This window comes from Erythranthe guttata, chromosome 9, assembly GCF_056151865.1.
Source record: "Erythranthe guttata isolate IM_541 chromosome 9, IM_541, whole genome shotgun sequence".
In the NCBI taxonomy this organism is placed as follows: domain Eukaryota; kingdom Viridiplantae; phylum Streptophyta; class Magnoliopsida; order Lamiales; family Phrymaceae; genus Erythranthe; species Erythranthe guttata.
The window spans coordinates 1-271,678 of record NC_142541.1 but is presented as its reverse complement, the minus strand read 5'-3'; the positions used below and the strand labels follow the sequence as shown (position 1 = coordinate 271,678).

At 35.7% G+C, this 271,678-nt stretch overlaps 51 protein-coding genes, 1 long non-coding RNA gene, 1 other non-coding gene and 1 pseudogene across 83 annotated transcripts in view; 31 read left to right on the top strand and 23 right to left on the bottom strand.

Moving 5' to 3' along the window:
* The window catches only part of LOC105975063 (DHHA1 domain protein), a 3,737-nt gene extending 2,447 nt beyond the window's left edge, over nt 1-1,290 (bottom strand). Inside the window, exons 1-3 of the mRNA XM_013000233.2 lie at nt 1,062-1,290; nt 786-884; nt 92-422 (exon numbers count right to left, since the gene is read on the bottom strand). Of these exons, the coding sequence (XP_012855687.2) occupies nt 92-422; nt 786-884; nt 1,062-1,222 (591 nt within the window). The 5' untranslated portion in view covers nt 1,223-1,290. The remainder of the gene's footprint in view (nt 1-91; nt 423-785; nt 885-1,061) is intronic.
* Nucleotides 1,291-7,931: 6,641 nt separating this feature from the next.
* AGO1 (Stabilizer of iron transporter SufD / Polynucleotidyl transferase) lies at nt 7,932-15,326 on the top strand. Its single transcript, XM_013000149.2, has 22 exons — nt 7,932-8,221; nt 9,274-10,010; nt 10,130-10,338; nt 10,447-10,596; nt 10,679-10,812; nt 11,023-11,132; nt 11,307-11,413; nt 11,690-11,828; nt 11,909-12,025; nt 12,165-12,272; nt 12,354-12,425; nt 12,593-12,715; nt 12,789-12,954; nt 13,054-13,313; nt 13,423-13,565; nt 13,676-13,738; nt 13,847-13,910; nt 14,025-14,160; nt 14,346-14,419; nt 14,537-14,631; nt 14,714-14,745; nt 14,867-15,326. The coding sequence occupies exons 2-22, from the start codon at nt 9,282-9,284 to the stop codon at nt 15,079-15,081; spliced, it is 3,246 nt and encodes a 1,081-aa protein (XP_012855603.2). The 5' UTR covers nt 7,932-8,221; nt 9,274-9,281; the 3' UTR covers nt 15,082-15,326.
* A 4,098-nt stretch (nt 15,327-19,424) lies between these two features.
* Nucleotides 19,425-21,020, bottom strand: LOC105974937 (xyloglucan endotransglucosylase protein 6). Its single transcript, XM_088822885.1, has 4 exons — nt 20,820-21,020; nt 20,634-20,734; nt 20,293-20,486; nt 19,425-20,034 (listed from the first exon to the last, which is right to left on the bottom strand). The coding sequence occupies exons 1-4, from the start codon at nt 20,998-21,000 to the stop codon at nt 19,626-19,628; spliced, it is 885 nt and encodes a 294-aa protein (XP_088679011.1). The 5' UTR covers nt 21,001-21,020; the 3' UTR covers nt 19,425-19,625.
* A 4,812-nt stretch (nt 21,021-25,832) lies between these two features.
* On the top strand, nt 25,833-28,055 carry LOC105975122 (BTB/POZ and MATH domain-containing protein 6). Of its 4 annotated transcripts, none has more exons than XM_088823325.1 (3): nt 25,833-26,252; nt 26,856-27,135; nt 27,707-28,055. In XM_088823325.1, exons 1-2 carry the CDS (start codon nt 25,937-25,939, stop codon nt 26,903-26,905), a joined length of 366 nt encoding a protein of 121 aa, XP_088679451.1. In that variant the 5' UTR covers nt 25,833-25,936; the 3' UTR covers nt 26,906-27,135; nt 27,707-28,055. The 4 variants fall into 4 exon arrangements, with proteins under 4 accessions (XP_088679451.1, XP_088679449.1, XP_088679450.1 ...); XM_088823323.1 differs by having other exon boundaries at nt 25,833-26,628; XM_088823324.1 differs by having other exon boundaries at nt 25,833-26,628; nt 27,332-28,006.
* Nucleotides 28,056-44,041: 15,986 nt separating this feature from the next.
* On the top strand, nt 44,042-46,285 carry LOC105974939 (BTB/POZ and MATH domain-containing protein 4). The gene is made up of 3 exons (XM_088823314.1): nt 44,042-45,226; nt 45,299-45,581; nt 45,808-46,285. The coding sequence occupies exons 1-3, from the start codon at nt 44,747-44,749 to the stop codon at nt 45,906-45,908; spliced, it is 864 nt and encodes a 287-aa protein (XP_088679440.1). The 5' UTR covers nt 44,042-44,746; the 3' UTR covers nt 45,909-46,285.
* On the bottom strand, nt 46,068-50,103 carry LOC105975070 (uncharacterized). Its single transcript, XM_013000242.2, has 2 exons — nt 47,764-50,103; nt 46,068-47,130 (listed from the first exon to the last, which is right to left on the bottom strand). The coding sequence occupies exon 1, from the start codon at nt 50,013-50,015 to the stop codon at nt 47,985-47,987; it is 2,031 nt and encodes a 676-aa protein (XP_012855696.2). The 5' UTR covers nt 50,016-50,103; the 3' UTR covers nt 46,068-47,130; nt 47,764-47,984.
* On the top strand, nt 46,287-47,604 carry LOC148767800 (putative carboxylesterase 18 pseudogene; annotated as a pseudogene). The gene has a single exon (XR_016033569.1). The product of XR_016033569.1 is annotated as a putative carboxylesterase 18 pseudogene (transcript).
* A 2,239-nt stretch (nt 50,104-52,342) lies between the features above and the next one.
* LOC105974953 (uncharacterized) lies at nt 52,343-53,052 on the top strand. The gene has a single exon (XM_013000115.2). It carries the CDS (start codon nt 52,421-52,423, stop codon nt 52,766-52,768), a length of 348 nt encoding a protein of 115 aa, XP_012855569.1. The 5' UTR covers nt 52,343-52,420; the 3' UTR covers nt 52,769-53,052.
* A 792-nt stretch (nt 53,053-53,844) lies between these two features.
* Nucleotides 53,845-55,997, bottom strand: OCT1 (organic cation/carnitine transporter1). Its single transcript, XM_013000293.2, has 2 exons — nt 55,568-55,997; nt 53,845-55,217 (listed from the first exon to the last, which is right to left on the bottom strand). The coding sequence occupies exons 1-2, from the start codon at nt 55,941-55,943 to the stop codon at nt 54,013-54,015; spliced, it is 1,581 nt and encodes a 526-aa protein (XP_012855747.1). The 5' UTR covers nt 55,944-55,997; the 3' UTR covers nt 53,845-54,012.
* Nucleotides 55,998-58,781: 2,784 nt separating this feature from the next.
* Nucleotides 58,782-62,521, bottom strand: LOC105975079 (nucleoporin protein Ndc1-Nup protein). The gene is made up of 4 exons (XM_013000252.2): nt 61,686-62,521; nt 61,182-61,406; nt 60,706-61,092; nt 58,782-59,502 (listed from the first exon to the last, which is right to left on the bottom strand). Exons 1-4 carry the CDS (start codon nt 62,283-62,285, stop codon nt 59,029-59,031), a joined length of 1,686 nt encoding a protein of 561 aa, XP_012855706.2. The 5' UTR covers nt 62,286-62,521; the 3' UTR covers nt 58,782-59,028.
* A 618-nt stretch (nt 62,522-63,139) lies between these two features.
* On the top strand, nt 63,140-66,055 carry LOC105975013 (coiled coil protein). Of its 2 annotated transcripts, none has more exons than XM_013000178.2 (7): nt 63,140-63,512; nt 63,635-63,761; nt 63,908-64,208; nt 64,337-64,395; nt 64,990-65,035; nt 65,328-65,743; nt 65,852-66,055. In XM_013000178.2, the coding sequence occupies exons 1-7, from the start codon at nt 63,214-63,216 to the stop codon at nt 65,870-65,872; spliced, it is 1,269 nt and encodes a 422-aa protein (XP_012855632.2). In that variant the 5' UTR covers nt 63,140-63,213; the 3' UTR covers nt 65,873-66,055. The 2 variants fall into 2 exon arrangements, with proteins under 2 accessions (XP_012855632.2, XP_012855631.2); XM_013000177.2 differs by having other exon boundaries at nt 64,987-65,035.
* A 117-nt stretch (nt 66,056-66,172) lies between these two features.
* LOC105975014 (protein REVEILLE 7) lies at nt 66,173-69,701 on the top strand. Its single transcript, XM_013000179.2, has 4 exons — nt 66,173-67,653; nt 68,295-68,406; nt 68,509-68,981; nt 69,064-69,701. Exons 1-4 carry the CDS (start codon nt 67,636-67,638, stop codon nt 69,550-69,552), a joined length of 1,092 nt encoding a protein of 363 aa, XP_012855633.1. The 5' UTR covers nt 66,173-67,635; the 3' UTR covers nt 69,553-69,701.
* Nucleotides 69,702-70,441: 740 nt separating this feature from the next.
* Nucleotides 70,442-74,838, bottom strand: LOC105974967 (high-affinity nitrate transporter 3.1). Its single transcript, XM_088823308.1, has 2 exons — nt 74,758-74,838; nt 70,442-71,146 (listed from the first exon to the last, which is right to left on the bottom strand). The coding sequence occupies exons 1-2, from the start codon at nt 74,836-74,838 to the stop codon at nt 70,643-70,645; spliced, it is 585 nt and encodes a 194-aa protein (XP_088679434.1). The 3' UTR covers nt 70,442-70,642.
* Nucleotides 74,839-81,444: 6,606 nt separating this feature from the next.
* LOC148767799 (BTB/POZ and MATH domain-containing protein 4-like) lies at nt 81,445-83,947 on the top strand. Of its 2 annotated transcripts, XR_016033568.1 has the most exons (6): nt 81,445-82,258; nt 82,412-82,694; nt 82,978-83,078; nt 83,236-83,360; nt 83,648-83,751; nt 83,821-83,947. XR_016033568.1 is itself a non-coding variant. In XM_088823306.1 (5 exons), the coding sequence occupies exons 1-4, from the start codon at nt 81,557-81,559 to the stop codon at nt 83,341-83,343; spliced, it is 1,194 nt and encodes a 397-aa protein (XP_088679432.1). In that variant the 5' UTR covers nt 81,445-81,556; the 3' UTR covers nt 83,344-83,360; nt 83,648-83,947. The 2 variants fall into 2 exon arrangements, 1 of the variants encoding a protein (XP_088679432.1); XM_088823306.1 differs by having other exon boundaries at nt 83,648-83,947.
* Nucleotides 83,948-85,785: 1,838 nt separating this feature from the next.
* On the top strand, nt 85,786-88,342 carry LOC148767798 (BTB/POZ and MATH domain-containing protein 4-like). Of its 4 annotated transcripts, none has more exons than XM_088823312.1 (5): nt 85,786-85,913; nt 86,376-86,430; nt 86,796-87,517; nt 87,618-87,900; nt 88,004-88,342. In XM_088823312.1, the coding sequence occupies exons 3-5, from the start codon at nt 86,816-86,818 to the stop codon at nt 88,093-88,095; spliced, it is 1,077 nt and encodes a 358-aa protein (XP_088679438.1). In that variant the 5' UTR covers nt 85,786-85,913; nt 86,376-86,430; nt 86,796-86,815; the 3' UTR covers nt 88,096-88,342. The 4 variants fall into 4 exon arrangements, with proteins under 4 accessions (XP_088679438.1, XP_088679436.1, XP_088679437.1 ...); XM_088823310.1 differs by having other exon boundaries at nt 85,809-85,938; XM_088823311.1 differs by having other exon boundaries at nt 85,810-85,938; nt 86,376-86,413.
* A 6,684-nt stretch (nt 88,343-95,026) lies between these two features.
* On the top strand, nt 95,027-96,889 carry LOC105950294 (BTB/POZ and MATH domain-containing protein 4-like). The gene is made up of 4 exons (XM_012973651.2): nt 95,027-95,749; nt 96,196-96,469; nt 96,561-96,661; nt 96,779-96,889. Exons 1-4 carry the CDS (start codon nt 95,027-95,029, stop codon nt 96,887-96,889), a joined length of 1,209 nt encoding a protein of 402 aa, XP_012829105.2.
* A 5,120-nt stretch (nt 96,890-102,009) lies between these two features.
* LOC105950622 (BTB/POZ and MATH domain-containing protein 4) lies at nt 102,010-106,268 on the top strand. The gene is made up of 3 exons (XM_088823305.1): nt 102,010-102,435; nt 102,652-102,934; nt 106,168-106,268. The coding sequence occupies exons 1-3, from the start codon at nt 102,010-102,012 to the stop codon at nt 106,266-106,268; spliced, it is 810 nt and encodes a 269-aa protein (XP_088679431.1).
* Nucleotides 106,269-115,235: 8,967 nt separating this feature from the next.
* On the top strand, nt 115,236-115,928 carry LOC148767797 (uncharacterized). The gene has a single exon (XM_088823304.1). The coding sequence runs from the start codon at nt 115,236-115,238 to the stop codon at nt 115,926-115,928; it is 693 nt and encodes a 230-aa protein (XP_088679430.1).
* A 230-nt stretch (nt 115,929-116,158) lies between these two features.
* LOC148767796 (uncharacterized) lies at nt 116,159-117,396 on the bottom strand. The gene has a single exon (XM_088823443.1). It carries the CDS (start codon nt 117,263-117,265, stop codon nt 116,318-116,320), a length of 948 nt encoding a protein of 315 aa, XP_088679569.1. The 5' UTR covers nt 117,266-117,396; the 3' UTR covers nt 116,159-116,317.
* Nucleotides 117,397-122,204: 4,808 nt separating this feature from the next.
* On the bottom strand, nt 122,205-123,909 carry AGD15 (ARF-GAP domain 15). The gene is made up of 8 exons (XM_088823265.1): nt 123,850-123,909; nt 123,651-123,709; nt 123,438-123,528; nt 123,256-123,310; nt 123,061-123,151; nt 122,791-122,974; nt 122,426-122,606; nt 122,205-122,300 (listed from the first exon to the last, which is right to left on the bottom strand). Coding segments are annotated over exons 1-8 (714 nt in total). The 5' UTR covers nt 123,901-123,909; the 3' UTR covers nt 122,205-122,298.
* Nucleotides 123,910-124,949: 1,040 nt separating this feature from the next.
* Nucleotides 124,950-127,791, top strand: TTN9 (titan9). The gene is made up of 8 exons (XM_088823300.1): nt 124,950-125,175; nt 125,450-125,497; nt 125,600-125,669; nt 126,522-126,612; nt 126,695-126,756; nt 126,889-127,125; nt 127,204-127,335; nt 127,418-127,791. Exons 1-8 carry the CDS (start codon nt 125,131-125,133, stop codon nt 127,597-127,599), a joined length of 867 nt encoding a protein of 288 aa, XP_088679426.1. The 5' UTR covers nt 124,950-125,130; the 3' UTR covers nt 127,600-127,791.
* An 83-nt stretch (nt 127,792-127,874) lies between these two features.
* On the top strand, nt 127,875-134,152 carry DUO3 (Homeodomain-like superfamily protein). 2 transcript variants are annotated; one of them, XM_013000171.2, is made up of 10 exons: nt 127,875-128,101; nt 128,333-129,928; nt 130,032-130,380; nt 130,879-130,963; nt 131,199-131,255; nt 131,345-131,404; nt 131,491-131,709; nt 132,266-132,477; nt 132,574-133,555; nt 133,678-134,152. In XM_013000171.2, the coding sequence occupies exons 2-10, from the start codon at nt 128,407-128,409 to the stop codon at nt 134,017-134,019; spliced, it is 3,828 nt and encodes a 1,275-aa protein (XP_012855625.2). In that variant the 5' UTR covers nt 127,875-128,101; nt 128,333-128,406; the 3' UTR covers nt 134,020-134,152. The 2 variants fall into 2 exon arrangements, with proteins under 2 accessions (XP_012855625.2, XP_088679425.1); XM_088823299.1 differs by having other exon boundaries at nt 127,990-128,101; nt 128,337-129,928.
* A 522-nt stretch (nt 134,153-134,674) lies between these two features.
* Nucleotides 134,675-136,579, top strand: LOC105974955 (F-box protein At5g07610). 3 transcript variants are annotated; one of them, XM_088823295.1, is made up of 3 exons: nt 134,675-134,808; nt 134,895-134,938; nt 135,270-136,579. In XM_088823295.1, the coding sequence occupies exon 3, from the start codon at nt 135,282-135,284 to the stop codon at nt 136,437-136,439; it is 1,158 nt and encodes a 385-aa protein (XP_088679421.1). In that variant the 5' UTR covers nt 134,675-134,808; nt 134,895-134,938; nt 135,270-135,281; the 3' UTR covers nt 136,440-136,579. The 3 variants fall into 3 exon arrangements, with proteins under 3 accessions (XP_088679421.1, XP_088679423.1, XP_088679422.1); XM_088823297.1 differs by having other exon boundaries at nt 134,697-134,780; XM_088823296.1 differs by having other exon boundaries at nt 134,711-134,812.
* A 46-nt stretch (nt 136,580-136,625) lies between these two features.
* Nucleotides 136,626-138,685, top strand: LOC105975027 (pentatricopeptide repeat-containing protein At2g13600). The gene has a single exon (XM_013000193.2). The coding sequence runs from the start codon at nt 136,816-136,818 to the stop codon at nt 138,526-138,528; it is 1,713 nt and encodes a 570-aa protein (XP_012855647.2). The 5' UTR covers nt 136,626-136,815; the 3' UTR covers nt 138,529-138,685.
* Nucleotides 138,679-140,857, bottom strand: LOC105975028 (uncharacterized). Of its 2 annotated transcripts, none has more exons than XM_013000194.2 (5): nt 140,596-140,857; nt 140,405-140,522; nt 140,173-140,295; nt 139,214-139,316; nt 138,679-139,133 (listed from the first exon to the last, which is right to left on the bottom strand). In XM_013000194.2, exons 1-5 carry the CDS (start codon nt 140,747-140,749, stop codon nt 138,888-138,890), a joined length of 744 nt encoding a protein of 247 aa, XP_012855648.2. In that variant the 5' UTR covers nt 140,750-140,857; the 3' UTR covers nt 138,679-138,887. The 2 variants fall into 2 exon arrangements, with proteins under 2 accessions (XP_012855648.2, XP_088679424.1); XM_088823298.1 differs by having other exon boundaries at nt 140,599-140,703.
* Nucleotides 140,858-141,028: 171 nt separating this feature from the next.
* Nucleotides 141,029-143,406, top strand: LOC105975029 (uncharacterized). The gene is given in 2 exon segments (XM_013000195.2): nt 141,029-143,242; nt 143,244-143,406. Coding segments are annotated over 2 exon segments (2,244 nt in total). The 3' UTR covers nt 143,274-143,406.
* A 1,479-nt stretch (nt 143,407-144,885) lies between these two features.
* On the top strand, nt 144,886-146,452 carry LOC105975086 (E3 ubiquitin-protein ligase RING1). Its single transcript, XM_013000259.2, has one exon. It carries the CDS (start codon nt 144,997-144,999, stop codon nt 146,146-146,148), a length of 1,152 nt encoding a protein of 383 aa, XP_012855713.1. The 5' UTR covers nt 144,886-144,996; the 3' UTR covers nt 146,149-146,452.
* Nucleotides 146,453-147,248: 796 nt separating this feature from the next.
* Nucleotides 147,249-154,284, bottom strand: PARC6 (plastid division protein). Its single transcript, XM_013000176.2, has 12 exons — nt 153,602-154,284; nt 152,109-152,222; nt 151,832-151,969; nt 151,484-151,588; nt 151,273-151,395; nt 150,523-150,891; nt 150,203-150,298; nt 149,989-150,108; nt 149,561-149,626; nt 148,714-149,484; nt 148,080-148,270; nt 147,249-147,634 (listed from the first exon to the last, which is right to left on the bottom strand). Exons 1-12 carry the CDS (start codon nt 153,902-153,904, stop codon nt 147,550-147,552), a joined length of 2,481 nt encoding a protein of 826 aa, XP_012855630.1. The 5' UTR covers nt 153,905-154,284; the 3' UTR covers nt 147,249-147,549.
* Nucleotides 154,285-154,943: 659 nt separating this feature from the next.
* On the top strand, nt 154,944-162,032 carry RHL1 (root hair initiation protein root hairless 1 (RHL1)). 6 transcript variants are annotated; one of them, XR_016033562.1, is made up of 13 exons: nt 155,030-155,500; nt 156,107-156,217; nt 156,919-157,005; nt 157,105-157,316; nt 158,205-158,300; nt 158,446-158,629; nt 159,085-159,123; nt 159,243-159,291; nt 159,741-159,775; nt 160,550-160,687; nt 160,945-161,088; nt 161,710-161,751; nt 161,854-162,032. XR_016033562.1 is itself a non-coding variant. In XM_013000217.2 (12 exons), the coding sequence occupies exons 1-12, from the start codon at nt 155,177-155,179 to the stop codon at nt 161,887-161,889; spliced, it is 1,353 nt and encodes a 450-aa protein (XP_012855671.2). In that variant the 5' UTR covers nt 154,944-155,176; the 3' UTR covers nt 161,890-162,032. The 6 variants fall into 6 exon arrangements, 4 of the variants coding, with proteins under 4 accessions (XP_012855671.2, XP_088679412.1, XP_088679410.1 ...); XR_016033561.1 differs by having other exon boundaries at nt 160,550-160,881; nt 160,959-161,088; XM_013000217.2 differs by lacking the exon at nt 160,945-161,088 and having other exon boundaries at nt 154,944-155,500.
* Nucleotides 162,033-176,287: 14,255 nt separating this feature from the next.
* LOC105975050 (protein sym-1) lies at nt 176,288-179,876 on the top strand. Of its 4 annotated transcripts, none has more exons than XR_016033565.1 (9): nt 176,288-176,623; nt 177,032-177,119; nt 177,461-177,555; nt 177,773-177,845; nt 177,931-178,023; nt 178,132-178,218; nt 178,325-178,405; nt 179,560-179,668; nt 179,787-179,876. XR_016033565.1 is itself a non-coding variant. In XM_013000220.2 (9 exons), exons 1-7 carry the CDS (start codon nt 176,343-176,345, stop codon nt 178,403-178,405), a joined length of 798 nt encoding a protein of 265 aa, XP_012855674.2. In that variant the 5' UTR covers nt 176,288-176,342; the 3' UTR covers nt 178,484-178,517; nt 179,560-179,668. The 4 variants fall into 4 exon arrangements, 3 of the variants coding, with proteins under 3 accessions (XP_012855674.2, XP_088679418.1, XP_088679419.1); XM_013000220.2 differs by lacking the exon at nt 179,787-179,876 and adding an exon at nt 178,484-178,517; XM_088823292.1 differs by lacking the exons at nt 179,560-179,668; nt 179,787-179,876 and adding exons at nt 178,484-178,517; nt 178,641-178,703.
* Nucleotides 179,281-180,755, top strand: LOC105975051 (GEM-like protein 6). The gene is made up of 4 exons (XM_013000221.2): nt 179,281-179,668; nt 179,787-179,876; nt 179,963-180,237; nt 180,320-180,755. The coding sequence occupies exons 1-4, from the start codon at nt 179,545-179,547 to the stop codon at nt 180,503-180,505; spliced, it is 675 nt and encodes a 224-aa protein (XP_012855675.2). The 5' UTR covers nt 179,281-179,544; the 3' UTR covers nt 180,506-180,755.
* An 85-nt stretch (nt 180,756-180,840) lies between these two features.
* Nucleotides 180,841-181,761, bottom strand: LOC105975053 (hypothetical protein). 2 transcript variants are annotated; one of them, XM_088823294.1, is made up of 3 exons: nt 181,494-181,761; nt 181,308-181,387; nt 180,841-181,216 (listed from the first exon to the last, which is right to left on the bottom strand). In XM_088823294.1, exons 1-3 carry the CDS (start codon nt 181,633-181,635, stop codon nt 181,115-181,117), a joined length of 324 nt encoding a protein of 107 aa, XP_088679420.1. In that variant the 5' UTR covers nt 181,636-181,761; the 3' UTR covers nt 180,841-181,114. The 2 variants fall into 2 exon arrangements, 1 of the variants encoding a protein (XP_088679420.1); XR_016033566.1 differs by having other exon boundaries at nt 180,890-181,213.
* Nucleotides 181,762-182,435: 674 nt separating this feature from the next.
* LOC105974984 (kunitz trypsin inhibitor 5) lies at nt 182,436-184,275 on the bottom strand. The gene has a single exon (XM_013000147.2). The coding sequence runs from the start codon at nt 183,214-183,216 to the stop codon at nt 182,584-182,586; it is 633 nt and encodes a 210-aa protein (XP_012855601.2). The 5' UTR covers nt 183,217-184,275; the 3' UTR covers nt 182,436-182,583.
* On the bottom strand, nt 182,666-186,151 carry LOC105974942 (putative pentatricopeptide repeat-containing protein At3g15930). Its single transcript, XM_088823291.1, has 2 exons — nt 185,884-186,151; nt 182,666-185,802 (listed from the first exon to the last, which is right to left on the bottom strand). The coding sequence occupies exons 1-2, from the start codon at nt 186,149-186,151 to the stop codon at nt 184,541-184,543; spliced, it is 1,530 nt and encodes a 509-aa protein (XP_088679417.1). The 3' UTR covers nt 182,666-184,540.
* Nucleotides 186,152-186,277: 126 nt separating this feature from the next.
* RAP (RAP domain-containing protein) lies at nt 186,278-191,806 on the top strand. The gene is made up of 11 exons (XM_013000144.2): nt 186,278-186,514; nt 186,624-186,758; nt 187,115-187,231; nt 187,323-187,451; nt 187,850-188,032; nt 188,107-188,247; nt 188,334-188,603; nt 188,721-188,816; nt 190,336-191,320; nt 191,395-191,477; nt 191,629-191,806. Exons 1-11 carry the CDS (start codon nt 186,392-186,394, stop codon nt 191,725-191,727), a joined length of 2,361 nt encoding a protein of 786 aa, XP_012855598.2. The 5' UTR covers nt 186,278-186,391; the 3' UTR covers nt 191,728-191,806.
* A 216-nt stretch (nt 191,807-192,022) lies between these two features.
* LOC105974983 (CDT1-like protein a, chloroplastic) lies at nt 192,023-195,101 on the bottom strand. The gene is made up of 7 exons (XM_013000146.2): nt 194,823-195,101; nt 194,597-194,716; nt 194,200-194,425; nt 193,081-193,735; nt 192,901-192,991; nt 192,398-192,458; nt 192,023-192,307 (listed from the first exon to the last, which is right to left on the bottom strand). Exons 1-6 carry the CDS (start codon nt 194,978-194,980, stop codon nt 192,404-192,406), a joined length of 1,305 nt encoding a protein of 434 aa, XP_012855600.2. The 5' UTR covers nt 194,981-195,101; the 3' UTR covers nt 192,023-192,307; nt 192,398-192,403.
* Nucleotides 195,102-198,067: 2,966 nt separating this feature from the next.
* Nucleotides 198,068-202,056, top strand: LOC105975057 (Endosomal targeting BRO1-like domain-containing protein). 2 transcript variants are annotated; one of them, XM_013000228.2, is made up of 13 exons: nt 198,068-198,474; nt 198,957-199,010; nt 199,283-199,554; nt 199,642-199,716; nt 199,795-199,853; nt 199,931-200,066; nt 200,368-200,464; nt 200,566-200,632; nt 200,758-200,856; nt 200,951-201,040; nt 201,162-201,316; nt 201,411-201,512; nt 201,625-202,056. In XM_013000228.2, exons 3-13 carry the CDS (start codon nt 199,308-199,310, stop codon nt 201,746-201,748), a joined length of 1,251 nt encoding a protein of 416 aa, XP_012855682.2. In that variant the 5' UTR covers nt 198,068-198,474; nt 198,957-199,010; nt 199,283-199,307; the 3' UTR covers nt 201,749-202,056. The 2 variants fall into 2 exon arrangements, with proteins under 2 accessions (XP_012855682.2, XP_088679409.1); XM_088823283.1 differs by lacking the exon at nt 198,957-199,010.
* Nucleotides 202,057-202,947: 891 nt separating this feature from the next.
* LOC105975018 (uncharacterized) lies at nt 202,948-206,487 on the top strand. Of its 2 annotated transcripts, XR_016033564.1 has the most exons (5): nt 202,948-203,188; nt 203,271-204,099; nt 204,450-204,616; nt 204,895-205,860; nt 205,969-206,487. XR_016033564.1 is itself a non-coding variant. In XM_088823290.1 (4 exons), exons 1-4 carry the CDS (start codon nt 202,983-202,985, stop codon nt 205,100-205,102), a joined length of 1,410 nt encoding a protein of 469 aa, XP_088679416.1. In that variant the 5' UTR covers nt 202,948-202,982; the 3' UTR covers nt 205,103-206,487. The 2 variants fall into 2 exon arrangements, 1 of the variants encoding a protein (XP_088679416.1); XM_088823290.1 differs by having other exon boundaries at nt 204,895-206,487.
* Nucleotides 205,473-206,343, bottom strand: LOC105975020 (Late embryogenesis abundant (LEA) hydroxyproline-rich glycoprotein family). The gene has a single exon (XM_013000186.2). It carries the CDS (start codon nt 206,341-206,343, stop codon nt 205,558-205,560), a length of 786 nt encoding a protein of 261 aa, XP_012855640.2. The 3' UTR covers nt 205,473-205,557.
* Nucleotides 206,488-206,741: 254 nt separating the features above from the next.
* On the bottom strand, nt 206,742-209,020 carry LOC105975019 (GroES-like zinc-binding dehydrogenase family protein). The gene is made up of 9 exons (XM_013000185.2): nt 208,680-209,020; nt 208,503-208,549; nt 208,087-208,409; nt 207,917-207,999; nt 207,750-207,825; nt 207,609-207,670; nt 207,425-207,520; nt 207,171-207,332; nt 206,742-207,082 (listed from the first exon to the last, which is right to left on the bottom strand). The coding sequence occupies exons 1-9, from the start codon at nt 208,848-208,850 to the stop codon at nt 206,963-206,965; spliced, it is 1,140 nt and encodes a 379-aa protein (XP_012855639.2). The 5' UTR covers nt 208,851-209,020; the 3' UTR covers nt 206,742-206,962.
* A 390-nt stretch (nt 209,021-209,410) lies between these two features.
* LOC148767795 (uncharacterized) lies at nt 209,411-210,941 on the top strand. The gene is made up of 2 exons (XR_016033563.1): nt 209,411-209,830; nt 210,038-210,941. It is a non-coding gene; the product is annotated as an uncharacterized LOC148767795 (long non-coding RNA).
* A 569-nt stretch (nt 210,942-211,510) lies between these two features.
* On the bottom strand, nt 211,511-214,442 carry LOC105975067 (protein FAR1-RELATED SEQUENCE 6). 2 transcript variants are annotated; one of them, XM_088823288.1, is made up of 2 exons: nt 214,220-214,442; nt 211,511-213,547 (listed from the first exon to the last, which is right to left on the bottom strand). In XM_088823288.1, exon 2 carries the CDS (start codon nt 213,545-213,547, stop codon nt 211,538-211,540), a length of 2,010 nt encoding a protein of 669 aa, XP_088679414.1. In that variant the 5' UTR covers nt 214,220-214,442; the 3' UTR covers nt 211,511-211,537. The 2 variants fall into 2 exon arrangements, with proteins under 2 accessions (XP_088679414.1, XP_088679415.1); XM_088823289.1 differs by lacking the exon at nt 214,220-214,442 and adding an exon at nt 213,880-214,006.
* Nucleotides 214,443-214,681: 239 nt separating this feature from the next.
* Nucleotides 214,682-218,549, bottom strand: LOC105975069 (phytochrome-associated serine/threonine-protein phosphatase 3). Its single transcript, XM_013000241.2, has 10 exons — nt 218,048-218,549; nt 216,780-216,926; nt 216,627-216,694; nt 216,414-216,471; nt 216,034-216,144; nt 215,781-215,831; nt 215,458-215,601; nt 215,238-215,333; nt 215,077-215,148; nt 214,682-214,986 (listed from the first exon to the last, which is right to left on the bottom strand). The coding sequence occupies exons 1-10, from the start codon at nt 218,126-218,128 to the stop codon at nt 214,903-214,905; spliced, it is 912 nt and encodes a 303-aa protein (XP_012855695.1). The 5' UTR covers nt 218,129-218,549; the 3' UTR covers nt 214,682-214,902.
* Nucleotides 218,550-219,156: 607 nt separating this feature from the next.
* On the bottom strand, nt 219,157-225,154 carry BGAL10 (beta-galactosidase 10). Its single transcript, XM_013000157.2, has 19 exons — nt 224,503-225,154; nt 224,264-224,359; nt 224,052-224,164; nt 223,843-223,909; nt 223,668-223,760; nt 223,346-223,489; nt 223,167-223,255; nt 222,987-223,092; nt 222,829-222,916; nt 222,617-222,735; nt 222,149-222,313; nt 221,859-222,067; nt 221,095-221,204; nt 220,894-221,003; nt 220,407-220,514; nt 220,230-220,343; nt 219,944-220,155; nt 219,513-219,864; nt 219,157-219,421 (listed from the first exon to the last, which is right to left on the bottom strand). Exons 1-19 carry the CDS (start codon nt 224,659-224,661, stop codon nt 219,311-219,313), a joined length of 2,565 nt encoding a protein of 854 aa, XP_012855611.2. The 5' UTR covers nt 224,662-225,154; the 3' UTR covers nt 219,157-219,310.
* A 242-nt stretch (nt 225,155-225,396) lies between these two features.
* Nucleotides 225,397-227,206, bottom strand: LOC105974995 (UPF0426 protein At1g28150, chloroplastic). The gene is made up of 3 exons (XM_013000158.2): nt 226,998-227,206; nt 226,759-226,914; nt 225,397-225,729 (listed from the first exon to the last, which is right to left on the bottom strand). The coding sequence occupies exons 1-3, from the start codon at nt 227,040-227,042 to the stop codon at nt 225,547-225,549; spliced, it is 384 nt and encodes a 127-aa protein (XP_012855612.2). The 5' UTR covers nt 227,043-227,206; the 3' UTR covers nt 225,397-225,546.
* Nucleotides 227,207-228,898: 1,692 nt separating this feature from the next.
* Nucleotides 228,899-232,189, top strand: LOC105975126 (Cytochrome P450 superfamily protein). The gene is made up of 10 exons (XM_088823287.1): nt 228,899-229,179; nt 229,677-229,926; nt 230,084-230,408; nt 230,493-230,642; nt 230,726-230,968; nt 231,071-231,151; nt 231,226-231,304; nt 231,377-231,498; nt 231,615-231,742; nt 231,852-232,189. The coding sequence occupies exons 2-10, from the start codon at nt 229,697-229,699 to the stop codon at nt 231,943-231,945; spliced, it is 1,452 nt and encodes a 483-aa protein (XP_088679413.1). The 5' UTR covers nt 228,899-229,179; nt 229,677-229,696; the 3' UTR covers nt 231,946-232,189.
* Nucleotides 232,190-232,743: 554 nt separating this feature from the next.
* LOC105975097 (transcription factor TCP7) lies at nt 232,744-234,424 on the bottom strand. Its single transcript, XM_013000271.2, has one exon. It carries the CDS (start codon nt 234,060-234,062, stop codon nt 233,172-233,174), a length of 891 nt encoding a protein of 296 aa, XP_012855725.2. The 5' UTR covers nt 234,063-234,424; the 3' UTR covers nt 232,744-233,171.
* Nucleotides 234,425-235,384: 960 nt separating this feature from the next.
* LOC105975042 (ankyrin repeat protein) lies at nt 235,385-237,299 on the top strand. Of its 3 annotated transcripts, none has more exons than XM_013000209.2 (6): nt 235,385-235,547; nt 235,631-235,701; nt 236,057-236,105; nt 236,209-236,315; nt 236,572-236,648; nt 236,750-237,299. In XM_013000209.2, exons 1-6 carry the CDS (start codon nt 235,499-235,501, stop codon nt 236,988-236,990), a joined length of 594 nt encoding a protein of 197 aa, XP_012855663.1. In that variant the 5' UTR covers nt 235,385-235,498; the 3' UTR covers nt 236,991-237,299. The 3 variants fall into 3 exon arrangements, with proteins under 3 accessions (XP_012855663.1, XP_088679408.1, XP_088679407.1); XM_088823282.1 differs by having other exon boundaries at nt 235,404-235,547; nt 236,196-236,316; nt 236,573-236,648; XM_088823281.1 differs by having other exon boundaries at nt 235,404-235,547; nt 236,018-236,105; nt 236,196-236,316; nt 236,573-236,648.
* Nucleotides 237,300-237,449: 150 nt separating this feature from the next.
* On the top strand, nt 237,450-240,016 carry LOC105975041 (probably inactive receptor-like protein kinase At5g41680). 4 transcript variants are annotated; one of them, XM_088823279.1, is made up of 5 exons: nt 237,890-238,047; nt 238,142-238,331; nt 238,482-238,691; nt 238,786-239,178; nt 239,265-240,016. In XM_088823279.1, the coding sequence occupies exons 1-5, from the start codon at nt 238,024-238,026 to the stop codon at nt 239,891-239,893; spliced, it is 1,446 nt and encodes a 481-aa protein (XP_088679405.1). In that variant the 5' UTR covers nt 237,890-238,023; the 3' UTR covers nt 239,894-240,016. The 4 variants fall into 4 exon arrangements, with proteins under 4 accessions (XP_088679404.1, XP_012855662.1, XP_088679403.1 ...); XM_088823278.1 differs by having other exon boundaries at nt 237,450-238,047; nt 238,142-238,691; XM_088823277.1 differs by having other exon boundaries at nt 237,703-238,331.
* Nucleotides 240,017-240,475: 459 nt separating this feature from the next.
* Nucleotides 240,476-241,941, top strand: LOC105974965 (aquaporin TIP3-1). Its single transcript, XM_013000128.2, has 3 exons — nt 240,476-240,885; nt 240,962-241,212; nt 241,318-241,941. The coding sequence occupies exons 1-3, from the start codon at nt 240,756-240,758 to the stop codon at nt 241,714-241,716; spliced, it is 780 nt and encodes a 259-aa protein (XP_012855582.2). The 5' UTR covers nt 240,476-240,755; the 3' UTR covers nt 241,717-241,941.
* Nucleotides 241,942-247,981: 6,040 nt separating this feature from the next.
* Nucleotides 247,982-251,032, top strand: LOC105974988 (alpha-galactosidase). The gene is made up of 15 exons (XM_013000151.2): nt 247,982-248,302; nt 248,401-248,459; nt 248,596-248,652; nt 248,756-248,790; nt 248,916-249,019; nt 249,123-249,198; nt 249,292-249,350; nt 249,427-249,492; nt 249,628-249,711; nt 249,827-249,891; nt 250,074-250,156; nt 250,265-250,355; nt 250,448-250,497; nt 250,578-250,718; nt 250,823-251,032. Exons 1-15 carry the CDS (start codon nt 248,121-248,123, stop codon nt 250,907-250,909), a joined length of 1,239 nt encoding a protein of 412 aa, XP_012855605.2. The 5' UTR covers nt 247,982-248,120; the 3' UTR covers nt 250,910-251,032.
* Nucleotides 251,033-251,249: 217 nt separating this feature from the next.
* LOC105974987 (uncharacterized) lies at nt 251,250-258,336 on the bottom strand. The gene is made up of 7 exons (XM_013000150.2): nt 257,171-258,336; nt 256,478-256,713; nt 255,764-256,403; nt 254,797-255,157; nt 253,967-254,061; nt 253,089-253,283; nt 251,250-252,117 (listed from the first exon to the last, which is right to left on the bottom strand). The coding sequence occupies exons 1-7, from the start codon at nt 257,354-257,356 to the stop codon at nt 251,467-251,469; spliced, it is 2,364 nt and encodes a 787-aa protein (XP_012855604.1). The 5' UTR covers nt 257,357-258,336; the 3' UTR covers nt 251,250-251,466.
* An 8-nt stretch (nt 258,337-258,344) lies between these two features.
* ABCG11 (white-brown complex-like protein) lies at nt 258,345-262,482 on the top strand. The gene is made up of 9 exons (XM_013000188.2): nt 258,345-259,206; nt 259,291-259,580; nt 259,715-259,886; nt 260,005-260,127; nt 260,697-260,825; nt 260,917-261,111; nt 261,207-261,566; nt 261,674-261,781; nt 261,906-262,482. Exons 1-9 carry the CDS (start codon nt 258,781-258,783, stop codon nt 262,272-262,274), a joined length of 2,172 nt encoding a protein of 723 aa, XP_012855642.1. The 5' UTR covers nt 258,345-258,780; the 3' UTR covers nt 262,275-262,482.
* A 3,005-nt stretch (nt 262,483-265,487) lies between these two features.
* LOC105974972 (TOM1-like protein 6) lies at nt 265,488-267,926 on the bottom strand (the record flags this gene model as incomplete). The annotated part of the gene is made up of 8 exons (XR_016033567.1): nt 265,488-266,329; nt 266,411-266,720; nt 266,818-266,903; nt 266,986-267,069; nt 267,145-267,312; nt 267,400-267,513; nt 267,609-267,706; nt 267,840-267,926. It is a non-coding gene; the product is annotated as a TOM1-like protein 6 (transcript).
* Between the last annotated feature and the right edge of the window lie 3,752 nt (nt 267,927-271,678).

Here is a 271,678-nt window from a genome sequence, read left to right as displayed (position 1 = left end):
TCACTAAATATTAAAAGACACATCCAATTCATTTTTGGAATATTTTAAATATGTACCACATTATACAGTTATATCCCGCAAAGGAAGGTACCTGTTGGAACAAGGAAGGGTTGGATGTGACATCAAATTCAAGATTTAAATCCTTCAATCCACTGCTAAATGCTTTACTATCGGGAAGTCGCCACCTCCACAAATCCGCGTCCTCGATATACTCAAATATTCGTCTCACTCTCCGATATTCACTAGAGGCAACATCTTTACTACTGTGGGTGCCCCCACGGGAGAGTTTTTCCTTGAAATAATCAAAAGCTATAGTAGCTCCACTCCTCTCCATGTCAATCACTTTAGTCACATTTCCACTAGTTGAAATCCCCGAACCCAACATCTCGAGTGCAGTCTTGTGATGGTCCAATACCACAACCCTATATCGCAAAATATCGAACATAGAAATTACTGAAAATGGACAAACATTCCGTCACTCAAAATACAATATGCATAGTGGGAAGCACTTTCTTTTCTTTCTTTTTTTCAACTTTAAGATATGGTGGGAATCTAATCACCAAACGCCTCTAAATATCTAGCATTTTGCTCAAGACAATAAAGAATTAATCATACTCAAACTAAAGATTATCTACATAATTTTATTTTATTTTAAATTAAGATATATATGAGGTACAGCAATTAAAAATTTGATCTTGAGTTTCAATTTCATCTAAAAAACACAACCTAATTTTATAAATAGGAATATCAATTAATCAATTGAAGAAAAGGGATATCAAACTTGCTTTCTAACTTTAGGAGAGAGCTGCTGGACGAAACCCGGCGGGCCCACAAAATCCAGCAGGTAAACTGTGTCAATTTCGTTGAATGGTAAATCCTCTGCTCTGCATTACAACAAACACCATATGTGCACCACATAAGCATCAAATTACAAACAGTTAGATTGATTTGTGTGTGTGTGTGTGTGTGTGTGTGTGTGTGTGTGTGTGTGTGTGTGTGTGTGTGTGTGTGTGTGTGTGTGTGTGTGAGAGAGAGAGAGAGAGAGAGAGAGAGAGAGAGACCTGAGAGGAGAATAGACGGTGTTCGGGAAGAAGAGAGGGGCGGTCGGAGATTGAGACAAATAGAGGTAAGCTGCCAAGGCGGCGAAAGCGCCGTCGGGACAGGGGTAGTGATACAACACCGCTGATTTCTTCACCGCCGCCGCCGTAGTCGCCGCCGCCATTGTTTTGTTTACTGCCAGATGAAATTAATCTGTGAAAATTAATAATTGGATTATTGTTTTGAATTAAATTTGTCTCACAATTATTGAATCAACGAGGTAAGTATATTTCATGTGGGTAAAATAGTAATTTACTATGATGGGAAAATTTCAAAAATTACTCGATAATGGGCCGGGCCATATCTCAGATCCATCTCAATGAATTAAAAACGAATTCAAATTACCAAATTATAACATATTAAATTTAGGGTTAATATGCTATGAGCCCCTCAAACGAAACCGAATTTGAACTAAATGACATGTTCAAATTTATTTTTTTGATTAAATCCTTAATTTCAAATAATATATGGGCCACATCCCTAATTTTTTTTTTATCCCTATATTACCCTTATACCCTAAATTATATAACCTACATATATTACGTTTCTCCAATTCAGATTTATTTTGTTTTTTGGTTTCTCTCACGTTCTCTCTCTTCCTCCCTCTCTCACACGATCTGTGTATCTGCAATTCCGTTCTCTCTCTCTCTCTCTCTCTCTCTCTCTCTCTCTCTCTCTCTCTCTCTCTCTCTCTCTCTCTCTCTCTCTCTCTCTCTCTCTCTCTCTCTCTCTCTCTCTCTCTCTCTCTCTCTCTCTCTCTCTCTCTCTCTCTCACCTCTCCATCCCCACACACCTCTCTTGTTAATTAATTCAGTAGTAGCCGAGCCAAGCCAGGGGTTGTGGTGGAAAGGGCGGCGGCGGCGGGCTGTTGTCGAGGCGGCGGGCTGTGATGGTTGAGATGGCGAAGAGGGGTTGTGGTAGTCGAGACGGCAGCGGGGGCTATGGTGGTTGATTCGGGATCGGCAATTGTGGTGGTCTAGACGGCGGGCTGTGGAGGAGGACACGGCGGCCGCGGGCTGTGGTGGTCAAGCCGGCTGGCTCTGATGGTCGAGATGGCGGCGAGGGGTTGTTGTGGTTGTGGCGGGGGATGTGGTTAATTATGGTGGAGATTTGATCTTGATCTTCAAGAGATTTTGTTTGATGTAGGTTCCAAATCGTAAATCTGGTTTTCCCAAAGTTCGTAGGCGACTATGGTTGCGATGGATGCAGACGTTGGCCGCTAGGGTTTGACGGCTAGGGTTGACGAGGATTGTGTGTTTATTGGCTGCTAGGGTTTGGTAGTACACCATAGTAGACCATAGTGGACCGTAGTATACCACAGTCTACTATAATATTACAACAAATAAAATATTAAAAAAAAAAAAATATATATATATATATATATATATATATATATATATATATATATATATATATATATATATATATATATATATATATATATAGATTGATTGAATTAACAAAAACGAAAAACGAGTTTTGTTTTGTAATTTTCAATAATATTGTAGATATTTTTTTTTAATAATAGTGTAAAAACGATAGTACAACATAGTACACCATAATAAAACGTAAAAAATGTAGAGTGAAAATTGAAAAAATAAAGATGAGTGAAAGGGCATTTTTGGAATGAATTTAATAAAGGATGTGAAGCAAATGTTTAGTTGAACTTGGCATTTAGTTCTAATTAGTTTTGTCACCAGGGACCTATATCTTAAGAGCCCTTAAATTTATTTAAATGAATTTATTATTAATTCATTAAAATTTGTAGCTCATTTTTTCGACGAACAAATTTTATTGCTCATTATGATTTTCGGAGTTTCCAAAGCATATGATAAAACTCATGATAAATATAAACTTATTTAAATTAGGATTTGTGAATGAAATTGAAATATATTAAATACTCCATCCGTTTCTAAATAGGTGTCGTTTTTCACATTGACACAAATCTTAAGAATCTCAATAACTATGTCTTGATTTTAGGAAAATAAATATTAGCTGATCAAAATACCCTTGTTTATTAATTAATGCAAGCAGAGTGCTATAGAGTTAATAAGGGTAAAATTGAAAAATAAACAATTAATGCAGCATTGAAATTGTAAAATGACAGATAATATGGAACAAAAAAAATTCTCAAAAGAGACAGATATTATGGAACATATGAAGTATTAGACAGTATTTAAGTGTGATGAACTCGATCTAAAGATCATTGGCAAATGAGTTCGAACTTCAGTCAATTGATAAAAATTCATTTACTCCAATCAATTGATAAAAGTTCTAGCATATAAATTTCTTTTCAATTTAAGAAAACTGAAAGAAAAATTAGCCCATTCTTTTCCATTTAAGTGCAAGCATTATACACATTGATTTTCTTGTGATAACTAAAGCCCACCTACCAAACTATGTATGAGTCATGATGGATAGCATTTTAACTATTTTTATTGTATGGTGTGAATAATTGATGTAAAACATCATTTGGCCAATAAAAGGAAATAATAATTTTATCTACAAATATGATTCATTTCCATTTGATTGCTATAATGGAACTTCATGATTAAGGTATATTCTTCGAATAATTCAAATCGAAGCAATTGGATGAAATGAAATACGTAGATACTGACATTCACAATTTATATAAAAACAAATACTTGCATCAAGTCAAGTCTATCTACATTATAAGTAAAGACTTCTACGAACGTTGAAATGTCCCAAATTGATATTATTTTTCATAACGAAAGAACCAACAACCAATCGTATAAGTGCACTGGATAAACTCAAACTCTCGAATAATAGTTTGGAATTCAATCGATTTGTACTATTTAATGGTCATATCCAATGGCAAGATCGAAGCATAAATGTTTAACCCTAATTCCTAACATAGGGTGGGTCCCATTGATTCCCATATTTATTATCTATTTCTTGAATAAGATTGGCCTATTAAAAGTAACACACCCCTCCATATAAAATGACATCTAAAGGGCATTATGGGTCCAAAAAGTTAATTTGGGGTCTAGCCAAAATAAAGAAAGTTCTAGATAAAAATTATTTATATATTTAAAAAAAAAAGGGTCCAATAATGAAATGGACGAGCCCCTCGTAATCCCAAGTTGATAATTTTATAATATTATATTGATTAATTATCTTCATTGGAATATAATAATAAAAAGAAAATGGAGAAAAAAATTAAAAACATATTAAATATTGACCGTGTACTGTATTTTAGAATACATTAAAATATTGTGGTGGAAATGATAATTTAGAGAAGTTTTTGGCTTTATAGTGCTAAAGCCAAGAAATGCACTGTAAAGCACTGTCCGTACCTTCCCCACCCAGAATTAATTGGCTACTCGCGCTGGTTTTCGTACACCGTTTGGGTGTGTTTGGCTGCAGTGACGGGAAATAATATTGACCAAGAAAAATCAATTTTTCTTTTTAATTAATATGTTTTATAATTCAATAATTTATTTTATTATACAAAAATATAAATACATTTGAAAGAAATAAGTTTTTAGTTAATTGGAATTCATAGAATCCCTTGTATACATATGAATGTCTTTGGCACCTTGTACAATCAATAATTCATAAGAATGATTTAATTAGAGGAAAAAGTAAAAATATATTCGAATTTAAGTTTCTTGATTAATATGTTTTTAGACTGATTTTGTCACATATATCACCTTATGTCTAATGTAGTTTACAATTCTCTGAGCGACATGCACACTAGTCTACAAGACTGCTTACAAAAAAAAAAAAAAAACAAAAAAAAATAAGGATTGTACGAGACCAGAGATTATGGAGTTCACCTCTTAATCTATTACTATCAGCGTATTTTATTCACGTGTTATGCTTAAATCAAATACTTGGATCGTGAAATAGTCGAGAGGATCGTAATAGTTGGATTGTTTGAGTATATAAAACGCACCTTGATTAAGTGAATTAAATTCTATTTATACTTCCTTGATTGAGGCGAAACCAATTTACCGGACACAACCATATTTGAAGGTGATTGGGCCTTCGTAGTAATAACTAGGGGTGTAAACGAGCCGAGCCGACTCGTGAGCTCGAAGAGCCGGCTCGTAAAAAGCTCGAACTCGGACTCGAGATTTTCGAGCTCGAGCTCGAGCTCGCGAGCTCGAGCTTTCTGATGAGCCGAGCTCGAGCCGGTTTTCAGTTGTTCATGAGCTCGCGAGCCGGCTCGCGAGCCGGATTTATTATTATTTTTTTATTATTTTTTTTATTTTTTATATGTTATTTTTATTTAAATAATGTATAATAATGTAAAATATTATAGAAATAAATACAAATATTAAAAATATATATAATTACAATTTATTTTTTATTTTTTATTTTTTTTAAATAATTTTTAATAATAAAATAATAATTAAAAAAATATTAAAAAAAAAAAAAAAACAATGGGCTCGAGCTCGAGCTCGACAAAATTGACACGAGCTCGAGCTCGAGCCAAAAAAAGAGGAGCCTGCGAGCTTGAGCTCGAGCTCGAGCCAGCCAAAAGAGGCGAGCTCGGCTCGTTTACACCCCTAGTAATAACTTCTAAATTGGACCCGTGGCCCAATAAATAAATAAATCATAAATCCATTGGGCCGACCCACTAGGCCTATCAAATATAGTAGTTGTTAATTATCGGTAATAATGAAAACTAATAAACCAACCAAATTTAAATAGTGAATAGTAATTTTTGGTCACTATATAGTTTGAAATAAAACAACTAGTTAGATAATTTTCATCATAGTGGAACTTGGACGAGCTAAACCCCAATACCTGCATTAACACGCTTATAATGAATCAATAAATTTAAGTTGACTCGTGCTCAAATCAACTTCATCATAAGCATATAGATCCAAGTTGGATCGCACCACGTCAGACTATAATCTCGAATTACAATGATATATTAAAATTAAAAAAATAGAAGTAGCTAGTTACATTTTTGTTACCAGTAAAACGATAGAAAATAATTAACAAACCATGTAACATTTATACATCCACGAAAATTTTAGATAATTTATTAAGTGCCTAGGAAGAGCATATACAAAGGTTAAAAACTTGTCTAATTTTGTAAAATATATAGTCGTTACAAAAAAATGAATATGTTGTAGAATTATTTACAATCATAATTTTGCAAGAATATCGTCGTACAATTTTATGTAGGAGGCAAACTCGTACACGTGTTGCGATATAAGAGCGAGTAGAGTTTAATAGAAACACGCGCAAGTGGTTGTGGAAATCAAGGGCCATTCTTTGCTTTTTTCATCTGCAGTAATCGAGACGGGTCGTGGCCAATCATGTGACACGGCCTTTATTTACTCCCCCATTCACTTATTTTTTCATTTGTTTCTTTTGTGCCCTATACTTTTGCCAAAATTCTATTAAGGTCCTTATTGTTCGGTAAAAGTTTGTTTTCACTCCTCACATTTGGGGGAAATCTGCAAAATTTGATGGATTTTTTTTAAAGGAAGGATTAAATAAAATTATTCATAATATTTAAGTTAAAATATAATAAATTAATACAATGTGCTAAATTTATTTATGCAAAAATAATGATATAAGAAAAGTGCAATACATTTTTTTTTATATATATTTTGGTTATAATTGTAAATAAAATCAATATTTTCATTCTCTAATGTTTAATTTGTCATATAATGATATTAATTTGATACTTTAACAACTATCTCGAATTAAAAATATCGATCGATGAGTTTCAGACTTACGCGTTTGAACGTATAATCTACACTCTATTTTAATATGATTAATTAGAGCAAAAATATTTTCGAACTCTCATCATTTCTTTTTTTGTTGGATGTGTTGTTTATATGTTTGTCTAATAATGTATTGTTTGGTAATTTTTCTCTTGAAATATATTAAATTTAAAAAGAAAAACAATTTGTTGAAGATCTTATAATTAAGCTGTTTTTAGAAAAATATTCAATCCCCACCTTTACTATTTATTATTTTATTTGCTTTGTTAATTTAAAATATAAAAGTATCCTCAAATATTTAATTATATTACACGAATACTCTCCGCATTCATATTTATTCCAAAACATACTCTCATAAATCAAGAATAATAATTATTTAAACATAAAAGGAAAATAATCATAATTGTTATCATAATATTTATAAACTAAATTATTCTTTATTTACAATGTGAGTTAAAATAAGCGAATATCCTTATTATCCTAGTAATAAATTATTTTATTGAAAACATAATTTTTTTTAATGTTAATTTATTAGAAATTTTTAAAATCATTTATTTAGATTGTTATACTACAATTTAATTAAATTAAAAAAATATAGATATCATAAAAAGATAAATAATGATTTTAATAGTTACCAGATAATTATTTTATTACTTATATCATTGGCTATGGTTGGCTGCGGATTTTTTCGTAATTAATTGTTAATCCTCGTCATATAGTACAAATTGAAAAAAATAAATGATAATAGTAAAATCACTAAAAAGCCAATGATTATCACTATAATTTGCACAATTCATCTATCATGATTTTATGCATAAAATTGTAATAATAATCAACTAAAAGTTGTGATACAAAACTTTATGGCTCAAATCCGGGTCTTGAGTTATATTTCCAGAAAGTGAAGGGCGAGAACCTAATTACGGCAAACTTTTGCTGGGTCAGTTGCCACATCACCACCATGCTGTCATTCCCGCCAGTCAACTTCTCAGATATTTCCACGTCACACGCCACGATGGCATGAAATGCCGGTCAACGGCTACAAATGTCCATGTCAGCACAATAGAGACTCCGGTCCAAAAAAGCGAATATCTAGGGGCTGAGTTGTCATTTCATTGGAGACCTAATGCGTGGCATTTTCGTAGTTTCCTATAAACCACGGTGTCGTTTTACCAACCCGCACAGACACACACACCCCTCCTCGGCCCCTTTTTTATCCCCCCCCCTCTCTCTCCACTCCTTCTCTCTCATCACGCCCCACTCTCTCTCTCTCTATTTATTTGCAGTTTTCTCATTTTTTCCGTCTGTAGCAGAGAGAGAAAAACACACACACACACACACACACACACACACACACACCGTATAAGTGTTTGTCTTTGTGTTGGAGCTTTCCCAAGAGTTTTTGCAATTTCAAGGTAAAGAGTACAACAAGTGATCTAGGGTTTGCTGGTGGAGAACTCTTTTTGAATTTTGTTAGGGTTTGGTTTTTGGTTTGTTGTGTGGTTCGATTTGTTGGATCTGGGGCTTTTTGTGCATTTCGTGTTGCTGCTATCACTCCGGTGTATTGTTAATTTTTTTCTTTTCCTGTTTTTTTTTTTTTTGGGTGAAAATGTTTGGTGAAACGATGATCTGATCTTATGTTTTGTGTTTGTGCGTTTGTGCCTTTTTCGAAGATTTGCTTGTTTTTTTTGGGTGTTTTTCTTCCACAAACGCTAGTGATTTTGGATCATCCAAAACTGTGCTGCAACTTGGTGATTTTATTTTTTTGATAAAAGTTTTTTTAGATTTTTCCGTTATTTTTTTAACTCGTTGAAATGTATGTGTATATCTCTTTTTCCGTTTTTGAAGTTCTACGTTTGTCCTCTTCATCAACTTAGGTCTTAGAAATCTTATGTTCTTCATTTGATTGCTTCAAACTTTTATTCTGTCATTTTTCATGATAAGTTTTTGATTCTGAGCGAGCTGCAGTTGCTTTATCTTGCCTTTGGTAAAAATGGTTTCTAAAGTGTCTGTGACAAATTTTACGGGTGTTTACTCTAATTTCCGAATTTTGAAATATGAGCACATCTTATTTGTTTTGAAATGATTTTTTCATTTGGTTACATATGCCATTTAGTGGTCTAGTACCATATTAATTGTTTCTAAAATATTTTTTCGAAGGTGTTATGTCTGGCATTCTTGTATTTGGTGTTAATAGGTGATTTTGTTTGCATTTATTCGTATGGATGACTCATTTTGTCATTTAATGCTTTCTCGCACATGTGCTACTTGTTGGTCTTTTGTGTGGTGAGATGAGGGGGGCAGATTAAGGGTCATGATTGTTGTTATTCTTGTTCTTGGTTGTACTTTGTTCTTGTGATGACAGATACAATTGTTTCTAATTTACGTTATGGCCTTTCGTTGTTACTCATCTGTGGTTGAACATGTTGGATACGACTTGTGATTTATGGCATTCTCGTTTTTGTAGCTGTTACGATGGTGAGGAAGAAGAGAAGTGACACTCCTGGCTCTGGTGAGGGCTCCGAACCTCAGGAAACTGGTGTAGGACGCGGTGCCATTCAACGCCCACCTGCACAGCTACAACAGCCCCACCAGCCTCAACCGCCCTACCAGCCGCAACAGCCACAGCAGCCACAACAGCCACAACAGCAAGGAGGAGGAGGAAGAGGCTGGGCACCTCAACGTGGAGGGTATGGTGGCCGTGGTGGTGGAGGCGGCAGAATGGCTCCCCCGCAACACTATGGTGGGCCTCCCGAGTATCAACAGCAAGGTCGGGGCGGTCAGCAATATCAGCGAGGAGGGGGTGCACCACGACGTGGTGCTTATTCAGGTGGCCGAGGCGAGGCACCATTTGCTGGTGGGCCCTCTAGGCCACCCGCTCCCGAGCTGCACCAAGCTGCTACCCAGTCCCCGTATCAAGCCACAATGACTCAGCCAATTCAGTATGGGAGTCCTGCGGAGACACTCAGAGGGGCTAGCTCTTCTTTCCAGCCTCCTGAACCGACAGATGTAGAAGTGTCTGAGCAGATCCAGCAACTCTCTATCCAGCCAGATGTTGCTCCCAGCCAAGAAATGCAACCTGCTTCAAGCAAGTCAGTGAGATTTCCTCTGAGGCCTGGCAAGGGTAGCAATGGTACCAGGTGTATTGTCAAAGCGAATCATTTCTTTGCTGAGCTGCCTGACAAAGACTTGCATCAGTATGATGTGAGTTGTTTATATCTAGCCACTTCTCCAATTTTGTTCACTTTTTCATTGATACAATTTGAATATTTTGACATGTCTGCACACAATTGACTTATACCTTTTTTCTTTATGGGTCAAAGGTCTCAATTACTCCTGAAGTCACATCCCGAGGAGTAAACCGCGCTGTGATGGCGCAGTTAGTGAAGCATTATAGGGATTCTCATCTTGGAAAGAGGCTCCCTGCCTATGACGGAAGAAAGAGTCTGTACACTGCTGGCCCTCTACCTTTTGTTGCAAAAGAGTTCAAAATAACTCTTACCGATGAAGAAGATGGTCCTGGAACTGCCAGGTTTGTTTCAATATGCCTCTTGAAATTTGCTTTCTTCCAATTTGGCATGAGATGTTTTATTTTGGACTTGCTGTCCCTATCTGAATGTATTTGTAATACTGTGTTCAGGCGAGAAAGGGAATTCAAAGTTGTCATCAAGTTCGCTGCACGGGCAGACTTGCACCATTTAGGCATGTTCTTACAGGGTAGACAAGCTGATGCACCCCAAGAAGCTCTTCAGGTTCTTGACATTGTACTGCGTGAACTTCCAACCTCTCGGTACGTATGTTGGTGTTGGCTCACTATATCATCATTATTGTTGTTTGTCACTCCTTTGTTCTGATTGTCCTGTCCATTTCAGGTATTCTCCAGTTGGTCGATCTTTCTATTCTCCTGATTTAGGTAAAAGGCAGCCTCTTGGTGAAGGACTGGAAAGTTGGCGTGGATTCTACCAAAGTATTCGTCCTACCCAGATGGGGTTGTCACTGAATATTGGTGAGAAGCCTTTGGCTTTCTTGATCTGTATTTTATTTTTCATCTTTGCTCTTGTTAATCTGTTCGAGATTTTGTTTGTCTTCAGGAATATATAATCTCTTATCATTTTATTGCATGTTTGGGAATTTATAATTATTTTGGTCCTATGATCCTTCCATTTCAATGTTAATCACCATGATTTTTACTGAGTCACTGTTCTTGGTTGCACAGATATGTCATCTACTGCGTTCATTGAGCCTCTCCCGGTGATTGATTTTGTCACTCAGCTTCTGAACAGAGATGTATCAGCTAGACCATTATCTGATGCTGACAGAGTGAAGGTTAGATTTTTAGTTTCTTTTGTGTCAATTTGTTGATTTACTACATTGATACCTTTCTTCATATTTTTGTGTATTTTGCACGTATCAGAAAATGAGAATGAGTGCAAGTTTCTACGTTCAACTATCAATTCGTGTAATTGACAGTGCTTTTTGTATCGTCATTTGAATTGACAGATTAAGAAAGCACTTAGGGGAGTAAAGGTGGAAGTTACTCACAGAGGAAACATGCGAAGGAAATACCGCATCTCTGGCTTGACATCACAAGCAACTCGTGAACTAACGTAAGGATCAAATGAATTTTGTAATTCAGTTCTCATTATGGCTTTAATGAAGACACTTTTATTAAAACTATTCCTTAAAACAATCTTAACTTTGTTGTCTTTAGTTATACTCATGATAGTTTTGCTCACTGAATTGCATTTTGTATTACTGAGAGTCAAGTTATGTATTCGTGGGATGTGAATATGAAACATGAATGTTGTAGTTTAGTTTGTAATCTTTCAGATTCTCTTTTGAACACCTTGATGCTAATTGTCTGAGCTGTCTGGCTGTGCTAGATTTCCCGTTGACGAGAGAGGCACAATGAAATCTGTTGTCGAGTATTTTCAAGAAACCTATGGTTTTGTTATCCAACACACACAGTGGCCTTGTCTCCAAGTTGGGAATACACAGAGGCCAAACTATCTTCCCATGGAGGTCTGTTTTCTTCCCCTTGTGACTATTTGTTCTGAAGGAACTTGTGATTAAACATCTTTTTTTTTTATTTATTTAAATAGGTGTGCAAGATAGTAGAGGGCCAGAGGTATTCTAAGAGGTTAAATGAGAGACAGATTACTGCACTACTCAAGGTCACTTGTCAGCGTCCTCAGGAAAGGGAGCTTGACATTCTCCAGGTTCGTCTAATGGTGACGCAGCTTGTATATTAGTGGCCCGTTGCCAAGGACATATCTCCTTATGTAACGGACATATTTTTTTTTTCTTTTTTTAATTTTTTTCTTTCATGTAACGGACATATTTTCTTATCCTTATCAGACTGTACACCATAATGCTTATGCTGAAGACCCTTATGCTAAGGAATTTGGAATTAAGATTAGTGAGAAGCTAGCGCAGGTCGAAGCTCGTGTTCTACCTCCACCTTGGGTAATAAAGGGCTTTAGACTCTTATTTTTCTGAATTATTTTTTACTTCTCAGTTGTAATATAACTTTTTTGTTTCCTTCAGCTCAAATATCATGACTCGGGTCGGGAGAAGGACTGTCTCCCACAAGTTGGACAGTGGAATATGATGAACAAGGTAACTTTGCAAAGACATTTTATTTGCTTGTGTCAGAAACTGATGTGATCATATTTGAGACCAGACCATCATTTTACTGGATTTAGTATCTTCCTTTTACTCAACATTTGATTTTGCAATGCGTATTCTTTGTGGTTTAAACTTTTGTGACTGATTGTATCTTGCAGAGGATGGTCAATGGTGGGACAGTGAACAGTTGGATATGCATCAACTTTTCACGCAATGTTCAAGACAGCGTGGCACGTAGTTTCTGCCACGAGCTTGCTCAGATGTGCAGCACTTCTGGCATGGTAAAAACAGATCCTAAATGTCTTTTGTGGTTTCTATGTTTCTATGTATCCTAAATATTTTTGTCTCTTGCAGGCTTTTAATCCTGAACCTGTCCTACCAGTCTTGACCGGTCGCCCAGATCAGGTAGAACGAGTTTTGAAAGCTCGGTATCATGATGTGACAACTAAATTGCAGCCCCATAAGAAGGAGCTTGACTTGTTAATTGTTATATTGCCAGACAACAATGGCTCTCTTTACGGTAAAAGATGATCTTGTAAATATGTGCATGTTCTTTTCAAGATATTTGATTGGATTAGATTTGTGGAGTTCTGTAATATTCTTATTGTATTTCCTTTAGGTGATCTGAAACGGATATGCGAAACGGATCTTGGAATCGTCTCACAGTGCTGTCTTCAGAAGCATGTGTACAGGATGAGCAAACAGTATCTTGCCAATGTGTCTCTGAAAATTAACGTCAAAGTTGGTGGGAGGAATACAGTGCTGGTGGATGCGCTCTCTAGGCGTATTCCTCTTGTCAGTGATCGACCAACTATCATATTTGGTGCAGATGTTACACATCCCCATCCCGGAGAGGACTCCAGCCCATCCATTGCTGCCGTAAGTTTCCTATGTCTACTTAAACATTAAAATGCATGGATTCTATGTTAGGAGGATATGTGTTTGATATTAAGGTTTACTTATTTAAATTTTGGTTGGAATTTTGTAGGTTGTTGCTTCCCAGGATTGGCCTGAAGTCACGAAGTATGCAGGCTTGGTTTGTGCTCAGGCACATAGGCAGGAGCTCATCCAGGATCTCTATAAGACCTGGCAGGATCCGGTTAAGGGAACCATGCATGGTGGCATGATCAAGTATGAATTCATAATTCAGTGTGTTATTAATTTTTTTTCGCCTGTTTCATCTTAAATGGAAGATTGTAACTAATAATTTGTGGCCAATTCGTTGTGTTTGTATATTGCAGGGAACTACTTATTTCATTCCGCAGAGCAACTGGGCAGAAACCACAGCGAATTATCTTCTATAGGTAATTGTTGGTCTCGAATTATGTTATTATAGTCATAGCCCTTGTATCCTCTGTTGTTTCTTCCTTTGTTATTGCATCTCTCTCTAAGATGTGCCCATGTGTATACAGGGATGGTGTCAGTGAAGGCCAGTTTTATCAAGTTTTGCTCTATGAACTCGATGCTATACGAAAGGTGATTATTTCCTTGTGGATTCTTGTTATTCTAGGAAAAGTGTTATTTGTTTGGGGTTTGTGTATCTTTGATTCCTGTAAAATTGTTTGTTGACATTGTCTTCTATTCATCCAGGCATGTGCCTCGTTGGAGCCGAACTATCAGCCTACTGTTACCTTTGTTGTGGTCCAGAAACGTCATCATACTCGATTGTTTGCTAATAACCACCATGACCGACATGCAGTTGATAGAAGTGGAAACATTCTTCCTGGTACATTATTCGAATTTTATTCCTTATACCTATTAAATTTTTCGTTAGTTTTGCAACTGAAGTGTTATAAACGACTCTAATTCGAATACTGCCCCTCCCTTATTTTCCCTTTTGATATACAATTTGAATTTTAATTGGAAGAAATGCTCGTTCTGTATCATCATACTTTACACGAATGTGTACAGGTACTGTTGTTGACTCCAAAATCTGTCACCCAACTGAGTTTGACTTCTACCTCTGCAGCCATGCTGGTATACAGGTAATATTCATCTTCACGCTTTTCTTTAACCTTGGAAATTATTAATCCATTATTTGGCTAATCTGAAATATAGGCACATTCGTAACAACCTTTTTATGTACTCTGATTCAATAATAGGGTACTAGTCGTCCAGCACATTACCATGTGCTCTGGGATGAAAACAAGTTTACTGCTGATGCTCTTCAGAGTCTTACTAATAACCTTTGCTACACGTAAGCTCCTCTCTCTCTACACACCTCTTTCTAGAATATTCTTCTGGTATGGTAACTAATCAATTCTTATTTTCATTCACAGATACGCCAGGTGTACTCGCTCTGTTTCCATTGGTATGTATTTGAACTTACCCCTTTTGCCAATGCATTCGCATTTAGTCGGAAACTAAATATTTGAAGGGTTCCTTAACGTAATTTCAATTAATTTTTTGATGATTTATTGTTCTTGTGGCAGTTCCTCCTGCATATTATGCACATCTGGCAGCTTTTAGAGCTCGATTCTACATGGAGCCAGAAACATCAGACAGTGGTTCAATGACGAGCAGTGCAGTCGGTGGTAGAGGTGCGGGTCCCGGTGGAAGGACTACTAGGCCTCCGGGGGCTAATGCTGCAGTTAGACCCCTCCCTCAGCTTAGGGATAACGTCAAAAGGGTCATGTTTTACTGTTGAGGTGGTTTATTATTATTAGCCAAATAAAATTGCTTTAAAAAACTTGGATTTGAGATTGTGTTTTGTCGTCTGCTGAGGTGCTTGAGCTTAACCCACCTCTCATTCGCTCATATTTTATGGTCTGTCTCTCGATTGCGGATTCTTTTATGGTGTGGGATTTGTTTGTGTGTTTTGTGTGGGATTTGTTTACCTACCTGTGATATTTTTCTGGATGATTATCGATTCATGAATTACTGTTTGGGTTATTTTCCGAGTTTTCTATTAATGTTTTCGTGTATTCTGCAATTTGTTTTGGGTATTTTTTCCGTGTATTTTTGTACCCAAAATGACTAAATTGTGTCTAAATTAATCTCGGTACAAAATAAAATAAATGTCTAATATAATTTTAATACATACATCAGCTGCCGAATTGAACTCTACTAGCTAGAGACTTAAATTAATTATTACAAGGATAGATGATAATCTAATCACCAATTAATTAGTGGGTAATTAATTAATCAGGATTAACTTTTCCTTTGTTGCAGTGGTGCTTGACGGCACTAACAGCAGACTTAACGGCTTTCAGAATAGTTTTGCCCATCATTGTAGAAACATGCACCTTTCGTTTCGGAACAAGGCTGCCCTTTTTAGCATATTTGCAGTACATATTGGAACCCATCTAGTGTGTGCTTTGTGTGTGTAATATATTTATATGTAGCTGTATATATATATATATTTGATATATATATCTCTTGTTTCTTCTTTCTTTTTTGTCTTCGCTTTTTCTATTTGAATTTGTGTGATATATGAATATCTTGAGATTATAGGTATTTATAGACAGAGTTGGGGCGACTTATTCATGCATGGAGACCTGTTTAAGCGTTGACCAGAAAAGAGAAGAGAATTGTTCAATGTCAACGGAAACGCGTGCCGAATTGGGTCTGGGGAGAAGAGAATAGTCTGTTCATTTATATGGAAATCGGAATAGAATTTTTGATTTTCATCAATTCGTATTAAAAAAAAATTGATTTTTCATGTGTGTTAGAATTAATCCGAAAAAAATTACGAACGAAATAGTATAATAAAAAAATGACATAACGTAATAAATGAATGAGAATGACCTTGGAATGTACAACAGGAGAATCTCGATATATTAATAAATTCGTTTAACTAATATTTTTTCTCGGACCTGATTTGGTGACAACGTGCTAAATTATTAATTTGATAGTTTAGTAATTCTCTAAACTAATAGAATCTTTTTTTTTTTTTTTTTTTTTTTTTTTTACAGAAATAACATATAATCGACAGTATTAGACAACGCCCGCTAGTACAAACAGTAATTGAATAGCTATCTTCTTTGGAGGCAATGACAATCTTTCTTTGGAAATGTAGTCGTTCATTTCGTTGAGCAGCAACGGGAACTTTGTATTGAAAGAATATGAGCTTAATCAATTCAAATCTTACTATTTGGTTAAATCAAATATAAAAAGAAAAACCACAATATCGTATTTCGGGTATATAGTTTTAGTTTAAAGTTAGAACACTAATTGGAATGAGTTATATTCTATTTTTTTTCCCTAAATGGACATCTTATTTTTTTTTTATTCAGATTTGTCACACTATCAATTTAATAACCTAAGTGAAGTTGTATTAAGTCATGCATTTATTTATATTTAATTGATTATTTTTTATATTTTCCAATAGTGGAGTTCATGAATATTATATAATTAATAATAGATTTTAGGATATTAAACCGCAGTTCTTTATATTTTTTAAACAATATTATTTTAAATTTGTTAATAATTTATTTAACATTATTATAACAATGAATGTCGATTTGATATTCTATTTAATATTATTTAAATACTTATATTTATTACCACTCCTACATTATAAAGTGTGTCTTACCAATATATAAAATGATTGTTAAAAGTGTTTTTATAAGTTAATGCGGCCCAATGGTCAACAATGTTGAATGTATTAAAATGTCCCAAGTTCAACTCCCAATTAATTGTAACACCATCCATGTTATTTCTTGCAAAACTAAGGTGACGAAGCATATTTCATATGAGTTTAGAACACAGGGTATCTCTGACGGTCACCGTGGAGCACAATATTTATCAAAGCAACGTGACCGCTCAGATTTTGGTGTCCATTTCCGTTTTACGCTTCATGGAGATTTCTCGGCCGACTTTTGATTTCTCATAACGAAGTCACAGTTATCACTTGCAAGTTTTAACGAATAGGATAATTTAATAACTTTATCCAATTAAATTTGCGTGCAAATCATGTGCATATTACGTGGTAATGTGATTATACGTGCAAATTTGTTCCTTTCCTTCAACGAAAGTATTTTTCAGAATTAATAATGACTCTTTAATAATAAAATGCGTTATTAGCATGGTTATCAAATCGTGAATCGAATCGAAAATCATTTTGTCAAAATTGTGAATCGTAAATCGTAAGATTTTGCAAAGCTAATGGTGACGAAGCATATATCATATGAGTTTAGAACCCCATATACGAAACCAGTAAAAACCCCCATCATCCACCCAATAAAACATCGGCCCTTTTCATTATAAAGACACGCTGCTGCGCTTTGTATTGGGAGCCGGAGGAACAACTGCAAGATGCCGTAGTCAAACATCGGCCGGATATCTCCATCAGACAGAACACCGAAACAGAGAGCAGCATCTGCGTCGCCACGTCAGTACTCTCCGAGATTTTGTGCTCTATTGTCACCGTAATGGTGACGAGGGTCGCGAAGAAGTTGCAGTAAAGTGCGCGGCTCCAGTCGCACCGCACGCGCAACAGTGGAGTGTTCTTCAAGCACGCGCCGAGTGTGTAAAAGAGTACAACGGTGGTAATTAACTCCGTAGAAGGAGGCACAGTAGTGGTGAATGTTCTTCTTGTTTACAGCAAAACCACCACCGCCGCCATCGTGCTTGTTCGTCATCATGAACCACGGGAAAATCGCTGCGCAGATCACACCGACAAGAAACCATACCACCATCATGATTGGGTGTAGACACGGTCATGGGCCGGTTTTGGGTCCGAAACCGGCTCGTTGACGACCCGGCCCAACCCGTTGATCGGTGAACCGGCCTGGAACCCGTGAACCGGCTCGTCGTCCCCGGGACGGGCTCGGTTCTATGAAATGGTGAACCGTGAACTGCCGGGCCGGCCCGACCCGACGGTTCACCCGGATTTAAAAAAAAAAAAAATAAAAAAAAAAAAAGCGAATAACGGCTAGTGAACCGGCCCGAACCGGCCCGGGTGAACCGGCCGTTATTTGCTTTTTTTTGAATCCCCCCCCCCCCCCAATTTTTCCTATAAATACCCTCACACCCCAATTTTTCCTATAATTTACTTATTCATCAAATATTTAAAAAAAAAAAAAAAAAATAAAAAAAAAAATAAAAAATTTTCTGGCCCGACCCGGAACCGGCCCGAACCGGCGGGCTACGGGCCGGTTCCGAAAGTGAACCGTGAACCGGCCCGAATCGGCCCGTGGCCGTGTCTAATTGGGTGGTTCCCAACTGGATAATATTCCGCATAATCTAGAAGATTTTACTAAATTTAACATTGTAAGAATGTACATATAAGGAGATTCATAATTGATGGGATAAGTATAACTACCCAAATATGAGGGATGTTTTCATAATTTAATTTATCTTAAAGGTGCCATAATTTATCTTTTTTTGAAATGGAAGTATACGATCAAATTTATCGTTTTGATTGGATAGTGCTTGCTAGTCGAATGCGTCTTTCTTTCATATTAAATAATTCTTTTATGTGTTGTATGTATTACTGAATGTTCCTTTTGTAGCAATTTGGAAAATAGAGAATGGACTACAGTAGAACCTCGAATAAATTAGTACCTAATATTATCGTTTAAATATTATGTTTACTCAGTCCCTACTCAAGGACAACATGTTAAAAAATATTTCGTTAACTGTATTAAAATAGATATAGGGTAAATTGCAATTAACCCCTCTAAGGTATGGTCAAATTACGAATACTCCCTCCTGTTTGGGTAATTACAACCACCCAGTCAACTACAAATCTTCTTACGCGTCCACCCTTGCGGTTTCAACTTTTGTTGAATCTTCGAGATCATATGGCATATTCTTGACTGTGTACTCGTTTTATCCCATTCGAGCTCCACATTTTGAAGAAAAATGATGTATATATATATATATATATATATATATATATATATATATATATATATATATATATATATATATATATATATATATATCAGATTGTGGTGCATCAAAAACTGTATTTTTGCACAAAATGAGTACAAAACTAGAAAACATTCCACAAAATTAAAACTCCAATTAGCTCATAGAGTATACATATGTAAATGCATTTCAATTTAAAGTGAACTAATTATCAATCTAATAATTAACGAAACAATCTAATACAACATTCGAAATTTTAATACCAAACCCAAGCAATTAACGCTAATCCAATAATTTTAAACATACTAATTATTATTAATTAATACAGAAGGATACTCAAAAAACACACACACAAAACACAAAATTAACCAAACCCTAGTGGCATTCTTTAGGCAAACCCTCAGAATTAAACCTAGCAACATCACCACAATAATCATAAATCAAGAAATTATCACGAACCCATTTGAGTTGTTTTCTTCTCTGCTTGTTCACCTCTCTCACCACCGGCTTATCCCACCAAAACTGCCCCGATTTTCCGCATTTCACAGTTGGATCGATATCAATTTCATCTGCAGAAAGTCCACATGCATCGATTTCGAACGACTGAAACGTGGCTACAAACGGGGCGTTGCTCCAATTGGTCTTCACACGACCTCCTTGTGTAGCCCAATCGTCGGCGTTCCATAAAGATCCGTGGATCCCCATTGCTTGGGTTTTCGGGTAAGGTACCCGTTTTCTCTCCTTGTTTGTAAATTCTCGTATCGGAATATCGTCCACAAGGAATCTGCATGCATGCATTCAAATACGTACTTTAATTAATTACCATATATACAACAATTTACAATATGAAATTTATTTTATTTTTAAAGTTGGCATTATATTTAAATTAATCCTTAACGTATAAAATGATCTAATAAAACTAAATAATAAGACAGGACTGTAATTTTAACAAATAATTGATGCTTTCTAGTGTTAATGGGATGCATGTGAGACATTTATTTAAAGAGTTGTTAATTGCTAAAAAAGAATAATTAATAATTACAAGATGGATCGGCGATTCCAGAAGAACGAGTATGTATGGAAATCAACGGTCGGATCAAACCAAAGATAATGCCTCTGCTCCCGATTTCCGGTGCCGTTAATGTACAAGTTTGACTGCACAATGTACGGCTCTCCCGAAACATTGCCAAGAAACTCAAAGTCTAACTCGTCGTGATTAGGCCCTTCCGATGCCATCTGCATTTTAAATTATCAATCATTTGTTTTAATCACATTTTATGATAAATGCAATTATTAAAAATGGTCATAATTTGAAATATATTTTTAATTAAATAACTAACACAAAGCTATTCGAATCGGAAAAAGAAAAATTGCATTACTTACGTAAAAAGCAAGGACGGTTCCAGCTGAATCTCCTTGAACTAATTTTATTTGAGCACTGGCTTTGCCGAATAAGTACTTTTTCTTGGATTCGAATCCGCATCCTAATATAAATTAAATACGGAAAAAAATATTATGTATATAGTTATGAAAAATCAAAGTATAATTAAATACGATTAATTTGCGTACCCGTGGAAGAATCGAGAGATAACGCGATTTGGTCGGTCGTCTGAGAGGCAACTATGTGATCGGGTGCCCAATCAGCCTCGAAGAGCTCATTGAAATCGGAAGAATTCGCAATGTGCAAAACTGTAGCAAAGATTATGAATCTCAATGCCTTCAATATTCTAAAATGGGAAAGTAACTTCATTATATTATTGATGAATCCCTTGAAATAAATAGTATGAGTTCCATAGAAGGGGACTATATATAAGGATGCATTTTTAATTAAAAAATTCAGGGGGGTCAAAGCTTAAATATTTAATAAATTAAAATTAAAAGTTAAGGGATTCTTTTACAATCATATGGAGTTAGGTGGGGAGGAAATTATAATGTATGGAAAAATTACTATTTTATACAAAAAATTGTTAGCGAGTATTTTATATTGTTGCCCCCTAGAGAAATTTGTTATATATATTTTTGGCCCCTAGAAATATAAAATTGTGCCTCTGTATCGATATATTTCAGCTTATGATTTTGTATTATTTTGTTCGTGGTTACTTTTGGAATAAGTATTAGACAATTAAACTCTATAAATTAACTACATTTGAAAAGTTTATATTGCTGCATTTTGATGATTTATTTAAAGCATAATCCCCCTTTGCACCCTCAAAAAAACAATAATAGTTTTTTGCATCCTCAAATCACAATAAATAATTCACAATGCACTCTGAATTGACAAATAAACGATTTTTTTTTTCATAGACTGATGAGATTTATCTTTATTTATGCACTCTATAATTTCATAATTTCAAAATGACTGATGAATAAAAAAAATTGATTTGACATTTGACATCCTAAAAAAATATCACTAATTTTTTTTAATAATTCATTCGGGGTACATTATACATGACTTATTGTGTTTCTAGGGTGTAAAGTGCTATTAATTGATTTTGAGGGTGCAAAATATTAAAATAGTATATTTCAAGGGTATAAAGTGGAATTATGAGAAAATATTCATTTTTTCTTAATTATTTTTCATTTGGGGGGAATTTTAAATTATTTTTTTTTGGAGAATGGGAGGCATGAGGTGATTAACTTTCTGAAGACAAAAAATAGATAGTGGAATCCATCGCAAAGCCACTAAATTAAATTGTTGCTCCCATGAAAATTATATAAGTTAAACAATTCATTAAAATTAATTTATTGCTTAATTCGTATCTTATTAGTATTTAAGTAGTGAAAGTTGGGCTAACTGCATAGTGTGGAACAGCCAGAATGCCCTAAAGTGACAAATAAAGAATCCCAACTTTTTTTATCGGAATTGAAATATATATATGAGATTCCAATTTCCGATCCGATTTATGCTTCAAAAATTCTGATTTGTTTTTCGAATATTATACTTATAATACCAATATTGTTATGCATTATATATATTAGGTGACCAAAACTTAGAAAATGTTGAATTCCGCCAATTACGATTCAAAATTTTTCCGATTTTGCAACCTGTTTTTTTCGTTCAAATTTCCGAAATTAAATGCCTATCGTCTATGAAAAGTCGAATACACGACCTACTTAAACTAGGCCCGGTTGATAAAAATGAGATTATTGAATTTAGTAATATGAGACACCTAATATTATTCTCTAAGATTACGTGTATAATAATAATAATAGTAATATGGGTAAATTACACCCACATCCCTGAGATATACTGAAATAACTTTAAGGTTCATGTGATATCGATAATTACATCACCCCCTTGAAACATAGTTAGAAACTCTAATGGGATAATGCATTGGATACGCTATTCCGATAGAGTTTTAACGGACTATTAGTTTCCGGAAGTGGTGGGGACAACAAAGAGCCCTCTTTATGCGAAAGCGTTTTCATTGGCTGATATACTTAGAACTTCGATTTACTCGATCGTCTATGCTTTTCACGATGAGATGATGAACAGTGAGAAAGCGGGACTTCTTGAGAAAGATTGGATCGTTTGCGGTAAACCTCTTTATGGAACTAACGAGCTTCTTCTGCACAAATTGAGACTTTTCTTGGATTTCCAGTCGAGTTAGCTTCTTCTCTATTGGTTGTGCCTCGACGATTTTTTTTTAACTCGACTGGTTTCGAGCTACATAACTTGGAATTATTTTTAGATGAAACAATCGAAAAACTTCAAATGTTCGAATGCGTGCGCAAAAAAATGATCAACCGCAATTGAGAGGACTAAGAAACTAGTTATGTTTATTTCATATATTGTAATCATGTTAATTTTCCTAGTTTTCTTTCTATTTTTTTTAGTATCATCTATATGAACTATTGGGATTTTAAATTCTACTCTTTTTATTTTTTTCCTAGTCTTTTTAAATATCTGCAAGTATTTCCTATATTTAGTATTTTGTGTATTTGTTTTTTGCAACGCAAAAAATCACAGTAGAGATGGAAGTTGGTTCAAATTTTCAAATTATTTATATTTTTTTTTACATATAATAATTAGTCCAAATAAATTATATAAATTTTTACTTTAGAAAATCATTTGTTTTAATACGTCAATAAATCAAATCTATTAAAATTTGGGAATTAAAAAAAAATCATCTAAGCAGCTCAATAAATGTATTCGACTTAATTTATAAAATAATTTGAGTTCTACACGAATAAATTAATTTTGCATAAAACATGTTGTATAATTTACTTAATTTTATAATTAACAAAAGTCAAAACCTACAAATTCAATAAGGATAATTCCTTTCCTCAAAAAATAAAATAAAATAAAAAAGGGTAATTAAGAAAATAAAAACACTAATTTAAGTCGAACTACAATCCTTCTATCTCCCAAAAAAACCGGAGCCCTATATATATTACAAGTAAACCCTAGAAAGAGAAATTAAAAAAAAAAAAAAAAAGACATAGGAATTCGATTTATTAAGGTTGTTTTCAATCAATACATACGATTATGGACACAGTCGACGAGGATCCAGTCACAAACAACAATGGATCCGGGTCAACCCGAATACCCACATCCAATACGGAAACTTTGACCGGATTATTAGAAGCAATGAGGGAATTCATGAGTTTGTCACTTGAAGAGAGGCAGAGATTAATGATGCAAATATTATCCGTTGCGATATCGGGTCGTGGATCGTTCGAGCAAACAGTATCCGGTTCGAAACCGGGTAGCGGATTATCGGAGCAAGTAATATCCGAGAAACTACGAACAAGGGCGGTTGTCGGGGATCATGAAAGTGTGTGCGCTGTTTGTTTAGGTCAACTTTGCGGTTCGGACAAAAACGAGACGGTTATTGCGAAGCTCGAGATTTGCGGGCACGAGTACCATGTTGATTGCATTAAAGAATGGCTGCAAAGAAAGAATCTATGCCCACTTTGCAGAGGTATAGCACTTGAAGTTGATCATTGAAGCCAAGAAACTAATACATACATTACATGCATGTATTATTCATTCATACATTGTTTTCTAGTACTGAAAATCCAACATTTTTAATCTTTAATTTCAAGGGCAAATTACGGTGATCCCTGATTTATGGTCAAATTATTAGAACCCCTTCTGTTTGAATAATTACAGCCACCTTCTCAATTATGTATTATCTTACGAAAAGATTCTTCTAGAGTTAAATTTATGGATATTAATTCGGTAAAACCGAACTGAAATTTCGGTACACCAAAATTTCGTACCGTTTACCGAACTAAATATACGATTTGGTCGAATTACATAAATTTTATGTAAACATACCGTAATTTGCCCTAATTTCAATTGCTTTAACCTCAAAATAAAAGTTGTAGTTATTAACGAATTCCCGGGTTTCGGCTTTCAATTTTCAAGCTAAAACAAGTTGCGCTTTGTTGTAATCTCTGGATAAAATCAATACACACGCTCATGCACATAGATCACACACACAGTAATCAAAGAAGAACATTAATGAACAAGAGCAATTTTACGAGGTTCGAACTCGGTGTGAGTTCTACATCCCGGGAGAAGCACACTCCGATCCAATCCACTATATCCAGAGATTACATCAATTACACGTACACAACAATAAGATCAGATCATGAGCACAAACCAGCTCAGATCTAACGGAAACCCTACCCAAACCCGAAAGAAGTTTCACTCTCTCTCTTACTCTCGTATTTCCCAGTGTAATGCACTCTCTCTCTAGTGTTGCTCACGTTGCTTTTAGCACAGCAGATATGATGCTATATATAGCCCAACCGAGGCACATGATCCCATGTGCCTTCCGCTTATATCAGCCAATTAGAGCTCTTTCTTTTCCTCCAAGAATCAGCTCCACCTACCATCTACATGTGCAGCTCACGTGACCAAATGCATGTGCAACTCACATGCATAATCCCAAGCGGATTAAGTGCCATTAACCGTAGATTAGAACCATAGTTTAACACGCTTCATAATCTTTCGGTTTCGGTTTTGGTATATGTTTATTCCTCGGCCCGATTGAAATTTTATTCGGGTCGTCGTTGTAATATTGAATATCCTATGTATATATCCATTGTTGTGCTTCTTGAAATCTGAAATCATAAATGTAAATTGATTAATCAGCGCGTAATTACTCCCTTCGTTCCAAATTAACTGTCGCTTTGAGGGATTTTTCTTGTTTAAATTATTTGTCACTTTAAAACTTCAATGATGCATTAATTACTATTTTCTAAATTTTACCCTTATTACTATTCAATAATTGACTGAGAATTAATGAAAACAACATTAATAACATGGATATTTTAGTTATTATATATAATTTTCTCTAAAATCGACACACATTTATTAGTTTTCTTAATATGTGCGCAACAACCCAAAGCGACACATATTTTGGCATGGAGGGAGTAGTATATATAATATCTTGAAAACCATGTGACTAATGAGAATTTCTGTCATTCAGATCACTAACAAAAGCAGTTAGTTAAGTTCACTGTTTTTAAGAACTAATTAATCAGGAAGAAAAATAAAATAAAAATTGGGGTTCCAAGACTAAAACGACGTCGTCTAAGGCAATAATTTAAAATTTATACTAGAGAAAATCCCCAATCCAAGACAAACGGTTAGGGCAAAATCAACCGTGACTATTGGCCGCGCCACCTTACTCCGGCCGCCGCGTCATCTTCAATTGCCACTAAATTAGAAAATGGAAGACGAGGATTTTGCTTCGGAGTCAGCTTCGGCAACTGTGAGAGGTATGGAGAAGGGGTCTCACCTGTTCGTGGTGAAGAACTACTCCCTCCACGAAGGAATCGGCGTGGGCGAGGCAATTGAGAGCGAAGAATTCATCGTCGGCGGATACGGATGGACCATTCGATTTTATCCTGGTGGAAAGACCATTGATGCCAACAGAGATGGGGTATCATCTTTGTTCATACATCTGAAGAACCAGACCACCATTGCAGTAGGGTGTCTGTATTCGGCTCACTTCATGGATCAATCTGGTAAAGGAAATGATAAAGGTCTGTCCTTTTTCGATAATTCTAAAATTATGTATTTTGAAAGCGATCGTGTGATTGGACGCAATTTCTTCATAAGGCGATCTTCTCTTAATTGTCCTGACTATCTCAAAGATGATTGCTTAAAAATTCGTGTTACTATTGAAGTCTTCACTTGTCGAATCCATAATCTCCCTCTTATCAAGGTTCCGGAGTCCAATATAGGAGCAGATTTCGGCAAATTATTGCGCAGCAAGCAAAGGGCAGATGTGTTCTTTAGAGTGAAGAACAAGAGTTTCTGCTCCCATAAGCGGATATTGGCTGCTCGTTGTCCTCAATTCTTGTCGCAGGTTTCAGATAGCAACTACGAGATCGAAGTTACATATATGGAGCCTAACTTGTGCCATGCTCCTTAATTTAACTTTTGCATTGCTGATGATATAAGCAATCTGAAATGTTATTTTTCTGATTTGCACCTTTTTTTTCATTGCCTGATTTATTTGATTTTATAAACCTCGTAAACAATCTTGGATTTCTTCAGTTTTTTTCTTCCGTCTCGTTTGAGGTTTTGTCACCATAGTCCTCTCATGACACGAGTTTAATGGCTCTTTTACTTTCATGTTGTAGGCCCTGCTCTGGTTTCTGTACACAGGAACTCTTTCGGACGAAGAGCATGACGACAGTGATATTGGTCATTCGATGCTTGAATCGTTTATAGGGAAGATGCTAGCTGCAGCCGATCGGTTTGAGTTGAAAAGACTTAAAAATATTTGTGAATTGAGCATTTCTAAAAGAATTTCCGGAGATTCAATTGCATATATTTTACATTTAGCTGAACGTTGTCATGCTAAAGAATTGAAAGACGCGTGTCTCGGATTTGGAGCTGATAATGGAGCTGGTATATTAGGTACGTTGTTGACTTTTTATCCTATCTGTTTCTACTGAATTTTGTATCCGGTTGTTGTTAAAAATGGTTTAGAAAAGTCTTGCATTATGCTGTGTTCAGTTTTAATTTTGCGTAATTATTACTAAGAGATTTGTAAGAACTTTACTTAAAATTAGTTTTTCCAGTGTTGACAATTATTTGGTGTGAAATATTTCAGATGTCATGAGTTGTGAAGGACGTAGATACTTGAAAGAACGCTGCCCGTTATTGTTTTTAGAGTTGGCTTATAATATAAGAGTTAAGTTGGATCTACAAATACAATTTGTTTTTGTAAATAAAACAAAATTAGGACAAATGTACAAAATAGAGAGTGAGAAATACTTGCATTTAAAAGGAAGTTTTTATAACATGAATGTTAAGAAACCGTTTGTTTCTTTACAAGTTAAAATTCTAGCATCTCCTTTCCGGTTTAAAGTAAGTGATTTTTCCCGTTACTTTCTATCTATCTCTGTTGGATTGAAACTTGCATGTGCAAATTTGGGTGATTATATGAACTTGTAAATAATTTCCGACTTTTTCGTAAACCGTGTAGATCGTGTTATCAAGAAACACTTTAATCCCAGGCTTGAGAGGGGATATGATGGATCAACAAGGAACTTGTTCTTAAAGTTGGACTGTGGGTGATAAATTATTATGTAGGATGAGTTTTTTGTGTTACTTGTAGAAACACACAAAGGCTACCTGTCGAATGTACGTACCTACCTGTGAAAATAACTCCGTCGAATTTGAAACTACAATGGCTATGTTTCGAAAAACTTTTCATTACCATTTTGTTGTAAAAATACATTTTATGGTGGCGGCGAAAAATAAAATATTAAAATCTCGCATCTAATAGCCCGATTATCATCGTGCAATGGAAAATTAGGTGTAATTGACAAAAATACCCTTCCAAACACTTTATTCTACCAAAATTTCTGCAATGTGCAATACCTTCTGTATTTTCAAGGAGCAAGTTGTTAATTTTATGTTTGTAGAGGCTTTAGTGCAAAAACTTGATTTCTTGAGGGTGTGAAGTGTGTTTTGCCAAAGTTGTTTGTAATTTGAATTGTAGAGTGGGAGACAAATTTTATATAAGATTAGTTAAGATAAAATTATATAATTCATAAAATTCAATTTAAAACATTGGCTATAGTAGATCCAATAAATAATCTCTTGCAAGGTTGATAGTTAATATAATTTTTTTTTTATAGACTCAAAAGATTATTAAATTTACCAAACATCAAAATAAAGTCAAATCATTTAATTAATAGTGGCTAATCCATCTCCCAATGAAAGGAGGCCTTATTAGAGAAGATGATGTTAGAAACAAAATAATGCATTGTGCATACATATTGTATCGTTTAAATCATGTATTCATATATTTTAAGAATTTCTAAAGCTTAAGTTTGAAAATAAATTGAAAATTTGGAAATAAAAAGGTGTAAAAATTATTTATGAAGCTTAATAAACAAAGCCCAAGTCATTTCAAATCAAAAGATTGTCACCTATTTTGAAGTAATTTTTCAAAAAAGATCTGACAAGGAATATTTGCTGCAGTCTTTTCATTTATTAAATGGAGATATTCTATTAATAAATACATTTCAAATAAATTTAATGCAAGTCTTTATTTATTTAGCATTTTTGTCCTCCAAAAGAACTTCATTTAATTTTCTTGTGCAGTGTTGGGTGTAAAAGTGTAACAAATTTAGATAATTTTTTTTTTTTATTTTATCACCTGCATGCTAGAGTTAAATATTTATTTATATTTGTACATAAACCATAAATTATATAAGTCACAAGTATTCAGGAATTAGTAAAACTGAGCATTAAATTAAAAATATTTAGCTGCCTTCGGTTCTGTAAAAATTAATTATTCACTTTGGCAAATTCTTATCCTGAAACAATTGTGTTGGTAGTTATAGCTTAAAATAATGTTTAAAGACAACCTATTTATTTACATGGGACTATTAGTGAGAACCCCCTCTAACATTATTTTAATAGGGATGAGTCCAGTTCATTTTCCTTTATTAGTGAGAAACCCATTCTTTTTATATTCTCAAATTTACCCTCCCACTATTCACTACCTATTATCCACTAGTTTGATATTTTTATTTTATTTTTTTATAGTTTAATTGTAATTTTCGTTTTTTTTTATTTATTTCTTCTTTAAAAAATAATAATTTTTTAAAAAAAACTTTTTTTTTGTTATTTTATTTAATATTCCTTTCAGTTAAAACAACTATATGCCAATAAACGACTATTATTAAAACGACTATTATTAAAACAATGATACATCAATTTCACAATTCATTAAGTTAATTATATATAATATTATTTCCATTGTAAGATTAATAAATTATTTAATCAAAACATCTCTAAAACAACTATTTGTTAAATCAACTATTTATTCAAACAATAAAATTATTGTGTAAAAACAACTATATTGCCATACGAAAACAACTATATTAAATCAACTACAAATTATTGAAAAATCCACAAAAGCAAAAGCAAAAAACACATACCAAAATTCCAACAAAAACGACTATTATTGAAACCAACTACAGCCGTAACGAAAACAACTATCTTTTTGAGTAACACGAACACAATTTCAACAAACCAGCCTCCCAAACAATACCTCCTCCTCGTGGTCAATCTATTCCATTACAACGGTGGTGGAGGCGGTCTTCCGACGAGGATTCCAGGAATGCTTCAAAAAATCGAAAGAACAAAAAAAAAAAAAAAACTATATTGCTGCAAAAGATACCCATCAACAACTATACAAAATAGTAGAATAACGAAAACAACTATACTAAATAGTAGAATAACGAAAACAACTATATTGCTGCAAAAGATACCCATCAATAAAAACATCTCCGATTTTTTTTTTTTAAATTATGATTGCGGTGGAGCAGAGCGATGTTACCAGATCTGACGATGGAGACGAGGGTGGAGGTAGAGAGGGGTTAACCATTACCAAAAAAAAAACGAAGGGTCTCCCATAGTCGATTCCAACGCCTTTGGTGGCCACCGAATATAACGAACAAAGCGAACTAAGCGAGAATCGACTCCATAGCGGCTGAGAACGAAGCGAACTAAGCGAGAATCGACTCCATAGCGGCTATTGTTCTTTAATTTTCTTCACGGTGCCAGAGATTTGAGAACGACTCCTTCGTCGTTGTTGAGATGTGGCGCCACCTTCGTCCTCCGTTTAGCCGCCGCCTCCACCGCCATTACCAGGATTCCCAGATCGAGAAAGAAGAGAAGTGGTGGAGATGAGTGTCGATGAGAGAACGGTTGTTGGTATAAAATATGCGGCTAGGGTTTATTTTAACAAAATTTGGCAACTAAGGGTAATATAGGTTTAGCACCTAATAATTATATAAAGAGTAAAAAGCAGTTTGCATCCTAAACTAAGGGCCGTTTTGCACTTTACCCCCCAAACAAAAATTTTTTGCACGTTTTTACCTAAACTACGTTTTTCGTTGCACGGTGCCCCCTAAACTCAATTTTCCGGCAATTTTAACCGGAATGTCAAAACATGTGCTTTGCACGTGAGATTTTGAGGGGTAAATTCGTCTCTTCACTTGCATCTTCAATATTAAATACAATTAAATATAAAAAAAAAAGAAAAAAAAATAAATAAATAAATGAAAAAGAAGCTGTCATCCGCATCCACATCATCTCTTCTTCTCTTCTCTATCGTCTCTCCTCTCTTCTTCATCTTCTTCCCTTCTTTTATTTTTCTGAACAAATTTTCTCCAAATGTTCATTAATGGAGAAAACGTTTATACATACTCACCCAAAAGGAAGCCGATTGTAACCTGAAAAACGCGGCCCCTTCATTTCCCAATGGGCTCCTCACGCCGGCATCAATAACCTGACCGCCGGTGAATTCATCCACTAATACTCCTCAGTCCTCACACAATTCATCACCAATAATAATAAATAATAAATACATTTATGTAACTTTCTTAAACAGATAGAATATTTTTATGACAAAATTAATTAATAATTAGTAACGGATAAAAGAGAAGGAAATCTCTTTGCAGAAAATAGAAGAGCAGATTTATTTCATTTTCGTCACACAATTATCACCATTTTCCGCTAAGCTACTGCCGCCAATTCCTCATTCTTCAATCCCACGCTACACGCTCAGAGATTTCAGTAATTTCTTCGAAACAGTTAGAATTCGAATTTTGTTTTCGTCGTTTTTCGTTTCTATTTTACATATATAAATCCACAATTTTGGGTTTTTTGGAGGACCGATTTTTGGTAGCAGGAACCGCCTATTTTGGTAATTGGAGTTTGTATGATTCGGTCGGAATTCGGATCCTTTCGGTGTCGGGGCGGATTTGGATTCTCCTCCGCCTCCCGATCGGACCAATCGCCGCACTCGCCATTTCAACAGTCCCGGCGGCAGTCACGCTCGCCGCGATCGGCTCGAGCCCGACGGATGCGATCCTTTCCGACGGTCGATTCACCAGCTCAGGCAACCCCCACACCGCCGTCCTTCACATCCACCTCAAGTGAGAATCCTATATTCGGATGTTGAAGGTGAAATCCCTGCTGCAAATTCACCCCAATTTCATCAAATTGATAAATCCTGAAAACTTATATTCGGATGTTGAAGGTGGAAAGTGGGTTTCAATAAAGGAAGCATTTCTTGTCCAGTTGAGAATACCTATTGTTTCTTTGCCAGGTTACTGACTTTAGGAAGACGATGATAATTTCTCTTTTCTCTTTTCTCTTTTTTTTTTTTTTATTTTTTTTAATGATTTACTTATATTTAATATATAGCAGTTAAGTGGATTGACAAATTTACCCCCATAAATATCACGTGAAACGCACATTATTTAACATTCCGTTCAAAATTGCCGGAAAATTGAGTTTAGGGGGCACCGTGCAACGAAAAACGTAGTTTAGGTAAAAACGTGCAAAAAAATTTTGTCTGGGGGGTAAAGTGCAAAACGGCCCTTAGTTTAGGGGGTAAACTGCTTTTTACTCTTATATAAATAATAATTAAAATTAAATAATGGAGGGGGTTTCACTAATATTGTAAAAGGGGTTGGATCCATTCTAATTTACCCTAATATAGTGGGGGGTTCTCACTAATAATCCCTACATTAACTTTAGATTTTTGAGCTTAAATTACTTATATATAATCAGCTAATTAAAATCTTTTCATTTACAAAAATAGAACCCAAAATAAAACAAAGCACTGCATTAGAAACAATAAATAAATAATTGAAAGTTCTGGAATTACTGATCTAGGCCGCGTAGGCAAGAATTCTGTTTGGTGTGATCCAACGGCTGAGGGGATGTGAATTAGTCCCCAAGAAATAATGTGTGGATGCGATTAAAAGGTACTTTGTCGAGCCAGTGGCCAATGAAATTCAGCCACGTGGTCAAATGAGCATGTCCTATTTCATCGGTCGGGTACAAACTCAACAACTTTATTTCCAGTGGAAAATTACACATCGTATCCTTCTTTCTTAGCGACACTAAACATGTGTTATCCAAAGTGTGTACTATCTATATTATATATAATTAATTAATTAGTTATTCACTATATATATTTGTTTAAAATAAATATATTAAGAATTTAAAAAAGTAAAATAATTTTGATAGTTTAGGACTCAACTGTTTTTTTTGTTGTGTACTGGATATGCTTGCATTTTATGTCTTGTGTTTGCAATAAGTTGAATAGACCAAAATCTTCATGCAATTAAGACTTTGTAAATTGTCAAATATATAAAATATAACATGCTAAATAATATAAACAATATATAGCATGTACAATCTCATATAAATTCCACGAACTAATTCTGAAATTATTCCGGTAGGTAATCATGAATTAACTAAATATAGATCCATAATGCTATCAAGTATCAGCAGAACATTAGATCATCTCAAAATGAAATGACCAAGTTATTGTAGCAAAATTTTCTAACAATTCATGCAATACAAATTCAACCGAGAAAAAAAAATTCTATTAATATGGCTACAATCACGTTCAGTAAGAAGCATAAACAATTTCACATTCATCATCAAATATTCTACAGTGCATATTTATTCATAAGCTTCTTAGTGCACTGTATTCTAAATATTATGATAAAACATTCATAATACAATTTCATATCAAATCCTCGAAACATGAAATAAACCAGCAAGGTATTATAATCATTTGACAATATACAATCACACATTTATCGTCGCTATTCATTGAATCCGGAATGAATGCAAATGATAAAATAATTTGCTACACCACATACCAAAAACAATCATTGTGATATTTATACCATACTATAACATAATTAAGCATGCTTCCAATAATTACGAATCACATCATATTTTGAAATTATCCACAGTATAAATGAAGTAATGACTTGAAGATAAATATGTACTTCATGCATTTCATGCCATTAAATAGATCTAGTGCATCTCTTATGAAATCGAAATTGCAAGGGATTACGGCTTACTTGAAACGCTTAAACCCAAATGTTGAAGAATATATTGTATTCTTCGAACAAGATTACCATTTCACGAACGAACTCGAATCACAAGTTCTTTAAGCATCCACGTGCCAAAAATGGTTCATTTTTCACGAGCACCAGAATCACAAATTCTTCAAGTATTCTAGTCCTACGAACGATTGTCTTTCCACGATCACGACGAGCATTTCGTGCTGATAACGTGTTGTAAAATGGCCTATTTATGTAGCTATTTTGTTTGTGATTGTGGAAATACATAAGAACATAATAACGATAATAGAGAGAGAATGAAAGTTAATATAGGTGTAAGCCACCGGAAGTTACAAGGAGGAGTTACAAATGGAAGTTCCATGGAAGTTATTTCCTACACACATCATGGGACTAAGGTGTGGGAAGTTTACACTAGTGGGAGGTTGAAAAGACCATCAAAGTGGTTAAGTTAGGAAACCACACATTCCATATTATTTACAACAATATTAAAATAATAATAAATATACCATTAGGATTTCTTAGATTACCTAGCGTTTGTTACTTTTATATATAAATTTACACGATAAATAATATATATAATCGTTGCTATTTGAGCTAAAGATGAAATTAGATCTGTTCATTTGGTAATGAGCCCAAACGAGTACTTAATTATTTGATTGCTTTTAATGTAAAATAAAATAATAAAATAAAATAAAATAAAGCTAGAAGCATGAGTTCATTTGGTCATACTTGTTATGTTAATGATTAAAATGATAATGGTGATAATTAAGAACATAATAATTCTTCAAAAAAAAAAAAAAAAAAAAGAACATAATAATTAATTAACCAATAAAAAAATACATTGCTACGTACAAATTATACCAATTTACGTTACATGACTCAACTAAGAGCCCGTTTGGCTAAGCTTATAAGCTCCTAAAAACATCTTATAAGATGTTTAGGAGCTTATAAGTTGTTAAATAAAAGGTGTTTGGTAAAAAAATTGCAAAAGATCTTATTTTTCAAAAAATAAGCTGTTAGGGAGCTTATAAGATGTTTTTAAAAAAGTACCCCTACCCCACCTTTTTTCTTTAAGATCTTATTTGCTTATTTACTAAAACACTTAAAATACAAAATTACCCTCAAATATTTTATTATATTACATGAATACTAATAATATTTATATTTTATCAAAACAACGTATTCTTGTAATCAAGATTAATAATTAGTTAAATATAATTATCGTAATTATCATAATAATTGTAAAAAAAATATTCTCTATTTATATTTTATATGTATATAAAAATACACGAATATTCTTATTATCTCCATAATAAATTATATTTCTTTCATCTAAAAAAAAAATTATATTTCTTTTACAACTTTTATTTTATATTATTATATAATTTAATATTATTATTATTATTATTTGAAAAAATAATTTATAAATATTATAATAATATTTTAGAACAAAAGTATTTGAGTCAAATAAGTTTAACAATCATACTGACATCATGTACTTTTTTGTCATTATAGCAATAAACAGACCTTTTATTTCCAAACACCTGAACAACTTATAAAAACAAAAAGTAACTTATAAGCTAATATCCAAACACCTTAAAAAATAATTTTTAAAATAAGATCTAACAGCTTATCAGCTCCTAAAACATCTTATCAGATGTAGGAGCTTATAAGATGTTTTAAATAAGCTTAGCCAAACGGGCTCTAAATGTATGTATAAATTATAAATTATATCCACATGAGGTTTGTCACGATGTTATTTACAATGTTGAAACTAAAGTTACTTAGATATTTTCTTGTAATTAAATTAAATTTCAAGGATATATATTACTAGTCCTTTAAGTCCAACAATACATACAAGAATAAAAAAATAAAAAAAGGGAAGTAGAAAACCCTAAATGAAGAGAGTATAATATAATAATACTTTTGGAAGGTTATAATGCATCGAAAACCCTAAATCCAAAAGTCTGCCTTATTTAAAACACATCATTTCAACCCTGTCAGATCAGCTTTCAATTCTCTCTCTCCCCTCTCTTCTCTCTACGCTAACTCTCCGACGACCACAACAACTCACACACAACCCACCGACCGAATGGAGGGCGCAAAGACAACACTCACCGCCGCCAGCGCCGGCACATCAGAAGCGGCCGTCTCTACAATCACTCAAACACCACCAAAGATCGCCGCTAGCTCATCAGAGGCTGCCAACACCAACACGAACTCGACCGTCACCGCCGGCACACAACTGGTCTCGCCGCTGCAGCGCTTCCAAGCAGCAGTGAGGCCGGTGGGCGACCACACTCTGATGCTTCTTCTCTGGGCTGTCGTCGGTCTGGCTGCCGGCACCATCTTCCCGATTTATATAATAGGGGAAGATTCCACAGTGCAACGAAAGATAAGATTGTGCATGGCAACCTTCATGGTCATGGCGTTCTTCTTCATCGGCGGTGCAATATTAAAACACAGTAAATTCCTACGTAATAATAAGGAAAATAATACGGAATCAAAATCAAAGGCATATCCTTGATTATCGGGAAATCCTCAATCAAATCCCTCACTTATGAGATTGATATAGTTTCCATTATTATGTAAATTATAGTCGTTTGAATAATTTCTCAATTGTATATATAGCTACTCATTATCAAAGAAATATATACAAAAAAAGAATATTTCACAACATATGATATCCTCTATTTATCCTTTACATGGTATCAAGAGCCAATAGCTCTAAAGCACGACCAAATTTTTTTCTCCATGGAAGATCCCAGTAACATCTCTGCTACAACATCTAAATCATCAGATAATGCTCAAATCACCTCACCCACAATTCTAAGCTCTCCTGCATTACACTCCATTGTCTCTATCAACAGTGGTACTCAAATATCACTAAAACTCACTTCCACAAGTTACACTTCCTGGAAGTTTCAATTTCATACTCTTCTCATTGGCTTCGATCTAGTAGGTTTCATTGATGGAACCAAACCATGTCCTTCTCCTACATACACAACTCCTGAAGGAGAAATTCCCAATCCCAATTACTCTATTTGGATTCGTCAATGCAATTGCTGGTTCTCTATCCCCTACCTTGATTCCATTCATTGCTTATGCAAAAACATCCCACGAGGCTTGGATGATACTCTCCAACACATATGCCAGACCATCACATGGTCGTATAGGCCAATTGAAAGAACATTTACGGATCCTCACTAAGGGGACCCAGTCCATGACTGAATGTTTACAAAGTGTGAAATCCATCGCCGATGATCTTGCCATGCTTAATGCCCCAGTCAATCATGAAGATCTTATCCTCAAGATCCGTGGAGGCCTCGATGATGAATACAAAACTCTATGTGATGCAAGCCGTGTTCGCGAAACGACCGTTACCTTCGATGAATTGCACGAAAAGTTAATCAATCATGAAGCCTATCTCCAACTTGAAGCCGCAAGAAGTTTAAGAATTCCCGCTAGCGCCAATCCAACACATAAATCACTACCGCGCTACCCAAATTCCCCAAGTTCACACCCTCCTCGACCATATTCACCCTATAAAATACACCCTCACCAGCCATTTCACCAACGTTCTTACACACAACCTCGATCAACCACGTATTCTACAACAAACTTCAACCCACGTCCATACCTAGGAAAATGACAACTCTGCAAACAACAAGGTCATTCAGCCCGTCGCTGCACTACTTATCAATATTCACTATGGAATACCAATCAACCTCGCCCACCAGTACCAACACATTCACCACAAGTCCACTATACTGCCCCAACTAATTCATCAAACTCTGAGTGGCTGTTGGACAGCGGTGCATCTCATCACGTTACTACTCACCTTCAAAACCTATCACTCCACTCACCATACATTGGATCTGATGATATTTTAATTGGCGATGGAACCGGTCTTCCAATTACACATACGGGTTCTTCATCTCTTTCCTCTTCTTCTCACTCTTTTAATTTATCTAATGTTTTATGTGTGCTTAATATGCAGAAGAATCTAATCTCTATTTCTCAATTTTGCCGAAATAACAACGTATCTGTTGAGTTCTTAGAGTATTGTTTTTTTGTGAAGGATCTACGCACAAGACAAATTCTAGCGCAAGGGAAATCTAAAGATGGTGTTTATGCATGGCCAAAACATCTTTCGGGCAATCCTCCTTTGATTGCTTTTTCCTCCATTAAAACTTCACCATCTCAATGGCACTCTCGTCTTGGCCATCCATCGGCTAAAATTCTTAATTATCTAGCCTCTTCTAAAATTTTGGAACTATCTTCAAAATTTTCCTCTAGTTTTTCATGTAATTCCTGCCACTGCAATAAAAGCCACAAATTATCATTTACTGAATCATCTTTAACAAGCACCGCTCATTTGGACCTAGTATTTTCTGATGTTTGGAGTTCTCCGATTTACTCTACATATAATTTTAAATATTATGTCATCTTTGTGGACCACTTCACTCGTTATATTTGGTTTTACCCATTGAAAAATAAATCTGAAGTTCATAGTATATTTGTTCGGTTTAAATCGATTGTCGAAAAGTTTTTTAAACGATCAATATAATCATCACCTTATTTACAGATAATGGTGGTGAATATATAGCGCTTACACCTTTTTTGTCTACAAATGGTATTTCTCACCTCACATCCCCACCTCATACTCCATAACATAATGGTTTTTCATAACGACGTCATCGACATATTGTTGAAACTGGACTTACTCTTCTTCACCAATCATCTATGCCAAAATCATTTTGGCCGCATGCATTTGAAACCGTTGTTTATTTAATTAATCGTATGCCTAAGGTTCAATTTAACATGATTTCTGCTTTTCAAAAATTATTCAGCCATCCACCTAATTTATCCAAATTAAAAATTTTTGGTTGTTTGTGTTATCCCTGGCTTCGACCGTATGTTTCTAATAAACTTGACTCTAAGTCAAAACCTTGCACCTTTTTAGGATATTCCCTTACACAAAGTGCATATAAGTGTTATGATCCTACCACCAATTTTTTTTTATATCACGGCATGTCACTTTTGTTGAAAGTATTTTTCCTTTTTCTAATACCTCGTCCTCGATCTCTACCAATAATACCACTGATTTTTCTAATTTTCCCAAGGATATAAATACCTCTAACACCCCACCTCCTTCAATTTCTATACTTTCAGTACCAAAACAACCTCAACCCTTTTGAGTCTATCCCAAATAATAATTTTTCACCATCCTCCAAATCATTTGATAGCCCATCTTTACCTACTGAATTAAATCGAGAAATTGATCAACCCAAGTCACCAGCTGACTATGTACAAAGCAACACCACAGTCACCACCCCCACTCTCCAAAATGACCCCCATATCAAATTCTCTTCATTATGAACCTCCTATTTTATCCCTATATTCCTCACCCCACGATAAAATTTCAGAATCAAACTATAACCCTAGCTCCAACCCCATTAACGATCATCACATGCAAACTCGTTCCAAAAATAATATCATCAAACCGAATCCAAAATACTCCTTGCACACTACTACTAATCAAATGACAATTGATCCCACGTGTTTCTCGCAGGCCTTAAAACATCCTCAATGGCATCAAGCAATGTCAGAAGAATTCAATGCTCTCATTCGTAATGATACATGGGATCTCGTTCCTCCTGAACAAAGTCAAAACTTAGTTGGTAGCAAATGGGTTTTCCATGTAAAAAGAAATCCAGAAGGCTCTATCGAGAGATATAAAGCACGACTCGTCGCTAAAGGCTTTCATCAACGTCCGGGCATCAATTACCATGAATATTTTGGCCCTGTGGTTAAACAACCTACAATTCGTCTTATTATCACGCTTGCTATAACTAATGATTGGCCTCTTCGGCAACTAAACGTTAATAATGCTTTTCTCCATGGTACGCTTCACGAAAATGTTTTCATGACACAACCATCTGGATTTGTTGATCCGCAGCATCCTCATCATGTCTGTCGTCTCAAGAAAGCATTGTATGGTCTTAAGCAAGCCCCTCGAGCTTGGTATAACGAGTTGAAACAATTTCTCATTTCTCGTGGATTTATAAACTCAGAGGCAAATACTTCACTATTTATTTATAAACGCACTCATCTAACCATTTTTGTTTTAGTTTATGTGGATGATTTGATTGTTATATGTACAAATGCAGACCATATTCAAGATTTTATCAACAAACTTGCCACAAGATTTTCCGTCAAAGATCTTGGTCCTTTATCATATTTTCTTGGAGTAGAAGTCATTACAACTACAGATGGTGTGTTTCTCTCTCAACAAAAATACATCCATGATATTTTAGCAAAAGCAAAGATGGAAAATGCCAAAGACGTTAATTCTCCTATGTCTCCTAATCACATTCCAGCACTTAATGATGGAACCTCCCTTACAGATGCCACATAATATAGATCTATTGTTGGTGGCTTGCAATACTTATCTTTCACACAGTCGGACATAACTTTTGTGGTTAGTAAATTATCTCAATTCATGCACCGGCCAACCACTGGACATTGGTCCGCCGTCAAACGCTTACTAAGATACCTACAAGGTACTCTCCATCACGGACTTCTTCTTCAGCGAAACTCTCCACTATCTCTATAGGCATTCTCGGATGCCGATTGGGCTGGCAACGTTGATGATCGCACTTCCACTAGTGCCTATGTAGTCTTTCTCGGATCGAATGCAATATCGTGGAGCTCTAAGAAACAACGGTCAGTTGCCCGGTCATCAACAAAAGCGGAATATCGTGCGGTCGCATCCACCACTTCAGACATTTGTTGGATAGAATCGTTACTTCATGAACTTGGCATCGTCAACCCCACAATAACTACTATCTACTGCGACAACGTCGGTACCACTTACCTTTGTGCTAATCCGATATTTCATTCGCGCATGAAGCACATTGTCATTGATTTTCACTTCGTTCGGAAAAAGGTTCAAAGCGGCAACCTTCGTGTTTCACATGTCTCGTCCAAAGATCAACTCGCTGATGCCTTAACAAAACCACTCACATGCCTCCGACTTAGCTTGAAGATTTGCGGAACAAGATTGGTGTTCACTCTTTGAACTCCATCTTGAGGGGGCATAATAAGAAAAATAATACGGAATCAAACTCAAAGGCATATCCTTGATTAGCAGGAAATCCTCAATCAAATCCTTCACTTATGAGATTGATATAGTTTCCATTATTATGTAGATTATAGCCGTTAGAATAATTTCTCAATTGTATATATAGCTCCTCATTATCAAAGAAATATATAAAAAAAAAAAATATATTACAACATATGATATCTTGTATTTATCCTTCTGGTATGTTAAGCTCGCAGGAAATCATTTTTTTACTTTTGTTATACTCGTTGTGTCTGTTGAGCATTTGTCCAACCCCCGAGGTATAATTTCTCAACTGTCGGCCATCACATGATTTTGGAATACTTGTTTACTTTCTAAGGCTGCCATTGATCACTTCGTTTTTGGAACTGGTAAAACATCTTACTGTCCAGTATCTGCATTTCTTTTGTATCTCCCTTGCTGTGTATTTGTTTTGTACGACGTGGAGCTGCTACTTTGTAGCTATTTTTGAGGAAGATCAGAGGATCAAGAAAAAATATGATGAAGAGAAGGGCATCAGGGTGCATGGGAAGAAACAAACTCAGTCGGCTGTTGATGTCTCGGACACGCCGCCGACCAATGAGGAGAACGAAGAAGAATCTCCCCTCATTTTTTGATGATGATGTCATTATTTTAAATATTTGTTTAATTTTGGTGACTATTCTTTTATGTTTTCTTCAGACTTTAATGCTTTTCTCGGTTTTTAATTTGAATTCCTCGAATTTTATGTTATGTTAATGCTGGTTTAGTGTTGGTTTTGCAAGAACATACTTTGTTGTAGTTGTTGTTATAAGGCTCGTGAGCTAAGGAATAACTAAAAAAGCTCGAGTTCAAGTTTTTTTCGAACCGGTTCATCAAGCTCACGGGTCGGTTCATATATATATATATATATATATATATATATATATATATATATATATATATATATATATATATATATATATATATATATATATATATATATATATATATATATATATATAAGGCTCGTGAGCTAAGGAATAACTAAAAAAGCTCGAGTTCAAAATTTTTTCGAGCCGGTTCATCGAGCTCACGGGTCGGTTCATATATATATATATATATATATATATATATATATATATATATATATATATATATATATATATATATATATATATATATATATATATATATATATATATATATATATATATAATAATAATAATAATAATAATAATAATAATAATAATAATAATAATAATAATAATACTAATACTAATACTGAAATGATTTACGCGGTACTAAAATAACGAATACTGTTCATTCTATACTTGACTTTATCTCTCTAAAACCACCAAATCACCCAAAAACCATCAACAATTCTCACAAACCTCCCAAATCAAAAAACCTCTCTAAATTAAAGGTAATTTGTCATCTAGATTAGTTATATGTGTTTAATTTGTGGTTAATTTGGTGTTAATCATGTGAAAACCCCAAAAAAACCGCGTTTTTTGAGATTTATTTTGTTGATGTTGCACGATTTCCACCCCCAATGGGCATGTGAAAATCGTTTTCATTCCCATAATGGGCTTGACAACGATTTTCACACGCATATTTTCAGCGTGGAAATGGAGGGAGGACACTTAGTTTAGGCGTGGACCAGAGGTTTGGGCGCCCAATCCAGGCGTGCAAACCCCTCACCCGCTCCTGGACAGGTCATTCGGTTCAATTTTTTTTTTTTTTTGTTAATTACAATCTTTTGTTTTTATTTCATTCATTAGTTAATTAATTTGTATTATAGGAAGACTACTATGTAATTTTAGGGTTTTTTTTATTATTATCGGCAAACTATTATTTATTTATATATATATATTTTATTATGGCCGGATTACTACTTATTTTTTATTTTTATTTTTTACATCAACATCAAACAACACAAAACTACATCAAAATATAATAAATCAAATACTGTTAGAATGGGATTTAACATTAAAAAACGCAAGAACTACATACAAAGACAATACATTAACTACTGTCAAGAAAAAAATAATATAGAAAAAATAATATGCATCGAACGAACTAAAATAATAATTACACAAAAATAAACGTAAATCTCTATAATTGAATACAAATATGAAAAAAATATTGTGTTGACTCTATAGTGTTTTCGTGTGATTCCAAAAAATGGGGTGTAGAGTATGAATGTGATTGAATGTGTTAGGATGGAGGGTTTTTATACTAATTTTTCGGAGAATAAAAAAGTAAAAGAAAAATGTTATGAAGGAAAGATAGATGTAATGCCATATATTTAGAAGATAATTGAGGAAATTAATTTAAATTACACTTAGTGAATGATGACTAATTGACAAAATAATCAATTCCTGTTATATTCATTGTGAAAATAAATATCCGGAAATTTGATTGTAATAAAAAAGATTTGATTTTGATATTTATAATATATATGATGTAAATAACATTATGAACAAAATGAGGATAATTAATTTTAAAATAAGCATCCATTTCATTATTACAATTTACAACATTGATTTTGATTTTATAAGGAAATATTTTAAATGTTTAGTAATTATAGAATGTGCATTGAAGAGCTCACTAAATATTTAAAACCAATGTAAATTGATTTGATTCAAATTATCTATAAAAATAATTGACACCACTTAATACACAAATCCGGATAATTTATTTTATTTTGGGTTGAGTTTTCAATTTTATTTGAATTGAAATTGTAGGATTTTTAATCCGAAAATATAGTTAAAAAAAATCAAATTCTATAATGGGCGACAATCTATCAATCGGAATTAGTGACAATTATTAGTTAAACACGTTCTATGAAAATCAAAATTGAATATTTAACATATTAAATTAATATGATAAATATTTTAATTGATATTAATTGATTAATATCAATTAAATTAATATGATAAATATTTTAATTGATATTAATTGATTACGATTAAAGTTGATACTATGGAATATGGAAAAGATTTTAAATATATTTGGTAAATTGTTACAACATAAGATATTATTTTCATGTTAAAATACCAATTAATGATCCGGATAACATTTTTGGCAAGTTTAGCCTAATCATCAATTAATGATGATAAAAAAAAAATAGAAGATATCAAAGTAATAAATAATGACATGTGTAAAATGAGTAGGATGCCATGTAGATTCACACATGTCGATGACATGGATGCCAAATATCGGATTTCTAAGCTTTGAGGGTTTCAATTTATATATTATACAGATACGGCGTGTTTGGTTTGTATACTAATCTCTGAATCTTGATTTTTGTTTGTTTGTTTATTTATCTCCGATGTCATATGCGGAGGGATTTCCTAATTATTTATCGAGAAATAAAAAAAATGTTCAAAATAACAGTTTTCTGATTAGAGCTCAGATTGTTGTAATGAAATGTTTTGGGGGAAGGTGCTGTTCGTTACGAAGTAATTAATATAAAGTTAATCTAATGTGTTATGGATCCCTTTTTATGTTAATTAATTAGCTAATTCATTTGGTTGAGGAGATTGATTAGCCATGATTAACTGAATAATCGGACTTTATTTGATGCTTAGAATCCCTAATAACTTGTCTGGTCGACCCCGAAATATTATGTTATTGTGGTTTACCTTGCATTGTGAACCTGTTAAATCCCTGGTTTAAACTGCAATGTTCATGCATAATTGATATTTTGAAAGATTAGAATATAAATTTTTATTTTTTTTTATAAAAAGTTTCCTATCTGTAGGATATTCGTTTATTCGTGTGAATTGTGTAAATTTTGCACGAAGAACACTATAATGGAGAAAAAGATGGTAAAAGGGCTCCATAGATTTACATTGGAGAAATATTCACTGTGTCAAAATTCATTCATAGCGATATTTTTACTGTCGGAGGATACAAATGGGCTATTGCTGTGTACCCTGACGGAATATCGCACGACAAAACTCTTGGTGGAGACAAATACGAACAAGGGCATGTCTACTTTGATCTTTTTCTAAGTCCTATGAGTACCGACTGCGATGGAGTCTCTTTCTGTGTCAAAATGACACTCCTTGACCAGAGTGGAAACGGGATTCATCGGACCGAATTCGACGACGTCCCACGTGTTATTAGCAAAGAATCCCGTAGGGGCTTCGTTTGCTTTATCGATAGAGAGGTTCTTGAAAAATCGTCCTATCTGAAAGATGACTGTTTGAAGATTGAGTGCACAGTTTACGTCGTGCTGACATCGTCGTCGTCGTCTGACATTATTGATGATGTTTCGAAACGGGATTTTGATGATGATGGTGGTGTAGGAGGTGATTTTCTTGCCGTGTTTAGTTCTGCGGAAGAAGATTCTGATGTCGTTTTTAGTATCGGGGGTGAGAAATTTCACGCGCACAAGGATATACTCTCGGCAAGATCATCGGTTTTCGAGTCAATGTTTGCTGTTTCTGATCAACGGGAAATGGTCATTACAGACGTGGAACCTCGGGTGTTTAAGGTAATAGTAACCTTTTTCTTTTTCTTTTTTTTTTTTATTAATAATATTTGATCTTGAATATAATTTTGGCAGGCTTTATTGCACTTTATATATTCCGATACTCTACCAGAAAACGAGAGGAGGTCTTTGGTGGGTGGATATGCTTTTGGACCAGTTGTGTCGAACACAATCGGAGCCAAATTGCTAGCAGCAGCAGATAAATATGATGTGAAGCGTCTCAAAGTTATATGCGAATCTCACCTGTGGAGGAGTATTTCTCTTAACCGATTTGCCGAGATTCTCTCACTTGCGGTGAATTACAATGCAACTGAGTTGAAGCATCTCTGCTTTAAGTATGCTGCTGATAACTATGATGGTAAAAAAATTTTTTTTTTTTTTTTTATTTGTATCTTTTTTCTCTTTACCAATTGCAAGAAATAAATCACTGTAACTGTGACTGAATGGATTAAAACGCATTACCTCACTCGACACAAAGCAACTTGTTAATAAAATCATTTTCATTGCAAATTTCTGGTTAATTTTCGTAAACTGGTATATCGAAAAAAGTATGCTGCTGATAAGTATGGTGGTAATTATTGCAGTTCTTGTGAAGTTGGATAGTTTCAGTTTACTTGAAAAGAAGTGGCCGTCGCTTATGAATGAAGTGAACGAATATCTTTCCAAACAAGAGTTGCGTGGGTGACTATTTATTCGGACAAAAACTTCATTTTCGATTACGAGGTTTTCCATGTATTTCTTTTTATTGGCCTGGTATTTGGATCAGGGTCTTTACACTTTCTTTGCAGTTTGGTGCAACTCCGATTAGATTTCTTTAAATTCGTAAAATATACAAAGCCTACGCTTGGCGAACTTCATCTGGTAATTTCCTATCTTTGAGTTATTAAGACATGACTATCACGTGTCCTATTTAGAATTGAAAAGACAGACAAAACCAGCCTGTCATGAAGCTTACATACACCCTCCACCTATATCAGATCCACACACATACATTTCTTACAAGTACAAGATTCAGGTCTGAATTATCTCCCCACCAAAGAAAGAAGAATAAGAGAAAAAGAACATGGCATCAAATTCTGATCTGCCATTGATAACAAAATTCAAACTTCATGTGTTAAGATTGTCCAGACGCGTTTACACACGCAGTGACGGCACCATCAACCGCCGTTTATTCAGCCTCATAGACATCAAAGCATCGGCTCCCGCCACTAAACTCATCGACAAAACTGCTATTTCCACTACCGATATCCCCATCGACCCTTCACGCAATCTCTGGTTCCGTTTATTCACCCCAAGTGGCCATTCAGACAAGCCGTTGCCTTTGATTGTCTACTACCACGGCGGAGGATTTAGCAACTTATGGGCCCGACACAAAGAGCTTCGATGACCTATGCAGCCATCTCGCTACAAAAGTGCCAGCTGTCATCGCTTCCGTGAACTACCGTCTAACCCCCGAGCACAAGTATCCTACTCAATACGACGACAGTTTCGACGCGTTGAAATTCATCGATGCACAAAACTACGCCGTTTTACCTGCCAATACCGACCTCAGTAGATGCTTCATTGGCGGAGATAGTGCAGGTGGCAATATTGCTCATCATGTGACAATTAGAGCTTTCCAGAAAACTAATCACTTTGAGAAGATAAAAATCATTGGGATTTTATCGGTGCAACCCTTTTTTGGAGGAGAAGAGCGGACAGAATCGGAGGTGAGATTAGCAAGTGCACCGGTTATTGATGTGAAGATGACAGATTTGTTGTGGAGGAACTTTCTACCTGAAGGCTCCGACAGAAACCACCCTGCCGCTAATGTGTTTGGCGGCACTGAATTGAGCGCTGAGGATGCGGCGGCACTGGAGAATCTTGAATTTCCGAATGTTTTGGTGATTGTGGGAGGGAATGATCCGCTGCAAGATTGGCAGAGAAGATATGTTAACGGGTTGAAGAACTGTGGGAAACAAGTGGAGTTGATTGAGTATTCGAATGCATTTCATGGTTTCTATTCATTTCAAGAATTGCCTGAGTTTGCTCTGTTGATTGAAGATGTAACAAATTTCATCCGAAAACTAGCACATTCCGAATAAATTTCCGTGTCAGGAAATTGATCAAGCAGGTTCTTTGTTTGGGTTATTCAAATAAAATCCTGGGGAAATACACCTACGGTTGAGGCTCAATATTGTATTGCAAGTAATAAACTTCGCTTGGTAGAAATAAATCTATGTGCTTCGCAAGCAAAATCAGCTAGTGCAGAGGCAAATAGTTCAAACAATTCTATATACGTATATACGTATCCCTTGTTGTGAAATACGTATACAAAATTTCTATCATTCTTATTTGGGTTGTCAGATAAATAGTCTGATGCATGCACTATTGATTTTCAACCTATGTTTTCATCTTTGAATAATTATTACTTGACCTACAATTTCTTCAGTTTCAAAGGATTAACAAAGTAGCCCACATGACAAGCTAAAAAAAAAAAAAAAAAAAAAAAAAAAAAACAATTGGTGAAATGGAGATACTGAAGAGTGCTTGTCACTTACCGAGTCGTTTGCGGCTATAACGGATTTGCTCATACTGCTGCTGGACCCTCTCGTTTTGTATGTACTGTATGCCTCACGTTGCTTTCCATTATTAAATGAATATTCAAATTCTTTCATGATTCCATCACAACACATCCACAGACTAATTTACTAGAACTTGTCTGCCTCGGTTTTTAGAAACGCGGTCCATTAGTCGAGTAACAGAGTTCTTCATTCCGAAACTACAATATCACAGCTGTGTCAAAACCAAAATCCTGCATTTGAGGGAGAAGTTTTTCATGCAGCAACTTGTACATTTCCTCCATTTCAGGATGAGATCTATCACGTGCCAAAAATACATGACTCTTGCCATTAACGTCAATTTGACTTAAACCAGGCAACTTTTTTACATCTCTGTCCTTCATCTTTTTCCTTAATTCCGAAAACTTGTCCCATTTTCCAGATGCAGCATAGGCATTAGCCAATAGAACGTATCCACCAGAACTAGCTGGCTCAATCTCTATAAGTTCATCACCTATCTGATCGACCAGTTCATCAACTCCATGCAATCTGCAAGCACCAAGCAATGCCCCAAGAACTACACCATCATATTTATCTGGCGGCATCTCATCGACCACTTTCATAGCCTCATTCACAAGCCCTGCTCTTCCGAGTATGTCAACAAGGCAAGAGTAGTGCTCCGGCATCAGTTCTAAACCATAAGCACTCCTTATCGAGTCAAAAAGCATTCGACCTTTCTTAACAAAGCCAGCATGACTACAGGCCGACAAAACTCCTACAAACGTAATTCCGTCCGGATTATGTCCCGATCGTAGCATCCGAGCAAATACCTGCAATGCATGTATGCCGAATCCATGATTCGAATATGCTAATATCATTGCAGTCCAAGTCACAATGTCCTTCGCCTCGAGATTGTCGAAAGCAACCCGAGCTGAGGAGATATCACCACTTCTATAATACATGGTAATCAAAGTATTAGCAAGTGATGTTTCTGTGTCAAATCCAAGTTGCACGATGAGACCATGCGCTTGCAGCACACCCAAAATACCAGTGCATGAAGTTAGTAAGCTTGTAAGACTGGTCTCGTTTGGGCTAATGCAGCTGCGAAGCATCGAAACAAAGTGAAGAAAGGCTTCATCCTCTTGCCGGTCCTTGGAGTAACCGTCAATTATTGCATTCCAAGTGACGATATTTCTTTTAGGCATCGACTTAAAAAGTTCGCCAGCCTCAACCATACGACCTTCACCGGTATAAGCTGTGATCATTGCATTCCATGCTGAAATATCCTTATTTGGAGTTTGGTCAAAGTATTTCCTAGCTAACACAGTCATCCCATTTCGTGCAAGTCCAGTCACCATAGTAGTCCAAGAAACAGCGTTCCTCCATGGCATAGATTCAAACAGCTCCTTCGCTTCATTTACTCTGTTTTTATCCATAAACCCACAAATCATAATATTCCAAGAGTACAAATTACGCATTGGCATCACTTTAAAGAGTTCAAATGCCTCGTCAACCAAAGAATTCTCCACATATGCCTTGATCATTGAGGTCCATGCTACCACATTTTTCACGGGCATCCGATCAAAAGCGCCCCGTGCTTCAAAAACCAACCCATTTCGTGCCAAACCCAAAATGACATTTGTCCATGTAATCTCGTTTTTGTCTCCTTCAGGCATTTTCCGAAAAAGATCGAGAGCGTTGTCAACTTTCCCTAGTTTAAAATATCCTGAAATCAAACTAGTCCAAGAGAATGCATTTCTCTCAGGCATTTTATCAAATATCTCTTGCGCTCTATCAATTCGACCAGCCTTTGCATAAGCATGAACCATAGCAGAATTCGCCACAATGCTTCTCATACACGCGGGAGTTTCACAGAAAAGCCTCTCAGCTTTATGAAACTCGTCGTGCTTGAGATAAATACTGATCATTGAAGCATAAGACACCTTATCTCGTTCGGGCATATCGTCAAACAGCTTGCGCGCTGCAGCAACGTTTCCTCCTCGACCCACTTCCCCCATTCGAACGTTATAATCGTAGATTGAACTAGAAACGGTACGAGTAGTTGAAACATAAGAAATTTCGCCACGTGACACAATGCTGCTTCTGCTGTTCGAACTTGCAGTGGCAGCGCACGTGCAAAAGTCGTGGCTGTTCCTTTGTTTTCCATTAAGTGATAGAGAAATGCACGTCCGAGCTACGAAGATTTTCTGCGCCGTTTTGAGAACTGTCCGTGTTGTTCCGCCTCCGATCATTCCTGCCAAGGCGGCGCTTGATTTGAATTACCTGGTAGAATGAATGTATGGAGAGAGAGAGAGTTGATACTTCAGCTTTTAAAAATGGTACCTTTATAATAGCAATTTTTAATATTATTTTTCTTTATTATGTTATAATTTTTTTAATAATATGTGAAATTAAAAAAAAAAACATCTATGAAATTCCTAAATATCTATTTATTGTAAATTGTAATTATTTTATTCATAAATATAAACTCCCTCCGTTCTATATTAAGTGTCATTTTTTGCTTTGCACAAGGATTAAGAAGCTCAATAAATGTGTCTTGATTTTAGGTAAAATATATTAGAAAGACTAAAATAATCTTGATTATTTAATAATGTGATAAGAAAGAGTTAACACTTATAGTTGAATTAATAAGGTTAAAACACATGAAAAAATGAATTTAATGCAGTATTAGAAATTTAAAGTGACAGATAATATGGAACAAAAATATTTTAAAAAAGAGACAGTTATTGTGGAACAGAGGGAGTATAATATATATACATTGATATAGGTTTTTTGTAAAAACCACCCCTGTGTAATCTCAAATAGCTGAAAAGCCCTCATGTTAAAAATATTAGCACAATACCCCTCGTGAAAAATAGTGAAAGCCAAAAATGACAATACGAGCTCGATGTGTTATACACTCGTGCTTTGTGCGACTGGGCCTCGTATTTTGGAACTAGAAAGACCTAAATACCCTTTAAATCAATTTTCGAAATTTATAAATTTATCCAAAATATTTTTCATAAGCTCAAAATGAAGTTTTCAAAATTTTCAATTCAATCCCTACTAATTTCAGAAAAGTCCTCTCTCTAAATTACATAGAACCAAAATGCAATTTTCATAATTTATCAAAACTTCGTCATCTTCTTCCCCTCTCCTTCAAATCTGCTCCTCGCCAAATGAAAAAAAAAACCAAAAAAAAAAGAAACAATAACCAACGATTCATCTTCAATAGGGGTGGGCATTCGGGTCGGGTCGGGTTATTCGGGTTATTCCGGTCGGGTTATTCGGGTTTTTTGCAAAAAAAAAAATTACCCGAACCCGACCCGAGATAACCGGGTACCCGGCAACCCGGGTACCCGGTTATTTCGGGTCGGGTTCGGATTTTGCTATTTTCCTCTTTTTTTTTTTCTTTTTTTTTTTTTTTTTTTTAAGGTATACATATATATACAGACATATATATATATAGCAATATACATATGCATATACTGATATACATATATATTATATATATATATATATATATATATATATATATATATATATATAGATACATATACTGATATACATATATATATTTATATATATATATATATATACATATACATATACATATACTGATATACATATATATATATATATACACACACAGACATATACATATATATATATATATATATATATATATATACATATATATATATATATATATATATATATACATATATATATATATATATATATATATATAAAAAAAAAATTTTTTTTTTTTAAACCGGGTACCCGATCGGGTACCCGGGTAGAATTTCTATTACCCGGACCCGACCCGGTTTGGGATCATCGGGTACCCGAACCCGGGAAAAACCCGGCTATGTAAAAAATTACCCGATCCGGTCGGGTAATACCCGACCGGGTCGGGTTATACCCGACCGGGTCGGGTTATACCCGACCGGGTCGGGTTATACCCGACCGGGTCGGGTTATACCCGAATAACCCGACCCAAATGCCCACCCAGATTCTTCATAACCAGCCCGTTTGCAAAAGAAGAAAAAACAACAAAAAATGCTTTCTCCATCTAAACCCGCCGGAAGACAAAGGCACTTCACGCACAAAAAACAGAGGGCCCGGCACAACACACACGCACAAAGCATAACTCGATCCAAAATCTTGATTTACAAGAGATATAAAAAGAACCCATCAAACATAAAGCATAATCCTTTTGTGGGGTGGGAAGGCAGGTGGTGATGCGGCGGTGGTGCGGCCGTGGTGGTGGTGATACGGCGGCAGAGTGTTCGATTGAAGAATTGGGTTACGGGAGGAAGACGATGGCCTGGGTGATAATTTTCTTTTTCTTTCTTTTTTTCCTTTTTGCATTTTATTCATTCACTTGAAACATAAATTATTAAAAAATATAAAGGTAATTTAGTTATTTCATATAAGTCAACTGCTAATTTCAAAATAAGGGCCGGTGTGCTTTGTCAAAAATAATATAGGGGTGTATATGCTAATATTTTTGACATTAGGGGGCTTTTAGCCATTCAAAATTTCATAGGGGAGTCTATGCAATTAGCTCCATATATATATACATATATAGAGAGAGAGGGAGAGAGGGCTGTTTCAGAACTTCACAAAAATCTCGTTCGAAAAAAGGGTAGGGATGTCGGAGGCGTACGAGAGGGTGAGGGGCGGAAGACTGGCCTTCAAGGGCGGCGAGCTCGCCACCCGCGAAAAAGCCATAGACAAGAATAAGAAAAAGAAGAAGAAGAAGAATAATAAGAACAAGCTCGCCGACGACGCCGTTTTGGCGGAGGATCCGAGTGTCAGCGTGGTGGAGGAGTCCGGTTCCGACGTGTACACCATCGACGCGGCGAAGAAGATGAAGTACGACGAATTGTTCCCCGTCGAATGCAAGAAGTTCGCGTACGATCCGAATGCGAAGAAGAAGTCCGTCGAGGAAGCCCTAGATGATCGGGTTAAGAAGAAAGCCGATCGCTACTGTAAATGAACGAATTCAGCCCTCGATTTCTGCTGGTACTGGAAAAGAAATTGCTTGCGCAACTGTTTTTCTGCAAAAAAGTTGATTAATTTGCACATCTAGGGCTTTTCCAATTTCAATTAAAATTAGGGCTTTTCCATTTTCAATTAAAATTAGGGCTTTTACTTGTTTCGATATAATTAGAGTTGGCTCAGTCGAGTTGATTGATGTTGTATGTGAAGAACATGATTCCGACTTACTTCATGTCGGAATTTGGAGAAATTAATTGGACAAGTGTTTGATTCTGAAGAAAATTTCTGCTGTTACAATTTTTCATCTCTCTCTCAGTTATTGGTAATTATTTTGTGCAGTATTTTCAGTTATTGGTATTTTTTTGTGCTATTTTTCAGAATAAATTAGCTTTAGCAAGCTCTGCTATGCTATATAAGCTCATAGCTCTACTGGTAAAGAATTTAGAATATGATGATGTTTAGGTAGTATTGTTGGTTAATTCTTCATTCAAGCTCGCGACTTTTGCGAAAAGTTCGAGCAAAACATTGGTTACAGGATGATTTAGATTACGGATTTACGGTATAATTCCGTTTTATTGTGTTCTTGAAATCCAGATGGATTTTCCGTTCTGCGCTGTAATTTTTTCTTGAGCCAGCCGATTACGGCACTGTTTGTCAATGAACGATTGATTATTTGCTGATTATGGAAATTTCGGATTTAGAGTTCACTTGTTGATGTAACAGATTTGGTAATTACACCTCAGATTGCAATATATATTTTGTCGAAATTTTGAGGATTGATTACATATATCTGGTCTTGAAATTGCTTTGTTAATACTTGCCATTGCATCTTTTTCTTCAGGGCAAATTACGGCCACCTCTGAGGTAAGATCAAATTACGAAAAAATCCCTCCGTCCCAAACTATGTATTGTCTTACACGTCCATCTTTACGGTGTCAAATTTACCTATTGAAGCAGGGGGGTTTCGTAAGATAATACATAGTTGAGGGGGGTTTTCGTAATTTGATCTTACCTCAGGAGTTACCGTAAGTTGCCGTTTTCTTTATATGACAATGGATCACATTCTGGATTTGATTCAATAACTCAGAACAGAGAATCTAAAAGCAAATATTTCAACAAACTTTTGTACAATTTCAACAAGTAAAAGCATAAAACAAAATCTATGTATCTTTTGCATTTCTATATTGAACAACTTATTACTTTAATCTTCCGTTCGAAGGAGAACCGAAGAAACACGATCCACTAAGAAGACGACACCTGTACATTCTTCCCCAATTCGACACATGCAAGATCCAACCCTTCTTCTTCCTCTTGTTGCTCCAAAGTCTCGTACAGAGGAGCATTCCTAGTTTCAGGCAACCACAGACTAAGCAAACCACTCACAACAGACGAAACTCCGAACACGAAGAACGACAGAGAAGGGCTCAATCTCCCATACACAACGAGCAAAGGCGAAATCGAAGCACCCAACATCAACGCTTGTCTCATCATAGACACAGCAAAGTTCCTCACATTCGTCGGGAAAAGCTCCACGCAGTATGTGTACAAAACATTGAAAGCAGTCGCAGCGGCCATAAACCCTAAGGCCTCCATCGTCAGCTGAGGCAAGCTCCCGCCGCCGCGATTTTTCTCCGTCGAGAAAACAATGCAGAAGAGGCAGAAAGCTCCGGCGAGGAAAGCTGAGGTGGAGAAGAGGCGGCGGCGGTTGGTGGTGCCGAGCAGAAAGCTGCCGACGAAAACCGCCGGAATCTCCATCGTCGCATTTATTGCCACCGTAAAGTATAAGTTGAAGCTGAGATTCTCGACGTTGAGTTGAATCCCGTAATACATGAAACCAATCCCAAAGCCTGTGAACATGATCAGGGCCATTCTTCTCACAGCCCATCTAGTGGTCCAGAGCTTCTCGATAGGTGAGAGGGTATTTTCGTCTTTTTTCCCGTTATTACTATTAGATGGTTCTAGAAGGGTGATATTTGGTGGGATTTCTTTTCCATTGATTCTTGCGTAATTTCTCAAAACATCGAGGGCTTCTTCGCTTCGACCCCTCACAAGAAGCCACCTTGGAGATTCCGAGACAAAGGGTATTAGGACAAAGATTGAATAGACAAGTGGGAGAAACGAGATAATCTTGTACAAATTTCTCCAACAATTTCTTGTCGGATAAGCAATTAATGGGATCGAGAGAAACCCCGTCGCAAAGAAGAAAAACCCATATTGGCTGACCTGGCCACGCCATTTCCGACCGACGGCCTCCGTAGAGAGGACTAAACAGCATATTCCGATTCCGGCACGGGATACTCCGTTTGCGAAACGGAGGAGAGAGTAAATCCATATGTTTGGGGAGAGAGAAGTGAGGAAGATTGTGATTGATGTCAGTAGGCATGAAATCAGCACTGATTTTTTCCTGCCAAAAGATCCATCGGCCAATCGTCCGAAAACTGCGGAACCTATCGAATGCATCGATTAAAGCAAAAAAGGCAATCATCATTAAGGTACATATATAAATATTCAATCTTGATACTATAGAAAGAAAATAAAAAAAATTCTTGAAGTTCGAGCCGTTAGTTGCTAGTGGCGGCAGTACATCGCTATGGGGGCCGTCGCCCCCCACTACTTATTTTGCATGCCGGGATTTGTTATTTTTCGAGCATTGTAGCATTGACTACAAATTTCTACCATGGATGAAGCATGTGATCTTGATGCAATACCTACTTTCTTGATCCTATTTTTTTATTTTTTCAAATGCATTTTACTTTTAATTTAAATAAATTTATTTATTTTTTTAAATATGCAATACCTATAAGAGATCCAAGAAAGTAGACTGAAGTAGGAAGAGCAGCAAGAAATCTCCTGTCACAAACCAATCCCCACTCCGCAATCGTGGAGCTCGAATTCTCGCCGCTCCACTCCCAAGTCCCCGCCTTCAACCCGCAAACCGAACCTCCAACGGTGGCTGCACCACCGCACTCCGGCGAGACGCACCGCCACGACTTCGGCTGAGCATCGGTGAAAATGGTGACAAGGGTACTTTGGGAATCAAATATCCTAGCCAGTGAAACCAAAAGCACCTGAATAAGCTGTGAGAATCCAAATGACCCCACATACCCTTCCAACACTTCATCCACTGTCAGCTGCAGCTTTTTTCCCACAAGTTCTTGTTTTTCTTCATCCATTTTTTATTTATTAATTTCTTGCAGCTTTTCTTGCATTAAATTAAAACAAACAGCCCCTTAATATATATATGTGTGTGTGTATGTGTTGGTTGGAATATTTGGAGATTAACAGGAACACTTGGCTAATAGTAATATCCACGTGGCACTGGCTTTTGGTGGAAGGTGCTGTTTGTTTGACGTGTTAAAGCACTTGTGGAAAAGCTGGATTTTTGATTCCTCGGAGGTGGCAATCTTACTAGGACAGAACTAACAATGTTTGTGCTTTTAATTAGGACACACACTAATTAGCACTAATGTTTTTTACTACCTAAGACTTCTTGTTATTTCTATTTATTTTTTATTTTTTTTATTTTTTAATTAGAGCATAAAATGATTCCATTTAAATGATGCTTTCAAGATGCTGATTTGATACCATAAGGAGAGAATTATAAATTACATGTTAGAAATTTTGTTTAGTTGTAAACTATTTTTTTTTGTTTTGTTAAATAGCACCCCCGTTGTTTGAGCTTTGTGCACATGACCCTCGTACTTTCAATATAACACATGACTCCTTATATTTGAATATAACCTCTTCGTATTTAGAATAATTATTTAACAAGTGGAATACCATAAGGGGGTTATGTGAACAAAATTTAAATTACAGGGAAGTCATGTACTTATATTGAAAATACAAGGGGGTTATATGCACAAAACTCAAACTACAGGGGGTTAAGTGCTATTTACCCTTGTGAAGTTGGAGCACTTTGGTTGATTTTTGTCCAAGATTAACTGTACAAACTTTAAAGTTGTTGATAAATTCTCATCATTAAAATAAAATAAAATAAAATAATGTTTGTGGAAATATAATTTTGTGACAAGGGACTATTACTCAATTTGTTGTGTCCTTTTTTGTAATATAACCAGATTTGTGTGCATTGTAATTGTCTACGGAACGGAATAATAAAGTGAATATAGTTTTAGGGCAAGATAAAGATTGCGTGAACTTAATTGACTGTCGCAACAAATTTTGGGGTGTACTCCATTTTTAATGGGTAAATTGAGCTTTATTTAGTGATCATCCAAATTACGTGTGTAACAAATTAAAAATGGTCCCTATATTTCTTTTCAGCTGTATATAGTATAGAAATTTCAAATTCTTAACATTTCCGCGTTTCTGATATGTTTCGTGCTGGACAACAGCCGGATATTTTATGGGCCATTTTACAATTTGTAAAAAGTTGGAAACATGTTTGCGAATAGCGAATTTTTGAATATTTTTATTACTTCTGTAATTATTTATATAATTTAATGATTAATTGCAAGTTGATAGTTGATGACGCAAGACGGAAGCACGGTAAAGAATTAATTTATACGAATTAATCCTATAGAACAAAATAACATTCGGAATCCTCCGAAAACTCTGGAATCCACCAGAAAAATAGAGAAAACTCTAAATATTTTATTAAAAATTCGAAATTCTTTTTAAAATAAAGTCCTAAGGCAACTATTTATACTAAAAAACTGAAACCCCTAATTAAACTAAGAAAATACTAAAAAATACAAAAAAAAAGAGGCAAAAACGAGTTAAATCCTAATTCTAGTAGATCTCGTAATTTTGGGAACAACCCAATTTACGGAATCCTAATACAATTTTTTTATGATTTGATATTAATTTTCTAAAACTTACCTAAAATAGCAAAAACGAACTTTTAGGAGTCCAAACGATTCCTTGCGCCGTTTTACTTGAGATAGAGTTCGTTTCGTACTCAAATACAATTTGAGTTCGTTGAAAACCCTTATTTTTCCATAATTTCTTTCGGTATCTCCTCCGATGCCCATCAATAACTCTTCTACGAATTAAATAATTATTTTCCAATTCGAACCCAATTTAACGTTCCTTATCAGTTGATAGTTCAATTTAATTTGAATGTGTATGTATGAAAATATATAAAAAGGAATTTATATATAAATAAAAACTCATATAAAGTGTATAATTGGTATATTATGACCATTTATCAAGACACGCCAAAATGGGTCTGCATTTTTATGTATGTATAAATGAATGATGAAGATGTATCTAATATATGTAGGGTGAAATATATGGATGCGTGCTAGAAACGCATACCTAATATTATGTATAAATCCATGCATGATGATTGATGATTGATGGAGATTACCACTCTTTAATCAAGGATCTAAATTAGGTTTAATGAAGGTTACTGATTAATTAGCTACTAATTCATTTTAATCGGCCCAAGAAGAAAGAACAAGGCATATGGGCATTTGTTTTGGGCCTCTCAAAACACATAAACATCAATTCTTTTGTAAACTACGTCCCCGTTAAAGTTAAGGTCAAATTACGAAAAAATCCCTCATGTTTGAGTAATTACGACTACCCTCTCAACTATGAATCTTCTTACACGTCCATTCTTGCGGTGTTAAATTTAGTGAAATTTTCTAGATTATGTGGGATATTCTCCCATTCATACATTTTTTATCTCATTCAAACTCCACATTTTGAAACAAGATAACCATAAAATGTGTCTTTTGGCTTATAAATATCAGATTATGGTGTATCAGAAACTACATTTTTGCATAAAATGAGTATAAACTAGAAAAAAATCAGCAAAATCTAGAAGATTCTCTTGAATTTCGTGTAGGAAGATTCATGGTTGATGGGTGGTTGTAATTACCCAAACATGAGAAATTTCGTGTAGGAAGATTCATTTACCCTTTTTCAAATTCAAAAAAGAAAAAGAAAAAGACATGCACAATAACAATACTCTGAAAATATCATGCAATACATAGAGCACACCTCTTATCACAGGCAGTAATCTGTCAAAGAACTAACTCCAAGTCTGCATAAGAAAATAATTACTTCAACTCGAAGACATAAATCTTCCAATCTCAAAGTGACGAACCATTTTTTTCCCGATTCTTCTAGAAATCTTACACAACGGTACAATATATTGGCACAAAAAATAAAAACTGCGAAGGTTTGTCTTTTCGATACAAATTCTCCTAGCGTTTAGTACTTCCAAGGCAAAAATATGTCTCAAGTTCAAAAAAAAAAAAAATCGTCGAGGCACAACCAATAGAGAAGAAGCTAACTCGCCTGGAAATCCAAGAAAAGTCTCAATTTGTGCAGAAGAAGCTCGTTACTTCCATAAAGAGGTTTACCGCTAACGATCCAATCTTTCTCAAGAAGTCCCGCTTTCTCGCTGTTCATCATCTCACCGTGAAAAGCAGAGACAATCGAGTAAATCGAAGTTCTTAGTATATCAGCCAATGAAAACGCTTTGGCATAAAGAGGGCTCCCTCTTATTTTGCCCATGGCACTAGCTGTGGACTCTCTTCTCCCAGTGTTCACCGTGGCCCACTTGATTCCAGCGGGGCCCATGAAATTCGAGGATTGAATGTTTGTCTTTTTCCCCATGAGAGTTTCGACAGCTAACAAAGTAGACAGCAATGTTGAGATTACAGTTGCATTGCTTCCCGAGAGTTGGGCGACGCCAAATTTGTCTTCCTTGTGTGACCGTGCGGTCAGTGAAGCAATGATTCGGGCAGACCATGCACAGAGCTGCATGCAATTCGCAACTTAGGTTAATGACAATCATAGATGATATATATTATATATATAGGCAGAGTAAATGTAATAGTTAACTCTCTCGTTTTCTTGCATAATTCTCTATTTGTCAGATTATGATGTACAAAAATATAAGGCTTTTATAGTTTATTTCTGATGACAACTGCTAATTGAATTTCACCGGGTCAATTTTCAACTCAACATGATCTACTGGACGAACAGTGTGCACGTGACCTACATACACATACATATATATATACATTTCTATATCCACAATAAACATATATATATAGTCCTTATTGTGTTATTTATTTAATACCACTCTGATGAATACGCATCAAAGTTTTTATACTCACAGATCTTTCTCGTTGATAGAATGCAATATTGTCTAATGATATTCACTTTCTCTCTCTTGAACAATTTTATGTTTTTATATGAAACACAATTATTTTATTTCTAAAAACAGTTAATCTATGAGTTTTTAACTATTAAAAAATCGAAGCATGAGGGAATGTGATTCAAATTCACTGACGAACTCAATCAAAATGAACCTAACCAACTTGAACAACTTGATTGGAAATAATATTATTTTTTTGGCATCACACAGTTATCGAGTTTGGTTAAATTACACAACCGTCCAAACCACTGCTACACCCTTAATCGATACACATAATGGAAATAACACTAAAGCTTAGTTACATGAACCCCCCTTGGATTGAAAAAACAAAGTGAAGCGGTGGAATAAATAAAATTAATGTTTTCAAGAATTTGGAAGGGACGATAGAGCCAATACACAAAATACTGAAAAGACACAATGATTCATGTGCTAAATTACTAAGAACAAGTTTTCAAATCCGAAAAAATGGGCATAATCAAGAAACGATACAGATACTTTAAAACCATACAAAACGACCACTACACCCTTAATTGATACACATCATTGACATAACAGTAAATCTTAGTTGCATGAATCGGAATCCCCTTTGGATGTAAAGAATGTGAAATGGCGGACGAAATAAAATTAAGTTTTCCAGAGTTTAAAAGGCACAATAAAGCCAATACATGAAAAAACTGAAAACATAAGGCAGAACACACATAGCTGATAAACGACATTTACCACGACATTCCATGTAATACACATTACCAATGACAAGTTTTCAAATCCAAAACAAACGGGCATGATCAAGAAACACTGACCTGTGAGTCGAAAAACGACTCAGAGAGTTTCGAAACCGCAAGCCGCTCAGCGGGCGAACTCAATTGGTCAGATAATTGCACCATTGACTTTTCAGCTGAAGAGCTCTCCAGACCATCAGCCAGTTGTTGAATGAACTCTTTCAGAGGCTGCATGCATGCGTCTACAACTCTTTTATACGTATCGCCCGTCTCTTCAAAGAACGCAGCTCTTCGCCATGTATCGACATTGTTCTCACATACCATACAGAGATCGAGGTAAGCAAGGTACTGCAAAAGTGACTTTGGTGTGCTTTCCTCTAGTGTAGCTAAAAGAGACTCGCTCGGGTTTGTTTCTGCAGCTGCTGATCCTTTTAGAGGCGCAAATACAACCCTCTTGGTATGCAGTACCTAGAAATCCATTGCAGATGTCTTAAATCTTTATACGGTGGTTATAAACTTATAACCATAAACAGAAAACAGCTAGTTGAGGGAGAAACCTGGTGTAAATGATGACTGAGTTCCCAACAAAGAATTACAAAAAAACTGCCGATGTAGAAAATGATCTGCTCAGCTATGAGCAATCCAACTGAACCCCGATTTCTGTACTCAGTAGGCAGGAAAAAAGCAAGTACCCCTGATAATACATAGCCGACAGCAGAGAACCTTAAAGCCTGTCCGATAGATGAAGGAAGCCCCATCTTCAAGCTGAAGAAAGGAGGACGCTGTTGATAAACGTAGATTGTGTCAGCACAAGAACGAATATCATTTCTAATGAATAAATAATCTTTGTTGAGCACATGCTCGATCGCAATTTTACTGAACAAAATGTGAAATCTCTGTTCGGGAGTGTAACAATATTTATTTTCTATATTCAAAATATCTCTTCATCTTAGTCAACCATCATTACAAACCCACTAATCGATCCAATACAGCATTAACAATCGAATCATCAAATGCTACTAACTGAAAGTAAAAAAAGCAATATTAAAATATGAACAAACCTGAACAATAGGAAAACGCAAGACCCAGCGGTGGTGATACACATAATGCAACCCATAGAACAAGCCGATCAGAAAACCCCTAAATCCCAAATTCCCCAAAACAGCAGCCGAATTCGAAGTCGAATCGACACTAGAATAAACATCACATGCCCAGCACACACAAACCACCGCCACCGCCCCGGAGGCAGCGCAGAGGGCTACGAACACCACGAAGCAAAACGAAACCCCAACCCTCTTCCTCAACAAACTCTGCTCGCCACCAGACACAAAAATCAAGCGGACGAAGGAGAGTGATATCTCGAGAGGGGAAGCGTACGGCAGCGCGTGAGGGGAAGAGACGAAGAAGAGGAGAGCTGCGAAGGTGGTTAGAGAGAGGTGGAATAGAAGGAGAGAGATGAAGGAGAAGAAAATGGGAGTGAAAGGGTTTGTGGTGAAGGGGGAAAAGAAGAGGGTTTTGAAAATGAAGAGTAGGAAGGTTGATTGCAGAACCTGCCAGATTAAGAAGCTTTTGAATCGGTCTGTGACGATGGTGGTGCGGCCGCCGCCGCCGCCGTCTTTGTCCTTGAAGAGAGCCCGGTCTAGGGCGGCGGAGATTGACATTTGGGGGAAGTGTGTGCAGTGTGCACGGCGGTCGGAAAGGGGGCGGGAAAAGGGGGGCGGATTGTAAATTGAAGAAGTCTGCAGATTAGTATGACTCTGTTTCAAACTTATTAGTAGCTAAATTGAATCTTCAAATAGTAGCTACGGTAATTTGATCTATTTAAAAAAAATATATTATTATTTCTTTATTGAACAATTTTTAGGTTGAATTAGATAAAAGTAAGTAAAGATAATATGTCGAAACTTAACTTGTGTTTGAGTTTGGTTGATTTACAATCGAGGTGGGTTCCAACGAGCTTTAATGAAATACCAATTGCACTCGATTACATGTTTTAGTAATTTTTTTAATAAAATCAAACTTGAGTTCAAGTCTAATTTCATGGTTTTATCGAACGAAAACATGTGTCGAAATTGGTTCTTTATATTAGCGAATGAGCTGAATTTTAAAGAATGATTTCAGATCGAGTATTAAGTAATTTGGTTTAATTTTTAACTCTATATGTAGTTACTAGTTACTTAGTATAATAGTGTAATGTATATGAAACATTAGTTTACTCGAATTTGGACAAATAAAAAAAAAAAAATGCTATAAATTATATTCTTCGAATTCAATTTAATTAACAATTTAAAAAATATTGGGTATGACCTCAAAAAAGAAAAGGAAAAAGAAAAGTTGGATGAAACTCCATAATATTTTCACTTACCGAGCCCAAAGCAAAAACAAATGGGCCCACATATATAAACCATCAAGCCCAGAGGTCGAAATTGGACGAATTTGGAAAGAGAAAAAGAAAAGAAAATTTGGAAGTGAATAAGCTCGAAAAAATCGAAATTAAAAAATTGGAATGAAAAATTCTATTTGTTGTTCAGCACAAAATTGATTGCAGAGCTACAAATCGGAGCCCTAAATCCACCCCTAAACTGCAGCATGAATCACGAGATCATGAAGAAGAAGAAGAAGAATGACAACGGTGAAGAACAGCAATTCGAATTCTGTGAGGTTTGTAAATTGAACCACAACCAAGGCCGCCGCCACATCTACTTCCCGGCACACAAATCCTCACTCTCCGCCCTCCTCACGCGCCTCCAGTCCAAGCTCTCAACCGCCAAATCCTTCCTCAAAACCCCCATGCTGCTCCCCGCCGAACACGCGCCGCCGCAGAACCGCCTCTGGTGCGTGTTCTGCAATTGCGACGTTATTGAGCTTGATAATACCCCCTTCGCTTGGTCAGTAATTTGAGATTTCTGTCTACTGCAATTATTTTTGCTTGAGTTTTCAATTTAAAAAAAAATATAAAAAAATTTGCCGTTTCTGTAACATGGTTATTGTTGTTTACTGAGGTTTTCAGTGGCAAGGCGATTGAGCATTTGGCGAGTGGTGAGCATTATAAGAGAGTGAAGGGGTTCCTGTGGAAACACGGAGGCGGGACGCACCGTGCTGATTCGTTTCGGGTTGTTGAAGGTGATTTCAAAAAGGTAAGAAATTTGCGTGTCGATTGGCTTTTTTGCTTAGATATATTGGGTATGTTTCAGCTGATTGTTTGTCTACTTGTCTTGAATTCGTACTTCGGATCGCATGTAATGTTGTTACTTAATTTCCCTTTGGCTTTACGTGCTTGCAGTGGGAGAAAAAATGCAAGGCAATGAAGACGGAAGCTGCAAAATCAGAAGCAGTTGGAGTGTCGAATAATATCCACAATGAACTGAATGCTGACTATCTTAATAGTTTTCATGAAAATAATACGAATTCTATTGATTTTAATATTACCAATGGTGTTGTTATGCCTTTACAAAGCTATACGAATGAGAAAGTTCAGGTATCCTGTTCAGTCCCGTATTCCGCCTCAGAGTCTGGTTCTACCTTATACGATATGCGTGGGAGGATGCAGTTGGTAGATGCGCAATGCTTGAAGAATTCCACAGGTATTAATTAATATATTTAATTTATATTATGGTTTAATAGGTTTATTCACGTACATTACGTTCATCGCTCATTTATAGTAGGATTGCAGATTGTATTACTAATCCGTTTGCTTTTATATCTGTATTAGGTTTCGTGGATAATCACCATTCGTCCAGCTCTCATGTTGACTATCTAAGTAATGGATCTGTGAGTTCATGTTTTATTACACTTCTACTCTTCTTTTTTTGCTTATTCGTGTTGGTTAGGTATCTGTTTGTCCCTTTCCTTCTGTGTATATATTGATACTCCTACTTTGCCACATCCAATATGTTGATATTCTAAATGTTCAAAAGGAGCTTTTATAAGCTGAAAAACTTCGAGCAAGAGTTAATGTGAATATCAACATTTATGTTATGAATGAGCTGTTGCCTGTTGCCATGCAGTACAAAATTCTTAGTTAGATACCAACTGTATGCTATCCTTGAGAATCCTTCCATTGGCTCTTTTCCTTTGATGGAAAGCGTCCGATAGAAAAACATGTCTAAAATGCGTAGGCGCTAAAATATCGTCATGCTGCATCTGCTCTTTAAGATTTAAGATCATTTGCGTTGTTTTTTAAACCCTCTCGTATTCATTCAAGTTTTTTTCGGTATTGTACTTGTTGTGCTTATTTCCTGGAATAGTATTTGGATTGGTAGAAGTATGCTTCTTACTCAACATCAGCTCCTTAGATATTTGTAACAGGCATTATTGTTTTATTTCAGAATTTTATCGACTGATATCATTGTGGTTCGTTAGCAGGTACAGCCTGGAGTAAAAGTATTTCATGGAGACAGCAGATCTTTGAGTAATTTGCTTCCTTTTGTCTTTGATATTTTTTGTCTTCATCACCTGCAGATCTCGCATATGTTTGTTGTGTTTTTATTTGAATAATACTAGTATAGACACTAACAAAAACAAGAAGTATAGATACGAAACCTATTCAGCTGAAAAAGTATAATCATATTAGGAAAAGATAAATGCAAATTTGAAACGATAGCTTGTTTGTCAATTCTTCAAGTTACAAATTCGATAAATGCTATTGAATTTTGCATGGTCTTTTGAGGGATCATTTTTCATCTCCGTTCTTTTCCCAACAGATTCGATGAACCTGCAAAAGATTTCCTATTCGTCTAAAGAAGCCATCGGTGGGAATGTGCACACTGGGGCAACTCCACCTTGGTTTAATTCCGCGGAAGAAAATGAGATAATGCAGAAACCAGAGCTGAGTAACTTCGTTAATTCTAAAGCTGGGAAATCCTCAAAATTGAACCCTAAACGTGTTGGAGCTGCTTGGGCAGAGAGAAGAAAGCTCGAGTTGGAGTTGGAAAGGAGAGGGGAGGTTATTACCAAGGATTATGATGCTAATTGGCTTCCTAATTTTGGCGGTGTTTGGCAATCTGGTACGAGGAGAAAATCGAGAAAAGAATTCCAGGTGGAGAATAAAAAATCTCTCGAGTTTGATAGTCAATCAGAAAGTTCTGTGCTGTTACAGCCTTACATCAGCAAACGAATGGTGAGAACTTGCACTCCGTAAGCTGCTTCTCTTTCTGCTTATGTTATTACACAGCTTATTTAAGTTCCAAAATATTACGTTAATAACCTTCCGATTTTTCCACTGCAGCGGAGAGATAATAGTGAATGATAGAAATCACATCAGAAGAAGCTCGACTGAAGTCGTCACTCAATCAGCGTTAGTTAGTCCAAACTCATCGGTATCTTCATGTTAATACCTTTAAATCTGTAAACCATGGTTATCAAGAAATGTAAGTGAAAATTTTGATAATCTCGAAACACCTTTTGCAGTAACATCAGTATTCGTTGGTAATTGTTCCTTGTTTAAAAAAGAAAACCCCAAGATCCGTTATTTACATGTATATACGCGTTCATTGACTATGATTCATGCAAACTTGAAAATTGACAGTTGTTAGGTAATTCGGGTAACAATGAACTACGATAATGAAGGATCGGTGATGTTATATAACATCATTGTATAGGTAGCGTATATCAATTCTGTATAGTTGGTCAAAAATTATTCGTTGAATTTGATATTTTATGTAAGTTTCGATCTCTCAAGCATTACTACATACTAATTTTGTGGTGTACAATTCATGTGCATGCCATTTTGTATGTCCACACATTTGCTTGTAATAATACATGTGGTTATGTGTTATGTACATGTGGATATGTTCGATGCAGGTATAGATCATCATACAGTATCTATTGGAACTCCATTTTTTTTTCTATTAATAAACTTTATCTGAGTTATTGGATCTATGATTGATTATTCGATTAGACCTCGTTTGGGAATGTTAATGAACTAATAAGATTGATTGAGTTGGTTATGCAACTACACGAACGTTGTTCATAATAACGTAATATGCGATATTTACATTAATTTGGCCCCTTAAAATCAAGAACCGTAGTTCGATGGTGGTTAAAATGTAGTTTGTGGCCTGCATCTATCGAACAGCAGAAGAAATGTAATATTTTATTGCACTGTATGAATAATCGTTATGTGGTAGGGTATATATGGATAATATGTCACACACTATGGATAAACAGATATAACGAAATGAAATAAATTATTATACAAAAATAAAAATAATTTATATTTCAGCTTTTATTACAATGATGAACAAGTTGGGTGGGGTCAGAAATCATAGATCTATTTTTAGCCACAAAAAAAGAAAGAAATGAATTAATTGATCAAGAAAATCTATTACCAAGCAAACAGAATCACACTAATATCTCCCTGTAGGGCTCTGTCTTCCACGAAATAAAGTTTAAGAGAGAGAAAGTAACATTAAAGAACAGAACTTCTACAGTCTTCTTTATTCCTTTAGAGAGAGAAAGAGAGAGCACTTGTTGTACAGCTCAGAAAAAGATTGGGAGACATAGCACACAAGGGACACGTGTTGTGGACCCACTTCATCTCTCAGCCACACAAAAGAGAACTCTCTCTCTCTCTCTCTCTCTCTCTCTCACACAGTGTGCCCACCACCAAAGAATCCATTTTTTTTATTTCTTGATAATATATATCTTTGTTGGGAAATTAAATAATACCGGTAATCCTACGTGGCTTCCCTTCTTCCTGTTTTTCCCTCTTTTATTTCATTTTATTTCTCCCCATTTTATACATCTTTTACACTACTCTTCTCTCTCACTCTCTCTCTCTACATTTCTCTCTCTCTCTCTTGATTCTTGAATGATTTCTTTTTTTCTGAGTGATAGCTTTATTGATTCTTATTTTTGGCTTTTCACATGTCTCAAACTGTTTGATGCCAAATGTTAGTGTGAGAGCTGAATAATTGTGAGGATTAAAGATCAAGATCAAATCTTTTTATCTTTCTTGAATTTTATTTTGCATTTCATTTATTTTTCTTGTATCAGTGATTCATTGGAGCTATGGTTGCTGAAGCTAAGGTGTGTATTGTTCATTTTCTTTTGAATAATTTGTACTTTATATCTGCATTTAATTGCTTTTTTTTTTTTTTTTTTTTTTATGGATAAATTATGATCTGCTTAGTTAGTGATCTATGGTGAAATTTATGCTTACAACCTATAGAGACAGATACATGTATCATAGATATATTAACAAAAGAAAGTTTGTTTTTTTCTTGATGGGTTCTGGTTCTTATAGAGCTGATGCTGAATTATATATGCTAAATCAGATTTATCTTGAATTTTGAGTTATACCAAGTTACTACTAGCTCATATGTTGATCTTAGTCCTTTTAGGTCTTGTTTGGTTGGTAATTAAGATAAGTGTTGTTTGGTTGGTACAATATTTTTCGGGCTGGCCCGCAATTATGGAAAATCGAGCTCCTATCTTCGCTTATTTAATAATCATGTATCGAATCTCCCGTTAGCCTAATTATATGATTGGATTCTTGAAAAAATGACTGATCTTATCTTCGGAACCAAACAAGGCCTAAAAGATTTAGCTACTTACTGCAATTGCTGAAATATATGAGTTAATTAATCCAATTCATGAAATTCTCAGTTACGAACTTCATCGTAGACATCCGTGTTAATGTAGAATGTTCTTTTTATTACGTATACTAGGTGAGGAAACCATACACCATCACAAAGCAGAGAGAAAAATGGACAGAGGAAGAACATCAAAAGTTTCTAGAAGCTTTGAAGCTATACGGTCGCGCTTGGCGTCAAATAGAAGGTATAAGGTCGTTCGATTCGACGACAGATAAAAAAAAAAAATTACTACAACGAAAATTTGTTTTTGTCAACAATAATAATGAAAGATTTAATTGACATGCAGAGCATGTTGGCACAAAGACAGCAATCCAAATCCGAAGCCACGCGCAAAAATTCTTCGCTAAGGTCGCTAGGGAATCTTGTTTCGATGCCGAAGGATCTTTAGATCCAATTGAGATTCCTCCTCCCCGGCCTAAGAAGAAACCTTTGCATCCTTATCCTCGTAAACGGGTCCCACATCGAGCGGAAGTTGATGAATGTGAGAATTACTCTCCGACTTCGGTTTTGTCGCCGGATAAATTCGAATCGTCCAATGTTTCTGAGATTCACAAGTCTCGAATTTCACCACCTTCTTCGTGTGCTGATAACGATGCTCTTTCTTCCGCCGACTTATTTTTGGCGGAAAATAAAAATGAAAATGAAAATGAAAATGAAAATGAAAATGTGGCATCAAATATGTCGTGTGAAGACGAAGAGGGTTCTCATTTACCGAAGAAAATATCTTCCGCTTCGGTCCAAGATATCGATTCCGATGTGGTGAGTGAGCAATTAAATCCGATTTGAAAATTCTTGAAAAAAAAAAAATTAATATACTATTATTAATTTTTTTTTTTTGCAGAAGTTCGAATTGTGTACTCAAGAAACGGAATCTTGCACCAGAGAATCCTACACGACGAGTATTAAGCTATTCGGAAAAACAGTTGTGATAAGAGATACTCAAAAGCAGTCTTTAGAAGCTTCCAATAAATTAGATTCGCGAGATGTGTCGGGATTTGTTTACGACAATGCAAATTATTCTCCGATGGAGTACAAACATGATATGCCTTGGTATAGTTGGTACACTAGTCCATTTTATTCCTCGTCAGCCTGCAAGAAAACGGACAAAGAGGATTTTTCCGATTATCCGTTCGAAAAAGCAATAAAAGACGAAGAGCTTAAGACGGAAGGCTCTTTGGTTTCTGATGGAGCCGATTCTAATGGTCTGTTTGGTTATGGGAATAACAAAATCGGAATAGGGTTTGTGCCGTACAAGAGATGTTTGTCCGAGAGGGATGATAAATCGTTCCTACAGGGACGGGATTGTCAACGAGCCCGTGTTTGTTCGTAGCATGCTCGGGTATTATATAATGCTACTGCTTTTTTTTTTTTTTTTTTTTAATTAACTCTGGTATGAGTATATTATGTCGGAAACTTTTCTCGAGTTGCGAATTAATGTAGAGAAATATGTTTCTTAATATATTGACACCTTTTTTTTTTTTAACTTGACAATTTTCGATTCTTGCCATTGTTCTAGTCTGTAGATATTATTGCATATTTGCAGCTTCACAGTGTATTTTCGAACTTTTGTATTATATTTTCTGCTGCAAATGAAATTCGTTTATACTTAGAATTCATAGAGAAAAATGTGTTTCAAACCGGGAACGGTGATTCCAACCGTAAACAAGGATTTTGCGAACTCTAAGTATCACAATTAACACCTTTAACAATGCAATACTTAATAAAATTGTAGATAAGTGATGCTTTATCACACTGATTGCAGAGGAAATCAAATGAATACATCCAATCATATATTTGGATTGTATAGAAAAAATTAGAATATCTAGTATCCGATCTGATTTAATTTTCGAAATTAATTCCGAAAAATTCCATTTTTTTTTTTCTGAAAATACACGTAGAAAATATGTGATAACATATGTAAAAGGGAAAAAAAAAATGAAGTTACTCCAGCTCAATTCATATACGCCTTAATTTTATAGATATTGAGCTCATTAAAATATGATATGCAAATTAATACACATGGGTGCAAGTTGGAATGGTCCGCCAATTCGGATTCGAAAAGTTCGAATTTTGGAACAACTTTTTTCATTTCAACTTCAGAAATTCTGATTTTTTTTTATTGAAATTAGAATTATATTAAAAAAAAAAACAATTTTCGATCCGATTTAATTTCCGAAATTAATTCCTACGCATTCACAAACGTGGCCAAATGAACGAATAAATAAATCAAATACAGTTGCCAAAATTTCCTATCACCACGGAGTACAAAATTTAAACAAAATTAACATAATTAAAGATGTAAACAAACACACATGAACAATAACACTTTTGCTTATAAGTACACACAAAATTAAAAATAAAAATAAAATAAAATAAAATAAAATAAAATGAGAGAAAATTAAACCCTGGATCATCGATCATCACTTAGCTTCAGCAATCTTGGTCTTCCTCCTCTCCAAGAAGAAGAATCCGAACAGAGAAACAACCGAGAAAGCAGAGAAGCAAATCGAAGCTATGTCGAGCGACACGTGTCGTCCCGTGACAGCCTCGACGTCGAACAGGTTCGTCTTCTTGTCGGCGCTCGTTGTCTGTCCGTACGCCACTTCCATGTCAGCAGCGTCGTGCGCGTATGCCCTCACGAAGTACTTTGCGGTTGGGACGTCCCTCTGAACCGTCCAGGTGGCGGTGGCGACGGCGCCGCCGGCGACGTAGGGTTTTGCGACGATCTTGTGGGAGCAGGTTTTGTCCTTTGATAGATCGTCCTTTGTCTTCCTCCAGCCGCGGTCCACTTGGCTGATCGGCGCGTAGCAGAGCTTCACCTTTATCGTCTTGTATGAAGAGTCGGTGCCAGCTGGCACGCTCGGGTCCAGCATCCACGTCACCGTGACGTTGTCCACCCCAGCTTTCAGTACTGCAATTTCAATCTATTAAGTTACCGAAATATTAGATTGCAGTGCATCAGAAACTGCATTTTTGCACAAAACGAGTACAAACTAGAGATTCCACGGAATCTAGAAGATTATGTTGAATTTGAAACCATAAGGGTGGACGTGTAAGAAGATTCATAATTGAGGGTAGTTGTAATTATCCAACATAAGGGTTTTTTTTTTCATAATTTAACCATACCTCAGGAGTGTGGTTGGAATTTACCCTATAATTTAAATATTGGGGAAACTACAGATAAATCCCTAATCCAAAACTCAACACACAGATCAGTCCCTAGGTAGTTTCCCCAAGCAATTCAGTCCCTACTCACGCGCCTAACATGCAGTTCAGTCCCTAATAAAATGTGCAAATACTAAAATACCCTTTACTTTATACTAATTTTACATAACTTATTTCCAACCTCCAACGCGCCGTTTGTGTTACACGCTCTTTGCCCGTTACATTTCAAAGAAGGAAGAAACAACGAAGCACGAAGAATCAACAAAACGCAGAAAAATTATACAACGAAAGGAAAAATAAAAATAAACAAACCCATTTCTCGACAATGGTGAAGCAGGGTAAACAACAAGGTTTGATTTTTTATTTTCTTTCATTTTCTTGGAAACAGACCCATTTGGGTGTTGCTTAAGCTTGCAAAAAGGTTTATTTGTTGTAGAATTGCATGATTTTGAACATATCCTCTCATGGGTATTATGCCTCGACTTTATTCGGTGTTTTCCCTAATCATTAAATCGGTTCCAATATCTGTTTTTCTGTTGTTTGGGTTTGCAAATATCATTTATTTGTTGTCGAATTTCATGATTTTGTAACAGTTTCCTCATGGGTATTATTCTTCGGTGACATTAGCATGTCCCCAAAGGGTTTAACAAGGGTTTCATATAGGATATGGGAAAGAGGCTTATTGTATTTTTCGTACTGGTTCTATAGTATGTGTCATGGACAGTAATGGTATTAATAATGCATTTAGATGGTATTGACACAGGGTACTCGAAGTACTGTCCCGAAAGCATTTAGATGGTATTGACATATGGTACTAGAAGTATAATGTTTGATGCTTCTGTAGTATAAGTCATATGCCATAATAGTATTACTAGTGCCTTTGAATGGTATTACTAGTGACTTTGGATGGTATTGACATATGGTACTAGAAGTATAATGTTTGATGGTCCTGTAGTATAAGTCATATGCCATAATAGTATTACTAGTGCCTTTGAATGGTATTACTAGTAACTTTGGATGGTATTGACATGTGGAACTTTATAGTACGTTGTATTTGTTATAATTGTAGTTTTATGTGTATGTAATTGCAGGAATTGATGTAAAAGAAGATTGCAGTCAATGATCAAAGCGTACCATATTTTTTGATGAATTGAATTGTACCAATTTCATTGACGCTTTAATGATCAATAAGTACGGGAGATGCATAAATTATGTTTTCGATGGTTATTTTAAGGTAGGTGAGAATTATTGTTGCGTTTGGAATACAAGATCCCATAAATATGTTGAATTTCATACATGATACTCATATACTATACAATATATTCATACAAGTCTACAATGCTCAAGTGTAAAACTAATATTTTCTTCAATTGTTACCATAATCGATATTGATCAACTCCCACATTGTCTCCATTCATTCTTAATAGTCTTAAAATGAAGAGTTGTGTCTTAAAATGCGATCATATGGATGCATTGGACCGACAATAATATATAGACTGTAACAATACTATATGAATGGCAAACATATACTTTATCAGTGAACAAATCGTACTATAGTCACGAATCACTTGTACTTCACAAGTGTATTCATTGTACTTACTTGATGAACAAAGCGTACCATATTTTTTGATGAATTGAATTGTACCAATTTCATTGACGCTTTAATGATCAATAAGTACGGGAGATGCATAAATTATGTTTTAGATGGTTATTTTAAGGTAGGTGAGAATTATTGTTGCGTTTGGAATACAAGATCCCATAAATATGTTGAATTTCATACATGATACTCATATACTATACAATATATTCATACAAGTCTACAATGCTCAAGTGTAAAACTAATATTTTCTTCAATTGTTACCATAATCGATATTGATCAACTCCCACATTGTCTCCATTCATTCTTAATAGTCTTAACATGAAGAGTTGTGTCTTAAAATGCGATCATATGGATGCATTGGCCCGACAATAATAAATAGAGTGTAACAATACTATATGAATGACAAACATATACTTTATCAGTGAACAAATCGTACTATAGTCACGAATCACTTGTACTTCACAAGTGTATTCATTGTACTTACTTGATGAACAAAGCGTACCATATTTTTTGATGAATTGAATTGTACCAATTTCATTGACGCTTTAATGATCAATAAGTACTGGAGATGCATAAATTATGTTTTAGATGGTTATTTTAAGGTAGGTGAGAATTATTGTTGCGTTTGGAATACAAGATCCCATAAATATGTTGAATTTCATACATGATACTCATATACTATACAATATATTCATACAAGTCTACAATGCTCAAGTGTAAAACTAATATTTTCTTCAATTGTTACCATAATCGATATTGATCAACTCCCACATTGTCTCCATTCATTCTTAATAGTCTTAAACTGAAGAGTTGTGTCTTAAAATGCGATCATATGGATGCATTGGCCCGACAATAATAAATAGAGTGTAACAATACTATATGAATGACAAACATATACTTTATCAGTGAACAAAGCGTACTATAGTCACGAATCACTTGTACTTCACAAGTGTATTCATTGTACTTACTTGATGAACAAAGCGTACCATATTTTTTGATGAATTGCATTGTACCAATTTCATTGACGCTTTAATGATCAATAAGTACTGGAGATGCATAAATTATGTTTTAGATGGTTATTTTAAGGTAGGTGAGAATTATTGTTGCGTTTGGAATACAAGATCCCATAAATATGTTGAATTTCATACATGTCTACAATGCTCAAGTGTAAAACTAATATTTTCTTCAATTGTTACCATAATCGATATTGATCAACTCCCACATTGTCTCCATTCATTCTTAATAGTCTTAAAATGAAGAGTTGTGTCTTAAAATGCGATCATATGGATGCATTGGACCGACAATAATATATAGACTGTAACAATACTATATAAATGGCAAACATATACTTTATCAGTGAACAAATCGTACTATAGTCACGAATCACTTGTACTTCACATGTGTATTCATTGTACTTAGTTGATGAACAAAGCGTACTATATTCACGAATAACCCAAACTTTACCAGCTTATACATTGTACTTATTTGGTGAACAAAGCGTACTATATTCACGAATAACCCGAACTTTACCAGCTTATACATTGTACTTATTTGGTGGACAAAGCGTACTATATTCACGAATAACCCGAACTTTACCAGCTTATACATTGTACTCTTATGTTCACTAATTAAACAACAGTACATAGGTTTTACATAGCATGTAGACTGCAAATATTACTAGATTCAACACTATCAAACTATGAACTACTCCACCTTCAGAATTGCAATTCTTCACTTCACTTTCTTGATGGACTTGGTTCATCGACGCACTTGTAGCTTCATTTTCTTCACGATTTGAGTTGGAAAAAGTTTGCCCAACTTCAAATGGTTCACACCAATGGGAGTAGCCATGGTGTGGGCAACAGTAAAATAACCTTCCGGGATTCGAAACCATTGTGGGGTGGGTGGGTTTTACAGTGATTTTTTCGTCGGAAAAAGAGGAAATCAGAGGAGAGAAAGAGAGAAAAAATAGAGAAGAAAGAGAGCAGTAGAAACAGAGAAGAAAGAGAAGAAAGAAAGAGAAGATGAAGAGAGAGAAAAAGAAGAGAGAGAAAAGGGTGAGAGTGAAAAAGAAGAGAGAGAATATAATAAAATATATAAAATTCACATTAGGGACTGAACTGCATGTCAGACGCGTGAATAGGGACTGAATTGCTTGGGGAAACTACCTAGGGACTGATCTGTGTGTTGAGTTTTGGATTAGGGATTTATCTGTAGTTTCCCCATTTATTGATTAAATTAGAATTAGATATATTGAGGAATCAGAAGTTCACAACAATATATAGTATCTTTTTATTATATATGTTTCAAATTGACTTTTATTAAATACTAGTATCTTTCAATTTATTATATATATATATATATATATATATATATATATATATATATATATATATATATATATATATATATATATATATATATATATATATATATATATATATATATATATATATATATATATATATATATTTTTTTTTTATTATAGGGTTGGCAATGGCATTTTGAAACTAAAATGGTTAGATATTGAGAATATACTATTTTTATTAGTTAATCGACGTCCATGCGTGTCTCGATAAAATGTATTTTAGAATAAGAATTTGAAAAATAAAATGATGCTTGTATACATTGTACTGAAAGTATTTTATATATGTCGGTCAAATCATTTACGAAAGAGAAATTGAAAAGTGTGGATACTTTCATAATCGGGCAAAACAACGTGACACTGTCTTTGGAAAGGCTTTGGATTCATTTTCAGAATCGAGAATCGAGAATTCTTAATCGATCTCCATTAAAATAAATTTAGAAACTACTTTAATTTATTTATTTATTTTCCCTAATAAACATTTTTTAATACTCAAAATATAAACAAACATCATCTTGTCCGAATTGAATACCTAGCAAACTCATATATGTATGTAACTTGATTTACTAAATATTTTCTAATTAACGTAACCTTTAGAACTTGTTACATCGGTTGAAGTTGGCTATGGTGTTCCATAAAGAGACATATGAGAAGACAACTCGATTTAGATTTGAAAAATTCCTAATTATTTATTTATTTATTTTGACAAGATGGCTATTTTTGCCTACTTCATTTGGGATCTATTTTAATAATTATGTGTAGGTACTTGATGGGGCTTAAATTAGCCACATTCAATAATATAGGTTTTATAGCTTTTTGTTATGTTCAATAGATTATTAGATCTTATCATTAATTTGAATATTCAAACCTTGAGTGCTTATGAGATCACAGAGTAATGTTGATGAGAAAGATTATTAAATAACATATGAAGATAATGTGCCTAAGATAATATATGTGGGTGGTCCAATTTATTGAATTTTCTCTTCTCTATACATGACCTAGTATATATACTACTACAATATGGGCCTTTTTGGGCTTGTTTACATTTCCAAGATAGAAAAGCCGTCATCATGTCTATTCGGCCACGTGGCGAGTTCTTATTGGTTCTTTTCACTGTTCCTCAATCAGTTCAAGCCTGCCACCCATCCTTTACGTCCCAAATCAGTTCGAGCTCGAGCCAATTTCTTTTTTTTTTTTTTTTTTTTTTTTTTAAATATTTTTTAAACATTTTTTTATTATTAAAATTTATTTGAAAAAAATAAAAAATAAAAACTAAATTGTGATTATATATTTTTTTAATATTTGTATTTATTTCTATAATATTTTATATTATTATACATTATTTAAATAAAAATAACATATAAAAAAAATAAAAAAAATAAAAAAAAAAATAAAAAAAAATAAAAAAAATAATAATAAATCCGGCTCGCGAGCCGGCTCGCGAGCTGATGAACAACTAAAATCCGGCTCGAGCTCGGCTCGTCAGAAAGCTCGAGCTCGCGAGCTCGAGCTCGAGCTAGAAAACCTCGAGTCCGAGTTCGAGCTTTTTACGAGCCGACTCGTCGAGCTCACGAGTCGGCTCGGCTCGTTTACCACCCCTAATTTCCGGATTATCCCTTAGCTTCACCGGAGGCCATTATTGCAGGTGAATTTCTCATTCTTTTTTGTTTTCAACAAATTTAACCCTTGTATGATGTCTAGCGATTCGTCCCCCCTAGGTAGTTCTCTAGAATTACTATTAGGTGATTCAAATTCCTCGCATCTCCTTTTAGATGACGCCGTGTTTGATGGTGTAGACGAGATAGGAGACGCCGCTTTGGTAGATCCTAATAGATTAGTACAAAATCCCATACCCCTTTCGAGTTCCAAACATCCTTACACAGTAGTGGACAGTAGTTGGGTCTTGGAGTCAGTGGAGTTCGGGCCTGGAAAATCGGTATGTACACCCCGAGCCGACCCAACTTCCGGGCTATTTTGATGACGAGCTTTTGACTTGGTATGAGGACCAAGCCAAAGCCGGCCTTTCCTTTCCTCTTAACCCTTTTTAGTAGACGTCGACAACCATTTCGGGGTACCTTTTTAGTAGTCCTAAGGCAGCTATTTATACTAAAAAACTGAAAACCCTAAGTATAACTAAGAAAATACTAAAAATTACCAAAAACGGCAAAACGAGTTAGATCCTGATTCTAGTAGATCTCGTAATTTTGAGAACAACCCAATTTACTGAATCCTAATACGATTTTTCTATGATTTGATATTAATTTTCTAAAACTTACCTAAAATAGCAAACACGAACTTTTAGGAGTCTAAACGACGCTGGATTTCTCAAATTTGACGTGATTCATGAGCTTTGGTGATGAGTTTTGTTCCTTGCGCCGTTTTACTTGAGATAGAGTTCGTTCGGTACTCAAATGCAATTTGAGTTCGTAGAAACCCTTATTTTTTCATAATTTCTTTCGATATTTCCAGCAATGCCCATTAATAACTCTTCTTCGAATTAAATAGTTATTTTGCAATTCGAATCCAATTTGACGTTCCTTATCAAATTTATTTACATTTGTTTTCATATTGTTTTTTTTTTAAACATGGCTTTGAAACCAAAATAGTCATTTGAATTGGCTGGTTTTAAGGTTGGATCCTTTTTCAAAATTCTACAGTTATAAATAGTTAATCACTCTCTCTTTCTCATTAATTTTTAAATGTTTTTTTTTCTTTTTATTTTTTTAATATATATATTTCAAACTATAGTTTGAAAGTTATAGCAAATAATGCATGGTCTAAACTATTTGAGTTAAAAAATTAGTTTACAACACAATATTGGTGGTTCACAGTTCAAAAATGTTGGTCGAAAGCTCGAAAGCGATTACTCACAAATCAGAACGATCAGCTCCGAAATCAAGAATAGAAGAACCGTTATATATATATATATATATATATATATATATATATATATATATATATATATATATATATATATATATATATTATATTCGTTCATATTTTGCTTGTATTTGTAGTCAGACAAAAAAAAGATCTTGTAGAAATAAAAATAATAATGATTTTATATAAAGACAATATTAGTAAGTATGCAAGATGGTGCTGATAAGATAGTTAAATATATAACAAGACATGAGTATGCAACAAGATTAATCACTGATCATGTGGGAAACGAAATTCAAGTTTTCAAGAATCAAAATTAAACTAAACTAAAGAAGTTTAAACAGAAATTTAAACTAACTTCATAAACTAACAGATCTGCTTTAATTATCAATATTCGACCGGTTCTCGTCCATTGATAAGGAAATTATTATTCTCTCACAACAGGGCGTCGTCCCCTGAAACACAAACTGACGGAGATAAAAAAATGCTCCACACTGTGCATAAAACTAAAATGCAAGTACTAAAAATAGTAAATCCCCAACCCAACTCACGATGACTGATGATAGAACACACGATCGGAAGATGGAGAAAAAACTGAAGAAACCCAAAATCATTCGCCAGACGCGCAATCTCGAACAGGCAGAATAGGAAAACGGCGAATGATAACTGAATGGACACGGCTTGAACGGAGACCCCCTAAAGACGCCGACCGCGATGACGACGGCGGAGACAAGTAAGTTGGAGAACGTTTGACTACATTTGGTGGTCACTCGGCCTAACATTTGACTACAAATTCTGTAATTCTTCTTGCGACTTCCAATTCTTATTTACATTATTCTCCAACTTGTGGTTCAGAGTGGGCCTGAAACCATTTTCAATGCAGACCAGTTTTAGTTTATTACATCTATGTTTTCTGTACAAGTGGTTACGTAATATGAACCAACAATTTATAATTTTGAGTAGTGATTCAAACCGCGAACAGGTGATTCCAACCGTAAATGAGGAAGTTGCCAACTATAAGTATCACAATTAACAAGCGGTTACGTAATATGAACCAACAATTTATAATTTTTAGTAGTGTTTTAAACCGTGAACAAGAGATCCCAACCGTAAACGAGGATGTTGCCAACTATAAGTATCACAATTAACACCTTTAACAATGCAATACTTAATAAAATTGCAGTTAAGTGATGCTTTATCACACTGATTGCTGAGAAAATCAAATGAATACATCCAATCATATATAGATTTTCAGTATGAACAAATTTATTTATATTTATCTTCATCTTGTTTTTTTTTGTAAACATGGCCTCGAAGCCGAAATAATCATTTGAATTGACTGGTGTGAGAAGTTGGATCCCTTTTTAAAATTTTGATTTTTTTATAGTTGATTACTCTTTTTTTCTCATTAATTTTCACGTGTTTTTTTTAATATATGTTTCAAACTATGACTTGAAAGTTATAGCAAGTAATGCATGGTCTAAACTATTTAAGTTAGAAATTTAGTGTTCGATTCGAAATTGGTGGTTCACAGTTCGAAAATGTTAGTTTAAAGTTCGAAACCGATTGTTCACTAATCAGAACGGCCGGCTTTAAAATCAAGAAAATTTGTTTCAAAGTCGAAAACATTCAAATCCCAATCGATGGAATTCAAAAATTTCGTTCCGAATTGAACCCTTAATACACAACAACAATTTCGTCCCGACTTGTACCTTGAAATTTTGAATGATAAAAACAATTAATGTGTAAATTCCTCTTGCATTAAAAAAAAGAGAGAACTACACTGCACAAATTAAAATTAGGGTTATTTTAATATTTTACGTAAGTTCTCTCCCCCCTTACACGTGTTCTCTTTGCCCTTACACTTGCACGCATTTTCTCTTTCTCTCTCTTGCTCTCTCTCATATTTGTGTGTATTTTTTATTGTGTGTGTGGATGCTTTGGAGAGAGAATGAAGCCTCTCCTTATTGGCCTCCCCCGACAATCCAACATTTCCTCTCATTATATGCTTCTTCTTCTTAGGGCGTGTGCTTTTGTGTTGAATTGTGTGCCCAATAGAGAGAAAAAGGGCTGGTTGGTGGGCTAATGGACTTTTGGGCCCAAAAAAAGAGAGATGGTCTTTTGCACCTCATCTCTGGCTCGTTTGAGGCATGATTTGGGCTTGAGCAAATCAGCCCAAATCACCTACTCCCCCTAAGTCATCGCAAGTGGTGCGAAGTAACTAATCGTGGCGAACTAATTGTTCTAACTGTTTGGGCGCGGTGAAAAAATCAAACCAGCCTATCCCCCGAGTTCGTCGTGAGAAGTGCGAAGAAACTAGTTGAAGCGAACTAATGCTCTAAATGCTTAGATGTGGTGAAAAAATCGAACCAACCTACTCCCCTAAGTTTCTCGCGAGAAGTGCAAGTAACTAATCGTGGCGAACTCATAGTTCTTGTTTGGATAACTACATCTACCCCTTCAACTATGATTTTTTCTTACATCTCCACCCTTATGATGCCAAATTAAACATAATCATCTAGATGTCGTGGAATGAGCTCTGGTTTGTACTGGTTTTGTGTAAAAATACAGTTTATGATGCACCACAATGTGATATATACAAGCTTAAAAACACATATTACGATCATCTTGCTTCAAAATGTAGAATTTGAATGGTTTAAAACGGGTACAAAAGTGATAATATTCCATATAATCTCGAATATTCCACTAAATTTGAAACCACAAGGGTGAACGTGTAAAAAGATTTATAGTTGACGGGTGGTTGTAATTACCCAAACATGAGGGGTTTTTTTTGTAATTTGACCATACCTCAGGGGGTGATTGTAATTTACCCAAAATACCCGAATAATAATAAGGGTAAATTACGCTCACACCCCTGAGGTATGCTTAAATAACTTTAAGGTCCATGTGATATCGATAATTACACTCACTCCTGAAACACACTTAAAAACTCTAATTGGATAATTCATTGGATACGTTATTCCGATAGAGTTCTAACGGACTATTACTTAGTGATATGACTCTCCAATATTTCTTAAATCACGCATAACTCTTTGTTATCTCTGACACTTCCGGAAACTAATAGTCAATTAAAAGTTAAAACTCTTATCGGTATATAATTATCCAAACATGAGGGGTTTATTCGTAATTTGACCATACCTAAGGGGTGGGTTGTAATTTAGTATTTATTTATTTATTTAGGAGAAAAGAAATCATTCAATCAGTGAATCTCGATCGATTTAGGTCTTAGGTTTTGTTCCGTTGTCTGGGCAGCGCCAATTTTGTGTTCTTCCTCCCTCAGGTGTATCTTCAATTTGTTCATCGATGGAAGACGAGGTTTTGGAATCTGCTTCGGTAAGCGTGAGAGGAAAGGAAAAGGGGTGTCACCTGTTTGTGGTGAAGAATTTCTCCCTGCACAAAGGAATCGGTGTAAACGAAGCAATTGAGAGTGAAGAATTCGTCGTCTGTGGCCGCCGGTTTTCGATTCGTTTATATCCCGGTGGAAAGGACGTTGATGTACGCGACGCCGGATTTGCATCTCTGTATGTATATCTCAATAAAGAGAACACTCACCAATCTGTGTCCTGTTGTTTTGATATGTACCTAATTGATCAGTCTGGTAAAGGCAATGATTGGGGTTGCTCCTTTCTTCGAAAGTCATGGCTGATTGAAAGAGGTAAAATGGTAGGGCGTGATAACTTCATTATGCTATCATCCTTAACTGAATATCTCAAAGACGATTGCTTAAAAATCCGTGTCAACATTGAAGTATTCACTTGTCGAAACCAAGACCTCCCTCTTATCAAGGTTCCGACGGAGTCGTTGAATAATAGTATCCGATCGGACTTTGGGAAGTTATTGCAGAGCAAGAAAGGAGCTGATGTTCTCTTTAAAGTTAAAAACCAGAGCTTTTGGGCACATAAGCCGATATTAGCAGCCCGCTGTCCCTTTTTCCTCTCTTATCTTTCAGATGGTCATCAATCCAACGAGATTGATGTTCCTGATATCGACCCTGAAATTTTTGAGGTATTTTTTTTTTATTTTTGCTAATACTTGTAAATTTTGCCAAATTGTGTTTCTTGTTTCATTGCCTGATTTCTTTTGTTTGTCTATATTTAATTTATGAACCTTCTGTGATCTGGTTTGAGTTTCATTCACCACATTGATCTGGTCATGTAGGCTATGCTCTGGTTTCTGTACACTGGAATTCTCCGGGAAGAAGAGCACGATGACAGTGATTTTGGTGGTCCGTTGATGATTGAGTCGTTCATGGGGAAGATACTTGCTGCAGCTGATCGATTTGAGTTGAAAAAACTTAAAAAGATTTGTGAATTGCGCATTTCAGATAAAATTTCCAGAGAGTCAGTTGTTTATGTGATGCACCTAGCTGAACTATGTCGTGCCGAAGAATTGAAAGCGGCATGTCTCAGATTTGGTGCTGAAAATGGAGCTGGTATATTAGGTAACATTGTTGACTTTTTTATCTTGTCTATCTTATCTTATTGAGTCTTTGGGCGATAATTTTATGGAAAATGAAACATAATAGTTTATATCAAGAAATATAAGTATGGTATGTGGTTTGTTCTTTAGATAATTTATAAAGTCCCTAAATTCGAATTTGAATTCACCAGGTTGCTTGCTTATCAAACTGATATCGCACTACAAACTATAAAAAGTTTACTTCAATTCACATGCTTCCGTGGTTTAACAGTGTTAAGAATTACTTGCTTTAAATTTCTTTTCAGATGTCGTGGATTCCGATGGATGTAAATACCTCAAAGAGACCTGTCCACTATTGTTTCTAGAGTTGGCTTATAAAGAAAATTACCCTATCAATGAATTTCAGGTAAGTGTTTAAACTAATTTGATCTTTTATGCAATATAAGTATATGGTTGATAGTTTTGCAAACACTCGGTTTTTACATTTCCTTAGTTGTGTATTTTTTGGTTGTCAAACTATTGTTCCTTGTTTGATTGATGTGTTTAACGTGTGTTGTCTGCAGAAGCATCACTTGTGCAAGAAATTATTTTCGAGTGTGAAGGAGACTTTTGCTGGTATACTAAGGAAAGAGTGTGCAATTGAAGACAAGTATAAGATAAAGGATGTTTGAGTCGTCGTCTTTTTAAGGTTTGTTGGTTCTCTATATGATGATTTGGTCCGAAAACCCTTTTTCTTTAGGCCTGGATTTGTATTCCGTTGAATATAAAAAGGAAAAACGGGATATGGGACGGCGGTTTTTTATGTGTACTCACTCGAGCTTTTATATACATACCATGCTCTCATGTTTGCGGGTTGTCGGATACCGATGAGAATGGGAAGATTATAATGATATTGAAATTTGGTGGCTATATTTATTTGTAGACATTATTATATAAACTTGTAAATTATTTGTGACTTTTTAATGAACCTTGTAGGTCACGTTACGTTGGTTCTCACTCAAGAAACAGTTTACAGACATGAACGTTGGCTTATTTCGAATCTTCTGAAAGCTGCTGGATCGTGTATAACTGCGTAGATTGTATAACTTGTAATAACATAATTTAACTAATTTTATTCAAGCTCCTTGTTAAATTGTATAACTGCGTAGATTGTATAACTTGTAATAACATAATTTAACTAATTTTATTCAAGCTCCTTGTTAAATTATGTACGTGCGAAGATTCTGTAACTTGTAAAAACATATTTAACTAATTTTATTCAAGTTCCTCGTTAAATTATGTATGTAATCGGGTTTTAAGAAAATTGCAATTAATTATTCATTGGAATATTAAAATGACAAATAATTTGAAAAATAAAAAAATAATCGTTAAATTATGTATGTAATCGGCAGGCCCGGTTCTGAGGGGAGACGAGGAAGGCGGTCGCCTTGGGCCCCCAATTTTTTATGAAATTTAGGGGCCCTCGATTTTAGAAAAACAGTCCTTATCAATTAGAATTTAGTGTATATATATATATATATATATATATATATATATATATATATATATATATATATATATATATATATATATATATATATATATTCAGAAAAGAAGAAATAAAAGAAGAACTCCGATGAAGATCCATCTTCAATTCTCCGTTATCTTGTTCTTCTTGTTCTAAGATTATGTTACGGGTGAGCAAAAAAACCGAAAAATCGAAAAACCGAACCGAAAACCGAAAAAACCGAGCCGATATATACCGTCCCGACTTAAAATCGCATATACGGTTAATTTTTTTTGAAAAACCGAAAATATCGGTTTGTGTATGGAGAATAAAAAAATTACCGAACCGATTTCCCGAACCGATTTATACAAAATAATGTCTTTTTTAATATATAGTATAAATACTTACACTAACGTGCCTCTATCTTTCGAGTGTTCATATGACATGTTTTTCTATTAATTAATTTTGGATTGTTACATGTTTTTTATTAGTTAATTTTCGGTTGTTATTTGTTAATTTTCTCTAATAAATATAATGAAAGTCCAAAAATATCGGTTTTATGTCGAACCGATTCGAACAATTAGACGAAATCGAAACCTAAAATAAACCGAATTATACCGATACCGTTAACCGAAAACCGAAAAACCGATTAACACCGAACCGAAAAAAACCGACATATTCGGTTTTTAAAATATGAAAAACCGATATTATCGGTACGTGTTTGGTTTATTGGAAAAACCGAGCCGTACCGACCCGTGCACACCCCTAGATTACGTAAAAAAAAAAAAAAGTCCAGATTTTCATCTTTGAGGTTATCTTATATAGGTGTAATTAAGAGTTGGTTATATATATGAGTTTCCTTATGTAGTTAAAATTCTTACATTTTTGAGGTTATCTTATATAGGTGTAATTAAGAGTTGGTTATATATTGGAGTTCCCTTATGCAATTAAAATTCTTATAATGCGCAGTTGAGGAACTTCGGACGGTCGTTCAAAATTTAGTTCATTTGGACGACCTTTTCAACCTTCTATTAGATTTTTTCTTTTTCCTTTCGGGATGGCCATCGGAGAATTAGCTGAAATCTCCATACGGCCATCTCAGTTCTATTTTTGGTCTGCGGTTGGTTGTCTACTCATTTTGCTCATTTTTTACCGTACCATTCTCTAAACTCCCGATTCTTCAAGTTGTACATAAAATACTATAATCAAGTCATTAAGCATAATTCAATCAATAAAATTCCTCAAAAATCCTCATAAGAAAATATAAATTGGGTGTAACACTTGCACTCAACACCTTTAGAAAAAACTGCCCCAAGTTTTTTAACCTATTATGTTATATTACTTCGAACAAAAAAAAGACAATGTTGCCCCTGCTAGGGCTCCCGTTTCAAAGATCTACATAGTTCGCCGTGGGCTCCCGAATTTGTAGGAACGGGCCTGGTAATCGGGTTTTAAGAAAAAAATAATAAAAAAATATCGGGTTGGCGCCACTTTGACAATTGTTAATGTTGGTATAGTTTTGTAGTTTGTACATGAATAATTAGGGTAATTAAGCAATTTTCCCGAGTCCTAATTGTAATATGAATATCACACAAGCTGCGATTTTTTCTTCCCCTTTACTTGTGAAATGACAAATATACCCCGGGTATTTACAGTAAGTATCTGTATTTGCATCAACCCGGCGTTTATCTCTCTATCAATTTAATTTCTTCCTCCTTAAAACAAACCCGCAGCGCCGACGAGACGCCGTCCGAGGTTATTTTTATCAGCCGTGTATTTGGTTTGCTTACTCATCTCTGTATTCGTTTTAATTTTGTTTGCTTGTTTAGTTTTTGTTGATAATTTCATATTTTGGGGCAAATTATTCGTTGTACAATCACTTTTCAGATTTTGAAGGTGGAGTAATTAGTATAATGTTGATTATACTGTTTCTTCAGATATAATTGGTATTTTTTTTTGAAAGAGTTTTAGTATGAAATTTATTGAATTAAGATAAAATTGAACTGTTGATCGAAGAGACTAACTAGGTTTTGATGTGCAATTTCCGATTTTTAAGCTGTTTTATAATCTTCTTATTGTTCTTGCTCAAAGATCACTACTATCAAGTTCATCTTAAGTAGATTTTTCTGCATTCACTATGGTAAAAGTGTATTCATTTATCTCTACAGAGATTCATATTTTTAAGTGTGTAATCAATTACTCCCTCGAATATGACAGGCTAAGAAGCTCAAGTGGAGGCTTAGCTGCTTTACAAGGTCAGGTAGGTGTTTGTGTAAGTTCTCTGCACTTGAAGCTAATTTTATAAAAGTTGTCTTTATTTTGATCCAACGGAGAACTGTCCAAGTATTCAAACTTATGTTTATTACGTATCTTGCTTATCAGCTTGGGAAAACTTTTTTGATATTAATCGAGCATTGTGAAAACCATAGTAATACTAGAGTCGAATTTTATTAGCATTTCCTTTTTAGTTCTTAAAAAGCAAACACGGAAAATTTGGTTAGCAATTACTACTCATTAGCAACCAAGATTTGAGATAGCATTGGGAAAAGAAAGGAAAAAGGTGAATTTGGATTTTTTGGGTGCATTGAATTCCTATTAGAATTTCTGATAATCTCAAACTTGTAATGCCCATGACAGAAAGATCGTCAACGCCAAAGATGGTGAAGGGGTTATATCGATTTACATTGGAGAAATATTCCAAGTGTAAGGGGATCGGGGAAGGAAACTTCTTTCTTAGCAATTGTTTTACTGTTGGAGGCTACAAATGGGCTATTGCTATCTATCCCGACGGAACATCACAAGACAAAACTCTTGGTGGAGAAAAATATGAACATGGGCATGTCTACTTTGATCCTTATGTCACTCTTGTCAGTGAAAGCGATAATGGAGTTTCTGTATGTATGAAGATGTCACTCCTCAATCAGAGTGGAAAGGGTAGTCATTGGACTGTATGTAACATTGATCCATGTGTTATTTCCACCCGTTTTAGTAAGGGCTTCCCTTGCTTTATAGATAGAGATGTTCTTGAGGAATCTTCCTTGTATCTCAAGGATGATTGTTTGAAGATTGAATGCACACTTACTGTTGTGACGCCTTCTGAATCTGATGACAAGATCCGAACAACGAGTGCCGCTTCGAACTGCGATTTCGATGGTGATGTGGGAGATGATTTTCTTGCCATGTTGACGTCTGGTGAATGTTCTGATGTTGTTTTGAATGTGAATGGTGAGAAATTTCATGCACACAAGTTTATATTATCGGCACGCTCCTCTGTCTTCGATTCTATGTTTGCAAGTCACGTTACGGTTTCTGATCAACATGAAATTGTCATCAGAGACGTCGAGCCTTTGGTGTTTAAGGTAATAATAGCACCCACCCACCCACCCTTCATTTTCTTCTTTTTTTTGGAAAAGCAACTCTTCGTAAATGTATATTTGATGTTGACTATATTTTTGGCAGGTTTTACTGCACTTTATATACTCTGATACTTTACCAGAAAATGAGAGGAGGTCTTTGATGGCTGGATATGCTTTCGGGGCGTCTTTGTCGAGCACAATCGGAGCGAAATTGCTTGCAGCAGCAGATAAATACGACATTAAGCGTCTCAAAAGCATATGTGAATCTCACCTGTGGAGGAGCATTTCTCTAGGCCGATTTCCCGAGATTCTCTCACTAGCGGAGACTTTTAACGCAACTGAGTTGAAGCGTCTCTGCTTTAAGTATGCTGCGGATAACTATGATGGTAATGTAATTATTAGTTGTTTAGTTTATCTAAACTTTTCTTTACGGAGATTATTATAGTAGGAGGGATTAAATTAACGAGTGACGATTATATTATATTGCAGTTCTTGCCGAGTTGGGCAGTTTCAGTTACTTTCAAAAGGATTGCCCGTCGTTGCTCAATGAAATTGATGACTACATTCGGATCGGGAGATAATCAAGTGCCCCTTGCTGCTCAGTTGTGTGGATGACCACGAGACGTTTTCGAGTACTGTTTGTATTTTGTTTCCAAGGATGTTCTATCAATTAAATTATGGTAAAATACACTTTACCCCCTTGTAGTTTGAAAATATATAGTTACCACCTTAATTTAACGGTCAACTTATTTGACTATTAACGGTGTTAGTAGTAAATTAATTTATATTTTTATCCTCACATTCAATTTGTTTTAATTTTCTTTATCATATGACATCTTATTTTTATATTATTAATAAATATTAAATTTTAATGAATATTTTAGATTATTTAGTATTTCAAATATTGGATGAAATATAATCTTCATTAATATTTAAATTTAAAAAATATATTTCTTCGTAATGTCAAATTTGGTACATTTAATTGTAAATAAAAGTGTTGAAAATTAAAAAAATTAATTGAATATAAATAAATACTGAAATGGGCTCCAAACCATTCAATGGAGCCCGCCCCAGTAATGAAGCCCAGATTGTGTATGTTCCTTTGGAACGGCATACATACCACGTGGCTGAATTAAAGTTGGCCACGTAGGCTAAGATTCTCTTTTTTAATCACATCCGCACATCACTCCTTGGGGACCAATTCACACGTCTCAGCCGTTCGATCAGCCTCAAAAGAACTATTACCTACGTGGCATTAAATAATTCCTGAACCTTGCATGGCCAGCCCTCATGGCTACCTAGCTGCTCCAAGTTTCCACAAAATACGATTTTTTAATTATATATATATATATATATATATATATATATATATATATATATATATATATATATATATATATATATATATATATATATATATATATAGATAGTTGAGACTAGCAAAATTCTATTAATTTAGCAAAATATTAAATTATTGAACTAAAAATTTAGTGTATTTTTACCAAGTGGAAATCGAAAAGGTTATTATTTAAGCGATGTGATTAATTTATTGAGGTTCTACTGCATATATATTATTTGGAGTTTCGATTTCCATTTCAACATTATATTTCCCGTTAATGGACATTAAGGACCGTTAAAAAATAATTCTCAAATGTATTATAATTTATATACGGAGTAAGAGTCTCTAGAAAATAATTTATTAATAATCTTATAATATTATTATATCTTAGGTCTCGTTTGCTTGGTGTTATTAACCTCTATTAACTAAATAGTAATGGTTAGTAAGATGTTTGGTTGATGAGATTCGTATTTAGTCAAGCCCGCTACTATACTCAAAGCCCGCAATTAAGTGTTATTATTTGGTTAAATTAGTAGCACCCCTCCCCCTGCGATTAATTTGTGGGGTTGATTAAAAGAGGAAAATAAAATTTTATCCTTAAAACAATATCTCAAATTTTTTAATTAAAATACGTTTTAGACAATTCACATTAAATACCAGAATTTAACAAATTTAATACAAGATTTAATCTAACGAATCAAACATCTTACTGACTAAATAATTAATTAGTCAGTGAGATATTAATCCAATCTCACCTAATCCAATGTAATCCGATATAGGTAAGCAAACGAGGCCTAAATCTATTATATTTTTTCAGATATTTATTTACTAAAAATTCTCCAGAAATTCTAAAACTCTTTAAGATTTGTTTTTTTCTGAAAACTTTGGGAATTAATTTCCATATCTTTTGGGAGTTATATATATGCTCGAAAGATTATTTAAGAAAAAGAAAATATTTTTTTCATATTACAAATTGGTATGTATATATATAGTGAGAATGTAATTTATATAGGGTAGCAATCAAATTATTATTAATTAACTATACACGTGCACGAAAATTGCTTATTCCCCAACATAACCTTAGAGAGAGTAGTAGGTTGCAGCTTTGCAAATTGTCACCCATTATGTGATTGGACAAGAGAAGCCAAATCATTACTTTTTTGAGATGTGTTTCGAAAAGTTCCTTCAATTTAATTTTTGGTTAATTATGCCTGTTTTGTTTTTACTTACACAATTTTAATTTTACATTCCAATTAATTAGTATTTCATTTTTTTAACCGATCGGTATTAAATTTACATATATGGCATGCCGATTTTTTTGTAGATGCAATAACAAGAGAAATAATTAATCTTGTGAACTTATATTATGAAAAAAAAAATCATTAATCAGAAGGTTTTTCCATCCACGTATTGGCTCGTTGCTCTCATATTGTAATATTTTTTTCATAAATATTGAAAAATATTGTCCAAGAAGTTTAATTTGAGAACATGTAAGATTAATAAATTAATTAAAAAGCCCTTTTGTACCCATATGCAAGTTAATTTTTTTTCTTTCTTTATTTATTTATATGTAACTTTTTGACTGAAACCCTAAAACTAACTGACTATTAAAGGAAAAATGGATGGAGGGGTGTGTATATGACAAAGATTAAACGTTTGGGGTATAATTGCCAAAAGACAAAAATCAGAGGACAGATTACCATTTCTGGTAACTGCCTCTGTCACTCCTAGCACACACTGCAGCACACACTGCTGCTTTGTTTCCTCTCCCTTTCTCCCCGTTTCTCTCTCTCTTCTTCGCCGGTCTTTCTTCCCGTCGCTCTCTCTCTCTCTTCTCTCGCCGGTACGGTCTTTCTTCCCGTCGCTCTCTCTCTCTCTCTTCTCTCGCCGGTACGGTCTTTCTCCCCGTCGCTCTCTCTCTCTCTCTCTTCTCTCGCCGGTACGGTCTTTCTCCCCGTCGCTCTCTCTCTCTCTCTCTCTCTTCTCTCGCCGGTACGGTCTTTCTCCCCGTCTCTCTTCTCTCGCCGGTACGGTCTTTCTCCCCGTTTCTCTCTCTCTCTCTTCTCTCGCCGGTACGGTCTTTCTCCCCATCTCTCTCTCTCTTCTCTCACGCCAGTTTTTCTCCCCCCGTATTTCTCTCTCTTCTCTCTCTCTCTCTCTCTCGATTTCTCTCACAGTTTGATCGGAGATGGTGAATCTCAACACGATGGGGAATTCCCGAGCTGCATTGTTTTTTTGGTCAGTTATAGGTTTACTATGTTCGCTCGTGTTTCCGGTCACCACTGTTAGCCCGTCGGCCGGGAACGGCGTTCTAGCGGCGGCGATGGCTGGGGCAGCCATCGTTACCCTCGTCCTTTACCCCGTCGGTTTTGTATACCTTCGGCGCTCGAGTTTCATGCGCGTTCGAAGGGGTGGGTGTACGGTCGCTATCACGGCGAATATATTCGTCTCCATTGTTGCCGTGAGTGTGGCGGTGCTCCATCATGTGTCTGCACGTGCGATCGGAGCACAGATTTTATTAGTGATTTGGATATTTTGTCTGTTTGAGTTATGCAGGCCGACTTCTGATTACGGGTTTCTCCAGTTCTTCTTACGATTGCCGGTTCAGTGTGCTATCACTGCGACCCTCACCGATGGCATTCACATGGGCGGGGTGATTATCTTCTTCACGGTTTTCGTCTACATTTTTTGCACATGCTGGAGTATCTTTTACTTGGGCAGATATGAGAGAGCCCTGGTGGAGGCGGCTGCTGCCCTTGCGAGGAGAGGTGGTGATTTGGAGGCTGGTGTTCAGGTTGCAGCAGCCGCAGCTGGTGATGCGCCAGCGAATGTTAGGGAGTAGCTAGGGTTTGGTATTCATTGTCTTTGCTGTTATTTGTTGTTTTGTTGTTTTTCTAGAAGAGATCGAGTTAACTAGTAGTTAAGTGATAATTAGTGTTTTTTGCTTTCTTTTTGCGACAAGAATTATTTTGCATGAATTAAGTATTTTTATTTTTTGGGATAAGTATTATTGCATGGACTTCAAGTAGTAAATATTTGTTTTTGCAACAATTACTTCTTTTGGTAAATTACAATCACTACCCTTGAGGTATGGTCAAATTACGAAAAAAATCTTCATGTTTGGATAATTACATTTACCCCCTCAACTATGAATCTTTTTACACATATATATATCAACACTTATGGTATCAAATTCAACATAATCTTCTAGATTTCGTGAAAATTCTCTAGTTTGTACTCGTTTTGTGCAAAAATGCAGTTTATGATGCACCGCAATCTGATATATACAAGCCAAAAAAACAAATCTTGTGATCATCTTGATTCAAATTGTTGAGCTTGAATAGGATAAAACGGGTACAAAATCGAGAATATTCCTTATAATTAATCTAGAAGATTCCTTTAATTTTCACACCGCAAAGGCGGACGTATAATAAAGATTTATAGTTGAAGGGGGTTTGTAATTATCCAAAGACGAGGGGTGGTTGTAATTTATCCTTAATTATATTCTCTTTTGGGAATTGATCACCATTAATGTAATCGATCATATTTTTTTTTTGTCTTTTCTTAATAGCAAATACTAAATAGTACTCTGCTCAAACTGAAATATTTTAAATTTAAAAAGTATAGTTTCTCCCTTTATTTTAAATTGTCTAGAATATTTTAAACATTTTAGATCTTAATTAGGTTTTAGTCGTAAATATGAAAAGTATGTCTGCTTCATTATATTAATATAAGGTATAACATTATGTTAATTAAATGGATTATTACGTACCCTAACACAATCGCATGTATCAGGGAAAAACTCTGCTACAGCAAATATTGTTGCAGCCTTTTCAGTGACAAAAAGTCCAAAACAATATTATCTGTCACGTACGTTCATATATAATATACATAGGCATTATTAATTTTACATGGTACTTACGTACAAAATATACATACGTAAATATTTCATGACTCATTAATTGGTCCCATTCCATTCATAAGATTACTAAATTTATCTTATGAATTTCATCCATAATGCCCTAATTTATCCAATATTTGGGCAAATAGATTTTCAAATACAGTGTTGAAGCATATGATTTGCTTGATAGTTGAATTAAATTAACATTAATTCATGCCATTAATAGTATATTCCATTTAATGTTTGAGGGGCGTCTCAATTCAAATGACCCCTTAAAAATGTTTGATGAATCATTAATTGTTCCATAATATTTTTAATTTTTTTTTTGTAAAGTCTTGATTCTCCCTCCGTTCCAAAATTAACTGTCGCTTTGAAGAGGTTTTGATGCAGAGGTGGCGGAGGCGGAAGTGGGTGGGTGGAACAACGAGGGGAGTCAAACTCACAGCGCTATGATGTGCGATGGATTTTGGCGTTTCGAGGTCGTTTAGGCCTTCAAAATGACGTTTTTGCTATTTTAGGAAAATTTTGAATAACTCATAATTAATTCTAGAAAAATCGGATTTGAATTTCCCAAGTTGGGTTGTTTCCAACTCTCGGTATTCTATTAGGTTTAGGAGTTATTTCGTTTTTGTCTATTTTGGTAAATTTCTCGTTTTCCTAATTTGATTAGGTTTTTCGTTTTCTTTAGTATAAATATTTACTCTAGGGTTTATTTTTTAGCATCCATCATTATTAATAAAATTTCTGAGTTTTCTCTCAATTATCTGGTGGATTCCAGAGTTATCGTGTTTTATAGGATTAATTCGTAGAAATTAATTCTTTACCGTGCTTACATTCTGCGTCAGTTTTTCTTGTTCCATATTATCTGTCACTTTAAAATTCCAATGATGCATTAATTACTGTTTTCTCAATTATGCCCTTATTAGCTGTTACTCTTAATTAGTTGAGATATAATTAATCACATAGGTATTTTAGTCATATTACATGTATTTTCCTAAAATCCACGCATATTTATTAATTTTCTTAATATATGCGAAACACCCTAAAGCGACAATTATTTTGGAACGGAGGAAATATAGAAGATTAATTTCTGGAGAATATCGGTAAATAAGAATATCTCCAATTGAAATACGTATATATTTGTGGAAACCTCGAGTTGCCATGTTGGGTGGCCATGCAAGTTTTTAGTTACGTGTGAAGGTGGTCCCACCTCTTTCTTTGGAGTCATATATAACAGCATGGAGGAATGTTGTGGAATTATTTTAGGCCACGTAGGCAAGAGTTCTGTTGAGGTTGATCCAACGGCTGAGGCTTGTGAATTGGCCCTCAAGAAATGATGTGCGGATGTTATTTAAAAGTTCCTGCCGAGTAACACAGCAGAATACCGACGAATGAGATTTAGCCACGTGGTATATTGGCCGCGCAATATTTGGAGCATCCAACCACAATTTGGGCTTCATTTCGCTCCATTGAATGATTTATAGCCCATTTCGGTAGTCGGGTTGAAACTTGAAGCCCAACATTCATTCATGTTTATCCAAATACTGTCCAAAAATTTATATATATATATATATATATATATATATATATATATATATATATATATATCAATTTTGTGTTTTACTGTATTCGGAAACTTTAATTTGATCGGATTATGAAAATTTTCAATTTTTCCGAATACATATTAATATTAATATTTAAAGTGTATTTTTTTTGGAAAATAATCACAGTTTTGAAATTATTTTCAGAAATTAAAATTAGATCGAAGATCAATCGGTTTCATATATATTTCAAATCCGATAAAATGAAATCGGAAATACCCGAATTTTCAAATTTCCGAATGAAAAAAATTGCGTTCTAATTTTCACCCGGAACCATAACTATCAATTGTTGTTTTTATTTTTTATTTATTTAAAAAAAATGTGGTCACATTTCAACTCAAGAAGTGTGCAAACGGGTATTTGAGAATTCCTCTCATTGGGCAAAGAGATACTCAAATTTAGTGTTGAAGGGTATGATATGTTTGAATTTTGATAGTTGAATTAAATTAACATTCATGCCAATAATATATTCCATTTAATTGAAAGATTACTTAATCATAATTGAGAAAGAGAAGAAGATATTCTACATTTAATTGAGGAGTGTTGAGTCACAATATATATAATACACCCATCATCTATTGTATTTACTCATTCCAAATAATTAAGAAGAAAAAAATTCCAATCCACGACAAGTTTAGGGATTAGGGTTTGTTGTGTTGTCCTAAAGGGCAATGGAAGGCTCGACTTTGGCTTCGGAATCTGCTTCAGTAGCCGTGAGAGTAATCGAAAAGGGATCCCACCTTTTTGTAGCGAAGAATTACTCCCTTCACAAAGGAAAGAATGGAGTAGACAAAGAAATTGAGAGTGAAGAATTTATAGTTGGTGGCCATACATGGACAATTCGATTCTATCCCGTAGGAAAAACAATCGGAGATCACAATTCCGGTTTTGCATCACTGTTTATATTTCTCAAGAAACCGACTAGTTATCCCGTTCGATTTTTATACGACATGACCGTACTGGATCAATCAAATAAAGGCAAAGATTATTGCGGTTACTCGAATTTCAAAAGCTACCCTTATTTTGGAATCGTATTGTTTAGGCCCGGAAGTAGTGCCATGTTTGGATGTCCTCAATTCATTAAGCGAAAAACACTTGAATCTTCTCACTATTTGAAAGACGATTGTTTGAAGTTTCGTGTCACTATTGGAGTTTTGAGTTCTCGAAACCATAATCTCCATCTTATAAAGGTTCCGGAATGTTCTAATATCGGAGCGGATTTCGGGGAGTTGTTGCACAATAAGGAAGGGGTTGATGTGTTTTTTAAAGTGGGAAATGAGAGATTTTGTGCTCATAAGTGGATATTAACGGCCCGTTGCCCTTTATTTCTCCGGCATCTTCAGGATCATTGCAAGGAAATTGAGATTACGGATATGGAACCTAGGATATTCAAGGTATCATGCTTCTTTTGTTTGTGTTATCAATGCCAAAAATTATGGTTTGTTGTTTGTTGCAAGGAAATCGAGATTACGAATTAAATTTTTTGTTTTTTACTTTGTTAATTACTTTCTTCGTTTCAAAATAAGTATCTTTTGAGGTTAGTGCACTTCAGTTAAGAAAGGGAAAAATAAGAGTGATTGAATACTCTCAATTTTAGGTTAAAAAATCTTATTTGACAAATTAACCCCCTTTGTGTCTTTTCATATGTCTTTATTACTTCATTAATCTGTCAGTAATAGTAGGGCCGGTAAATTAGAGTTGATAAAAAAATATCCCATCTTTAAATTTTAAAGTGACACTTACTATTGAAAATAAAAGAATTGGTAATTGATTTGTTTATTGAAGTTGCTAAAACAACTTTGTTATTGTTTAAGTTTGCTCACTATTTCATTTTTTGTAGGCTATGCTATGGTTTGTGTATACAGGAAATATTCAGGAGGAAGACGATGAAGAATATTCTAATCCGTTGATGCTCGAATCTTTTATGGGGAAGATGCTTGCAGTAGCCGATAGATATGAGTTCAAAGGACTTAAAAATATATGCGAATTTCGTATTTCGACAAGAATTTCCGGAAAATCAGTTCCATACTTGTTGCATTTAGCACAACTTTATAATGCTAATGAATTGAAAATGGCATGTGTCAGATTTGTAGCTGAAAATGAATCTGGATTAGGTATTATTTTTATTTTTTATTTATTATTTTTTATTATTATTATTTATTTTTTTATGTTGTAAAAGTAATTTGGTTGGTGTGGATTTTTCAGAAATCATGGATTCTAATGGATATAAATATCTCAAAGAAACTTGCCCATTATTATTTCTAGAGTTGGCTTATAGAGAAAAGGGTTCAATCAATAAACATCAGGTAATTAGGCTTGGACGACTTAATTATTTAATTATTAAATTGTATTAATTAATAATGTTGTTTTGTTTAATATTATTTAATTATTCACATGATGTTAATTTGTTCATATATATATAGGAACGTGATTTATGCAGCAAATTGTTATCTTCGGTGAAGGGTAGTTTTGTAACTTTGTTAGCGCCTGAAAATAAAATTGATGAGAAGAACAAGATAAAGAAGAAGGCGTAAGTTTGGCTTTATTATTAATTAAATGCTGATTTTGATTTGACTCTTTTGTTGTAGCATTCATTATTACATAAATAAATACATTATGGGGTTTCTTTTTATTTATTATTTATTGTTTTTAGTTTAATTTTTTTTTGTTATCTATTGTTTTTTATTTATTTATTGTTTTTAGTTTAATTTATTACATAAACAAATACATTATTGTTTTTGTTATCTTTGGTTTATATATATACAAATTATGTGATGGTCAATGGTCAATCATAATCGATAGCTAATATTTACTCTCACAAATCACAAGAGCTCCAAAATGTTAATTAGGTCCAATTAGAAAGACTACCCTTAAAATATTTTATCAACCAAAAAAAAGGAACGGATTTAAATAAATTATAAAACCGAACTACTCAATGTTCGATTTGAGATTAAACTTGAACACGAGTTTTTATTAATAAAAAATAGGTTAAATTACAACCATCCATACCAGGTACAGTCAAATTATGAAACTCCCCTTCTGTTTGAGTAATTACAACCTCCCCCAACTATAAATCTTCTTACACGTCTATCCTTGCGGTATCAAATTTAGTGAAATCTTCTAGATTGTATGGAACATTATCACTTTTGTACCCATTTTATCTCATTTGAGCTCCACATTTTGAAGCAAGATGATCATAATATATGTTTTTTGGCTTGTATATATCAGATTGTGGTGCATCAGAAATTGCATTTTGCACAAAATAAATACAAACTAGAGCGAATTCCACGAAATCTAGAAGATTATGTTAAATTTAACACCATAAGGATGGGGGTGTAAGAAGATTCATAGTTGATGGTGGCAGATGTAATTATCCAAACAAAAAAGAATTTTCGTAATTTGACCATACATCACGGGTGGTTGTAATTTTTACCTAAAAAATATGAATCTCGATTCATCACACTCAAGTTCAATTAATTAGAGAAAAAAATGATAACGTATGTAAAACAAAGCTTGATAAAAAGAAAGAAGAAAAAAGAAAAAAGTAAAAGTAGTAGCTCTTTGTTATAAATTACTATTTTAACTATTAATTGGGGGTTGGATAAAGACAAAATTCGATTATTATGACATTTATCCCAAATGAGTACAACTATAATAACTTCCACTTCAAGGAAGAAATTAAAATTAGTAATGGATGCATCAGTTGTCAAACTTATGCACCGATTTAGTTAGCGCATTTGGTAACGTAAGTAATACCAAATATGTCAAAATAAATACATAAATAGATAATAATAATAATAATAATAATAATAATAATAATAATAATAATAACCAAAACGATTTAATTGGTGTTTGTCGATGTTATAACTATCAAATAATGTTTCTCTAAGTTCTGCACGTTTTTTCTCAATCTATGTAAATTAGGGTTGTAAAAATGACCACTTTCTGTTTGTCCTTGATGAAAAAGGAAAAGTGCATAACGATTTATGTACTCGACCAAGTTTGTTAAAAAAATAAAAGGGTAAATTACAACTACCCCTAATGTATGGTTAAATCACAAAAAACCCCCCACTTGTTTGGGTAATTACAAACACCCCCTTAACTATAAATCTTCTTATATATCGTGGTGCATCAGAATCTGCATTTTTGCACAAAAACGAGTACAAACTAGAGAACATTTCGCGGAATCTAAGAGATTATGTTGAATTTGACACCATAAGCATGAACGTGTAAGAAGATTCACAGCTGAGGGGTAGTTATAATTATCAAAACATGAGGGCTTTTTTTCGTAATATGCCGTAACTCAGGGGTAGTTGTAATTTACCCTAAAATAAAAGTAGGGTGTTTGACTTATTGTGTAATTTGAAACTTTATATTTTGACTTTTTATAGAACCTCGTGTATATATTGTCTTCTCCAAAGCTCCGTGACACTACATTGATCTAAATATGACCTTTTTTAAATGTAAATATAAACTTTATTTTTTAGTTCTTCCTTTGAAATAAATTCATCTTAAAATGGATATACATTCAAAATCAAGAAAAAATAGGGGCAAGATTTTCTTTTTAATTTCCTAATATAACTCAAAGTCATATTTTTTTTAGTTAGTCTTATAAGTCAAAGTCATATATGTACATATGTTTTATCCATATTCCATATTATATTTGTTTTTTTGCACATAAATTTTGCTTCTTAAAAGGATTGTAAATTGAACTATATATTTTCTGTATGGTTTTTTCTTCATAACTATCTAGATGCACTTTACTTGCACATAAGTATTTCTTAAAATGAAAAAAGATGGTCCTCAAATTTTTAATTTGTCAATGCACAACGTCACCATGAAAAGAAAAAGAAAAAAAGAAAACATTCGTTAATTAAACATTTTCTCCATATTGATATATAGTACGTACTAACATAATTTAGGGCTTCATCTACAACATAAAAAAACATTTGCTAAATATTTTCTCCATATCTCTCTCTCTAAATTTCGCTCTCTCTCTAGAAATGGATAACACCAACATGAAGGAGAAACTGTACCGTGTCGGAAACCACAAACTTTGCACCCTTGCATGGGGCATTGTTGGACTGTGTTGCTCTGGTGCAGCACCGTCGTACTTAATGATCAACCAAGGATCAAAATCGGTGGTCAAGACGACGATTTGTGTTCTAGTGTTCGTGAACCTGTTTTATTTGGGAGGATATGCAGCAAGAGACACCTATTTCATGCGAAAAGGGATGATGGCGTATAAGTACGGATGGGTTGGCAACTCGATCGGGGATGAATTACGTAGTTTCTGGAATTGTCGTATTTGCAGCTGTGAAGCACGAAATTACTATCAACATGGTGTATATATGGACAGTTGCTGATGTGTATGGGGGTTTTTGGATTGGTAGAGCTTTCGAAACCGGTCACGGATTTTGGATTGCTCCAAGTTTCCCTACGGCTGCCTGTCCAAACAGCTGCCGTCTTGGTTCATAAAGGTGTTGCGAATTGGCATGTGCTTCTTCTCTCTAGTCTCGTCTTGTTTTTCTGCACGCTTTGGCAAAGTGTTTATTTACACTCATATGATCGGCCGGTGGTTATTCAAGGTGCGGGGCCCGCACAGAACCAGGCGCCGGTCTTACCACTAGTTGACAATCCAAGTGAGGGCGGCGATCAAGTCTCACCTCCGGCGGCATAGGCTGGGCCGTGATCAGTATGCATGCAAAATAATATATAAAATAAAATATGGGCATGCTACGTATATATATATATGTGTGTGGTTTGTTTTTTTGCATTTTTTCTCATTAATTTAGGTTATGTGTGTGTGTGTTTTTTTTTTTTGGTCAATTAGGTTATGTGTGTTGGTGTGTTAAAAATTGGTATGTTTGGGAATTTTAATTTATGCAGCATATAGTGGATTGATGTTTTATGTAAATAGAACTTAAATAAATATTAATTATTATATTGTTTGTCTTTTGTCCACTCTCTCTCATTTTTTCTTTTATTTAATTGTCACTTGAATTATGAATTTTGAATATTTAAGTGAACTCGATCGGGATTAAGAAAGAAAAAGATTAAATATTTTGAGGTTAGTTCTGATTAAATTCTAGAATTTTAAATGATGATTTTAATTTAGCCCTGAAATCATTTCTATTTATGAATTAGCCAGGCCTCTAAAAAATGAATTTAAAAAAAGGAAAGCTTGATATATGTATATGGCACTTGATCAAGTATGTAAAAAATAGGCATAATTAACATTAATCTTTGAAGTTAAAAGTAATATCATATTCAATATTCAGTAAAAAAAATATTAATTCCCATTCCGGAGCAACTTAACTAAATTTGGGTATTTATTTTATTTACGTGTTGGAACTAAATATCGTTACATACGCGGGAATATATATATATATATATATATATATATATATATATATTCTGATTACTATGGCATATAGCTTCGAAATGTCAAACAGTTACTTATGTCGTTAGGGTGATAGTGCAATTTCTGACATTAAATAACGAATCATACAAATTAAATGTTGTGAGCAATGTTGTTAGAACCGGACCGAACCGGCCGGTCTGACCGGTTCGACCGTGACCCGACAATAAAGTGGTCCGGTCTAACATTTAAAACCGGAAAAATCAAAAACCGGGGTCAAATGACCAAAATCCGGTTCGACCGGGTAAAACCCGAGAACCGCCGAGTCAGTCAAGGAACCCGGTTTTTTGCCAAAACGTCTCGAATCACCGTTTAGTTGGTTATTTGTGGCTAGATTTGAGCGAACCTTCACATATTTAGTAGTGGGTGGTCGGATCTAATCATGAGCGGTCGAAGGATTGTCAGATATGAACATGGGTGATCGAATAGGGGTGACCGATTGTCGGATTTGAAGAATAAAAAATGGAAAAAGATAGAATATAAGCAATAAAATATAGTAAAAAAGTGAGGTGAAGTAGATAAAAGCGAAAATAATAATTCGGAGATTAAAAATATAAAGAAAATAATATTTTTAAAACATTAAAATTAATAAAATAATAGCATATTAAAAAAAATCAAAAACCCGGTTGAACCGGTTCGACCCTATAAACCCATGACCCAAATGGTGGTCCGGTTCTATAGCCGGTCCGGTTCTGATAACATTTGTTGTGAGCAAATTAATATCCTAGTAATTAATAATATAAAATTAAGTCTAATTAAGAACCAAAAATCCAAATCCCCTAACTTGAAGTAGGCGTGCCGCGTGCGTCATTGACATATTTTCTATATATGGAGTAAGTAATACATTCCAAATAATCCGAATCTAATTAATTACATTTAAAATCGAATTAAAGCTTATGATTTTGTATCAATGAATTTAAATAGAAATGAAAATAATTCCACAATCACAAATTAAATTTGATACACAATGACATTTAAAAATATTGTAGAGGGAGTCCATGGATTCACATTGGAGAAATACTCGTTGTGTAAGGGCTTCGGCGTAGGAGAATGCTTTCAGGGTAGCAACAATTTCACCGTCGGAGCCACACGTGGGCTATTTACGTCTTTCCCGAGGGGACAATATCGGACAAAACCCACGGTGGAGACAGATACGAACAAGGACACGTGTACTTTGGTCTTCATATTCGTCTTGTCAGTAGTAAAAGCGACAAAGTCCTTTTACGTTTTAAGATGACGATACTCGACCAGAGTGGTAACGGCGATCATTGGACACAGTCTTCGCTTCACCTCTCCCCTGTCTCTATCGCCCCACTTCAGGATTCAAACTTCCCATGCTTTATCGATCGAGAAATTCTCGAAAGTAATAATTCTTCCTATCTTAGAGATGACTGCATCAAAATCGAATGCACAATCGGGGTTGTGGGCCCGCCCGACACGCGATTAATCTCGATCCCGAAATACTGCAACGATGTTGGAGTCGATTTTCTTGCCATGTTCAAGTCAGGGGAAGGTTGTGATGTTGTTTTGAATGTGAGGGGACATAAATTCCGTGCACATAGGGTGATTCTATCGGCACGCTCCTCGGTTTTTAAGTCCATGTTTGCTCCTAGTAAAAAAGAAATAATCATCGGAAACGTCGAGCCTCGGGTGTTTAAGGTAATTTGTTGAAACAAGTACTCCATCTTTCCCATTTTAGTACACATAATTTAGGGCAGAAATTTAATAACTATTGATATATTTTTAGGAGAAGAATTACTAAAATACCCTTGTCATTAATTATTTCTTAACAACTCGCTATGGTTGATATCTTTAAATTAATTAAGAGTTGAATTTTCGATCGTAGAATAATTTTGGTTTCTCTTTATATGTAAGGCATTACTGCACTTTATATACTCGGACACTTTCCCGGAAGATGAAAAGTGTTTGGTGGATGGATATGCATTTGGGGCGGCATCGGTATCGAGCACAATGGCAGCAAAATTGTTTGCAGCAGCAAATCAATATGATATGAAGCGTCTGAAAAGCATTTGTGAATCTCATTTGTGGAGGAGCATTTCTCTTAAACGCTTCGGCGAGATTTTGTCGCTAGCGGAGCTGTGTAATGCGCCCGATTTAAAGCTTCTTTGCTTCAAATATGCTGCTGAATACTATGATGGTACATATAGTTGTTTAGTTTTTAATTAGTTTTATTATTATTATTGAATTATGAGTAATAATTATATACATTGCAGTTTTAGCCGAGTCGGATAATTTGAGCTACCTTGAAAAAAACTACCGGATGCTGCTCGATGCAATGAATGACTACATATCAAAAGAAAGATCGTTATTGTTGCATCACAACAAGGATCGAAGATGAAGAAATAAGTTTCAGTTAACGGTGGCTTACAATTTATTCGATAATCCAAACGTGTATAAAAATAGACAATACAATCATCAAATTAAAGAAGTAATAAATCCCAAGGAACTATCTACTTGTCGAATCCGATTATGTAACGTTTTCATATATTCGAAATCGACTGTAACATGAATCCAGCTTCCCAGTACATTAAATGAACCCAAACATTCTTGCTTCATATAGATGTACAAAAAACTTCTATCAATTATGTATTTCCAATCCATTAAACTGCAAATTGCATACATAATCAATCGGTTGAAAAGTTCATCAAACTCAAAAACAATATTGGCATATTGGCATAAATAATCTATATATAAAACATAAACTTTTTATCAAAAACTAAACTATCTTGGATGACAACCAAATATATAAAATGTAATGTTTTTAACTTGGGGTTAGTTAGTATATAAACCAGTGTTCTAAAAATCGGCCGAGGCGGTCGATTAATCGGCCGCCTCGGCCGAGGCGGTCCAAAACCTTTACGATTTTAGTGTAAAGGTTTGAAAAATCGGTTTTTTGCCTGTGAGGCGGTTTTAGGCGGTCTGAGTCGGTCCGAGGCGGTCTGAGGCGGCTGAGGCGGTCAAACCTTTAAGGCGGGTCAAACTCGGTGGCAAAAAATCGGTTAAAAATCGGTTTTTATATTTTTTTTATTTTTTTTTTATTTTTTTTTATTTTATAATTCAATATAAAAGTTGGATTTTAATAAAAGAAAATATGAGTTTATGCCTTATTTTGTTTATGTTGATTGTTATTGTTAAAGAACTAATGATGTATGCCACGAATGTTCAAGAATAAATGTAAATTCAAAAAAATTGTTTTTTTATTTATATTTTATAAGGATATTTATGTATGATCTTATGATTATTAAACTTTTATTATGTTATTAGGATATATACATGATGGAGATATAACTATGTTTAAATATATTTTTACATATGTTTGGAGTATTAATAAATAATATTTAGAAATATATTATATTAAATTTTAAAAACCGATTTATTTCCGATTTATCACCGATTAATCACCGCCGCACCGATTTATCGTGAGTCGGTGCCTGACCGACTCGGACCCGATTACCGATTTTTACAACCATGATATAAACATGCCCTCAACTTTTTACACAGTGTTTTGATGGGCCCACATGGCTCTTAATGGGCCCAGTACAACTTTTTAACGGCCCAAGATAACTTTTTCATGCACAAGGCCCAGCTTAGTGTTTTTACGGTCCATTCCACGTGGAAAAATATTTATATTAAAACAAAAAAGTGTATTTTGACTAATATATAACCATGTTTTATAAAAATTTCACCTTACGTCAGGGGTGTGGCCGTAATTTACCCTTAAAAATATGTTCTTTGTAATTGGCAATGGTAGGGGATTTTAAACCAAAATAACAAATTCATAGCAGCTTGCAAAATTTACTGAGTTTATTGAGTAACATGCAAAATAACATATAGTTTATTAGGAAGTATACAAGTCCTTTTCTATTCTAAATTATTATATATAGCACTCGAATTTCATATATTCTTAGTCAAATTGAATTGAAATTTTTAATAGTTATGAATAGGGCATTTTCTATTCTAAACTATATATGCGTTTTGATAATTTTTTTGAAATATCATTTTAATAATATCATATTAATTGTATTGTATATTTTGAAAACTTTTTGGAATTAATTTCCATATATTTTGGGAGTTATGCATGGTCAAAAGATTATTTAAGATAAAATTATTTGTTCGTATTTCAAATTGTCATAGTGAGAAGGTAATGCATACTATAACGTAACAATCAAATTATAATTATACACGTGCGCATGCGTGCACCAAAATTACTAATTCCCGAATATAACATTAGAGTACTAGGTTAAAGCTTTGCAAATTATATTGTAACCCTTTATGGGCTCCTTCGACCCTAAACCTAGTGTGTCGTTTCTCGAGCTTTTACGTCAAATATATCTCAGACTTTTTCAAGCATGCATGGACTTTAAACAAATAAATAAATTGTCTTTTCAAGCATATGTATGGACTTGAAACAAATGAATTTGCCAAAAGATTTTAAAATTTTTACACAACCTTGGCTAAAAAAATATTATTTTGGATACTGCTTTACTTCTTTATTTTGAACAAACGGTTGCTTAATATGAACCAACAATTTATAATTTTGAGTAGTGTTTCAAACCGTGAACATGTAATTCCAACCGTGAACAAGGATGTTGTTAACTATAAGTATCACAATTAACAAGCGGTAAAGTAATATGAACCAACAATTTATAATTTTGAGTAGTGTTTCAAACCTTGAACAAGAGATTTTAACCATAAACGAGGATGTTGTCAACTATAAGTATCACAATTAACATATTTAACAAAACAATACTTAATAAAATTGTAGATGAGCGATCCTTTATCACACTGATTGTAGAGTAAATCAAATGAATACCTCATATATAGATTTTCAGTATGAACCAATTTATTTATATTTATCTTTATCTTGTTTTTTTTAAACATGGCATTGAAGCCAAAATAATCATTTGAATTGACTCGTGTGAGATTGGATCCCTTTTTAAAATTTGTATTTTAATACAGTTGATTACTTTCTCTCTCTCTCATTAATTTTTTACATTTTTTAATTATATATTTCAAACTAAGATTTGAAAATTATAGCAAGTGATGTGTGGTCTAAACTATTTGAATTTCAAATTTAGTTTCAGATTCGAAATCGGTGATTCACGGTTCGAAAATGTTTGTTTAAAGTTTGAAACGGATTGTTCACTAATCAGAATGGCCAGCTCCAAAATGTAAATTTTTTGCTTCAAAGTCGAAAACATTCGGATCATAATCGGTTCGAAGGCGTGAGTCTATGATCGCGATTACGGCGAATATATCTGTCTCCATTGTTGTTGTGAGTGTGGCAGTGTTCCATCATGTCTCCGCTCCTGCGATCAGAGGACAAATTCTATTAGTGCTTTGGATATTCTGCCTTTTTGGGGTTTGCAGACCGACATTTGATTACGGGGTCCTTCAATTCTTTCTGCGATTGCCCGTTCAGTGTACCAGTACTATTGCCTACACGGGTGTCAATCACATGGGCGGGGTGATTATATTATGCATTACCTTCTCTCTCGCCCGTCTTTCTCCCCGTCTCTCTCTTCTCTCTATTGATTTCTCTCTCCATTTGATCGGAGATGGTGAATCTCAACACAATGGGGAATTCCCGAGGTGCCTTGTTTTTCTGGTCGGTTATTGGTGTACAGTGTTCGCTTGTGTTTCCGGTCACCACCGTTAGCCCGTCAGCCGGGAACGGCGTTCTAGCGACGACGATGGTTGGGGCAACCGTTGTTACTCTCGTCATTTTCTCTGTTGGTTTTGTATACCTTCGGCACTCGACTTTCATGCGCGGTCGAAGGGGTGAGTGTACGATCGCGATCACGGCGAATATATTTGTCTCCATTGTAGCTGTGAGTGTGGCAGTGCTCCATCATGTCTCTGCACGTGCGATCGAAGCACATATTCTATTTGTTGTTTGGATATTTTGTCTCTTTGAGGTATGCAGGCCGACTTTTGATTACGGGTTTCTCCAATTCTTCTTGCGATTGTCGGTTCAGTGTGCTATTACTGCGACCTACACTGGTAGCATTCACATGGGCGGGGTGATTGTTTTCTTCACGGTTTTCGTCTACCTTTTTTGCACATGCTGGGTATGTTTTACTTGAGCAGATCGGGCTGCTTCCATTGCGAGGAGGGGTCGGGATTTGGAGGATGGTGTTCAGGTTGCACCACCCGCAGATACAAGTTTGGTGCAGAGAGATGCTGACGCGCCACATGATATTAGGGATTAGCTAGGGTTTGGTACTCATTGTCTTTGCTTTCTGTTGTTTTTCGAGAAGAGAGTTAATTAGTAGTTGATAATTTTGAGTAGTGTTTCAAACCGTGAACATAAGGTTCCAACCGTAAACGAGAATGTTGTCAACTATAAGTATCACAATTAACATCTTTAACAATGCAATACTTCATAAAATTGTAGATAAGTAATGCTTTATCACAATGATTGTAAATGAAATCAATGAATACCTACAATCATATATAGATTTTCACTATGAACCAATTTATTTATATTTATCTTCATCTTGTTTTTTTGTAAACATGGCATTGAAGCAAAAATAATCATTTTAATTGATTGGTGTGAGGTTGGATCCCTTTTTAAAATTTGTATTTTTATATAGTTGATTACTCTCTTTCTCATTAATTTTTTACATGTTTTTTTTAATATATATATTTCAAACTATGATTTGAAAATTATAGCAAGTAATGCATGGTCTAAACTATTTGAGTTAAAAAAATTAATTTCCGATTCAAAATCGGTGGTTCACAGTTCGACTATGTTAGTATAAAGTTCGAAACTGAGTGTTCACTAATCAGAACGGCCATCTCTAAAATTAGTTTTTATTTTTTTGGAGAAGTATACTTTTGCACTTGGAGTAGTAAATATTTGTTTTTGCAGCAATTAATTCTATGAGTATATTACATCCACAGACATGGTTAAATTATGAAAAAACTCCTGATGTTAGGATAATTACATCTATCCCTCAACTATGAATCTCCTTAATAGTCTTATTTAGCAACAACTTGGTTCAAACTCGTCACCTCAGCCTCGTTGATCTCTTCAACTCCTTTCAGCACGAGGATCTCAATATCAGGCCTAGGCCTACTCATTTCTTCCCTCTGCAAACGCTCAGTCTCAGCTGCCCTCTTCAGCGCCTCTTCAATCTCGAAGAGTTTGCTGAAATGCAGACTCCAAACAGTCAATACAAAGTAGATGACAACTGAAGCTACAATCAGTCTCCAGTTAACGTCTTTATGTGTAGTCATGTTAATCCTCTTGAAAATCCACAGACCACAACTTTGTACTGGCTGACGAAGGAATTGCTGAACAAGCCCATAATCTGTTCGTGCCCTCGCCACCTCACCAAAGGCGAACACAGAAAAACCAACCATAATCTGAGCTCCAATACCTCTCTGGTTAATTTGCCTTTCGATTGTTATGAAAATAGAAACCGTTGTCATCGTTGACGTCATTGAAAGATCGACGACGAAGTCATTCCTCTCTCGGAAGAATGGCGTTCCCTTGAGCACAAATGCTCCGACGAGATATGCTATCAGTGCCACCATGCATGTGTATGCGCCGAATTTGTACGCATATTCCTTGTCCCCCGGATGGAGTATTAGTGCCGGCGCTGCCGCCGCACAAGCTACCCGACCACCGCCACGGTGAACTCTGTGAACGGGGATGTGCCAAAAGTACGGATCTGCCTCAGCAGATTTTGAGCCATTGGAGAATGATTGACGAAGGGTGAGAGAGAGACTTGGGTGTTTGGAGACTGGGACGATGGTTCGTGCTTGAGTATGTTTTAGAGATAAGAAGAATACTTGTGTGTTTAGGGTAATAAGAACTGATCGGACAACCCGATATATTTGAAGGAAGGAAAGCGGATCCACTCATATCGGTGTCACGTGTTAAATTAAAAACCTAATGACATGTACATGATTTAATCTTTTTTATTATTACTGGGCAAGGATTTAACTAAAATTACTATATTAATATTTACTTGAAGTGTTAAAATGACGATACTTAATTTAGAATTTTTTATATTTTAGCAAATTAAATAATTTTCTGATTTAATTTGTTTTTTTTTTTATCTAAACCTTATTAATTGCTTTTTATTTTAAATAAAATGGAAAATAAAGGAAAATAATAAATATTTATTTTCAATAAAAATATATGGAAGAGAAAGGAAAATAAAATAAATATAAAATGGAAAAGAAAATAAAACATGACCGTAGACATGTTGTCTGAATATTAATTACTATTCTTGTGCAAGTATTTTTCTGATACTCATTTGGGCTTTTGCCAAACAAAAGACCTACTGCTGATCTTTTTTATGTCTCCTCTATGCTCCAACGGCCGAATACTGTCCTTTTTATTTTTATTTTTTCTTCTCGTTTTTCTTTTTCATGCTCTACTTTAATTTATTGTGTGTATGATAAATTGTGGTTTAAAATTTTGTTTACTTGATTACAAGACAATGAAATTAAAGTAAACAATTTATAATTTTGAGTAGTGTTTCAAACCGTGAACAGAAGGTTCCAACCGTAAACGAGAATGTTGTCAACTATAAGTATCACAATTAACATCTTTAACAATGCAATACTTAATAAAATTGTAGATAAGTAATGCTTTATCACAATGATTGTAAATGAAATCAATGAATACCTACAATCATATATAGATTTTCACTATGAACCAATTTATTTATATTTATCTTCATCTTGTTTTTTTGTAAACATGGCATTGAAGCAAAAATAATCATTTTAATTGATTGGTGTGAGGTTGGATCCCTTTTTAAAATTTGTATTTTTATATAGTTGATTACTCTCTTTCTCATTAATTTTTTACATGTTTTTTTTAATATATATATTTCAAACTATGATTTGAAAATTATAGCAAGTAATGCATGGTCTAAATTATTTGAGTTAAAAATTTAATTTCCGATTCAAAATCGGTGGTTCACAGTTCGACTATGTTAGTATAGAGTTCGAAACTGAGTGTTCACTAATCAAAATGGCCAGCTCAAAAATTAGTTTTTATTTTTTTGGAGAAGTATTGTTTTGCACTTGGAGTAGTAAATATTTGTTTTGCAGCAATTAATTCTATGAGTATATTACATCCACAGACATGGTTAAATTATGAAAAAACTCCTGATGTTAGGATAATTACATCTACCCCTCAACTATGAATCTCCTTAATAGTCTTATTTAGCAACAACTTGGTTCAAACTCGTCACCTCAGCCTCGTTGATCTCTTCAACTCCTTTCAGCACGAGGATCTCAATATCAGGCCTAGGCCTACTCATTTCTTCCCTCTGCAAACGCTCAGTCTCAGCTGCCCTCTTCAGCGCCTCTTCAATCTCGAAGAGTTTGCTGAAATGCAGACTCCAAACAGTCAATACAAAGTAGATGACAACTGAAGCTACAATCAGTCTCCAGTTAACGTCTTTATGTGTAGTCATGTTAATCCTCTTGAAAATCCACAGACCACAACTTTGTACTGGCTGACGAAGGAATTGCTGAACAAGCCCATAATCTGTCCGTGCCCTCGCCACCTCACCAAAGGCGAACACAGAAAAACCAACCATAATCTGAGCTCCAATACCTCTCTGGCTAATTTGCCTTTCGATTGTTATGAAAATAGAAACCGCTGTCATCGTTGACGTCATTGAAAGATCGACGACGAAGTCATTCCTCTCTCGGAAGAATGGCGTTCCCTTGAGCACAAATGCTCCGACGAGATATGCTATCAGTGCCACCATGCATGTGTATGCGCCGAATTTGTACGCATATTCCTTGTCCCCCGGCTGGAGTATTAGTGCCGGCGCTGCCGCCGCACAAGCTACCCGACCACCGCCACGGTGAACTCTGTGAACGGGGATGTGCCAAAAGTACGGATCTGCCTCAGCAGATTTTGAGCCATTGGAGAATGATTGACGAAGGGTGAGAGAGAGACTTGGGTGTTTGGAGACTGGGACGATGGTTCGTGCTTGAGTATGTTTTAGAGATAAGAAGAATACTTGTGTGTTTAGGGTAATAAGAACTGATCGGACAACCCGATATATTTGAAGGAAGGAAAGCGGATCCACTCATATCGGTGTCACGTGTTAAATTAAAAACCTAATGACATGTACATGATTTAATCTTTTTTATTATTACTGGACAAGGATTTAACTAAAATTACATTTATTAATATTTACTTGATTACAAGACAATGAAAGTGATTTTCAAATTTAAATATTACTCTTTCAAAATTAATGTTTTTTGTTTATTTTAGAAAAATATATAATTAAATGATTACTTTCTCAGGGGTACGGTGGGGTGTTAATGGTATAATATTGAGACGAATATTAGGGGATATTTATAATAATATACAAATATAAGGGTAGTTTTTGTTTTTCCCTAAACCCTAATCACATTTAGTAAGCTAAAATTGTAATATTCTCTATATAAAAATATTTGTGTTAAATAAAGCGGAGCCTATATATATTATATAGGGGTTGTTTGTGGAAACCCTCACATTACTTTTTTTAATGGAGAGAGATCCAAAATATTTCAGTCCATTAGAGAAAAGTCCACACCCATTTTGAGTTAATATAATTTTCAGCTTTGCCCCCGCCCGCCACATCATCACTGGTCACGCGCTCAGCAAATTTTTTTTCTTTCTTTTTTCCGTTTTTTTTCTCCTTTTATGTACCAGTTTTCTTAATCGACTATGGAGCATAGTCGATTAGCCTTAATCGACTATGTTTCGTAGTCGATTAAAGAAATTCTTTAATTTTTTTTTTGTTTTTTAATTTTTTTTCTATATCAGTATATTATTCAACTATGAAAAAGCATAGTCGATCAAAAATCTGATACTAAAAATAACAAATCAAAACTGCAAAAAAATGAAAAATCAACTATATTTTACAAAAAAAAAATATAACAACATTATAATTGATTTATACAATTGGAATCAATAAACAAAAAAAAAATTGGAATCGACTACCAGAGCATAGTCGATTAAGAATCTGCTACTAAAAATAACAACTCACAACTGCGAGAAAAAGCAAAATCAACTATATATTACAAAAACAAACAATATACAAACATTATAAATGATTTATACTATTAGAATCAATAAACAAAAATCCAAAAATAAATTGGAGTTGATGAACCTTAATCGACTACCAAAGCATAGTCGATTAGCTTAATCGACTATGAACATGTACATAGTCGATTAAGGTTTTAGCTTGCGCGAAATTCTCTACACGCGCCGTCATCCGCCCAATCCACCAAAAAACCCTAAATCTGCCTTCCCATCGTCACCACACCCACTGGCGGAACTTGATAGGGGCATGGGGGGCCGTTGACCCCCCAAGAAAAAAAAATTAGATATTTGGAACTAACTTTGTTGAATATTACTTTTGGCCCCCCAAAATTTTTGTAAATATTTATTTTGACCCATTAATTTTTTTGTTTTTTCTCCAAAATCTTATATAAATTATAGATAAATATATCATATTTAATATAAAATATAAAATTAAATGGTTAAAACTTGTATTATTTTAAATAAAATTTATTAATATTACTTATTTTTGAATTTTTTTTATCTAACCTCTTAAAAAAAAGATGAGATCGTGCCATTAATCTCCGAAATATTAAGTGCAATATATTATTAGAATAATTTGAATTAATTTAGAATTTTTTGTGATGATTAAAATATGATATATATATATATATATGATATTTTAATTAAAAATTAGTTATATAAACTTATTTTTTTGCAATGTTTTGTGCACCTAAATTTTTTTTCTGGGGCGCTGCCCCGAACCCCAAAATTTTAGTTAACCCCCTACATTTTGATCTTGGTTCCGCCCCTGACCACACCGCCATCACAACACACCATCACCACCTTACTTTGATATTATGACAGTTTTTTTATTACAAATAAATAAATAAAATCACAACTCGCACCATCAACCAAAGCAGAACCACCACCCATCAAAATCCGATTCTGATCGACAATTTTACCTCTTTTCGCCGCTGATGTAGCAATCGTGGCATTCGAATTCAGAATCGCTATCAAAATCATCATCATCTTTATGGCTTTTGTTAAGATCTGCAACGACGGCGACGGAGACGGCAACGACAACAACGACGACGGCTTCAACGGAATTGGCATCGTTATTCTGGCGGTGATGTCGGTAGTTGGTTCTTCATCTTCCGATAAGAGAGAATGAGAGAAAAGTATAAAAGAGAGAAAAAAAAAATAAGTTTCGATCTCCGATATTTCCGGATTTTGTTTTGGAACAAATTACACTGATTTGCGTGATTACTGATTTTCATATTAATTGGCGACCAAGCTTCTTTAATTTGAAATGTACGTTCTGCGCATATAGTATGATAAATTCATAATATAAACGTGTACACTATGCCATGCATGCCTTACAGTCATTCATTGAATTTAATTTTACTAATATATATATATATATATATATATATATATATATATAAATTACGTCCACCCATGAGTTATGATCAAATTAAAAAAAAATCCCTTGTGTTTGGGTAATTACAATCACCCTATCAATTATTTATTATCTTATATAAATATTCATCCAGATGTAAATTTAGGGATGCTAAATCGGTAACACCGAACCGAAATTTTGGTAAGCCAACATTTCATATCGTTACCGAACTGAAAATACGATTTGATTCAGTAAATAACCGAATTACATAAATTTTATGTAAAAATATTTAAAAGGTGAGGGTGGCTGTAATTATCCAAACAAGATGGGATTTTTTTCTTCATAATTTGGCCATACAGCAGGGGTAGCCGTAATTTGGCCTTAATATTTTTATTTATTTGAAAATTTGAATATCCACATCGATACCATTTCTTCATCTTGATTGTGCTTAGCTATCTAAAAGGCCTGGGCCCATTTATGCACAGCCTAGAGCCGAACGGGCTGCTAAAATAATTGTCAAATTAAATAAATGTTTTCCAAAATTAACCAAATTTATTTATTGTTTAGTTAATTGAATAATTAAATATTATTCGGCCAATGGATCGACCATGCCACTCCACTTAACGCCCAAACCTGCCTCGCAAACGAACATAAGTACAAACAATGCAAAACATCCTCCTCTGCAGCCCCACAAATTCCACATAAACTGTTCTCTAAAACCTTCCAATTAGTAAGATTTTGGCGTGTCGGAAGAATATTATTACAACAACGCCATAAAAAGATCTTGATCTTATTCGGCAAATTCAAGTCCCAAAGCCATTTCCAAGGGCTCGATGAAACGAGAGATGAACCACTTGCAATATTAACACCCGCTTTCTCTTGCTCTAAATGAACCGCGGTATGGTAGGCGCTTCGAACGGAGAATAACCCATTCTTATTGCAATGCCATATAAGTCGATCTTCATTAATCGCGCTTTCAATGGGTATAGAGAGAATACTTTTCCGATCCTCCTCATAGAACATAGATGCAATCGTATTAACTTTCCATAGACCTGTATTACCTTCAATAAGGCTTTGCACCTTCATATCAATCGGCCAGTTGTCTCGAGGAGTGAAAATTTTAAAAGTTCGTTCTCTTGGAAGCCATTTATCTCGCCAAATTTTCACTTTCGCCCCATTTCCGATTCTCCAGCGTGAGCCTTTCTCCACTAGTTCTATCGCTCCCCAAATACTTCTCCACGTATATGACGGATTAGACCCTAAAACTGAGCCCAAAATGTCTGAGTGTGGGTAATATCTAGCCTTAAAGATTCTTCCCAGTAAGCTATGTGGAGATACCAACAACCGCCAGACTTGTTTGGCTAATAGCGCCGTATTGAAAGCGTGTAAGTCTCGAAAGCCAAGACCCCCAAAATCCTTGCTTTTACACAATTCCTTCCACCTGGCCCAATGAACTCCTTTGCCTTGACTATCTTCCCACCAAATAAAACTTAGCCATCAACCTTTCGATTTCTTCGGTAAAATATCGTGGAAGACGAAAGCAACTCATCGCATATGTCGGGATAGCTTGAATCACTGCTTTAATTAAAATTTCTTTTCCCCCTTTTGAAAGCCATTTTTCTTTCCACCCTTGAAGACGTTGGCAAACTCGGTCTCGAATATTCACGAAAGCTTCTCGTTTAGACTTTCCTAACCCAGAAGGTAGGCCTAAATACTTATCATGTTTGTCCACCACTTCCATATTAAGATTCGAGCAAATCAAATTTATAGTGTCTACGCTCGTCTTCTTACTAAAGGCAATGCACGATTTCGCATAATTAACTGTCTGACCCGAGGCCTGCTCATATTTTTGCAAGATATTCTTAATGCATTCAGCAGAAGAAATATTGGCATTACAAAAAAGCATAGTATCATCGGCGAACAGTAAATGTGAAACCTCAGGAGCTGCATTGCAAACAGCCAATCCCGCTATATTGCCGCGTCGCTCTTGTGGATTGGTTATTGCAAATGAAGAAGAAGCTTGATAAAATTGATTTTGAATATTGTGTTGTGGTCTGCTGGGCTATTTGGTATGCAAGAAACAAGAAATACTTTGAGGAGGCCAACTATTCGGCTCTTGACATTATCTTGCTCGCAAAGAATTTTCTTATGGAGATGCGGGGGTCTGTTTCCGAAGTTCTTCGTTCAAAACCTCCATTAAAGATGCAAAGATCGAGTATCAAGTGGGAGGTTCCATTTAGAGACGAGGTGAAAATAAATGTCGACGCTTCACTTGCTTCGGTGGAACATGGTTGCGGGCTAGGGGGTTTGGCAAGGACATCGGATGGAAATTGCTTAGCATGGTTTTCTACACATTGTCCTCTTTTCATTGATCCTACTTCAGCCGAGGCTATGGCGGCTCTCAAAGCTATGGAGTTCGCCCAAAACCACCGGTGGAGTAGAGTAGTTCTCGAATGCGATTCTAGCACTATAGTTGCTGCTATTGCTGGAGAGTTCGGTAGTCGCACGGTCTATGGTAATGTTATTGATGATATTAAACGCTTAGCCAACACGTTTGAAGGTTTCAAGATTCGTCACGTTAAGAAAGAAGCAAACCGTGCAGCCCATGAGATTGCTAGACTTTCGTCGATAGACTCTTTTATGTTGAACGTTCTTCCTAGTTTTATTATTGATATTGTAAAATCTGAGTTTCCTCATTAATGAAATTCACGTTTCCTCTCAAAAAAAAAATTGAATAATTAAATATCATATATGAAACTATTCATATATAAATTTACGTAATTAAAATATAAAATTCTTCATTTTGTATATATTCTCCTCTCGAACTCTTTGGCTGGCCTTGCATATCTTAGAACGTGATCACAATTGAGTAATATTCTCATAATAGAAAATTAATTTACAATGATAGATCAATAAAAAAAATGAAGAAATTAACTATAATCAATAACTTTTCATTGAATAATTACTTAAATTTACTTAGCAAGCATTAATGTACAATATGTTCAACCATGATATTAAACCCCACTTTAATATATAATTATGTACTAATTTGCATGCAATATAATGAAACTGAAAAACATTATAAATAATTAGACCCCTCTTTGAATATTATCCAAGAACCTCATTTCAGATTCTTGCCTCTGCAATCTCATATTATCATTGAATTTCTTGATGAAGGCTTCAACTTGCTCGTTGAATTCTTCGATACTCATCGAAGGGTCTCTTCTGATCCTCCCTCCTCTAAGCCTCATACCCACCGCACCGTCAAAAGTCTCCGATTTCCTCAGCTCCGTCCACTTTGGGCTCGCGGGCCCCACCAATTCCTCCGAGTCGACTCGCTGCACCACCCTATTATTGTACTTATCGTTACTTCTCCTCCTCGGTGGAATCACTTCCCACGTTTCGCTCTTTTTTATCAACCCTTTCTTTTTAATAGTATTAGTCCTTTGCTTTTTTCCTCCTCCAGTTATAGCCTTCCACGTAGCATCCATGCTGTCCTCTTCACTCGTCGTAGTCGCAATATTTTTCTCTTTGATGGACTCCGGTAGTAATACAATTTCTCTTGTCTTGATCTCGTGATGGCTTTCTGATATTAGGGTTTCGTTCGAAATTAATGCTACTACCGAGGGTGGTGGTGGTGGTGGTGGTTGTGGCGATGGTGGTGGTGCTGATGGTGGTGGTGAGTCAACGAGGATTATTTCACGGCCGGTTGATGTATTAAGGTTGTTGATTTGGTGGTCTTGATTGTCGGTTTCGCGGTGGTGGAAAGTGGAGGAGATGGCAATAAGCATGACGGTGAAGTTGAGGAAGAGGCAAATGTAAAGAGAAGAAGACAAGAAACACTTGAATGAATTCCAAAACCCTAATAGGCTGGAAAACACGATTTCGCACGAATACGGAACTACCGCCGTACCTTTTATTATCGCGAGAGTCGAAACGAGACCTAATAGTAAAAGAAACACTTCCAAGATCTTGATTGAAGTATGGAGAAATTTGCTCTTTGGCTTAGGGAAACTGTCCACAAACAAAAGTGCCATTGATGAATTAAATTCAAGCTTAACAACAAGAAATGAAAATTTTATAGATGGTGGAGAAGAAAATATATATTTTGGAAATTTGAAACGGAAAGTTTATAGTACTACAAGTCACGTTCAAAAGGAAAAAAAGGGAGGCAAATTGAGCAAGAGATTTGCTATGTACTTATAATAAGATTCTTGAATTAATTATTGATTATTATTTCGTTTTTTTTATTAAATTATTGGCTAGCTAGCTTCTTGTATATATTATATATTTTTTTTCCCCTTGCAACGTAACTTTGTATGATGGATAAAGATGTACGTATTTTTTTTGGCTTACTTCCCTTTTCACCCTTGAAATATAATATTTTGACATTTTGCACCCTTGGAAAAAAATAATAGTACTTTGTACCCTCAAAACACAATAAATCATGCATAATGCACCCCCGAATTAATTTTTAAAGCTAATATAATATTTTTAGTGGTATTTTTTAGGATGCCGAATTTCAAATGAAAAGTTACAAAATTTGTATAGTCATCAATCCTTTCGAACCTACAGGGTGAAAAAACTTAAATATATATCTTTCATGAAATTGTATATTTTATCACAAAAAAGTATTTATTAAAAAAAAAAACGTAACAAATCCCTTTAGCTATTTTGTTATCAAATTATTTAAATTATTTTTCTTACAAATATTTTCATCAATTATAAGTATTCATCAAATGAATAATTTATTTTATTTTTTGTTTGTAAGAAAATATAATTTTTTTCAGTAATTCAATGTGATTTTTGTTTTTCCGTACTTTGTACACTTGAAAGTAGGCTGTAAGTAGAAGAAAATGACAATTTAATTTGTTATTTTGGACCCATGAAATAAAAAAAACCAATAAATTATGAAATTATCCTACTTAAGTTTCAAATATTCAATTTCAGGTGGATTGTAAGTGAATTATTGCACTTTGAGGGTAAAAAATACTATTTATTTTTTGTAAGGGTACAAAGTATTAAAATACTACATTTTTTTATGTCCAAATATTTTGTAGACTTACCTGCTCTGATATGGTCAAAACGTGTGGGGATTTTTTCTTGGGTCCAGGTGTTGTGGTAAAGACATATTAATTCAAATTTAAAGATATATTTTTTTTTTTCAAAAAAGTGGGGCTTTTGTCTTTTTTTTTTTTTTTTATAAAAGATATTTTGATCACCACTGCATGTTATTGTTTACATAAAATTTTAATTTGGAATTGACTATTTAGCTTAGTGCATTACTGAGAAAAGAACCTAAACTATAGTCAAATACTCAAATTAATCACTGATAATGTCAGATGAACTACCCACTAAATAAACTATTTGAAATAATTACCACGAAACTGGTCACTAATTAAAAATATTTCTAGCTTATGGGATAAGTTCGAATTATGAAAAATGAATTAGATTATATTATTAATTAATTAAGTTCATTAATTGAATCTTCTGTAATCTTGATAATGAAAGAATCTACAGTCAATCATATATGTGCGCTGGGTAAATCTATATTCCTGTATAATAATTTATAAAGCATACGAGAGATGTAAATCACATTCGGTTAATCAGATGTATCAATCTCCATATAACAACTCGAACTTGGATCAATTAACACATATTCACTCGTTTCCACCGCTACGGCACATCATTTAATTACATCTACAGTACGTGACTAGGTGCTTAGTTGACATCCACATGCAATGTCAATCGATATACATATACTTCATCAACCTCATCTTTATGCCTACGTACACAATTCTTAATTTATTTTTTCCTAAGAAAAAATAAATATATTTCAATAATATTGATTAGGTATGTAGTTAGGTTTAATATTGTTATCGAAACCTAGTATATATATATAATATAGTCAAATCTAACTAATTAATAAGATGTCAAATGTAATTACACTAGCTAGTAATATTGATCACCACAAATCGTCACTAATTAGCTTGTAGTCCAATATATAACAAGTAATTAATCACTAGCTTATTAATTGATTAATACAAATACATTTTTTTTAATCTCATCAAAGTGTACGTACACTATTAGCGGATGTGTGCAAATTTAGACCCGATGGCCTATTTTAATAGGAAAATCGGATGTCATAGGATGATTAACATGTGGATAATTTAAATAAAAATATAATTAAGATTCTAATAATTGAAAAAAAAAACTCAGCATAACCCGTAACCCCTCTAACCCTAATTATAATCAGCGTGATTTATTAAGAGTTGTGACTTAAAAGTGCTATATATTAAAAAAAATAGTGGAATCCGATTTATATTAAATATCGGCTGATCCGCTCAGAATTTACTCTAAGCGTATTGATGCGAATATGTGTGCTTTCATCAACTTCTCAAAAGCAATTTATTAAAATTTACTTAAAATTAATTTTCATAGTACTAACAATTTAATTAGATATAGAGGATTTAGTTGTTCATCCAATCGTGCAATGGCATGGGCGGTGCATGGTGGTGGCCACCACTCACGGCCGCGGACAACTAATCTTGCACAAAATGTGGTGTGTGTTTTTTCACAAGGGATAAAATTGTAATATAATATTGTAATACCAAGGGATAAAATTGTCTTTTTTTTTATTCGGTACAAAATAGGAGGACCAATACAAATTTTATTGAATAGTAATATTTAATTGGGGATTTCAAAAACAATATTTAAAGTTGAAAGAATGAAAACTAAATAATACAGAAAATGGAGGGTTGATTAAACTAAATAATTATTGAAAATTATTTTATTGCATTTTGTCCTAACATTAAATATAAACTTGGAACGTGATTGCAAATGGAGGGTTGATTAAACAGGGAAAAAAAATAGAAAAAAATAAAAGACTTAGACTTATGAAATTACTTGGATTTTGAATTGACAATAACATTTGGGACCGGACAAAAGAAAAGAAAGATTTGTGACTATGTCTTGTCTTAATATATAAACTAATTAATAATACTAATTTGATTTGGGTGTGTGTCTGCAAGAGAAAATAACAATTTTAAAATTCCACATAATTCACAAATAAATAATTGATTAAATCAAGAACATTGGGTAGACTTTAAATATTTAAATTTTCAAGTGGCAAAAATATCTCAATCTTAATAAATTAAACCCTAGTAAGATAGCTATCAAAGTTTAGAAAAATATACATTTTTACTTGGAGAAGAAATCCCCATGCACATGACATTATTTTCTTTGACAAAGACTAGTAGTTTTTGTCATTGACTTATTTCTGCAGATAGTTACTTGCTAACAACCCCCAAAATTGTGCACAATTAAATAAATACACATACAATTACACTAGTGCAGCCAAAATTTTAAGTTCGTGTGAGCTGAATGCACTAAATATTTTCTCAAGGGGGTCGTTAATACTATTATCCACGATTTTTTTTATATTTCTATACAAAATAATAAGAATTTGAGAAATAATTATAGGTGGGGGCCAGGACCCCAGTCTTGTGTTGGCTCTGTCAGTGTACAATTAAAATTTGGTAGTATATATACAACTTTAGCAAGATTTATTTTAATGGTTCAAATATGATTTAGTGCACTCCTATGCATTCTCTAATTGCTATTAAAAAAAAATTACATTCCATCCCTTAAACACAATCAATCAATATTTTTTTTGGTTTAATTTTTATTTTAAATAATAAAAATAATCAAAAGTGTTTACTAATTCAACTGATGATGATAAATCATCAGTGTGATCATCACTAATTACGTCAGCAATGACATCTAAACACAGTGTGCATCTCTTCCTTAATGGTCAAGATCAAATGCACTTGTATTTTTTTATTTAGTTTTATTATAATTTGATTTCAAGCTGGGAAGAAATTTGCAGATGAGTATTCGAAGACTTGGAGAAAGTCTCAGTCAATTTTTAAGTCATTTTTAAATTGTGAAGTAAATGGCATTAAAAAATTCCTAAGCCTTCATACTTATCTCTCACTCTACCATCATGGCAATCGAAATTTTCAATTTTCGAACAATATTTTTTATTCTGATTTTCGATTTTTTTTTGGGACCGGAACTAGAATATAATTCGATTATAGCACACAAGTTCGATTTTGTTTCTGGTGCTTCACGTATCTTCATTAGTTGTCGAAGTCTTGCATAATCGAAAGTGTTTTCAGCTAACAAACGAACAGATATATTCCTTAGTAATCACATAATCAGATCCCATTTTAAAATAAAAAAATAAAAAATAAAACGAGGAGATGAAATTGCATATTCTACACATTGGAGCCGAAAGAATAATTATAAATTAAAAAAAAAAAAAGAATGTTTTATCTAACTATATATGGTCTTATCAGATTGCTCTCAAGAATGTGAAAATGTGCCTGTACAATGTGGTGTTGAGCTTCATTACAGTGCCTGTACACAAGAAACACGGGTTGTAAGTGTTTATTCCGACGAAAATAATACGCGCATTAATATATTTTCAATTTTTTACATTTAAAAAAAATTCACTTTGGCAAAGAGGGTGGTGCCCCTTTGTTCTTGATTTCGTGACTAGACTCGTTCGGATTTTTTTTCTTCTTCTTATAAATGCCGTGTCGCATGATCGAAAAACGAGAATTTACTACATTTTTCTCAAGATATTAAGGCAGAAAAACCAATATCTTTCTACATGCATTGAATTATTATTCACACGATTTTAATTGCCTTCTCCGTTTATTTTTTAATATGACAATCGAGCAATAATAAAATCTCGTGATAATTAATAAAAATCTTCAAATTCTTTAGCATATTATATCGAAGGAAAATTTAGCATATTTCCTACGTGTACTTTCCCCTTCGTACTCGAAAACAAACGTCTTGCAATTTCGTCTAATGTGCAATAATAAAGCAAATTAAACAAAACAACAATGTTTCAATGGAACAGGATTACTGTAAGAAGACTTACCTTTCCTATGAGTTCCATCCTCCATATATATATATTCCTCATGAATATATCCAGCCCAAAAATCCTAACAGATAAAAAAAACAAAAAACAAATGTCCTCTATATTCGATGCATCAGCTCCTGAAACCATATTAATGTTAAAAAAGATATCACATTGCAATAATAGTTAAGAGAATTTATTATATATAATTAGTTACTAATCAAATAATGTTTAATTCGATTTTATTCGGAAAATTCATTCTTACACTCAAAAGTGGCCCATCTTGAAGGAGGTACAACCGTACGATCTTGTTTGGCCTCCGATACGTAGAGCAGACTGAAGAGATCTGTTGCACCGTCAGCACTTTTACTAGATGTAATATTGTTTTCTGCATTAACCTCGTTCGGTGGAACCGAAAATATGTCGCTCATCAAATCTAATGAAGCCTGTTTAAAACGAACAAATATTTCAAATTATCGGATTTACGTGCGAATATACTAATTATATGCAAAAATAATTACAAGTACAAAACAAAATTGGACTATTTGTAGACCAAGTTATAAACCAAAAACCATGCGTACGATGACTTAATCGTAAATACTAATTGCTCTAAATGTGACGGGAAATTACCCCGCGATTTCGTATTATAGGAGCGACACGAGCCATTTCTTCGGTGAAAATTTCTTCATCCAAAGAGTATTTTCTTGCTTTCTTTGGAATTCCTTTTCTAGAAGTGCCTCCCGATTTATTATCTTGATTGACTGCAACCGATGGTTGCGGAGACGTTTTCGAAGCCCATTTTTTCTCAACATATCTGGAAAACAAAAAATTAATTTACTAAAAAAAAAAAAAGAAAATAACAATGCAATAAAAAAATGCTTAAAGATGAGATGAAGTTACTTGGACTGAATGAACTTTTCAGTTGGATTTCTGTCAAACTGTGGCGGTAGTTCTGCTTCCCAGTAATCGTTCGACTTCACATTTCCCACCACTGCACGGTACAATATTAATTTTTCGATTGAACACGTACGTACACCTTTTTTTTTTAATTAACGAAAAGTAAATGCACTAAATTAATTGATTAGTAGGACTTACTCTGCATAAAAGAAACCTGCTCCGGAAGCCATGTATCCAATGTCGTAGATCTTACCTATTGTGATCAAACATAAGTCACAAAAGTGCTATATATTAAGAGATTATAAAAAATAGAAAAAAAAAAAAAAAAAAAAAACTCGAATTCATCATACAGATGAAATGAAAGCATACAAGATAAAAACCTTTGAGATGTGTACGCCAAGACTTCGATGTATACCAGAACATTGCATGCATATAAATATTCCGAGGTTGATACTCGCCCATCGTGGGCCCCTAATCATATTATTCGTATCGATCGCATTAACATCAAAATCATCAAAATTCAGCACTTTTATATATATAATATTAGCATATGTAAAGAATCGAATGGGGAGGATCGGAATATATGTACTTACTTGCTCCGGCAATCTGCACATTCCCTGTTTTCGGGGAGCTTAAGAAGACCTTCCAATACCTATTACGATTTTTTCCGATACATTATTAACGAAGATCGAAAAAAAAAAAAAACAACTTATCGGCATTTCAAGAATTTAAGTGACATGAAATCAAACAATATGAAACGAAAAGAGAAAAATAATTAGAAGGGTTGGTCACCTTTGCATGTTTGGCATTAAGCTCCTTGGAAACAGATGCCTTTTCATTCATCTCTCTTCTCTCTCTCTCTCTCTCTAAATCTGTCTCTTTCTGTTATTAACAAATGGTAAATTTTCACACACACCAAAATCAAAACAAAAATTCGCAAAAATTAAAACGCAGAGTAGAGAAACAGATGTATTAATTTGTTCGCTGTTACTTGTGCGTTGTTGTTCTTCTTCTCTCTCTTTCTGCTTCCCTCTCTTCAATTTTGGACATTTTTTTAATCTGACAAAGGCTGAGTGATTGGCTTAACAGATTCCGAGGAATTCATGTTGAACTCCATTTTTTTGGTTTCCTTATACTTCGGCATTGTGTTTTCATTTGGATCCACCAATTAATTAACTCTGTTATTTATTTATTTTTAAATACATTTTTCCATGGCTTAATTAACTATTTGGCCAAGGAATTTCACTTTTCACCTATACCCTTTTTTTAATTTCACCTATATTATTAATTATTGCACCATATTTATGCAATAATTAATAATTATTGCACCTCTCTTATATTTACATTTTACATTTTTACTCATTGTTCTCTATTTTTACTGATCTTGTTTCACATTTATTAGCTTATAAAATCTTCTTGTAATTAAAGGATTCAAAATTTGGCATTTGTTAAATAATTTAGGGGAAATTACCCCTATGTATGATCAAATTACGAAAACCTGTTTGGTTAATTACAACCACCCCTTCAACTATAAATCTTCTTACACGTCCACCCTTGCGGTGTCAAATTTAGTGGAATCTTCTAATTTTTTATGAAATATTCTCAATTTTGTACTCGTTTTATCCCATTCGAACTTCACATTTTGAACAAATATGATAATAAAATGTGTTTTTTGACTTGTATATATTAGATTGCAGTGCATCAGAAACTGCATTTTTGCACAAAACGAGTACAAACTAGAGATTCCACGGAATCTAGAAGATTATGTTGAATTTGAAACCATAAGGGTGGACGTGTAAGAAGATTCATAATTGAGGGTAGTTGTAATTATCCAACATAAGGGTTTTTTTTTCATAATTTAACCATACCTCAGGAGTGTGGTTGGAATTTACCCTATAATTTAAATATTTGGGGGAAAAAAGAAAAAAAGGAAAGCCTAGTTCCAAACTCACCCCCAAATAAATAAATAAATAAATGAAAATAAAAAATTATTTGAACGTGCATACAGATTCCAAACAGGGCAGCGAGCCAAGAGTGTGAGCGCGTCGATTTCAAATTCTCCCAATAAAGACGATGAACCCGCTAAAACACTTTCAAACATCAAATCCGAACGTTCAGGTTTCTCTCTCCTTCTCCGTAATTTGTGCAGATTAGAGGCTTGTTAGTGATTTGGGAGCCGATTTTATTTGCTGTTGTAATTTGTTTTTACATAAATTAACTGAAATTTTCTGATATTTCGTTGAATTGAATATGCTGTGTTGAGCAGTAGTTGATGTAATTTAGGGTTTTTGTAGTTGTTCAGTTCAGATAGTTAATTCTGTTATTGAATCGGGGTTGTGAAAATAGCAGTTCTGGTTTCTGATTTAGTTTCATTTTTGGATCTCGGCTTTAGATGGAGGTGCTTTACGCGAAGCTCTACAGCAAGTACACCAATCTGAAGGTCTTTCTTCTTCCTGTGATTTTTACTCATGTTTTGATATGCAATGTGGTGTGTAAATATATAATGTTCTGAATTTGAGGTTTGTTCTTTGTCCTACTGCAGAAAGAAAAAGAATCTGAATTTGACGAGCTGAATCGTGATCAAGAAGTGAAATTCTCGAAATATGCGGATGGTAATCCTTACAATATACACCACTTTCCGTTGTTAAAAAAGAACTTGCAACCTCTGTTTGGTTAACAGTTTTTTTTTTTTGTTTTTACCTGCTATCTGCTATCTTATGAATTCTTGCATTCGTGAGTTTAGACTTATACGTAATGAATGTTCACATATGATTATGTGTGCATGCTGTATATCGATATCATAGTTCATGAAATGCCTGTGGAAGTTAATTAGCTTTACTCCTCACGATTCTCTATTACCAAATCTCTGGTGTTCTTCTTAGATAACACTTAGCTTAATTTGCCGTTTAAGATTCCATTATGATAGTGTTGTGCTAATTATTGACGCATTTGCCTGACCTGGCAGATTTCTTTGTCATAAAGTAAACCGGTGTCTTAAAGTTAGTTTTTGATGATTGAATCCCGTGATGTGTTACTAACGAAGCTGGATAAGCTTCTTATTAGGGGATCTCTAGGGTTTGTATATATTTCTGTCATTGATAAAGTGGTCTGATACACTTTAATTTTGAAGAGTTCGGAACCTGTTCGTTGGTTGAAGTTTTCGTGACTTTTTGTGCTAAGTCTAGTGTTCTTCTTACCTTGTCATTCATGTGGTCCACCACTTACTTTTTGCTCTTCGGCTTTCAGAAGCTGCGTTAATGTATAAAATTAACTTATCCAGCAATACATACATACATCGACACATTCACTAATAAATATATGAATTTACATATTCAAATATGTTCTGTCTTCGCACATCTTGCACTTGGATCTCTGTTGATTCAGTTATTGGATTCCAATTTTGTTGTTACCTCTTCAAATTTCATCAGAATTTTCTTAAATCATTTGTATATCTGTTAATGCAGCTGCAGATGAAATAATAGAGCACTTGAAAAGTGAGAACGAAAAGCTGACTGGACAAGTTGATGAATTGAAATATGAATTGGCTTCTATCAGGCATGAATCTGTAATAATATTACGATGTATTAGAATTTCCACGTTTTCTGAAATATAAAGCATAAATATTGTTTGGCTGCAGATCTTCTAGTGAAGAACAGACTGTTCACTACCAAAAGCTTTTGACGGAAGAGAACCAGAAAAGTAAGGAACTAATTTATTGTCAAATATTAGATCGTAGTGACTGGCTTTTCGACTCGGTATATTTTTCAACTTTTCATGGTTTCCGTTCCTTAAATGAATGATTGGCATTTTTTGCTCTCTAAAATGCTGTAGATGAGGAACTCTCGAAAGAAATCAAAAGGCTCCAAAAGCTTCAAGACAACTCACATGACGATACCCCAGCTGAAGAAACGCACGATGGATCTCCTATAAAATCGACGAAAAAACGTAAATTAGTGCGTAGTACTGAAGACAGAGCTACGTCATCTGCTGATGTGGAACTTGACCGGCAAGCAGATCAACATATTATGGTTCACCCTGCCTGCTGTCAAAGAAAAATTAACGGTTCAGGTATGTCCGAATAGGAAAATTTCGTTTACTACATTGTGTCTCGTTGAAGGAATCTGACTATTTCTGTGTTGACGTTAGGTGGTGATGTGGCAGGCACTAGTTCTGTCAACTGCGTGTTTCAGTATCTTGTTGAGTTTGTAGTTGGCATGAAAGTATCGCCTCTTTCTCAAAGTAATGAACTATGTATATTGGTGCATCACCAATCGAGCGGTAATTTTTCGATTTATTTTAATTTGGGGGGAGCTACTTTTATTTGATATTACAAGTCAAAATGTTGATTTACACGGTGCAGGTTATTCGTTCAGCCTGACATGGATAACTAATTCAAAGGGCGAAGTAGAATTGCTATACCGTGTGTTGTCGTTGGGCACATTTGAAAGAGTTGCACCAGAGTGGATGAAGGAGACGCTCGTTTTCAGCACAAGTATGTGCAGTGTCTTTTTCGAGAGGGTTTCTCGTGTTATCAAAAGTTAACGGTTGACCGTTTTTCGTTTTTTTTTTTTTGTTTTTTGTTTTGTTGTTTAATGTGCTGAACAATGTGTGATCATAGTCCATCTGACCTTAGATAAAACATCATTGTACTACTTGTAATATATTCTGGAGAATTCGCTTAGAGCATTTTGATCATATATTCATAAATTAATAGATAATATAATTAAGACTTAAGTGCTTGTTAGAAATTACACGTGGACCAATCAAAATGTAAGCTCAGAGAATAATATAATTACGTATGCATAGAGATAAAGATTAGGCCCATTAGTTTTCTAAACTGAAAGCCCAAATACAGCAATGGAAGAATTAGGCCCATTTTCGTGAGAAATGGGCCTAACCCGAATTGGTAGGGAGAGAAGAAGAGACAAAGTTGAAAAACGGCGTCGTATCGAAAGATAAAAAACAATTGAAGACGACGAAAGAGACAGGTCTGTGGACCGACGGAGGAGTTGCTGAGTCACCGCCGGTGAGCTATCAGTTGGCGGTAAGTGCTAATTTGTCTCCGTAAGACCTAATTAGGGTTTCTTCACAAGGTTATACATTTACTTGACGATAACAGAAATTCTAATTGACGATAAAAGAAGACAATTCGGTAAAGGGGCAATAGATTAGCAATCAATCTTCAATATGATTAAGTTATCCTGTCATGTATTGCTTAAAACGACGTGACAAACGAGTGCCCAATTTTGAATTCAGTTTAATCAATTGGTTGCAGCCAGGATCGTTTTGGAGATGGCCGTTGAATTTGATGCATAGTCGATAGTTTTGGTGCATAATCCTTTGATTAAAATGGAGGGGTGTTCAACTTCAGTATCAACTGAGGTTCAAGACCCGAATCACCAAAATGCTGCTATTCGTGATTGCGCTAACTTACCGGATACATCTGCTTTGCCTCCTGAGAGTGAGGTGGAGGAAAAGCAAGAACAAGGGGGTGATAATGGGAACCAGAATGTGCACGAGGAAGAAGACGATGATGAAGATACGGATTTCAATCCTTTTGTTAAAGAAACTGATTATGTGGAAGCTTCTTCAAGCCTGAGTTCGGAAGTCGAAGACTTGGATACGGATGTTGCTGATAGTAGGGAAAAACCTTGTGCCGAAATTGATTTAAATTTCAAGGAAAAGCATGGAGATATTATGAAAGATTGCCATACTAGTAGAAGTGTTGAAATTGGAGAAGAAATAGTGGAGCAAACCACATTTTCGTCGGGAGAAGCTTGTGGGAAAGGGACTGGTACAACATGTGATGTGACTTCGGAGAAAGAATTGGTATTGATTCCTCAGTCGGAAAACGGATTTCTGTGTAGCCAGGAGAATAGGCTGACCAATTTGACAGATGTTGGTAGCAATGGTGCAGATTCCAAGAAACCTATGGTTGATATGGATACTGACGATGCCATATGCATGCGGACTAGGGCTCGATACTCTCTTGCAAGTTTCACACTTGATGAACTTGAAACTTTTCTTCAAGAAACTGACGATGAAGATGATCTTCAAAATGTTGATGATGAAGTGGAGTATAGAAAATTTCTTGCAGCTGTTTTAATGGGTGATGATTCCGAGAATTTACAAGGGAATGCAAATGCTGATGATGAAGATGAAGAAAACGATGCTGATTTTGAGCTTGAACTTGAAGAGGCACTGGAAAGTGAACCGGAGGAGATTGAAGAACGGCGCACGACTAGGCGGAATAGATCCCAAAAAGCTTCCCTTGCACGGAACAAGAAGCTTTCAGGACAGTTGAATAGACCATTGCGCCCTCTCTTACCGTTTGCATCAATTGGGTGTTTTCCAGCTTTTGATGGGAAAAACCTTCCGCCCAACATCGCTCCATCTTTTATGCCTCCTGTAAATATTGGGTTCACCCCGCATCAGATAGGACAGTTGCACTGTCTGATTCACGAGCATGTGCAGTTGCTTATTCAGGTGTTCTCTATCTGTGTTCTTGAGCCGGATAAGGGACATATTGCTGCTGATGTCAAGGAATTAGTTGTGGAGATGCTCGAAAAACGAGATCAAGTTTTGACCAATAAAATGATTCCATATCCAAGCTTTTGCTTCTCCCCACCATACATTCATCCTTCTGCCACAGATGGGCAGAAAATGTTGCCACCAAATGGTAGAGGGCTGCATTCGGACATAAGTTCCTCGTCAAGTCAAAGAAATAAAAATGTAATGTCTGAGCAGGCAAGCTCTTCTCAAACTACCGAACGCACCTCATGGGTACCTTACATTTGTGGCCCTATTCTGTCTGTTATGGATGTAGCTCCACTCAGATTAGCTGGAAACTATGTAGATGAGGTTTCTTCTGGTACGCCATCATATTAAACGAATATGTTTATTGTGCTTTGTCGGTTCATTGCTTCCTTCTTGTGCTTATATAAAATTTCCTATTTCTGTATAATGTTTGGCAGTTGTCCGAGCATACAAGCGATCTCAAATTGAAGTTGGTTTTGAGAATCTCCTTCAAAAGGAACCCTTGTTTCCTCTTCATAGTTCTCCATGTTCTGCTGAATCTGATGGTCAAGGTGAAATAGAGAACACTCCTCAAGATTCTAATAGGATAATTTCTTGCTCTCCAAAGAAGACAATGGCTGCAGCTCTGCTTGAAAAAACCAAGAACGAACCAGTTGCTCTTGTTCCTAAGGAGATTGCTAAATTAGCTCAGAGGTTTTGGCCATTGTTCAATCCTGCCCTTTATCCTCACAAGCCACCTCCTGCCTCACTTACAATTCGGGTGCTTTTTACTGATGCAGAGGATGAGTGAGTTGTATGCTTTCTTTTTCTTACGTTTCATCTAACATTTCAACTTTCATGGGATTCTACGTAACGATCATTTTTTATATAACCAAAGCTGTTGATATAACTGCATTTCGTAATTGGTATCCTCAAAATAATCCATTAATCATAACTGAAGATATAGGTTTGTCGTGCCACATCGAAGTTGACAAGCATATGCCTGCGCTGAAATAATATGATAAGATGAAATTTGTCGACTATCCTTGTTGGTATTAATTATCAATGAGGTGCAGAACCTTTGTGTAGACAAATATTTAAAAATCAAACGTGCATAGTGTTCTCTTGCTAGTTGCTGTTGTATAAACAGATAGTTGAGAAACTATATCCGTGTAATGTCTTTGTTCAATCAAGTTCTAAATGTGAAGGTTGCTAGCATTACTTGATGAAAGTACCCATATTCTCTCGTGCACAGCAGTTTCTTCTTGTACACCTCAGTCTTCTCATCATGGGGGTTGTTTGCAGATTACTAGCATTAGGGTTGATGGAATACAATAATGATTGGAAGGCTATTCAGAAACGATTTCTTCCTTGCAAATCTAGGCATCAGGTAATGTATTTAATTGTGAACTGTAAATTTCAAGTCTGAATTTGTCTCGGTAGGGGATATTGTTTGCATATTATTCCCAAGAGTGTTGATGGAAAATATGTCTTGAATTTCATGATGAATACGATAACAGTTTCATGTGAAAGATGAATTACTATCCCCTCCTATTTCCGTAAATAAAGTTCCTTGATGAGAGAAGTCATGCTAATTCAAGGTACTGATATATCCTGTGAAACAGATATTTGTGAGGCAGAAAAATCGTTCATCATCAAAAGCACCCGGAAATCCAATAAAGGTATGAAATCATTTCTGATTGTACAGAGAAGTTGTTGCTGTGTGTTTTGCATCAATAAAAATAAAAATTTACCCATTTTTATCTCGTAGGCTGTGCGGACGATAAAAAATTCACCCTTGAGCTCTGAAGAGATAGCTCGTATTGAAATGGTATGCTCTTAAGTTCAGTGGCTCGTATAGTGCAAAGTTAACGAGACAATTACTTTCCATTCAGATATTTGATTAAAATGATGCAGGGGTTGAAAAGGTTTAAACTCGACTGGATATCAATATGGAGATTTTTCGTTCCTTACAGAGATCCTTCGCTTCTTCCACGGCAGTGGCGCATTGCTTGTGGCACACAAAAGTCATATAAATCTGATGCAACCAAGAACGCGAAGCGGCGCTTATATGCATTAAAAAGAAAAACTAGCAAACCTTCTACTTCAAATCGGCATTCGTCGACCGAAAAAGAGGTACATATAATTCTTAAACTCGATCTCTTGGTGTTTATCCAATTACATTACCTTTAAAATGGATTTCTATTATTTGTTAGAGTCGGTTATGTGATCAATATGCAGTTATGATCTACATGACACTGTTAACAATGATCCTGAGTGGACTGAATTCTTCATGTAGATTTTTTAGTTTGGTTTACTGAAGAGACCTTTTAGTCCTTTTTGTTTCTGGTGAAGTACAGGACCTGGATCATATTTGAATTTGATATATTATTTGTCTGTGATATTTAGGAACTTCTGAATGTTTAAGAGGTTTCGGGTTTATCTCTATCATTTTTCTTATATCGTTATTTCGTGCCATTTGCCAGTTTTTTTTGTATTTTATACGCTGGTTGCTGGGATTGTGAAAATGTGTACACTGTTCTTCGAATGTTTGACAAAAACTTATTTGATTTCTGCATAGAATATTATTTTAAATTTTTGTCGTATCCTCTTCCATGAAAAATAGACACGAGGAAAAACGTTTACTTTATTAGAGGCTTGTTTTTACTAAAAATACTCTAAAAATCTTCAGGATGATAGCACTGATAACGCCGTAGAAGAAACTAAGGGTGATAATCACTTGAGGAAGGAAGATGAAGCTTATGTTCACGAGGCGTTTTTGGCAGATTGGAGGCCGAATAACAATGTTTCTTCGAGTCTTCCGACTTCCCTCCCCTCTCATGAGAATTCTCAAGCCAAAGATATCCAACCCCAGATAATTTCCAACTCTCCAGCTGCTTCAAGGTAAATCTTACTGTGCCACAATTTTTCTCTCGGTGTTCATTGTTATGTGCTTGTCGTTTTAAGCTAAATTACTACACTTCTGATTTCACTTCAAAGACCAGCAAATTCTCAAGTAATCCTTCGACCCTATCGAACTCGTAGACCAAACAACGCACGTCTGGTGAAATTAGCTCCCGGTTTGCCACCTGTAAATCTCCCTGCATCTGTTCGGATTATGTCGCAGTCAGATTTCAAAAGCTCACAGGCTGTCGCTTCAGCAAAGATTTCTGTCAACACTTCAAGAATGGCTGGAGCAGTTGTAGAAAACAGAGTTGCCTCTTCAGCAAAATCTGTACCGAGTACGAGCAACTCTGTTTGTATTACTGCTAGTAATAAACGTGTAGAAGTACCAGAGAGAGGTGGTGATTCTGTTCTTCAGATGCATCCTCTGTTGTTCCAATCACCTCAAAATGCATCCTCTATTATGCCTTACTACCCAGTGAACAGCACTACTAGCACATCGAGTTCTTTCACTTTCTTTTCTGGAAAGCAACAACCGAAACTAAGTCTCGGTCTTTTTCACAATCCCCGACATATAAAAGATGCTGTGAACTTTCTTAGCATGTCTTCCAAAACTCCCCCCCAAGAAAATGCTTCATCGCTCGGTGTTGACTTTCATCCCCTTCTACAAAGAAGTGACGATATAGATACTGCCTCAGCTCCTTCAATTGCGGAATCATCTAGGCTAGAACGTTCTTCGGGTACAAAAGTTGCGAGCCTTAAAGGAAAGGTTAATGAACTAGACTTGAACTTTCATCCGAGTTTCACATCCAATAGCAAACACTCCGAGAGCCCAAATGATTCTTCTAAAAATTCGGGTGAAACTCGAATGGTTAAATCAAGAACCAAAGGAAGTAGGAAATGTTCTGATATCGCAGGTAGTAATGAATCGATTCAGGAAATTGTAATGGAACAGGAAGAATTAAGTGACTCTGAGGAAGAATTTGGGGAAAATGTAGAGTTTGAGTGTGAGGAGATGGCTGATTCCGAGGGAGACAGTTTATCCGACTCTGAACAAATCGTCGATTTACAAGATGAGGTAATTTTTTCTAGTACTGTGTCCATCTTCTTACAGTTGTCTTCTAATTGATCTAATTAAACTATGTGACTAGTTAGATGCCTTCTTGAATTTCTCACAATTTCTGTGAAATATTTTTGCAGGATGAAATGGATGTGGATATAGATAATACAAGTGAGAAAGTGATTAATGTGAAGCCGAAGATTCTATCTCTGAATCTGAATTCATTCCCACCACTTTCCCCAAATCCGAACGAATTTGAACCATTTGGTGCAACGTCAACATTTGCCCAGAATCGACCTATTCCTAGTTCAAAGGGCTCGTCTAGCAAGAATGTAAAACCAGGTCAAATCAAGAAGAGCTCTAAGGATACTACTTTACCAAGAAATCCCAGAAAACGTGTTTCCAGATCGAAATCCAATTCGATCCCGACAACGGAGATGAATGTGGAAAAAAAGTCGAAGAATGTTAGTACAGATGAATAATGTTAACTGGTTGATGATCATTTATTAGTGTGCATTTGCCTCTCATCTCTCTCTTGTAATTTTTTTTTTAACTGTACATACTAGAATATTCTGCCATTTTATTTTGAAGAAATTAGCACGAACTGGTTGATTACACCACCACCCACCCCCCAAACACACAACACACACACAGAGACAACTGAAAAATCTTTATACAGAAAACAGTAGGTACTAACTCTCCTAACGAGGGTTGGTTTCCGATTTTTTATTTATTTACACTCTTATTCATGGGTTTCGGCTATGTTAAAAAGTTAAATCCGTATCTTTTTTTTTTCTATTGAATATATTTGTGTTCAGTTTAATATGTAAAAACTCATACTAGATACATTTTATTTATAAAAAAAAAAATATAGAAAATTATTGGCTACAAAGCCACCTTCGTTCCTAATAATTATTACAATAAAAATTAGAGCAAATAGATAGAAATTGTTAGAGAAACAAACAATAAATTAAAAAAAATTAAAACTTCTTTTATTCAGATATGAATATTAAAAATGATTCAAAATGGTAAAAGAAATTTATATGAGTGATCAGAAAATATTAATTTATACACTTAATTTAATTTAATTTTTTGATCGACTAAATAAACTTGATATTGAAATATGACAAACAAAAAGTTCAAAACAAACAAGGAGTAGAGGGGTCAGGTGCTTATAGTGAGGAAGCTGGCAAAAAAGTTGGTGACAACTTTTTCTTGACCGTACACACAGCAAACGTGCACTGTGTGTCTTCTTCCCCAATCCTTTGTGTGTATGTAATGTATACATGAATCACCTAGCTCTTTGTTTCCTAATTCCTACTGGGTCTCACTTTTACTTTTTTTGAATATTTTTCAGTTTCGTTTGGACAGTCGAAAACAAGACAGATTTTCTTGTCTGAGGTTTGTTTCTGGGTTCCCTTTACTTTGCAAATTTCTGTAATTTCTGGGATTCTTGATATTGTTTTCTTAGTCTACTTTCTTGTTCATATAATCTGTGGTAAAATCTGTTTTTTTTTTTTTTTGTCTTCTGTCCGAAATTCATCAAATACTTGTGCAATTTTTTTACCAATTACTGATTTTCTGTCTGAAATCTGAATGCATGTATGTATATGAGAAAACTACTGTAATTATACCAGTGCCTATGTCTATGTGAGCTAGTTCATGTCAAAATTTATCTTGCCTTTTTCTGCAGCTAAATCTTGTAACTATGAATTGTTTTTGTTATTCGCAGTTTTGTTCGAAAATGAAGCTTCGTTGGTTCGCAAACGATGACATGCCGATCAACATACTAAGCCGATTGCCCGCCAAGACACTGCACTGTATAAAGTACGTTTCGAAAGAGTGGCTTAATCTGATCTCCGACCGCTCATTCGTCAAATTGCAGATTAAAAAAAAGGAACCCCTTTCCGGGTTTTTCTTCCAAGAAATATTCCAATGGGCAAACAATGAATCCATCAACTCCGTTAGCTACATTCCCGTCGGATCCGATAACATCAATGTGTGGCCCACCGTTCTCGATTTCCTCCCCGAAAATGTTGTCCTTTCGTCACTAAACAACGGTCTCTTGTGTTGTAGAAGTTGTCTCCCTTCATCCAATCCTAGTATTTATGTTTGCAACCCGTTGAACAAGCAATGGATGAGCGTCGAATGGCCTGAATATCTTCCACAAGAAAGCAATGTCGCCATAGTTTTCGACCCGTTTGAGAACCCTATTGATGTTTCAACACACTTCAAACTCGTGGCGGTTTGTAATACCGAAATTGGAGAAGACGAGTATTGCTTCTCGTTCGACGTTTATTCTTCAAAAACGGGTTTGTGGGCAAGATCGAAAGAGCGTTGTATGTGCAACCACAACCTCGTAAAAAACAAAGGGGTTCTTGTCGAAGGAGGGGTTTTGTATTGGCTGACAGACGGATACCAAATTCTTATGTACGATACACAAAACGAGCTTTCTTGGTTGGTTGACTTGCCTATTCCATCTACGCAGTTCACTAGTGTACCCGAAATGTGTATAGGAGAATCGAGAGGGGAGCTTTGCTATGTGATTGTATCGGAAGATGGTCTTCAAATGTGGGTTCTTGAAGATCGATTCGCGCCTCAATGGGAGTTGAAGATTTTTATGCCGTTGGATGAATTGGAGGAAGAGAATCCGAAAGTGCTGTACGGAATATCGGAGAAAGTGAGGAGTAGATTATGCAGAGACGAGCTTGCATGGATGGATCCTCTTGCGTTCAAAGACGGGAAGGTGCTTTTTCGGGTTTCGGCGAATGTCTACTTGTACGAGTTCGATATTCGGAGGATGAAGAAATTGTGTGATGTTTCGACTTTGGGTCCGAAATCTATGTATTCTCCTATCGTGTTGCCGTATAGCATGAGCTTGGTTTCGATTGGTCGAGAGTAGATCGAATCTGTTTCTTATCTTTTGTTTGCTTTACTTTTTAGTTGTCGTTCGAATGATCTTTAGTTGTAACTACGGAAAAAAAAAAAGATTGATGCAATCCATTGCAGTTTATGTAATGAATTTCAAGTTTTAGTTTTGAAGAGATATATTAATTACTCTTCATATAAAAAATGAAGAAATATAATTATAATCTTTATATAAAAAGGCTTACCATGTTAACTAGTTTTACAATATCAGTAGTCAATGGCAGCATGTAATTTTCTCTCTCATATTTTCTTTCCCAGTTACAGATTGTCTTATTACTCCATTGGAGCACCATTTGAATTTAACCAAGCTTTTTCCGACTGTGTGTTCTTGAAATACACAAATACAAGTCATGTTAGTTTCTCAACTGAAGAAATTTCACACAGTAACAACCACCTACGCCACTACCCTGAAGGAATGCGTGGGGACTTCAAACTTGAGAAGGGCGAAAATGGTCCACGCAAAACTCATCAAAACATCGGATTTCGAGTCGGACTCCATCTTCATCCACAACCATTTGATGAATGCTTATGTGAAATGCGGAGACATCTCTGACGGTCACCAGGTGTTCGATGAAATGCCCGAGAAGAACGTAGTGTCATGGACGGTTCTCATTGCTGGTTTCGTGCAAAAGAATTTCCCGACCGAAGCAGTTTCCCTTTTCTCGGATATGCACAGGAGCAGCATTAGCCCTAACGAGTACACATTCGTCAGCACACTCCATGCTTGCTCATTTGCCGAGAGTTTAGACTTAATTTGTGCGCTTCAAGTTTATGGATTGATCATTAAGCTGGGATTCGAGAGCAATGTCTATTTAGTCAACGCGTTCTTGACCGGTTTGATCAGGCACGGTAAGTTGGACGAAGCTATACGCCTCTTCGAAGGGTGTCTTTATAAGGATATTGTTTCGTGGAATGCTATACTCGACGGTTATTTGAAATTTAAATGCGAGGATATACCAAGATTGTGGCAAAGAATGATTCGTGTAGGTGTAAAACCAGACGAATTCACTTTCGCCACGGCTCTCACCGGATGCGCCGAGCTATCGAATCTTGAAATAGGATTGCAAGTTCATTCCTTAATGGTGAAAACAGGTCACGCAATTGAAAGGTGCGTGGGGAATGCTTTAGTGGACATGTACTTGAAGAATCGAAGGCTCGACGAAGGTTTTCGAGCTTTTGATGAGATTTCTACAAAGGATGTGTGTTCCTGGACTCAAATGGCTGCAGGGTGTTTGAATTGTGGTGAGCCAATCGTAGCACTTAAGGTGTTCGATGAAATGTCGAAGGCCGGAATTACGCCAAATAAGTTCACTCTTGCAACAGGGCTTAACGCGTGCGCTAGCTTGGCTAGTTTAGATGAAGGGCAAAAAGTCCAAGTCTTTGCTATAAAACTCGGCGACGAAATCGATGTGTGTGTGGATAACGCATTGCTTGATATGTACGCGAAATGTGGATGCATGGAAGGTGCGTTGAGGGTTTTCAGATCTATGAAAGAACGTACCGTGGTTTCTTGGACGACTATGATAATGGGGTACGCTCAAAACGGGCTTTCCGAAAATGCCCTCGAGATTTTCGAAGAGATGACAAGAGTTGAAGGAGAAAAGCCGAATCATATTACTTTGATATGCGTGCTGTATGCTTGTAGTCAAGGGGGGTTTATCGATAGAGGGCTCGAGTATTTCTCTTGCATGGGGAGTGATTATGGTGTTGTGCCTCAAGAGGACCATTATGCTTGCGTGGTGAATCTTCTTGGTCGGGCGGGCCGGATTAAAGAAGCCGAAGAGTTGATTTTGAAAATGCCGTTTAGAGCAAAGAGTGGGGTTGTTTGGCAAACGTTGCTCGGGGCTTGTAGGGCCCACGGGGATGTAGGGACGGCCAAAAATGCAGCGAGGCGTGCGTTTGAGATTGATGAGAGTGATGCTTCGACTTATGTGCTGTTGTCGAATACGTTTGCTGATTCGGAGAATTGGAGCTGTGTGGGGAAATTGAGAGAGTGGATTGAGAATAGGGATATCAAGAAAATGCCCGGCTCGAGTTGGCTTGAAATAAACGACGATCGTTGATTTATTACATTGAAAATGCAGAGTTTCAATTATTTGTGTTTTTGTTGACATTTGTATGCACCTATGTTTTCAATGATCTGTGTAATATATAATCTTACACAGTGTTCATTCCAGCTTTGCTTATTCTCATTGTGAAAGAAAAAAAAAATCTTACAAAGAATTCTAAAAATAAATTCGAAAAACATAGCAACATTATTCTTCACAGTGCTCGAGTGAATTTATGATTCGAACCGTAAATTTCCGAACAACTCAAAGTGAAGTGTGTCGTAAAGCAATTGATGATAAATTAAAAATAAAATTAAAGCCCGGAAAACAAATAGTAAATACGGTAGCTTATAGCATAGAGTACATCTGCGTTTTCATTGGCCCGTGAACCCTCGTCGTTCGATCATCTCAATAGCCTTGTCCTGTTTCAGCTTATTCACAATTCGAAATGTATCGGGATTATTGAATCTGTCACGAACAAACTTTCTTTCTTCCGCTTGAATCTCTTTGATAGCGCTCGGATATGGATTTGGAGGGGGCCTTTTCCCCTGAAGACGTGCGATTTGCTTCAGCCGAGCATATGCTTTCTTTTTCGATTTTCTTTCAGCTCGATATTCCATCTACGACAAAAGTAACAACCATTTAAGTTTAGGGGAAAAAGAATATTCCATTTAACAGTAAATGAGAAATTTTTGCATACATCTGCAACAGCCATTGCTTCATCGTCAGCAACACCCTGCTCCTTTAACTCGAGAACTCTCCAAGCAAATACACGGGCTGAAGGTGGATTGAAACCGGATATTCTGTTGCAATGTGTACAAGTGGAAATGCGTTTTTCAGTAAATCGATTCGAAAAGGTTTAATTTATTTGATGTAATTGGTAGCTGCAACAGTGAGAAAGAAAGAAATTCAAAAGCTCATAAAAACGGAAAATCTGCCCTTCACAGCAGCAAAATTCATGAATTCAAAATCACGTTCCGTTAGTGAAATTGGCAACGTTTATCCCAAAAGATAATCCATTTCATACATTGAGTTCAATGGTTGCACCCAATTTTCTTCGGGAATAAACAAGCAAGAAAAATTAAAATAACGTGTTAAATTCTCCATCGGTCTCACCTTTCCAAACGTTTTCTAGGATGCACATGCCTATGTAGGGAACCTAAATATCTAATAACAATGGCTTTTCCTGCATATCTGCCAGCTACTCTCGATCATAAATCTAACTCATATCAGCTAAATTCCAATGCCTATCAGTCGCGTAAAACTTGAGCTAATAGTCGAGAAAAGATCAATCTACGTTGAGTTTAAACTTTAAATAAGCTCGTTGCAGCTCCACTAAACTACCTGAATCTCTAAACAACGGCACTCGAAAGCTAAAGCACAAGAGATGTACAAACAGATTTTTAGTTTCCAAATTCAATACCAACAACAAAACGAAGCACTGTAGTCTGCAATTCAAGTTTCGATAAGATTGGCAAACCGTAGAGGAATATAATACACCCACAACCAATCAAGTGGAATTACTACTCTAATCAACTACTTTACGAAACAAACATCATATTACAGTCTTAATTTCCTTTCTCTTTTGTCTATAATCAAATAATAAAAAAAAAAAAAAAATCAATCCTGCAAGGTAGAAAAGAGAGTGAATCAAATTACTTGATAGCATCTTCAAACTTGGAATCCGGATGCTTCTGGAAAAACTTATTGACATAAGTGTCCTCCGGGAAACTTATCGGTTTCACCTTACTTTCTGCGCGAGGGAATGTTGCAGGTGGAGCCCTAATTCAAAAAAATTGATTGAAGAAACAAATAAAAAATTCATCATAATTCTGCAACATTTTTTTGTACCAATCCAGCAATAAGAATCTGACTGATAAAAGTGACGTACTTTTCCATGGCTTTAAGCCATAAAGGCTCGGATTTAGCAAAACCCTTGACGAGTTTCCGAGTTTTTGAGAGCAAATCTCCTTTCATAAACGACATCGATTCCAATCTATCGATTAAAGCTGCACCAAAAAAAGGTAAATCAGACAGAGAGTAACGATTGGAAAATGAAGAACATATGAAATGAACCCATACGACGTCGTAGCAGCCTTGAATCAGCAAGTAATTCAGCTAGCTGTTGTGGGGAAGAAGAAGAAGAAAAGGTAAATTCTGATGGGCAGAATGAAATTACGTAATTGGAATGGGCCACAATCAATGAAACTGGCCCGGCCCATATAAGAATTATCATTGGCCCAATAAATCAATACAGAATGATTTTAAAATTAAAATCAAAATTAAAATGGTGTTGGATGAAACTTGAAAGTGTTCGTCTCTGTTGTTGTTTACTCGCTCCGCCCCACTCTCTTTTCTTCTCTTCATCTGCAAATTTTGTTTTCCCTCCATTTATTGTGCTTCCGCCGCCGCCGCCGCTATCAACCAATCACTTACTGTCTCCATGAAATGGATGACAAGCTGCCGGTCAGTAATTTTGCGGACCTAAAAAACATAAAGGTTGGATTTTTATTTTATGGGTGCCTGCTTCTTTCCAAGAAATTCTTCATTCTCTCCAAAATTTTGGGCAACCCCTAAGTTTGATTTTCTTACAAGGTTCGTAACTGTAAATAACAGTAGCAGCAGATTTTCGTGCAATATGATGTACAGTCGTGTTTCTACACTTCCTTTATCGGATGATTCTGATTGTTCCACTTCGAATTCCGAAAGTAATTCGGAGAGTGAAATTACTGTTTTAAGAGAAAATAACCGTGACCGTAAAAGCATTAAGCTGTTTTCTACTGTTGTTAGAGTGTTCAAGTCTTTTAATTGGAACGCAGCGAAAAAATTATGTTCCGCCAAGTCTGTGGAGAAATACGGTATTGATCGATGGGTAGCGGCTTTTAACGTTGTTGTTCGTGTATACGCGTGTGCGGAAATGCAAATGGAAGTTCACCACTTGCTTAGGGAGATTGTTTGCTGTTATCAGAAAGCTGGGCTCGATTTGTTTGATATACCGTATGCTTTATTAGATTCCCCGAGTGATGCAGAAGGGTCAACTTTCTTGGTCAATGAACTCGTCAAGGTTTTTGCTTCGAATGGGATGTTAGAGAATGCATTGGATGTGTTTACGCAAGCCAGGAGAATTGGGTTTCAACCTGGTATTCGGTCGTGCAATTTCTTGCTTAAATGTTTGGCGCAAGCCAATGAAAGGGAGATTGTTATGATTTTATTCGAAGAAATGAAGAAATACGGACCGTTTCCTAGTGTGTATACCTACACAATTATGATGAATTTTTACTGCAATTATGGTCGTGGTAAAGAAGGTATTTATGAAGCAACTAACATTTTGGAGGAAATGGAGACAATTGGGATCAGTCCATCGGTTGTAACTTACGGTGCGTACATTCATGGACTATGCAGAGTCGGACTTATTGATGAAGCTTGGGGATTTATCGAAGAATTGAAACGCGATAATCAGCCACTAAATTGTTACTGCTATAACACGGTTATTCACGCGTATGTAAATAAAGGTGAACAAGATATGGCTATGCAGGTGTTTTACGAGATGAAGAAAGGTTTGGTTGCAGCAGATGCATATAGTTATAGTATTTTGATCGAGGGTTTTTGTCGATGTGGGAATATTGACAAAGCTCTTAGTTTGCTTGAAGAGATGGAAAATAATAATATCAAACCTTCTCGTGTCACGTATAGCTCGATTTCAAAAGGCTATGCAAAACATGGGTCGATGCGGAACTCGTTCGATTGGTTCCAAAAGATTGAAAATTCTGGTTACAAGTACGACCAGCATGCGTACAACATTTTAATTAGTGGATTTTGTGATCAGGGCGACATGGGTTCTGCGAATAAGGTTTTCGAGGCGATGGTCAGAAATAAGTTGGATCCTAATAAAAGCAGTTACAAGCCTTTAATAGTGGGGTTCTCTAAAATCGGTGCGTTTGAGAAAGCCTTGAAGTTTTTCAATAGCATGGAAGATGCGGGTTTTCTTCCCGATTGCTTTACATGCAACCACGTGGTGAATGGAATTTGCAACGAAGGGCGAGTGGGTGAAGCTGTGAAAATGATTAACGCAATGTGGGGCGTAGGCATTTCTCCGAATGTGTTTACGTATAGTGCGGTTATTCACAGGCTGTGCAAAGATCGGAAATCGGACGAGGCACTAGTGCTTATTCCACTAATGCTTAAGTGTAACGCACTCCCTAATGTTGTGACTTATAGTATCCTCATCGATGGATTTGTTAAGCAGGCGAATCCGAGTAAGGCTCTTGTGATTTACGGGAAAATGTTGAAAATCGGGATTTGTCCCGATTTAGTCGCGTACGCGATACTCGTTAATGCGTTATCCACTTTTGGAAGGGTGGATGAGGCGTACAGTGTGTTCGAAGAAGTGATTTCTAAGGGCTTGAAACCTGATGAAATCTTTTACACGATCTCTTACACTTCGATGATAGCTGAATTATGTCGGAGTAAAAATATGAAGAAAGCTTCCGGTCTCTTTAAGGAAATGGAGAGAGAAGTTTCGCCTTCGGTTGTTACTTACACGTGCTTGATTGATGGATTTTTCAAGATCAACCAAATGGATAAGGCCGAATCGCTCGTAAAAGAAATGGATAAGAACAATGTGTGCCGTGATAAAATCGCCTACGATGTTCTCATTCATGGGTTTCGAAAACATGGATGTGAAGATAAAGCTCAGCAACTAATCGATGAAATGGAGTATAGGGGGATTACTTCTTGATCAAGGTACCTGGAAAACGTGAGGGCTTTTTCACCTTGTATGCTGTTCAGAAAGGGAGCACTGTCGGATGTGCGCTTGTCTTAACATCGTACCACATCGAGTTCTACTGATGCGCGTACGTTTTATTCCGAAAAATACGGAAAATAGCAAATTACATGGTATATCTTAACTCATATTTACCTACCCCGTTACTGAAATCCATCCAATTAGTGCAATATTTTTCACGATTTAAGTCTTGTAGATTAGATTGAGAGCATATTCTCTTCTGTCTGAATTTTTTTAATTGTGATTGGAAGTTTTCCACCATTCAATATGATAAATACGTGACGATTTTCTTGATAAATACGGTATTGTAGCTATGTTCCTTTTTCACTTACGAACCATTTGTTGCTTCAGGGTATTCAAGAAGAGTAAAAGTTATGGTGGAATTCAACGAGAAGCTTTTCTCCACCAAGTTAAACTTCTTAACGAAACGATGAAGTTCGTGTCAAGTCAGTTCAGATTATGCAGAGGATCAAGTAAGTACTCAGCTTGAAGTATTTAAGGTTGTCCGAAGCATGATATTTTTCATCTGTAAAGATTTAATCTGTTTTACATTTTTTGCTGCGAATTACAGTTCAATTGTCTGCGTAATCTGTTTCATATGCTGCATGCAATATTTTCTTTAGATTCGAAATGTTTTGAAAACTGCTGCTGAATGCCATTTTTCTCGAATATGTAGCATGTTAGACGGAGCAGTAGTTGTTCGTTTGTCTGTTCGAATTTGTGTTCCTTTACTTGATAGTCACCGTAATACAACTTGTCAACTTCATTATCATCGATAAGCCATTGATTGAGCTAAAACTTAACAAGTGCTCGAGAATACTTACAGTTCTCTCTCTCACACACTCACACACATATTACATAATTTGCATCTTGATGAAAAACAAATGCAATGAACAGGTAAGCTGGATGCATGATGATCTGGCAATTGGAGGTTCTCTGGTGGCAAAAAAGATGGCTCAGATGAACTCTTGCTCACTTTTGTCAACTATATGGGATTTTCTTGCTCTTGGTCAACTGCAGTTTTTAGGACAAAGTCAAAGTGGTGTTGTAATTATTTCTGTAAATTGTAATGGAATTTTTTTAATTAACTAGATTCTCCATTTTCTTTTTAATCTTTTGAAAAACTTTTGGATCATAATCAAAATTATTTATAGAATTTTCGATTGGGTTTTAATTTCCAAAAATGTATTTGTAATATTAATATGATTACATATTTATGTAATTTATTTTAAATATTATATATGTAAAACAATCATGTATAAATTATGTAAGTGGCATTATAATGATGAAATTTTATATGGCTAGAATATTCAATAATCTTGGAACTTTGGAAAATCATAATAATATGAATATGAAATTTTTGAAATTGGAATCAAATTTTCACTCACAAAAAAAGTCAAAAATTGTGTTTATAGTAAAAATTCTATTTTGAAAATGTTACTTAATATATTAATTAGGATTTTCTTATTGCAAAGATTTAATTATATTAGAAGATCTAGTTAGATTGTGTCTTTAATACGAAATAATATAGCGACTTTATCAAAGGAATTCAAAAACACGTTTTTCATATTGTTTTGTTTCCCCAAACAGCAACGCTGCATTCGTCGTCTTTATCAAAATCTTTCCCAGTCTCTCTCTCTCTCTCCTCTCTCTCTCTCTACACAGATTGTTTGATACCCGATAATCTCTCTCTAAAATCCATGTCTTCGGCGGGTATTCCGGGCGGCGGAGGAGGAGGCGTCGCCGCCGTTCCTCATCAATATTTCTGCTACCAATGCGATCGCCACGTCTCCATCGTCCCTCCAACCTCACCCACCGCCGAAATCGTTTGCCCCAACTGTCAAGGCGGCTTTCTAGAAGAATCGGATTCTCCTCCCCCCTCAATCGCTGATAATCCCATCCATAACCCCTTTTTCTCCGACAGTTTCCCTTCCGCCGCTCCCTTCGGTGGTTTTCCTATCATCCTCTCCTCCGCCGGCGCCGGCGCGGCCCATGCCGGCTCGGCATTCACCATGTCCTCCGGTGGCGGAGGCGGAGGCGGTGGATTTGATGATCTGTCGGCGCTTTTAGGATCCCGATCTCCCAATGAATTCAACCCTTTCTCGTTCCTTAATAACTACATCAATAACCTGCAATCGAGGGGGGCAAACATTCAGCTTGTTTTCGAATCGCCTGGAGGCGGTGGATTGGGCGGCATGGGGGCTGATTTTCGTATTCCTTCGAATTTAGGGGATTATTTTATTGGTCCTGGTTTGGAGCAATTGATTCAGCAACTCGCCGAGAATGATCCAAATCGATACGGCACACCACCTGCTTCGAAGTCAGTGGTCGAGGGTTTGCCCGATATAAAAATCACAGCGGAAATGTTGGCTTCGGATTCTTCTCAATGCGCAGTGTGTAAAGACAGCTTTGAGTTAAATGAGGAGGCGAAGCAGATTCCCTGCAAGCATATCTACCATAAAGATTGCATCTTGCCTTGGCTTGAGTTGCATAATTCTTGCCCTGTTTGTAGGTACGAGTTGCCTACCGATGATGCTGATTATGAAAATCGAAGAACGGGGCAGAATAACAATAACAGTGGTGGAAATCAAGACGGTAGAAATAATAATATTAATAATAGCAATCCGCAGACGCCACGTGCAATGGAAAGGATGTTTAGGATATCACTTCCATCTATTTTTGGGGGGTTTGGTTCACCAGCTGAGACGAGCAATAGCGGTGGAGGAGCTGGAAATGTTCGTGGAGGTAACAACAACAACAACAACAACAACAACAACGGTGGTGGTGGTAGTGGACCGTCTAATTCTGGCTCGGGTAGAGGAAACCAGGCTAGAGAGGAGGATCTCGACTGAAGTATGTTGTTGTTTGTACTACGGTTACTTTCTTTACTTTTCGTGATTGAGGTGATTTACTGCTTTTAACTGTGGTTTAATGTGAAGTTGCAATACATTGCTTGAATGTACAAGGGAAATGAGGAGAAATTTTGGTGGGTTTTTTTTTTCTTTTTTCTTTTTGATATGGACAACATGGTTGCTTATTCATAGTTTGAAAAAAACGTACGATATTGTTTTTCGTAGCCTGTGATATAGATTTCCTATGTTTAGCGTATTGGGTAATGAATAAATAAAATGCATATACATTTGAGTATTGACCCAAGTTTGTCTCACATTGTGTGGTTGAGTGTCAATAGTTGCTCGTAAATTGTTTCATTCGGTTAGCTGTTGTTGAGAATTGTGGTTGATAAATAGATTCTTCTTTGTATTAACTACTGATAGTTCTCTGAGCTCTCTGAATGATAGACTAGCTTGAGTTCGAATGCTTTACTTTTCTCTCTTGTGGACCTGTCGGCTATTTCGTAGCTACATTCACTTTAACTTGGCCTGGATGTTTATATCTTATGATAATACCAGCTGCTTTGATTTAGTTATGCAATGTGCGTGCCATTTTTTGTTGTACTCGTTCACTCGTTTCTTGAATACAGTTGAGTAACAGCATAATCTGATTTGATGTACTTCAAAATGATTCCAGATTGCAAATTTGAGGATAGAAATGAGTTTTTGAGTTCAATATGCGTGGGTTGAGTATAAATTGTGGCAAATTTGTCTTGGGTTTTTAATAATCTGAGAATGTGTAGCACTTTGATTAACGGGTGATGGTCGATTTAGGTGCTATAATTTATTTCTTTTATCCTGTTTCCTTACTTGGGATTTGCAGAAGTTTAGTCCAGACGAGATGTTGACAAAACTTGTTAATAATATTTACAAAAATTCGCAGCATTATATATATATATATAATTTTTTTAATAGAAAAACATTCAGAGGTATAATCAAAAGGTATCGAGGTAATTAATTATCCCGAAAGAAACTGAAAACATGCAAATATGTAAATTCAACCCCCAGAAATACAGTCTCAACAAAACAAACAATGACCAAATAATAACTAGTAAAAGAGATGGTGAAATAACTTGAATTTCAACTTTGTCAATAAACTCGTTGAATAACAGGACTGCCATTACTGCTGCTAGTAGATGCCGATGGCGGATCAGAAACAATAAATGGAATATCTAACTAGTTCTGCTAAATACACAACTGGCTGGCTGAAATAACGAAAATGGAAAAGAGAGAAGTATCTCCACTTTCTTCATTGAAATTCTGAGTCAGCTTCAAAATACCATATACAGGTAAAAATAAATATATGGACGAGCGTCTGTTGAGCGGAATTAAATACGGCCGCAATTAGGCTTTCCTCAAATGTCACGGGGGAGTCAGAATATCACCTTCACAGAACTTCCACGACCCATCGCCTTGCCTCTTGAGAAGATACCGTATTTTATATGGGCTGCAACCAACGAGTAACATATTTACAAAATGAATCCCACAAACTGATCAAATGTGAATCATTCCCGTATTCAGGTGTAAAATAATACTACAAAATAGTCAAATGCATTAAAGAAAGAGGAAACATCACTCAAATTCTTCATTTTTTGCAGGAAAACTTCTCCTTTCTTATTCCAGATTCAACTCCTAAAATGATGTGCTATAAGAATGCCAAATTTATGTAGAAATTTGCCAGATTACTCTCGCCCGAATTTTATTATGCTTCAGTATTTTCGAACAAGTTATCACCTAATTAGATGCTTTAATAATTGGCCTCAATTAGAGACACCTTAAACCACATTCATTGACACGAATAACATCCCTAGTTGCAGGCATAACAAAATTACCCAAAATAACGAACAGAACATATCTTCATGTACTTGTTATGGCAAAGGATTTCTGAATACCTGTAGTAAGTTGGATTTTTAGGCTGGGATTCATCCACCAGTTCGGCTGCCTCTTCCAAGCGAACTTCTATTTCTGCCATTTCCCTTCCCATCCCATCCTCCAAAACATCTGCGTGTACGATTGTCAATCGCAACAAGACGAATCTCCAAAAGCACGACCTTCCTTTTGCTGCATCAGCCAACGCTTGCCACTACAACATATGCATTGACCAGTTAAGTTAATAAGAAGCGTTAGCTGGTGACATAGTATTCCAGTTATCAGGATTTGATTAAAATCATACATTCATCGTAAATGCTAATTTTCCCAACACCTAAAAATTTTATGGATGCCAAAGGATCGCACCTTAGCTAATAGAAAACTTAGATTTGAAGTGCATTTCTTTTAACCCGGACATCAAACAGAAGGTATTAGATTAGTTCTTATGCATTGACACGAGCAATGTAGCACGGATTTGTGATCGAAATATCACGAGTTAACATGAAATACAAATAAGGTGTCACTTTACCAAAAATGACGCTATAACATTGGAAGTCTGTAAAACTAGACATGTTAAAACACTGGAATGAAACATACGGTATATCCTTAGGACAATTAGCCAAAAACAAACTCACTGGATAATGAGATGGATCTCACCTGAACAAGCATTGATCCTTCAAGGATATCAACAAGCCCACCAGTATCATGGTTAGGCCCAAGCGCTTCTGCTTTAATTGCTTGCCATTGCTTGACAAGTGTCTCAGCTTCTTCAACAGGCATTGGTTCCCTATAAGTTGATGTTATTGAAGAAGAAAGGCCAGAAGAGAGTGAAGCAGTTTGGATATCTGCAGATTCTAGATGGTTCCCAGACTGCATTTTAAGACGTGAGAGAACTTTCTTGATTTTTCTCGTAATACCATTTTGCTTAATAATTGCACGTCTATATCTTAAATCAATAGGAGAATCAGCAACAGTAGAGGAGCTTGTAGAAAATCTTTGCTCATCCACTCTCCATCTAGATCCATTTGCAGGTCTCCATAATTGCACGTTCAATAGCTTAAATAGAGCAAACAAGATGCAGCCTAATGCTGTAGTATATATCATCTTTCCAACTACGTGACTGGAGCTCAACCAAATTTTCCATACTTCACGCTGCTTTGAACCCAAAGTTCTTTTCAATTGAATAGATGGTGAGCCAGCAATGCCTTTTCCCTCCATTAGTGGACTTTGCAGATTAGGAGGAGAAAGCTGCTTGACAGCTGGACCAAGATGGCGTGAATAATCTGTGAATGAAACCGAGTCTTCATCTCTTTGATCCAGTGGAGGAGCAACAGCAAGCGATCTGAGCCTCATGTTGGATAAAGTTGGAGGAGCTCTTTTATCTTTTCTGTTTCCAAAAGATCTTTTTTCCCCATTAAAGAAGTCCGCCTATAATTGCTATTCGAATTTAGTATTTGATAGAGGAAAACAAGAAAATTTAGATAGTATAGTTAAAAGCTTTTACCAAAGATGGGGAACAATCTCGTGTATCCGGAAACAAGCCAAGAACAGCTTCTTTCAACCATGTTTCCTGTAAAATCAAAACACAGTACCTGAGAAGCATCAAACTTACGACACTACAACCCCTGTAGAACTTTAAAAGTTAATAATGTTATAAAAAGTATATGAAGTTGTCGAATAGCCCAAATTTCTATTGTTCCGTTTTTTTGTTTTCTATTGAAGCAATTGGAGAGTTTAACTATCTTGGTTAAAAGTAAAGGATAACAAGAGAGATTCAAAGCAGCATCTGTTTGGAATGAATTTATCTTGAATTACTCTGTGACATAAAATATGACTAATGATTACAAGGTGACGAAGGACACTTAATTCTTTGTAAAACACGATAGAGGAAGAGTATATATAAAAAGAACTTGTAATGACAGGGACATCTACCAGTGGTTTGTTCCCACTTGAAACTTCTCTGGTTTCTTTCAGTTGCAGTGACTTTTGTGAACTAGGACTCGAATTCAATTCAAGCTGCCTCAGTCTTTCAACAGCCGTTGCTTCATCACCCTGGACAATGGGCACTAAAATTTTGTCAATGCTGGTTTAGGTTAAAAAACAAAAATAGCGCAACAAAGAAGAGAGAAGGAAAGAGAAAGTGCACCTGCCCCAAAAGGAAAGAGCAAAAGGCCTCCTCAAATTTCAAATCAATGCCTTCTGAAGCTATTAAACACTCGCAAATTGATTTTGCCTTGTTAATCTACACAAGAATGGTGGAGAACTAAGGATTAGTAAATGAAATGAACTCTTTCTTTATGCATGAATGTACTCTACAGAATGGAATGGCACCAATTTTCAGGTTAAGCATTTCGTAAAAGTGTAAAACGACAGAGAGGAGACATTACATAAAATATGATACAAATGTTTAAATTTTAAGCCACAAGTTAAACATGGTTTCAATGTATTTTAAAAAAAAAATATTACCAGGTCAGTTTGTTTGCTCGAAACTCCAAGGGCAATATGAGCTAATAAAACCACGTAAAAGCTATTGAAATCGAGGACAGTTCTTTGATTCTGTGACTCAAGCGATTTTCTATTCTTCCTTGTAAGAGCTAAACTGTCCCAAGAAATAAGTTCCACAATTTCTGTAGCCATAAGTTTCTTAAGTGCTTGATTCAGAAAGCAAGGCCAGTCTTCAACATGGCATGAAGTTTCAACATCCAGCCCCTGCCTCAGCAATTCACGCAGAGCTGCGATAGCGCCAAGTCTTCGTCCAGCATTTTCAGGTGTGTGAGGCATCCCCAAGAGATCCAATGTGCAGGCTGGAGCAAGCTCTTCTAAAGATTCTTCTATCTAAAAGCAAAATTTAAACATCACTATTTTGTCTTCCATCGACAAGGGCAAAAATGGAAAGGACGAAATTCCAGATCGACGATTAAAGGAACAAGGAGAAATCATGCACGTAATTCCATCTTTTATTTCTCTTGGAAAAGGGTAAAGCCTTTAACTCATATGCTTTCAGGCTATTCAAATAACAAGAGCTGGAATCCCATGAATTCATTGATGATACAACAATTTCAACTCAACCAAATCTATACCATCTGATTTATACTTCTATAACGATAATTATTCCCGTTTGCCATAGGTAGGTGCCTGGGTAATTTATTGGACCAGAGAGAGGAACCTGATAAAAGCATATTCAAGGTAGAAGCATGCAACTATAATGAAGGTTACCTGAGACAATAGCATCATCTTCTCAAGAGAAATCTTGCTCCTCAATAGACATTGAGCACGGGCAAGGGCTTCGAATCCTTGAGAAATATTGTTCTTCTCAAAGCCAGCTTTTGCAATTGCACACTTCAAGAAAGCACCTATAATAAGAAGGAAGAATAACAAAACTGCCAGGAAAAAGTGGCTTAAGATTCTGACCTCCTTTTGTTCTTACCTCTGAAAGAGCCATTGACAGAAGCAAATCATGAACAAATGGCATTGATTCTGGATGTTGCAGGGCTCTTCGCCCAATTTCTAGCACAAGCTTTTCTTCTCCAACCTAGAACGGTCAGTTGAAGGCTGATCAAATCAAGAATTCATAGAAGATTCGCTTCACCTTATATTTTCCATTAAAATTGACAGAAAACATTATGCACATCTATATGGCAGTAAAAGACGACAACGGAGGTGACACAAAGTAGGACAGACCAAAAACCTATATAAGTTCATGCAGGCCTCACTAAAATCTGTGAATGCGTATCACAAAGGAGCTTCATATATCTAATTGGATGAATGAGCTTACCTCCTGTAGAAGGCATAGAGCACCAGGCAACCAAGCCCAAGGAATTTTCAGAGAAGATTTAGGGGGCAGCTTATCTTTGACATTTCCAGCATATTCTGGTTCAAATAGAAGTTTGTCTCTAACATCCATTAGAAGATCCTGAGGGAAGCAGGAAAATTTATATATGCATAGTATGGCATACTGATAAAGGAGCATTTAGAAAGAAAGAAAAACAGATAAATTTCCACCATGCATATCATTAGGAAACTAAGAGAAGAACCATGTGATTGTGACAAACCTGGCGAGATATAACAGCATCTTTAGTATATCCCTCTTCAATCTCTGCATTTTTTAAATGCATCACTGATTTAACAATTTCATCTTTTTCCGCTTTATCATGAACACCAACAACCTGAAATTATACATGACCAAAAGTTATTAACTGATGTGTGAAAGTTTAGTTCCTAAGTAGTGTTATGTTAGGTAGAAACCCAGTGAGTTCTAATGCATGCAAGTTTCGAACTCAAAACGTGTTGCAGACCCTCATGCTGCTGGAAAAGGTTCTCACGTCATGACATGACAAAGTTTCGGAAAGGAGAAATCCACTCAAAGTGGTATTGCTAAGTGGAAGTATAAGTCATCTTAAGGTATCCAAAGCTACATGAGAAATATCGAAAGAAGGATCCCTAATATCGGTATTAATATTGCTAGACCAGAAAACGATGAGAAACCAGAGTGCGGACCTTGACAGAAGCATGAAGCACATAATAAATTTCTAATAGTTTGAAGCCAAGAGTTGATATTGTCCACAGATATGCATACAACCAGATAGTCCCCACAGCCATACCTACTACCAAGCAACGCAATAACTCAAGTAGATTTATTAACACGGGGATAATAGCAAAAGACCAACCATTGTATGATTAGAAAGACTTAATATGAACTGTAAAAAAAACTATGTAACAAGGAGGATGCATCAACTTTCATTGAAGTTTAATGCACAATTAAGTGCAGAGTTTCATCAGTCCAAGCTGCAGCATATTCCTTATTATTGTATAATTTCGAGCTACTCTTGGTCATAGATTAACGATCTATACAGGTTGCATCATCAGCTGATATTGACGACTCTACTGATTGCCATTTTCAGTAGAAAACTGTCATGTGGATAACTATGAGAAAAGTTGCTATCATAAAAAAAAACAGTAAAATATGTGACCGTTCTAGGTAAACATTTTAGCAGCTTTCTCAATTCATCTACTACATGAAGATCCCATGAACAAGAGGAAAAAGATACCACGCTAGTGCAAACAGATATACAGGCATATGAGGAACACCTTGGCACACAGAGATAAAATTTTGAAAAAAATTAACAAAAACGGATTATCTCGTGAAAACTAGTGCGAATTACAACTGCAACCCGCCATACTCAGCCATTTGGTTCCAGTTTCCAATTGTGGTAAGTTCACTGAGCAATAAATGTAGGATTCTCTCTACAGGGACTATCCGATTTAAGAGTTACTATATGCAGAGTATAACATTTTAAACAGCACATAATAGAAAAAGACGATAACGACATGACGTACACCTTTTAACCCCATTTTTCGTACCATTTACCATTTTCAGATATATACACAAATACCGTGTCACGCATTTTTCACACATTACAATAACTGAAACCCCACCAATTTAAGACAAACAACCCCGTAAGCGAAAGCCGTTTATATCACATAACACAAATTATTGATAAAAACGAGAAAGTTAATCGGAAACACAAATATTCATGATGTTAACCTGGTAGCAAGTGACGGGGATTTCGATAAAAGGAACTGGGTTCTGCACACTGATATTCTTACTAAAGCTTTCCTGAACACCACGAAGTTCCGTAGCAGCACACAGCCTCCACGTATAATCAATCGCAGAAACCCTAGCACCACACCCACCGACATAACCATGATTCCGGCATTTCTTCTTCTTTCCGTTGATTCTTCGACTGGTTAAACCATCGACGGCATCGTAGCAGTAAAACTTGGCGATGCTGTCATTACACAGGTAGAGACTATTTACACTAGCCACTAACGTATGAATATTCGCCATGTAGCTCTAGATTAGCTGCTCCATTTCATCGACATTTCAGTACGAGGTTTTGGGGCACATAAACGAGGAAAACGTGGCATTTTAATTCTTCCAAATTCGTGAAAAAAGGGGGTTTCGAGCTAGGGCTTATTTAACTGGAAACTGTTGCGCATTGGGTGTTGGATGAGAGAATTCGGAGCATAATTTTGGGATTAATTTGCAGAACCGTTACTTGTTGTATTTGCTTTTTCAATCTGATGAATTAGGAAAAGTCGAAAAGAAGCAAGAGATGAACACTGTTTTTGTTGCAGGAAATTATATTTGTGACCACTGAATTTAGGAGTTTTTTCATTTCACTCCCAAACGTTTATTTTTGTTTCATTTGGATACCCATACATTCTAGTTAAACTTTTGAGGTGTATATTGTTCACTTTGAAACAACGGCGACAAAAAATGGAATCAGGTGAAACATGAGGCCAAAAGTGTAATTCTCCAAAATAAATCTTACTATCAACTATCAATTTGCAATTGATCATTAAATTGTGTAAATAATTAGGAACGTAACAAATATTTTTCGAAATTTTGCTATTCAAACATGTTTCTAACTTTTATAGAAAATTGTAAAATGACCCATAAAGTGTCCGGAAGGTGTTCTCGAACATCCGACACAAAATATGGCCGAAACGCGAAAACATTAAGAAATCGAAGTTTTCGTACTACGTAAAAATCATAACATATCAAATATGTCACTATAAAATAAGGTATAATATTGGTTGAAATGTAAAAATAATTAATTGCTGATATATTACAAATAGAAATAGAAATCAAAACTGAAAAAAATACAGTTTTCACCATTCAAGTTTGTACCAATTTCACATATGTTCACAAAAAATACATTTGGTCCCTCATGTATCAATAATCTAATATTTTTGGTCATTTTCGTTAATTTATCGTTAGTTTGTCAGTTAAAGAAGCCATAGGTACATGCTTAATTCCGTTGTTACTAATGGAAAATTGACGAGAATGACTAAAAGTGTTGAATTTTTCGAACGTATGGACTAAATATGTTTTTTATGAATATAGAGATCAAATGTAAATTTTGTGCACTTGAGGGATGAAAACTGCATTTTTTCGAATCGAAATTTCATCTTCAATCATCCAAACACGGCTTCATTTAGATTCGAACCCTTACACTATTAGCACAGCCATTTTCCACTGAATTCGCCTCTAAATCATAGGTTCCCGCCTTCCAAAACAAATTCCACCGGCGCTCACTACAAGTGCAGCGAGATAATGGCTCGAGGCGGTAAGAAGGAAGTGACCTCCGCAGCCGCCGCCGCGGACCCGGAGGCGGAGGAGAGATCAAGGCTTAAAAGAGTGGCATTCTCCCGAAACATTTTGTCGCAGAACCCAGTTAAGGTGGGCCATACAACCGCTCTCGCTCCGTCCAAAACGGTGATCAAACACCACGGGAAGGATATTTTGCGGAAGTCACAGCGGAAGAACAAATATCTGTTCTCCTTTCCGGGTTTACTCGGTCCGATTTCTGGTGGCAAAATCGGCGAGCTCAAAGACCTAGGCACCAAAAACCCCATTCTGTACCTCGACTTTCCGCAGGTTTTTAGCTGTTGTCTCGCTATTATTGATGCTTTTTTTGTTTTTTATTAAATTGATTATGTGTTAGTTTTTGCTCCTTTTTTAAGTTGGTAATAAATACTGTCAAAGACATCATAACGGTTAGCTTATGTTTATTCGGCTATGCTTGCTCGCCGTCTTCAACATCGAGTACCCTATTTATAGATAGTTGATATATAATATTTTCCGTCTCTTACCGTGCAAGGGGACGTACTCTGTCGAACAATTCGGCTGCACATTTCTATTTATTACATGCATCCAAGAAGAAGTTAGGTCTCCAACTTATATGAATTTTTAAAGGTGTTTGTGCTCTCATTTTGTTTACGAGTCCATTCTGTGTACATTTTCCTTGTATAGATCTTGCATGGACAATTTTTATGGTTTATTTTTGAGTTTTCTTCTTGGAAATTTATCACCCAGGGAGTACAAGGAAAGCTGAATGGAAGTACATGAATTGATTGGTTGTCCGTAATGCTTTGAGTTTTGTTGTATTGGTTGTTTGAAGGCTAGTAAATACAGAGATCTTACGATTTTTTGTTCTGTTTCTTGGTTGATTAACTATGTTCTTCATTTTCTTGAATTCTGCAGGGTCAAATGAAGTTGTTTGGGACAATTGTTTATCCAAAGAATAGGTACTTGACGCTGCAGTTCTCTAAAGGGGGAAAGAATGTAACCTGTGATGACTACTTCGAGAATATGGTTGGTGTTCTTTTAGTATTTGTCCTTTTAGTTTTCTTCTTGCTTGTTTGCTTAACTTAATATCTTTTACTTCAGCAACTTGATGTTTCTACTATCAGATTGTGGCAAATTCTGTAATGATATGCATAAATTTGCACATATACCTGTCTAGTGGCATCTACCGTGTCCTTAGAAAGCTATACCAGTATAAGTGACAATATTCTCTTATTAACAATGCCAGACTTTTTGTTGAATAAATTTTAGTAACTGAAGACGAACTGTCATGTCAGACATAGAATATCCTGGTTATAGTTTGATAGGACGAGTAAAATTATGTATGTAACGGAGGCATATATTCGGATAAAATTGTGATCTCATCAGTCCCAAAAACTGTTCAGAGTATGCAGCATATGTGCTGAGAGCTTTCCGATATTTGTGTTATATTGATGCTTTTAATGTAAATGATTCGTCTACATTCTGATGCAGCGAATCTCAATTTATGGTTTTACTATGAATGAACTATTGAGTTAGTAAGCCATGGTTTGTTCAGGGAAGACTGACATGTTTTTAAGCAGAAGAAAGACTGATATGATAGAGTCAGATCAGTTGCTAAGAAATAAATAGTTAGATGATTAATTTTCATGTTTGTTTTTCTTCCCACTTCATGCATTTCTTTTTTTCTCATTAAGGCTTAAAATAAAGAAAATCTTGTTTTGCTCCAGATCGTATTTTCAGATGCTTGGTGGATTGGAACAAAAGAGGAGAACCCAGAAGAATTACGGCTTGAGTTTCCCAAGGAGCTGAATACGGTCAGCCAATAAATTAGTTTGCTTGCCAGTTGAAGGCGAAAATAGTTCCAAATAGCTTTGAGGTGAAACTAAGTATAAATTAAGATATTCTGTTCGCAGGAAAAATTTACAGGCTATGATTTCAAGGGTGGTGTTGGGGCTACAAGTGATGGTAAACAAGGTTCTGAAAAGTCTGCATTGAAATCCGTGGAAAGGGTGTTGCCAAAAGTTTATCTAGAGGAGGATATATCTGACAGTCCTCGTGATTACGAAAAGCTGACAGAAGTGACTCCAACTAGGCAATCAACTAGGACTGCTGGGAAAACTTTCAAGTATATCCTTTGCTTTTCTTTATGTGATTTATTCTACTCAGAGAACTTTAAGATGCCAGCTATTTTCCCTAGTGATGCAATTAGCTGCATATTTGTAGTGTTCATACTAAATTTAAATGTACATTTTGGTCAGACGCCATAGGAACTATAAGAGACGAGTTATCTAATCGAATTTACATATTTCCCTCCATGAGAAAATGTATGTTGGTTCTGCTTAGAAAACGGGTGTGTTCACTACATTTTTCAGATTTCATCTGACATGACAAAATGTCATTTATCACCTTATGTATTTATTTCGCAATAGGTAAGTTGAGAAAGAAAGTTTCTCTTATCGAACAAATGAAGGTCGTTTCTATGAAATAGCATACATGGTGTCACAATTAAATAGGGTGGCTTGTATGGTTGATTTTGTGGATTTGTTTCAAGTATCTTCCAAGGATGCCCACATTCATGTGTACCTTGCTGTTTTCTTGATGTCTTTTGTATTAACGGATTAGTAGTTATATGAATAAGAACATGAATATTTGGCATTTTATAAAGGAATGTAAAAGAATCTACGTATAGGGAGCGCAGCGGTGCACTTATCAAAATGGTATGAAAGCCTAAATAATGAGGCCTTTAAAGCAAGTATTTCTGCCACGGCTGCATAGAACTTCTTTGATAGAAGGAACTTTGAGCAGTACCTTCTGTTAAAATCTGGTAGTTATGTTTGTGAAGTATGTGACGTTGAAGTAGTTTTGTATTTTGTCATCAAATTATAATGATGTTATTCTTTTAGCAAATAGCTCCTAATATGTGTCACTGCATTGAGGTCCCTTCAAACTCCTTTTGTTCAATTGTTCTTCGGTTTCGAGTTATGCCAGTGATAAATGGAGTGTTTATTCTCAGTTTTGCAGAACCATCATCTGGTGACGATATTATTGGAACTGAGGATGAAACACCTGAAGAAGAGGACACGAAAATTGACACTGAAACAAGAAAAAAGTATGCGCCTACTGATATCCTTGTTATTGTTTTTCACTTCTTTTTAAGTTAGAAAGCTATAACTTTTCCACATTGACTTATCTGTTGTTCCCATCACACACACACAAGATTGTTGATAATCTTCTAAAAGCTGATTTCCTTACAGACATGCACATACAGAAAGTTCTCCCCATATAGTATTTGACGTCGACAATGAGGATAATGCTAGAGGGTCCCCATCTTTAGGACAATATAAGCGGACTGGGAACACTAAGGATCCCTCCGGTAATGGTCGAACATCTCTTGTCCAAACAACATTATCTTCATTGTTCAAGAAGGTGGAGGAGAAGGTAACGTCTCACATTTTTGTCCCATTAAGTATCATATTTATTATTATCGTTCAGAAGCTTTTCAGACATGTTCAGCGAATATGTCATTCTCGTTTCTCCATTTGATATCATCTTGTCTATATTAGCTGCCTTATGCGGTATTGCGAATTAACTGAGAAATAAATATGTACGAATCGAGATTGATGCATGATATATCATTTGATAAAAATGCCTTATTTACCTCAAATTTGGAAATGCGGCTATTATTCTTGTTTATCTAAACTTGAGAATAAGTGGGGCTATCTTGCTGCTTGGCCTATCCACGACGCTCTTTTTTTTTTTTTTTTTTGTAGATTATCTCTCTGAAGATTTTTTTTCTTTCAAATTTACTTAATGTAATTGATGCTGATGGATAGAATATTCCTTCATGTTGCTATATAATATTTCATGTTTGACGCAACACTGTTAATTTTCAGAAGGCAACGGATGTGAAACTGACTGTCACTACTTCTGAAGTAAGATCTTCTTTCTTTACTTTTCTATCTCCTTCTTCTTCATCTAGTTTGCTGAAATTTTGACTCGTTGATTATTGTTTATAACCTCAGTATCTCATTGCAATGATTATTGTATTTAGGCCTCCAATCTTATGAAAGGGAGGAGGAAAACAAAGGGAGAAGAATCTGGTCAGTCCACTGCCTCTCTCCCCTTAGCATTTGTGTGATCTTTATGATGCCATGTTACTGCATTTTGATGTGAATTCTGCTTGAAATCCTATTTTATTAGAATATTTTAGAAAATTCATCACCTCTCAATTGTTCCTTGAGTTTCCACTTTCCGTCTAAAGTTTTCCTTGATCTCTTTTAGACATTTAATCGCATCAAGCATCGGGTTGGGATAACTTTTTTTTTGTTATGTGAGATCCAAATCACGCTTAGAAATCTCCACTTCTCGTTTAATCAGAACAAGGCTTTTCTTAGTTATAGCTCATCAAACACAGTAAAAAGGCTGATTTAAGTTGTATATTATTCGGTATCTGGAATAGCCAGGTCTGATCTATTGATTGTCTTGTGTTATCTTCTGATTCCTCATTGTAAATTTTCCTAATTAAATTTTCGCTGTTTGGAACATATAGGGACAGTAACTAAAAGGCAGAAGAAGGACTCTGAGGTATTTTTCTTCCATTACACATAACTTTTCCCCTTCTTTGTTAAGCATAATAACTTTATTTGGCTTTCTCCTTTTGCTGATTTACTATCTTTGTAATCAACAAGTATTTAATAAATCAAGCTTAAGTTCTTTCAATGAGAGCTAATTTTCCTTGTTATTTGCTTCCATGTTTCGTAACTGCTGAACTCAAAAAGTGAAAATTGATTATCTTCATTCTTATTGACCATTTTAAATTTTAAAAAAAAATTCATGAATGCGGGGAAGTATATCTGGAATTTCTGTCAAGCCATCTTGAGGACACTTGACATTTTATGATGACTAGGGGGATTTTCACGATGTTGAGGAAATTTAAAGTGAATGAACCAAATGTTGCAACTAAATATAACCAGAATGATTGTTTGTATGAATAGATATATCTTGTGGCATCTAGATCTTATAAATGCTTATTACTCATGCATAAAGTCAATGGAGAACATGTCATTCGTAGGAAAAAAATTCATACCGTTGCTATGAACAGAGTGTTTCTGAAACAGAGATGTACGTTTTGTTCTGACAACATAAAAACGGCCAAACCATCACTTGCCTTTTGACTTTATTTGCTCAATTGTCTTGGTGATATGTGAATAAATTGATTAGTTTGGTAAGTTAATTCATGTCGGTATCATTTTTTCTAGAATGATCAGAGGATCTGGTGACTATTTGTCATGCATCCCCAACTTCCTGATTACATAAGTAAGTATGGTAATTAACTTGTCCACTAATGTCTCTTTCCAGAAGGAGTTAGTTGAATCTATTAACCAAAGGAACTCAAAACGCAAAACCTCAGGTCCATCAACCTCAACGAGAGGAGAAGTTGACCTGGTTGACCTGGTCCCTGCTTCCCAGTCAATTGCCTCGAATGATTCCACTCAGGTAAAACCTCAAGTTCATTTTTAAATTCATTAACCTGCTGCATGCAGTTTCTGCAGAATGATATGGGTGGTGGAATTTCTAATCTTGGGTTGCTGTTACTCGTTACGCCTTTTAAATGGACGCACCTAAGATTGTAATGGGAAATCTTTGTATGAGCTTCTGCCCTGCTATGAAACTGATATGATCTTTGTCCCGTATTGCTTATTATTACTCAAACTTTCACTTGGTACTACGCTTTTCCTAACCCAGTAATCTAGAAATTTGTTGCTAGTTGAATGCGAAGGAGATGGTCCAGGAACATAGAAATTCATTGCTAAATAGGATAATGTAGAGGGAGGGTGAATTACAGGCATATTGGTGGAATGTCTTGAGTTAATCAGTTTGCTCTTCGGCCCTCAAAGGTGACATGTCATAGTATGATGCAATATTTGTGCCAATAATTGTGTTGGGATAATTTGTAGATCCTGGGATAATTACCAGTTCCCATCTAACGTTTTTCAGACAGTCATGAGTAACGAAAATTTCCTTATCCAAATTAGTTTTTTCACGATGTTTCTTGTTCACTGGTTACTTATATCAAGTTATAGCAACCAACCTGTTGTATGATTTAGTGTATCCGAGTGTAGTTATATTACTTTGGATGATGACTTTATAGCGCTACATGTCATACGAAATAACCTATTTTGTTCAGTAGCTTGCCCCAATGGTCAGATTATTTCACGGGATCTTCTTTTATTAGAATTGATTACTTTGATCAAAAGTGACAATATACTTCATTGCCTACAAATCTGATGCCGGAAGCAATTTTTAAACATTTATAGTTTGGGCTTTATTCTCGTTCATTATATACTGGTACCTAAAGTTTGTTTTTTAATCCATTATATGTTTGGTCAATCATATGGTGTGCACGTGTGATGATTCTGTATGTTTAGAGAAAATGCCACAACCTTTTGTCTGATGTGCTTCCGTTCAGACTACAGTTTTGGTATGTTTATTTACGTATTGATGTACCTACCATGTAGGTTGAAGACGACGACATAGAAGAGTTTTCTAACACATCACAGGTATGAAAATTTTTATGGTATCGAAAATACGTTTAACATAATTAATTTTATTTTTTAATTGTGCTCTGCTGAATAGTCAACTATATATATATGTATGTTTAGGACCAGGATGAAAGTGATGAAGATTGGACTGGTTGAGAATGTATGATGAAGATCTTTCATTCTGGAAACTAGCGTCATGCATGAGTCCTTGTTGTCAACCCCTAATTTGTTGGGATAAATATAAGATTAATGTATTATATTTTTTATATATGAAGTAGTATAAGTTTGGTGTTTGATTACAAGGGCTTTCTATGAAGGCAAATTAGATTAAAGTCCTCCATAATAGAATTATATTAGAAACCTATTTTTAGAGTTAAAAATCAGGTTGTACTCATAATTATGCAAACATGGAGGGGTTTTTTTTTTTTGTGATTGGGCATTACTTTGGGGGGGGGGGGGGGGCGGCTTCTAATTTGCCCTTATTATTATTATTAATTTTTTTTCATTTTTCTTAGTAGAGTTCTTAAAAGATCTATTATCTGAGCACCAATGAATTATGAATGTAGATTCAGAGCACTGACTGAATGTTGATTCATTACAAAACCTTCTAGCTTGATTAATATTTGAAATGAGCATAACATGAACACCGACCGTTAGTTTCAATCTATGAGAATGGAGTCCGGAGCATGTTATGGTATTGAAGAATTCAGTTGAATAAATTTATGCGTTAACTTTGGAAGTTGTCTCATGTTTGTAAATACTATCAGAACTCAAATACACATTCTCTTCTTCAAGGATGACCGACGACAAATAATATTTAACAAAATCCACACTTTCATTAGTCGGTCCAAAAATTGATCTACTTTGAAAGTAATCTGGAGTGAAAATATTATTTAGAAATTTGGATAAATAAACTGGAACAACTCCGAAAAGGGGTTGTATGAATCATAAATTAGCGTGTTATGTGGAATTTCAATTGACGCTTCACCATCGTTATACTCTCCAATCTGACCATTACCAATTTTTAGTATCCAATTGTGAATTCTTTCATTTCCTCCACAGTAGATGAAGAAGCACATGATTAAAGCCTCATGTTCTTGTGCAACGTTAGGACCTTACAGTTTTTTGACAGTGGTGACGAATTGACCGTATCAACAAAAAATGTACATTAGAACAATATCTTGTCATGATGTTTTCGTAATAACCAACAAAATTTGCCTAAAATCTTCTCTAAGAACAACAACCTTACCATCAAAAAGTTCTTTCAACTGTAAGATATATCTCATAATGTTGTACAGTACTTCGAAACAATATCTATGGCGTCTCATCATATAATATGGCGCCTCATCATATAATAAGCTTTGCTTTTAGTGGAACTCTCATGCAAATTATTGGAAGTCGAAATCTAGAATGAGGTGTGGTTTCCTTTTTGTTGATTAATTTATCTTTTAACTACGACTATAGTGTGTTGATTACCAATAAGGTTAGATTAAAATCATTAAATATTGACTTAAAACTTAATTTGTAAAAGGCCCACAATAATTAGAATTCATCCAAACAAAATAGAAATCAATCCAGATTCAATTATCAAAAAAAAAAAAAAGAAAAAGAAAAAGAAATTTTATGTTGGCTATTGAAAAGGGTTTTCTTCATAGAGTTAGCAATGATGGAAGAGGAGGAGGTCGATGAAAAGAAAAAGGGAACTACAATTTGGTGCTGAGTAAGTATTCAATCTACTACAAAGGAATTGGTGTAGGGAAAGCAGTTGAGAGTGAAGAATTTTATTTTGTCAATAATTACTGCCCCATTATTTGCATTCTCGATTGATGGTGATGGACTTTTTAATGGGTTTTTGATGAACTTATCTAAACATTTGCATAGATCAACTACGATTTTTGTATATTTTTTTATTACAAAAAATAGTTTGTTTGGCAATTTTGTTATTTTTGCGGTTGTTTGCTATTGTTTCGGTTATGCTCTTGATTCGTATTCGGTGTCACTGGCGGCATTATGATTGTTTTGTTACTTTTCAAACTGATACATTAGGTAACTACTATTTTAGTAGTCGATTGCACTTAATCGACCACACAATAATCGACTACACCATAGTTGATTAATATAACTTACAAAGGAAAAAAAATTAAAAAAAAAAAAGTCATTAGATTTAGAAGGTACTCCAAGATATTTCTCATTAACTTTTCACTTGCCAATTTGAAGATTCAAACAAATATGTCTCTTCTTATTAGAAAGAGAATTTCTATTTTCTAGAGAATTTTTTTTTTATAATTTTTGCCGGCAAATTGTTTGACAAAAGAGTGAAAATGATAAGTAAAATTTAGAGACTTATCATTGCATTTTGAGAAAAATGATGCAATCATCCAAGGAGTGTAAAATCGGGATTTTAGGTCCCTTTTGAGATGGTGTAAAAGCATCAAAAGAATGTTCATTACTTCCCTTAACAAATTTAACACTAATAGATCCAAACATAAAATAAACAAGTAAGAAGGAGATAACGGGTCTCGTTGACGTAATCCTCTATGAGGTTTTCGATGATCTGAAATTTTACCGTTAATGGACTGGGAAAAGAAACACACTCGGCACATAACATGATTCATTTGATATTTTTTCTGAGAAATTTTACCATTAACTATCCTCATCTTCATTTTTCAAAATCTCATGTACAGTTAAATCTGTATATATAATTTGCCATGTTGTCACTGAATCGACACCATTCAGGAGAAAATATTATTTAAACGAGGTTATTAATTTAGAAAACATGTCTTACACTGGAGAAGCTAGTGTAGGACCCGGGGTGCCCCCTACCCTACACACATATTTTAAATATTTTTCTTGTACCTTTATAATTTTATCCGCATTTATAGTGAAAAAAACATTGAAGAAACATTAAAAAAAACTATTCACGATTTTCTACATCTTTATATATTAAAAAGTATTAAGGGCTCATATCAGACAATGGCGGACATTCTAATTTCAAAATAGGTATCTTACTTCAATCAACAATAGCAAGTGTAAGTACTTCCTCTATCTGCTTTGGATGCATGACCGCTCTTTCTTTGGATAAATAATCAACCAATTCCTTATGAAGTAAAGGGCAGTTGTTTTCAAGGTCGGCAAAAGTGTCCAATTTCTTAATATCTGCAGTTGAACGACCGAAATAAATTTAAGACAAATCGATTCTCAACACTTAATCTTAAAAATAAAGATCATCAAAGTTCCACTTGAAAATAAAAGAATTAAACACAAAGATCAATACAGGTGAATTTACCAGCATAGTGATCCACGACGAATCCAAAGCAAAGGTTTTTCAATAGAGATGCATTACATCTCTATGCAATCATCAGAATTTCCGCAAAGAGATTAAAAGAGATGCTCCTCCAAAGGTGAGATTCACAAAATAAAAATGAAGGACCCCTATTTAACCCTTGACACCAAAAACACCATCAAAACATCTTGCCTTCTCACATGAGATGATAACACATCCCTCTTAGAAGCTCACACGCACCATCTCCTTCACAATTAAATTGCTTGGCTAGACTTCGGTATTTGAAAGCTCTTTCCTTCGGTTGTTTTCCTTTCTTCGGTTATAAGGTAAGAAATTTCGGAGTTGATGTTTCCGGTAAGTTTCATGCAATCATGCTTAATTACTAACACACTTAAAACAAATAAATGAATTTCAGAATAAAACATGTTCTAGTACCGCAGCCGAGAAAACAAACCGCAGTTTAATTATCTCTATTTCAATATAATATAATAATATTAAAAGCGGATCACTATATACCATCAATTTTAAAAAAGAGAGAAGCCTTTGTGAATATTAAACTATGAAAAGTAGATTCGAGATTTAGCATAATAATCGCGCAACAAACAGTCAATTCAGAAACGATTATAAAAAAATCAACACAACATTTCCTCCCAAAAACTATGTCATCTCTTAGACATAAACATCAAAAAATCCCAAGAGATGAAATTAATCAAACAAACAAACAAAAAAAAGTAAGTAGATAATTAAATTATGCATTTAATTGATGAAAACGAAATATAGAGAATTAAATTCAATAAGGTGGGTAATCACAACAACTCAATTCATTAAATTACAAAATCGATTCGCAGCTAACCCTCGGCTGCTCGCCACTGGAGGAGAATAAATAATTACCTTGGAAATTTAGTTGTTCTCACTCTTTGGGAATCCTCTAATTTTCAACTTTTTTTTATTTATTTAATATATATTTAAAAATTAATACTGCCATCCCATATTTAGAATTCTCTATATGACCGGGTTGGTTAGATCTCAAATACCCGAACAACTTAGCAAAAATTATCATGTTATTAAAATTACGAGGCAATTTAACTAAAAATTTTTCAACCTTAATGCTTGATTGGTTAAATTCCAAGTTTTTTGGCTTCAACCAACCCTTTAACTTCTTTCATTACCGCCACCAATTCCTCTAGTTTTATAATGTCACCCTCTTGTTTATTTATCAATTACATTAAGAAAAATTGAAAGAATAATAGTGGACCTATCTCAAAATTCATTGGCTACCTTTGAATTATAGCTATTGAGTTTGTCTGGTTACGTACCTAACAAGTCACCTGTTTATGGGAGTACGGTTCCACTTAATGATCATATCATATATGATCGATTGATCTTTTATCATGAAAATAAAATGTCATTGAAAATTAGGGATGTATATCACTCGAGTTGACTGTATAATTGTTCAAACTTATAATTTGAAATTTTAAGGAGTTTTATGAATGTTTGAATTTGATTGATAAATAATCGAGTTAGAGATATTTCAATCTAAATTTAACAAATATGATTCATTTTTACCATACTAACTTTAGATTTAATACATTAGTATTTAGCAAAATCATAAATTATATTCGGAGAGATAATCTACGAAAAAGAAAGAGCATAGTGGATAGGCAAAGCAGCAAGATTGCCCCACTTATTCTCAAGTTTAGATAAACAAGAATAATAGTTGCATTTCCAAACTTGAGTTAAATAAGACATTTTTATCAAATGATATATCATGCATCAATCTCGATTCATACATATTTATTTCTCAATTAATTCGCAACACTCGTAAGGCAGCTAATATAGACAAGATGATATCAAATGGAAAATCTATACTACAAGGTTGCATTTGGTTTGAAGGATTCGGATTTAATGGTGCGGGATATCTTGCTTGTACTTCTCACATAAGAATCCATCGATAAGCATCATTGTCAAGTTTTCGACCTCCTAAATAATATACCTGACAAATGACATCACCAACAAAGGTTAGAAGGGCCGAGGTACGTAACAACCTTTGTCATCACAAGATATTTGGCAAGAAGAGAGAGATACCTACATACAAATATTTGCAAGAATTACATCCATAATTAATCCATTGATAACCATGCATATATAATTGCCAAGTTTTGAACCCCCTAACTTGTTGTTTATAGCCCAACATCTTGAATTATCTAAGGTACGCAAACACTTGAGAAACATAAGACTGTGTGCCATTTAGGAACATCAGCATAAATTACTGAATTAAGATAATCCCCTATTGAACACTCTGAGCTCCAAGAAACCATCTTACTCTAAAATTAACGTTGATTTTTCCAATCTTATTAATTGCATAACAAAGATTCAATTTTTTTAACATACATTAAATCAAATTTGGAAGAAAAAATAAATGCCAAGCATAATACACAAGTAGGAAAATTCTAAAAATTATTTACCATGAAAGCAGTGGTCAGTTACTCGACTTATGCGTAAATAAAAATTAAAAATAAATTACTTTTTACACCGGCCGACCCGATTCGAACTGCTACCCGGTTTTATACTTTTTCATTTGACAGAAAATTAATAGAGGTAAGGCAAAAAATTATAAACTTTTCATCTAGTACAACAATTTTCAAAAAAGTGAGGATAATAGCCAAAACTTTTAAACTAACCAAAAAAAATCAAATAAAACTTAGTAAAATTTATTCCCAAAGAAATTAAGGTTGAGAAATTTTAGTTGATTGCCTCTTAATTTTAATACCACGATAATTTTTGCAAAGTTGTTCAGATATTTAAAAACTAACCAACTCGGTCATATTGAGAATTCTAAATGCCGGATGGCAGTATTAATTTTTAAACAGATATTAAATACAAAAAATAAATAAAAAAAGATGAAAATTGGAGGATTCCCAAAGACTGAGAATAACTAAATTTCCACCAAGGTAATTCTTTATTCTCCTTCTCCAGTACGCGAGCAGCCGAGGGTTAGCTGCGAATCGATTTTGTAATTTAACGAATTCAGTTGTTGTGATTACCCTAAATTCAGAACCTTAATGAATTTAATTCTCTATATTTCGTTTTCATCAATTAAATGCATAATTTATTTGCCTAATTATCTACTTACTTTTGTTTGTTTGTTTCATTAACTTAATGTCTTGGGATTTTTTTGATGTTTCTGTCTAAGAGATGACATAGTTTTTAGGAGGAAATGTTGTGTTGATATTTTTATAATCGTTTCTGAATATAATCGATTGTTTTGTTGTACGATTAGTATCCTAAATCTCGAATATACTTTTATGTATTAATGTACTCTTAGTTTAATAATCACAAATTCTAAGATTGATGGTTCATAGTGATGCACTTTTAATATTATTATATTGATTGAAATAGAGATGATCAAACTGCTGTTTTGTTTCTCGGCCGGGTACTTAAACATGTTTTATTATGAAATTTATTTCTTTGTTTTAAGTGTGTTAGTAACTAAGCAGGATTGCTTGCATGAAACTTACCGGAAACATCAACTCCGAATTATAGTGATATGTGTTAGAGGTTGTAGTGCGGATTGACATTCAAACCACATTTCATGCTCATGAACCGACTACAGTTCACCTCTATGTTCAATGACCTTCCACACAAGAAGACGTGGAAACGAAGTCAGCCTCACAAGACAAGGACGGTAAAAGGAATCCACCTGTTTACATTGGAAAATTACTCGTTATGCAAGGGGGTTGGCTATGGAAACCCCATCTGCAGCAATATTTTTACTGTGGCTGGTTATCAATGGGTTGTTTTCTTCTTTCCTGATGGGACCCCATCTGAAATGGTTGAGCTTTCACTTAAGGAAAAAAGTGTATGCTTTGGTATTGTGTTGCTCTTTTGAGTGGAGGTGACAGAGTCCATTGTTTTTGCAACTTGACACTACTCGATCAAAGTGGACAGGACAATTATCTAACCGTATATCCCATTGACGATAAACAAGACATAAGCCCGATCATACTTAATACTGGTCAGCGAATAGGAGCCCCTCACCTTATGTGATTTGCTTGAGAAATCCCCCTATGTTAGAGGTGACTCTATAAAGATTGAATTCACACTCGCTATTTTATCGCCGCCTGAAATCGAGATAAGTATTACATCAATTACAGTTTCACAACTTAATGAACCAGGGTTTCATTTTCTTGGTATGTTTAAGACTGGGGAAGGTTCTGATGTTACTTTCATAGTTGGAGGTATGAAATTTCGTGCACATCGAGTAATAGTTCAACACGCTTCTCTGTATTTGAATGCATGTTTTTTAGCCAAATGGTTTCTGATCAAACAGAGATGGTCATCACAGGTGTGGAACCTCAGATTTTTAAGGTGACAACCTTTTAATTGTCTCCCATTAAAAGAAATAAAAGAATATATATATATATATATATATATATATATATATATATATATATATATATATATATGTGTGTGTGTGTGTGTGTGTGTGTGTGTGTATAATGGTGATGTTGGAAGCGAGGAAATAGAAAAAGATGGTGACAATCCATCCTCGTCTCTTTCGGAACAAGGGAGTCTCCTTCAAAGCGTGGCCCACACCATATCATATAGAAATGATTATCCAAAATGTAGTGAATAATAATTGAACTAGATCAACATAAATTATTATCCAATTATGACTCACTATATTTTGGTTCTTGTCGATTATGACTTACTATATTTTGGTTCCGAAATTAGCGGTTCAAGCTCTGAACCAAAGATTTCAATCGGTGAACCAAAATATATCATTGGTTCATGGCTTGTAACGGCTAATTTCGGAACTAAAACCGAACATCAACCAAAATCTAAGAAGTTCAAAAGAAATTTTAAGAGATATTTAGGGATAAGTCATGCGTATCTGCCACCAACTTGCCATCTCCTTGTTCACTTTTGGTGTTTGATTCATCATGTACACGGTCTTGCACTGCCTTAGATTTCTCGACTTCAATTTTAACTCCTTAATGCATTTTTCAATCGCCTCTCTTCGTGTCTTCTCATTTTCCAACTCGGAGTTAGCATCTTTTTCGGCTCTCTTCAGCAACCGATCTACACGTACGACTACTAAAAGTTTTCCAAGACAAGAAAAACATCTGCTTCGACATGCATCCCCGCATCCCCAAATCTCTATCTCATTCTCACTCTCATTGTTCATATAAAACAATATTGTCCATTGGAGAGGAAGGACAAGAAAGTAATGGACCAAGCTGCGTTTCCACTGGCATCGCCTTCCAAATGTCTTCGATTGAATCGGTTTGAAATTTCGTGCACATCGAGTAATAGTTCAGCATGTTTCTCTGTATTTGAATGCATGTTTTTTAGCCAAATGGTTTCTGATCAAACAGAGATGGTCATCACAGGTGTGGAACCTCAGATTTTTAAGGTAACAACCTTTTAATTGTCTCCCATTAAAAGAAATAAAAGAATATATATATATATATATATATATATATATATATATATATATATATATATATATATATATATATATGTGTGTGTGTGTGTGTGTGTGTGTATATACACATATAAAATGATCATGCATGTATATGTATGTACGTATGTATATACATAATCACATTTTAGTACTATATCTTAAAAATATAATTCACATAAGTCATCAAATTTCGACCATATAAAAGTAATCTACCAATTAAGAAATTAATTATTCACATAAGCCACATAATTAGATCCACGTAATTCACATAATTAATATCACGTAATAACATCACCTAAGGATTATCGAGTTAGGAATATTAATTTTGGATTCTAGGGTTTTGGAAAGGTGGGGTGTTACAGAATGCACTTCATCTTATCCCTTTTCACTGGTGGATGGAAAGAAACTTATGTTTTGCATCAATTTTTGGCTTTTCTTGTCTATTGTTAATTGAAGCAATGATGTTGCTGCAGATGGATCATCATCGTATACAATCTCAGAAGGGAGGAAATAAGTTAAACTTCGGAAACCAAGACAAGATGTTGTGGTTTGGGACTATTTCCGGATCTACGGTTGCAGCTCTTACGACGATGTTTCTTTACAGCTACAATGAGACAATTGCCACACTGGTTTTAAGTGCAATCATGGCCGCTTCGGTCGTACTTTTCACGAAATTAGTGGTTTCAAGTCATGAACCAACGATATATTGGTTCACCGATTGAAATCGTTGGTTCAGGGCTTGAACCGCTAATTTCAGAACCAAAATATAGTGAGTCATAATTGACAAGAACCAAAATATAGTGAGTCATAATTGGATAATAATTTATATTGATCTAGTTCAATTATGACTCACTACCTTTTGGATAATCATTTCTATTGATCTAGTCATAATTTGATAATAATTTCCGGATCTTTCGATACAATTCTAATGTCAGTGTTCATTTTCAGTCAAAATGAGATAATTGCATCCTTGATTCTAATTGCGATCACGGTTGGTTCGATTGTACTTTTCCTAATGGCATACGTTTGTAGGACCGAACAAGTTGGAAAATGACTGCAATTTTGAACAAGTGAAATCACTATCGAAATAGCACAAGCCATGAACCAAAGATTTATTTTGGTTCACCGATTGAAATCATGGTTCATGGCTTGAAACCGGTAATTTAATTCGGAACCAAAATATAGTGAGTCATAATTGACAAGATATATAATGAGTCATAATTGGATAGTAATTTCTAGTAATATAGTTCAATTGTGACTCACTATATTTTGGTTTCGAAATTAGCGATTTCAAGCCATGAACAAAGATTTCAATCGATGAAACGGCATTTTTTTACAAAAAGTTCAATCTATAAGAATAAATTCCAGGGACAAGTCGGGACAAGAAATCACATGAAAAATTTCAATGCTTGATTGGTTAAATTCCAAGCTTTTTGGCTTCAACCAACCCTTTAATAGCTTCTTTCATTACCACCACCAATTCCTCTAGTTTTATAATGTCACCCTCTTGTTTATTAATCAATTCATCTTGTTTTTTTATTCGCTCATTTTGGACGACTTCATTCTCACAGACTTGTCGGACCATATTAGCTTTTTCAACCTCCAACTCTTTTATGCGATTATCTTTCTCATCTTCCTTTGCTTTTCGGAGAGCTTCTTCTCGGTTGGATTCTCAGAACTTCTTCGATTCGGTTGATTCTCTTTTGGAAGGCTTTCTTATGGTAGGATTGCCAAATGGTTCCGATAAACAACATTGCTCCGACTCCGTGTTGCAATCCGGTGAAGTGTTTGCGTTGAAAATATATGGCCATTTGAAGGGGCAGCCTCAAGAAGTATTGACCGACTCTGAAATCGAAGATTGACTTGGATACTTCCATCCACGAGAAGACACAAAAGCAACCATCATCATAATGATGATTGCATTTTCGTCTTTTTTGTGCTCCAACCCGACCGATATGGTGATGTTGGAAGCGAGGAAGTTGAAAAAGATGGTGACAATCCATCCTCGTCTCTTTCGGAACAAGGGAGTCTCCTTCAAAGCGTGGCCCACACCATATCATATAGAAATGATTATCCAAAATGTAGTGAATAATAATTGAACTAGATCAACATAAATTATTATCCAATTATGACTCACTATATTTTGGTTCTTGTCGATTATGACTCACTATATTTTGGTTCCGAAATTAGCGGTTCAAGCTCTGAACCAAAGATTTCAATCGGTGAACCAAAATTTATCATTGGTTCATGGCTTGTAACGGCTAATTTCGGAACTAAAACCGAACATCAACCAAAATCTAAGAAGTTCAAAAGAAATTTTAAGAGATATTTAGGGATAAGTCATGCGTATCTGCCACCAACTTGCCATCTCCTTGTTCACTTTTGGTGTTTGATTCATCATGTACACGGTCTTGCACTGCCTTAGATTTCTCGACTTCAATTTTAACTCCTTAATGCATTTTTCAATCGCCTCTCTTCGTGTCTTCTCATTTTCCAACTCGGAGTTAGCATCTTTTTCGGCTCTCTTCAGCAACCGATCTACACGTACGACTACTAAAAGTTTTCCAAGACAAGAAAAACATCTGCTTCGACATGCATCCCCGCATCCCCAAATCTCTATCTCATTCTCACTCTCATTGTTCATATAAAACAATATTGTCCATTGGAGAGGAAGGCCAAGAAAGTAATGGACCAAGCTGCGTTTCCACTAGCATCGCCTTCCGAATGTCTTCGATTGAATCGGTATGAAATAACCCCACCCACATGGTTAAACTCGAAACCATTAAGTTAAAAAGCCCACTTCCAAAGCATAATTTTCTCTCTAAAAGTAGTTTTTTGAACATAATATCCAAAGGAGAAAATGAGGCCCATGTGACAACGACTCCAACAGTCTTCAAGCAATCATGTTTTTCATCAAACACGAAAAGGAGACAACAAATAATGAAACCGAGACATATCCACGTAAATGAGGCTACTTTACACCATACTACCGACATATGCACTGTATTTGTATCCCTTCTGGACCGAGGAAAGAATCCTTGATGCATCATCGTGGAAGGAGAATAATCGGGGACGAACTTAGACAAAAACATTGAAAAATTAGATTATTGACATCACATAAAGTCTAGAACATATTGCAACAATCACATTCACTTGCATATTCGATACATACACAACCAACAATTTTCAAACATTTCCAATGAAAAAAAAAAAGAAAATAAAAGAAAAGAAAAGTCTAATGCAAGAAATGATGTTTAACATTTCCGTCTTTTAATTATAATAATAAAAAAAAAGACTTTCATTTTTTACCTCAAATTTCTTAATTAATTTATAAACTATTACTATTATCATCTCTCTATTTTTTAATTGGTCAAATTTATTATTACCATCAGTCCATCACTGTCGGTCCATCACCATAATTTATGATTGCACTAATGTATTAAATTTAAAGTTAGTATGGTAAAAATGAATCATATTTGTTATGTTTAAATTGAAATATCTCAACTCGATTGTTTATCAATCAAATTCAAACATTCATAAAACTTCGTAAAATTTCAAATTATAAGTTTGAACAATTATACAATCAACTCGAGTCATATACATCCCTAATTTTAATGACATTTTATTTTTATGTTAAAAGATCAATGAACCGTTGGTTCAAATATGTACTTTGTTGTAATTTCCATAATGAACCGTTGGTTCAACTATGTTAAACGTCACTTAATAAATAATAATATTTAAGATTGAATTGGGAGGACTTAATTGGGCTATTGGGCCACCGCCGTAACATATATTCAATATTATCGGCCTCATCAATCATTATTTACCTTGTCACAAATTGAAACTTGTCCAATTTTATTTTGTTTATCTATCTATCTAATCTAACTATCTATAAAAGTGTGAATAATTGGTCATGTTTCTTCCCTTTTTTGTGTGTCCAAAATTACAATAGAAACTTATTTATTTAGTCAAGATCTCTTTTAAGGGTAATATTTCTTATAACATTAATAATTAATATAAAACTAATAATACTAACTTGGTAGTTACAAATGCATGCACTATATTATATTATTTGAAAAAATTAAGCAAATGCAAAGGAAAGATAAAACTGAAGAAAGATGAAACTGATGCATTTAGTCCATAAGTTAATCAAATAATTAATAATAGAAGCATGATGAAAAGTAAAATCCATCGATTCATTTACTCTATTAATTACTTAGGATATATTAGTCAATAGGAAATGCATGAACATTGCAATTATATTCATATGTACGATTTCTTTGGAGAACTGAAGATGTATTGGAACATGAAATGTATCCAAAAAGGCCTAACACTGATGCATAACAACTTGGACTCTAACAAATTTAGACACACCAAATGGACAATATAATAATACATATATGGTATGTAAAGATTGTATTTCATCAAACAATAAAAATCGTCCTACCTAAAATAATCTATGCAAATTATATTAAATGATCTTAAGCAATTTTCAGTTGAAAAAAAAGAGCTTCTTGAAGAAGAAAAACTTAAAAAATAAAAGCAAAAGTTGCTAGCGTACTATCAAGATTAATAATTAAAAAAAATGGTAATTATTTTTTTAATAGATACATACAAATAGCGAAAAATTACTCATATGTTTTAATACTGAATATAGTTATATACTTTATATAATTAAGAACTTGAACTTTTTCCATAGTATATTATTTCATAACCACCCAACAGTTAATTTTATAATCCAAATTGAGTCACCGGAATTGGATGTCCAGTGACAAATATATGCATCGATTAATGGACATTTTCTACAACTTTAATGATTTGAATTATCAAAAATTCAAAATGTAACTGAACATGCATAATAAATTAATCAAGCGACATTCAATTCAGGTGATTCAAGTCGGATTCGAAAGTTAACTCAAGGGACTATAATTTTCGTGGTTTGAATTTTGTCAAAATTAGATAAAAAATAGTCAAAATCAAGTTCGAAGTCAAAACAATATTAATAAAATTGAAATAACAATTAAAATTTCAGTACTCTTTTAAGAAGGTAACTCACATTTGTGTTGGATGCCGAAAAGATAAATTACATTATATCAAGATAACTTTAAATTTAATTCCCTTTTTTATTCAAAAGCTCTTTTATAAAATTTTGTGTGTGTAAATATATAAAAATAGAGGATAAGTTACTAACGTAATTTATGTTTACATGGAAAAAATAATGAAAATACTATAGAGCACTAGATCCATAAATATCTACTAAATTTTAATTTCGCACTAAAGGATCGATGGTAAAAATGGTAGATGATCGAAAAAGGAGAATTACTAAGAAAATATCGATGAATAGCATCCAAAAAATTTACGATAATGAGGAAACACTAAAACAGTTAAGATGAATAAGAGGGAAAAAGGTAGTTCAGTCATGAATAAATATATACAAAATAATATAAAACAAAACATTTCAATATGTAGTAAAATTAGAGTTAAAAGAAATTATCAACGTCACAATATATTTGCTTAATTTACGTTTATGCTATTATTTTGATAAAACATAACGAGAGAAATAAAAATTTAATAAATACACAAGAAAAATAATAAAACACGTGCAACGCACGTGCATATACCTAGTATAATAAATGTTTTAATAGTTTATCGATCCTGGTAGTCGGTAGAGACGATCGTGATGCAAATAAAAAGTATCAAACCGGGTAGCAGTTCGAATCGGGTCGGTCGTTGTAAAAAGTAATTTTTTTTTTTTTAAAAAATTATTTACGGATAAGCCCTCTGAAAGAGTAAAACCTCAAACATCCCCCCACATTATATTGTCAGCAAACAATTGTACCCTTGTTCATCCATTTCAACATGGTGGTGGCCTATCTTCTATGCACTCCGACCGGCCATCTCAATGCCCAAACCAGGATTCTTCTGTGCAATTCAATTCATATGAATAGAATTTCTCTGTCCACTGCAAATGGGTCTGGAATCTTTGCTCGTCCTCAATTTACGCATCTCCGCTCTTTACGGGTTTCGAGTGGCGGCGGAGGTGGTGGTGTGTCTGGAGGTTCCGGCGATGGAAACTCTGGCGGTGGAGGTGGCGGCAGTGGAGGTGAGGATGATGGGAGTGACTGGTCACTGCTTTCATGGTAAGTAATTTTTACAATTTGCCTACTTGTGCATTATGCTTGGGATTTTTTTTCCTTCCAAATTTGATTTAGTGGATGTTAAAAATACAATCTTTGTCATGCATTGTGTATATATATATATTAGACTAAGGTGGTTTCTTGGTGCTAGGACTGTTGAATAGGATTGTTTTAATTCAATAATGTATGCTGATGTTCCTAAAAAGAGTTGCTCTTATGATGTTTCTCAAGTGTTTGTGCACCGTAGTTAATGGAAGATGTTAGGGCATAAACAAGAAGTTAGCCTGCATGCCAATTAGGCGGACGAAAACTTGGTTATCAATGGGATTGTGCACTCATACTCGTGGAACATACTTTATCCATGCAATTCTTGCTAATTATTGATTAATTCTTGCAAATATTTGTATGCAGGTATCTGTCTCTTCTTGCCAAATATCCTGTGATGACAAAGGCTGTTACCTCGGCCCTTCTAACCTTTGTTGGTGATGTCATTTGTCAGGTATACTATTTAGTTGGTCGGAAACTTGGCAACGACAGCGAATCATAATTTGTTATTTGAAATCCATCCCCTAAAAATATCCCGCCAATTAAATCCTAATCCTTCAAACCAAATGCAACCTTGTAGTATAGCTTCTCCCTTTGAATGACACCTTATAAACACTGACTATTACTATGGCTTTCGGATAACTGCTTACTAAGTTTTGTTGGTGATTAGTTGGAAAAGTGGGCTTTCAGTTATGAAACTATCAGCCCTTTTTACTTCTCTAATCGTTACATATTACTTGCTCCTCGGCAATTTTCTAATATCCTTCTTTTTTTGTTGGGCACTATGCTCCTCAGCTTGTGATTGATAAAGTACCATCTCCAGACTTGAAGCGGACATTTATTTTCACACTGTTGGGGCTCGTTTTGGTGGGTCCCACGTTGCACTTCTGGTAATTGTCTCAAGATAATTTTATCTCTTGTACCAATCAAATATTGATATAGTAGGAGCTTTCTCACTATTGCTTACCAAAATAAAAATCATCTATGTTTTTTTCTGTTCTTGTTTTTGTGATGCCTATACAGCTTATTATCTTTATCGAGGTCCACACAAACTTGATGTGTTATCATGTTTCAGACATGAATTAACTTGTAATATTACATATTTAGGTATCTATATTTGAGTAAACTGATTGCTGCACCCGGAGCTTCCGGTGCTGCCTTTCGGCTTGTGCTTGATCAGGTGATATTTATATAATATATTTTTTCTACTGTCTCTACACCGTAAGTAAACCTCAATTAACTTCCAATCTTTCTAATATATGCAGTTTCTTTTTTCTCCCATTTTTATTGGAGTGTTCCTATCTACATTAGTGACACTTGAGGGAAGGCCGTCGGATGTGATCCCAAAGCTAAAACAGGTGCTGTTACATATTATTCCTTATTTTTTTATTTTTTTACTAAAGCATACACAATTGTTTATACTCCAGAAAATTTTAAAAAAGTAATGTCTTAACCTTTGTTTGTAGGAGTGGTTCTCGTCGGTTCTTGCAAATTGGCAGCTCTGGATACCTTTCCAGTTCCTCAATTTCCGATTTGTACCTCAACAATTTCAGGTTTGGTTAATTTGTAGGCTAATAAAATGGTTTAGAATTCATGATTATGGTGACGGTGCAAGAGGAGAATCTAACGGAAAATTCATATGCATCGTCTGTTTGACAGGTACTTGCTGCAAATTCAATTGCGTTAATATGGAATGTGATTCTTTCGTATAAAGCTCACAAACAAGTTATTGCGAAATAGGTAAATCTCTTGTCAGTCATTGTGTAGCAATTTATCTTATCGAACAATTTATCTGAACGAATTATGTTGGAAGGGCAGGATGGAGGCTCGTTTCTTAATGACGTCGATTTTGGTAGCTTAATTCACTGTGATGCAACAGTAGATTTCCTTTAATTAATTATTGTCTGATGCAAATTAATTTGTCTCTCTATCTTTTTTTTTGGGGGTCTGATTTGGCACTTGATTTTGTTTCCAGCAGAGAAAGTTCTCACGCAGTTGGTGGGAATAAACAAATTCTGACCAAGTGCATAATTAATTATATAAATAGAGAGTTGATATTATTAAATAGGATGAAAACGTGGATTTTGTACTAAAATAATTGCCCAATCATAGAAAAGAAATGGAATAACAGATAGGTACACAAAATAAGCCAGCTCAAAGATTCAAATCTTGAGAATTACAAAAAAGAATAGACAGACAGTTTAAGTTGTTAATAAGTAACAATTTGAGTGAAAGTGTTGCAGCATTATTATTATATAGTATATATTGTCACTTTCAGGATGTGAATCTATGCGGAAAAAAAGGTGAATTAACTAATTTAATCAAAGAAAAAGTGGGTAGAATCTCTGTTAATTAGAGAAGGAGTTTAAAGATAAATCCAAAGTGGGTCATCAATTTGTGGATGGATTATATAATATAAACCATAAAATCCAGTGTATGTTAATTGTAGTTGCCTACTAATTTCTTTGTACTAGTAATTAATTGTTGTGTATAAGTCTTTGAATAATTTAATGATGATGGGGGGGAGGGCCCCTAATAGTAAGTAATACACGCAAACCTAATTTGACCAAGGAAATTTCCCAGAAATAAATACTATGACTTGATCAATTGCCAACAGATACTTAATTTTTATAAGCATCCCAAAGAAAAGAAGTAATGTAATAAAAAAAAAAAAAAAAAAAAAAAAAAAAAGGTTGGGTTTTTATTTGGATGTTCCATCTGAATGTGGGGGCCACGGCCGACCATGACAGGATGGCAATAATCTCTCTCATTCATTCATGATTCATCAATTCTAACTATATTTCAAAGACTTTCTCCTCCATCTTGTTTCTTCTTCTTCTTCTTCTTTGTTGAGCTCAACTATATTGAAAATTACATAAATGGAGAAAAATCAGTTTGAAGATCATTTTCCGACAAGCCCGTTAGAAGCAACCTCGGACAGGTCGTCGTCATCTTCCTTGTCCCAAAGCCCCTCTTCCTCAGATCATTCCACTGCCTTCACCGGTAATATATATTCCCAAAACAAACTCACCATTTCTTTTTATTATTATTGGCCAGTTTCAAAGAAGATAATAAAAATTGTTTCTGATTTTTTTTTTTTTTTTTTTTTGTTGGTGTGCAGAAAATGGGGAAAGAGGTGGCAAGAATCATCGTCACAAGAAGAAACTCGAAAGAAACGGAGGCAGTTTTGCTTATCGAATACGCGAACACGGTATGTATGCATATGCAATCAAGATTTATGATATGTGATGAGTTGTTACAAAACAAAGAATGATAGGGATTGGGATTTGGTTGCAGTGAAAATGGGGCCTAATTTATCGGAAACGGTGAAGGGGAAGCTGATTGTGGGGGCGAAAATAATAAAGAAAGGAGGGAGAGAAAACATATTTAGGGAGATATTTGGTGTTTGTGATGGTGAAAAACTGCTAAAGGCATCCCAATGCTATCTGTCAACAACAGCAGGTCCAATAGCTGGGATTCTATTCATCTCAACCGAAAAGATTGCTTTTTGCAGTGAGAGATCCATTACAGTCAACTCCTCATCTGGTGCCCTTATGAGGATACTTTACAAGGTAATTACTACACAATTATATTATTCATTTGTAATAATATAGTTGAAATTTGTGTGTTGATGGATGAGAGTGGGTGGTGCAGGTGTCGATACCGGTGAAGAAGATAGAAGAAGCAAATGAGAGTGAGAATGTGAACAATCCAGCACAGAAATACATTGAGATAGTTACTCAAGACAAGTTTGAGTTTTGGTTTATGGGTTTTCTCAGATACGAAAAGGCTTTTTTCAATCTCCAAAGGGCCATTTCCATTTCTAAACAATCAACTTAATTTTGTACAAAGCTCTGTTTGTCTTTTTTTTTTTTTGTTGTGACAGTTTGATGATGAGGTGTTTGTTACAAATATTAGATTATTTGTTTTCAGTAATTTTTTATTTTTTTGGTTAGGTTGGATAAGGTTTTTTTGTTTTTGGATGGTACATTGGTTGAAATAGATAGGTGTTTATTGAGACATAATAATATTGATGTTGGTGTGGAAAGCAGATGATATGTATATAAGAAAAAGATTTGTTTTGTTTGTATATTGAATGAGAGATAGATAGCCTGTTATGTAATACATCAGAATCAAAAAAATGTTTAGCTTCCTTTCTCATGTGGAAATGAAAGAATAAAAAAGGAATTAAAAATTTCAAAGTCGAAGTTAAGACGTAGAGGATAGAACAAGTAAGTATGATATATGAACGATGAGCAAGAAACCGATAATAAAAGTATAGAGAATAAAGTAATGAAGCAAGTAATTAAGTAATGAGGTGAATAAATATGTATGTGGCTGCGCTGAATCGAGTGAGTGAGTGAGCAGAAAATAAATAATTGAAGAGCAAGCAAATTAAACCCGACCCGACCCGACCCATAAGTAAAGAGGATGGGATGGGATTTGGAATCAGGTAGTAGTACCGGGTGGGGAACCAGGGTCGTGGTGATTATTAGCACCAGTCCCTGTGTAGTCTGCTATTTCTTCTATATCCTTTCTTTCTTTCTTCTTCTGCACATCAATCAATCCATTATAAATAAAGAAAACTTTTATTTATTTCAATAATTTATCCATATATTATTTAAATAGAACTTTTATTCACCTGGAAATCATGATGCTGCATCCATATCTTTTCATCAACATCACTGATTGACTTCTTCTTCTTCATCAGGCCGCTTCTCCCTGCAAATAAACATATATGATACATACATGTGTGTGTGTGTGTGTGTGTGTGTGTGTGTGTGTAATATATGAGAATGGATGTAGATAGGAGATCTCGATAGCTTACTTGAAGAAGAAGGGAATGAAAATGTGGAATCTGGTGGAAGAGATGAGAAAGAAGATAATAATAATAATGAGAGCAGCAGCAGCAGCAGCAGCATAAAAAGGAAAATAAGAGGGATTATTGCTTTTTTGTCTTTCATTTTCATTTCATGTGATTATTCAGAATACAAGGGAAGATGTTTCCAGAAACCAAAAAGGGAAAATGATAAAATAGAATGGAATGGAATGGAGGATGTATGTGTGAACACTGAACAATTCAACAAGAAAATGATGATGATGATGATGATGTAGTATAATATAATTAATTAGTTATAAAGTCAACTTTGACTGACATATGTATGTATGATGTGTGGGTGTTTATTGGCCACTACTTGCCTAACATGATAGATAACAATGCCAATGGGACATCAATCACCACCACTCCACTCCAGGGCTACTTTCAAATTATCTATCTTCAACTGCTGGACTGGACTGGACTGGACTGGACTGGACTGGACACCTCCATTATATATGTTACATAGTACCCACCACTAATAATACCTATTCATTACATAATTAAACCTTTTTTTTTTATTAATAATCAAATCTCCTCCAAAACAATATCTATAAACTACCAAAGGAAGATACAGTACTAGTGCTATTTTTTAAGCATGTTTACTCATAAAATCAATTATTATATTTTTAACTTATATAAGTCAGTTAATGAGCGAGCTTATAAACAACTAATACGAGACTCCGGGTCTCCAAACTTCAGCTCAGTCGCTGCTAATGAGCTAAAGTTCCGCTCGTTTCGATTTGTGGAGATGGTTCATGAGACCGATATTGAATATTATGTAGACACTGACTGCCCCATTCATTATATTATGTGTTAGCTGGTTCCTCCTAATTCCTCTCCATCTTATTAATACAATAATTACAAAATTTATTTAAATAATCAAATCTTTGGTTTCAAAAAGAAAAAAAAAAGGTTTATTGATTCTTCAAGAAAAAGAAAAAACATATACAACAAAGCACTCTTGACAATTGAAAAAGGTTTATTGCATATTTATTAATTATTATTATTGTCACAAAGCTAAGTACGTAAACCAAAGGTTTCAAGCTTTCTTAAACATAATCGGAAATGGGGTGACATCATCGGTGAGCGTGAGCCCCAAACGCCTCTTCCCATCTTGCACCACAATCCCCACATCTCTGCATATTACTTTGCAGAAATTGCAAACAGTCGGGCAAAACAAAAGCTTGTAATCACTACTTCCATACGCTTCGATCTTGAACCAGTTGCTTATACTTCCACTTCCTGGATTCCCTTCCACTCCTCCCGTATTTACAAAATACTTTCCCGTCGACTCATCATTATCGAGCCTCCACACTGTTGACTGTACGCATATCGTGGAAGCGGAAAACTTGATGTTGTGATCGGTCGATAAACGGACCACGCCTTTCTTGGGGTCAACGGGGTGAAAAGTCAACGGGAGCCCCTTTTTGAGTTCCGATTGTTCTTGGACGACGCTGAGTGGGCAAGTGTTGTTGCCTGTGCTGGCCAATGAGAGGCCGCCACCTCGTCCACGTATGACCGGCAGTATGTAGTAGTTGACTCCGGCCCGGAGCTCTTTTCCGGCAATGTCGAGCACCGGAGGGGGTGCTTCTGCAGCTGAAGAGAGTAGAGGAATGGTGTGAATGGAGAAGAGGATGAAACAGAGTGAGAGATGAGTGGCTGTTGTCTTCATTGTTAGTTATTACATGCAATTAGATAATGTGGTCTGTCTTATATATATATATATAAAGCCCCGAGTTGGCATGTGGAGTTAAAGAAATTAAGAAAGATGTGGCTGCACGTACACTACATTACAGCCAATCTGTTGACCAAATCCCACTCTATTCCCCGGTCAAAATCGACTGCAAAGGGTAGCAAAGTCAATGTTAGATGCTCACATAAAGTCAACGCGTCCACATGTGATAAAACTACACAAATTCATTCAATGGTCAAAGTTGAGAAAAGGAACTCTATCAAATATCAATTTTCTATTCCGTACCGAAAATGTGCATTGACAGCAATCATATGAAAATGTGCATTGAGGAGCTGGCATTCTGAAGAAGAGGATAAGATAACAGGATACATGATGACTAGCTCCATCTTTACATGGACACCTAATATATAATTAAGTAAAAAACGATAGATAGGGCGTCCCTAAATCACGGATCATTACAAGTTATGTTTAAATTGTTTTAGACTTTTGGTCCAGCTAAGAAAATAAACAAGAGATTTGGTCGATTTGTTCTAGAATTCATTAAGTGCCGATATAAGCTAAACGTTACGATTCATGAGTGCAGAAATCAGGAAACAGTTTGTAAGACCCAATATCTAACTTGTGATCGGATGGAGAAAAAAGTCAAATGATATATAGCATTAGAACATCCAAGGGAAATACAGATTTCAGTCTCAAGATGCAAAGGGGAATGTGTACTACTGACTCACCTAAATAATCAACTGGAAAACAATGGCAATACTATTACAGCATTACTTTTCTCAACAAAGAAACAACACTACAAGACTTTATACACAATGAGAAAAAAGTTAGGCCATTTTCGTGGAGAATGCAGCATCTCATATGGACAGGATAATGTACAGTCAGCATTCTGTTAAATAGATATGAGAAAATTGACAAAGATAGAGATAGGTGGGTGCGCAAAATAGATTAAGTACATGATTTATAAGCCGCGTATACTTTACTTACCTTTTTTTATGGGCCATCCTATCTATGTTTTCCAAAGGAGAAGACTCGAATCGAAGTCAGATAACATTGGTTCTGTCTTTTGGCACGAACTTCACTGCCTAATTTGGACCATTTGATGCAAAATCCAAAGAGGTAGTATCTGCATGCTTCGGTACAGAAACAGAGAAATGATCTACCAATTAGCTTAGCATCTGCATTGTGACTCATTTTAGCAATCATGATACTCAATACATATACATGGCGATGAAATATGTTGCTAACCAAAGATTTTTCACTCCTTGGAGTTTCTTGATTTCTTTATGTAGTCTGATGATGTTTATTCCAAGAGAAACAGGCCAGTATCTAATTTTGAATGTTCAATCACTCCATCCAGAACGATGACTATGCTATCTCTGACATAGTGTCGGGAAGATTCAGCAACGAATTCATGAACAACGCCATTCACTTCAATCCAACTGCAACCAGGTGTTTTCTTGATTCTTTGGTCTCTCATCATTTTCATTGCCTTTAATGCTTCCCCCCACCTATTTTTCGAGCGATAGATACTCCAAAGAAGTATATACACAGCATCATCATCTGGTTCTAGTTCAAGTACTTTCTTCCCCGCCACTTCAGCCAATCCCAAATCTCCATGTTCCAAACAAGCACCAAGAAGTGATCTCCATATAATAGCATCAGGCTTCATTGGCATCCTCTCAATCAACAGTAACGCTTTTTCCAAACATCCCGCTCGAACAAAAAGATCCACCATACACCCAAAATGCTCGATCTTGGGCTTCATATGGTACCTATTTACAAAATTTTCAAATAATTTCTCTCCCTCGGTAACTAATCCTGCATGGGTGCAAGCTAATAAAACCGATAAAAAAGTAACTTCATTTGGAACTGACCCAGATGCCACCATTGAATTGAAAACCATAAGGGCATATTTACCTCTGCCGTTTATTGCCAAACCAGAAATCATTGTAGTCCATGAAAATAAATCCTTTCTCCTCATGCTATCAAATAACTTCAGAGCAGAATCAAGATTTCCACTTTTCCCGTACATATCAATCAACCCATTATTCACAGTAATATCCAACCCGAACCCTATGCGTTTGATAATGTACCCGTGAATTGAACTTCCTAAATTCAGTGCCCCAATATCTGCACAAGCAGAAAGCACGGCAACAACAGTTACTGTCGTGGGGGTACAATCTTCTCCAGAATCTGCATGTCTCATCCTTGTGAACAACTCCAATGCCTCGATTGGATTCTTCTTGCGCACATACCCCACTATCATTGTAGTCCAAGAAACCACATTTCTTTGGGGCATATCATCGAACACTGCCTTAGCAGATTCCACATCGCCATTCAAAAGGTATCCATTGATTAAGCTAGTCCAAATGGCAACATCCTTAAAATTGATGCTACCAAACACACGTTGAGCTAAGTGAACTCTTCCGTTTTTCCCGTACATATCTATCAAGGCGTTGTGCACACTAGGCCTGGGTTTCTGAAGATACTTGTACGTCATGCCGTGGATTATACTTCCATTTCTTAGGTCCTTGCGGCGTGCGCACGCGGAAAGAGCAGCAACTACGGAATGAGAATCGGGTTGAACGAAATCAGACAACAACAACTCGGAAAATAACACTAAAGTTTTCATGGGTTGTTTACATTTGAGATAAAGATTCTGAAGAGAGGTCCATGAGCTAACATCTGGGCTTGGCATTAGGTCGAACACTTTCCGGGCTTCAACTAATTTGTTGAGTTTTGCATAAGCATCGAGCAGTCTGCAGTCGAATTCATGCTGAAAGATGCCGGTAGTTATGCTTTGGGCGAGGATTTTGTTGACAATGTTGTAATGGCTACCCCATTTTTCCAGCAGGGTTTTCAGCTTATCAAAAGAAGCGGCTTGGAGTTCATTGATTAGAATATGTTTCATTGAATCAATCAAAGGTGGTGGTGGTGAACTTATGGTAGTGGTGGTGCTGGACTGGTGGTTGTGGCGGTGGTGGTTCTTCAACAAAGAAAGAAGGGATTTGAAGTTGAACTTGGCTATTTTACCGCCATTTGTGCTTTATAATGCTTTCTTTAAAGGGCAAAAACGTCAGGTTAATTTTTACAAACGTAATTATCCGGATATTTTTTTCTCGGCCGAATTAGGGAGAGGGCTGCGAGTGGAATGATTAGCCTTAATTTCGGCCGTCCATTTCACTCCGGCGGCGGCCGGAGTCTACGGCGGGGTTCCGAGAAACCAGCCACTCGCCTAACAATCTCATGTTCCAGTTCTCTTCTCCCGAATAAGGTGAGTCTGTATAATCTAGATACAACACTCTAAACCTACTGTGTACATAAAGGAGCTCTGTTAGAAAATAGGACCATGTAAACTTCTTTCTTGTGGAATTTTGGAGCAGTTTAAGAGGGCGTACACGAGTGTGATGATAGTGCCAACTGGAGTAGGAGCGGCGATTGGCGGCTACGCCGGAGATGCTTTGCCGGTGGCTCGAGCCCTCGCTTCTGTTGTTGACTGCCTCATCTCTCATCCCAATGTACATTTTCTCTCTTTAATCTTATGCATTCATAACAAAATTGAAACTTGTTTCTTATTTTTTTTTTGGGTTGGAAACTCGTGAGCTTTAAAATGGGGAAATAGCTGCTACTTTTTTTTATTAAAGGTAACAACTTTCTTCAAATTAGCATCTTAATTAGAGATTAATCCTCGCGAATTACTCGACTATGTACAAAATTATGTTGAAGATATCTTACAACATTTGTAATATCATCTGACCAAATATGTTCCAATTTGACGGTTTATCGAGAAGCTGACTGGTTTTATTTTCTAAAAGCCGTTTAAGACGATTTCGTATGGTGTCATTTCTTTCTTAAATTCTGTAATTCTGAACAGGTTCTTAATGCAGCAATGCTTTACTGGCCGATGTCGAATGTCCTATACGTAGAGGGCTATGCACTGGATAGATTTGCCGAAGGGCTTTGGGGACTAGAACCAGTTCATCAGAATAAGGTGGCTCCTCATACATAAGTTAAATCACAAAATATGTTATTTGTATCTGTCTGAACATGACAAGTAATATAGTGTGCAACCCATGAACTAGGTAGGGCTAGTTCTTGATGCGGGGATAGAAGAAAGCCTTCGTGTTCGTCATTTACAGGTGGTGGATGCAGCTAGGGCTTCTCTTGGTTTGCCCGTTGTAGAATATACTGTCACAGATGCTGCTCTACAGGTATGCGCGAATATAGCTGATCAGTTAATTGTTTAGTGGACTTTATGGAGTCATATGTTGGAAGATCTGTATAATTAACCACAAATCCCTTCTATGAACTGAGCAATTACTTCACTTAGTTTCAATCATGCAAATGCTTCAAACAGTTAATAAATGAAGAAGTTTTCAGTAATGCTATTTCTCAACATAAAAACTGTACCGTCTTTAGTTGTCGGAAGTAAAATTTTCAAGCTTTTTTTTTTTTGAAATCTAGACTTTTCATAATCGACTAAATAATTGGATTTCACATAATGGTATGCAATGTGAGATTGACCCAAATAAATGAGTGTATTCACGTATGAGCTTTACATTTCATCAATGAGATAATGCTTAACTTCACTCAACTTTTATATTTGAAGGTGGAGAAGTGGATAGACCCCAAGAGTGGACAATCAACTGGTAGAATCCAACGTCCCGATTCCCTATTAAGGGCAGTGGGGACATTAGTAGAGAGATCTGGAGTGAATGCCGTAGCAGTTGTGGCACGCTTCCCCGATGACGATAACAGTGATGATGATGTGGAAAATTATCGACAGGGGAAGGTACGTATTATTAAAGTAGAGATGTGTATGTCGTGGTGTATTGAGTAAATAATAGAGGTTTGTTGGGAGTGCAGGGAATTGATGTATTGGCAGGTGTAGAGGCTGTGATAAGCCATCTAGTGGTGGAGAAATTCAAGATTCCTTGCGCGCATGCTCCTGCATTATTACCTTTCCCATTGAGTCCTTCCTTATCCCCCAAATCAGCTGCTGAAGAGGTGCATTATATGACATATTTTCTATAAAAATAAATTATTCAACTGCTTAGAGGTTTTGTTATATGTATATATATTGTGTGTGACAGATAGGGTACACGTTTTTGCCATGTGTGCTAGCTGGGCTGAGTTCTGCTCCGCAGTACTTGGTGCAGAAAGAGTCGTCGTTGGGACGAATGAGCAGTAGTATGGTAGTAGGTAGTGATGTTGACAGTGTGATTCTACCGGTTGATGCTTTTGGAGGAGATGCCGCTCTTGCGTTTGCGTCCATGAAAAATAATAGGAGGCCACTTATAATTGCTGTTGAAGAGAATGAAACGGTTCTCAGCGATACACCTGAAAAACTTGGTATTACGGCGGTACGTTCTCTAAACGACTGCTGCTGCTATTCTTCTTCTTCTTCTTCTTCTTCTTCTTCTTCTCTTTATTAGAGCAAGAGCACTAGTGGTGGTTGTTGATTGGTGGTACAAGTGCAGGTGAGGGTATCGAATTACTGGGAGGCTATAGGAGTTGTTGCAGCTCACAAGGCAGGAATAGATCCGTACTCCCTCAGGAAAGACAGAATCGACAACGTACCACATTCTATTATTAATAATCTTAATACTAATACATCTTCCAACAATGCCTATGCTGCTGCTGCTGCTGCTGTGTGTGAGAGCATTTTTTAGCTTAAATATCGGCAGGCCAAGTTCATTTTCTGTGTATTCTTGCACTCAAATATTCTTTCTAGTTGATACTCTCTATTTCATTCTTACGTACTTCACACTTCACATACATATACATATATACATTAATAAAAATGATTGAATTTGTCACACCTACATTGTTAATGTCTTATCTTATATTTGAGGTTTCTAATATATGTAATAATCTAATGTTTTTTAATAAAATGTGAGAGCACTTAATGTAATTCAATTTAATGGATTTTTTAAAATGAGTCTGCTATAGGAGGGTACTTTTGTCAATCCACAATATCATCGTCGTCTTCTCTTGTTAATTCTTATCCCCTCTTTTATCAAGTGATGAATGCACACAAACACACACCCTACAAGAGCTGAAATTCTTGTCGGCGAACCAAGTTTTCACCGGAGCTATAGGCGGTGGTGAGTTTCAATCTTACGTTTTCGTATCCAATACGCAAAACTATTAAGCAAAGTAGAAAACTATATAGCCGCCATGGAAGCATCACGATTGCTCAATTCAGTCGCCAATTTCCACACCCTATCTCCAAAACCAACCAACTTTAAAACTGCACTCCCAATTTTTAATCCAAGAATCCACTTGACCTCCCTTTTGCAAAAGCAGTGTCGCATAAATCCTGGAAAGATTTACACCATAAATCAAAAGCTTGTAGCGGTTCAAACCAGCGACAATGATAATGATGACGAAACCCAAGATAAAGAAAAGGGCTCAACTTCAATTCCTACTATTACTACTGCTAATTGGGAGGCAGAGTTTCTTGGGGTTATAAACCCAAACAGCCAATTGCCCCCTACCAAGAAGAAAAAGCAGCTCAATACGAGATTACTGCCACAAAGTGGTGAAAATGACTGGTGTGTTAGGGCTAGAAAGGTTGCTTTGAAATCTATTGAAGCCAGAGGTTTGACTGAGAAAATGGAGACCTTGGTCACTGGTGTCAAGAAGAAAAATAAAAAGAAGAAAAAGAAACCCAAAATTGATAAAGTACGCAAACGGAGCTCCAGCCACGACGAAGATGATGATGATGATGATGATGAGATGGAAGAAGAAGAAGAGGACGATATGGACTTACGCATCGATGATCCGTACTTTGATGCGGATTTTTCGGATAAGACGAGTAATCTTAAGAGGATGGTAAGTAATCTTGATGGTGGAATGTTCCAAGAAAGAAAGGAGAAATCTATGGAAACATTTGTCGAGAGGCTTTCGCAGTTTTCGGGTCCTTCTGACCGAAGGAAAGAAGTAAACTTGAACAGGTCGATTGTGGAATCTCAGACCGCTGAGGAAGTCTTGGAGGTCACTGCTGACATCATCATGGCTGTTGCGAAAGGGCTCACCCCTTCGCCCCTCTCGCCCTTGAACATTGCAACAGCATTGCATAGGATTGCCAAGAACATGGAGAAAGTGTCCATGGTAAGGACTCGTAGGTTGGCATTTGCTCGGCAGAGAGAGATGTGTATGCTTGTGGGCCTGGCAATGGCTGCCTTGCCTGAATGCTCGGCACAGGGAGTTTCCAACATTGCGTGGGCCTTGTCCAAGATTGGTGGGGAGCTTCTCTATTTGTCTGAAATGGACAGGGTGGCTGAGGTGGCTTTGACTAAAATACCGGACTTTAATTCGCAAAATGTTGCTAATATGGCCGGAGCTTTTGCTTCTATGCTGCACTCTGCTCCAGAGCTCTTTGCAGAATTGTCGAAGAGGGCATCGGATATAATCGACACTTTTCAACCACAAGAAATTGCACAAGTATTGTGGGCTTTTGCTTCGCTCTATGAGAATGCAGACCCTTTACTCGAGTCTCTTGATAATGTGTATAAGGATCTGAAACAGCTTAAATGCTGCCCCGTTAACGAAACATATAATAATCTTGTTGATGAGAGAGGAGCAGAAAATAGTGGGGATAGTTTATCTACTGAAGTTTCGGGCACACCTACTATCACGTTTACGAGAGATCAGCTAGGGAATATATCTTGGTCTTACGCAGTTTTAGGGCAGCTGAATCGTGTCTTCTTTTCCCATGTATGGAGAACTTTAAGCCATTTTGATGAGCAAAAACTTTCTGAGCAGTATAGAGTGGATATTACATTTGCGTCTCAGCTTAACCTGGTGAATCAGTGCCTGAAAATCGAGTATCCTCATCTTGAATTATCATTGTCTAATGAGTTGGAGAACAAAATTACAAGTGCTGGAAAAACAAAGAAGTTTAACCAGAAGGTAACTTCGTCGTTTCAGAAGGAGGTGTATCGTCTCCTTGTTAGCACTGGACTAGATTGGGTGAAGGAATATACTGTGGAGGGATACACTGTGGATGCAGCCTTGGTTGATCGCAGAGTTGCTCTCGAAATCGATGGGCTAACTCATTTCTCCAGAAATTCTGGTGTGTATTGTTTTTCAAATTATATTGTGCATATATTTGAATCCACTGGTCACATGAATATGATGTCTTTGCAGGTGTCCCTCTAGGGCATACTATGCTAAAACGTCGTTACATTACTGCGACGGGATGGAAGCTCGTATCACTGTCTCATCAAGAAGTAAGTTTTTTTTTGTTTCCTCGTACTTTATGTGTATAACTTAATCATCAGTTAGACTGTGTCATTCAGTTTTAAAGAGTATATGTGAGTGAAGAAATTTAAAACAAGTGTTCGTACATGGTTAATGATTTTGTGTATCGTGACTTTGCAGTGGGAAGAAGTTCAAGGTGAATACGAGCAGCTAGAGTATCTCAGAAAGATTCTCGACGATCACATAGGTAAAGGAAGCAGTACTGCTGTAGAATGGTAAACTGAGAGATCACAAAACATATGACATTGACCTATTTAAGAAAACATTATATTGTATGTATGTCCCAATTTTGCATTGAGTCCTGATTTTCTTATCTTCGAACTGACTAACAATACACTAATCTATCGTTTTTAACTTTACAAAAATATTCGAGAAGAATTTCCAAGTCTACACTCGTTGCCGATATTTATAATGCAGTTGGTGAAGTTTCATATTTTGATTCATTAGTTTATCTCATTACATGGTATCAACCACACTTTCTGTCTGGCTTCTAGAGAAAAAAACATAAGCAGGATTTCATAGACCAAAATCAAATGTATAATATTTCATGGTTTCGAAATGTTTACAACAATCAAATTAAATTGAAATACTCGTTTTTAACATTGGGAATCCACAAACTCCTCAACACCATGTAAAATATGCTCAACAGGCAACAGTAAGATTTATAAATTGTTACAATCATCTACATGAGAATTACTGTTCCAAGACTTCTTCAATTCACCCAATAAAAGAGGGAGAAAAAAACTTGGATCCTTCAGTTTCGATACTCAGACTTAAATGGATGTCAAATTAGTATGTCCTGCAAGAAGACATACAGAAAGAGAGCAAATTTAAAGAGAGCATAATGAACACACAAGAAAACAGTCTAATCTAAACCAAGACCACTAACCTCGGATCAAATGCCATCAACTCTCTCACAAATGGAGTTAACGTCTGATACTTTCTTCACACTGCAAATTACCAAAAGAGGTATCTCACCTTAGTTAAGCGCACACACCATAATATATTCTGGATTCATATCAGTAAATATAGAAAGCACAAACAATCATAATTTTAAGATAAGATATAGAAGAAATAGCTTGAAGGGGCAAAATTTCTCTCCGGATGTACCAAAAATCATTCTTACATATATGCTAACAAGTAAAATAAGCCTTTTCTATATGCATAGAATTGTATGAAGACGCAATCACACCAAATTATCGTCATCAAATATCAGCCTCTTAATGGATTAAATGTCTATGGATGAATTACTTGTTGTGCATTATTGTCAAAAGAAGATATTGCTTCGACATACTTAAGCAGAATGTTTCTTCAACCCATTACTAGACCTCCTAGACGATACAAGAATTGAGAGCCCTTAGACAGAAAATATTAGGCACAAGGAGAACATACTTGTATAGAAGGTCACCACTAGGTTCCAGTTTCTTATAAATCCAATCTGGAACCAGCTTCTCAAGGTTCTGAATTTGCGTTTCAACCTCACCTAATCATACAAAAAAAATAGATTCAGAAAACTCCAGAAAGGCCATAATAAGGAAAGGAAATAAGTGAGATAATAGCATCTGAGCTTACTGTGGTCATCGATCTCGAAACTGTTCATAATAATCTTCTGAATAAGTTCTTCCTTTGTGATTGAACAAAAGTTAACTGATCGAAATATTTGGTGAATCAAGAGAACAAGGTCAGACGGGGAAAATGACGGCTGCTTGTATGATAAGGTAGTGTGGTCACTATCCATGCTATAAAAATCTAATGACTTCTTAACAACTGAAGTGGAGTGCTTGCTGTTTTGACTTGCTGTCTTCTTGTTCTCGTCTTCACATGTCAGCACCAATCTAGTTGGCGAAATCGACCTCATTGGAGTAGATTGTACTGGTGTTTCAACGAAAACACTGTCACTACCTACAAAAGGCTTCATAGGAGTGCTCTCACTCATATTGACGGTGGAAGAAGAACCAGGAAGTGATGTTACGATTTCAATCTCTTCAATCTCTCCATTAACCTCAGAAGCACATTTCACAGTTGAAAGGATATCAGTCTTCTCATTTTCTACAGCAGCAGCAGCTTTGTGAAGGAAGTGTGTTTTAAAAGAAGGATGGAGATGAGATGAACTTAACATCTCTTTCTCACACAAAGTTGACAAGTCCTCATAGATTAAGTCTTCCTTGACAATGACACTTTTTTGGCTGAATGGCTCTGGTAGTGCAGCTTCAGGGATATCACAACCCTGCTAGCAAATAACAAAAAAACGTTCAGCATACACAATCATTAAAGGACAAAACAGCATTTTCAACCATCTTCTAAGAAAGAAAGTGTAGTGAGTAGTGATCACAAGTGAGTAAAGAATACAAGATCCTTCTGAACTTGAAGAATAGAAGTATTGAAATTTATGAGGTTCCATCATCTGCACTTTATGTGCAGATTTTTACTCCTTGTGCAGGAGAAAGAAGGCTGATGACATGTTCATCCTGTTCGATTCTGCTAATGTACAGTATTAGGTTTGTAGGCAAGGCATTAAATGAATCATGTCTATTGAAGTAAACCACTTCTGCTTCCATGTAAACGGAATGAGTAACTGTAAAAATGGAAATTCGCTAGCATATCGAACAGCAGAGCTACACATAACTATTTACAGCATTTTCTCAAAAACAGAACAATGACAACCATCACGTTAAATAAAAGACACATTACCTCAGGATGAGTCATGTAAAACTCTCTTAGCCTAGAAGAGAAAACATTGGCCAGAGCGATAAATGCAGATTCTTCATGATTATCTTTCACAACATCAAACAGCAGTTCAATCTTCATATCTGGCTTCATGCATTTGGTTTTCTCATCGTGTATGAGAATCTTATCAATCAGAACTGCTTCAGGAAGTATATATTTTATTTGTGCAAGGTGTATGAACAAGAATTTTCTGATACAGGATGTTAAAAGAGAAGGATTAGACTCCATTCAGCAACAAATATAAATTGAAGTGCAAGCCAATTAAACAAGTTGCATTCTTCCATCACAATTACGGTACTCTTGCTATAATTCAAGCTAACACCCAGTATAGCAAACCTAGTAGTAATTTGGAAATACTCACCTTCCTGTGAGGATTTCAACTTGATTCGAAATTTTCTGAAAAATTGGTTCTTTTTTACGTAGAGACAGCAACCTCAGTGAACTAGTCATGCGCTCAAAAAACTCCAATAAGATCCCATACCTGCAAAACATTTAAGAAGATTTCTTCTTGATTTCAGGATTTTTCTTCAATTTATATACGAAAAAATAAAAAACAAAACAGAAATGCATATAGGAGGTTAACATACTTGTGTGGGAGTTCAGCAGGTTGGTTTTCATTGGTCTTATTAATGCGTGAGGGTTCTTTCGTTTTCACAGGTGTTGGAGAGGAAAAAGTATGTTCAGCATCATGGGTTTCAACAATTGATTCCTTCTGAGGAGAGAAAGAAGAAGAATTTTTCGACATAGCTACGTGTTGGTGGTGCAATGAGAGGTGAAATTCGAATTGGGAACAAAATCTAGGGTTTCGTTTTTCAGTTCATCGTCATCGAGGTGTCGTCGGAGGGAAAAAGCAGGTCAGTGATTTCAAAATTGAAATGGGCTTTTTGATTATAAACTAAATAAGCCCAATAAATGTGTTCATCCATAAAGCCCAATAAATGTGTTAAACGGGCTTTCGGTTCATCCATAAAGCCCAAAGTCGTTGTCCTATTTAGTAAATTAATTAATTAATTAAAGATATTTCAACAACACCATCCAATAAGAATAAACCAAATCATGACTCCTCAATCATTGTTTCACATGAATTTATAGTTTCACTGAACAATTCGAACATCGTATAAATTACTATATTCATCTAATGGGTTAAGACATATTTTTGCATTGTATGTATGTTTCGAAGATATTTTTGTGATTATTATTATTAGTAAAGAGACAAATAAATATATACAAGTATTGTAATCATGTATTGGGCATGTGCAAGCTAAGAATATATAAATAAATAAAATGATGGTGAAAGTTTTGGAGAGTTTATCGGATCACCTAACCAGACCAAGGAGGCAGCCGCCCAACTTCCCTCCATCCTCCACGTGTCCCTTCTACGCCACCTTGACGTCACACATATCTAAATCGTGTCCCTCATTGGACATGCATCAAAAAACTTTCATTAATTAATTTATTTATTTACTGGCCGTCCACGTGGTTACGGTTGCTTTGGGTCGGACGTGACCTGGCGGCCTTTGATGCGATCGATATATGTTGTGCCACGACGAAGCCCAGCATCAAATTAAATTCACACAAGTCAACTTTTTTATGACAATTAATTGCCAATTTGCCACGTGTTGACCCAATCAAACCTCATTCATTTGGATTGCAATTCTTCTTTCTTTCTTTACCAAATTGTACGTGTATTATGAATATTTATGATTATGATTATGAATGAAACATCAAACATATATATATTAGTTTGACATATATATTTTGGGATGTTGATTGGTCATGAAAACACTTGTCATTGCAATAATATTCTCATTATTTCAAATACTATTGATCGAACAACCCACGTATACGTACATCAATTTATTATCTCATGCATTTCTTCTCACAATTCACATTAATCCCCTAACTATAAATTAAAATTATAATCTCACAATATGCATGTATAATAAATCTTGGTGGTAATTAATTGGTACGTATCCATTTTTTAAACTGTCTTTTTAATGAACTGGCGACTTCGATTTGACTTAATGCTTCTGGAAATGCCGCCCACCCTCCCTCCCTATTTTTTTGATTTTTCTTCATTCCATAATTATGGTCGGTCTTATAATATACTAATATTTTATTTTAAAATTATTACTACTGTTTTCATTTAATTAAATGATTACTAGTTGGTAGCAATTGAGCGTACTTTGAAGATTATTATTATTATTATTATTATTATTATTTTTATTACTTTTATTTATTATATAAAGACTCATGAATTTTACAATATTTATATGAATAAATATATAAATTCAGTATAGAGATAGAGATATATAAATAGGGGTAGTTCGAATGTCGGTACAGAAATGGTCAATTCAGACCTAAAATATTATTATTATTATTGTTCAAGGAAGGCAGTGTATTAATTATCTACTAGGCATTGCTAAATTGGATCATCGCTGGTGTGTCACAACTATATATATTCACCTAACCGGGAATAAAATGAATTAATAATGAAAAAGAAGTGAATTAATATCATAATTAATCCCCAAATTTTAATGCACGTACGTACGGCAGGACAAGAGTTGCAATTGTGAATTATATATTCTTGTAAACGATGATTATAGTATTAGTTATTAATAGTAATAATAATAGTAATAATATAAGAATTGAATGAATTAGTAAAGTGATGAACCAGCATCTAACTGCAGTGCAGGGTAATTATTTATTTATACTATAATATATATTCTGTGGACAAGTAGCTAGTCTATCATCGAGGAAACAAGTATTAATTAATCATGAATATATATAATTATTGAAGAAAGCAATTACAATAATGTATAATGTAAATTTTGTTTTCACGTTTGAATCAATACTTGTGATTTTTTAGTGTTGTTGAATCAATTCCCAGTTTTGACAATTTCGATTTGTCTCAACTATATATATATATATATATATATATATATATATATATATATATATATATATATTGCCTTCATGACCACCCACCCACCCACCCACCCCACAAAAAAAAATAATAATAAAATAATAATAATAATAATAAAATCGTGTGTTTGTAAAATTGGATGCAATTGGCTGGATGAATCAAAGGATATATACTATGGCCACTAAACAAATAAAATCATATATAGTGATGCACCCATCGATCACTAGTGGGATCAAATATTTATATAATATAATGAACTTGTTTTATAAGACCAAATTAATTTTGACGAATGTGAAATAAATAATGGCCATCAAATAATATTATATATCGACTATATAAAAATGAATATAAAGTTCCTTCGATCATTATCCTAGAAGCTTTTAATTAGCTCTTCTTTAACGATCGATTCATAGTTTTTGACTTGACGATAAACGTACAAACAATATATTTTGTACATTGTGTAGCTAGGTAGAAGTGAATTTTAATTAAGAATTAATTATGATGAGCTTACATTAATTAGTTGGGCTGAATTATAACTTTATCACCAATAATCCCCTCTGACGTATCAAGAATATATAATTCATTTTTTGATTATAATAATATAAAATAAGCATAAAACAGGAAATGGTTAGATTAGGTGATCTTATTACATGAAAAGGGCGGTGTGAGTGAGAAAGACAACAAACAATGAAAATCAACAACAGATTGACTGTGTCTATGTGTCTATGTGTCACCTCTAAAAAGGTTACATTCGGCGCCATTTACCTTCACCCACCCACACACACACACAGGTAGAGGAGACGACTATTATTTATTTATTTATTTATTTATTTATTTTTCTATTTTTATCAAGAATTTGTATTTTTTGTATATATATATAGTAATAAATAATAGGAGGACTAAACTAATACATTTATTTATCTGTTTTCCTCTCTTTACTTGCTTCGACTGCTTATCAACAATTCCACTCTACGTTCCACATTCAAACTTCCAACTCTCTCTCTCTCTCTCTCTCTCTAAATCCTCTCTCCTCTCTCTCTCTCTCTATATATATCTACTCCAGTGGCTCTCTCTCTCTCCCCCTGTTACTAAAATTTCCACAAGTACTTCATATATGTGGGCCAAGATTTCAATCTAATTTCAATTTCAATTTCAATTTCGTTTGAGTTTGATTCGATTCGACTTTTGTTGACACCCTCAACACTTTTCACCCAAACCCACCATAGAATCGATTCCACAAATTAAAAAGATCCCATCTTTTTAGTTTATTAATTTCTTGCTTGATGGAATTTCTCACCTCTGTTTTACTCAAGGTACGATAATGTTGATTTAGCTTCCTGTTTATCTTTAATCAGCTAAATTGATCCATTATTTCAGACCAACAATTGAAGTGGGGTTCTTTTTTTTGTTTTTTGGGTTTTAGTAATTGTTGTAAAATTAATTTAGGTTTGCTTGTATTGTTTGTTTATTTTGATTGATTGCTTGCTGGATTCTGGTTTATGGTGATGCTTTACTCATAATGCTCCTACTTGAATGCTTCTCTCGTGAGCCAAAATAACGGAAAGTAGTAATCATTTTGCTCAGGATTATAAATATAAAATAGTAACATAAATCAACCGAAAAAGTGCTTTTTAAGGGTAACTTGCACAAGAAAAGTTGGCACTTTGCACGAGAGAATACACATAGATAGGTCATGACCCTCTTGTGACATTGATGCTGTCAGTTTTCTTTTTCTTCCATTGTCTGAACTTATATGTGTATTGAGAAGTTGAAATCTAATTGCTTTTTCATGCAGAAATCAGTAGAGGAATTATTCCAGCTATTTATCTTCTGACCCTTTGAAAAACTGGTGAGCACATTTAGTTATAAGTTATACAGTTTGACATTATCTGGCTGGCGCCCGTGAGTTGCCAACTGCTTTTCTTGGCTGTTTTCATTTATTGACTACAACATCTTATTTTTGAGCTCTGCCAAATTTTCATAGTTTCTTGTGACTATTTTTTTGTCTCCTTTTTTTTTTTTAACAATTAAAACTGTATCGGGATGTGAATGTGCATCACAAAACTATTGCCCTGCCAGCCTTCTTATTTTCAATTATTATTGGATTGGTTTTGCTGGCAGATTGAAAAAAAATAGAAATTAGAAAATGGGATGCTTTGTATCAACTCCAAAGGACAGCGGTGGAAACAGGAGAAGGCCAACAAACATTGGAGATGTGTCTGTATTCGTACCAGGTTTAAGGATTCCTAAGCCTGTCAATTTCTCGGATTCATTAGGCGATCACCTAACAAAAAGCTTAGTGGAACGCCTTTCTGCTCTTAGAACTAGAATAGTTGTTATGGCTGGGCAAGAAGGTCCCACAATTACTAGAACAAGGCGGAAAACTCAGCACGGTTAGTTTCGTATATGTCTAAAAACATTTTTGTTGTCTCTGATACTGTCTGTCTGATATTGATGTTGCATCAGCTCATTCCATGCAGGGGGTTCGACGCTCGGTGATCTTCTCCAGGCTCTAGAAGATTATTTGCCGGTTCTTTTAGGATTGGTTAAAGATGGTAATTAGCATGTTTAAAGATTATCAATCAAGAAGTATGATGAATATTTGCTGAGGGGCCCTTGTTTGCACTGTGCAGGGAGTCCTTTGCAACATAAAGTACAGTTTGTTTGGATCAATCAAGAAGATGAAGCAGAGGTCAGACTAAGACCTCTCCCTGTTCACATGAATTTAGTGAACTGATTATTTCATTATTCGTATCTATATATCTCCAGGAAACGGGAATGTATAGTGCTTGGTATGAAGTACTATCTGTTTTGCACTTGATGGCAACACTATCGTTATCGCAAGCTAATTTGCTGCTTCTTCCAAGAACTTCAATTGATGGTTATCAGCCAAAGGTATCAGAAGGTATGCGTGTCACATTTATATTGAGTCATTGAAGTAATAAATGTTGGTATTTGATAGTAATAGGAAAACCATGATAACCGATCGGTACATGCAAGTCTGCATTTTGTAAACCACTTTTGAGTTCAACGTCATTTGATTTATTGTAGACAAAACTGAATGCATGGTCACTAATTTGATTTAACAGCATGAGAAAGATGAATAAATTGACAAAATAGAAATGTAAAACTTACATTTATCATTAGTGACTTTTTCGAACTTTCTTTAATGTGTGATATAAATATTTTTTTTCCTTATTGAACAGAGAGCCGTCGGTCTTCTGTTGATGTTTTCTTAAAGGCAGCTGGTTACCTTGATTGTGCTGTACGACATGTTCACCCACAGTTGCCCAACGAACTCAGGTACAATATGTGCTTTTAATTATCAACTAGGTAGGGTTTGTCGAGGAGAGCCATATAAATTCACTCAAATTTCTTTTTGGGGCTATTTTTGTACTTAAAAGGAGAAACCTTCCAGTTGACCTTGCTGAAGGAGTTCTACGAGCACTTTGCCTCCAAGCACTAGGGCAGGTATTAACTAGCTACCTCACTCACTTAATGCTCTTAGAATAGTATTGTATTATTAACTGCTGATGCGTTTTAAGACACAAAAAATATATAGGGTACTTGACAGTTGATATATATGTGTTGAATAGGGTGTTGATATTCAGCTTGGACTTGCTATTGACAGTACAAAGGCAACACTTGCTGTAAAAAGAAGACTTGCGTGTGAGATGGTCAAATACTGGCAGCAGGTATTGTCTGAATCTCTTCTCTTTTTCATCTGTATTTATTAGCCAAAAGAGAAATGTAATGTTTATGAAAGTCTGTGTGATCATGAATCTGTAGGCACAAGATAACATGATGAACCTTCCACTAGCAAATGGTTGGGGAGAAAAGCATGCTCTTTTCGTCAAGTGGAAGTACGTCGAAGCTAAGGTATCTTCCCATCTTTTTACATAATATTGTTTTTTTCTGTTCAATTTTTAGTGGACTTTGATAACATATTGTAGTTGGTCTTTTTTGAGATTTTGCTAATTTTTTTTTTAATAAATTGAAGGCGGGAGCATACTACTATCACGGTCTGATACTTGATGAGGGGAATACGGAGAAGTCGCATGGAATGGCTGTAGCTGCTCTTCAAGCAGCAGACGAGTATCTGAAAGAGAGCAAAAAGGCATCTGAATCTTTTAATGCATCTGTTCCTATATCTAGGTACGTAATAAAATATATGTTTTTGTTCCGTGAGTGGCATACTTATTGTTCCATCAGAAAATAAAAAATATAGAGAATAATATAATGCATGCAGGAATCCTCCTCTGTGGGGAACGATGAAGTATCTGTCTGAAAAGATACCAAAGGATACTTGTAGCAAGGTGCGAATCAACAAGGATCTATACACTTACGAAAGGTAATTAATTTGATCCTGCTGATTAATTATTCCTGTTTAGTTATTATTAGACCGAAGAAGAAGAAGAATGTGTATCTAAATTGACATATGTTTGGATTTGGGTGTATTGTAGAATAATGGAAACGGCGCCAACATTACCAGATTTTGCATTGGCATTAAAACCAGATGAATATCAGCTTCCTCTTGTGGACGCCTCTTGGAACGACGAATCAATCAAGAATAAGACTGGAGATTAATTATTATTAGCAGCAGCAGCAGCTCTATCCAAACTTTCTTCCTTATTGCATAAGAATGGTACAGTTCACCTTGTGATTCAAATGGTTGTCTTAAAATCGTCACACCGGAAAAGAAAGAAGAAATATTCGTTACGGTTATGGTTGCTTTGAATCATTCCTGTTTTATTTTTATTTTTTGTTTTTTCTCCAGTTTTTATGTGTAATGTAGAGTGTGAAAGTAAAGGGAATGTTTTCCTTAGCCACAGTAACATAAATAATGATAATTTGTATTATTTTCATACATTCAATCAAGTGAAGTTGCATGGCACTATTATATGTCACAATTATTTGGTACAAAATAGGGAAATCCGAAGACACATGTCGGACACTATATGAGTCAGTTTTGCAATTTCTAAAAGTTGGAAACATGTTTGAACTACAAATTTTCAAATATTGTTGTTGCTTCCTTAATTACTTTCATGATTTAATGATCAATTGTAAATTGATCATATTTATAAATATACTCCTATAATTTTAATATTAATGCGTCTCCCAAGTTCTCGTATCCTTATACATGCGGATTCTTGTGTCTATTTTCCCGTTTCTCCATATAACTGTTTCCATGCTACATAGGTGATAAACTCCTAACAGATTCAATTGAAAAAAAAGGTAAATTACGGCCATCCCTTGAGATAAGGTCAAATTACGAAAAAAAAATCCATCATATTTGGGTAATTACAACCACCACTTAAGTACGAATTTTCTTACACGTCCACCTTTATGGTCTCAAATTTAGTGGAATCTTCTAGATTATGGAGAATATTCTCCAGTTTGTGCTCGTTTTACCCAATTCGAGCTGCATATTTTGAAACAAGATGATCATAAGATGTGTCTCTTGCCTTGTAAATATCAAATTGTCGTGCATCAGAAACTGCATTTTGCACAAAATGAGTACAAATTAGAGAACTTTCACAAAACCTAGAGGATTATGTTGAATTTTACACCATAATGGTGGACGTGTAAAAAGATTCATAGTTAAGGGGTTTGATTGTAATTACCCAAATATGATGAATTTTTTTTCGTAATTTGACCTTATCTCATGAGATGGCCGTAAGTTAACAAAGAAAAAAAAAAAAAAACAACATTTGTCTCAATGAACCGGGTACGAGCCTCTGACCCGAACTAGACCCATTTCATATAATTCAGTACCCATTTATACCGAGAAACCGAGAAAGACTGTCATCGGTAAATTAAGATGGAGAAGAGAGAAAGCACCGCCACCTCGACCACCATCGCCTCCACAGCAGTGGAAGATGCCAAGAGAAGGTGCGTTTCCCTCATTCAGCGCCTAACTACAAGTAAGCTTTCTCTCTCCCCAAGGACCACCCTCTCCCGATTAATCCACTCCGAGCTCACCTTTCTCCACCGCCTCTCCGCCGCCACCTCTCCTCCTCCTTTCAGGTTTCTTATTCTTCTTCTTCCTTAATCTAAATTCTCTCTTTTTTTGACCTAATTGAAAATCCTTGGCAATTTCACATGCCAGTCTCAATATCGGTCACCTGGAGGCTGTGTTGCACGTGCTTCAGCAACCATTTGTTACTGCGGTATCGCGCGTTTGCAAGCCCATTAAGCTGTCCCATTCGTGTAGCATCTACATCGATATTGTTTGTTCTCTCAAGGGGAATCCTGTTTGGTTCATTGTATCCGATAGGAACTCCAGATACATCTCCTGGGACACCAGTTCAGGTAATAAAAACAAGGGGTTAAAGGATAAAGTTCAGCAAGTTCTTGATGCCGCACGCTACTCCCCTGTAACGCTCAGGCCTTCGTCCGTTGTGCTTTTCTTTTCCAATGCTGTTGATGATGATATTTATCAGAATCTTAAAATTCACTTTGGAGCCATCCACTTGGAAATGGAGCCGTTTTCATATCAAGAGTTGGAATTGGAGGACAACTGGACGAACTTGGAGCTTGGTAGATTTTTTCCTGATGCTTGTGTTGTCGAAATAAAGGTCGACAAAGATCTTTGTCGTGAGATGGAGGAAAGTATTTCTGATTCTGCAAATGCAAAGATAGGTGGCTTAATCTGCTGCAAAAAGTTGGACGACTACTCTGATTTGACATCTTTGTGTTCACTTGTTTTGGGGATGAAGTGTTGGTGCTGCTCGTTGGATGATAATATAGAGCTTGAAGTTAGTTTACTGAATCAGTCTTGGAGAAATGCTGAATCCAAGTTGGTTAATTTTGATACAACAGCAATGGTTGCGATTGTGTCAGGAATTAGCAATGGCCGGACAGAAAAACTCTTGGCAACACCAGAGAGCGAATTGAGAGGTCGGTTTAAGGGAAACTACGACTTCGTGATTGCCCAGGTAATCTTTAAAACCTATATCTTAACTAACGGATGCTTGAAAAACTTATCTGCTTCAAGCACATTATTGACATCAAGTCACGAATTCTTCTCTATTATTTCAATTATTCTCTTCGTGATGTTCAATATTGTCAAGTGACAAACATACTAAAGGAAAAGTTGAGAGTATTATGTTTGTTGTGCTTGTTACTGATCTGTTTGTTATTTTCTCTCAGTATCATAGTTAACTTTGGCTGTTGTTTCGTTTTAACTTGTACAATAGCATCTTTATGGTGCACTCGAGAGTCCCCTTACTGCAATTTCCCAATCATTTTCGTCGACATGTGACAATTGTTCTTCATATCATGCCAGGTGGACTCCGAAAATAAGAATCCGATACATAGTGAACTATCTACCGTAATATCAGGAAAACAAGGAATTATAAGTGAAAGTGTTCGGTTGGAGTTTCTGAAGCTCATCTCAATGTGTGGTGGACCTAATGAGAAAAGAAGAGCCGAGTACTTTCTGAATTTCCTCAAGTCAGTATTTTCACCCTAATTTTTTGTTTTTTCTTTTCTTTTTGTTATTATTAATCTGGTCTATAGTTCAACACATCAAGTGGACAAGAGAGTCCCCACTTTCTGATTTGCACATTGAAAAACTTCCGAATTCACAAAGAAATGACTGTATATGTATCCGTAATAGGAAACCAAAAGATGTATATGATTATTTTTTGAGCTCGTATTTTTCCATTTTAACCTTGCATCATATCCTTTATTCATCTTCATTCATTAATAAATTAAAAAAACTATCCCAGGGCAGTGCCTGATTGTCCATCAACTCGGCTGATGAGTCTTCCAACAACCAGAAAGCTAGCTTTGAAAAACAAAGTGGTTTTTGGCACTGGTGATTATTGGTCTGCTCCTACTGTAACGGCAAACATGGCTTTTGTTAGGGCTGTCTCACAGACAGGGATGTCTCTGTCTGTAATAGAGCACAGACCACGGGCACTAATTGGTGACTAACATATATATACGCATGTTGAAAGATTGTTTGCATTTCTCATTGCTTCTTGAAATGATCTACTCTCGATAAATATAGTCATATGATACTGATCTTTTTTATCTTGTGGGAGTAATTTATGTTTCCAACTTGAGTAAGTGTGGTTCCGCAATTTTTTGGCAGTTTCGTTGTACTAAATTAGAATTCTTGTCTGAAATTAGCTGGCCAACTCTAGAATACAATGCCCATTCAACACAAGGCAGCTAGCATTTATGTTCATTTAAGCTGTCTAAGAAGCAGCATTGCTAAAATTTACGTTTCCAGGATGAGTGCTGTCTATCATTATTATTGTTCAAAAGTTGTATTGCGTAAAATACTAGTACTGAATATTAATGAATAAGAGGTCTTTCCAAAAATGGGAAATAGACGAAAAAAAAAATGAAGGTTTACACTAGGATGGATAAATAATAAACACCGTTCAGAGCTTCAGTCCAAAATTACAGGTACTAGCTTTAATGCTGATTAAACTATTAGTAGACAGGTTATCGACAATCAACATGCAGGTCCCCATTATTCGCACCTTGTTCAGCTTCAGTTTCCCAAGCTTAATGCTGACAGGCACATCTATCTTAAGATCAAGTGGAATCCTTCCAGTCTGTTGCTGCTCCTGCATTGCATCAAGCAGGGTTCTTCCATATTGATTTTGGCCTGTTAAGACTACATTGAAAGTCGTTTTGTTCTGGTGGCCCTGGTAGAATCTGGGGATCGATCCTTGGCAAAGGTTTGTGTTTTTGTACCACACACTCAAATGGCTACCTTTCTCGTAGTATATTCCAATCTTTTTATTTGGGTTTTCTGCTGTGATCTTAACATTGAACCTTGCGTAAAGGCTCAAGTCGAAATTCAGTGTCAAGTCTGATATTCTGAGATCGTCAACTGAATATTTGGGGATCTTGGGTTGGAAAACGAGGTAAAGAATCCCTGCAGTGGCTCCAACAATGATCAGCAGGAATATGAGGAGGCTAAGTGTCCAACAGAGGCATTTGCACAAACAGTTTCCACTCTTTGGTGGTGCCAAAGGAGGAGGCCTTGCTGCAATTAAGTGGCCTAATGGAACTTGATTCCTTGCTGGATTACCTTTTTCTGATCGGAGAGTGACTTGAGGCAGTAGAGGTCTTGTTGTTGGTGGTGGTGGCGGTGGCGGTGATAGTGGTGCTTCGAGATCCTGGACGACCACCGGATGTATTCTTTGGTGCTCTGTCATTAATGGTGTATTTGGATTCTTGTTTTCGAAATGGTGTAGCACTGAAACTGTGTATTAATAATGGCGCATTTGGTTTGTGTCAGGATTGTACGATAAAACCGTTTAAGAATGATGTTATATGTGGTGTACATATATATATATATATATATATATATATATATATATGAAAAAGTATGAAGAGAAAGGGGAGGTGCAATTTGTTATTGGGTAGGAAAAAGTTGTCAACTTTCTTACCTAACTATACAAACTGCATGCTGAGTATGAGAGAGTTGGGTCATCTAAGCATAACCCAACTTGTTGAATATGTCATGCATGTATAACTATTGTTGTTGACCTAATTTTATTTTGAATGTCAAATGGAGATATCAAAACAACTGAAAGTCAGCCAGCACAAATGGTAGAGATCAAATGTGAGTTTACTGATTTCCTGAAAACTCTCATTGTAACTGATTAGTAAAAAGAAAAGGAAAGAAAAAAGAACACTCTGTTCGATTTGGCCATTGCTAGCGCAGAAACATGTATGAATATACCTAACAAAATCTGTTTTTGCCATTCGAAAGCACAAGCAGTTTCCTTGTAAAACGTGTCCATTTGATTGCATTATTATTTAAGAAGAAAGCTAGTTAGTTGGCATGTGAATGACACAGCGCAAACATTTTCCTTGAATCATAAGCTCAAATGCCTTGTTTATATCTTCAAACTGCAGATTGTGAGTAATGTACTCGTCAATCTTTATTTCCTGACAAAACAACAAATTTTGATTTTGAATCATGCTTATAGTTTGTTTGTATTATTAGATATGCATCAAATGTTGAGAGTTATATTACCTTCCTTAGGTACATATCGACAAGTGAAGGAAGATGAGATTTGGGCTTCCATCCCCCAAACAGAGATCCGGTTAGTGTTCTTCCACTGAGAAGCAGTCCGTAATGAACTGCTATCTCTGCCTTGTTCTTCGGTACACCAAGACTCACTGTCAAACCCCATCCCTGATTTTTTTTATTTTATATATTACTTACAAATCCAAAAGAGACAGTAAAATAATAAGTTTGATTGAGTAATTAATATCGAGAGAGTTTACACTGCAACAAGACTGTAAAGCAGTGGTAACCATTCCTGTATCTCCTACACACTCGAATGCATAGTCTGCCCCACCACCAGTTATTCGGTTAATCACCTGTAAATATGACATCATCATCATCATTTTATTTATAGATGATAGATGATGGATGACTAAGATGATACGGTGGTCTGCTTAAACAAACCTGTTGAATTGGTTCATCATGCTCATTTGGGTTCAGATACTCTGTCACTCCAAAACCCTTTGCTGTTGTATTACCAATGCAATTAAATTATTTAAACGACCATACTCTAATATTATTTCGTATTATGTAATTCCCAGTTACCTCCTTCACGTTTCTCAGGATTTGTGTCCACACCAATTACTCGAGATGCCCCCCTCATTTTAGCACCTTGTGCAACCTATTCAACAAGAAAGGAAATCTTATTATTTATTTATTTATTTGTTTCTTATATATGGCATAACAGAGTATAATGAAAGTCGACAACTCACAGAAAGGCCTACAGTACCAAGACCGAAAATAACTACAGTTGATCCTTGTGATATATTTGCAACCTTCCAAGCTGCACCTAGACCTAGTTGTGAGGCACATTCAGGCAGATTGAAATATATATATAAGAAATGTACGTTAAGCTCGATTCATAGAAATAGATAACTTATACCAGCTGCAACTCCACAACTGAGAAGGCATATTTTATCGAGAGGAGCAATAGAGCTAATCTTGACAGCACAACCAGAGTGCACTATTGTGTACTCGCTGAAACTGGAAACGGCACAGTAATGATAAACGGGGTTTCCGTTAATGGAGAAGCGTGTCTGCTTGTCACTGTGCATTAAGCCTTGGCGTTCCAAGCCGAGAACTTGGCACATATTGCTTTTATCAGAGGCACAATGTGTGCAACTCATACATTCTCCAGTAAACAAAGTGAGGACGTGGTCCCCCGTTTCGAACTCGGTCACTCCTTCACCCACACTCTCAACAATCCTACATACATTAATATTTGAGGAAACATTTGAAACAATTAGGCAGGAAAATATATGATAAGCAAAGATGGAAGGACAAAAAAAAAAAAGTCACCCAGATGCTTCATGGCCAAAAATCCGAGGAAATATATGAGGTTGTGCCTGCAAATGCAATATATGATATTTGTAAATGTGATTGATGATCAACAGTTTCTACATATGAACTGTTGAATACAACAAGTATTACTTTAAATGCAAAGAATGGTATATTGAAGAAGAAGAAGAAGAAGACCTGAGAGAGCCAAGCGGTGAGGTCGCTGCGGCAGAGTGAAGTGCAGACGACTTTGATGCGGATCTCCATGGGCTGAGGTGGGCTGAGCTCCACCTCCTCAATCACCAGTGCCTCTCCCGCCGCCCATGCCACCGCCGCTTTACACCTGATCACACCCCCGCCTGAAGACATTCGTTTGATTGATTGATTTCTTCTTTGGCTGCTGCTTCAGGCTCAACTAACTGATTATTTTCTCTCGCTCTCTATTTTGGGTAGGTGGCGTGTTTTCCTTTTCTTTATTGTCTTCTTTAACAATAATTTTCTTTTTTACTAAATTAATTTTTCAAGTTGGTAGTTTGAAGAAAGCACAAGCAAATATTTATGTTCACTATATATACTTACTTTGTAAAATAATTATACAACTGAAACATAGTTAAACAAAAAACATCTCAACTGGAATTGTATCATCAAAATTCACATAAATAAATCAAGCTTAGTTTTATGATTTACATCACATTGCAAACACCATCCTTCAATATTTGAGATGTGAAGCATATATTAGAATTAGACCATACAACTCAATAATACATATATATATATATATGTACATCGCCCCTTTCTTTGGCCCCCAAATTCTTTTCCTTTTTCATTTGGCCCGTTTATTCACCAAACGACGTCGTCCGCTTTCCATCTTCCAATCCGCTGCCGTCAATTTTTTCTTTTCCCTTTATTTTCTCACTTTAAATCTTCCTGCTTCACCTACTTCTTTTTTTTTTCCTTTTCGATTTTTTTTTCTTCTCACCTCAGTTTCTCTCAAAAGCTCCTGCCGGGAAAATATCTCCCCTATTTTTCCCGTTCTCCGATATTTGTCATCGTTATTCCAAAACGTTTTTGCTCGCTCGCACTTAGTAACCCTTTTCTCCAGTTTCCTCTCAATTTCTAACAAAAATTGTCCGAACCCCAGCCCAAAGACCCGGTTCCCCAAGCTGAAGACCCGACGGCGCGCCCCACCGGGAAACCCACTGGTGACCCGACGTCCCGACCCGCTTTTGAACTCGGGCGCCTTCATGATCTCGACCGGAACGACTACGGGGCAGAGTCCCCGGAGAACCAGCAGGAAGAAGACAACACAGAGAATGTGAACTTCGAACCGGGTGTGGTTATTGCACCGGGTAGGTTTTATTTTCTCTTCACACACCGTTTTAATTTCTTGTTAGGGTATGATTCATCCGCGTGTTTTCAGCTGTTTCTTCTGTGGATTTTTTTTTTTTTTTTTGTTGCATGTGGTGGATTTTGTGTTCATTGCTTGCTTTTGTGTAGCAATGTTGATTATGTCATATGAACGAATTTAAGAAATTTTTTATTTTCTTTGCGTGTAGTCGAGCCGGGGCTACGAGACTGATACTACGACGAACTAATATTCCTGAGCTGAATGTATATTATTGATCCCTGAGTTATTGGTTTTTTGACAGTATCGATCTGGTGGGCGTCGCTTTTTGATATGCATTGTAGAACACTAGGGTTAGACTTGCTGGGGTGGCGCCCGATTAGAACCTTTCGATTTTCAACTTTGTGTAAGGGATGTGTGAAATATATGAGGTCAAGTGTTAAAGGAGTTCGATCATAAAGACGAAATTTTTTCGACTTCAGCTTGCCGGTCTTGTGTACGTATTGACTTTGACAGGTAGCATATTGTGGCACGAGTAACGTGCGCACGATTCGTGTCGTTAAATCTGTCAAGTTTGGATTGGATACGACTTTACCAGGAAAGACACAGATCCCCGATTAGAATGTACTTTATAAACAACCAAGAGGACTTTTTGGACTTTTCACCAGCCGCACCCGATAATGACCGAGGTTATGGTTAATTACTCCACGCGAATTTAGTCTTGAAACGAAAACTACTGTCGATTAGTCAAACTCATTTCAGGTTGTAAATTGACGTATGCTAAAGAATATTGAACCCTAGCCTTTTGTGATGGTAAATATTTCAACCTGTGAGTAGTTTCTTTATGCTTCCTATAGATCCAAATGATTGGTCGATGCCTTGGTAAAAAAAAATCACACTTCTTAGTATCTTATGAAACGATGAAATTGTTGCTTTTTTTTTTTTTCTTGGGACTGTACTTTGATTTGGTAGTGGTAAGAATTCTCGTGATCATTGTTGGCATCGTATAATTCTTTTTTATATTTCCTGAGACATGCCCACACATGCTTGTATCGGTTTTTATTTAGTTATGCTTGTATCGGTTTCTATTTAGTTACAACTGTTAATTTTTATTATTTTTTGTGATTTATCATTTCATTTTTCTGGTTGACGTGTGGGGTGTTGGACAAGGATAACTCAGATGGAAGAACGTGTCTTTATCGTATAATTACATATATAACTCAGATGGAAATAGTTTCTGAGTTGAAGGCCCTTGAGTACTTGTTTGTTCAATAAAATTGTGTGGATTTTTCTACTTTGTTGTGTGTTGTGTTGGTGTTGAACTGCCTTAGTAGACTTTTTAATATTGTGGGGATTTTTCTACTTCATTGTGTGGATTTTTCTACTTTTTAACCATAATAATGTGTTAAAAAATATTTGCATATCGAGAGTTTAGTTGTCTTTTTGCCCATGAACTGAAATACAAGAGGAGAAAGGGGAGGGCGGCGCACCACATCAAATTATCAACAATGCCGCCGAGGAGTTTCACACATCCATTACGGGATTTTTATCTTATGTTTTGTCTTTGTTGCTATTAAATGGTAATTTTCGTCATTTTAAATCTTTACGAGCCATGAGAGAGAGAAATTTATAACTTACGAAAAAATTGACCAGGCACCGCGCCTTGCGCGGTGTTCCATCACTAGTATATATATATATCTACATAATTTTGTCATGTTAATTTTCTGTCTAGTACACTGAATTTAGTCAACAAAGTGTCAAGCTCTTGCATTACAGCTTCATAGTGTTCTTGAGATTGTGCACCCTCTTCAACAACTTCAAGGGCAAGTCTAGACAGATGGTTATACCATTCCCCAGGACCACTATCTTCACTAAATCCAACATCTAAGGTGAATTTACGCTTATATTCTTTATTCCAACGCGGTAGAATGTACTGCGACGGTATTTCTTCTACCCCGTTATAATTAAGCACATTTAATGCATGCCTGCACAGATAACCTTTCACACTGAACAAACTACAAATGCAGCGTACTTCGGTTTGACTTGTCTCGTACACAACTTCATATTGTCTCGTCTCCTTCTCCTTTCCTTCAACTTCTATTCCTTCTTTCACAACAAATGTCATAATTTCGTCTTCTGCAGCCACTTGCTTTGTGTTGAAGCAAGAATACATCCCCTCCACTTCAATCTGACATTTCTTGAACATTTCCTTCGTGTACACCTTCGAGAGCTGGAACTCGAAATTAGATTTCGTTTTCAACTCAAACCTCGAATTCCTGGACTCAAAATCTTCAATGGCTTCTTTCAGATGCTTTCTCTGTAGTGCCAGATCATACTTGTCAAGGAATTCTTTAAAGGATGTGTGCTTATGTATATACCCATCAAAAAATGCACTAGAGCCCCCCTCACTACTCTCACTAATTGGCAGCATCCCCACAAAGGAGGTGTCTTTTAAGTAGACTGGGGCCCACATTTGTCGATCTTCATACAATAACTGAAGCCATTTATTGTTAGCGAGGCTGTGCTGATTTATCATCTCACCCCACAAAGTTTCAAACTCCGATATCTTCAACGAATCATACACTGCTTTACTCAGTTGCCTCTTTATTGCTTCAAACCCACTCAATCCACCCAATTTCTCAGGCACACGGTGCATGATGTATGACAAACAATAACAATGACGAGCCTGCGGAAAAACCTCCAAAATTGCCATATGCAAGAGTTTGGACTGATCCGTGACGATAACTTGTGGATGTCGTCCGAGCATACATGTAAGCCATGCCCTACACATCCAAACAAAATATTCCACTGATTCATGTCCAAGGAAGCCACATCCCAACAAGACAGATTGTCCATGGTGGTTTATTCCGACAAACGAAACCAATGGTATCTCGTACTTGTTTGTCAAGCTTGTTGTATCGATTGTGATTGTGTCGGAAAAGTAATTGTGAGCAATCCTAGACCTAGCATCAGCCCAGAAGACATTATTCAAGCGCCCCTCATCATCAAGATCCATCAAATAAAAGAAATTTGGATTTGTCAGCTTCATACGACAGAAGTAATTATATACTGCATGAGCATCACCCTCTTTGAGATCTAGATGCTTCGAGTGATCCATCGAATTCCCATTATCTCTCTCATCCGTCTTCGAGTGTCCGTTGCATAGAGAATCCACCACATCTGTACGGTATAACTTAATTGTGTGTATTTCTTTTACAGGTGCAGTTTTTTGTACTTCCTTGGCAGCAAGACACATCTTTTTATGTGACTTGTAGAAACGTTTGGTTTCTGGACTCACTGGGTGGTTGTGATCAAGCTCAACCTCGACTATTCGCCACCTATGCGCATCCACAAGCTTGACGATTACCATTGCAGGGCACCCCGTTCTTGTTTCTGGCCTTGGATTGTTTGCTTCACTTTTTTTCTTGAAACCGGCACTGCTACAGCTGAGTTTTGCTCTATATCTCTCCCTTCTTTTAGAACGAAACCATGAATTGCTGACTCGGATCCCAAATCCTTGTCCCTTAGCATAGACATTATAGAAGTCGTAAGCTTCATCGAAAGACTCAAACTCCAAACCCTCAATAGGCGGCCGAGATTCCCTTTTTAATTGCACTCCTAGAGCTTCGTTGCTGTATTCCAACATTGAATAGTCTCCTTCATCTCCATATTCATCACCTTCCACGAAAATTGGCTCAGTGTTAAGCGACACTGCCTCCATCTAAATCACCAATAAAACTAATCAACAATGGGGAAGAAAAGTGTCCATACCAGCGATACGTTCAAAAGCAATTTTACTTATGAGAGAAAAAAAAAACTGTATGAAAACACAGTTTCAGACATGGGGGATATTTATCAGAGTATATGAGTGAAGGTACTAAGTGCGATCCAAACATAAAACGTATAACTATATATCAATAAATCTGCCACTACAAGAACCCACATTCCTCGTGTTTTAGACCTAAAGAGGCAAGCTTATAGGTGACAAGTACCAGGAGATTCAAAAAATGCAAACTTATCAAGGTTGATTGAATTACTTTGTATTACATACACCTTCTTTATATTAGTAACTGTGGCAGAGAGGGTTTAATTTTTTGAAAGAACTAGATTCGAGAACAAAAGCATTGATTAGACAAATATGAGGTGTTCTTGAAGTGGAACCAAAGGGTAGCTTCCTAACACTGATTATTAATGATAAATATCAGATGAAACCAGGAAGATAAATCAATGACGAGGAAGCAGACAGAGATGAAGTAAGTAATAGAGACGAAGGCAGATGATTATGATTGATGATGACCTGCAAATCAAATGAAAGTGTTTGTAGCCTATGTAGAAGAAGAATCCCTAATTGGGCAATTGGGAATTGAATCCCTAATTATGAGAACATACATACCCGATAACAGGCGGCGGCTCCACCTGCTCCGTCACGGCCAACACCTCAATCCCCCGTCTTCCTCTTTATTTCTTCTGTATTATTAATTCTGATGCCGGATTTATAACAAGCAATTTTACAAGATATTTGTACTTGAGCTGTTCTTATTCTCTTTTTCTTTTTTCTTTTTAAATTATTATTTTTTTAAAAAGAGATTGCTATTTATGCATTACCAGCACCAACTAATTTTGAGTTACTTAAGTTTTTCAATTATTAATTTAATTAGTAAGACGACTTAATCCATTATCCAATAGAATAACCAGAAAAAAACCATCAAGTTCTTGTCTTTTATCCCAGACAATTTGGACAATTGTATATTATCATCTCACATAATCAATCTCATATAGTATGGCTTGTAGTTTTTCCAACTCCACAAGAACATCACATGAACATTACCCAAGTTGAATGTATCAAAATTATGAATTTGAGTGTTAAAAATGATATATTTATCTAAACAAATGAAGCAAGGAAACACAGATAGAGATGGGATACATATGATATAAAAAATGCAGAAAACTAAACTGTGTCAGCAGCAGCACTAGTAGACTAGTAGTAGTAGTGGTATCCACAAACAAAACTAAATATATATATCTTTAAATCAACACACACACACACACACACAAACAAATTCACTCTGAAATGAATCAAAGAAAATAAGGTACTCCAGTTCTTGGTCCTCTCATCTGGTTGTTCTCCTCCGTCTCTGTAAAAAACTTCACTTCTCTCTCCTAAACACAACCAGGATAATATAATCATCCATCAAACCAGTTGTGTATATATATATATATTCAAGAGTAATAATCAATTAATACTCGTACCATATTCTCATTGAAGCTCAATATTGATGCCACATTTCCACAGCGATAACAATAATTTGGTGCAGACCACACCTGCGCATTGTTCCATCAACAATCAAATACTTGTGAAACTACTTATGGATTCCATCATCATACAGAATTTAGACAGCTAAAAAACTCACAGTCACAAGTCCTTTATCTTGAAACATATACTTTAGACCTTCTTGAACAAGTTGGTGGGCCCGACATACCAGATCAAGTTTGTTGATGTGATTGAACTGCAAAACCCACCCCCATTTTACTAGTTTAGTTTTGATTATCCAAACAAACAAACAAACAAACACAAAGCTGCTTGCTTTACTTCATTCATTCATTCATTCATTCATCAAGTCATTGACTCACCTCGGTTGTCACCCTGGATCCAAAAAGCCAGCCAGCTCCACGAGGACTAACTGCCCATGTCTCAATATCTTCAGGATCACTCCACATCAAGTCACAGAACGGCCCTTCGTGTGGGATCTCACAGTTCCTATCAATCACTCGAATCTACACCAAAACAATAACAGCCAAATTTTACTGCATACACTATCAGCATATTCTAAAACAGGTGTAATTAAGTACCAATTTAGATCGAATATGCAGTGCTTGCACACACACACACACACACACACACACACACACACACAGAAAACGAAAAGAAAACCAGAAAATAGTAATGATCTAACCTGATCGATGGTTCTAATATCTGGGGATAGGCCACCATGCACACAGAGTACCTGGCATTTCAAATGTCAGTTTCAGTGTCTTACTACCAAAAGAAGACACAGAGTGCAATGATAGTCATAAGTTCTTCATATTTCCTTCCAAAGACTTCAGATACTACAAGACTAGATAGCCATGCCATAAAAATCAGAAACGAAATTTTGTACATTTTCCTACTCCAATAATATCTCTGATAGAGGGAAAAGGAATACACACCGTGCCATCAATAATTGCAGACAGAGTTAGATAGTCAAAAACATCTGTGCAGTAACGCCAAGCATTAGCATTCCCATACTTCCTTTGACATTCATCGTAGAATCCATAAACCTACACAGAACAAGCATGTACAAGTTCATCAGGAAATTTTCAATCATGAGAATACACTACACTGGCTACCTTAAGTACAAACAGGGACAGCATTCCCAGAAAGTAAAAAATGACAGAAACTAAGTCATTATTTTCTTCAGTTAATTTCAGTCAGCACCACTTAGTGCCTTCATATGAAGACAAATTCTTAGCTGCCTCACCATTATTAGTTGTATGCGTAAATATATAATCTAGTTGTAATGTACAAGTGCAGTGTGTATATTGGTTACCTGTGTCAGTTGCCTGCTTTCATGATTTCCACGTAGGAGAGTAATGTTAGCAGGATATCTGGAAGCAAATACAAAGGCAATATAAATAACTAGCCAAAAGGAGCAATTTCACCTGAAAACCGTCCAAAATATGTCTCCAGCTAACAACCATATAAGAAATGTTTTTTCATCCACAAGTTGGATATTGTTCACCGCACACTGAATTTTACATACCTTGCTTTAAGAAGCAAAAGGATAGTAAAAACTTCTAGACTGTTATAACCACGATCAACAAAGTCTCCCTGCCAGCAGAAAGTACAATTAAAATAGAAATAAAAACAAAGAAACAGAAAGATGAGAAATTGCTTTAAAGTTTAAACTGTTTACCATGAATATGTAATTTGTTTCTGGTACATGGCCTCCAGTCTGGAACAGTTTCATTAAATCATGAAACTGCCCATGAATATCCCCACAAACTGTGACCGGACTGTTGACAGGCTGAACATTTGATTCCTCAATCAAAATCTCTTTTACCTGAATGAGGCAGGATCACATCAAATTTAAGAACAAACCAAGATTGTAAACTAAAAAATGGAAGCCAAGGATAAAAATATGATGATTCAAACCATAACCGTCTGCCTCACTGCAGGAGAGACCATAAACTATGTATATGCGAATAGATGTATTATGTAACCACGTCTACAAATTTTTGGAAAGTATCTCCAGGCCTCTCATTTCTATAAAAAGTTCATAAATTAGCAGAAGCCCTCTGGCCCACTTATCTAGACAGTAGTTCACCACTTTCAAATCAGTTGACAACCTTCTATATATTAGTGAAGTGGAAGAAACAGTAGCATGTTATGCTTAGAGTTTAAATGATTGCGTTAACCCAATATAAAATGAAATGAATTTTGAAAAAGATATAAGATTATCAGCACTAGAATGATGTCGATCTTAGCAGATATAAGAGTTCAAACTTTGTGCTCTAGATACGAACTTCTTTTTCACAAGTACTTTAGCTGGAAATATGCAGGGGCGGTGAAGTAAACCAAAGAAGGGAAATAAGATTAAGAATAGCTGGCAGAGATAGAGTTCTTTCAAATCTTTTAGGCAAATACGACAGACAGTTAATGAACACATTTTCCTTGATGAAAACTTTACAGTTGCTTGACTAATGAAGTAATCATGGTTCCATCTAGTTATTAGAGCTTGGATTTTCAGGAACTAGAAATCAACATGAATGAAGTCTCCTATTTAGCAAGAACCTCTTTTAAATAAAAAGAGTGGAGATTTACCAACTTATACGCTCAACTAAGACATGAAGAATCTAGATATGAATCCCATCCGATACACAGATCCTCATAAACCCTTAACCTTTGCCAAAAAAGAAACATTCCTAAACCCCAACTACACCCGTTGCACCAAGACCGTGGACCCGCCCGCCAGAAAAAAATTAGAAAAGGGTCAAGGCAAAAACCCTAAGTACCAAAACAACCAAAATGTGAGGCTAATAAAAACTGAAACCATTCTCCGAATTCGTTCATCTGGTACAAAGATTCTAGATTTTCATGAAAAATTGACATGAAGCGTGGCAATTAAATAAATAAATGAACAAAAAGAAAACGAGAAGAAGAAGAAGAAGAAGAAGTAGATACGTATTCGCAGAGAAGCTGAAGTTCGTCTTCTGACAAGTGCTGGCCGTCTTTCACCTTTGTAATCCACTGGTCCAAATCCATTTCGTCTTGTTTTCTGAATCCCAAAAAGAATGATTGATTATCCGAGCAATTACGGGCAATCAACAGCAGCAAATAGAAATAAAAATGTTTATATACGGAAGAGGCTTGGTGTATGTATTGAATATGTACTGTTTGTAGCAATCTATGAGTAGAAGAAAAATCAGATACAGAGAGAGGCGGAGATATATGTGGACTGGAGACGAAGGAAATATTAAGATGGTGTTGTAATTTGTAATTGGTTGTTTTTTCGCAGCTAAGCCAAGATTCAGACCCTCTTTTTTTCTTTCTATTTTTCTTCAACTCCAACTCCAACTCCGATTATAAATTTCATTTTCCTTGTACAATTAAATTAAATTAATTACGGCATTTCATATTCTACTTCCCTTTCCAAATCTGAATCTTGGATTTCTTTTATTTAATCAAATCTATAATGAAACTAAGTTTATAATTTTTATTCAAAATTTATCTACTTAAAATACTTGTGCATTTTGATGTGTTGCATTTGTTACTCCATATAGTGGTCCATTTTATTCAAAATTTCACTTGAGTATTGATGGGTTTAGTTCCCAACCAATGGACCCAACTTCCCATATTCAGATTAATAGATCACAAGGATTGAAGTGGGCCAAGAGCTCATTCAGTAAGCCAAAAGTCCATACAACGCGACTGTTGCATCAACGAACTCATCTTCTCGGGCAAAAGATCGACGTTCGGTTGGCTTTTGCTTTTCCATTGATCAGAGGAGTAGAGTTTGGGAGGAAAGTATAGATCTTGTACCATCAAGTATCAAAATATTTTTGGGAACATTTTTCTAAAAGTCTTGCATGTATTTTCATTAGCAATGAGATACTAATTTTATTAATCAAAGTCCAATGTTAATTTTCAACTATTTTCAAAAGATTCTTGCTATTTTGGTCAAATTGTAGATGGAATTAAAAATATATATTTTTGGCAGCGGAGTTGAGAAATATTTTAGAAAGCTTTGATTTGAAAAAAAAACATTATACATTTGTTGAGCTCAATCAATCTATGCAGTTGAATAATATAATTCTCAAATATAAAACAAAATTTTAATCTGTTAATTGATACAGTAACAGTAGTAGTTGGTCCGTCTCGCAGATTACAAAAACAAGGTAGAGAATAATGTTTTATTTTTTCTGCAGAAGATATATATTTATACTCTCAGCTACACACTGCCTCAACAGCAAGTTTCTTCACCAAATTCGGACATAACTCAATGTCGAAATTATCTCCGCTCAGTTCAACTTGGCACTCATTTCGGTTTAGGCAAGCCTGCAAACCAACACAACACAACACACAAGTAATTAAATTAATAGGCATCAATTACAAAAATATAATGACAAAGTCCTTTCGTCTGAATTACCTTTTGGACCATCGAAACTGAATTAGGATCATGGCACTCCCCCACTGCATACGCTCCGCAATTCCCTACAGGATCTCCGAAACTGGCAAATTTGACATCCGATATTTGGGTGCTGACGGGGCATTTCAAGTTCAAACTAACACTTGCTTTCTTTTTGTAAGGATATCCGGTTTCTCCTTTTTGCAACGATTCAATCATATCTTCAGATAAAGGGTGGTCTTGAGAGATGTGTGCGCAAACACTTGATACTTTCCGTTTTGAGAAGCGAATTTGAGTGGGGTCACCGCCTTTTTCTTCAAAGATCACCAATGTATTTCCTGATGGCTTGAACCAAGATCGTGGTACGTGGTACCTAATCAAACAACATTACATTATACCAACCAACAACATCATATTGTTATATGCATGCAAGCTCATGATCTTGATTTTACCATCTTTGTGTTGGTTCGCCGCAGCCTGTATTACATTTGTTAGGCATAAATTTGCCTCTGTAGTCGCATTTCTGAACACACTTTTCGTTAATGGAGGCTTTGATAGGCCAGTATCTTCCAATTTCGTTTCCGTTTAACCAAGCAAGCCCTTTCCCCATGTGAATCATGTCAAGTCCAACAGGCTCTTTCCCAGGTGGAGGATCCACCAAAGCCTGCATGCATGCATGTGTAAGAATATATAAATCATGTCAGAAGCAAGAGACATGATCGATCACAAGTTTCTTACCTTGTACCATGTGAGGGGCTGTTGTTTAGGTGGTGTAGAAGAAGTTGAAACCCAGTTTGCAGAATTTAAATCATCTTTATCATATATCCTTAAATGTTCCCCTTGCAATCCAATCTGAAAATAATATATATAAGTGAACAAGAATTTCATCATTTGTTTTGAGAAAAAAAAAAATACCTTGTATCTCCACGTATTAGTGGATAGGTCCATTGTGCCATTCCTCATCCCCACAATTCTAACACTGGTAGGACCAGCTCCAACCCACTCATAAAATGCCCCTGCATTCTACATTTTTATAAAGCAGAAGAAAAAAAAAAGGTTCTAAGAGGCAACTTGAGAAAATGAGGCACATAACATTTATAAGGTGCATAAATGGGAAGTTGCATCACGATTATTCTACTGCTCTATCATCGTACATGTATTGCTGTTGCCACTTCACGCATGCAAGCACAACATTAATTGCCCAATTCTCTGATATTAAAACTGTTTCCATTTAAAATGTCAACTAATTAGGATTGCGACAAGAAACTAGTCCTCATACTAATGCCCTATGTGTGAAATATTGCCATGCGATCATCTAAATACCAAGCATATCGAGTAAATGTCGAGACGTTGGAGAACATACGAAACCAAAAAAATGAGAAAAAAAAAAAAGACAAAATACCTGCAGGCCGACAGTCATGCTCAACAGAGCAATTTCATTCTTCCCAGCCTTGAGAGATATGGGACTTGTAAATTTGAAGGATGGCACCGTGCCATTACCAGACGCACTAACTGACAGAAACATAAGCTGGACGCTTCAGACATTATCATAGAATAGTATTCAAAAGTTCGGGTTAAAGTAAACAAGACAACGAAAAATAACCTTGAAGCTTCTGATTGATGAAAACATGCATAGCATGGCCTTTCGATTCAACTATAAGCATTGGACTTTTGCCGCTTGTCAAGAACTCTTCAGTTCCATGAACAAGTAAGCTGTCATCAAAAACTATCTCTGAGTGTTTGCCTTTAAATGCCACCCAAATTTACATGAATAGCAAATCATATTGTTTCGATGGAGGTCTCCAGTAATTTGCCAGTAGTGACTGTCCAGTTCAACTCTAAGAATTGGACTGGTTTTAACTTTTCGGTCAATTTTTGTTGATGAAAATATGATTATGTAAAGACAGCCTTAAATCCCATGCAGAACTTTATATCAAGATTGGATTTTGTCTTGTTGCCTCTAACATTTATAAAATCTTTTTGATTCCATACAGTTCAATTTGTTTGTAACTTAGGAGTATCAACCCATGTCTCAACAAGTTGAAGAAATGTCATTTGGAAAGTATAGTTGCAAGAATAACTAGCAAACCCCAGAAACTCACGTTTGACACCCAAAAAAAAAAAAAACAGTAGAGTTTTCAATAAAGCACCAAAAGGGAGCGGAGCTGTCTTCCATACATAGACTCAAGTTCTTACATTAGCTTCTTATACAGCACCTATAATTTACGGTTATGAGTCATTAAGAGTAACAAATTGAACATCACGAAAGCATTTATTTTCACCAAACAAAAGGCAAAATGTTAGAAAATAAAGATCCAAGCAACACCAGATAAAATGCCTGTTGAGTAACAAAAGTATGTAACTAACCTTGTTGTATACCAGAGGTAGTCTGTAGTATCTTTTGTAGTGTTAATGTGATCGACCAAGCCATTTTTAGTAAAATCTGCAGTATCCCAAATTCCAGCTCTCTCCTTAAACACCTGCCATTGAACACCTTTCAAGCCTTTATTTGCTGATGCAGTTGATGCCAGCAACTCTGTTGGTATCATCTCAACCGTAGATGTCTGAGCACCAACCTATTCAAATAATAAGGTATTATAGAATTTACATGATGGAAGAAACTGTAATACATTCAAGTCAAAAGATTAATAATTTACCTTTGCTGTGTTGAAAACTACATTTTTACAGTCCGGTAGAATGCTAACAGACCATGCTGGCAGGTAAAATGATGTATTTCGAAAAACTACCGTTTTGCCATTTATATCATCCATGTTAGAAATAAAGGCAACACAAGCTCCTGATGATTCTTCATAGACATCAGCCTACAAAATGATGAAAGAACTGAGTTGAGACAACATTAATATACTGCAAACTTGGGCAAAGGCCAGCCTTAAGTGTATGATTCATTCAAAACGTTGATAATGACTTCTATTTAAAACAGGATTATTAATTACACGTTGGGGTTTATTCTAGATAATCAATTGAGTAACCATATCTTCAAGATTATTTCTCATTGAGGTGGGAAGTACCTAGCAAACAAGCATTATTATACGCAATTCTTCAATCGAAACACATGTTGGGAGGCAACAAAATCAAACAAAAAATTTACACTTCAAATCAACTACCTCTTGTGAGGGACCCAATGAGAGAAAGGTGGGTTGTCCGTTAAGTAATGCACGCTCGCATAACTTTATAGATCTATGAAGATCTTTAAGATGCCCCCACTTTGGACATCTAGCCAATCCTGGAAGCACCATATCAGATATATTAGAAATACATTTTAAGACAATTAGACACTAAACGGACTTATGTTTGAAATGCAGTTTTCAAGACTTGCCATATTCATCAATTGGTGCATCATAGTCATAACTCGTGGTAATGAATGGTCCACCTGAAGTGCGCCCAAAATTTGTTCCACCATGATACTAAAAAGGAAAACAAGATTCAAATAAAGCAAACACTTTGAGGAAAAGAAGTTAAAAAATAAAAACATACCATGTAATAGTTTTGTAGGCTTCCACCTTTCTGGAAAAAACGTGCGACTGAAAAGGCAACATCTTCAGGAGGCCTGTGAGGATCACTTGCTCCAAATGTTTTAAACCTGATTGCAAATACACATTATGAAAAATGTCGAGATGAAAATCAATTCATAAATCACAGTGAGATGTGACATACCATCCAGGCCAGTTTTCAGTCCAAAATTTAGGCTTATTTGGAGAGATTGGTTTGAAGTGGTCGCAGTAAAAGGAATTACATGTGTCAATCTAGAATAAAGAAAACAGCATCAGACATTAGATATTAGACAATGATATGCCATTTAAATGCACAAAATCTGGAGGAGAAGTAATATTTACCACAGTAGCAGGTGGATCAAACTGCTGGCACATAATCCAAGGTACACCTGTGTTTTGAGAAACAGCCATGTCAGCCGCCCACTGAGCATACCTTTTTCCTCCTTCACCATAAGCAGATTCATAGAATCCATATTCATTTTCCACCTGCACTTCAACAAACCAACAAGTCAGGATGGTAATACTTTAAGGAAACACAACAGTTATTTCATGCTTAGATCTGGTTCTGTAGGTAGTAACTGAGATTACAGAATCTTGATAAATCATCTGAAACAACATAGTATGCCATGTGAAGCACAAATTTAGAGAGTGAAATAAAACTTGCCTGAGCCAAGATTATTGGACCACCCTGTGAAGCAAAAAGCCTCTCTTTCTTCATCATGTTCACAATGAATGTAGTGAACTTCTTCATATGATACTGTAATTCCAAACAGGTCATGTGTTTGCATAATATGTTGATTTTAAAGCTAAGAGAAATGTAGAACGAATGGCATTAATACCTTGAAAGGTTCATTGTCAGTTCGAAAGACAGTTCCCGGCACATAGTGCAACCAAACAGGTACTCCACTGCATATATAGATAGATAATTGAGTTGTAATGTAACAGATAAAGCTATCAAGATCAGATATTTTCGCAACAGAATCGCCAAACATATAGTCGTGTCATCTGTTATATATGAGAAAGTTGAACAAAAAAGAAAGGAGTGTACCCAAAGTTCCATTCGGCAGCGACAAAAGGGCCGATTCGAAGAATAAGATACATGCCAGCCTGCTGAACAATCTTGCAAAACTTGACAAGATCATACCTTCCTCCAAAGTAGTACTGAAGCAAAGATTAGAAATAAACAAGTTGATACTAATTAATTGTTTAAAAAAACAGAAATTAGTAGTAAATGTGAAAGCAGAGATGGAGAAGACGGACAATGTCGGGGGAGAGCTCATGACCATTCCAGAAGACATATGTTTCAATGGCATCAACACCTCCTTCCTTTGCTAATTGCACTAGCCCCGGCCACATCTATTATTATTATTTTTATTATTACAACTTTCAAGTTTCATCAGTAATTAAGCATTGTAATCATAGTAAGAAGAAGAAGAAGAAGAATGAAACAGTGTATATAAAGAGAGAGAGAGGGGGAGGGGAGGGAGGGAGGGACTGACGGCGGGGACGCTGCGAGGGTAGTGAATGGCGGCGGAGATGAGAAGCTTGCGGTGGCCGTCGATGATAAGGGAGCGGGTGTCATAGGTGACATTGTAAGCAGCAGAGGCAGACAACAGTGGAACCAGGATCAAAACTAACAGAGCGTGTGGCACAAACATCACACCGGAAGAAGAAGAAGAAGCAATGGTGGTGGTGGTGGTGGTGGTGGTGCAAGTATCAGCAGCAGTAGTGTGTTAACCTGAAAAGACATTCTTGGAATTTATAGTAAGTAATGAAACCTTAAAACTAAGTAGTGAGTTAGTTGGTCTAAAAGTATGATTAATTAGCTGATGTAGTGACGTGTGTTAAACAAAACTAATTCTTGGAAAGTGTATTATTATGTAATGTTTACAGCTGGGGTTGGTCTGGATTGAGGTCAGTCAGTGTCAGTAACTCAGATTAACATCATCCATTCCATTCTCTCTTCTTTCTCTTTCTCACGCTCGCTCACGGATATTATTATTATTATTCCTTTTCTTTTTCTTTTTCTTTTTCTCTTTAACAAATTAGGATTGGGTGGGTAAATCCGCCCTCACAAATAATAAAAATATATATATTTGGTTGAATTAATTAAGAATGATTTTATTTTCCCAATAATATGACTACTAGTATAAAACATTATAAAAGAAAAAATAGGAAAAGAAAAAGTAGTAAAGATAGTAAATAGGCGTAAATGGAGGTGGGGTGTTAGGAACCCCAACCAACCGCCCAATAGCAACGCGGCATGCCCATGTGCACCTAAATAAGCCTTGTATAATTGTGTATTGTATTTGTATCCCCTCTCTCTTCACTATTCAGCCCCCACCAATTAAATGCATTCACGTTTTCTGGTTTTCTACTATACTATTTTATCATTTCATTAAACAACATATCCCCTGTATTATTATACAAACATTGGAATTCACAAATCACAATAATATTATTCCATCACATGTGTAAGAGACCACATCACACGTATATATAATAATAGTAATTAATTAATAATTTGATAAATAATAATATGGTCACTCTATCTCAATCTGCAGTGGCGTTTGATCATCTTCCTCCTCAACACCATTTTTGGTTGCAGTTGGAGAGGAGATGCCAGATGCTTCAACAGTTCTCCCAACCCATTCCTTCAACGGCTCTTCGTTTAAGTCCAGCCTTAGAAGCCCTGCAAATATCCCTCCCACAAATGCTACCGGCTCCTATTCATATATATATAACCCAACGCATCATCATCATCATCATCATCATACTAAATCCATGCATTCCCAAATCTATTGCAAACTCTACACAAGAACTTCACATTATGGTAGGTACCTATTCAACTTATATACAACTCAATACTCTTTCTAATAAACAATTTGCTTCTTCTCTAAGCTGGTTTTTTCTCGCAATTACTCTATATTCGAAACCTTTTAGTTACACGAGACCAATTCTGAACCAATCCAATGAGATAAAGAATGGAAATACAATGTGCTGCAGCCGATAGGTTCTGAGTTCTATAAAATGATATCCCCGAAAGTCACAAAGATCACTCATTTACCTAGCAGGTTTACAGATCGTTGGAAATGAACATGCTACTATCATCATATACCAATCTAAAGACTCATCGAACCATTCACAATTAGATTGTGAGTATGTACATGATAACGACTCACATATCACATAAACTCTTGCATATGTCCCCAGCAGGTGGGCGGAATTTCTCCACTCTTTCAAGTAAAAATCTAAAACAGTGATACACAGGTCGCTCGAGAATAACTTGAGAACTGATACTACGTTTCAAACCCCATTTATTTCCTCAACTAAAAAAATCAATATATGTATCTACATTGTGGATGTGCGGTTGACTAAGGGTGGTGCAAGTTTCAGAGTGAACAAGCTTTCCATGAGGAATCGTAAAAGAATACGAGACTAATTCTTTCTTATTCGCTCATGTCCCATTTATAATAATTTCAGACTACAATCATGGATACACAGATTATAATTGGACATATTAATTGGGAGATCGAATACACATACATATCTGAAGCTTTGTTTATCATCATATTTGCCGTAGCCCTCAAGTTCAAAATGCTACCGTGGATTAGTTATGGAGTTCTAAATAGAAAAGGGATATGAATCTGCTTGAATTTAACTAGATCAAAATAGAAAAGCAGGAAACGAATCATGGAATCGCAATAATAGTTGAGATAACTAGCACAAACAAGAAATAGATTTTGTATACATACCTTGAGCGCTTCCTTGAGAATGGGTTCTTGGGCAGAATTGGGGAAAAAAGCCCTAACTTGGAACAAGCCAAGCTTTGAAGTAGAATCATTGGTAAACGAATAATCAGACGAGAATGTGCTGAGCCGTTTCCCTCCCACAGAAGACTTCCAGCTACACTGCAACAGCAGATCGATTCAAACAGAGAAATCAGCATTAAATAACAAATTGCAGATATTTAATTAGCATAAACAAAACTTACGGGAGCCTGGGGAAATGTTACAAATGGAAGCAATAGTGAAGCCATAGCTGGGGGTGCTTGATGAAAATGGAAAATGGTGGTCTTCTCTTCCGATATCACCCAACTCCACTAATTTCTTTTCTAGCTGTGGTACAAATCGCTTTTAACGGAAATATTTGTTTCTCTATCTTTCTTTTTCAAGAAAAAACATGGACCCCTCCCAAAAACACAGTTTTTTCCTTGCTTACTACTCCCTCCGTTTCTATTCTAAATAAGTGATATATCTTAATTTTAGGAAAATAGATATTGATGGACCAAAATACCCTTATTTGTTAATTAATGCATGAAGAGTGCTATAGAGTTAATAAGGGTAAAATTGAAAAATAAGCAATTAATGCAGCATTGAAATTGTAAAGTGACAGATAATATGAAAGAAAAAAAATTCTCAAAAGATACATATATTATGGAATAGAGGGAGTATTATATTATGCTATTTTATTTAAAAGCCCCTACAACAAGAGTTTATTATTCTAGGTTCCCTCTTTGTTCTTTTTTCGCAAATAAATCCATTCATGCACCACTTACACTTATTCTAGGTTCCTAATAAGGAAAACCTCTCTCATATATTCTAGCTTAAGGTGTGTGCAGATAGTGAACGAATTCTGAAGCCTATAAATATCAGTTCACATTGCCTGTTTTTTTCTACAAATTTTAGAAGAGAAAAGCAAGAGCATTTGAAGACAAGAACAATAATTTCTTCGATTTGAGTTAGCTGTATATTTTTTTTAAAGTTTGTTGTAAGTACTATATACACATCTTGATCAGATAGTTTGTACGTCTAGAGATCTGATACATTAGTGCTGAAGAAGTTAGACTTGATTGTAAGAAGGACTTGTGTAAGATATTTAATTACCAAATTTCTACTTTATTACACCGATGTTAATGCAGACAGTAGATAAGTTTAGTTGATGAGATGAAATGAATTGGTACGTAATTGAAATATGTAGAGGTCAAAACGCAAATTAAAGAAGCACCAATAGACTATAGTTAATTATTATATATGGAGTAGATTATATATAAGGAAGAAAAGCACGACAAAAACTGATATCGAGGTAGTAGTGATTTATGATTATATATATTGGTCAAGAATTGATAATGAGTTGCGCGCGGCACAATCTGTGGCCTTAATTCCATCTTCAACGTACGCAATTAATATATATATATATATATATATATATATATATATATATATATATATATAATGAATATTTGTTTGTACAAGTCGTTGTTCAACGTTTTTTTGTGGCTCTATGAACTTTTTTACTTGCTTTTCATTATAACCTTTCTCTGTCTAAGGCTAGGATGATGATTAGTATATTATAATGTGCATGTTACCTGGGTGACATCACATATATGGGTGCCACGTGCCATCTTTAATTTGATTAATAATCTACTAAATATTCTTTTACCTTAGCTAGCTAAAACCATATATGCTCCATCTCACTACTGATCAAAGCTGCATGAGTCTCAACATTCATCATCCCTATACAGAAGAGAAATAACAGACATGCATTGGGGGTGTTTCTGACTTTCTCTCTGTCTCTCTCTCTCTCTGGGTGTGTGTGTGTGTGTGTGTGTGTGTGTGAGAGAGAGAGAGAGAGAGAGAGAGAGAGAGAGAGAGAGAGAGAGAGAGAGAGAGAGATAATTGGAAATGTCAAACATTGGGGTGGGGTTCAAGTGTAGTATCAAGTTGGGCATAAACAAGGTTTAATAAGTAATTGATGGTCAAAGTGAATATAATGCCAGTGAAGCCATACATGCATACATACACAAATATATAAAACAAATATATATTAGCTAGGTCAAACTTGTTGTTAACCTCCTTAATTATATTTATGTATCATCAACTCAGACAAGACGAGCACCATCTAACTTTTTTCTTACTCTTCTTACAAAAAGTAGCTATATACTACTTTAAAAAGCATTACAAAAAACTTAGCTGTTTAATTAATTTGTTCCTAATATAAAATATATAAACCAAAGATATATATATGTATGTATGTATGTATGTTCCACATTAATTAATGTTCACAAGCGCATCAACACTGTGTAAGTTAATTTATATGAGTAAGTTAACATTCTTTCTGATATATCTTGTCTGCAAAACTTGTGTTCTTCCCTGTCGACCTCGATCATCGATCAGGTGGTCTAATTGTCTCTAGCTATCTGTGTGTGTATGTATATTATATTTATGAACCATTATATATCGATCATTGGTGGGATAAATAAATAGAAATGTGGAGGTGTGGAAAGAGGATATCAAGTGTTTGAATATTAAACTATGACGATTGAGTCCTAAAAGGTTTAACTGAAAAGTTGGTATTATATCACAACTAACAGATTAATCTTTTTTTCAAAGTTGGAAGCCTAAAAAAAATTAGTCATATTAATTAGATGTGTATGTGAACATCATGATCAATAATTAATAATATGTATATTCGGGAATAACTTGCGCTGCTATATATTGTAGACGTGGTGTGACAGATCTTCCCAAATGAGTCAACTAGACCCTGTTTTGGCAATTACTCAACTCGATCTCTTGTTATTCTTTAATTTCAGCTAATCATCTAAATCTCTACTTTCTATCTATCTATCCATCTATCTATATTGCTTCTTCTTCTTCTTCTTCTTCTTCTCCAGGTTCTCTTCAATATCTCAACATGACACAAAATCTCGACAGCAGAGCATGGCCCTATATTATTATCTGCTCCTTGTTATTCGTTTTTGCCTTTCTGGCAAAATATTTCGGCATTAAAAATAAGAAATCTGCAACGTATTCAAAGTTACCTCCTGGAAGAAGAGGTTGGCCCATCATAGGTGATAGCATCAGCTGGTACAATGCTGTTGCTAGTTCACATCCCCCCGCTTTTGTCGAGAAACAAGTTCAAAGGTATAGATGTATATGCATTCAAGATCTGCATCATTCATTCCCCTGTGAAGTGATTGATTAGTCCTTAATCCTTGCACATAAATAAAAGCTTTCCTTGGATATATATATATATGGAGATGAATTATTGAATATGGTTGTTCTGAATGTGAACATGCAGGTTTGGCAAGATATTCTCGTGCAGTCTATTCGGTAAATGGGCAGTTGTATCGGCAGATCCAGCGTTCAACCGATTTGTGATGCAAAACGAAGGGAAACTATTCCAGTCTAGCTATCCAAAATCATTCAGAGATGTTGTGGGTAAAAATGGTGTGATCACAGCACAGGGTGACCAGCAAAGGAAACTTCACTCCATCGCCTCAAATATGATGCGCCTCGACAAGCTCAAGTTCCATTTCTTGCACGATATTCAGTTTGTTATTAAACATATCATCACCAATCTCCATCACAATCAAGTTGTTCTTCTCCAAGATGTTTGTAGGAAGGTGGGTCGGTGGGTCAATGGGGGTTTCTTTCTTTCATCCAAATATGCTTCTTGTTTTTCTTAACATTTGATTTCACAATTGTAGGTAGCAATTAACTTGATGGCCAATCAACTACTTGGAGTGTCGTCCGAATCGGAAGTGAATGAGATAGCTCAGTCCTTCTCCGATTTTGCGGATGGTTGCCTTTCTGTTCCCATTAAATTGCCAGGATTTGCTTATTCCAAAGCAATGAAGGTGATTGATATATAATAACGCTTGGTCTGTTGTTCTTCATGATTGATTCGTTCTGACAATGTTTTTCTATATATAAAATATAGGCTAGGGAGAGTATAATAAGCAAGATAAAGAGGACAATGGAGAATCATAGGGTAGGGAAATCGTGTCCAGAAATTGGTAATGGTGTATTAGGAAGGCTGCTGGATGAAGAAAGCTTACCTGATGAGGCTGTCGGTGACTTTATGATAAACCTTCTATTTGCGGGAAACGAGACCACTGCTAAAACAATGCTTTTTTCTGTCTATTTCCTCACACAATGTCCCAGGGCCATGGCTCAGCTCATGGTATTTTGTATTTACTCTGCCGAAAACACTAACATTAATTAATTCTTCCAATTAATTAGATCACTACTTTAAACTTTAATTTGTCTTGTCCCCCGAAAACAGGATGAGCAGCAGAAACTAAGGAGTGATAGTGGAGAGATGCTTACTTGGCAAGATTACAAATCCATGCCTTTCACTCAATGTGTAAGTCGTCCTCGTCTTCTTCTTCTTCTCATTTTTCTTATTCTCTCTCTGATCAAACTCTGTTTTTCAAACAGGTAATTGACGAAGCTCTACGCCTAGGTGGCATTGCAATATGGTTGCTGAGAGAAGCCAAAGAAGAAGTTCAATATCAAGGTAAGTATAGCACATTCATGATGACAAGATATTCAACAACAATAGTAAAGATCGAATTTGATTCTTGTGCAGATTATGTGATTCCTAAAGGAAGCTTTGTGGTGCCGTTTCTCTCAGCCGTCCATTTAAGTGAAAATTTGTACGAGGATGCTCTTTGTTTCAACCCTTGGAGATGGATGGAACCAGAAAACGAGGTTAGCCAATTAATTCATTTTTGTCTTTCTTTCTGTAGACTGAACGAACTAGTTAAAGAGGATTGATGTGTGTATGTATGTGCATGAAACAAAATAAAATAAATAAATAAATAAAGGAGAAGAGAAACTGGAGGAGCGGTCAATATTTTGCGCCATTTGGGGGAGGGAGTAGGTTCTGTCCGGGGGCGGAGTTGGCTCGCCTACAGATTGCACTCTTTCTTCATTACTTCCTTACCACATTCAGGTATTATTATTATTACGTACTAGTAGAGTTCATCACACATTTCAGACGAGATTTTTGCATTAAATAATTCTTCTTCTTCTTCTTCTTATGCTTCTGATTCTGTTTAAAGGTGGAAGCAGCTCAAGGAGGACAAGATGTCTTTCTTTCCATCAGCTCGATTGGTGAATGGCTTTCAAATACAGTTGACTAAAATATACAACTGAAAAACAATGTCGATGATTTAGGATTTGTGAACTTATCGACAACCTATGTAATGTTCTCGGTCGGATTTACACTTGATTTTCAAATACAAAAAATAATCATCATCATCTGTGAATTGATGATTGCTATTAGACATTGAAATGAATTGCAGAAAAATGGACAAGGCTAAGGAAATAAGTTTGCAAGTAAAAAATATGTTTGAATGATTGGATGTTTGAAGGCAAATGCAATCATTAATTTATCAAATGCATACAGAGCTTGTGAAAAGAACTTTTAACTGTAAAATGAACTGAAAGCATCAACAACTCAAACTTGATAGTACCAAGAAAGAGAAGAAATGCAAAGAGACCTCACCTCCCTCATACCTGAAGAAACTTCAACTAAACTCACAGTTACCATTGCAACTAAACTCACAGTTACCTGCACAACTCTCAAAACTCATACCAATGTCTGGTTCAAAACTAATCATCCATATCAAAGATCCTGTTAATAAAACTATTACTTCACACACACTCAGTTCGTCAAATGGCCAAATAACTGCTTTATAATTTAAGACTAACCATAAATAAAAAGACGCATTCGAATAAGTTATGCTGCATGAAACTCATTCTCTTCATCTCTTCAGGAGAAAACTCTCAATTTTTCATTATTTGCACTCACATTACAGATGCCAGATATCAATGGAGCCTTAAAACTCTCAATTTTGAGCATAAATGTCAAATCTTTAGACCAATTATTCCACACAAGTTCAGATATATAACAAGAAAGACCAACGAGCCACAAGGAAATATGCACAAAAATTGACAACAAGAAACCATTTCCTTTATTGTCTAACAATCATACACGAATTGGAGTAATTCAATCAGCCAAACAACAGCTACAAATTAAATAGCACCCTGCATAGGTCTAAATACAAACACTGGATGTAGAATTTATCACATAAAAAACCAAATGCAATTAACAAAAGCAAACTCCTTAGTTCTTCTACGTAGACTAGCACTAGGTGGTAATAACAGGAGTGGAGTTGTCTGTCTGTGTCTTGTCTCTTCAAAAGACACAGCAAGCAACCAACCAAGCAAACAACCAACTAACAAAAACCAGCAGCACAACCGATGAGGATGAGGATGAGGATGAGGACTCAACGTACAAATTCATATGGGCAAGACCAAACAACAGCATCAGCATAACAAACCACAAAAGGCTAACTTCTTGAAAGGTAGGTGTATGTTCAATTGGGGTCACCCTCCCGTCGATCGGAGGATTGGGAGGGAGGACCCGATAGTGATGCCAGCAAATTGAGGTGATGCCCCTGTACTTGAGCTATGGGCAAGTAATTACCAACCCTAGCAGCTGAGGCCTCTCCCATTCCGAATGGCTGCTGCTGCTGTTGTTGTTGTAAGAATCTCAAAGAAGCCGAATGTGATTGATGTTGCTGTTGCTGTTGCTGTTGGTGCGAATTATTTGACGCGGCGGCGGCAGCTGCAACCACCATTTCAGGATGCGGAGGAGCAGCAAAGCTCCAAACTTGACCAAAGTCAGACCTTGTAGGTAGAGCCCAGAATCCTCCAGCAGCGAGGGCAGAACCCATGGCAGCTGAGGCGGAGATGGCGTCATCCTTGGAGAGGTGTTGGTGTTGGTGTTGGTGGTGGTGGAGGTGGTGGTCGTCTTCGTCGGAGCGGAGACGCTTGCCGAGAATGAAGGGGCTGGGGGTGAGGAGGGAATGTGAGAGAGTTTTATGATCAAGAGAGGCGGAGATGGAGGAAGAGGAGTTGCGGGTGGAAGAGGGGGATACGGTGGAGAAGGTGGCGGGGGTGGTGCCGGTGCCGGTGGCAGCGATAATAGAGGGCTCAGCCTGGCGGAGAAGCCACTCAATAGTCTGGCCGTCGGACTTGTGGCCTAGCTCACGGGTGAGCTGGAAGACCCTGGCGGCGCAGATAATGGGCATGCGTATGCGTCGGCCGCGGCCGTCGACCTTGCTATGGCGGTCCTTAGCAGGGAGCTTCTTAACGGACAAGGGGGTGGAGGGGGAGGGGGAGGGGGAGGGGTTGTTAGTGTGAGGCGGATGCTGAAGCCTCTGAGAAGGATCGATAATGGGTCCGTCGGTGGCGGAGGCAGACATAGTTAATTAATTATAAGATGGACCCTGCAGGCTGTTATAAGATGAATTGAATTGAATTGAATTGAATTGGGTATGCAGTAGGGTTTTGGTTGAATTGTGAAGAATTAGAGACGAGAGAGAAGAAAGAAAGAAAGAAAGAAATGAAAATGGAGGAGAATAGAGAGGTAATGATTGAGGAGGAACAGCGGCAGTAGCTGGTGGAGACAGGAGGAGGGCACATGGGTGGTGGGCTCCACTCCCTCTGCCTCTGCATACGTACTCCCTCCCAGCTCACTCACTCACTCCCTCCTTCTATCTCCTCATCAACCTTCCCTCACGCGCCTCCCTCTTTTCTTTTTCCCCCCTAATAATTTTACTACATTCCCAATCTTTATCCTAAATTACCATTTACATATTTATTATACATTATTATTATTATTATGGGTGATTGACAATATATATATATAAATTACGGATTTGACCCCGAATGTGCAATACACAATTATTTATTATGTTACTTATTGATTTAAGCATCAAAGTGGTTTGGTCCTAACACTAATTGTGTTACTGTGAATTTCACAATTACCAGAGACATGGACGTATGTGGATATATATATGGATCAATTGGAGACGAACTTGTACAGGTGGACAAAATAATTATAATATGAAATTTACCATTCAATATTAATCAAATTTAAATATATTCATGGCTGCTGCACCTGCACGGCATGCCTCGAGAAATTGACCGCCCCACCACCACCACCACCACCACCACCACGACGACTATTATTTCATAATACACGAGGACGACGAAGACTCTTATTGTTTCTTTCCAGTACCTTTATTTCTTCTTCTTATAAATAAAAATAAAAATAAATAAAAATAAAAATGGTGGTCCAAAGAAGAGCAGAAAAAGTAAGGAGGTGTGTTACTACAACTCCAACTGCAATCCGTACCGGGAAACAAAAGTTACATCAAAATTTGGTCCCTGCAACCATTTCCTTCCTCATTAATTAATTAATTGCAGAATGTGTCCTCTATTAGTATCAAATCCACTTTACACCCCCTTCTGCTGCTTCTGCCTTTCCTCACTTGGCACTTGCTACACATATATCTATTTATTAATTAATAGCTGTACGTACTACCTAGCTCCTCCCTTTTTTATTATTTTTTTTTTTTAAATGGGGAGTAGATTGGAATACTTGATTATTTCCTCTATTGTTTTTAAGTCAATTTTTTAATTAATAAATTATAATTAACCCAATTCTTCTCTGTTTCCACTTATTGGACAGTTATTTTTGGGCCTATTTTGTGGGCCTTGGACATTCGCCTCTCTCTCTCTCCCCAATTCCCATATAAATTAAATAATATATCCTTTCTTCGTTTCCCCAATACTAAAACAAAAGAAAAGCCCTAGCTAGCAAATCAATCAATCTCCAGCCAAATTTCTGTGGGCAATGGCCGGAAGGGAAGTCCGCGAGTATACCAATCTTACTGATCCCAAAGGTACTTTCTTTCTGCCAACCAACTTAATTCGTTGATTTCTTTCATCTAGGAATATAGGAATTGATCAAGTTTGTGGGATGCAGATAAGAAGTTTGGAAAGGGCAAGGACAGAATCGATGACGAAGAAATTACTTTCCAGCGCATGGTCGCCAAGGTTAGGGATCCTGCTTCTCCTTCTACGAATTCCCGGTTTTTTGCCGTTAGAACATTACTTCATCAATCTACGTACCTCTGCACAACAGAACTATGATGGACTTTAAGATTACGATAGTTCACTTCGATAACTCCGAGCCTGATGTCTGTTTCATTTTTTCTATTAGCTGAAATTGTGTCACTCTTGTTTGAGCTTTATATGATGACCTGACCTTAATACTCTTGGTTGGGTGCCCACTATTTTCTTTCTGCATTTAGAACCATGTTGCTTCCAGTAATTTAAAGTTTAGCAAGTTTCTGATCACATGCCCTGGCAGGGATATTGGCTTCTTCCACTGGGTGTTTGATATGTGCAGATGCAAGAGGTTGCTGGAGAACGTGGTGGCTACCTTCATGGACGAGGCGGTATAGATTCTCATTCTTTTCTTGATATGCAGTTCAATCTTCAATGTGTTTGGAATGAGGGAATTTCATTGGTTTTTGTGCTTTGCTAAGTGTAAATGTGCAGCTTTGGACAGCGATGATTTACTTTATCTCAAGGAGCAGATGGAAGCTGAAGAAGATGCTGAGCGTCTTCTACGCCGTACGGAGAAACGAGCATTTGCTGCATTTAAGATATCCTTCTATTTCACTTCGTCATTTTTACTTTTATCACGTGGTTCAAAATAAGATGTTGATGATGTTAGGTAAGTTAAAATATTAAATGGTATAAATTATCGATCTCCTTAATAGTCTTGTGTACTGAGATGTGGAATTTGTGCACTGATAATTGATTCTACTTTGCACTTTGATTAATGCATCTGTTTGGGGTTTAAACTCCTGGACCAAAAGAGAAAATGTCTTTCCATGCTTTTCCTTAACCACTTATCACAAAGCTGTGGCTGAAGCTTCCCCCACATCAGTTCCCTTGCCACTACGTGTGGAACCCAAGCCCAAGAGTGGGATCAGGTCCCAATTTAATCCCTTTATCAATTATCTATCTCTTTATCAATTTATCTATCTCTTTATCATTTTATCTATCTGACAAAATAAAAATACTCCGTCCTCAGGCAGCAAGACTTACTGAAGAGGGTGGTGGAAGTGAAGCCGAAGAAGCAGATTGTTTCTAGCGCTTGTGATATAGATCCATCCTCTATGATTTTGAGTGGACGTCCATCTAAAAAACATCAACCATCGAGTGATCACGAGGAAAAAGGTCAGTCTTCCAGCCAAGTGGTAGAGGAGACAAAACTGGATAACCCTGTTAAAAGTTTGCTAGCGGCATATGATAGTTCTGATGATGAAGACTGATACAGGAGTGTGGTCTTGCCTTTCCATTTTTCTCATGCTGCAATGCTATATATCTCTCCTCTCGCTACTGAACACTCTGTGAACTTAGATCGTTATCACATAATTAGAATCTGAAACTTTTTCTTACAAATTATAGTTCCTTTTTCTGCTTTAGATCTATTTTCATTTTTTCCCCTTTAGACCTATTTCTGCAGTTGGTGTTGGTGGATATTAGAAGAAACAAAGTTGAGGCTGTAAGGCCTTGTAGCCAGATTGATATTTGTATAAATTGTAGTTGATAAAGTTGAGATTATGCAAGCCCGTTGTGTAGATACACATGTTCTAAATTCTAACAACGCAAGAGTGCTGGAATTAAGTAAGTTGAAATACTTTTATGTCTCTGTTGCATTGACCTTACAATTGGTAGTGAATATGACTTCAACAACTTTTTGTTCTTGGTGAAGAAGCTGTATTAGTACGATATTCTTGTGAAGGATTACAACTTTTTGTTCTTGTGGAATTGGAATTCTATCTGGAAATTGATATTTAGTGGCAGTTTGTTCTGATCCAAAGTTTTGTAATTAAGCTGTCAACAGCAAGACATTTCTTATAGGATATTTCTCTCTCCAATGTCTGATTGTTTATATATTCTTGATACATAACATATGGAACACGAACGTGTGTGCCTACATGTAATAAAAAATGTTGGAGAAATCTTTGGTGTAATACATGTTGAAATTGGAATCATTTGCCAAACCTACCTTGCCTATTTCGTCAAAGCTATCTTTTAATAATAAATTAAACATTTAAGTACATATTTTTGTCTTATGCCCTGAAAACCTCAAGTACGCCCTACAATCCTGGCCAGTTGTTTCATGATGAGGGTGTCAGCTGCAGCAATTACCCTATTCATTTTTTGTTTGTTGTTGATATCTGTTGTTGTTGTTGCCTTGGAGATGAACGATTTTTTTCCAGATGAGCGAAATGCTTTGATACAACTGAGAGATACGGTCAACTCCACATCGAACTTGCAAGCAAATTGGACAGGGCCACCATGCATCAGCAACAATCAGAGCAGGTGGGCTGGAATTGCCTGTTCGGATTGGCATGTTGTACATTTGGTTCTTGAAGGAGTACAGCTGACTGGTCCCCTCCCATCTATGTTCTTGCAGAACCTGACATTCTTGACCAAACTAAGCTTGGCAAACAATTTGCTGCAAGGCCCTCTTCCCAATCTCACAAATCTAATGCACTTAGAATTTGTTTTGATGTCGAGAAATCACTTCTCGGGGTACATACCTTTTGGTTACATTGAACTTCCCAAGTTAACCAATTTGGAGCTGCAAGAAAACGACCTCTCAGGTGAAATTCCACCCTTGGATCAGCAATCTTTGATTGGTTTCAATGTCTCCAACAACAAACTTGAAGGACCCATCCCTGCAACTGGTGTGCTCCAGAGATTTCCAATGAGCTCTTATGCTAACAATTCCGCTTTGTATGGAGATATTCCAGGACTAGTGTTAAGCCCCTGTCCAAACGACGTTCCTACTCCAGCGCCTGCTCCTTCATCAAGAAAGACAGAACAAGGTGCCCTTCAATCATGGAGCATTGCTCTAATTGCAGCAGCAGCCATCCTTGTCCCTCTTTCTGCCATCTTTATATTTCTCTGTTACCACGGAAGAGTTTATCGGAGAAAAACAAAAAAAGGCCGAGACTTGCCAGGTAGCTTAAAAGTTTCAGAGAGGAGGTAGTAGGTTGATTGTATGGTAAATGGTGTTTGATAGAGTTTGTTTTTAATGTTGCGGATGATATGCAGGGGAGGTGAATATAGACGGGAGAGTGAGGGGATCGCATTGGTCGTCAGATGATGATGATGAAGAAGAGATAAGTGTGGAATTGGAGTTCTTGGAGAAGAAGCCCATGTTCGACTTGGACGATTTGCTGCGTGCGGCTGCTGAAGAAATTGGAAGGGGGGAATTGGGGAGGACATACAAAGCAATGCTTGAATGTGGTTCTGTAGTGGCGGTGAAGAGAATAAAGGAAATACAAGTGATGAGCAACAAGGAGTTTGTGCAGCATATGCATCTACTGGGGAATATCTCCAAGCACGAAAACCTGACGGAGATAATATCATTCTACCACTCGAAAGAGGAGAAGCTAATCATATATGAATACGTAGCAGATGGCAGTCTGTACAGCCTGCTCCACGGTTAGTTAGTTAGTATATCTTGCTAGTAAATGATGATTAATTATTAGTGTACGTATATGTTGAAATAATAAATGAATATATGGCAGAGAATAGAAATGGAGAAGCACGGGTGGCATTGGATTGGAAAACAAGAGTGAGGATAATAAAAGAAATAGCAAAGGGGTTGGAGTATCTGCATGAGTGCTTGGTTTGTCATGGAAACCTCAACTCGTCGAATGTTCTAATCAAACAGCAATGCGTAAATGAGCAGCAGCAGCGTATAATTAGGGTTAAGCTGACGGATTATGGAATGGAGGGTGTGGTGCCTGCGCATAAGCTGTGGATAAGAGAAACACCAGAGTTTATAAACAGCAACTGCAGGGAGGGGATGATGATGATGAAGAAGAAGAAGCTGACGAGCAATGCGGGTGATGTCTACTGTTTTGGGATACTCGTATTAGAAATAGTGACGGGCAGACTTCCATATTATTCGAATACTCGTGATAGTACAACAGCAGGAGGAGGAGGAGGAGGCGGGGATTTGTCGGGCTGGGTAAGAGCAGCGGTGAACAATGATTGGTCGACAGATATACTGGACATGGAGATAACTGGAGATCATAATTATGTAGATGATATGTTGAAACTCACAGAGATAGGCCTCCATTGCACCAATTCTTCCCCCCACAAGAGACCTACTATCACCCAAGTCTTGGCTACACTACAACATATTGTTTAATTATTTAATTCATTCATTCTTGTTTTTAATTAAGTTTATACGATTAATTATGTTGTGTACAAGAACAAAAACTCTTAGCTTTCAGAATTCTAGTGGATATTATTATTAGTCACTACTTTTCAATTGACACTTTCCAACTTTTTATGTGAAAAGAAAAACAGAAAATACTTGAAAAGAAAGAAAAACGTAAAAGTATACATGTTTTGGTTGTTTGATCAAACATCGGTGGATTGTTATCTGAGTTTTGGTGTAATTAGATAAGCATCATATCATTCATTCAATATTTCTATATACGCTAAGAATTAATGTGGAAATACAAATATAATATATAATATATAATAATATATGATACATGTACGGGATAGCTACACGAAAATTGAGCAACCACCGTATATATTATATAGATAAATGAAGTCGGAAACTAATACAGAGAGAGAGAGATAGACATTAGATAATAGAGTGAAAAATTGGTGTTTAGCTGATGAGCCAACGCATGCAGTACGTGTCGGAATACATGCATTTCATCTACCAAGTGTCCCTTTTTCTCCTCCTAATTTAAACCACCTCAATCACCTCTCTTTCACCATCATACATCTACCTTCTTCTTTCTTCTTCTTCTTCGATTCTCCGCATATACACACACCCATATATTATATACATCGATTGAGAGAAGTTTTAGTATATTTGTTCTAGTATATATATATATATATATCGCACCTAATTAAGCAAGTTTGATTTCCAGGCCGAAATCAAGAAAGCGCAACCACATACATCCAGTAGCTAGCTAGTGAGTGACCAAATAAATAGAGGATCTGTGATTATTAATATATATAGAGATCGGATCGGATCGGATTGGAGGAAGATGCCTCGCAGGTATGCTTTCGGGAGGGCGGAAGAAGCTACCCATCCTGACTCGGTGAAGGCAACCTTGTCTGAATTCCTTTCCACCTTCATCTTTGTTTTTGCTGGAGAGGGCTCTGTTCTCGCTCTCGGTAATTTATTTATTTATTGATTAATAATCTTCTTCAATTCCATCCGATCCTTATTACTAAATTGTAATGCATGCAGATAAGATGTACACGGACAGGGCACTAAGTGCATCGAGCCTAGTGGTGATAGCTCTGGCACATGCATTTTCTCTGTTTGCTGCAGTGGCTTCCAGCATGAATGTCTCCGGCGGACACATAAATCCAGCTGTCACTTTCGGTGCACTTGTCGGTGGTAGGGTCTCCGTCCTCCGTGCTATTTACTACTGGATTGCTCAGCTCCTCGGCGCTGTTGTTGCTTCTCTCCTCTTAAGGCTCTCAACTGACGGCATGGTAATTACTCATCTTCATTTACCAACACATTAATTACTTAGCTTGCATCAATTATTTATTTCAATTAATTAATCAATTATATATATATATATATATATTATGCAGAGACCTGTGGGATTCTCGGTGGCTGCAGGAGTGGGAGGGCTGAACGCGCTGCTGATGGAGGTGGTGATGACATTCGCGCTTGTGTACACAGTGTACGCAACAGCTATAGATCCCAAGAGAGGAAGCCTTGGTACAATAGCACCGCTTGCAATAGCATTCATAGTGGGCGCTAATGTGCTTGTGGGTGGGCCTTTCGAGGGAGCTGCGATGAACCCAGCAAGAGCTTTTGGGCCGGCACTGGTGGGGTGGAGGTGGAAGAACCATTGGATCTATTGGCTTGGCCCATTTATAGGTGCAGCTTTGGCTGGTATCATTTATGAGTTTGGTGTCATTCAGTCCGAAGCTGCTCCCCACCTTCCTGGCGGACATCACCAGCCTTTGGCTCCAGAAGATTACTAATTCAGACACATACACACACTCTCTTATGTTATGTGCCTGCGTCAATAAAATAATGAGTACTCATGAATACTTGTTTTGTGTTGTAATAATAATAATGTTGAACCAACTTATAAATTAGCTTCCTCCTCCTCCTGCTGTGTGTGTGTGTGTTTTTTTGTATTCGAGGATGTATTTTAATTTCGTTGCCCAAGTACATTTGAAGAATACATTCGCTGATTATACTGATTTTGATTGATTCTCATACCGTAGTATCAACTATCCATGCTTCCATTTTGGGTATATATCATGATGATGAATATTATAATTATTATTGGTAAAGAACGTCAACTTGGATTCGAATTGTAAAATAACTACTGAAGAGTTATTTAGGGACCTTGGTGGATATATTGAAATAAATTATGTGAAAATAAGAGTTTTCTACGAACTTACTTATAATTGAAGAGTTATTTAGGGACCTTGGTGGATATATTGAAATAAATTATGTGAAAATAAGAGTTTTCTACGAACTCAAATGTGTAATGAACTGTCTCAGTCTCAAATTAATTCAAATTAATTCAATTTTAGGCAAGTTTTAGAAAATTAATATCAAATTATAGATAAATCGGATTAGGATTCCGTGAATAGGGTTGTTTCTAAAATTACGAGATCTACTAGAATCAGAATCTAACTATTTTTGGTAATTTTTAGTATTTTCTTGGTTTAATTAGGGTTTTCAGTTTTTTTAGTATAAATAGCTGCCTTAGGATTTTATTTTGAGATTTTTTTTAATTTTAATAAAATATTTAGAGTTTTCTCTATTTTTCTGGTGGATTATAGAGTTTTCGGTGGATTCTGAATGTTATTTCGTTCAATAAGATTAATTCATAGAAATTAATTCTTTATCGTGATTCCGTTATGCGTCAATTGTCATACAGTAGCGAGGTTTTTCCTGATCAGATGGTGAAAGGTGTGAAACATGGAGACAACAACTACGTTGGCGATGACCGCGGGGTTAAGAAATTGCAAAATTTGCGGTTGGTGGGCGTGGGATTTGCCCTTGACAACAACAACAGAATGACTGAATCTAACATAATGATTGCCAACGGTGTAGCCCGAGGTGTATATATTAGACACAATTATCATGGACCTGTTCAATTTCAATCAATGTATGACGACTATTCAAAGGGGAGCGAAAACTCTGAGTATGAAGAAAACCCGTCTATAAGGAGGCAAAAGGATCGTGATAAATATCGGGTAAGAACTGAAATTACTTCTTTTAGTGGAAATTTTCTTGAAGTTGAGGATTTTATTGATTGGGTATCAGATGTCGAAAGGTATTTTGAATTGATGGATATTTTGCCGAATAAGATGGTAAAATTGGTGAGGTGTGAGTTAAAGGGTAGTGCAGCCGCATGGTGGGATGGGATATAGTGAGAGGGCTAGACAAGAAAAAGTTCCAATCCAATCATGGAGGAGGATGAGAAAAATGTTGATGGATCGTTTTTTACCCCTATGACTTATGAACAACGTCTATTTCAATTATATCGTAATTGTTCGCAAGGGAGTAGATCTGTTAACAAGTATACTGCTGAGTTTGTGAGACTTGCAAACTCAAATAACCTGCAAGAATCCGAAAGTAAGAAAATTTCACAGTACTTGGCATGATTGAATATTTCAATACGTCTTAGGATGGGGTGGTGTACATTCTACACCCTTGAAGAGGCTCAAGAGTTAGCATGGAGGGAGGAATATTATCAGTGAAATAGTTTTTCTAGAAAAATCGAAGATGTTCCACCCGTTGTCAAAGTTAAGAAGGTACAAGATACTTCGTTCGTTATTCAAGCACCCAGTTAGGTGGAGGATCACGGCGTAGGAATTAATGAAGTTGAAGACAAAATTGTTGATGCGAAAGTTAAAATTAGCGTAGCTATGATAAACGATGATATTAACGAAATCAAGGTTCAGGTCGACGAAGTTGAAGGGACATCAACGAGCTTGAAGCGAGCATCAACAAAGTTGAAGAGAGCGACCATAGAGTAGAAGACAATGTTAGCAAGCTTGAAGAAGAAGTCGACGAGGTTAAAGAGGGTGTTAAAAGTAAATTTGAGGAAGAGTTTGAAGTTGCAGAATTTGTTCAAGAAGATCAGAAGGTGCACGAGAAGAGAAAGAAAGTGAATTGCGTTGAGGTATATGATCTAATTGTAGATAGAGTTTGTGGTGAAGTTCTTGTATCGGAGAAATTGGTGAAGTCATTGGGGTTTTCGATTAAGAAGCCAATTTTTCTAACGCCTCGTTTGGAAGAAGATTTTGTAAGCTAGATTTTTGAGCCGGGAAGATCTGTGGAGCACTTGAAGTTGTTTGCAAAGAAATATGCATCGCTATATATTGATCATAGCTCGAGGTCGAGCTCTTTTGAAGAAAAGGAGATTGATAAGGAACGTCAAATTGGATTCGAATTGCAAAATAACTATTTAATTCGGAGAAGAGTTATTAATAGGCATTGGTGGAAATATCGAAAAAAAAAAATGAAAAATAAGGGTTTTCAATGAACTCAAGTTGTATTTGAGAATGAAACGAACTCTATCTCAAGTGAAACGGTGCAAGGAACAAAAATCATGAGCAAATCTCACGAATCACGTCAAATTTCAGCAAAAACTCCTAAAAGTTCGTTTTTGCTATTTTAGGCAAGTTTTAGAAAATTAATATCAAATCATAGAAAAATCGTATTAGGATTCCATAAATTGGGTTGTTCCCAAAATTACGAGATCTACTAGAATCAGGATCTGACTCGTTTTTGCCGTTTTTGGTAATTTTTAGTATTTTCTTAATTTAATTAGGGTTTTCAGTTTTTTTTAGTATAAATAGCTGCCTTAGGACTTTATTTTGAAAAGAATTTCGAAATTTAATAAAATTTTTAGAGTTTTATCTATTTCCTGGTGGATTCCAGAGTTTTTGGTGGATTTCGAATGTTATTTTGTTCTATAGGATTAATTCGTACACATTAATTCTTTACCGTGGTTCAGTTCTGCATCACTTGGAAATCCAAACAGGAATGGGATTCTAATAGATGTATTAATTCGAATGTTATTTTGTTGGGCAAATGGCAAATAGGCCCATGACCAGAACACTTAATTAAAAGAGAGACATCTAACTTTTTTGTTTTTCAAATAAATCCAGCCCATTCAAACTTATTTGCAAATAAGGAAAATCCTTTTATATATACCAAAATTACCCTCAATTCATTGAAACTCAATTCAACTCCAATTTCATGATTTACACCCCAATTTAGCCAAATTTCACCAATTAACTAATTTTTGAAATTTTTTTTTCCGGTAGGTTAACCGCCGTTGACCGCCAGGTCTCTAGCGTTGACTTTTTTTTTTTTTTTTTATAATTTTTTTTCTTAAAAAAAAACATTTTAATTAATATTACTGTCTTGGCTGCTAAACTACTGTCTCCAGCAGTTATTTATCTGTCGAAGACAGTAATTTAACTGTTAATTGACTTTTTCTTTTTTTTTCTTCAAAAATATTTTAATTAATATTACTGTCGTGGCTGCTAAATTACTGTCTCCAGCAGCTATTTAAATGTCGGAGACGGTAATTTAATAGTTAATTATATTTGTTTTCTTTAAATATTTTAATTAATATTACTGTATTTGTTGTTAAATGACTGTCTCCAACAGTTATTTAAGTGTCGGATTAATTGATTTTTTTTTTAATTTTTTTTTAATTAATATTTACTGTTTTGGCTGCTAAATTACTGCCTCCAGCAGTTATTTAACTGTCGGAGACAGTAATTTAAATGTTAATTGACTTTTTTTTTCTTAAAAAAAATTATTTTAACTAATATTACTGTTTTGCCTGCTAAATTAATGTCTCCAACAGTAATTTAACTGTCTGAGACAGTAATATTACTGTATTAATTAATTTTATTGTCTTGGCCTGCATTTTTGATGTGCTCAATCGAAATATTATTGTCTCCGACCGTATTACTACTGTCTCATGCAATAATATTACTGTTTGGGACAATAATATTAATAATATTACATTCAGGAAAATAATATTCATAATATTATTGTCCCAAACAGTAATATTACTGTCCCAAACAGTAATATTACTGTATGAGACAGTAATTTAGCAGCCAAGACAGTAATATTAATTAAAATATTTTTTATGGGTTTCGGGTTTTCGAAAAAGAAAAAAAAAAAAGTCAACGCTGGAGACCGGCGGTCAACGGTGGTTGATCGGTCGAAAAAAATTTTAGAAAAAAAAAAAAATCAACGCCAGAATCTTGCCGGAAAAAACAAATTTCAGAAAAAAAAAATATTTTTTCAACAAATTATTAAAATGGGTGTTAATGTGATATATTTGTTTGAATCCGGGGTCAATGTGTAATATTAAAGAAGTTATAGCATAATGGATGGAATTAACGAAAAATATATAATGGATGGTATTTTTGACTAAAGACATGGGGATGTGTGTATTTAAAAGACTGTTTTTTTTTTTTTGTATCAATATGCATTTAAGTCCCTTGAGATGGACCTTTTTGTCATTCGCCTTATTTTGTTTGTTTTCATAGAGCTTTTATTAGAACTATGGGCCCAGCCCAGTCCTGATCATTTACCATTAGAATCAAACGAGCTAGGTACGTAGCGTAGGGACTCATCGCCATAACGGGCTTCATTTACAAACTCATTTTATTATATTATTCCGCCCAAGTCATCGGAATATTCATAACTTGTGTGCATGTGTACGGTACTAATTATGTAATTAATTCTTAATGGATATACAATATATATCAAGATGATGGATCCATGATCCATCATAAAAGCAATTAATTAGACCACCGATTGAAATGAAAAACGTAGTCAACAACCACGCATATTGTGAATATGTACTTATTACAACTTATATATATATATGTGTAGTACGTAAGTACGTACTCACTTGGACTATAATTAATTATAAATGTGAATATTACTCTAACTTAACAATTTCTTTTAGACATACATGAGCTACAAAGTCATGTGTAGTGTGTAGTACTACGTACATATATTCTGATCAGTGAGGTCACTAGCTTGTCTTGTGTATCCACCGATCAATACGCTAGAAAAAAAAAGAAAAAAAAGAAAAAGAAGAAGAAAAAAAGGAATTAAATATGATCTCTTAACCTGCTTTAATTTGGACGACTTTAGATTTTGTTCTTAAACGGACAAGTCAAACCGCTTGACTTATTGACATTCAATCGTTGTCATTTCTATCTATTCATCATATATCAATGCTAATAATATGCTTACTACCATCATTTCCATTCATGTAATACTTACTCCTACAATACTACAAGTACTGTTACTTATACAATTTAATTAACTTAATTGAGTAGCTAGTGTTTTCTGCATGCATAATATTATATGTATGTATGTTTAATTTGTGATAAATTAAAGTTGTAACTAATACAATGAAGAATGAATTGATAAGATTTGGCAGCTTATTAAAATTGTATGCATGGGTACTTACTGTTAGTGGGATGACCAAAGAATTGAGGCTAAATTTGGGTGGCATCGAACTTTGGCCTTAATTAAAGGAAACGGCACACATACGTACTACTCCTGCTTTACCAATTAGTGTCCTTTCTGGTGAGCAGATATATCATTGCTGCACGGAAACTATGTAGTAAATTAAAGAATTAAAAATTTCTTTCTTTCTTTTTTATTTATTACTTTAATAAATAATATAATGCCAAACATATGATGATGAGCGCAATTTAGGAAAATATATAAAGAGTCAATACTAATGACGTTACGTACCAGCAACCGAATTAAAAGAAGCAGTGCAAAATTAGTACTCTATTTCCTCTCATTTCTCTCTCTCTCTCTCTCTCTCTCTCTCTCTCTCTCTCTCTCTCTCTGCCTCTCTGTCTTTGGATTGAAAAAAAAAAGAGAAAAAAAAAAAATTAAATTGTATTTAATGGATGCAATATGAAATGGGGAATGGGTCAAAGTCACGTGCGATGTGTGTGTAGCAATCTGCAATTATTTCATATTCTCTAATAGTTAATACATTTTTTTGGAAATCCCAAATAAAGACAATGATGCTGCTGTAAGAGGGAAGACTTGTTATAATTCATCATCATCATCATCATCATCATCATATAATTCATTAATTAATTTTTTAATTGATCCTAGTACATACATGTATCAATCGTCTGTTAATAATAGTAGCTAGTAGTGTAAACATGTTTGCCTTGATATACACGTTGTCTTCCACTAGTCCACCTTTACAGTCACTCACTCACTCGTTTACATTATCACTCTGCCTATATATACCTCTCTCTCTCTCTCTCTCTCTCATATACTCTCACTCATCCCATTATATTCTTGTATTCAATCCCACTTTATTATAATTTATATCATACAGTTATATATGGCTGGAATAATTACAATACATTCTTCCAAATACGGCCTACTACATCTACTACTAATTGTGGCATTAATCTGGTTCAATGGAACTCCAGCATCTGCTAGACATCCCAAGTTGAATCACCACCACCACCATGTTCCTAAAAAGTTCTCCGAAAATGGCCTTGGCCAAACTCCACAGATGGGGTAATTATTTAATTAAGGACCACTATGATTATCGATATAATATTTTTTTTAATTTTTCATCTAATACTCTTTGTGTGGTACGGTATCACTCCCTACAGATGGAACAGCTGGAATCATTTCCAATGTAATATTGAAGAGAAGTTGATTAGGGAAACAGGTGAGTGAGTAAGAGTAAGAGTAATCATACATACATACATACATACATACATACATACATACATTATTATTTATGTTTATGTGGTAATTAAGAACATATAATTTAAATGATATTTGTTGTTTTATTTGTGCAACAGCTGATGCAATGGTATCAACTGGGCTTTCTGCACTTGGATATGAATACATAAACCTTGGTACATAACTTCTTTATCATCACTTTCATTTCTTGATTTTGCTTGCCTCTCTTTCTTTCTTTCTAAATTCTGTTTTCTTGTTTTCTTGTTTTCACCTTCTCAGATGATTGCTGGGCAGAACTAAACAGAGACTCTCAGGTGTGTATATCATATATTTATATATAGAGACACACACACATATAAGCGGCCTTCTTTCTCAGACGTTATTTACTTTTTGATGTTTCTTTTTTTGACAAATAATTATCCATGAATATGTGACGCAGGGGAATTTCGTAGCAAAAGCCTCTACATTTCCTTCAGGAATCAAAGCACTGGCAGATTATGTTCATGGAAAAGGATTAAAACTTGGGATCTACTCTAGTGCTGGGTAATTAATTACATTATATTATGCCTACCCTCACTTTTAATTAATGTACATTAATTAATTTTGTAGTTATCTTCTGATTAAAATTGTTGTTGGTAATTTGCAGAACTCAGACATGTAGTAATCAAATGCCTGGATCTTTAGGATATGAAGAACAAGATGCAAAAACTTTTGCTTCATGGGTACGCACGCTTATGGATTCTCGAGATTACCTACATTTTTACTTTTGGACATATATCAGTTTATAGTAAATTTTATTTTTCAAATCAAAACAGGGGATTGATTACTTGAAGTATGACAACTGTAACAACAATAATATCAGCCCAAAGGAAAGGTATAATATTATTTGAACTTGTGCATGCTAACTAAATTGATTTGGACTGTAATCATTTATTTGGTTGGTGAACAAGGTATCCTGTAATGGGAAAGGCTTTACTGAATTCTGGGAGGTCAATCTTTTATTCTCTGTGTGAATGGTGAGTTATTATTGTTTCAATATTAATAGCAATCAATCATAATTCATAATCATGATGAACACTAAAACATTCTCTATCGTTACTCATTGCTTATTGTGAAAATAACTCAAAATATTCATCTTCCAAATTTGATAGGGGACAAGAAGATCCTGCCACTTGGGCCAAGTCTGTTGGGAACAGTTGGCGAACAACTGGAGACATTGTTGATAACTGGGACAGGTGAAAGCAAACATTACTTACACCTTCAAAAACTATATATATACATATTCTTCATTGTGTGTATTTCACAAGTCTGATTTCTTGCATTTTACTCTTCAATTTAATACCTTTGCAGCATGACTTCTCGGGCAGATATAAACGATCAATGGGCATCCTACGCTGGCCCGGGTGGATGGAATGGTCAGATTCTATTTGATCATCTTCATATCATCAAAATTTTAAATTTGGAATAACGAGTTAAAAGAAAGAAAAAATAAAATAAAAGGATTGATAACAGAATTAGCCATTTGGTGTTTTGCCTTGTTAACAAAATTAAATTGTTAATCTAATCTTATGACTCAATTTTGCGATGATTATGGTAGATCCTGACATGCTGGAAGTTGGAAATGGTGGGATGACAACGGAAGAATACCGGTCACATTTCAGCATATGGGCATTAGTGAAAGTAAGTGATATAGTAGTAGAGTTGATAAGTGAATTTTTTTTTTCCAGGTTGAGTCATGACTACTCTAACATGCATGCATTATAAATGTTTTCATGTGTGGGGAATCAGGCTCCTCTGATAATCGGGTGCGATATTCGGTCAATGGACAAAACGACACTGGCACTACTAAGCAATAAGGAAGTTATTGCGGTCAACCAGGGTAAGCAAATTCAAGATTGAGCAAAACACTAGCTAATAGAATACAGTTGGACCAATATAATTCATCCTGACCTTGTTTGCTGTGGATAACAGATAAACTTGGTATTCAAGGGAAAAAGATTAAGAAAGATGGAGACTTGGAGGTAACACTTGCTGCTGAAACTAATTCAATTCAATATTATTTAGCATATTTATTACATGTATTATTAATATGGGTGGGCAGGTGTGGGGAGGAGCCCTTAGTGAGAATAGAGTTGCTCTAGTTTTATGGAACAGAGGATCTTCACAAGCGACTATCACCGCTTACTGGTCAGATTTAGGGCTTAATTCAACAACAGTGGCCGATGCAAGAGACTTATGGGCGGTAAGAGCTGAAGGAAATCCACACACACACACACACACACACACCAAGGATTAATACCTTAATTACTACTAATACTCAATTCTAATCTCTATGAGTTTGTGCAGCATTCGACCCAAGCATCAGTACAAGGACAAATCTCGGCTACTGTAGCTTCCCATGATTGCAAAATGTATGTCCTGTCTCCAAAGTGACAAATGTTGAGCTACTTACTCAGTCGTTATACGCATTACTTGTGATGGCTGATATTATATCTAAGTTGTGATGAAAAAATCTTATCAAATAGATTATTATTATTATTATTATTATTATTATTATTATTATTATTATTATATTCTCTTCTTCCATGACTAACTTATCCTAACCAACTTACCAAAATGGCATACATTTCATGTGTTGTGTGGGGTGGGTTGATTATGTCTGGAGCAATATCACGTTTTATTTTGAAACTTCTCTTCGCCCACACCAAAATGAATTTGTCATCTTGTAATAACATTCCAATCATCTAAATCTGAGAAAATACACTCTCTATCATAATGCTTGTAAACACCCAAGTCTTTTTATAGTGCCATTTTTTTTGTAATATAAATTTTGTACATCTGGATCTTCTCTTGACCCAAAATGAATCCCCTATCCTAAAACAAATACCAGGAATATTCCTTAAAACAAATTAACCAGAGAGTTGTAGACACTCTACCATCAAGTAAGGTAATTGGAATGTTATTTACTGCAAATACATACATCATTATTATCATGGTCCCCTCATCCTCTCGACAAAACTTCTTCCCTTTTCTTCAATGGTTCGCCTCTTCACATCAAGCTTTTCTCCCACTTTCTTTCCCAAACCACGCATACGTTCTCTTGTACCTATTCTTCTTGATCTCGTCTCATCATCTTCTCCATTATAATTTTGTCCCTCTGTAAAGACCCTTGATGGAGAATGCCACCAAATATCCTGTTTATTATTATTATCCTCTGAGCTTCTTGAGCCAAATTCTTGCATTTTATCCTTGTCCAATAAAGGGGCTCCAAGTTCTTGGAAAGAGCTGCTCTTCGATGTTGAATCAACTATGGAACTTGATGAAGATGCAGAGCGGTCCAAGGATTCACATGCTACTTCTGGTATACAACCACCACGGTTGACTTCTGACTTGGTGGGATTTCTAAGATTTTCTTCAATAGCATGTGTTACTTCCACTGGTTGGAATGAAGGGGCTTCTCGTTTTGTACTAGTACTAACAGAATCTTGTCGTTTTGTACTAGCACTAACAGAATCTTGATCAATTTTATACCACATGAATGGAGCAGCTTTTCTAGGTACCCAGTCATCTTTCTCCGCCAACATCCAAGGTATGCCGACACTCTCACTGTTCGGGAGCACCAAAGTGTCACGAATTCCCGCCTGAAACAAAGATTGTGGAGAATTCTAAAACCTGAAGATAATGAACTCTCTTATCGACAGCAAGTTAATTCCATAAAAGCAAAACGCCAGCCTAAAATACAATCTGATCCTAAGGGAAGTTGAAAGTTCAGAAAAATGCACAAATTCTACTGGGAAAATAATTGCAATTCATGAACCTATATCCATATCCACAACTAGTTCAGATAAATTTTCATACAAATGGTACATTTTTTTTAACAATTTGGTGGTTAGAGATACAAAATCAAGCACCGGTCAACTATTTTATCAAGAATATAAATCCTAGACTAATCACATGTCACACTAGCTCAGTGATCTTTGTTTGCACTGCATCGTCCAAGTCATGAAATAAATGCTTATATATTAGTTCGAGGATACTAGGGAGTCGAGATTTCAGTTCATGGGATACACAACCAATTTAGTAGTCCAAAGAACCATAATTTAGGTTCAATCACTTACTCAACTTGTTATAATAATAGAGATACAATGGTCAGTCTATCCAGCAATTTGGCATATAGGTAGAATTTTCGTTTAATTTTATCTTTGGGGAGGGAGGGAGGGTCTTCAATTTCATTTCAGAAAATGACACCAACTGTCCCTGCACCCAGTATACATGATATTATAGAGGGATAGAAGGATAGAGTTGAAGTTGGACACATAGTTACATAAAATGTGTTCGGGTATTATTACCACCACCACCATGATTCAGGTTAAATACGGAATAAATCGGGGATTAATAATTCGTTAAAGATCTTATAATTGGCTTTCTAGGATCTACAACTCAAGGGTTAAGATTTTCTCGGCCTTCACCAACCCAGTGAATTTGGAACATGAAGAAATTATGGCAATTGGTATGTTCAATGCAAATATATCATTCAAGTACATTCTACTGAAAAAAAATGTTCATTATACTGAAGAAAGTAAGTGTGTGTGATATAGGTAAAGGATCTAACCTTGATTCGACTGATCAGGAACAAAGCAAGATGCCCATTTGTAATTTTGTGGTCCCCAACAAAAGATTCCAAATCAAACTGAATATCAGGCATAGAGGTAAAGCCAAACCATATTTGATCTGAAGGTGGTGGCTTCATGCACAACCTAATTGTTCCAGAAAGAGAAGAAATCCTTATCCCCAATGAGAGACCAACCTTCAATAAGTGAAGAACAGTCAGGTTAGAAAAATACAGAGTTTTCCCCAATTTGGTTGCACTTCATTTATTATGGGTTCTTCAGAAATCGATTTTCAACACCCACAAAAAAAAAAACGTTTATCATGTAGTTCATCACTGTCAATAGCTTTCTTAACTATTATGGTGTTATTTATTATTCACTATATCATACATGTCCATTAGTATCCAGATTTCGGTCTAATGCTTGTGTTTTACCTTTATAAGAACTCACCCAATATCACTCTAACCTTCAATAGCTATATAGACTTTGTTAAAAAACTTTTGCTGGTTGCATGATCTGTTCCAGATTCATAGACAAATAGCGCATGGTTTTTAAAACTTTGCAGCAACTGATTAAATGCATAGGAAGAAAACTTTGCATTGTTGAACTAAAACACCTTATCTGCAGCCTACTTATTTGATGCTTCTTAAGACCTTATTTGAGACTGGACGGAATATATCGAAAAAAAGAAACAAAAGGAAAGAAAACTACGGAAAATCATATAACCTGTTTAAAAAGAAATTTGATAATCACTAACAAGCACAAGATGTGAATTTCCATCCCATGTAATGACTTTAAAAGCAAACTTACAGAGGCAGGTAACTTAAGAAGTGAATACACAACAATAATGAGCTAGACAAGATAAAATGTATTCACAAACCTGTGACACCTGTTTCTTGATAGAATGTAATATAGACTTCCATCTCGACCCTTGAGACGATGCATTTGCCGTGCTTTTCAAAATTTCAGTCTCATCTGCACAGTAACAAAGTTGAGAAAAGCTGCGAATGATTTAGAGAGGTTAATGAATTTCTCAGTGAGATACAAGACATCGGATACTAGAGTGTAAAAGAACATTCAAAGAAAATTGAACAAAATGAAATGACCAAGTAAAACCCCTTCATCACTAAATCATAATATTTATCTCTCCTAGAACCCTGGTTCCAGGAAAAGCACTTGGTTTGAAGAAGGAAGGATCGTCTTTTACTTCAAACAGAGGACGGTAGACATTCTTCAAATGATAAAATAATACCATACAATCATTGCAATCACATTTCAATTTCATAACATTTTTTTTGTATCACAACAAACTTATACTCTACAATGCTAGTCCATGTTCTATTGCAACTGTTAATTTATTTATAAAAAGAAATGGACCTTCAATAAATTTTGATAACCAAAATACCAAATGTAACCCAGTAGAAAGTCAATGTTATCATGACGGGACATGCGTTATGACATTGAATTGTGCTGTAAGAAGCTATATATAAACATTGACGATGACAGAGAAACTTAAATGTTCATTATTACACACATCCAAACTAATATCTTACCCATTAAACGCATTAATCTTTAGTACTTTTCGAGTAAGAGATTTAGTAAAAAAAAAAAAAAAAAAAACATGTCTTGAGCATGAATTTTATAGAGTACAGCATGATAGTACATCGGTAAAAGTGGATAAGGAATTAAGTCAAATGTTCAGTTTCACACCTGTGTCGTTATATCCTGCATCTTTTTGTTTTGTGTCACTGGTTATATCTTCAGAAAGATTCAATTGTTTGCCAAGATACTCAAAACTTTCCAGCAAATCAGAGGTGACCTCATTATCAGTGTTCACTTGGAAACGTGTTTCCTCTCCTTCAAATTCTAATTCTCGAATTTCAAGCCTTGTTTCAAAGTTCAGGAGCATGCCACCTAAATATTCCACGTCAATTTCCAAGGACCATACCTCATTCATATCCGAGGGAAGGACCCTTGCTGCAAGGATGCGTGGAGGAATAGTACCAGGATCCACAGCTGTACATGTGACTTCACCAATGTAATTCGGGATTCGTATATTGGATAATGCTCTCTATTGCAATACAAATACAGAACATAGTTGGTATATATCAAACACAGTTTACACATCAAATTAGAAATCACAATCTTAAATGTAACATCGTTTCAGATAGCCCCATACAGGGATCCTATTTTAATATATTCTTTAAGACTTACATAAACAAAAAAGCCAATGAGAACTCATTATAAATGCCTTTATTTTATACCAATCTGTAACTTTTCTTCTTGAGCTGCTTTTAGTAAAAGACTTTTAATAAAGAATAATATTTTTTTACAGCTGGGCAGCTTGAACTGTGAGTTCATTTAATTACTAAGGCAGGCAAATGTACATTGAAAACCGAAATTGTAGTGAATCTTACAGAGGTGGGCAAATGTACATTCAAATTTTACTCGCACGTATATGACTTCATACATTTTCAGTTTCTCTATTTTTGGCTAACATTTTTACCATAATTTTTAACGAAAAATCGTACTGTACTCTTATTCGTATTAAATGACAAATCTTTATCATCTTGTAACAAAGTTATTTCATTTGCGATTTAAAGTTAGCTATAGATGATGCATCATGTAAACATCTAACAGGTAGGATAATGGGAGTGAGAATAAATACATCACAAACCTGAATCCGACTATGTAAGGAACTCATTATCTGAGGATTATTCTTGACATCAAAGAATAGCCGCGATATTAATAAATTCAAGCACAGGGTTCCTTCGTCCAAATTATTGTGGTTGGAGTCTGATTCAGATAAGCCAGGCTCAGAAGAAGTGGAAATGGATGGCCCCATGCTAGTGTCGTCAAAAGTGTTAGGAAATTTCCCTTTCGTGTCCATTAAGTCTTGAAATGAATGGGATTTTTCACTTATTTTTCTTTCTTCACGGCCTGAAACTGAAATCCCGCTTGCTTTATAGTCTAGTCCACTCTTAGAAGCCTTTTTAGTAAGCTTCTTTAGGAATTGACGAACCTTTGACGATGGATTATCAAGCTTAACTGACTTATCATTTGATACAGAACTTTGACCTGCAGAAGGCTTCATGAATGAAGGATATCCTGCATTTAGTGATGCCAGGTAATAGTGAAACTCCAGACTTAGTTTGGAGAACCAGGTAATTTTTTCCTCATCATCGTATGAAGCAAGACGAAGGGCTTTACACCAGGATTCCTTCTCCCAAGATGTCTCAAGATATATATAAATAATGTTAGATCCTTTATATATGGCTAATTTTTTGCTCTCAACTTTGATGGGATACTTCTTGGCCCTGATATCATGAAAGAGAAGAAATTTAAGTTGGGCCTTGTATATAATTGCGAGATAATATTATTTGAAAGTTACCATTTTCTCGATGACAAGCTTGTGGCAGAAACAGCAACAACTGTGCAGCCCTTAAGTGAAATTTCCACAGACGAATCATCTGACTCCATTAGGATAAGATGTTGATCTCGAATTCTAGCATATTTCCGGATAGGTGTAACCTCCACGAAATCTTTTCTCTTCTTTTGTTCTGTTGTCTTTTTGTCCTGAAGCCCAGATTTTGGAACTTTATCTGGTTGAAGAACCCATAGAGCCCCCTAACCACAAAATAGGATATTTGAGAAATAAGAGCAGATGGATTGACTACAACTGTAAAGAAAATAATAATTTTTAAATGATAAAATTTCTGTTAAGAACAGAGGCTAGGTACTAGGACAAGAAATGAGAACCATCCTCTTATACCATAGGGATATACTAAAATAGGTACAGAGGGAAAAAATACAGGATAAAAATCACCATTGCTCTTCATGGAAAATACAGCGAACAGAAGAATGATGAAGAGGAGGGCTAAAGAGTTCTAACATTTGAAACTGAAATAGTTTCACAAATTTGAAGTCATCATCAAACAGGGTATATATTGTTGGCTGGATAAAAACAACATGTGGAGATAAAACCGACGTAGTAGATAACAGTGTATACAATCATAATACCAGATAAGTGTCACAAAAATGAGATCAAGGATAATCGAGAGGAGTGTAAATGAGATGAGGATACCTGCTTATCCGACAAGGAGGGGTTGTGGTCAACAGGAAAAGAAACGGAGGGCGTAGTATTGGATTTAGTCTCTTCCCTTTTGACTTTTAGATTTAAACGGCGAATCAAAATCCACAGTCCGGCGACCTCCAAAGCAACAACAGTTAGGGCCCCAATTACGAATGCTAACACCAAAAGCAGCGCCATACTTGCATCAACAACGCTCGCTCGCTCGCTCGTCGATCACAATCAGTGTCAATTTTTGTGCGAATGAATTGCATGCGGATTCCGATTTTATGACCTGCAATTCATTGATTCATGATATTCGGGAATTTAATCCTTGATAAAAGCGCGTCTCATCTTTCAGCTTGGAACGTTTCTGTCTCACAATTTGGATAAATTATTATTTAGGAGAAAATACCAAAATGTCCTAATTAAAAAAATCCTAAATTATTTATCCCAAAAATACCCTAATAAATATTCCTCCATCCAAATCATCATATACTCCAAAAGATATTTTCCAAGGAATAAATTACCCTTCACTAAATATAATTTGTTTGATTAAATAGAATATAACTAAATATATTTACAATAACTAGTTTCTTATAATTGGACATCATCAACGTAACCCCCTCATATTATAGTATAAAAAGAACAACACTATGTCCCCCATATTATAATTTGAGTAATAGTATTTTTTGGTACAAATTTGAAGAGGTATGTACGATACATACATACGTGAAAATGAAATTGAGTCAAAAAGTAGTACAAGAGAATTAAGTGGAATTTCGTAAATGAATACAACTTATATATATAAACACATATCTATAGGAGATGTTTGATGTAATCTAACATACAAAAAACGAGGTAACTTTGTAACGTGTCCTTTCATTGGTTTGTATTAATAATAATATTACTAATATATTGGAAAATTTAATATACCAGCTGGTTTTGTAAATTAAAGATAAATATGAATTATAATAGACGGATAAATTAGTAAATTTTTGAAAATATATAATTTGAATATTTGATTTAGGTAATGAAGTAAAAAAAATGGTTGAAAAAAGATATAGAGAGTGGGGGATGGGGTGAGTGATGGAGGATACGTATGAAACAGAAGAAGATGATGATGATGATGGATGGCTAACAAATTGAAGTGCCAACCCAACCTCCTCCTCCTCTCTACTGCAAGTCTGCAACCCTCTTAATGTTTAAATTAATTGTACATTAAATGCTTCTACCAACATCTACCTGTACATATTTAATGACCCCTCACCCCCACCCTCTCCTCTATAATGGTGGTGTTTTATTGGATTATTACTTTGAGTTTTTATTCTACATGTTTTATACCTTTGGGTGCATATATCTGCTGCCGCAGCTTTTGAAGATCAACCAGAGACAGCAACAAACCATTTCTATACCTGCGATGATCATTAGTATTTTGCGTGCGTGGGTGGTTTTGTACAATAACAACCTCTCCTGATGCTGCTCCTACTGCCCAGTCAAAGTCAAGCTCACAACATCTGCGTGTTTATCATACACAATCCATTTTTTTGGGCTTGTTATGTAGCAGCATAAGTTTCTTTCTTTCTTTCTGAATATATATACAATATACACACACATAATCCAAGATGAAGAACAGCTCCTCCTCCTCCTCATCATCAGCTGCTGCTGCTGCTGCTGAGGTTGTAATGGAGATCGAGGCTAACAAGCCATCTGTCAATAACGGTCTTGTAGTTGTAGGAGGTCTCAGCCCTTTGAGTGAGAGCCTTTGGAAGGAGAAAACCAATACAGAGTTTGTGGGTGATGTTTCTGCCAGGCTTGCTTGGAAGGATCTAACCGTGGTTGTCACTCTCAGCAATGGAGACACCCAAAATGTTTTGGAGAAGCTTTCTGGTTATGCCGAGCCTGGTTCCTTCACTGCACTCATGGGCCCTTCTGGATCCGGCAAATCTACTCTCCTCGATGCCCTCTCCGGCCGTCTTGCTGCTAATGCCTTCCTCTCCGGCACCATTCTCCTCAACGGCCGCAAGGCCAAACTCTCTTTTGGCACTGCTGTGAGTACTCCTATTCTTTTATTTCTCTGCTTCTCAATTTACCTTAGCTTGTTGAATATTCTCCTCAATTAATTAATTACTCAGGCATATGTTACACAAGATGACAACTTGATCGGCACTCTCACTGTACGTGAAACTATTTCATACTCAGCACGACTGCGTCTTCCTGATAGGATGCCCTGGTCAGACAAACGAGCTCTGGTTGAGAGCACAATCATCGAAATGGGGCTTCAAGATTGCGCAGACACTGTCATAGGAAATTGGCACCTGCGTGGTGTTAGTGGTGGAGAAAGAAGAAGGGTTAGCATTGCACTTGAAATACTCATGAGGCCCAGATTACTTTTCCTTGACGAGCCAACCAGTGGACTCGACAGGTTCTATTTTCTTACCCCATTCCCTCCTCTCTTATTCCACTAAATATACGACTTTTTTTTTGCCTGCTGTATCATGATGTATCTGTAATTCTTAGCTATTGTTTGTTCAATTATATTACTTTTGTTGGTTTCAGTGCATCAGCATTCTTTGTGACACAGACATTGCGTGGGTTGTCCAGAGATGGACGGACTGTCATTGCCTCGATTCACCAGCCTAGCAGTGAAGTTTTTGAGCTCTTTGACAGATTGTATTTACTTTCTGGTGGAAAAACTGTCTACTTTGGTCAAGCCTCTGAAGCATATGAGGCAACACCTCTTTCAAATTCATTTCTCTCTCTCTCTCTTTTTTGTTTTTTTCATTTGAAAGACATTTTATATAATCTTAATTATTACCTGATGAGAGAATATCAATTGGTGCATGCAGTTTTTTGCACAAGCTGGTTTTCCTTGCCCTGCTTTACGAAATCCATCTGATCACTTTCTCCGGTGCATCAACTCTGATTTTGACAAAGTCAAAGCAACACTAAAAGGATCCATGAAAATCCGGGTATTAGATTCTTTCTCTGCAATTAATTTCTACCAAAAGCTTCATATTAGGACACTCAGACACATTTGAGGCATTCAAACTCAGATGATACTAATTTGCAAGTTACATCACGTCAAAGATAGTGCACATATATGCTATAATGTGATCTAGTGTACATGTTTACTTTCTTATAGGTACTTTTATGATAGAACTTAAATATTATGCAGTCAGTGATTAGCAGTGATGTTATAGTTTAATTATGCAGATACTTGGCAGGAAATCTTGAGATAATAATATTTTGAGGAAATATTATATGTATGTGCCAGCACATCTTAGCTGAGACGATTGCATCGAAAGACCTTCATTAAGGAAACAGTAGATTGTGGGTGTTGTGTGTAACTTTCTTGCTTCTAAGGATATGTAGAAGATTGACTATCTAGCAACATTAATCCATGGTTTCTCTAATTACAAAAATGAACAGATGTTGTGTGATATGTATTTTGAATTTGTTTTTACACTTGATATCTTTGATTGACAGACAAACTCATTTATATATATTTTTTCTTTCATTTATTTTTTTCCCCAATCAGTTTGAGTCCAATGACGATCCACTAGAAAAAATAACCACAGCGGAAGCTATTCGGACACTTGTCGGCTCTTACCAGACTTCTCAGTACTGTTTTTCCGCAAAAGAAAAGATTGAAGAGATATCGAGAATAGTGAGTCTAGTTTTTACTTTTCATGTCTGGAAATGAATATTTCATTTGGATCAGTTGAATTACATTCATGACTCTCAAATCTTACGTACAGAAAGGAACTGTGCTGGATTCTGGAGGGAGTCAGGCTAGTTTCTTGATGCAGGCTTTTACCTTAACTATACGCTCCTTCGTTAATATGTCAAGGGACTTTGGGTATTACTGGCTGAGGCTTGTTATCTATATCGTGGTCACTATTTGCATCGGAACCATTTACTTCAATGTTGGAACGGGCTACAATTCCATCTTGGTACGTAATTAATTATGCAATTACTTATATATAGGTCATTGTAACCTGGAAATGAATGATTTAAAAAAACTAAAAAATATATATATTTAATGCAGGCAAGGGGTGCATGTGCATCTTTCGTGTTTGGTTTTGTAACATTTATGTCGATTGGTGGATTTCCTTCATTTGTGGAAGATATGAAGGTATTCCAAAGGGAAAGGCTGAATGGACACTATGGTGTGAGTGCATTTGTGATAAGCAACACATTATCTGCAATGCCGTTTCTGATATTGATAACATTTATATCTGGTACGGTGTGCTACTTCATGGTGAGGCTGCACCCTGGCTTGTCGCATTACATATTCTTTGTATTGTGCCTTTACGCAAGTGTCACCGTTGTTGAGAGCCTTATGATGGCTATAGCCAGTGTTGTCCCTAATTTCCTTATGGGTATCATCATTGGGGCTGGAATCCAGGTATTTAAACAAATTAATCCTTAAAACCAAGTTTGCCTGCAAAATCTACCATTTTGTTTTGAATGAATCACATTTATACAATCCTTTTAACTTGTTATTACAAACAGGGAATATTTATGCTGGTATCTGGCTACTTTCGACTTCCAAATGACATCCCAAAACCTGTCTGGCGATATCCAATGTCATATATAAGTTTCCACTTCTGGGCTCTACAGGTAAAACTTACTAGTGACATGTTACATGCATGTGATGTGTGTATCTACTCTTTCTTTTTTCCATCACAAAGTAAACCATTTTTTCTTTTTATAATTATATATATATATATGTATGTGTGTACAGGGGCAATACCAAAACGATCTGACAGGGTTGATCTTCGACAATCAGACACCGGATCTTCCCAAGGTTCCTGGAGAATACATATTAGAAAATGTGTTCCAGATTGATGTGAATCGATCAAAATGGGTTGATCTGAGTGTTCTATTCAGCATGATTATTGTGTACCGCATCATCTTTTTCATGGTGATCAAAGTTAACGAGGATGTGACACCTTGGGTGCGTGGCTATATTGCAAGACGAAGAATTCAACACAAGAATAATAATGCTAATGTTAATCAGAACAACACTGTTGCTCCATTTGCTCTTACTCAATCTCCTTCCTTGAGGACTTATGTCCAAGATCGTGCTTCTGCTACTGCCAAGAGGCCCTAACAACAGTATCATGTCATATCTGAGCTTCTATATATTATTATTATTAATATAATTAATTCAGACTCTGTCTACTCTCCCACTCTCTGCTTAAATTCGCTGCAACCAATTTATTGTTGTAACTTCATCGTAACATGCCAAATTACTTTTTCTTATATATCCCTAGAGTGTAAAAATTAATTTACAGTTTTTAAAGTTATTGTTTGGTGAATTACGTGCGTCGAACGATTTAATTGCTTTAACTAACATAAATCCGCTTTAATGTTGAAATATGATTTTGAAAATATATATTTCATTATCGTAAGTAGATACGAGATTCAAAAAGCAGTTATTTCATAATTTTTTCATCCTTAAAAATTATTTTCTTGTTTAAAATTATTTTTTGGTAAATTAGGACAATTTTAATTGCTTTAACTAAAATAAACCGCTTTAATTGTGAGAAATAGTTTTCAAAATATCTATCTCGTTATATTTAATAGATACAAGATTCAAAAGGTGGTTAAATAATAAATTTTCCATGGTTAAAAATTATTTTTGTTATTAAAGTTATTATTTGGTGAATTACACGCGTGGGGCGATTTAATTGCTTTGACATACTTTAATGTTGAAAAATGATTTTTAAAATATATATTTCCTTATCGCAAATACATATTTTTTTCATGGTTAAAAAAAACGTAATTCACCAAACAATAACTTTAAAAAGTGGTTAAATCATATTTTTTTCATGGTTAAAAATTATTTTCATGTTTAAATTAATTTTTGGTAAATTATGACGATTTTAATTGCTTTAACTAAGATAAACCCGCTTTAGTTTTGAGAAATACTTTTTAAAATATCTATCTCATTATAGTTAATAGATACAAGATTCAAAAAACAGTTAAATCATAATTTTTCAATGGTTAAAATTTATTTTCGTTTTTAAAGTTATTGTTTGGTGAATTACGTTTGGACGATTTTAATTGTCTTGACTAACATAAACCCGCTTTACTGTTGAAAAATAATTTTTAAAATATATATTTCCTTATCGTAAATAGCTACGAGATTCTAAAAGCGGTTAAATCATAATTTTTTCATGGTTAACAATTATTTTCGTGTTTAAAATTATTTTTTGGTAAATTAGGACGACTTTAATTGCTTTACTAAGATAAACCCACTTTAATTTTGAGAAATAATTTTTAAAATATCTATCTCGTTATATTTAATAGATACAACATTCAAAAAGCGGTTAAATCATAATTTTTCCATGGTTAAAAAATATTTTCGTTTTTAAAAGTTATTGTTTGGTGAATTATGTGCGCCAATTTAGTTGTTTTGACTAACATAAACCCGCTTTAATGTTGACAAATGATTTTTAAAATATATATTTCATTATCTTAAATAGATACGAGATTCTAAAAGAGGTTAAAACATAATTTTTTAATGGTAAAATTATATTTCGGTAAATTAGGACTATTTTAATTGCTTTAACTAAGATAAACCCGTTGTAATTTTGAGAAATAATTTTTCAAATATCTATCTCGTTATATTTAATAGATAAAATATTAAAAAAATGGTTAAATCATAATTTTTCCATGGTTAAAAATAATTTTCGTTTTCAAAGTTATTGTTTGGTGAATTACGTGCGTTGGACGATTTAAATGCTTTAACTAACATAAACCCGCTTTAAAGTTGAAGAGTGATTTTTTAAGCATATATTTCATTATCGTTAATAGATACGAGATTCAAAAAGCGGTTAGATCATCATTTTTCATGGTGCGTTTTTAAAGTTATTATTTGGTGAATTACGTGGGTCGGACGATTTAATTGCTTTGACTAACATAGACCCCCTTTAATGTTGAAAAATAATTTTTAAAATATATATTTCATTGTCGCAAATAGATATGACAAATAAAAAATGTTTTCCATACGAATATTGAGTTAACATGAAGATAAAGGATTGGGAAAAATATAATAATATGACAAACGGTTCTGTACAAATTCACAAGAACAATCATTTCTGTCTACATAAAGACAACAATGATACAAAATTTGTTGCAACAGGACACATGCCATATATCTATCTATACACCGAATATTGTCAATTTTCTCCGTGATGTTAAATTGGTTGGTAAAACATTGAGCCAAGTGCTTGAACTTCATTACCATATAGCAAAGTTCTATTGTGGAGTATTTGGGAACTGATGCTAAATGATATCCATTGGCCAATGATTTTCCAAACAGATTCATTGAAGATGATAAAGAGTTTATATTCACGCATTATCAAATCTTAAACTTCTCCTGTACCAAAAACCAGCCGAGGCCCTCCTGGATTGCAAATGCTCTGATGAATCCAGAAAACAAACGGGGATTATTCACAAACTATTTATTCTTAAAACAAATATATATATATATATATATATATATATATATATATATATATATATATATATATATATATATATATATATATATATATATATATATATATATATATATATATATATCAGATCGGTAACGTAGTCTTAGTCTTAGGTTGTGTAAATGGGGATTTTATTACCTGCAAGCAAGATCAATGGATTCTCTGTCTAAGAGGCCAACTGGACAGCCTCCACGAACCCCATCCTCCAAGATGACAGGGAGTTGGTTTATACCATTTCTATTCATCAGATTCAGTGCATTAAAGAGGCTCATGTTTGGTGTTGCTGTCCACGATACAGAACATCTTCTGCCTTAAGACGAACACAGTTCAGATACTCTAAGCACCTGCAGTATAAAATTCCAAGCATTCAATGACGCCTCGACAATTTCCGAAAAAACTGGTACCGCCCAAGAAAAGAGCAAATTTTGGCACACACATAACTATACATGCAACTTCCTTTTGATTTATGCCCGGATATTCCATTGATTAAAGTTTGAAAACAATTACTGATAAAACAAATTAAGTAAATGATTAGGATTTTTACCTGAAAATTGAACCTTCAGAGAAATCTAAACCCTAGCAAAATAGTGTCAAAAAAAATGGGAGATATATTCTTACGTTTTGAAGAACTATTCCAAATTGAGCACTTATTTTTATTAGACATCAAACTATTTTTACAAGGCACAGGTGTCAAGTAAATAAAACTCAGCCAACAAAAAGAAGAAAAAAAAAAAAGCAGAAGCACACATTTCAGTTAAAAACCCCTCTTATTTGTCACTGCTGAGTGCTGACTCAAACTACACTGCAAATATCAGTGTTATTGACAGTAAATCTACTACAACCATTTACAATCCCCAGTTCTTCAACAAACGAAAAACAAACAAATAAATCACTAAAACGAGATATACACCAAATCAAAAGTCTGCTTGTAATATAATTCAACCCAATATCCAACCAAATCATCACTTCCTTCCCCCAACCATATTTTGATTGCTTTAAATCTCCCATCTGCATTACCCAACACATTAAGATCTTCAAACAATCTATAAGACGGAATAAACGGCCTCTGTCCAACATTGTTTGCAGTAGGAGAACTCAAACCAGAAGTGACATGTGGCACTCCATTATTGGACGACTCAAACGTGGGCCTAGATGTCGGATATGTATAAACGGGACTCTGGTTATTGGTATAATAACCAGGAGTAGCAGCCCAAGGTGGAGGAGGGTACATAGATGTGTACTGATGAAACTGAGGCTGTTGATGTGAAGCATTATTAAATGCTTGTTGTTGTTGTGTTGCATATTGAGGATATTGAAGCTGATTCTGCTGAGGCTCGATTTGTGGTTGAGATTCAAACTGTTGATACTGAGGCTGATGCTGAGGTAGCAGTGGCTGGGGCTGTCACACGGGGCGATGTAGTTGTTGAAGGCTAAACCGTTGTTAACAGGATAGTTTGAGGGAATATTCCCTTGAGTTTGCTGCATTGATGGAGAAGGTGGTTGCTGAGGGGTTTGTTCGGTTAATGTAGGTGTTGATAATGTGATGCTGAGTAGGTCTATCATATCTTGTTCTTTTGTTCGAACCGATGATGTGGGCACATCGACTGGAACTAATGCATTGCTTTCTGTAAGTGCCACGTCAGCACGAACTTTTGAGTGCCTGTATTATCAAGTACAAAGATTAGAATATAATCCGAAACAAATATACCAACACACATGATAAAGAACATAACTTTTTTACCTTCTAGCAAGAAGGGCAAAGTCGTCTTCTTCTTCGTCATCTTCTTCAGGAGCAACATTCTTCTGTTTTTCAGGTAAAACTGGTGCAGACCGTTTATTATTTTCAGAAGGTGGTGCGTTTTGAACAACTGTCGCTTCAGCAGGTTTTGGAGTACTCAAGTCTTGTTTCTCAGATTCTTTGATTGAGATATTATTTCTCACTTGTGCTTGTGGTGGTAATGGAGAACCAGAAGCTATTGCATCGTGTTTAGCAAGCACAAATTTGTAGGCTATCATTGAGTTCAAGACCCTTACCAAGAATTTCTTCATCCCTGTTAAAAAAAGAAAGAAAGAAAGAAATTATATAAAAAAATTAGAAATATGTAGTAATGTAAATATTTCGATGTAAATTATTAAAGCATGGCTCACCCTGTTGTTGCCAACAACTGAACCAACTTCTTTTGATTGGCACGGCATTGCTCAACTAGGTCAACGATCACTTCATCTTTAACAGCCTACAATGAAAATATAAGTACGGATATTTAGAATATTTGCAAGTATTTTTAGAAAAAAAGTATGTCTGAAATTGTTAGATACCGAGCGATCGCTTGGATCAACAGCTTGCAACATATCAGCCAATAGATCAAGAACATCTTGCATTGAGTTTAGGCTTGATAAACTACACAAGCAAAAAAAAATTATATTAAGAGATAATTATTAAAGAAAGGTAGTTATTAAGGTATATAATCCAAATCTTAAATTTTCTCCGGCAGCCATTGCTTCATCAAGTCTAGTGGAAGAGCTGCTAGGCATTCCATAACTTGGTTTAGGATTATTCGTAGTTATTGGATGTGTTGTTACAGGTGGAGTAAATATTGGAACAGCATCCCTCGGTAAATTTTTAGGAAATTTTACACAAGATCGCTGTAGTGATGACATCCAACAGTTATTACATCAACTATTCAAATAATATAATCCACAAAATGGAAATCAGTTGGAGAAGATATTTACCCTCAGATCCTCATAAGCCATATAATACTGAGAATATCTTCCTCCGGCTCCACCAAATGCCTGATGCCAAGAGCCAATCAGGACTAGAATTTTATCTCTTACATTCATATCTGTCTGAAAAATACATTCAAGAAGCAACGTATTAAACTAGACAAGAATGTAAAATATCCATTACCAATATATCCCGCAGTAATGAGAACAGTACTTGCTTTTTTCCTAACAATCTTGACCATCTCAGACAATATATTCTTTCTGCAATTTGCAAATGCACATAATCGCCACAGTTCTTGACCATCGTCTCCAGAAGCTATAAAGGGACAGCAGGGAGCAACTTAATTAATAGTTAAAATGATTTTAGAGTTGAAACCTGCTTAAATTCCAAATTTAGTTCTGTAATTAGCAGCAATACACTAAAAACAAATCATTTTTTCTCGTCATACCGTTAAAGCAAATAATTGAATATTTGAACTTTAGCGTTCTTGTGCTGCAACCCTTTTTTTACAGCTTTCACAACATCTTTTGCCAGCCTAAGCAGTCAACCAAACCAAAACAAAAAGAAAAAAAAACCTAAAACATGCTGCTTGCACATAAACACCCAAAAAAAAACATGACATGGATAAACAGATCCAAAATTTCTGACCCTACCCAAATATATATGTGTGTGTTGTTTACAAAAGGACACAGATCTTATCTATTTAGTTCTCACAACACGACAACAAAAAGTATCCAAGCAATTACGATACTGATGAGTTAGAAGATGATAGCAAGAAGTCGCCCGACAATTAGTTTACACTACCAGTTTCGGGTTTTGGGTTTTCGGGTTTCGGGTTTCGGGTTTCAGGTTTCGGGTTTCGGGTTTCGGGTTTCGGATTTAGGGGTTTCGGGTTTCGGGGTTTCGGGTTTCGGGTTTCGGGTTTTCGGGTTTCGGGTTTCGGGTTTCGGGTTTCGGGGTTTCGGGTTTCGGGTTTTCGGGTTTCGGGTTTTCGGGTTTCGGGTTTCGGGTTTCGGGTTTTCGGTTTTCGGGTTTCGGGTTTCGGGTTTCGGGTTTCGGGTTTCGGGTTTCGGGTTTCGGGTTTCGGGTTTCGGGTTTCGGGTTTCGGGTTTCGGGTTTCGGGTTTCGGGTTTCGGGTTTCGGGTTTCGGGTTTTCGGGTTTCGGGTTTTCGGGTTTTCGGGTTTCGGGTTTCGGGTTTCGGGTTTTCGGGTTTTCGGGTTTCGGGTTTCGGGTTTCGGGTTTCGGGTTTCGGGTTTCGGGTTTCGGGTTTTCGGGTTTCGGGTTTCGGGTTTCGGGTTTCGGGTTTCGGGTTTCGGGTTTCGGGTTTCGGGTTTTCGGGTTTCGGGTTTCGGGTTTCGGGTTTCGGGTTTTCGGGTTTCGGGTTTCGGGTTTCGGGTTTCGGGTTTCGGGTTTCGGGTTTCGGGTTGTGGTTTCGGGTTTCGGGTTTTCGGGTTTCGGGTTTTCGGGTTTCGGGTTTCGGGTTTTCGGGTTTCGGGTTTCGGGTTTCGGGTTTCGGGTTTCGGGTTTCGGGTTTTCGGGTTTCGGGTTTCGGGTTTTCGGGTTTTCGGGTTTTCGGGTTTCGGGTTTCGGGTTTCGGGTTTCGGGTTTCGGGTTTCGGGTTTCGGGTTTCGGGTTTCGGGTTTTCGGGTTTCGGGTTTTCGGGTTTCGGGTTTTCGGGTTTCGGGTTTCGGGTTTCGGGTTTTCGGGTTTCGGGTTTCGGGTTTCGGGTTTTCGGGTTTCGGGTTTCGGGTTTCGGGTTTCGGGTTTTCGGGTTTCGGGTTTCGGGTTTTCGGGTTTCGGGTTTCGGGTTTCGGGTTTCGGGTTTCGGGTTTCGGGTTTCGGGTTTCGGGTTTCGGGTTTCGGGTTTCGGGTTTCGGGTTTCGGGTTTCGGGTTTCGGGTTTCGGGTTTCGGGTTTCGGGTTTCGGGTTTCGGGTTTCGGGTTTCGGGTTTCGGGTTTTCGGGTTTCGGGTTTCGGGTTTTCGGGTTTCGGGTTTCGGGTTTTCGGGTTTCGGGTTTCGGGTTTCGGGTTTCGGGTTTCGGGTTTCGGGTTTCGGGTTTCGGGTTTCGGGTTTCGGGTTTCGGGTTTCGGGTTTCGGGTTTCGGGTTTCGGGTTTCGGGTTTCGGGTTTCGGGTTTCGGGTTTCGGGTTTCGGGTTTCGGGTTTCGGGTTTCGGGTTTCGGGTTTCGGGTTTCGGGTTTCGGGTTTCGGGTTTCGGGTTTCGGGTTTCGGGTTTCGGGTTTCGGGTTTCGGGTTTCGGGTTTCGGGTTTCGGGTTTCGGGTTTCGGGTTTCGGGTTTCGGGTTTCGGGTTTCGGGTTTCGGGTTTCGGGTTTCGGGTTTCGGGTTTCGGGTTTCGGGTTTCGGGTTTCGGGTTTCGGGTTTCGGGTTTCGGGTTTCGGGTTTCGGGTTTCGGGTTTCGGGTTTCGGGTTTCGGGTTTCGGGTTTCGGGTTTCGGGTTTCGGGTTTCGGGTTTCGGGTTTCGGGTTTCGGGTTTCGGGTTTCGGGTTTCGGGTTTCGGGTTTCGGGTTTCGGGTTTCGGGTTTCGGGTTTCGGGTTTCGGGTTTCGGGTTTCGGGTTTCGGGTTTCGGGTTTCGGGTTTCGGGTTTCGGGTTTCGGGTTTCGGGTTTCGGGTTTCGGGTTTCGGGTTTCGGGTTTCGGGTTTCGGGTTTCGGGTTTCGGGTTTCGGGTTTCGGGTTTCGGGTTTCGGGTTTCGGGTTTCGGGTTTCGGGTTTCGGGTTTCGGGTTTCGGGTTTCGGGTTTCGGGTTTCGGGTTTCGGGTTTCGGGTTTCGGGTTTCGGGTTTCGGGTTTCGGGTTTCGGGTTTCGGGTTTCGGGTTTCGGGTTTCGGGTTTCGGGTTTCGGGTTTCGGGTTTCGGGTTTCGGGTTTCGGGTTTCGGGGTTTCGGGGTTTCGGGTTTCGGGTTTCTTTCGGGTTTCGGGTTTCGGGTTTCGGGTTTCGGGTTTCGGGTTTCGGGTTTCGGGTTTCGGGTTTCGGGTTTCGGGTTTCGGGTTTCGGGTTTCGGGTTTCGGGTTTCGGGTTTCGGGTTTTCGGGTTTCGGGTTTCGGGTTTCGGGTTTCGGGTTTCGGGTTTCGGGTTTCGGGTTTTCGGGTTTCGGGTTTCGGGTTTCGGGTTTCGGGTTTCGGGTTTCGGGTTTCGGGTTTCGGGTTTCGGGTTTCGGGTTTCGGGTTTCGGGTTTCGGGTTTCGGGTTTCGGGTTTCGGGTTTCGGGTTTCGGGTTTCGGGTTTCGGGTTTCGGGTTTCGGGTTTCGGGTTTCGGGTTTCGGGTTTCGGGTTTCGGGTTTCGGGTTTCGGGTTTCGGTTTCGGGTTTCGGGTTTCGGGTTTCGGGTTTTCGGGTTTCGGGTTTCGGGTTTCGGGTTTCGGGTTTCGGGTTTCGGGTTTCGGGTTTTCGGGTTTCGGGTTTCGGGTTTCGGGTTTTCGGGTTTCGGGTTTCGGGTTTCGGGTTTCGGGTTTCGGGTTTCGGGTTTTCGGGTTTCGGGTTTCGGGTTTCGGGTTTCGGGTTTCGGGTTTTCGGGTTTCGGGTTTCGGGTTTCGGGTTTCGGGTTTCGGGTTTCGGGTTTCGGGTTTCGGGTTTCGGGTTTCGGGTTTCGGGTTTCGGGTTTCGGGTTTCGGGTTTCGGGTTTCGGGTTTCGGGTTTTCGGGTTTCGGGTTTCGGGTTTCGGGTTTTCGGGTTTCGGGTTTCGGGTTTCGGGTTTCGGGTTTCGGGTTTCGGGTTTCGGTGTTTCGGGTTTCGGGTTTCGGGTTTCGGGTTTCGGGTTTCGGGTTTCGGGTTTCGGTTTCGGGTTTCGGGTTTCGGGTTTCGGGTTTCGGGTTTCGGGTTTCGGGTTTCGGGTTTCGGGTTTCGGGTTTCGGGTTTCGGGTTTTCGGGTTTCGGGTTTCGGGTTTCGGGTTTTCGGGTTTCGGGTTTCGGGGTTTCGGGTTTCGGGTTTCGGGTTTCGGGTTTCGGGTTTCGGGTTTCGGGTTTCGGGTTTTCGGGTTTGGGTTTCGGGTTTTCGGGTTTCGGGTTTCGGGTTCGGGTTTCGGGTTTCGGGTTTCGGGTTTCGGGTTTCGGGTTTCGGGTTTCGGGTTTCGGGTTTCGGGTTTCGGGTTTTCGGGTTTCGGGTTTCGGGTTTCGGGTTTCGGGTTTCGGGTTTCGGGGTTTCGGGTTTCGGGTTTCGGGTTTCGGGTTTCGGGTTTCGGGTTTCGGGTTTCGGGTTTCGGGTTTCGGGTTTCGGGTTTTCGGGTTGGGGTTTTCGGGTTTGGGTTTGGGTTCGGGTTTCGGGTTTCGGGT

Excerpts from the sequence above, each read along its gene's own strand:
- AGO1 (XM_013000149.2), top strand. The coding sequence starts at position 9,282 with ATGGTGAGGAAGAAGAGAAGTGACACTCCTGGCTCTGGTGAGGGCTCC. Across the intron at positions 13,314-13,422 it reads CCAGCCCATCCATTGCTGCC|GTTGTTGCTTCCCAGGATTG; the intron begins GTAAGTTTCCTA and ends GGAATTTTGTAG. Across the intron at positions 14,746-14,866 it reads TACTCGCTCTGTTTCCATTG|TTCCTCCTGCATATTATGCA; the intron begins GTATGTATTTGA and ends TTCTTGTGGCAG.
- LOC105974937 (XM_088822885.1), bottom strand. The coding sequence starts at position 21,000 with ATGAAGTTACTTTCCCATTTTAGAATATTGAAGGCATTGAGATTCATA. Across the intron at positions 20,735-20,819 it reads ATCTCTCGATTCTTCCACGG|GATGCGGATTCGAATCCAAG; the intron begins GTACGCAAATTA and ends AATTTATATTAG. Across the intron at positions 20,487-20,633 it reads GAACCGTCCTTGCTTTTTAC|ATGGCATCGGAAGGGCCTAA; the intron begins GTAAGTAATGCA and ends TTTAAAATGCAG.
- LOC105975122 (XM_088823323.1), top strand. The coding sequence starts at position 25,937 with ATGGAAGACGAGGATTTTGCTTCGGAGTCAGCTTCGGCAACTGTGAGA. Across the intron at positions 26,629-26,855 it reads ACATATATGGAGCCTAACTT|GCCCTGCTCTGGTTTCTGTA; the intron begins GTGCCATGCTCC and ends TTCATGTTGTAG.
- LOC105974939 (XM_088823314.1), top strand. The coding sequence starts at position 44,747 with ATGAGTACCGACTGCGATGGAGTCTCTTTCTGTGTCAAAATGACACTC. Across the intron at positions 45,227-45,298 it reads TGGAACCTCGGGTGTTTAAG|GCTTTATTGCACTTTATATA; the intron begins GTAATAGTAACC and ends TAATTTTGGCAG. Across the intron at positions 45,582-45,807 it reads TGCTGCTGATAACTATGATG|TTCTTGTGAAGTTGGATAGT; the intron begins GTAAAAAAATTT and ends TAATTATTGCAG.
- LOC105975070 (XM_013000242.2), bottom strand. The coding sequence starts at position 50,015 with ATGATCGGAGGCGGAACAACACGGACAGTTCTCAAAACGGCGCAGAAA.
- LOC105974953 (XM_013000115.2), top strand. The coding sequence starts at position 52,421 with ATGTCGGAGGCGTACGAGAGGGTGAGGGGCGGAAGACTGGCCTTCAAG.
- OCT1 (XM_013000293.2), bottom strand. The coding sequence starts at position 55,943 with ATGGATGAAGAAAAACAAGAACTTGTGGGAAAAAAGCTGCAGCTGACA. Across the intron at positions 55,218-55,567 it reads CTTTCTTGGATCTCTTATAG|GTTCCGCAGTTTTCGGACGA; the intron begins GTATTGCATATT and ends TGCATTCGATAG.
- LOC105975079 (XM_013000252.2), bottom strand. The coding sequence starts at position 62,285 with ATGTCAATCTCCGCCGCCCTAGACCGGGCTCTCTTCAAGGACAAAGAC. Across the intron at positions 61,407-61,685 it reads TGCGTTTTCCTATTGTTCAG|CGTCCTCCTTTCTTCAGCTT; the intron begins GTTTGTTCATAT and ends GTTTATCAACAG. Across the intron at positions 59,503-60,705 it reads AGTCGTTTTTCGACTCACAG|CTCTGTGCATGGTCTGCCCG; the intron begins GTCAGTGTTTCT and ends AATTGCATGCAG.
- LOC105975013 (XM_013000177.2), top strand. The coding sequence starts at position 63,214 with ATGAATCACGAGATCATGAAGAAGAAGAAGAAGAATGACAACGGTGAA. Across the intron at positions 64,209-64,336 it reads ATGCTTGAAGAATTCCACAG|GTTTCGTGGATAATCACCAT; the intron begins GTATTAATTAAT and ends TATCTGTATTAG. Across the intron at positions 65,036-65,327 it reads TGGAGACAGCAGATCTTTGA|ATTCGATGAACCTGCAAAAG; the intron begins GTAATTTGCTTC and ends TTTTCCCAACAG.
- LOC105975014 (XM_013000179.2), top strand. Across the intron at positions 68,407-68,508 it reads CGCTTGGCGTCAAATAGAAG|AGCATGTTGGCACAAAGACA; the intron begins GTATAAGGTCGT and ends ATTGACATGCAG. Across the intron at positions 68,982-69,063 it reads AAGATATCGATTCCGATGTG|AAGTTCGAATTGTGTACTCA; the intron begins GTGAGTGAGCAA and ends TTTTTTTTGCAG.
- LOC105974967 (XM_088823308.1), bottom strand. The coding sequence starts at position 74,838 with ATGGCTACTCCCATTGGTGTGAACCATTTGAAGTTGGGCAAACTTTTT. Across the intron at positions 71,147-74,757 it reads TGAAGAAAATGAAGCTACAA|ATTGAAATTGCAGTACTGAA; the intron begins GTGCGTCGATGA and ends GTAACTTAATAG.
- LOC148767799 (XM_088823306.1), top strand. The coding sequence starts at position 81,557 with ATGGAAGACGAGGTTTTGGAATCTGCTTCGGTAAGCGTGAGAGGAAAG. Across the intron at positions 82,259-82,411 it reads TCGACCCTGAAATTTTTGAG|GCTATGCTCTGGTTTCTGTA; the intron begins GTATTTTTTTTT and ends CTGGTCATGTAG. Across the intron at positions 82,695-82,977 it reads AAATGGAGCTGGTATATTAG|ATGTCGTGGATTCCGATGGA; the intron begins GTAACATTGTTG and ends ATTTCTTTTCAG.
- LOC148767798 (XM_088823312.1), top strand. The coding sequence starts at position 86,816 with ATGGTGAAGGGGTTATATCGATTTACATTGGAGAAATATTCCAAGTGT. Across the intron at positions 87,518-87,617 it reads TCGAGCCTTTGGTGTTTAAG|GTTTTACTGCACTTTATATA; the intron begins GTAATAATAGCA and ends TATTTTTGGCAG. Across the intron at positions 87,901-88,003 it reads TGCTGCGGATAACTATGATG|TTCTTGCCGAGTTGGGCAGT; the intron begins GTAATGTAATTA and ends ATTATATTGCAG.
- LOC105950294 (XM_012973651.2), top strand. The coding sequence starts at position 95,027 with ATGGAAGGCTCGACTTTGGCTTCGGAATCTGCTTCAGTAGCCGTGAGA. Across the intron at positions 96,470-96,560 it reads TGAAAATGAATCTGGATTAG|AAATCATGGATTCTAATGGA; the intron begins GTATTATTTTTA and ends TGGATTTTTCAG. Across the intron at positions 96,662-96,778 it reads GTTCAATCAATAAACATCAG|GAACGTGATTTATGCAGCAA; the intron begins GTAATTAGGCTT and ends ATATATATATAG.
- LOC105950622 (XM_088823305.1), top strand. The coding sequence starts at position 102,010 with ATGACGATACTCGACCAGAGTGGTAACGGCGATCATTGGACACAGTCT. Across the intron at positions 102,436-102,651 it reads TCGAGCCTCGGGTGTTTAAG|GCATTACTGCACTTTATATA; the intron begins GTAATTTGTTGA and ends TTTATATGTAAG. Across the intron at positions 102,935-106,167 it reads TGCTGCTGAATACTATGATG|ACCGACATTTGATTACGGGG; the intron begins GTACATATAGTT and ends TGGGGTTTGCAG.
- LOC148767797 (XM_088823304.1), top strand. The coding sequence starts at position 115,236 with ATGAAGAAGAAGCTTGATAAAATTGATTTTGAATATTGTGTTGTGGTC.
- LOC148767796 (XM_088823443.1), bottom strand. The coding sequence starts at position 117,265 with ATGGCACTTTTGTTTGTGGACAGTTTCCCTAAGCCAAAGAGCAAATTT.
- AGD15 (XM_088823265.1), bottom strand. The coding sequence starts at position 123,900 with ATGAATGAAAAGGCATCTGTTTCCAAGGAGCTTAATGCCAAACATGCA. Across the intron at positions 123,710-123,849 it reads TTAATGCCAAACATGCAAAG|GTATTGGAAGGTCTTCTTAA; the intron begins GTGACCAACCCT and ends AAATCGTAATAG. Across the intron at positions 122,975-123,060 it reads GAAAAGTTCATTCAGTCCAA|ATATGTTGAGAAAAAATGGG; the intron begins GTAACTTCATCT and ends TTTGTTTTCCAG.
- TTN9 (XM_088823300.1), top strand. The coding sequence starts at position 125,131 with ATGAACCCGCTAAAACACTTTCAAACATCAAATCCGAACGTTCAG. Across the intron at positions 125,498-125,599 it reads GCAAGTACACCAATCTGAAG|AAAGAAAAAGAATCTGAATT; the intron begins GTCTTTCTTCTT and ends GTCCTACTGCAG. Across the intron at positions 125,670-126,521 it reads ATTCTCGAAATATGCGGATG|CTGCAGATGAAATAATAGAG; the intron begins GTAATCCTTACA and ends CTGTTAATGCAG.
- DUO3 (XM_013000171.2), top strand. The coding sequence starts at position 128,407 with ATGGAGGGGTGTTCAACTTCAGTATCAACTGAGGTTCAAGACCCGAAT. Across the intron at positions 131,710-132,265 it reads ATTCGTCGACCGAAAAAGAG|GATGATAGCACTGATAACGC; the intron begins GTACATATAATT and ends AAAAATCTTCAG. Across the intron at positions 132,478-132,573 it reads AACTCTCCAGCTGCTTCAAG|ACCAGCAAATTCTCAAGTAA; the intron begins GTAAATCTTACT and ends TTCACTTCAAAG.
- LOC105974955 (XM_088823295.1), top strand. The coding sequence starts at position 135,282 with ATGAAGCTTCGTTGGTTCGCAAACGATGACATGCCGATCAACATACTA.
- LOC105975027 (XM_013000193.2), top strand. The coding sequence starts at position 136,816 with ATGTTAGTTTCTCAACTGAAGAAATTTCACACAGTAACAACCACCTAC.
- LOC105975028 (XM_013000194.2), bottom strand. The coding sequence starts at position 140,749 with ATGATAATTCTTATATGGGCCGGGCCAGTTTCATTGATTGTGGCCCAT. Across the intron at positions 139,317-140,172 it reads AAGTTTGAAGATGCTATCAA|AATATCCGGTTTCAATCCAC; the intron begins GTAATTTGATTC and ends ACATTGCAACAG. Across the intron at positions 139,134-139,213 it reads AAGCAATGGCTGTTGCAGAT|ATGGAATATCGAGCTGAAAG; the intron begins GTATGCAAAAAT and ends CTTTTGTCGTAG.
- LOC105975086 (XM_013000259.2), top strand. The coding sequence starts at position 144,997 with ATGTCTTCGGCGGGTATTCCGGGCGGCGGAGGAGGAGGCGTCGCCGCC.
- PARC6 (XM_013000176.2), bottom strand. The coding sequence starts at position 153,904 with ATGGCGAATATTCATACGTTAGTGGCTAGTGTAAATAGTCTCTACCTG. Across the intron at positions 151,589-151,831 it reads CTCTATGCCTTCTACAGGAG|GTTGGAGAAGAAAAGCTTGT; the intron begins GTAAGCTCATTC and ends TGACCGTTCTAG. Across the intron at positions 150,299-150,522 it reads CGAGCAAACAAACTGACCTG|ATTAACAAGGCAAAATCAAT; the intron begins GTAATATTTTTT and ends ATTCTTGTGTAG.
- RHL1 (XM_013000217.2), top strand. The coding sequence starts at position 155,177 with ATGGCTCGAGGCGGTAAGAAGGAAGTGACCTCCGCAGCCGCCGCCGCG. Across the intron at positions 155,501-156,106 it reads TGTACCTCGACTTTCCGCAG|GGTCAAATGAAGTTGTTTGG; the intron begins GTTTTTAGCTGT and ends TGAATTCTGCAG. Across the intron at positions 157,317-158,204 it reads ACTGCTGGGAAAACTTTCAA|TTTTGCAGAACCATCATCTG; the intron begins GTATATCCTTTG and ends GTTTATTCTCAG.
- LOC105975050 (XM_013000220.2), top strand. The coding sequence starts at position 176,343 with ATGGTGGTGGCCTATCTTCTATGCACTCCGACCGGCCATCTCAATGCC. Across the intron at positions 177,120-177,460 it reads TTGGTGATGTCATTTGTCAG|CTTGTGATTGATAAAGTACC; the intron begins GTATACTATTTA and ends TATGCTCCTCAG. Across the intron at positions 177,556-177,772 it reads GGTCCCACGTTGCACTTCTG|GTATCTATATTTGAGTAAAC; the intron begins GTAATTGTCTCA and ends TTACATATTTAG.
- LOC105975051 (XM_013000221.2), top strand. The coding sequence starts at position 179,545 with ATGGAGAAAAATCAGTTTGAAGATCATTTTCCGACAAGCCCGTTAGAA. Across the intron at positions 179,669-179,786 it reads TCATTCCACTGCCTTCACCG|AAAATGGGGAAAGAGGTGGC; the intron begins GTAATATATATT and ends GTTGGTGTGCAG. Across the intron at positions 179,877-179,962 it reads TTATCGAATACGCGAACACG|TGAAAATGGGGCCTAATTTA; the intron begins GTATGTATGCAT and ends ATTTGGTTGCAG.
- LOC105975053 (XM_088823294.1), bottom strand. The coding sequence starts at position 181,635 with ATGAAAATGAAAGACAAAAAAGCAATAATCCCTCTTATTTTCCTTTTT. Across the intron at positions 181,388-181,493 it reads TTCATTCCCTTCTTCTTCAA|GGAGAAGCGGCCTGATGAAG; the intron begins GTAAGCTATCGA and ends GTTTATTTGCAG. Across the intron at positions 181,217-181,307 it reads TGCAGCATCATGATTTCCAG|AAGAAGAAAGAAAGAAAGGA; the intron begins GTGAATAAAAGT and ends ATTGATGTGCAG.
- LOC105974984 (XM_013000147.2), bottom strand. The coding sequence starts at position 183,216 with ATGAAGACAACAGCCACTCATCTCTCACTCTGTTTCATCCTCTTCTCC.
- LOC105974942 (XM_088823291.1), bottom strand. The coding sequence starts at position 186,151 with ATGAAACATATTCTAATCAATGAACTCCAAGCCGCTTCTTTTGATAAG. Across the intron at positions 185,803-185,883 it reads TCAGAATCTTTATCTCAAAT|TTGCTGCTCTTTCCGCGTGC; the intron begins GTAAACAACCCA and ends CTCATTCCGTAG.
- RAP (XM_013000144.2), top strand. The coding sequence starts at position 186,392 with ATGATTAGCCTTAATTTCGGCCGTCCATTTCACTCCGGCGGCGGCCGG. Across the intron at positions 188,817-190,335 it reads GGAAAGACAGAATCGACAAC|AACATGGAGAAAGTGTCCAT; the intron begins GTACCACATTCT and ends AGGATTGCCAAG. Across the intron at positions 191,321-191,394 it reads TCATTTCTCCAGAAATTCTG|GTGTCCCTCTAGGGCATACT; the intron begins GTGTGTATTGTT and ends ATGTCTTTGCAG.
- LOC105974983 (XM_013000146.2), bottom strand. The coding sequence starts at position 194,980 with ATGTCGAAAAATTCTTCTTCTTTCTCTCCTCAGAAGGAATCAATTGTT. Across the intron at positions 192,992-193,080 it reads TTTCGAGATCGATGACCACA|GTGAGGTTGAAACGCAAATT; the intron begins GTAAGCTCAGAT and ends TTGTATGATTAG. Across the intron at positions 192,459-192,900 it reads AGTGGTGACCTTCTATACAA|TGTGAAGAAAGTATCAGACG; the intron begins GTATGTTCTCCT and ends GGTAATTTGCAG.
- LOC105975057 (XM_088823283.1), top strand. The coding sequence starts at position 199,308 with ATGGGATGCTTTGTATCAACTCCAAAGGACAGCGGTGGAAACAGGAGA. Across the intron at positions 199,555-199,641 it reads AAGGCGGAAAACTCAGCACG|GGGGTTCGACGCTCGGTGAT; the intron begins GTTAGTTTCGTA and ends CATTCCATGCAG. Across the intron at positions 199,854-199,930 it reads ATCAAGAAGATGAAGCAGAG|GAAACGGGAATGTATAGTGC; the intron begins GTCAGACTAAGA and ends ATATATCTCCAG.
- LOC105975018 (XM_088823290.1), top strand. The coding sequence starts at position 202,983 with ATGGAGAAGAGAGAAAGCACCGCCACCTCGACCACCATCGCCTCCACA. Across the intron at positions 203,189-203,270 it reads ACCTCTCCTCCTCCTTTCAG|TCTCAATATCGGTCACCTGG; the intron begins GTTTCTTATTCT and ends TTCACATGCCAG. Across the intron at positions 204,617-204,894 it reads TACTTTCTGAATTTCCTCAA|GGCAGTGCCTGATTGTCCAT; the intron begins GTCAGTATTTTC and ends AAACTATCCCAG.
- LOC105975020 (XM_013000186.2), bottom strand. The coding sequence starts at position 206,343 with ATGACAGAGCACCAAAGAATACATCCGGTGGTCGTCCAGGATCTCGAA.
- LOC105975019 (XM_013000185.2), bottom strand. The coding sequence starts at position 208,850 with ATGTCTTCAGGCGGGGGTGTGATCAGGTGTAAAGCGGCGGTGGCATGG. Across the intron at positions 207,521-207,608 it reads ATGATGAACCAATTCAACAG|GTGATTAACCGAATAACTGG; the intron begins GTTTGTTTAAGC and ends TCATATTTACAG. Across the intron at positions 207,333-207,424 it reads CTTTACAGTCTTGTTGCAGT|GGATGGGGTTTGACAGTGAG; the intron begins GTAAACTCTCTC and ends AAAAAAAATCAG.
- LOC105975067 (XM_088823288.1), bottom strand. The coding sequence starts at position 213,547 with ATGGAGGCAGTGTCGCTTAACACTGAGCCAATTTTCGTGGAAGGTGAT.
- LOC105975069 (XM_013000241.2), bottom strand. The coding sequence starts at position 218,128 with ATGGATTTGGACCAGTGGATTACAAAGGTGAAAGACGGCCAGCACTTG. Across the intron at positions 216,695-216,779 it reads AAACAAATTACATATTCATG|GGAGACTTTGTTGATCGTGG; the intron begins GTAAACAGTTTA and ends TTCTGCTGGCAG. Across the intron at positions 215,832-216,033 it reads CTGCAATTATTGATGGCACG|GTACTCTGTGTGCATGGTGG; the intron begins GTGTGTATTCCT and ends TTGAAATGCCAG.
- BGAL10 (XM_013000157.2), bottom strand. The coding sequence starts at position 224,661 with ATGTTTGTGCCACACGCTCTGTTAGTTTTGATCCTGGTTCCACTGTTG. Across the intron at positions 224,360-224,502 it reads ACCCTCGCAGCGTCCCCGCC|ATGTGGCCGGGGCTAGTGCA; the intron begins GTCAGTCCCTCC and ends TAATAATAATAG. Across the intron at positions 222,917-222,986 it reads GCCTACAAAACTATTACATG|TATCATGGTGGAACAAATTT; the intron begins GTATGTTTTTAT and ends TTTCCTTTTTAG.
- LOC105974995 (XM_013000158.2), bottom strand. The coding sequence starts at position 227,042 with ATGGCTTCACTATTGCTTCCATTTGTAACATTTCCCCAGGCTCCC. Across the intron at positions 226,915-226,997 it reads TAACATTTCCCCAGGCTCCC|TGTAGCTGGAAGTCTTCTGT; the intron begins GTAAGTTTTGTT and ends CTGCTGTTGCAG. Across the intron at positions 225,730-226,758 it reads TTCTCAAGGAAGCGCTCAAG|GAGCCGGTAGCATTTGTGGG; the intron begins GTATGTATACAA and ends ATATATGAATAG.
- LOC105975126 (XM_088823287.1), top strand. The coding sequence starts at position 229,697 with ATGACACAAAATCTCGACAGCAGAGCATGGCCCTATATTATTATCTGC. Across the intron at positions 230,409-230,492 it reads TCCAAGATGTTTGTAGGAAG|GTAGCAATTAACTTGATGGC; the intron begins GTGGGTCGGTGG and ends TCACAATTGTAG. Across the intron at positions 231,152-231,225 it reads CCATGCCTTTCACTCAATGT|GTAATTGACGAAGCTCTACG; the intron begins GTAAGTCGTCCT and ends TTTTTCAAACAG.
- LOC105975097 (XM_013000271.2), bottom strand. The coding sequence starts at position 234,062 with ATGTCTGCCTCCGCCACCGACGGACCCATTATCGATCCTTCTCAGAGG.
- LOC105975042 (XM_013000209.2), top strand. The coding sequence starts at position 235,499 with ATGGCCGGAAGGGAAGTCCGCGAGTATACCAATCTTACTGATCCCAAA. Across the intron at positions 235,548-235,630 it reads CAATCTTACTGATCCCAAAG|ATAAGAAGTTTGGAAAGGGC; the intron begins GTACTTTCTTTC and ends TGTGGGATGCAG. Across the intron at positions 236,106-236,208 it reads CTACCTTCATGGACGAGGCG|CTTTGGACAGCGATGATTTA; the intron begins GTATAGATTCTC and ends GTAAATGTGCAG.
- LOC105975041 (XM_013000208.2), top strand. The coding sequence starts at position 237,845 with ATGATGAGGGTGTCAGCTGCAGCAATTACCCTATTCATTTTTTGTTTG. Across the intron at positions 238,692-238,785 it reads AAAAGGCCGAGACTTGCCAG|GGGAGGTGAATATAGACGGG; the intron begins GTAGCTTAAAAG and ends GATGATATGCAG. Across the intron at positions 239,179-239,264 it reads TCTGTACAGCCTGCTCCACG|AGAATAGAAATGGAGAAGCA; the intron begins GTTAGTTAGTTA and ends AATATATGGCAG.
- LOC105974965 (XM_013000128.2), top strand. The coding sequence starts at position 240,756 with ATGCCTCGCAGGTATGCTTTCGGGAGGGCGGAAGAAGCTACCCATCCT. Across the intron at positions 240,886-240,961 it reads GGGCTCTGTTCTCGCTCTCG|ATAAGATGTACACGGACAGG; the intron begins GTAATTTATTTA and ends TAATGCATGCAG. Across the intron at positions 241,213-241,317 it reads GGCTCTCAACTGACGGCATG|AGACCTGTGGGATTCTCGGT; the intron begins GTAATTACTCAT and ends TATATTATGCAG.
- LOC105974988 (XM_013000151.2), top strand. The coding sequence starts at position 248,121 with ATGGCTGGAATAATTACAATACATTCTTCCAAATACGGCCTACTACAT. Across the intron at positions 248,460-248,595 it reads GAAGTTGATTAGGGAAACAG|CTGATGCAATGGTATCAACT; the intron begins GTGAGTGAGTAA and ends TTTGTGCAACAG. Across the intron at positions 248,791-248,915 it reads AACTAAACAGAGACTCTCAG|GGGAATTTCGTAGCAAAAGC; the intron begins GTGTGTATATCA and ends TATGTGACGCAG.
- LOC105974987 (XM_013000150.2), bottom strand. The coding sequence starts at position 257,356 with ATGGCGCTGCTTTTGGTGTTAGCATTCGTAATTGGGGCCCTAACTGTT. Across the intron at positions 256,714-257,170 it reads CCTCCTTGTCGGATAAGCAG|GGGGCTCTATGGGTTCTTCA; the intron begins GTATCCTCATCT and ends TTTTGTGGTTAG. Across the intron at positions 252,118-253,088 it reads TCCTGATCAGTCGAATCAAG|GCGGGAATTCGTGACACTTT; the intron begins GTTAGATCCTTT and ends TCTTTGTTTCAG.
- ABCG11 (XM_013000188.2), top strand. The coding sequence starts at position 258,781 with ATGAAGAACAGCTCCTCCTCCTCCTCATCATCAGCTGCTGCTGCTGCT. Across the intron at positions 260,826-260,916 it reads TTGAAGAGATATCGAGAATA|AAAGGAACTGTGCTGGATTC; the intron begins GTGAGTCTAGTT and ends TCTTACGTACAG. Across the intron at positions 261,112-261,206 it reads CGGGCTACAATTCCATCTTG|GCAAGGGGTGCATGTGCATC; the intron begins GTACGTAATTAA and ends TATTTAATGCAG.